This window comes from Rhinopithecus roxellana, chromosome 4, assembly GCF_007565055.1.
Source record: "Rhinopithecus roxellana isolate Shanxi Qingling chromosome 4, ASM756505v1, whole genome shotgun sequence".
NCBI lineage: Eukaryota > Metazoa > Chordata > Mammalia > Primates > Cercopithecidae > Rhinopithecus > Rhinopithecus roxellana.
The window spans coordinates 40,452,208-40,740,565 of NC_044552.1; positions in this window are offsets into that span (position 1 = coordinate 40,452,208).

Here is a 288,358-nt window from a genome sequence, read left to right on the forward strand (position 1 = left end):
ACAGGAAGAAAAAACATCTATTCACCCTTAATTTAACAGAAAACTGGGAAAACACATAAGTATATAAGTAATGTGACAGATGGTTTATTGAGAGTCATGGGATGATTAAGAATCTCACAGGCAAACCTAGAAATACTTTTGTACACTGGTTACTAATTAGAGGAATATATGGTCAATAAAATGCATCTATCATGGACTTTGGCACAATGTTATCAGTTAGAACATAACAATCACTATTAATAGGAAAAAAAAAAAAACTGGAGAGCTACATTATTTATGCTTGTTCAGGTAAGAGTAAGATAAAGTAAGCACACTCCACCATGTCTTTTCCATTGAAGCTAACTAAAAACCCTCGACAGAATGCATAGATCAGCTATTTGAGGAGTCAGAAAAGCAAGCAATATCAGGCAGTTTCAAGAAGAAAACCAGAATTCTAAATGCCACAGAACCAGCAACTTTATCATTTTTCCCCCAATTATATTTCCTAGCCAAAATGCAAAACAATCTGAAATTTTGAAGTAAGCATAAACAGGAATAACAAAAGTCCCAGGAGAAGTCTGTTAGTTCTGGCTCACCAGTAGAACAGGGGAAAAACACAAAAACATATCTACCCTGTTTTTTCTTCTCTCTGATCTCTCACACCCCAGTCATCAAGCAATATTATGGCAATGTTGGCAGAGACTTCAATGCAATAAGAGTTTCCAGGAGCCAAACCTTGAGAAAGAAAACCTCTTTCTCTGACAGATGGTGCTGATAACATGAGGATAGGGCAGATCCTTTGAATTTGTGTTTTTCTCTCTCTGTATTCAAAGCTTGGTGCTAAATGCAGGGAGTCATTGAGGAAATATGCAGCAGGATAGAATCATTAAAGCCCCACCGTTCAAGATAGTGTAACAAAGAGGGGAGCCAAGCTACCTGGAAACCACAGGCAGCACGGTGTTCAGAGCATAACCCTATACATTTATTTATAAATAGTTAGGGGTCTTCCCTAAGCTATGCATTCCCAAATCTGATCCTAACGATCATGCCAAAAACCTGAAAATTTAACTAACAGAGACTACCATTGTGGTTTTGGAATCACTGAGTAGTGCACAAAAAGAGATATGTAAATAGGACCACAGAGTCTTTGAAAACGGAACTGACATTGAAACCACTGTAAAAATTTCATTGAAATTTGTAGCCTGAACTAACCAGGTTAATTCCACCTTAAAAGAAAAAAAATTAACATTTTCCATGAGATTTAGCCATGATCAGAGGTCTCATAACAAAATATCCAAAATGTCCAGTATATAATCCAAAATTATTCAGCATATGAAGAGCCAAAGAAACTGCAACTTAGATGGAGCAAGGCAATCAGTAAGTAAAAATTCCCAAATAAAACAGATATTGTAATTAACTGGCAAAGATTATAAAGCTGCTTTTATAGAAATGTTTAAATATGTAAGCAGCTGTGAATACTCTTAGAAAAATCTGAAAAAATAGGCATAGAGAAGAAATAGAATATATTTTAAAACAAACAAAATAACATGGTTTTAAAAATCACACAGGATGAGTTCAATAGCACTTTAGATATGACAGGGAATTCTGAAGGCAGAACAACAGAAATTACCTAATCTGAAAAATAGATTTTTAAAAAATACAAAAGCAAAGAATATAACAAAATATCTGGAACTATGACAACAAAAATTAACATGCTTACTAATGGATTCTGAAGAGACGAGAAACGTTTCAGTAACAGTTGAAAAATTTAATCTAACTCAGTGTTTGGAAAAATATATTTGGCAGTAGTAACAAAAACTTTTAACATTGTCTGATATGGTTTTTTGTGTGTAACTATCATATATGAGACAACTATACTATAAAAGTGAGAGAGGAAAAGCATCTATATTGGTGATATGGTTTCTAAATTCTACTTTAACTGATAAAATAGTCTAAGTAGACTGTGTGAAGTTGTTTACAGCAGGCCTTTAAATAACATCTTTTCATTCAACTTGATTTCCATATAATGTTGATGAGGAAAACAAAGTCTATTCCCATATGGAGCCACTGCCTAGATAGTTTACACTTTCTCCCGTGTCTGTGAGGATTTCCTTTAAGTATTCTGGTTTCCTCCTACAACCCAAAGATGTGAACATTTTAGGTTAATCTTTGTGTCTACATTGTCCCAGTCAGTGTGTGTGTCTGCACGTGTGTATGTGTGTGTGTGTTTGTGTGCAGAGAGAGTACCCTGTGATAGAATGGTGTCATGTCCAGAGTTGATTCCTGACTTATGCCCTGAGCTGTCAGGACAGGTACAAATCACTCATGACCCTCAACTGGAATAGATGGGTTGACAAATGAATGAATGAGTGAATGACTACAAATTAGTGTATAATAAAAATCTGTAAAGTATATGATAATAATATGCATGCATGACAATATATGATATGGTAAAAACTCCCAGAAAGCCCTTCATATTGATTATATTGTTTGTTTCTGAACTGGGTGGTAGGATAAAGTATTTTTTACAATTTTCAATTAACAAACATTTATTCTTTGATTTAACTCACCATCACTACAACTTCGGTCATTCAATGATTCACCAAAAATTGGGTAAGTAATCTTAGTTGTTTTTATTAATCTTTCTTAAATGTAAATATAGCTCAAATTATTTCAATATTTAACATCAAAATGCTTATTTAGAAGTTTGGTGATGTTTTTGTAACCAGAAATATGCTGTAGGAACTTATCTCTGGCTTATATCAACTAACCTATTAGTGAAACTGGTTTTGTTATATGTTGTTCTGCTTAAAATTGCAGTTTCCAAGAACCTGTTGAGAACATTAAATTGAGGAGGTTCTGTATATTGTAATGTCTAAAGTGAGCAATAAATATTATATGAAGATATTTAATCAATAAATGGATAAATTTAAAAGAAATATTAAAATATGTCAAATAGTCCCCCAAAAAAGAAAAGAGTAAACAGAGAAACCAAAAATGTTTAAAAATATAGAAATAATAAAAGATAAACCTAAACACAAATATATTAATAAAAATACTAAATGCATGTGACATACACAAACTAATGAAAATATAAAGATTGTCAGAATAGATAAAAACAACAATCAAGGTTGTCAGAATAGATAAAAACAAAACAAAACAAAAACCAGAAGACATTACCCTAAAATACTGTGTCTTCTAGAAATTTATTTAAATGTAGTGATATAGGTAGGACTAACATAAAGGAATTAAGAAATATGTCTTATGTAAACAATAATCAAAAAAAACTTGCAACAGTAACATTCAAAGCCACAAAATAGATATCAGAGACATGAAATTGCTAGTGATAAAAAGGGACATTACAGATTATAAAAGAGTCAATTAACTTGGAAGGTACAACAATCTTAAATGAGTATGCTCCTAACAATAAAGCCTCAAAATATATAAGGCAAAACCTCACAGAACTGAAAAGAAAAATAGAAAATTACACAATTACAGATGAAGATGCTAACATATCTCTCTCAATAATAGATATAACTAGCAGACAAAAAATAAATAAACTACAAAAAAAAAAAAAAAAAACTTCACAAACCCTTTTGTTCTCATTGAAATTTATGTAAGACTTAGCCCGACAACAGCAGAATATAAATTATTTTTCAGGGCATATAGAACATTCACCAAGCTAGACCAGATCATGGATCACAAAACAAAATCTAACAAATGAAAAATTAAATTAATTAATGAGTTGAACATGTAAAACAAATTAAACAATGTATGTTTCACATTCATGGTAAAATTAAACTAAAAATTACTACCATGCTCTAAAATAAACAAACAATACAATTATAGTCAATAGGAAGATAATGGAAAAGGAATGTAGAAAGCAGTATAAGTTAATTAATTGCTCTGTATGTCATAAGAATGATTCAAAATATATTACCAGTGGTAATATAATAAATATAGAAACTTCAATAAGAAAAAAAGGGAATTAAAGACATATAGAGAAAATGCAGAAACACTCCCAACAACAACAACAAAAAAACACTATGCTTACATGTTTTCACAAAGAGAGAGGACCTTTAAAATTTTCAGGCAGAAAATTATTTTTTAAAAATAAAATCTATTGCTATAAAACATAGTACAAAATTAACTATTTTGAAGTAAAACTTCAGTGTCACTTATTATATCCACAATATTATGGATTCCATCACCCCTAATAATTGTCAAAACATTTCCATCACTTCAAAGTAAAACAATTTGATAGGACAATCTCTTTAATAAATGGTACTGAGAAAGGGATATCCACATGCAGAAGAGTGAAACTAGACCCTTAACTCTCACAATATACAAACATTAAATCAAAATACATTAAAGACTTAAATTCTAAGACCTGAAATTCTGAAACTACTAGAAGGAAACACTGGGAAACACTCCAGGACATTGGTCTGAGAAAAGATTTCCTGAGTAATACCACAAAGGTACAGGCAAGCAAAGCTGAAGTACACAAATTGGATCACATCAAGCTAAAAAGTTTCTAAACAGCAAAGGAAACAATCAATAAAGTGAAGAGACAACCTACAGAATGAATGAAATATTGCAAACAACACATCTGACAAAAGATTAATAACTAGTATATATAAGGAGCTCAAATTACTCAATAGAAATAATAATAATTCAATTAAAAATGAGCAAAAGATCTGAGTAGACATTTCTCAAAATAATTCCTATAAATGACCAAAAGGTGCTTTAAAAAGTGTTTAAATCACTAATCATCTGAGAAGTGCAATTCAAAATTACAATATCATCTTACCTAGTTAAAGTGGCTTTTATCCAAAAGACAAGCAATTATGAATGCTTCTAAGGATGTGGAGGGGGAACACTTGCACAGTGTTAATGGGAATAAAAATTAGAGAAGTCACTATGGAGAACAGTACGGAGGTGCCTCAAAAAACTAAACAGAACTACCATATGATCCAGCACTCCCACTCCTGTGTATTTATACAAAAAACAATATATATAAATAAAATAAAATAAAATAAAAAAGGAAATATGTATATAAAAGAGCTATATATACTCCTATGTTTATTGCAGCACTATTCACACTAGCCAATATATGGAATCAACCTGTGTCCATCAATAGATATGGATAAAGAAAATGTAGTGCATATTGCTTTTGCTGTTTTAGTCATGAAGTCTTTGACCATGCCTTTGTCCTGAATGGTATTACCAAGGTTTTCTTCTAGTGTTTTTATGGTTTTGGGTTTTACAGTTCAGTCTTTAATCCATCCTGACTTAATTTTTTAATAATGTGTAAGGAAAGGGTCCAGTTTCAGCTTTCTGCATATGGCTAGCCAGTTTCCCAGGACCATTTATTAAACAGGGAATCCTTACCCCATTGCATGTTTTTTGTCAGGTTTGTCAAAGATCAGATGGTTGTAGGTATGTGGTGTTATTGCTGAGGTCTCTGTTCAGTTTCATTGGACCGAATATCTGCTTTGGTGCCAGTACCATGCTGTTTGGTTTACTATAGCCTTATAGTATAGTTTGAAGTCAGGTAGCATGATGCCTCCAAGTTTTTTTTTTTTTTTTTTGGATTTTCTTGGCTATACGGGCTCGCTCTTTGTTCCACATGACATTTAAAGTAGTTTTTTGTTTTTTGTTTTTTTTTCCCTAATTCTGTGAAGAAAGTCAATGGTAGCTTTATGTAAATAACACTGAATCTATAAATTACTGTGGGCAATATTGCATTTTCATAATATTGATTCTTTCTATCCATCAGCATGGAATGTTTTTCCATTTGCTTGTGTCCTCTCTGCAAAGCAATGGTTTGTAGTTATTGAAGAAATCATTTACATCCTTTGTAAGTTGTATTTCTAGGTATTTATTCTCTTTGTAGCAATTGTGAATGGGAGTTCATTTATAATTTGGCTCTCTACTTGTCCAATGTTGATGAATAGGGATGCCTGTGATTTTTGCACATTGATTTTGTATCCTGAGACTTTGCTGAAGTTGCTTATCAGCTTAGGAGTTTTTGGGCTGAGACGATGAGGTTCTCTAAATATACAATCCTGTGATCTGCAAACAGGGACAATTTATTTCCATTCTTCCAATTTGAACACCCTTTATTTATTTCTCTTGCCTGATTGAACTGGCCAGAATTTACAATACTATGTTGAATAGGAGTGGTGAGAGTAGTCATCTTTGTCTTGTGCCGGTTTTCAAAGGGAGTATGTCCAGCTTTTGGCCATTCAGCATGATATTGGCTATGAGTTTGTTATAAATAGCTCTTATTATTTTGAGATATGTTCCATCAATACCTAGTTTACTGAGAGTTTCAACATAAAGGGATGTTGTATTTTATCAAAAGATTGAATCCAATTAAACTGAAGAGTTTCTGTACAGAAAAAAAAAAAAAAGAAAACTAGCATCAGAGTGACCAGACAATCTACAGAATGGGAGAAAAATTTTGCAATCTATCCATCTGACAAAGGTTTAATATCTAGAATATAAAGGGAACTTAAACAAATTTATAAGAAAAAAACAACTCCATCAAAAAGTTGGCAAAGGATATTAAGAGACACTTCTCAAAAGAAGACACTGATGTGGCCAAGAAACATATGAAAAAAAACTCATCATCGCTGATCATTAGAAAAATCCAAATTAAAACCACAATGAGATACCATTTCATGCCAATCAGAATGGCGATTATTAAAAAGTCAGGAAACAATAGATACTGGTGAGACTGTGGACAAATAGGAACACTTACACTGTTGGTAGGGATCAAATTAGTTCAATCATTGTGGAGGACTGTGTGGCAATTCCTCAAGGATCTAGAACCAGAAATGCCATTTGACCCAGCAATCCCATTATTGGATATGTACCCAAAGGAATATAAATCATTCTACTATAAAGACACATGCACTCATTTGTTTATTACAGCACTATTCACATAGTAAAGACTTGGAACCAACCAAAATGCCCATCAATGGTTGACTGGGTAAAGAAAATGTGGCACATATACACAATGGAATACTATGAAGCCATAAAAAAGAGTAAGATCATGTCCTGTGCAAGGACATGGATGAAGCTGGACGCCATCATTTTCAGTAAACTAACACAAGAACAGAAAAACAAACACTTCATGTTCTCACTCATAAGTGGGAGTTAAACGATGAGAACACATGGACACAGCAAGGGGAACAACACACACTAAAGCCTGTCAGGGGGTGAGGTCCAAGGGGAGGGAGAGCATTAGGACAAATACCTAATGCATGTGGAGTCTAAAACCTAGATGATGGGTTGATAGGTGCAGCAAACTACCATGACACATGTACACATACACAACAAACCTGTACATTCTGCACATATAATTCAAAATTTAAAATAAAATTTAAAAAGGTAAAAGATAACGTGGTGTATACACACACACACATACACACACACACACACACGCACACACAAAATACAATATAATATTATTAAGCCATGAAAAACATAAAATTTTATTATTGGTGACAATATAAATGAAACCAGAGGGCATTATGGCTAAGGGAAATAAACCATGCACAGAAAGACATATAACACATGTTCTCACTAATACGTAAAAGCCTAAAAAAATATTGAACTTATGGAGGTGGAGAGAAGAGTAGTGACAATCAGAGACTGGGAAGGGTAGTGGTGAGATGGAGATAAACAGTGAATGGTTAATCAGCACAAAAATAATAATAATAATTTATAATTATCAAAAATAAGTAAATAAAAATGAACAAAAAGGTTAAGAAAAAAACAAAGAAAAATCTCTTTCCTATTAGTTTCTCCCCATTCACCTCTTTCCTCAGTGTCTGGTAAAAAACAATTTGCATTAAGCATCTATGGATTCAACGACTGACTGATTCAACGATATGAATTGACTTCGTGTTCCCATCCAAATCTCATCTTGAACTGTAATCCCCACGTGTACAGAAAGGGTCCTGGTGGGAGACATTTGGATCATGGAGGAGGCTTCTCCCATGCTGTTCTTGGGATAGTGAGGAAATTCTCACAAAATCTGATGTTTAAAAGTTACAGTTTCCCTTGCACTCTCTCTCCTGCTGCTACGTAAGATGTGCCTTGCTTTCTCTTTGCCTTCCGCCATGATTCTAAGTTTCTTGAGGCCTCCTCAGCCATGTGGAATCTGAGTTGCTTAAACCTCTTTTTTATTAATTACCAAGTCTAAGGTCATATCTTTGTAGCAATATAAGAACGGATTAATACAGTTAGTTAGTTTATTCATTTAAAATTTTGAATAATATACTTGACTTAATCTAATATATCCAAAATATTCAGCATGCAATTAACATAATTATGAATATTTTACATTTTACATTGTTTTTATGAGTGCTAATTTTTAAAATAAGATGTTTTTATTGTTATTTATTGTATAATTTTAAATATGGATTCATAATATTTATACATATTTATGGGGTTCATGTGATATTTTGATATAAGAATACAATGTGTAGTAACCAAATCAGGGTAATTGTTGTACTCATCACCACGTGCATTCATCTTTTTTTTGTGTTAGGAACATTCTAATTCCAGTAAGTTATTCTGAAATATACAATAAATTATTGTAAACTATAGTTGCCATATTATACTACTGAACAACTAGATTTTTTTCCTACAATTTAACTGTATTTTTGTACCCATCAACCATCCCTTTTTATCTCCTCCTAGCCACTACCCTTAACAGCCTCTGGTAACCATCATTCTATTTTCTATCACCATGAGGTTTTTGTTTTGTTTTTATTCATGAAAACATGAGATATTTGTCTTTGTATGCCTGACTTCTTTCAGTTTTATCTGTGCTATTGCAAATGACAGGATTTTATTTTTTATGGCTGCATAATAGTTCATTGTGCATATGTAGCACATTTTCTTTAGCTTTGGATTTATTTATTCTAAATATTTAATATAAATGAACTCGTAAAATGGGTGACTTTTTGTGTTTAGCCTATTTATTCTTTCGCTTAGCATAGTATTTCAAAGTTTGTCGACATTTTAGAAAGTGTCCGTACTTCATTCTTTTTTGGCTGATTAATATTCCATTATATTTGAAATTTATCCAAAAAGTCTCCAAAATGTATATGTTTGTTTATAGACATTTGAGTTATTTCTACTTACTGGCTCTTGAGGTTAATGCTGCTTATGAACATATGTGTATGCGATTTTTTAAATACCTGTTTTCACTTCGTTTGAATGTATATTTAGGAGAGTAATTGGAATTCCATATTTTAACTTTCTTGAGGAACTTCTAAACTGTTTTTCACAGCAGATGAATCATTTTAGATTTTTGCCAGCAAGGTGTGAGCATTTTCATTTCTTCACATCCTAATTAATATTCATTTTTTAATAAAGTTTTTTCAATAGCCCTCCTTGTGGGTATCACTGATAGTTAGTTCATTGTGGTTTTAAGTTGTATTTTTCACTAACTAATGATATGGAGCATTTTTTCATGATTTCAGAGTTATTTGTATACATTATTTGGGGAAATATCTATTCAAGTCTTTTAGCCACAATTTAATTGAGTTTCTTGTTGTTTCATTGTCAAGTTTTAAACATTCTTCATAGACAGTTTGAGAAACAAAAAGAAAATGGCCTCAATTTAATATAACATCAAATTTACAAAAATCCATAAATGCAGAGAAATACACAGAAAAGGGTTTTGTTGGGATGATCACAACTACGTCACTGAAATGGACACATTTGCCAGGTCAGTGCAATGGGTAATCCATGTTTTAAACTGTTTTACCTCATAATTAGCCACCTTCTGGCATTCAAGTGGCTTTATGAATAAAAATTATGATTCAAGGAGTTGCAATTGGCTAGGACTATGAAAAAAATTTACCCAGGATAATCTTCCACATTTTTTGGCCAAGATGGGGCTCCTTTGATATTCCAAAAATTACATATCTGCCTGAACAATTCAAACAAAGAAAATAGTGAACACCTTAGAGACAATTGGAAATCATTTTTCCATTGATGCTTTAAAAATTCTAAATAGAATCAAGAGGCTAACACTGTCCACCTTAGAGAAAACAATTCAAAATTCGGTGAATGGCTTAATAAAATAGAAAAGAGAGGCTAGTGCTTGTGAGACTAAATCAAACTGTAAAATCACTTTTAAAAGACCCTATTTCCACTAACATCTCCTCGCCCACTGCCCTGCCTGTCTTCTTGTACCCTTTTTACTACCTCTGCTTTTATTCATCACTCCTCCATTCCTCCTTCACTCTTTCAGGTGGTTATCTTGAAAAGGTTTCTAAATTTTCTTTAGGATCCTTTGTATGTTTCCATGTAAAATCCTGTGATAAATTTCTGTAACTATATTTTACCTTGGTATCCATTTTAATCCTCTTTTAACACAGAAAATAGCTTCTTAAAAAAACTTAAATTCATTCTGTGCTCTGAGATGTAAATTTGCTACTCTGTTTTCTGCAAAATTTGGTAAGGTATTAAGCGATGTGGAATAAATATCAGCCTGTTCCATTTACAGAGATGTAATTTGAATCCAGCTATTCTTCTAAACTAATGAGTTTTACCTGAATCATTTTCAGAGATTTTAAATTAAAACTATAAGCTTTTAAATTTTCTCTGTCTGTATGTCTGTCTTATTTGTATGTATACATACATATACTGTCTATGGTAACAAATTGGCTTATAAGGAAATGAATACTCATAAATTAAGCATATAATCCCAAATGCTTTTCACGATCACATGAATTATTAATATTTTTGAGGAAGGGACTAGTATAATAATTTTGGTTTGATGGGAATGGTTGTGTCTTCTGAGTTATCAACAAAAACATGCATATATTTAAGTTTCTTGCCTAACATATAGTAAAATGAAAATAAATGGTTAATAGAAAATTTAATTGGAGATGATGGCTAGTTTTAGATGATGCCACATGAAATTTCTCAGGCATAATCATTAAGAATGAATGGATTAAAAGTATATAAATGAGATGAAAGCATATAAATTAAGTTTTGATATTGATTGTTTTGTAACATGTTTACTTGGGAAAGTTTTTCACTTTTTAGTAACTATACCCTTAGAATTTTGGTAAGCTAAATTAAATGATGGATATCCATCAAATGTCTAGATCATTTTGAGAAAGATATAATGCTAAGACATTCATTGCTGAATATGAGTTAGGCACATATACCTTGGGCATCTTATTTCACAGAAACAAATGCTATTTGCATCTGTTAGTAAAAAAAAAAAAAAAAAAAAAAAAAAAAAAAAAGTCTGGTTCCATGCTAACTATTTGGTGTAATAGAAAGCCTAGGTCTCTGGATATTGTAAAATAAGTATTTATAGATTGCTGGTACAGGGTTGATTGCTAAAAATTGCTTATTTTCTAGATTTCCATTAAATTAGAGTTGCTAATAGTAAGTAATTACTGTGTAGGATTAAAAGCACTAGAGAGGCCGGGCGTGGTGGCTCAAGCCTGTAATCCCAGCACTTTGGGAGGCCGAGACGGGTGGATCACGAGGTCAGGAGATCGAGACCATCCTGGCTAACATGGTGAAACCCCGTCTCTACTAAAAAAATACAAAAAACTAGCCGGGCAAGGTGGCGGGCGCCTATAGTCCCAGCTACTCGGGAGGCTGAGGCAGGAGAATGGCAGAAACCCGGGAGGCAGAGCTTGCAGTGAGCTGAGATCCGGCCACTGCACTCCAGCCTGGTTGACAGAGTGAGACTCTGTCTCAAAAAGAAAAAAAAAAAAAACACTAGAGATTGAAAGACAGTTCTATATACAAGTGTAAGATGTATTTTTGTAAGAAAATTTGTAAAAATTTGTAAAAAGAATAATTTTGTATGAGAAAGAATCTTGTACAGTAAATTTCTCTTCTATAATACAAAAGAAAAAAAACTCAAGCATGTTGTACATGTTCTAAGAAAGTTATGATAAGGTTTATATAAATAAAGTTTATAAAATGAATTTTCTGTGTCATTAGGTTAGCTATAATTGGAAAGAAACTGTTTACAGGTCTATGAATTGAACTTTAATGTGAGAAATTCACTGATGGAAAACTAAAAACATGTGTGTCATCTGTTGGATCAAGCTTTTCTTAAAATGTTAATTTTATCTTAGTAAAATTAGGTTTGATTTTTAATTCTGAAATCTAGTGTCTTCACAGTCATCCTCTACAGTAAAAACGGTTTTTATTTATGCCATGTTTATTCTTGATATATATCTAATTTTCCTAATTTCAGGCTGAAAGTGCAGCTTTCCTTCCTTCTATTCTTGAAAAGACCTAACTTTATGCTTGGCTGATGTGATAACCCTCTCATTTAAGCTTTTCATTAGCTGCTGTAACTTTTTCTTCAATTCTAACTCTGCTTTTATTGCTTGATGCTAACGTGTTTATCTTGAAGGTCTAGAAAGGCAATGTTTCCTCCAGTACAACTTGATTCTGTATTGTTGATATTTTTTTGATGTGTCTAAATTATTCCCTGTACCAAGAAATTTATCATGCTATTGATGAAAACTATGTATTCTCCTCAACTAAAGGTGTTATTTTCTTGTTTACATTCCTCTTTAGTCATAATCCTATGAGGATATTCTTTCTGTGTCTGATAAAATTCAGATATCTTTTTCATCAGGTTTAACTTTAAGCCCATCTACATGGGCTTTCTGTAGAGAAAACTGATCACACAGCAGAATGTTTCTTTGTTTTTTGTTTTGTTTTGTTTTTTGTTAGTTTGTTTTTCCTTTGGAGTAATTGAGCAAGGAAACAAGTATTCTGTTTCATCAAGATAATTTTTTGTGCTTCCCGTTGGCTTCATTAGGTTTTTGCTTACTTAGGAGAACTGAGCTTCGAAAGGGTTATGGTTCTTACATCCACATAACTTTCTGTATTGTTTTTGAAGTCTCCTGATTATCACTTTGGTTAAATGAATAATCATTTTATGGTGACCTGTGATTCTCATAATCAAGTGCCTTGAATCATTTCACATTTTTTGGCAGGCTTCCTCAGGAACAGAATATCAAATAGTCTGTCTGACCTAAAACTAACTTTAGGATTTTCCAGTTAGGCCCCTGGAGAACATCAAATAATACATCTTTCATCTTGGTGGAGATATTAAATAATTAAGCTTATTTGGTAAATTGTGTAGTAAACATTGCTAATTGATAAGTGATACTAGATCCTTTCTCAATTACATTTGTGGGTATAATATGAAAATATGTTTCAAAGTTCCAGTTTCATAAGAATTCAGGTTATTAGTCATAATTTTGGATACTATGAATATGAGTATTCTAAACATTATGTGAAATGTATAAAAGTCTACTTTTTTCTTTTTTTTTTTTTTTTTTTTTTTTTCTTTTTTTTTTTTATTATTATTATTTTTTTTTTATTATACTTTAAGTTCTAGGGTACATGTGCATAACGTGCAGGTTTGTTACATATGTATACTTATGCCATGTTGGTGTGCTGCACCCATCAACTCGTCAGCACCCATCAATTCATCATTTATATCATGTATAACTCCCCAATGCAATCCCTCCCTCCTCCCCCCTCCCCCCTCCCCATGATAGACCCCAGTGTGTGATGTTCCCCTTCCCGAGTCCAAGTGATCTCATTGTTCAGTTCCCACCTATGAGTGAGAACATGCGGTGTTTGGTTTTCTGTTCTTGTGATAGTTTGCTAAGAATGATGGTTTCCAGCTGCATCCATGTCCCTACAAAGGACGCAAACTCATCCTTTTTTATGGCTGCATAGTATTCCATGGTGTATATGTGCCACATTTTCTTAATCCAGTCTGTCACAGATAGACATTTGGGTTGATTCCAAGTCTTTGCTATTGTGAATAGTGCCGCAATAAACATACGTGTGCATGTGTCTTTGTAGTAGACTAATTTATAATCCTTTGGGTATATACCCAGTAGTGGGATGGCTGGGTCATATGGTACATCTAGTTCTAGATCCTTGAGGAATTGCCATACTGTTTTCCATAATGGTTGAACTAGTTTACAATCCCACCAACAGTGTAAAAGTGTTCCTATTTCTCCACATCCTCTCCAACACCTGTTGTTTCCTGACTTCTTAATGATTGCCATTCTAACTGGTGTGAGATGGTATCTCATTGTGGTTTTGATTTGCATTTCTCTGATGGCCAGTGATGATGAGCATTTTTTCATGTGTCTGTTGGCTGTATGAATATCTTCTTTTGAGAAATGTCTGTTCATATCCCTTCCACACTTTTTGATGGGGTTGTTTGTTTTTTTCTCGTATATTTGTTTGAGTTCTTTGTAGATTCTGGATATTAGCCCTTTGTCAGATGAGTAGGTTGCAAAAATTTTCTCCCATTCTGTAGGTTGCCTGTTCACTCTGATGGTAGTTTCTTTTGCTGTGCAAAAGCTCTTTAGTTTAATGAGATCCCATTTGTCAATTTTGGCTTTTGCTGCCGTTGCTTTTGGTGTTTTAGACATGAAGTCCTTGCCCATGCCTATGTCCTGAATGGTACTACCTAGATTTTCTTCTAGGGTTTTTATGGTATTAGGTCTAACATTTAAGTCTCTAATCCATCTTGAATTAATCTTCGTATAAGGGGTAAGGAAAGGATCCAGTTTCAGCTTTCTACTTATGGCTAGCCAATTTTCCCAGCACCATTTATTAAATAGGGAATCCTTTCCCCATTTCTTGTTTCTCTCAGGTTTGTCAAAGATCAGATGGCTGTAGATGTGCGGTATTATTTCTGAGGACTCTGTTCTGTTCCATTGGTCTATATCTCTGTTTTGGTACCAGTACCATGCTGTTTTGGTTACTGTAGCCTTGTAGTATAGTTTGAAGTCAGGTAGCGTGACGCCTCCAGCTTTGTCCTTTTGACTTAGGATTGACTTGGCAATGCGGGCTCTTTTTTGGTTCCATATGAACTTTAAAGCAGTGTTTTCCAATTCTGTGAAGAAAGTCATTGGTAGCTTGATGGGGATGGCATTGAATCTATAAATAACCTTGGGGAGTATGGCCATTTTCACGATATTGATTCTTCCTATCCATGAGCATGGTATGTTCTTCCATTTGTTTGTGTCCTCTTTGATTTCACTGAGCAGTGGTTTGTAGTTCTCCTTGAAGAGGTCCTTTACATCCCTTGTAAGCTGGATTCCTAGGTATTTTATTCTCTTTGAAGCAATTGTGAATGGAAGTTCATTCCTGATTTGGCTCTCTGCTTGTCTGTTGCTGGTGTATAAGAATGCTTGTGATTTTTGCACATTAATTTTGTATCCTGAGACTTTGCTGAAGTCGCTTATCAGCTTAAGGAGATTTTGGGCTGAGACGATGGGGTTTTCTAAATATACAATCATGTCATCTGCAAACAGGGACAATTTGACTTCTTCTTTTCCTAACTGGATACCCTTGATTTCTTTCTCTTGCCTGATTGCCCTAGCCAGAACTTCCAACACTATGTTGAATAGGAGTGGTGAGAGAGGGCATCCCTGTCTTGTGCCAGTTTTCAAAGGGAATTTTTCCAGTTTTTGCCCATTCAGTATGATATTAGCTGTGGGTTTGTCATAAATAGCTCTTATTATTTTGAGGTACGTTCCATCAATACCGAATTTATTGAGCGTTTTTAGCATGAAGGGCTGTTGAATTTTGTCAAAAGCCTTTTCTGCATCTATTGAGACAATCATGTGGTTCTTGTCTTTGGTTCTGTTTATATGCTGGATTACGTTTATTGATTTGCGAATGTTGAACCAGCCTTGCATCCCAGGGATGAAGCCCACTTGATCATGGTGGATAAGCTTTTTGATGTGCTGCTGAATCCGGTTTGCCAGTATTTTATTGAGGATTTTTGCATCAATGTTCATCAGGGATATTGGTCTAAAATTCTCTTTTTTTGTTGTGTCTCTGCCAGGCTTTGGTATCAGGATGATGTTGGCCTCATAAAATGAGTTAGGGAGGATTCCCTCTTTTTCTATTGATTGGAATAGTTTCAGAAGGAATGGTACCAGCTCCTCCTTGTACCTCTGGTAGAATTCAGCTGTGAATCCATCTGGTCCTGGACTTTTTTTGGTGGGTAGGCTATTAATTGTTGCCTCAATTTCAGAGCCTGCTATTGGTCTATTCAGGGATTCAACTTCTTCCTGGTTTAGACTTGGGAGAGTGTAAGTGTCCAGGAAATTATCCATTTCTTCTAGATTTTCTAGTTGATTTGCGTAGAGGCGTTTATAGTATTCTCTGATGGTAGTTTGTATTTCTGTGGGGTCAGTGGTGATATCCCCTTTATCATTTTTTATTACATCTATTTGATTCCTCTCTCTTTTTTTCTTTATTAGCCTTGCTAGCGGTCTGTCAATTTTGTTGATCTTTTCAAAAAACCAACTCCTGGATTCATTGATTTTTTGGAGGGTTTTTTGTGTCTCTATCTCCTTCAGTTCTGCTCTGATCTTAGTTATTTCTTGCCTTCTGCTAGCTTTTGAATGTGATTGCTCTTGCCTCTCTAGTTCTTTTAATTGTGATGTTAGAGTGTCAATTTTAGATCTTTCCTGCTTTCTCTTGTGGGCATTTAGTGCTATAAATTTCCCTCTACACACTGCTTTAAATGTGTCCCAGAGATTCTGGTATGTTGTATCTTTGTTCTCATTGGTTTCAAAGAACATCTTTATTTCCGCTTTCATTTCGTTATGTACCCAGTAGTCATTCAGGAGCAGGTTGTTCAGTTTCCATGTAGTTGAGCGGTTTTGATTGAGTTTCTTAGTCCTGAGTTCTAGTTTGATTGCACTGTGGTCTGAGAGACAGTTTCTTATAATTTCTGTTCTTTTACATTTGCTGAGGAGTACTTTACTTCCAATTATGTGGTCAATTTTGGAATAAGTGCGATGTGGTGCTGAGAAGAATGTATATTCTGTTGATTTGGGGTGGAGAGTTCTATAGATGTCTATTAGGTCCGCTTGGTGCAGAGATGAGTTCAATTCCTGGATATCCTTGTTAACTTTCTGTCTCGTTGATCTGTCTAATGTTGACAGCGGAGTGTTGAAGTCCCCCATTATTATTGTATGGGAGTCTAAGTCTCTTTGTAAGTCTCTAAGGACTTGCTTTATGAATCTGGGTGCTCCTGTATTGGGTGCATATATATTTAGGAGAGTTAGCTCTTCCTGTTGAATTGATCCCTTTACCATTATGTAATGGCCTTCTTTGTCTCTTTTGATCTTTGATGGTTTAAAGTCTGTTTTATCAGAGACTAGGATTGCAACCCCTGCTTTTTTTTGTTCTCCATTTGCTTGGTAGATCTTCCTCCATCCCTTTATTTTGAGCCTATGTATGTCTCTGCATGTGAGATGGGTCTCCTGAATACAGCAGACTGATGGGTCTTGACTCTTTATCCAGTTTGCCAGTCTGTGTCTTTTAATTGGAGCATTTAGTCCATTAACATTTAAGGTTAATATTGTTATGTGTGAACTTGATCCTGCCATTATGATATTAACTGGTTATTTTGCTCGTTAGTTGATGCAGTTTCTTCCTAGCCTCGATGGTCTTTACATTTTGCCAAGTTTTTGCGATGGCTGGTACCGGTTGTTCCTTTCCATGTTTAGGGCTTCCTTCAGGGTCTCTTGTAAGGCAGGCCTGGTGGTGACAAAATCTCTAAGCATTTGCTTATCTGTAAAGGATTTTATTTCTCCTTCGCTTATGAAACTTAGTTTGGCTGGATATGAAATTCTGGGTTTAAAATTCTTTTCTTTAAGAACGTTGAATATTGGCCCCCACTCTCTTCTGGCTTGTAGAGTTTCTGCCGAGAGATCTGCTGTTAGTCTGATGGGCTTCCCTTTGTGGGTGACCCGACCTTTCTCTCTGGCTGCCCTTAAGATTTTTTCCTTCATTTCAACTTTGGTGAATCTGGCAATTATGTGTCTTGGAGTTGCTCTTCTGGAGGAGTATCTTTGTGGCGTTCTCTGTATTTCCTGAATTTGAATGTTGGCCTGCCCTACTAGGTTGGGGAAGTTCTCCTGGATGATATCCTGAAGAGTGTTTTCCAACTTGGTTCCATTTTCCCCCTCACTTTCAGGCACCCCAATCAGACGTAGATTTGGTCTTTTTACGTAATCCCATACTTCTTGCAGGCTTTGCTCATTTCTTTTTCTTCTTTTTTCTTTTGGTTTCTCTTCTCGCTTCATTTCATTCATTTGATCTTCAATCGCTGATACTCTTTCTTCCAGTTGATCGAGTCGGTTACTGAAGCTTGTGCATTTGTCACGTATTTCTCGTGTCATGGTTTTCATCTCTGTCATTTCATTTATGATCTTCTCTGCATTAATGAGTCTAGCTGTCAATTCTTCCACTCTTTTTTCAAGATTTTTAGTTTCTTTGCGCTGGGTACGTAATTCCTCCTTTAGCTCTGATAAGTTTGATGGACTGAAGCCTTCTTCTCTCCTCTCGTCCAAGTCATTCTCTGACCAGCTTTGATCCGTTGCTGGTGATGGGCTGCGCTCCTTTGCAGGGGGAGATGCGCTCTTATTTTTTGAATTTCCAGCTTTTCTGCCCTGCTTCTTCCCCATCTTTGTGGTTTTATCTGTCTCTGGTCTTTGATGGTGGTGACGAACTGATGGGGTTTTGGTATAGGTGTCCTTCCTGTTTGATAGTTTTCCTTCTGACAGTCAGAAGGACTCTCTGTTGGTCTGTTGGAGATTGCTTGAGGTCCACTCCAGACCCTGTTTGCCTGGGTATCAGCAGCAGAGGTTGCCGAAGATAGAATATTGCTGAACAGCGAGTGTACCTGTCTGATTCTTCCTTTGGAAGTGTCCTCTCAGGGGTGTACTCCACCCTGTGAGGTGTGGGGTGTCAGACTGCCCCTAGTGGGGGATTTCTCCCAGCTAGGCTACTCAGGGGTCAGGGACACACCTGAGCAGGCAGTCTGTCCGTTCTCAGATCTCAACCTCCGCGTTGGGAGATCCGCGGCTCTCCCCAAAGCTGTCAGACAGAGTCGTTCGCGTCTGCACCGGCTCCCGCTACTTCCCCTGTTGGTCTTCAGCTGTGCGCTGTCCCCAGAGGTGGAGACTACAGAGACAGGCAGGCTTCCTTGAGCTGCTGTGAGCTCCACCCAGTTCGAGTTTCCCAGCGGCTTTGTTTACCTACTTAAGCCTCAGCAATGGCGGGCGCCCCTCCCCCAGCCTCGCTGCTGCCTTGCGGATAGATCGCGGCAGACTGCTGTGTTAGCAGTGAGGGAGGCTTCGTGGGCGTGGGACCCTCCCGGCCAGGTGTGGGATATATTCTCCTGGAATGCCTGTATGCTTACAGCGCAGTATTGGGGTGGGAGTTACCCGATTTTCCAGGTGTTGTGTGTCTCAGTTCCCCTGGCTAGGAAAACGGATCCCCTTCCCCCTTGCGCTTCCAGGTGAGGCGATGCCTCGCCCTGCTTCAGCTCTCGCTGGTCAGGCTGCAGCAGCTGACCAGCACCGATTGTCCGGCACTCCCTAGTGAGATGACCCCAGTACCTCAGTTGAAAATGCAGAAATCACCGGTCTTCTGTGTCGCTCGCGCTGGGAGTTGGAGACTGGAGTTGTTCCTATTCGGCCATCTTGCTCCGCCCCAAGTCTACTTTTTTCTTATGTGATGTCAGTTGATTCTTGTTACATTAAAATACTGCTTGTAGTAGAGGTTGCTAAATTTCTTTCATAATTGTTATTTTTCATCAGATTTTCTGGGTTTGTCATTCAGTTATTATTTAAATTATTTTATGGAATCATTTGCTTTATCTTCTTACTTGATTCCTCCAAAACTCAGAAACTATTCTTGAGTATTATTTTTTAAAAATAATTTCAATAAAAATCTGTTATATTTTTATAAGCAGGATACAATTGGAAACATTGGTTATATTGTCAGGGTTTTGACTGAAATGTCATATGTAAGAACATGAAAAAAATTCCTGGATTAAAGGGTTCCTAGCATTACATTGAATAATAAAAATTGTCACTTTCTGGCAGACCCAAGAACCTTAAGATTGTAAGTAAAAAATAAAGTCTGTCTTGGATTAGCTATCTAGACTCAAGATTTTTTGTTTTTAATTCTGAGATTCCTATGTAATCAATGTGGAGAGAAAAAGTTATGTTTCTAGTTAAAAACCAAAGTATACCTATTGTTGGGTTGTAGTCTTGTCCGTTGTTTTCAGGTTCTCATTATCTATCTGCAGACTGACTTAGATCCTAAATTCCTCTAATTTCTCACAATATTTGGCTATAACTAAATCTTGATAGAGTCCCCTGGCTCTCTTCCCCTAAGCAAAACTAGAGATGCTTTGGAAACATTCAGGGAACATTTTTCTTACTTACAACTAACCAACTAGGGGAATTTGATAGTTTATATCTTTTTCCTGGAGTTCTGAATTTATCCATATGGTCTGTGTAGCCAACCAACCTATGATGTTTCCTAAGTCACTATCTATTCCCTTTCAACTGGGGCCCCTAACTGAAAGTCACTGTCTTTTGCTTGTCCTAAAGTCTCTCATATATCTCCTGGAAGGAAATTCTTAGAAATCTACAAAGCCCATAATTTCTTCTCCCCTAAAAAGGAAATAATGCTTGAGTTATCCTCAGGAGATTTTACCGCAGAAGCAGCTTTTACCCAAATTTACATCTGCTCAATTACGTCACCATCATTAACTACTTTTCTTTCCAAAAGTTTCCTGAGAGTCTTTGGGCACCATCTAACATCAACAATGACCCTTCAGATTATAAATATGATAGTTGTGGGCACTTCCAACAATGTGATTATCATGGCAGGGTTAGACCACGGGAAGGAAGTAGATTAGGAAGATTTCTATAATCCTGATTTGGACTATGTCCTACTTGGAATTAATACATAATCAGAAAACTTTCCTACACTATTAACATGTTTGCCCATTCTACTTCCTGAGCCATCAGGACACAAGAGAGATCCTTAGATTCTCTTACTTATGTGGTCCTAGAAAACCACATTGCACACCTGTAATCCCTGGGAGGCTGAGGTGGGCAGATCAGGAGGTCAAGAGATCAAGACCATCCTGGCCAATATGGTGAAACCCCCTCCCTACTAAAAATATAAAAATTAGCTGGGAGTGGTGACACACACCTGTAGTCCCAGCTACTTGGGAAACTGAGGCAGGATAATTGCTTGAACCAGGAAAGCAGAGGTTGCAGTGAGGCAAGATCGTGCCACTACACTCTAGCCTGGTGACAGAGTGAGACTCCATTTCAAACCAAAAAAGAAAAAGAAAACCATATTGCACTATACTGTCTCCTGGATGTACAGGGTAGTGTGTCATCACTAACACTTCCTCCTGTACCTGGGTAGATACTTCTAGCCAGATCTAATTAAAAACATCTAAGATCCTAAAGCTGGCCAAATCTCTGAAAGGGTCATCTTTAGAAAGACTCCTTGCTGGACTTACTGAACTACATTTTCAATTTCTCGATATTTTCAGCTGTTTTTCCCTGGTGTAGGACTCCTTCTGCATTCTGTCCCACAGCTCCTAACGATTCTCAAGAAAACCCTACCAGCATGATCCTATTAGGGTCCTGCTGACTGAACACTTGGAGACTTTAAACTTACTTCAGCCAGAAACCAGAAGCCCCTTAACCTAAGAGACTTTTCGAATGTAAAAAGTACCTTAGTGCCTCTGGTGGGAAAATGACTACTTGGTCAATTGAGCACTGCCCTGACACGGGAATCTCTGTGAGAGATTAGATGGAACCCAAGCATGTTGTCATCCACTCTGCCATCAATGCTGTCTGCTAACATTTTTAAATAAACAGTGGGGAAATGTGAACGAATGAACCTGAAAATTCCACTCTTCAAGGTGGATCGTCAGTAGCTAACTGGGTCTAAATTTAAAATACAGTCAAACTGCCATTTCCTGACTAAAGGTCACAGGCATACTCTAAATTCTCAGAACAAACACCTCGGTTTAGGATTCTCAGATCTTGCTTTAACAAACCAGTAACAGCCAATGGTCAATCAGGGCTTCCATGGCCTGCCTTGGCCAATCAGGTCTCAGCTCTATCAACCCATCAGAACTTTGCTGATTTGAATACTTATTTGCATAAATGAACTTGATTGGGTACAAGTCTCATTTTTTCTCTGAGACAAACATTTAGTATACACCAAAGGCTGCATATCACCAGTTTGTAAGCTGCTCACAGGAATAAAGTCTTTCTTCCAAATTCCGTTTCAGAGAACGTTTGTTCACACAACCATATTGAATATAAACCTGGAATTCTATGTACTCCATGAAGTATTTATTTCTACTAGCCATAATAATATATTATTGTTGTAATTTGCCAATGTTTCTGTATATAGTATTTGAGAGAATGAGGTTACTTACCAAGTACTCAAATTTTTTTTTTACATATAACTTTGAAAATAAGTGCAGATACAAAACAGCCTCAAGCTATTTATATTTTATTATTTTGTCCCAATCTTGTACAATTAAAATATGTAATGTTTAATACCAAGGTAGACTGAGAATTCATTTAGTTACATTTCCTGCTTTGATTTTTACTTAGTGAAGGCCGTCTTAGAAACTGTTAGCATTTTAATATGAACAAAAGTGTTCTGCAGGGCAATAAAGATTACAGTTCCCTACTGTTCTCAAAGCAATTTAAAGTATCTTAGTCCCAACAATATGTGTTTACTATAAACTTATAGAGCAGTTTGATTTTTGAGAGGACATATTAATTTCTATAGGGCACAGACATACACACACATCATTTTATTCACTTTCAATTATAACCAGTTTTCAAATGTGTTGTACCTTCATTTTCTCATAATTTACATTTTTATTGTACACATCTGTTTTAAAAAGTCAAAGAATTTGAGAAACAAACAAGTGTACTGAGGATTTTAAAAATGGATTACTTAATTTCCGTTCAGCAGCTTAGATGGTTATTTTTGCTTCCAGTTCATGTGTGTTTGTGCTCTGCTGCTTGACTTTCCCTTTATCTTCATGCCTTCTCTAGTTACCAGATGCTGACACAGCCATGTGAATGCTGCCTAACTCAGAGCAGTAAACACAGCCACCGTGCTTGGAAATAAATACTTTGAATATTGTACAGGCACATGTTTCAACAAAGACAAAATTACCAGGTGCCTCCCACTAGAATTAATAGATGACTTTTTTTGGATCTTTTTCTGAACATGGAAAATTACTGAGTTTAACTTCTTCATATAAAGAGCATACATTTTTGTAATGTTCATCTTAATATTCCTCATCTATTTGACTTGTAAAATATTGTTTTATATAAAATTTTACCAAATATAAATTATATGAATATTAACATAACTTATTTGTTTTTCAGAAACAATTATTAGAGATAATTATTCATGGAACTGTAAAATATTTTGAAACGGAGGAAACAAGGGACTCTCATATTTATATATAAATGAATAATGCATATTTTATTTTTTCCAGTAAATTATCTCTTTCTAATGAGTAAATTACCAAATTTATTTGCAATACATAAAACATATTTCATAATTTAGATGCAGTAAATTAGAAGCTTGTGAAAACTGTTATTTTATATTCAAACAATTTAGAAAAAGAAAAAGCAATTTGAAGTATTCAACTAATTGGGTATTGTTATTTTTTTATAATTTTAGAGTCACAAGTATTATAAACACAGAATTTGACATGTTTTGATATCACATACATAATACATATATACATTACACGTGTGTGTGTATATACATATATATGTCATCTTTTATGAAGTATATATGTATGTATACACACACACACACATATATAGTAGAACCTAGTCAGATAATCTATGTGTGGCTGGACACATTTAATGCCCATTTTAATTAACGTCATTGCCATCTATTCTATGTTCTTAGAGTTGCTCCTAGTCTCTCAGGGCCTCAGGTTCTTTCTTGTTTGAGGTAGACATTTCATCAATCTAATATTATCAAATGAATTAAAGTCACAAGAAAATAATTCTTAATTCTTTATAAAGAAAACTTTGTAATATCTCAAACTAATCAGTAATGGGTTATTTTGTTGTTAGAAAGAATATCTTGACCAGAAATATATCCAAACCTTCTAAATTATGGTATTTAGCAGTTAAATCTCTCTTCTGATCTCACGTTAGCCATTCAGTATTGCTCTGTAAATGAGAAAGCTTCTCAATCCCAGAAGAGTTGGAGAGCTTACATTGCTGGTAAGTAGTCTGAACTCACAATGCTCTGTGACCCAAAACGTATAAGATTCATTTGTTCCTCCCTGATCCTGACTTAGCAAACAAAGTCAGTATATGAATTATACCTATAATTTCCATTTTTAAACTTCTCTCAAGACAATCATCTGATGTCTGAATATTTCTTATCACTAATTTAAAGAAAGATAAAACCTCTTCTTCAAAAGTAAAAATTTTAAAAAAAGAAAACCCACTGATGCAATCTCTGTAGGGAAATCTTTAGCAGAAGACATTTACGTTTATATACTTACAGGGTCAAGGAGAACTGTAAACTACACGAAAATGCCAGTTTGGGAGCAGAATAATAAGGCAAAAAGATAGTTGGGTGATTTACAAATGAGATGTGAAATTAGATAATTTAGCGTATTCTAATAAAGAGCTCTCATACTTAAAGTTTTACTTTGTAGGAAACCAGAGAAGTACAGTCACATTTCAGTGGAAAAGATGAGATACTTTCAATGTACAGAGTTGATGATTTTCTTTTTACAAAAGCATTCTAGGTATGTACTCCAAACATGGTATCTAATATTCTGTGTGTCTTATCCTTTCTTTCTAATTTGATTCTATAATCTGCTATCTCTGGCCATGATTCTACAAATTATTTTAAATAAATTATTCTTTAGAATTGTATAAAAGTTTGAAATATTTAAAAAATAGTTTAATGCATGACTTCAGAAAATTGTATACATATTGTTTAGAGTATATCCTTTCAGGTTACCTGATCCTAGCCTTTTGTGGTCTTTGATTCAATTTATTATTTTGTGTAACGTGGATAATAGTTGTGGATAAGTGTTTTCTATAAACATATAAATAACATTGAGTTGGTGGAGTTTCAATTGACTTTACCACCTTTGATGGTTAACACTGAATGCCAACTAGAGTGGACTGAAGGATGTGAAGTAATATTCTAGGTGTGTCTGTGAAGGTGTTGTCAGAGGAGATTAACAATTGAGTCAGCGGACTGGGAGAGGCAGAGCCACTCTCAATCTGGGTGGGAACCATCTAATCAGCTGCCAGAGTGACTAGGATAAAAACAGGCAAAGGAAAATGGAAGACCAGACTGGTTGAGTCTTTTGGCCTCCATCTTTCTCCTGGGATGGATGTTTCCTGCCCTCAAACATCAGACTCCAAGTTCTTTGGCCTTTAGACTCTTGGACTTACACCAGTGGTTTACAAGGGACTCTAGGGCCTTCAGCCACAGACTGAAGGATGCGCTACCTGCTTCCTTACTTTTGAGGTTTTGAGACTCAAGACTAGCTTCCTGGCTCTTCAGCTCGTGAGACTTCAGCTTGTTATTGTGTGAGTCAATTCTTCTAATAAACTCCCCTTCATATGTTCATCTATTCTATTTGTCTTGTCCCTTTAGAAAACCCTGACTAATAAAGATTTTGGTGCCAGAAGTGGAGCTCAAAAGAAGAGAAGGCCCTGCAACAGGTTCAGGCTGCTGTGCAAGCTGCTCTGCCACTTGGGCCATATGACCCAGCAGTTGCAATGGAGCTTGACGTGTTAATGGCAGATAGAGATGCTGTTTGGAGCCTTTGGCAGGCCCCACTAGGTGAATAACAGCAGACACCTCTAGGTTTTTGGAGTAACCCATGCCTTCTTCTGCAAATAACTACCCTCCTTTTGAGAGACAGTTCTTGGCCTGTCACTGGGCTTTGGTAGAAACTGAACTTTTGACTGTGGGTCATCAAGTCACCATGTGACCTGAACTGTCTATCATAAACTGGGTGATTCCTGATCCATCTGGCCATAAAGTGGGGCATGCATGGCAGCATTCAATTGTCAAATGGAAGTGGTATACACGTGATTGGGCTCAAGCAGTTCCTCTGGGCACAAGTAAGTTACATGATGAAGTGGCTCAAATCCCCATGGTCTCCACTCCTGCCACCCTGCTTTCTTTCCCCCAGCCTGGACTGATGGCCTCATGGGGAGTTCCCTATGATTGGTTTACAGAGGAAGAAAAGACAAGGGCCTGGTTCACAAATGGCTCTGCACAATATGCACGCACCACCCAAAAGTGGACAATTTCAGGACTATAACCCCTTTCTAGGACATCCTTGAAGAACAGTGGTGAAAGGAAATCTTCCCAGTGGGCAGAACTTCAAGCAGTGCACCTGTTTGTACACTTTGTTTGGAAGGAGACATAGGCAGATGTGCAATTATATGCTGATTCATAGGATATTGCCAATGGTTTGTCTGGATGGTCAGGGACTTGGAAGAAGCAGGATTGGAAAATTGGTGACAAAGAAATTTGGGGAAGAGGTATGTGTATGGACCTCTCTGACTGCTCAAAACCTGTCAAGATATTTGTATCCCATGTGAGTGCTCACCAATGGGTGACCTGAGCAGAGAAGGATCTTAATAATCAAGTGGACAGAATGACTCATTCTGTGGCCACCACTCAAGTTCATTTCCCAGTGGCCCTTGCCATTGCCCAGTGGGCTCATTAACAAAGCAGCCATATGACAGTGACAGAGGTTATATATGGGCTCAGTAACATGGACTTCTGCTCACTAAGGCAGGCCTGGCTACAGCCACTGCTGTGTGCCCGATTTGCCAGCAGCAGCAACCAACACCGAGTCCTTGATATGGCACCATTCCTCAGGGTGATCAGCCAGTTACTTGGTGACAGATTAATTATATTGAATATCTTCCATCATGGAAAGGGCAGCAGTTTGTCCTCATCAGAATAGACACTGCAGATATGGGTTTGCCTGTTCTGTGTGCAATGCTTCTTCCAAACTACGATGTGTGGACTCATGGAATGCCTATCTACTATAATTGTATTCCGCATAGCATTGTCTCTGACCAAAGCACTCACTTTATGGCTAAAGAAGTGTTTCAGTGGGCTCATGCTCATGGATTTCACTGATCTTACCATGTTCCCCATGCCCCTGAAGCAGCTGGATTGATAGAAGGGTGAAATGACCTTTTGAAGTCACAGTTGCAACACCATCCAGGTGGCAGTACTTTGCAGGACTGAAGCAAAGTTTTCCAGAAGGCTGTGTATGCTCTGAATCAACTTCTAATATATGGTACTGTTTCTCCCATAGCCAGTATTCACGTGAGAGCCAGATTCACCCTCAATCTGGGTAGGCACCATCTAATCAGCTGCCAGCCTGGCTAAGATAAAAGCAAATAGAGGAAAGTGGAAGGACCAGATTGGCTAAGACTTCAGGCCTCTATCTTTCTACCATGCTGTGTGCCTCCTGCAATTGAATATCAGACTCCAAGTTCTTCAGCTTTTGGACACTTGGACTGAAACAATTGCTTTTCAAGGGGCTCTCAGGCTTTCAGTCACAGACTGAAGGCTGACTTCAGCTTTCCCACTTTTGAGGTTTTGGGAGTCAGACTGTCTTCCTGGCTCCTCAGCTTGTGAACAGCCTATTGTGGGGCTTCACATTGTGATTGTGTGAGTCAGTTCTCCTAATAAACTGCATCATATATTTATCTATCCTATTAGTTCTGTCCCTTTAGAGAATCCTGAAAAACACACCCCGTGAAAAAATTGACTCTTCCTTTGAGTTTTCTGAAACAATTTCCTCATTAACTATGTTTCAAAATCTTTAATGTGTACTTATTTTATATTTTGTGAGTCATCATCTAGATTTTGAGATTTATTTCTATTCATAATGAAAATATATGGGGTGCTGAATCTTTAGTTTCTATGGCAGATTCTGATAATACATTTCAATTAATAAGATACCACAGTTATTCATAGCTTCTATAAAACCATGACCACACATTACAAACAATCCCATCTATTGCTTCACTAGGCAGTTAATTGAAAAGTCTAATATTCAGCCATGAAAGTATAAATCAAGATCTCAAGATCTTGCCTTTATTTTGATTTATTGATTTATTCATTTATTTTTGTTTTTATTTTTTGAGACAGTCTGGTCCTGTCCCTAAGGATGGAGTGCAGTGAAGTGCTCTCGGCTCACTGCAACCTCTGACTCTCAGGTTCAAGCTATTCTCGTACCTCGGTCTTCAAAGTAGCTGGCCTTACAGACCTGTGCCACCACACCCTGCTAATTTTTTGAATTTTTAGTAGAGACAAGATTTCACCATGTTGTTCAGTCTGGTCTTAAACTCCTGAGCTCAAGTGATCTGCCTGTATCGACCTCCCAAAGTTACAGGATTACAGGTGTGAGCTACCGTGCCCGGCCTTGCCTTTATTTTATTAGTAAAATTATACTTAAATAATTTTATGAGCATTTGTTTTAAGAAGATCTTTTCCAGAAAAGTCAAATAATTTGGGACTATAAATATTTATTATATTATAGAGCATAGTCTCATAGACTTAGAAACTGGAAGAAAACTTTCTTTTGTACTCTCTCTGTAGCATATATACTACTGTGTCTTTCAAATTATGGTTTAAGTAATGGTGTCAGCTCCTGAAATGCTAGAAAGGACCAATGAGGCAGGTTAAATGAGGTATATCATAGCTGTATATTAATATTATTCAAACATTTTATTTAAAATAGTTATTTTAAGGTTGTGCAATATATGTGTGCAACCCAAATAAGCGAGTCCTTTTTTATATGTTGCCTAATCTTATGCAATTTTGCAAGTTAGCAAAATATAAGATATTCATGTGGAATTCATTATTGGGAAACTTTCTTGCCCCTGTCTTCTTTATAGTTGTCTGAGGAAACACCAAAAATGGAAGGTTGCTGAACTGAATGTATCCAGTCTTTAAATTTCTGAGTGCTAACCTCAGATGAGCCATTTATGTGGCTTGTTAATCTACTACATTTCCTTAGTCCATTAACTTTTGTATTCTAAGACTCTACTTCATTAGTTCTTATCTCATGTCAAACCTTCAATATTTTCTCCTTCATCCTCACACTCCATTGATGACCTCACTTCTCAATTTGCAGAAAAAACAAACAAACAACAACAGCATTTGACACAGTTGTGTCTGTCCTCCTAGAAACACTTTATTCTTTTGAATTTCAGTGTTTCATCCTCTCTTGATTTTGCTCCAATCTCACTGGGCTTTTTTTCTTAGTATTTTTTGATGACTCTGCTTCATCAACCTGACATTTAAATGATTGAATGTCTCAGAATTCCATCTTTCACATTTACTTTCTCTTTTCTAAATAACATACATCATTGATGACCTCTTTTCATCATATGATTGTACATTTTTATTATTATAAAAACCTTTAAATATTTTATAATATACATTGTAGTGCATTCTATATATTATGATATATTTGATTTTATATAATATATGGCATTTTGTAGTATAAAACATGGTTAGTGTTCAAATTTAACTTTAATCACGCTCTTTACTTGATACTGCATAGGCCGTTCACATTTAAGATGTCTAAACTTAAATGTCTAAAACGTCTCCATTAAATCTGTCCACTGACATTCTTCCTCAGAAATTTAAGTAAGTTTGAACCCAATCACTAATCCATTCCCAACAGTAATTATGTAAAAAATAATAATAATAAAGCAAATAACATCATCCATATTCCAAACTGACAGCATAATAAGGAGACTCCATCAAAAAAAAAAAAAAAAAAAAAAAAGACAATGTAGTTTTTTCACCAAACATTTTACTAACAGAATCCTGAATTTTGTTAAAGAGCAAGATTGAAACAGCTCTCCTCAGATTATGTTGACACAGCTCATGTAGCAGTAAAGGAGGGAAGAGATGCTAGTTCTTCACATCCATAGATTTCTAAGAGTCTCTTGTGTCAACCCGTGTAATCTGAAGGCAGAGAAGCAAAATTAATGAGAGGATTTACATTGACACATTTCCAACTCTCTTCAATTCATCTTGTTTTCAAAAGAAATGGACTAATTACAACAGAGTTTTGCTCCTGAAATATTTTTAAACTTTCTGTATTAAAACTAATATAAATAAAAATTCCATATTAAAATGAAATGTAGAACTAGTGTTCCAGGTTTAGCTAACTCTTTGAGCTTGCGATGGATGTCCTTAGGCAAAGCCTGTAACTTTTTATGAAGAGAAAAGATGAATCTTCTCTGTTTGTAGAGAAATTGCAAAGCAAATATTTGAGCAACAGTATTCTATGTGGGGTTGTTTTACCTACCTACTTTTGTCTGAAATAGGGCAGATAAACATTTAAGAAAAGTTTCTCTTAATATTTACTTGCCAGGTTTTTAAAATATATAACTGAATAGTAGCATACAAATATTTAAAAATCCAGTTAAGTGATGCAAAAGGCAAAATACAGACTTGATTTTCAATAAGTGGTGTTTTGTTTCTCATGGATGACTTACAAGTGCTCTGTGAGACAAGAATACAAATCATTTCACATTTTACATCATTCATCACATGCTTTAGTGTAATGACCAATAGAAAGTCTGAACCAATATTTCCTAAACTGTTCTCAGTAGCATAATGTCCCATGAGCTGTTCATAGGTGTTCTGAGAGACTTAGTTTTTCAGATAATTTCATAAAACATTGAGCTTTGTATTATCCCTTTTGGAAAACCTCTAAACATATTAGTATATAAAGACTTTAAAATGTCTTGCTGTTTAAAAATGACATAAGATTGTTTAACTTTGTGTGGCTATGTATATTATTTTAGGAGAGCCTCTTATAATATTACTGGTAGTCCTTTCTGCCATGTTGGGGCTAAAATAATGGGGACACACTCCATGTGAGCTTAGCTTAAAGAGGAATTGCAAGTGGTTGACCAAACCTGAGATATGAAGGAGAACCATATTTTGAGAAGAAATAAAGAGAAGGTTGAAATGGACCAATCATTTCCTTCCTGGAAATAAATTCTGTGAATTATTTATTGTATTAATTTTCTATATTACATGACAAATTGCCATAGATTTAGGAGCTTAAAATCAGATGTGCATTCACTATCTCACAGGTTCTTTCAGCCAGGAGTCTGGATTTGGCTTAGCTGAGTCCTCTGCTTAGAGTATGAGAGGACTGCAGTCAAGGTGTTGGCTGGTTCTGGGGTCTGATTTGAGGCTAAACCAGGAAAGGATCTGCTTCTCAGGTCTCCCAGGTACTTGCAGAATTCCTTTCTTTGCAGCCATAAAATCGGTGGCTTCTTTGAAGCCAACAATGGAGAAAAAGACTCTAGCAAGATGGACAGTTCACTCTTACGTAATTAAGCATGATTAATCATGTACATCCTATCATCTTGCTGCATTCCATTAGTTAAAAACAAGTCACAGGTTCTACTTCAGCAGAGGATATCACCCAAAATCACAAATACCAGGAAACGAGCATCATAGAGGCTGCTTTAAAACTGTTTGGCCACGTTAATTAATTGTAAAAGATTCAGAGAAGGAAATATCTATAAAAATTATTACTTTTTTTTCTCAAAAGCAGCCATATGTTTAATTTTTTGTATTGAAATCTGTAAAATAAGAGCTTTGCTATTACCTGCCATGGTTTATGCAGTTCATTAATATGCATCATAACACAATATATTATAGGATAGACTAGTCAGGTGGTAGTTCATCCTTGTTTTAGAATAAAAAACAAAACCCTGTCTTAGCCTAAAATCTCCTTAGGCTGATAAGCAACTTCAGCAAAGTCTCAGAATACAAAATCAATGTACAAAAATCACAAGCATTCCTATACACCAATAATAGAGAGCCCAATCATGAGTGAACTCCCATTCACCATTGCCACAAAGAGAATAAAATACCTAGGAATCCAACTTACAGAGGATGCGAAGGACCTCTTCAAGGAGAACTACAAATCACTGCTCAATGAAATAAAAGAGGAAAAAAATGGAAAAACATTCCATGATCATAGATAGGAAGAATCAATATCATGAAAATGACCATAATGCTCAAAGTAATTTATAGATTCAATGCTATCCTCATCAAGCTACCACTGACTTTCTTTGCAGAATTAGAAAAAAAAAAAAATACTGCTTTAAATTTCATGTGGACCAAAAAAGAGCGCGTATAGCTAAGACAATCCTAAGCAAGAAAACAAAGCTGGAGACATCATGCTACCTGAATTCAAAGTATACTACAAGGCTACAGTAACCAAAACAGATATATAGAACAATGGAACAGAACAGAAGCCTCAGAAATAACACCATGCATCTACAATCATCTGATCTTTGACAAAACTGACACAAACAAGCAATGAGGAAAAGATTCCTTACTTAATGAATGGTGTTGGGAAAACTGGCTAGCCATATGCAGAAAACTGAAACTGGATGCCTATCTTACACCTTATATAAAAATTAACTCAAGATGCATTAAATAATTAAACATAAGACCTAAAACCATAAAAACCCTAGAAGAAAACTGAAGCAATACCATTCAGGACATAGGCATGGGCAAAGACTTCATGATTAAAACACAAAAAGCAATTGCACCAAAACTGACAAATGGAATCTAATTAAACTAAAGAGGTTCTGCACAGCAAAAGAAACTATCATTAGAGTTAACAGGCAACCTACAGAATGGAGAAAAGTTTGCAATCTATCCATCTGACAAAGGGCTAATATCCAGAATCTACAAGGAACTTAAACAAATTTACAAGAAAAAAAACTAACAGCCCCATCAAAATGTGGACAAAGAATATGAACAGACACTTCTCAAAAGAAGAAAGACATTTATACGGCCACAAACACATGGGAAAAAGCTCATCATCACTGGTCATCAGAGAAATGCAAATCAAAACCACAATGAGATACCACTGCACGCCAGTCAGAATGGTGATCATTAAAAAGTAAGAAAACAACAGATGTTGGAGAGTATGTGGAAAAACAGAAATGCTTTTACACTGTTGGTAGAAGTATAAATTAGTTCAACCATGGTGGAAGACAGTGTGGGAATTCTTCAAGGACCTAGAACTAGAAATACCATTTGACCCAACAATTCCATTACTGGGTATATACCCAAAGGTTTATAAATCATTCTTCTATAAAGACACATGCATACGTATGTTTATTGCAGCACTATTGACCATAGCAAAGACTTGGAACCAACCCAAATGTCCATCAATGTTAGACTCGATAAAGAAAATGTGGCACATTTACACCATGGAATACTATGCAGCCATATAAAAGAATAAGCCATGTCCTTTGCAGGGACATGGATTAAGCTGGAAACCATCATTCTCAACAAACTAACACAGGAACAGAAAACCAACCACTGCTTGTTCTCACTCATAAGTGGGAGTCGAGCAATGAGAATATATGGGCACAGGGAGGGGAACATCACACACCAAGGCCTGTTGGGGGTGGGGGGCAAGGGGAGGGACAGCATTAGGAGAAATACCTAATGTAGATGATGGGTTGATGGGTGCAACAAACTACCATGGCACATATATACCTATGTAACAAGCCTGCATGTTCTGCACATGTATCCCAGAGCTTAAAGTATAATAAAAAAAGAAAATGTAAATGTATGTTGCAAAAGGATATAGCTTGTAAATGAAGAGGTCAGAGTACCCAGCAACATGTTCTGTCTATAAAATAAAATAATGCTACTCAACATTGGCTATCGAGTATCATTGATCCTTCACCTGGTAGAATTTTATATCAATACAAGTATCATTCTATTTTTCTTTTAAAAAATAACATTTTATTTAATTTAGGTAGAATTGCTTAATGAATTACTAATTTTGTGGAATACCTTAACTATAATTAGTGTATATATTAATCATAATTATACACTTGTGTTTATAATATGTTGTTTAAATAAAATAGTATAAATAACAAGAATGTTTTTATTACATAAGAGTATCAGCTTGTCCTTCAGAATATATTCTATATGACAACAGGATATTTTTAAGAAGGGCATGTTCAGCTTTCTTTTTCAAAATAAGATGAAAAGTTGATAATAGAAAAAGAGACTTTCTAGTTGTTTGCACTAATTAAGTAAGTAATACCTGCCTGGCATGTATTGCACTTGTCTGGGGCTATTTATGCAGCTAACTTGAGTACATGATCTACGTTTTTGGCGCACATTGAGTTAAACCTTTATAATAGGAAAAAATATTAACACATTCAAGAAAATGGACAAGAAACGTGTTTTGAGAAGAGAAGATGATTTTGTATCCAGATTTATTGTTCATTTATATGAATTTTCATAGCCATTTTTTGTTATGCTTCTTTTTCCATAGGTTTTAGTATTTCTTGACTTTCTGACTCCTTAAAAGGCAAGTTAGTAAAAGAATTCTGGTTGATTTTTCTATTTAAAATGTTCAATTGGGGGCTCACTCTGTGATTCAAGTTTGGTGTTTGAGAAGAAACTAACTTGAAATCAGGCCAACTGTACTGAAGGGCTTCTAACCAAAAAAGCAGTGCTCGTTGCACAGGGGAAGGTTGAAAGCTCACACGGTGTGCTTAGTCCCCACCAATCTTCTCCACTGCTCTTGTTACACCCTGCTTCTTGCAGTATAGACATTCAAAATTTTACATGAGAATATCTTACTTGGAGCAAATGCATGCCACATTTTAGCATATTACATGAACACAAATTCACAAAGATTGACTATGTTACATAACAGTTTTTCAGCTTTGACTCTTTTGACATTTTGAACCAGGTAGTGTGTGGAGGGGAGGGGATGGGTAGAGAGAGAGAGAGAGAGAGAGAAGGAGAGAGAAAGAGATGGGGCTGTCCTGACAATTATAGGACAGATAGTTGGATTCTTGTCATCTGCTTACTAGATGCCGCTCGTGATTCTCAGTTATGATAACCAAAAAAAGTTTAGTCATTGTCAAATGTCCCCTGTGGAGAAAACTTCCCTAAAATAGAAAATCACTCTGCTATAGAGTATGCGCTATTAAATATCTAAAATATACATACCTCTAAGAAAAATGAAACTGAGAGTAAAGAGCTAATGGCAGGAAAAATGACTTTAATATATTGAAATGTTTATGATAAAATGAATAAAGTGTGTAAAAGTGTTTAACGCAGTACTGCTTAAATAGGAAAGATTCTATCTATATTATTTGGTTGCAAAAATTGAAATGTTATAAGGATGAATACTATCTAAAAAATGCTAAAAACCTCGTTAAAATCATAAAATACAAATAGAATTATAAGGTATCATGAAGTAAAGGTAAAATTTGTGAGTTACAGATCAAACAGTTCATAATAGAGGGAGATGATGATGATTCATATCTCAGGATAAAGTGAATAAACAAACCCATATAATCCCTTTTTATTGTTGTTTTCAATGACTCAATTTCCAAGCAAGGATAATGCTTTTTCTCTATATAAGTGATCTACCAGGTGAGGCTTCTCTTCATTTGTTAATGCTTTAACAAAAATGCATGAGTACTTGGCTTCATGGCAAATTTTAAATTGCCATCTCATTTATGTATCATGTTTTACAATGTTGGATTATTTTTAGTTAAACAGGAGAGAATAAATTTCTCTTGATATGATTACTATTATTTCCTTGAACACTTATGAAAATTTGGAGATATTTGATTCATTTTCACAGCACTTGCTCAGGAATGGCTAAAATTGATAAAAAAAAAATGTGTTTTATGAATAGGTATATTTAAATATATTACATTAGTAGTTGTGGTGGTTATTACTGAGTGTCAAATTGATTGGAATGAAGGATCCAAAGTATTGATACTGGCTGGGAAAGGTGGCTCAAGCCTGTAATCCCAGCATTTTGGGAGGCTGAAGCAGGTAGATCACGAAGTCAGGAGTTTGAGACCAGCCTGGCCAACCTGGTGAAACCCTGTCTCTACTAAAAATACAAAAATTAGCTGGGTGTGGTGGTGCATGCCTGTAATCCCAGTTGCTGGGTAGGCTGAGGCAGGAGAATGGCTTGAACCCAGGAAGCAGAGGTTGCAGTGAGCTGAGATTGTGCCACTGCACTCCAGCCTGGGTGACAGAGCAAGACTCCATCTCCAAAAAAAAAAAAAAAAAAAGGTATTGATCCTGGGTATGTCTGTGTTGGTGTTTCCAAAGGAGATTAACATTTGAGTCAGTGGGCTAGAAAATCCTTACTTAATCTGGGTGGACATCTTCTAATCAGCTGCCAGTGTGGCGAGAATATAAAGCAGACAGAAAAAACGTGAAAAGACTAGACTGGTTTAGCCTCCCAGCATACATAGTTTAATTAGATCCCATTTGTCAATTTTGGCTTTTGTTGCCATTGCTTTTGGTGTTTTAGACATGAAGTCCTTGCCCATGCCTATGTCCTGAATGGTATTACCTAGATTTTCTTCTAGGATTTTTATGGTATTAGGTCTAACATTTAAGTCTCTAACGCACCTTGAATTAGTTTTCATATAAGGAGTAAGGAAAGGATCCAGTTTCAGCTTTCTACTTATGGCTAGCCAATTTTCCCAGCACCACTTATTAAATAGGAAATCCTTTCCCCATTTCTTGTTTTTGTCAGGTTTGTCAAAGATCAGAAGGCTATAGATGCCTGCCCTACAAAAGACCCAGAAGGAAGCACTAAACATGGAAAGGAACAACCGGTACCAGCCATTGCAAAAACATGTCAAAATGTAAAGACCATCGATGCAAGGAATAAACTGCATCAACTAATGAGCAAAATAACCAGCTAATATCATAATGACATGATCAACATCACACATAACAATATTAACCTTAAATGCAAATGGACTAAATGCTCCAATTAAAAGACACAGACTGGCAAATTGGATAAAGAGTCAAGACCCATCAGTTTGCTGTATTCAGGAGACTCATCTCACATGCAGAGACACACATAGGCTCAAAATAAAGGGATGGAGGGAAGATCTACCAAGCAAATGGAGAACAAAAAAAAAGCAGGGGTTGCAATCCTAGTCTCTGATAAAACAGACTTTAAACCATCAAAGATCAAAAGAGACAAAGAAGGCCATTATATAATGCTAAAGGGATCAATTCAACAGGAAGAGCTAACTATCCTAAATATGTATGCACCCAATACAGGAGCACTCAGATTCATAAAGCAAGTCCTTAGAGACTTACAAAGAGACTTAGATTCCCATATAATAATAAGGGGAGACTTCAATACCCCACTGTCAACATTAGACAGATCAACAAGACAGAAAGTTAACAAGGATATCCAGGAATTGAACTCAGCTCTGCATCAAGCGGACCTAATAGACATCTACAGAACTCTCCACCCCAAATCAACAGAATATATATTCTTCTCAGCACCACATCGCACTTATTCCAAAATTGACCACATAATTGGAAGTAAAGCACTCTTCAGCAAATGTACAAGAACAGAAATTATAACAAACTGTCTGTCAGACCACAGTGCAATCAAACTAGAACTCAGGACTAAGAAACTCAATCAAAACCGCTCAGCTACATGGAAACTGAACAACCTTCTCCTGAATGACTACCGGGTACATAATGAAATGAAGGCAGAAATAAAGATGTTCTTTGAAACCAATGAGAACAAAGATACAACATACCAGAATCTCTGGGATACATTTAAAGCAGTGTGTAGAGGGAAATTTATAGCACTAAATGCCCACAAGAGAAAGCTGGAAAGATCTAAAATTGACACTCTAACATCACAATTAAAAGAACTAGAGAAGCAAGAGCAAACACATTCAAAAGCTAGCAGAAGGCAAGAAATAACTAAGATCAGAGCAGAACTGAAGGAGATAGAGACACAAAAAACCCTCCAAAAATCAATGAATCCAGGAGCTGGTTTTTTGAAAAGATCAACAAAATTGATAGACCACTGGCAAGACTAATAAAGAAGAAAAGAGAGAAGAATCAAATAGACACAATGAAAAATGATAAAGGGCATATCACCACTGACCCCACAGAAATACAAACTACCTTCAGAGAATACTATAAACACCTCTACACAAATAAACTAGAAAATCTAGAAGAAATGGACACTTTCCTGGACACTTACACTCTCCCAAGACTAAACCAGGAAGAAGTTGAATCCCTGAATAGACCAATATCAGGCTCTGAAAATGAGATAATAATTAATAGCCTACCAACCAAAAAAAGTCCAGGACCAGACGGATTCACAGCTGGATTCTACCAGAGGTACAAGGAAGAGTTGGTACCATTCCTTCTGAAACTATTCCAATCAATAGAAAAAGAGGGAATCCTCCCTAACTCATTTTATGAGGCCAACATCATCCTGATACCAAAGCCTGGCAGAGACACAACAACAAAAAAGAGAATTTTAGACCAATATCCCTGACGAATGCCAATGCAAAAATCTTCAATAAAATACTGGGAAACAGAATTCAGCAGCACATCAAAAAGCTTATCCACCATGATCAAGTGGGCTTCACCCCTGGGATGCAAGGCTGGTTCAACATACGGAAATCAATAAACGTAATCCAGCATATAAACAGAACCAAAGACAAAAACCACATGATTATCTCAATACATGCAGAAAAAGTCTTTGACAAAATTCAACAGCCCTTCATGCTAAAAACGCTCAATAAATTCGGTATTGATGGAGCATATCTCAAAATAATAAGAGCTATTTATGACAAACCCACAACCAATAGCATACTGAATGGGCAAAAACTGGAAGCATTTCCTTTGAAAACTGGCACAAGACAGGGATGTCCTCTCTCACCACTCCTATTCAACATAGTGTTGGAAGTTCTGGCTAGGGCAATCAGGCAAGAGAAAGAAATAAAGAGTATTCAGTTAGGAAAAGAAGAAGTCAAATTATCCCTGTTTGCAGATGACATGATTGTATATTTAGGAAACCCCATCATCTCAACCCAAAATCTCCTTAAGCTGACAAGCTACTTCAGCAAAGGCTCAGAATACAAAATTAATGTGCAAAAATCACAAGCATTCTTATACACCAGTAACAGACAAACAGAGAGCCAAATCATGAATGAACTTCCATTCACAATTGCTTCAAAGAGAATAAAATACCTAGGAATCCAACTTACAAGGGATGTGAAGGACCTCTTCAAGGAGAAGAGGAATAAAAGAGGACAAACCACTGCTCAGTGAAATAAAAGAGGACACAAACAAATGGAAGAATATACCATGCTCATGGATAGGAAGAATCAATATCGTGAAAATGGCCATACTGCCCAAGGTAATTTATGGATTCAGTGTCATCCCCATCAAGCTACCAATGAGTTTCTTCACAGAATTGGAAAAAAACTGCTTTAAAGTTCATATGGAACCAAAAAAGCCCACATTGCCAAGACAATCCTAAGTCAAAAGAACAAAGTTGGAGGCATCACACTACCTGACTTCAAACTATACTACAAGGCTACAGTAACCAAAACAGCATGGTACTGGTACCAAAACAGAGATATAGACCAATGGAACAGAACAGAGTCCTCAGAAATAATACCCATGCAGTATTTTTAAAAGATAATTTAATTGTGAAGATGATTTTAACATCTTGAGTCCATTACTATGTATTTTTTGGGGGGACTTAATGATTAAGAACTTCCACAAACTTAGCAAGATTTGAAGATTTTATGTTTAAGTGATGAAATATTTGTCAAAGATTAATAATATCCATTTTCTTTTGCTACTATCCCCTTGAATATTTTCTTTTTTAATAGAATTCTTCTGATTGTCTTTATTTCTTCTTTATCAAAATAATACCAAGGGCATAATTTTAGGAGTCAGGTACTTTTAAAGATTTATTATAGAAAAAAAAGTAACTTCTATCCTTATGACTTTTAACATTTAATACCCATTTTTTTTCTTGGCTGTTTTATCTATTTACCAACATATTATTTTAAAAAGTTGTTTATAATGTTAGGTCTTCATTTTCTGTTGTAGATATATATTATTTTCCTACCAGGAGAGATAACAACTTGCTTCTTTTTATCTTGTTGTTTCCACATTTCCAAAATGTTTATCATTTTTTGTTAATTACTTGTCAATGATTACGTATTTGTGACTATATAAACAGTATTTCCCACTAATATGTGATGCGCATTTTTTAAGCTCATCATTTAGTTTCTCTTAGAGTTCATAATTATCTCACTTTTCATTTTCTTTTAAAGCAAATAATTAACTCTTATGGAAGTGTAATTCTCCTTTCAAGACATTAAAATAAGGAAATATGTTAGTTTTATTTTTTGACTTGTAAACAACTCTTAGAACTCAAATTTTTCCCTTCCAATTTGGAAAGCATTATTTCTAGTCTTGCCTTCAGTTATTTTCCTAATCTTTCCCTTTATCTTCTGAATTATCTTCCTCTCTCTTCATTGTTGGATCCCATATCTTCCTCTAATGACTTGTCATTTTTGTGGAACACACGAACATCCAGCTACCAGAGACTTTGCATGTCTGAAAGGGACTTTATTATACCTTTCGATGTATTTCACCCATTTGTTAATGTTCATTTGTTGTGCTCTGGAATTTTTTTAGGTCTCTATACCAGTGCATAAGGGTTTATTCTTATTGGGCATTTGAGTGACATAAGTCTTGTCAATCAGCTCTGGCAATTTTCTGCTGTTATTACTTTGATAATTGTATCTTCTTTTTTTATTTTTTGTTTTAATTCTTTGGAGAATTTCAACTTTATCTTCCAGTGTTTTCATTGATTTAGTTTCAGTGATATTTTATCTTTCAGAGGATAATATATTTCTATACATAAAATTCTTCTAGCCCTTTTGACTTTTTTCTCTGTGTTCCCTTTTCATTTTTAGTTTTTTCCATTGTTTTCTTGATCTATTCCATTTAATAATCTACTCTCAAATATCTGCATTCCATATATTATATACACATACATGTGTGAGTACTATATAAAGAAATATTATATACACCACTATATATCTCTGTTTGCATATATAGAGATCACATTTTTATTGAAGAAAAATGTTACATGAATATGTAAATCACAATTGTATAGTTCACTGTATTTTCACAAGCTGAACATATTAAGGTAGTCAAAACTCAGATGAAGAAGCAGAATTTTACTACTACCCTTGAAACTTTATCGAATTCATATAAATGAATTCATGAGGGAGAGGGCAAGATGGCTGACTAGACACAGCCAGATGGAACAGTTCCCACTAAGGGATGAAGACGACTAGCATGCTACTAATAGGTCTTCAGAGGGAAGGCATCCAGAGTGGATGAATCAAAGACACAAGCTCCAGGAAAATGGGCGAGCTGAACTGGCAAGAAACAGCTAGCTCTGACCACACGTCTTTGGAACTCTGGCAGAAGAGACCCCTCAACCGCCAGGAACAATTGAGTTGGCAGGAAGAGCTGCTTAGAGAAGTGGTAGGGGCAGTAAGCCAGCCAATATAGAGGAGCCCAGAGAGTTTTGTGTAGGAGTATCTGTAGTGGAGCATGGCCAGGGACAGTCATCCTCCTAGTGTCTACTTTCTCCCATAGAAAACATCAGCCATAGGGGAACAGCTGGTCCTGCATGCTCCAGGGCTATCTTGCAGATCAGATGGAGCTGGTCTAACCCAAGCACCCTTTGGTCTGCTGGCCTCTCCCAGTGCTCAAGCCGGGCCATGCCTGCTTGCACGGTATCCTTTGGTGCCCCGGGAGCCCCCACCATAACTTCTGTACTGGCAAGCAGAGAGCTCTAGCAGGACGGTACCTACAGCCATGCACCAGCTCACCCACTCTGTCCCCATAATGCAGCTTCTTTCGGGCTGATGTTCTGGATTCTACTTTTAGATATAAAAATTGTGAATATCTTCTTTCAACCTATGAGATTTTTTTCACTATTTTCGTTATTTGTTTATATTTTAGAATAAAAAATGTTACTTGGACGTGATGAATATCTTCATTCTCTGCTTCGGTAGTGAGGGTACAAGTGTGGCTTGCAGCCACACTGCAAAACTCCACAAGACACAAGTCTATGGAGTTTGCATTAACTGTGTGTTCTGGTAGCTATGGGAAATACAGTAAGCAGAAATTATGCCTTTTATTTATAACAGCACTTCTCTTATTTGTTGAGTTCAGGGAAGCATTCCTACTATCTTCAGGGACACATTCCCCTATGTGCCTGCGTTTCCAAAAGCAGAGTCCATGTATTTCAACAATTTGAAAAGCAAATTGTCATTCTTTTATGAGGGACACCTGTTATGATAGTGTATGTTTGGCAGAAAAGCATCTGGATTTCTAAATGCTACTTAAGTAAAACTATTAAACAAGTATATTTAAGTTCAACTGTCATGATTCTATTCCTGCTGTTAATGTTCCTGATAGTGTTAATTTTGTAAGCCTTCTAGTGTTCCATGGTAAAAATCCTTTTTACGGTTTTCTTCTTGCAGCAATGAGTTTTCAGTTTTTTCACTGAGAAACAAAATTAATTCATTTTTTCTCATCTTAAAAAATCTGTTTATTTTTGTCATTTAACAGGGACTTAAGAGGAAAGAGCAAAATTCTCTAATGTTTATTTTTCAAATTTTCACTAATGACAGGATTACCATTTTTCAATTTTCTCTTGTTCACAACTGTATACCTAAATAATTATGCTCATTAGGAAAAGATGTTTTGTATTACACACATATATATGCATATATAATTATATATATAACTACTGCAATCTGTAGATTAGAATAAAATATCATGCTCTGAATTGTAGATTTAATTTTCATTTATATCTAGAAGTCACTTAAATATAATATCATGTTAATATATTGACATATCAATAATTAGAATTGTCATTATAGCAATTTCGGGTACAAGCTGCAGAATAGTTACATGAAAGTTTAAGAAGATTCTGCCTGTTCTTTGTATTTAAAAAGTCCAGAGTATCTTTGGTTACCATTTACTCCATGAGCGCATAGAACTCTTCCTATTTCAAAGGTAATTCTTCAAGTACTCTCTAAAAGTACATTTCAATATGTAAAATATTTTAAAACATGTGATATAATCCAAACTAATGAACACTTTTAGTTACTATATTATAGAAGGATGCATAAACATAATACATTAGAATATTTTTTAAATAAAAAAATCTTCAAAGATGCATCTAAAAGGATATTAAATGTTTTGTAAAAAGAGATTTATTTGGAGATCTGTGTTCTTATTTGCATAATGATTAACACCAAGTTTTATTTACAAATGCAATGAGTATGAAAGGAAAACAAGATATACAGTTTTATTATTTATAATTATATGAATATTTATTTTGAAACCAATCTAATGTCCTGAATGCCTCATATAAAGTATAAAATACCTTATTTTAAAAGTAGACTACTTGAATTACCTTTCTTTTTCTTTTTTTTTTTTTTTTTTTGAGACGGAGTCTCGCTCTGTCTCCCGGGCTGGAGTGCAGTGGCCGGATCTCTGCTCACTGCAAGCTCCACCTCCCGGGTTTACGCCATTCTCCTGCCTCAGCCTCCCGAGTAGCTGGGACTACAGGCGCCCGCCACCTCGCCCGGCTAGTTTTTTGTATTTTTTAGTAGAGACGGGGTTTCACGGTGTTAGCCAGGATGGTCTCGATCTCCTAACCTCGTGATCTGCCCGTCTCGGCCTCCCAAAGTGCTGGGATTACAGGCTTGAGCCACCGCGCCCGGCCTTGAATTACCTTTCAAGATGCAAAATATGTTCCTTTGTGTACAATGAACGAAGCATCTACGTACTCCCTTATGTGATAAGATAGTTTTTTTTTTTTCCCATTCACACTATCTACATATATCCATATTAATGGTTATGGACATCCATTGTATTTGTTTACTGCATACATTTGATATACTCAGGACCATTTTCCTTGCCCCTCAAAGTGATGAGTGTTACAATGTAGTTGATGACAAGGTAGAACAGATTAATTCTAAGTGGGAATGAACATAACATAAAAGGATGACTACGTGACACAGTGGGCTGTACTTGATGCAGGTATGGCTCTCACATGCTTTCTATGTGTCACATACTGTTAGCTGATATCATCCCCTCTCCTAAATAAAACAACAACAAGAAATATTTTTTAAAAGTCATCATGAGTCCTAATATTCCTAAATTCTAAGTAGTATGACCTTACTGAATATGGCTACAACAGAAAATCCCTAAGACATATTATTTTTTAAAAAATGTTAATCTCCAAGGAGTACAGAGAGAAACAGAGACAATCATGACTCTAAGTAGGGAGATATATTAATTACAATATGAGTTCCTACTAGGATGCTAACAAAAATGAGAAGGAAGAACTAGAAATGATAGATATTATGAAGGAATTATTAACACACTTTTAATCACTTGAAACAATAATAATTACAAGGAAATTCATCATTTTCCAATGTGATATCCACTCTTAAGATGAGTTCATGATATTTCTCATTTTTGTTCATGGCTAAATTTTTGGATCACCCTGGATAATTTGTCATCTTAGTCATTTAATATACAGCTCTATGCTTCTTCTAGGTGGCAATGTTGGCAGTTTCAAATCAATTTCTAGTTTTTTTGGCTTTTTTATGGGACACTAAATTAGAATGTGTTATTGTTAGTAGTGTTGAACACTGTCAGGTTGTTGAATATCCAATGGTTTCTATTTAATATTTCATTAAAATAAATTGTTTCCTATCAAAAAGACATCTTTATGAAGATAAATTGTCTCAATTTGTACAAGACATTTGTATATGATCTTATATATAGAAAACCCTAAAGACTCCAACAAAAAACTGTTAGAAGTAATAAATTGATTCAACAAATGTACAGCATACAATATCAGTAGACAAAATTTATAGTATTTCTATACATTAACAATGAAGTACCAAAAAATATAAAAAAGAGTTTTACTTATTTTTGGTCCTATTTAAATAAACTTTATTTAAATAATGTCAAAAAATATAAAACACTTACGAATAAATTTAACCAAGGAGGCGGAAGACCTGTACAGTGAAAATCATAAAACAGTGATGAGAAAAAATAAGACACAAATAAATGGAAAACATCACATGTTCACAGATTAAACCAATTAATATTGTTAAAATGTCTATGGATACCCAAAATTATATACAAATTCCATGCATTACCTACCAAAAATACAATAACACTTTTTGCAATAATAGAAAAAATTCTGAAGTTTGTTTGGAACAACAAAAGTTTGTGAAAAACCAAAGCAATCATAAGCAAAAAGAACGAAGCTGGAGGTGATCTTGACATATAATACAAAGCTATAGTAATTAAAACAGTATGATCCTGGCATAAAAAACAGATATATAAACCAATGGAACAAAATAGAGAGCTTATAAATAAATCCATGAATGTACAGTAAATTGATTTTTGACAAAGTTACCAACAACACAAATGGAGAAATGGCAGTCCCTTAAATTAGTAGAACTGGGACGCTTCAATATGCACATGAAGAAAACGATATTGGACCTTTTTCTCACCCTGTATACAAAATCAATTCCAAATGTATTGTAGAATTAAATATAAGACATGAAACTTAAACTATTACAAGAATACATGGGGGAAGGCTTCTTGGCATTAGTCTTGGCAAATATATTTTAGATATAATATCAAAAGCACAGGAAGCAGAGGCAACAATTAGACAATGAGATTGTATATTATATCAAACTAAAAAGATTCTGGATGAAAAAAGAAAACAAATCAACAGAGTAAAGATAAACTGCAGAATGGAAGAAAATATTTGCAAACTGTATCTTCGATAAGGAGTTAAAATCCAAAATAAATAATGAACCAAACTACCCAGTGGCCAGAAGATATTCCAAAAAAATGAGCAAGGCACCTTAACAGACATTTCTCAAAAAAGAAATACAAATGACCAATAATTATATGAAGACGTAGCCAACATCATGCGCCCTGGGCTGAATACTCTGCGGAATACTCTTATTTCATGTTTATTACATGGAAAAGAAAACTTCAAACAAATCCCTTGTGATTGTGAGCAGTTACACTACCTTTTTCCATGGTGTCTTTTTCACCTAGCCATTTGTATGGCACTTCATCCAAATATACTAACATAAAGCATCGAACTTGACCACTGTTCATCCTTCATCATCTTCTGCAACCTCATAGAGCAATAAACCATTCATGGTATCCCTAAGGTAGTTCAACCAGGATATCAAATCTTAAAATGGTGACATGGACATTGTAACATGGTAAAATAGAAGGATCTGATGGCAGCTGAACAGTTTGGAATCATCTTTAAGTTTTGGACTTTTTAACTTGTTTTTTTTTTTTTTTTTTCTTTAATTTGTTGTACTTCAGGATGCACTATGTTATGAGGATTTCTTAGATAAATAATACTTGTGTTATTTTTATATGCAAGACAACTTTTCAGTCAACTCAGTCACCTCTGTGACTCTAATTAAAAGAGAAAATAGGTTTCTGTAACTGATATATAGGGAAGGTCACTTGATTTTTTTCACCTTTCTTCACTGCCTGAAAAGTAAATGGCCTTAACTATATTTCTTTCCTCGAAATTTGAAAGTGCTTAATACTTTATAGGTGTGCAAGCAGCATTTACAATCACAATTCTACAACATGTGTAATATTTTGTGTCAGCAGTTACATAGCAGACAAGACCACAGTTCCTTTTAATTTCACTAGCTGCTTGTTTCTTGCTCCAGTGCTTCCTTAAGTTCGTATCATCAGCAAACTAAATGTATTTACAATAGCTACTTTTTAATATTAAATTTTAAGGAGCAGAACATTTAGCATAGGAAAATAAGCATTATTTAGTGTTTCTTTAAACCAATATAACGTCTTATGGATTTGGTTTAAGACTTTTTGGAATAATCTCATTCACCTCTCAAGACAATAGTGAGGGCAATGTGGAATTTTAATACAAATGGCAAATTTTAGGCAAGTATAAAACTCTCACCATAAATAGACCCATCCTGGAGATAATCAGATTAATCACTAAGTTAAAAAAATAGGAAGTGAGAAACTCAAAGGAGTAAGAATATCATCTTTTAAAATGAGAATGTCTATTGAGATCATCAAATTGATAATAGAGATTATTATATATAATAATCTAATACTGTATATAATCTAATATTCAGAAACATAGTATGTTCTTTTTAATGTGGCAGTGATTTACTGTCCATGTATATCCTGCTTAGAGTTTTTGGAGTAATTTTTACTCTGGAGTCTTCCTGGCATTTGCTTTAGTAAGTGAGATATTTAACAATGTTGCTTAAGGGCCCACTCTACAGAGTAATGCGCCAGGTGAAAAAGCAGTATATGCAATAAAGTAGAAGACACAGAACTAAGGTATATAATCAAACAAGAAATTAAAGTATTCAACAAATAATTTGTCTCCTGAGTTTGTAACTTATAGAAAAAAAAGAAATACGGTAAGGTAATTAAAATGATTTGTTTTTTCTGTTTATGAAGGGCGAAGAGACTATAGTCCTCTCCTCCCTTTTTGTAAATTGTTTGTTTTTTTTTTTGGAGACATAGTGAATCTGAGTTTTTACTCTAACTCTTGGGATTGAAATAAATCTCTCTAGGGATTAAGACCAGTTTCCAGTTTTTACAATGAAGAAATATCACCAAGTTCCTAGTTAAATGACTTATAGATTTATAAAAATATATTTCCAGAATTAGTTCATAAGTGTTTTAGGAATACTGCCACAAAAAAGAATCCCTTTGATTTGTTGAAGTTATTATTCTTCCTCCTGTATTGCTATATGAAATGTGTGACATTTTGTTCTAGCTTTGTAGTTGCTTTCATGCCAACTTACATGCATATAAATCTGCCAATGCTAGTATTAAACTGTCTTTTGTCTCCTATATTGGTATAGAAGGGTCTTCTGCTAGTAGGAGTATTTTACATTCTCAGCATAGACACTCACATACACACGTACATATATACATGCACACCTAAGAGGACATAAGGGGGAATCATGGTAAATTTTAAGTTGAAATATTATAGAGATACATACATAATTGCTAAAAGAACACAAATTGAATCTGCTTAGACTTAGATTAGCAATTCTCAAATTTTGTGTCCTGAGATAAGGAGATTGAAAAGTATTTCTATGACCAAATTATTTTGGAGGTGATTCCTTCCTTCCTTCCATTCTATATGTTTTAATTTTTACAATGTGTATTAACATATGAATATCTTTGCAATAAAGAAAATATTCTGGATCCTTTTTTATGTTTATAAATATATTCACTACTGACACATTTTCTGAGCATATAGCCAATTTACATATCTTAGAAATGCCTTCTTCTGAATTACTTTTTGTGAAACACTGACCTTGCTAGAATAAACAAAGGAAGAAAGATTAATGCATGGCAGAAACTTCAGAGAGTGTGAAGATTGAAAGAGGTATGACGACAGCAAATGAATGCGATAGCAAATGCTAGGCAAGCATAAAACTCTTACCATAGTTTGAAGAGTGCAGGAAGATATGTCTCTCTCTCTCTCTCTCTCTCTCTCTCTCTCTCTGTGTGTGTGTGTGTGTGTGTGTGTGTGATAACAAATAGGCATATCCTGGAGACAATCAGATTAATCACTAAGTTTAAAAAATGGGAAGAGAGAAACTCAAAGGATTTTGTGAAGAAAATAATAATTAGAATAAGCTACACACTAAATGTAAAAAATAAAATAAAAATTTCCAAATGTAACAGCACTACTATGACAATGTCACCAGTCACCCAAATAGAGAAATGCTGGGAGAGAGGGGTGGGAAATGGGTATCATTAATGGAGACAAAAATATAGTTAGATACAATGGATAAGATCTAGCATTAGACTGCACGACAGGATGACTACAGTAAGCCATACTTTGTTGTACATTTTGTAATAACCAGGAGAGTACAACTGGGATGTTCAAAATACAAAGAAATGATGAATGTTTGAAGTGATGTATATCCCATTTACCCTGATATGATTATTATACATTGTATGCCTGTATCAAAATATCTTATGTACCCCCAAAATATATACGCCTATTATCTACTCATATAATAAAAGTAAAAACGAATGGAGAAATTCTGTAACAGATTTCGATAACATTCGTATGTAATACATTTTATTAACAAATCTGTGTCACTATATCATTTTTTCAGACATAGTGTAGTTAAATACAATAATTAAGCAAAAATAGTAATCTTAAGAGCTAGAACTTTTAAGCAAAGCCTTAGAGAACTGTAGTCTCAGGCATTTAATCTATAAGGAAAGGATATATTTATTAAGAGATCTCTTCCTCTGAGTACTCTGGTTCTTTGCATGTCTATTTTCATAAAAAATAGAGACGAGGTGCAGTGTAAATCAGTCAGTCCTAAGAGCAGAACAGCTCATAAGTTGTAGACTTGCTAATATAACAAAGACCTCTAATTGTAAATGTCTGTGAGGTTTACTACATTCACAGTTACTCTCAACACAAATGAAATGGAAAGTACGTAAACATAGAATTAAAAAAATATTTAAATATAAAATAAAATCTAAGAAATTTAAGAATTTAAGAATTTTACTTAAGAATTTTAAGAAGTATTTAAATAAAAAATCTAAGAAAATCTAAGAACATTGACTAAGTGCTATGATTGGAATGTGTTCCTACCAAAACTCCAGGGTTGAAACTTAATCCCCATTGAAACAGTCTTGGAAGATAGAGACTTTTGGGAGGTGTTTGTATCACGTAGGCTCTGCCCTCATGAATGGGTTAATGCCTTTATAAAAGGGCTTGATGGAAGATGTTTGCTCCTTTTTGCCCATGTGCCTTCTGCCATGTGAGGATACAGCTTTCCTCTCCTCCACAGAACTCCTTCCTTCTGCAGCATTCAAAGTGCCATCTTCAAAGCAAAGAGCAGCCCTCACCAAACATTGAATCTTTCCTTGCCTTGATCTTAAATTCCCAGGCTCCAGAACTTGAAAAATATTTTTTTGTTCTTTGTAAATTACTCAGTTTCAAGTATATTTTTATAGCAGCATAACATGGTCTAAGACACCAATATATTTAAATAGATTACTTTTACTTTTTAAAAGGTATTTTTCTCATTATAAAATTGCTAATATGGGTTGCTCATAACAGATTACTTGTTTCTCATTATGATGTGCTCTTACCAAATATATAACTTATAAAATCAAAAATATGTTTCAGAATGATTTAAAAATTAAACTGACTTTCAATTTACAGTCACTAAATTTTTCAAAAGTATAACTTTTATATAAATGTGGACTATTAAAGAAAATTTAAACTCATATAAACATATATTTCTCTATAACTCTTACTACATGTATCTTTACTTTTTCATATGCTCTTAATAAATTATAGTGAACATAAAATTAGTATTATACAAAATTATTTGTTATTTAAATTAACCAAAATAGAAGGAATATAGTGTTGTTAATTCTTCCAATCAACCAATCAAGATTCAATAAAGATTGCATATTTTCACTTACATTAAAGCAAGGTAAATTCTAGTAGATTTAAGAGCATATTGGTGAGTATTAGAATACACTTCACAGTCATTTTTTAAATATAATTGCTCACTAATGGGGGTCATCGTTCATTTGCAAAGGGTGCTTGAAAGAAAGTTTTAAATTAGGTGAAGTTTTCTTTCAGTTTACAGAACAACTCGTTTTGTAATTTATTCCCATTCCCTTCTTTTTTGTCCAGGTCACCAAGTACCCTCCTGCTGTCTTTAATGCTTCCTCTGCAAAATAATTCATTCTCTTGAGTTGCTACTATTCTTTTACTTTTTAATAGACCTTTATCCTTTAAAACCCATCCTGTCCATCAGTGAAGTGTCACACAATAATGTTAGTTGAGGTTCAACGGGAAGGAAGAAATATCTAAATGGTAAAATCCAAGATATCAGAGGCAAGTTATTGGAAAATAATTTTGGAAATATGTATTAGGCTTTTCAGTTCCTAACAGATTATTGAATGCAGAGTACCACAAAATCTTCCAAGATTTATTAGTGTCTTTTGGGAGTTTGGGCAAAAAATGAAAACCATAATCAAAGCAGCTACCTCTCGATGGTGTAATCTTCATGTTGAAGAGTTTGGAAAGTTTCTGCCTGATTGATATTTCCTTTCACAGTAGATATGCACCATTGCCCTTGATTGCTTTTTCTGAAATTCTTTGATTAGAATTACTCCTAAGAGCTAAACCATGAATACATGCACCCACTTATTTGGAAGCTGTTAACAGCTTCCAAAAACAAACAAGCAAACAAGTAATCTGCTTGTTCATAGTAGAGAAATTGTGCCAGCACCTTGTTGGATAATTCACTGGCTACTGAGGATATGAACACAAATATTCTTTAAACAACATCTCTCTATAAATACCTTTAAGACTAATTCATATTTGGCAGTCAACCTTAATGTGGACTGTTTATTTAGAAATCTAATTGCTGCTTAATATGTATATTTCTACATACAAGTCATAGTAATGGTGTAAAACAATTAATGTGAAACTTCTGCACAGACACTCATTAAAGACTTGAAAGCCATGTGTATTTCCTTTTTTTTTTTTTTTTTTTTTTTTACAGACAGGACAGGATGATTAAAAGAACAAGTAGAAATTCATTGACTGAGCTAATATCATTATTTTTAGGATGAAAGGTTAACATGCTATATAAGAAAGTGGTCATTTGCATGTGATAGTAACTGCAGAAGACAGTCCCTGAGGAGTTTGGCAGAATGCCTCGTATTTCAGAAGACATTTAGCTTTGATTCAAACTTTGAAAGAAAAAATGGGATAGCTCTTTTTTTTCTCAAGTATGCTTCTTAACTATGGTTATTATCTTAAAGATGATTTACTCTTATCATAGAATACATTTTAGTAGCAAATTGGTTGATCTGAAGAGATGTTTTTTCATTCCTAATTCAAGTTGGTTTATTCACTGGTTGGGGAATATTTCAAGAGTCAATCTGAAAAATATTCACACCTTATATCTAAAGACTAGTTTAAACTCAGAGCCTGTTAAAAACATAGAGACATAAGAATTTAGGCATTCGGAATTTTATAATTAGACTGTAATATTTACTATTAGAAAAGTAATGAATAAAATTAATGACAACCTACTAAAATGCATGTAAATAAAACTCTCAGTCTAGGTTCTGTGTAATAGTGCAGTGTTTGGAAATTGAAAGCATCTTTGTTCATAATCTCACAATAATAATTTAGACACTTTTTTATAAAATATAGATACAAGAAAAATGGAAATAATATTATTCTCATTGCTTTGTTTAGTTGAATTATATCTGAAAACGAAAGGTACAAATATCAAATGTTGAGGAGAGACTCAAAAATGGTGACACTTTAAAAACATTGTCAAGTTTCAAAGATGATTTGATGATGTAAATGGGTGCTGGGTTGTTATTTTAATAAAGATATCAAAATACAAGTTTTAAAAGAAAATAAAAGATTATATTTTCCCGTTTCTTCTTGGAAGATTTTTTTTTCAAATTAGAAGAACTTAGAAAATGTGGTGTTTGTCACTACCCAGGCACACATACACAAGCAACTTTAAAATATTATTTTTCTTTATTGTCTTTATAATGTGATTTATAGACTGTCTTGAACACTAACTTTAGAAGGCATAATAACATTTAGTAGCAATGATGCTTATGGTCAAGGCAAGAGGTGCACACAATGGATTATAGAGTGAAGTTTGAAAGAATAAAATTGTGTATCCCCCCTCATGCAGCTTACCCCAAGTTTAATGCTACAAATATTACTCTTGCAACATTTCTCCAAAGTGTAAATTAAGGATTCCCAACAAATGAGAAAAGGGCATCAGGACTGGTTCTTATTTTCATCCTTTTGGTTACTATATGCCCAGTGAAACCAAGGACAGGGTAGGGCAAAGGGAGAATTAGCAGGTGTCTTTGATGGCTCTCCTAGTTTTGAAGACATAATAACAAAATAATCCCATTGTTTATGACTGTCTTAAAGGTTACTACAAGTGAGAATTTACTTCTGGGTATCTTAGAATTTCTGTAAGTTTTAATTGGGGTTCATTTGACAATATATATGTCCATGTTGTTCTGTATTTTATTCTCTGGATTGCATTCTGGGGCAGTGGTACACAGAGCACACAAACAAGAAGTCTGTGTGTTAGGGTAGGTTAAATTTTTGTCTGTTTCAAAATGTTAAAGTTTTCTAGGATAAAATAAGTCAGAGAGGATGCGTGGCTTCTTACTATGAGTGATAGCAGGATTTGGATGTTTTCTCAGAAAAGCAACAGGAAATAGGCTAAAGGGTTTCTTTTAGTTCACCTTCAAGCCAGTCTAGAGAATGGCCCAAATAATCACACACATGCACATTTAATTTGTACTCAGCTACTTCAGCACTAGTTGACCCATGCCTAACAACAACCCAAGTAAATCAGACAAAGTAAAATGAATATATTGAAACTTTATACTCTCTTTACAGGTGCCTTGATGTTTATATTAATCAAATAATGCTAATATCTGTATATATATGAATGTATGTTTGTGTGTGTATATACTTATGTGTGTGTATATATATATATAGATATTTGCACATGAACTTAGCATATCAATCTATCTTTATGTTTCACTGGGTTGATGACAAAAATGTAAAAGAGACAGTTAGGGAAACACAGATTGTGTGAGTAATATGAAATTCTGCATCTGTAATCCTGTATAGCTGTGTTTGTAAAGGCAGGTAATTGGTTTAGGTTTTATTTGGTTTCCAGTTTGAACATCTCTTTCTGCCTTGAAGTTATTCTGAAATGATAAATTTCTTTATTTTTATTATGCTCTTTCTAGCTAGAGTTGATATAAATCCCATATCCCCTTAAGAGCTAATTCTTCCAGAATTACATTAGCCCATTAATGATCTACACTTCTGGTTCCCTATGAAACTAGTATCCTTAGAGACATATATTGAAATGACTGTATCACATAAATTGACCTGGCAATTTACATATTATTTTAAATTATTTATGCACAATTTTAAGACAACTGAGTAGCCCATTTTGTATTAAGATAAAATATATTCTTGTTAATACTAGCAAAAATCTCTCAAATTTATCCATTTTGAAGCTTACTTGCAAATCTATTGTATGTATGGATAATGAGAGAATGGCCACTATGCCATACAGTATGTTTAACCAGATTACATTTATGTTCTAGTTTAGTACTGATTAGTTCATGTTCATTAGTTCATGTTATGTTCAAGAGTTTTAAGTCTATTAACTTATGTTTAAAAACATGGATAATCAATTTCAGTAAGCCTGAATTTAATCCTTACAACATTTATTCAGTGTTAGCACAAAGCTGTGGTTATGGAATTATATGTAAGCTAAAATAAAGAAGTTTACATTTCCAATTCTGACTGTCTTACCTGGAAACTGAAAACAATGCACATTTCAGGTTCCTTTTTAAATTTCTTTAGGACTGCTAAATAGAGGAAGTCTATATATGCTTGGATACATTGACCTGAAATCTTGTCATTCTTCAACTTCCCTCTCTTTTATAGTCTCTATCTATATATATATTTCAAACACTTAAACATGCAAATTTGATCCTTGCAAGTGTCCAGTCTCTGCTCTTCCTTCCACCATCACACCCATCTAAATTCAATTAATTATCAAATATTTGCTGATTCTAAATAATACAAAATAATAAAACCTCTTAAACATAGTTGGTCTTTGGCACTGCTGCTTTTCCTCCTCTACAATTTTATTTACACTACAAAGGCCTCTTGATTAGTCTTTTTACATATAATTTATTTGATTCTTAACCCATCTTCTGCATGGTCAAGGACTATATTAATTAGGTAATATACATGTGCAAACAAATATCCTGGCTGTAATGGGCTATTCACACTTACCCAACATACCATATTGTGGTATCTGTAGTAATACAACATATTTATTCCTCAAAATCTCCCAGAATTATATCTAAAAACAATAAGATGAAAAGTTGGAATAGCCCATTCAAAATGTGTGCCATTAATAATCAGAATACTAGCCCAAGCAACTTAATTCTAATAAAATATTGATAGAAAAAAAGGTAAGGTACAATTATCAATAAATAAAGCAGAAGTAAATATAATAATTTCATTTAAAAAGGTGACAGTAGCTTGATGAAAAGAGTATTAAAAAAGAATTCATTTCTTTGAGTTGTGGAGACAATAGCAACATTCAGAAAAAAATATGTAAGATTTTGGTAAGACTCCCTACAGCTGGTATATGACCAATCCTGGCCAAGAGGAAAAATAGGATAAGTATGAATGTCCTGGCCCTGGAGAATTTTACTGGGTTAGAGACTCATTATCACTTGTTGTTTCTTGATGTGAGAAACATAACTTCTGTGTTATGCTGACAAATTTCCCTCGTCTATCACTCATGAGCTAATTAATATTGCAAGAATGTGCTATAGCAGAATGGACTGTATATCAGTACATGGTCTTCCTAACACCCGGGATTCATTTCCCCTGCTCTTAACCAGACAAAGATTTGTTCAAATGAATCTCTATGATGTCTTCATATACCTACACTAAAAATAGTATTTTCTGTGCATCTATTCATTTTTGTTACTCTTTTATTAGAATCAGCATATGTCACTTAAAAACGTTTCTTTGATAATTTTGTTAGATTTAAATTCTTCCTTATTAGGATGTTTTAGTAATTCTTGGTCTATGATCTCATTGACTATTAAGATGCCTTCTACACTGGGAAAAATTCAGTGAAATGTAAATAAATTTTAACTCAACATACTTTAATTCTTTCAATAGACTGTCCTTTGTTTGTTGTTTTGGTTTCTTGCCATTTCCTCTATAAACCTGAGATCCTAACAGCTGACATTCTAAGTAACAATATCTGAGTCAATAATGACTCTAGGAGGAAGAAAAACCTAGCATTATTTCTTACTGCTATAACTGCAGCCATTGAACATCTGAAGCAGCTGTTCATCTGCCAGCAAAGAAGGTATACATATACACTTCTTATCCAAGGCTGAAGAGTTGCAGGCCCACTGATGTGAAAACAGTACAGGATTCATTAACAATGCATTCAGCCCAAATTTTGGCAACACATCCTAAAAAAACTATGGAGCACATTTTGTAATTAGAAAGAAATTTACGCCAGAACCAGAGACAAGGTAGCATCGAGCAATGAAATAATTACTTCTGAAATCAAGGTACAGCAGAGGATTACTAGAGTTGAATTCTCCATGTTAATGTTGTCTTTAGCAAGGTATAAAACAGGAGGTACCCTGGTGATAGATAGGTAGGTGAGTAGAGTGCTTTTTGTAATTTTATATATCAATGTTTATTCATAAATTCTAAAACAGAATATTTTATCTATTTTCTCTAAAGCAATAGAAATTATAGCTAAATTAAGCTGTCTGCAGCAATAGGATATAAAACGTATCAAAGTTTAATTTAAGAAATGTTATTGCACTGAAAATACTGGCTATGCTGTATTTAACATGTTTCTATTCTTGAAACTTACCCACAGTTTAATTTTTTGATGAAACATGATTTCTTCGTGTTTATTTCACAAGGAGGAAGGTGATATGAGGCTATAATGTCAATGTTTCAGAAGAATAGAAAGAAAACTGAAAGAGGAAATTAGGTTTAAGGGTCCAAACATTTATTTTTCTTCTTTGTTGACAGATACTAAATTTTTCAAAAATTGAGAAAATAATTGTTAGATGTTTACTGACAATGTATCTGTTTTAAATAGTTTATGGACATATCTGACTGAATTCTAAACTTCACAAACTTACTGTTTAATACAACCTCAACATTATGAGTTTTCATTATGAAAGCAAATTTAAATGATTCAACTTAATATTATAGAAAGTACATTTTCTAAATAAAATAGGTAGAATAGTTACTATAAGATATAAGATTACACAGAAAACTGTTGACTGAAAGAACAAAAATATATTTCACTGACATATTAACCTTTATATTTTTGTTTCTAATTTTTAATTTGCTTAATCATTCTCTGTATTTTATAATAAAAATATAGCCCATTTGTATAATCAGCATGGCCTAATTCATACAGGTTGAAATCATATTATCAAAGACATATTTTTATTTGTCCTTAAAAATAAGCAAGCTGAGAGGTGTTGATTTTTCACTGAGCGTTTTTCAATGTCTCAACATATTTTCAACTGCATTGCAAGGCAGGACATGAAGAACAACTTCGCAGAAAATAAAGAACATCCAGTATAGTAATTATATTACTCAATGACACAGAAATACATGAGCAGTGGATAATGTATGATGCTAGAAAAGTTGGTAATTTCTAGAGTGTGCTGCATTCTGTATATTTATTTGCTCAAATGCAAATATGACCTAGCTATCATAAGGAAGGGTCTACATTTTAAAGTACTTTACAATCAACATAACAAATTTTATGAATTCAGTCCTTACTTATTTTTCCTCTCTTTGTAGCAAAGTTTCAAAGTGGCAGACCACAGAGCATATGCAGAAAAGAGGAAAAGCTATTTTACTAGAATTTACCAAGTAAAGTGATTTTTTTATTACTCTTACCTCCCATCTGTTGTACTACAATTCTAACCAGTTTAGACATTTTTTGTGTGTGTTTGTTTGCTTATTTGTTTTTGAGACAGAGTGTTGCTCTGTCACCCAAGCTGGAGTGCAGTGGCATGATCTCAGTTCACTGCAACCTCCACCTCTTGGGTTCAAGAGATTCTCCCACCTCACCCTCCTAAGTAGTGGGGACTACAGGCGTGCGTCACCACAGCTGGCTAATTTTTGTTATGTTTTTGTTTTTTGGTAGAGATGGGATTTCACCATGTTGGCCAGGCTTGTCTCCAACTCCTGACCTCAAGCAATTCGCCCGCCTTAGCCTCCCAGAGTGCTGGGATTACAGACGGGAGCCACTGCACTCAGCCAGTTTAGACATCTTTCTTCTTTACTTCATTGATTTTTTTGAAATGTAACTGCAGTTTCAATATCCAAGAAAATTCATTATTAATATTTTTTATTTTTTTAGACAGGGCCTCGCTCTGCTGCCGAGGCTGGAGGGCAGTGGCACGATCTCAGCTCACTGCAACCTCTGCCTCCCGGGTTCAAGCAATTATCTACCTCAGCCTCCTGAGTTCTGGGATAACTATCGCCCACCACCATGCCCGGCTAAATTTTGTATTTTTAGTAGAGACGGGGTTTCACCATGCTGGCCATGCTGGTGTTGAATTCCTGACCTCATGATCTACCCTCCTCGGCCTCCCAAAGTACTGGGATTACAGGCGTGAGCCACTGTGCCCAGACAGAAAATTTTATTTGTTTATTGTTACTCTTGACCAATTCATGATAATTTTGAAAAAATAATAAAGAGTTAATTCTAAAATTTGTATGGAATAAGGGACCCCAATATCCAAAATTATCTTGAAATAGAAGAGCAAATGTGGAGTACTCACATTTTCTAATTTTAAAACTTAATACAAACTTACAGTAATCAAAGCCATGTGATATTTGCACAAGGATAGACATAGGTCTATGATATAAAATAGGACAAAAGTAAACCCTCATACATATGGTCAATTGATTTCTGACAAGGGTGCCATGAACATTCAATAGGACAAGGAAATTTTTTTTCCTAACAAATGATACTGTAAAAAGTGAATATCCACATGCAAAGGAATTGAATTGAACTTTTTCTTTATACAAAAATTAAATGTGTTGAAGACTTAAATGTAAATGTTGAATTTCTAATACTCTTTGAAGGAAACACATAGGGAAACAGCTTTGAGATGTTTAATTTGGCACAGATTTTTAGGATATGACATCAAAAGCACATGCAACAAAAAATGAACTTTATAAAAATTCATAATTTGTGCACTAAAAGGTGACATCTAAACATATCTAAAACATATATATATATATATATACACACACAATCTCTATTTAGCTTTAACAAAAAATAAAATTCTGATACATGTTGCATCAATGAACTTTGACTATATCATGCTAATCAAGACAGATACAAAAGGATAACTACTGTATACTTCTAGTCGTAAGAGGTGCCTAAAATATGATAGACAAATTAAAATAGAAAATAGAAGAATGGTTTGTCCCCAGAACCTGGGGACAAATAATAATTAGAATTATTATTTGATGGGAATGGAGTTTTAGCTTAGGATGACTAAAAAGTATTGGAGAGCAATAGTGGCAATGGTGGCAAAACAATATGAATGTATTTGATGCCGTTGAATTGTACACTTAAAAACATACACTACTAAGTTCTATATTATGTATATTTACCAAAATAAGATAATTGAATATTAAAGATAATTATATAATATTTGATTTAAAAATAAATATGCAATTAAAATGCATACTTGTATACTATTGCAGACTAATAACAACTAATGCATACTAATTATATGCACACTAATAGTAACTAATAATCTGAAAACAAACCAAATGACCTTTAATGGAAATGGCTAAATTGTGGTATATTCATATAATAGAATACTACTCAGCAATAAAAACAAATTTATTATCTATATATAGAATGACAAGCATAAATTACAAAGAAATTATGTCTAGTGAAATAAACCAGAATAAAGATCATGCAACATGTACAATTTTATTTTATAAATGCTGGTAAATGCAAACTGAAGTAACCAAAGGGGTTACTGCTGTTATCCCTACTCTTGCCTAGAGATGTGGCAGTGGAGTTCTGCAGCAGGGTGGAGTGATTACAAAGGAGCACAAAGATATTTTCAGGGATGAAAGATACATACATCATATTCATAGACTGTTAAAATTTAATGTACCTACTGTGAAAGGAAAATATATCTCAAGACCCCAGAATCTCTAAGCCAAATAAACAGAAAAGTCAAGCTGAAAACTGTGGAGGGCAAACCTGCCTCTCATTCTGTTCCTAAAAAAGATAGGTACAAATAAAAATGCTACATACTATCCTTACAATTTGTCCACAAGGAAATTCCTAATCTAATTGCTTCCTTTGGAAAGGCTAATCAGAAACTCAAAGGAATGCAATCGTTTGTCTCTTATCTACCTACGACCTGGAAGCCCCTCCCTGCTTTGAATTGTCTCGCCTTTCCAGACAAAACCAGTGAACATCTTACATATGTCAATTGATGTCTCATGTCTTCCAAAAATGTATAAAGCCAAGCTGTGCCCCAACCACCTTGGGCATATGTCATCTGGACCTCCTGAGACAGTGTCACAGATGTATCCTTAATCTTGAAAAAATAAACATTCTAAATTGAATGAGACCTGTCTTAGATTTTTGAGGTTCACAATACTAATTACATGGGGATATTCTGAAAGTATAGATTTTAACTCAGTTGGTCTGCATTGGGACCTGAATTTCTAAATTTCTAATAATCTCTCAGGTTATACCAAAACTGTTTCTCCTAACACTGCACTTTAAGTAGCAAGACTATATTACAGTATTTCACAACCTGAGAGAAAGGTCAGATTTTATTAAAAAAAAAAAATTCAAAGCAAAGATATAGAAGTATAAGTCCATGTTATTGGATGCAACAGAGATAACATACTCTGTCAAATTACCATTAAAATTTCTAATTCCATACTCAAAATTTATGCAGGTTAGTTGCGATGACAGTTTATGGTTGTATGTTAACCCATAGCCCACACTTTCAGAATCACTGCTCTATTGAGTGTTCAGAATAATGGTAATTTGTAGCACAGTATTATTATTTTTTATTCCTGAAAGCAATCAGTATTCACATTAGGGTTAGAAATTATTTTAATGGTACACTATAAGTATTGCTTCAGGCTTTATGTTTTGTCAGTGTGGCATCTGTGTCTCCTGATTCACAAAGCTAGCATTTGACTTGGTAAATAGGTATTTAATAAATATTGGTTGAATTATTAACATTGCATAGTGACAGGCCAAGCTTGTCCAACTTGAGGCTCAAAGGCTGCATGTGACCCAGGACAGTGGCTTTAAATGCAGCTTAACACGTATTTGTAAACTTTCTTAAAACATATTTTTTTTTTTGCATTTTGTCTTGTTCTTTTTAGTTCATTAGTTATTATTAGTGTTAGTGAATTTTATATGTGGCTCAAGAGAATTCTTCTTCCAATGTGGCCAAGGGAAACCAAAAGATTGGGAAATCCTGGTAGTGTTATCTCTGACAGGTATCTGAGTTACTGGTAGTGAATCCATATGGGTCTGCAGCAACCTCAATTCTTGCTTCCTCAGAAGAAAGGATTTGACTGAGAAGCATAAGGCAGTAGAGGAGACGGAGGCAAATTTTAGGGCAAGAGTAAAAGTTTATTAAAAAGTTTTAGGGCATGAATGAAAAGAAAGTAAAATATAATACACTTGGAAGAGGGCCAAGAGGGCATGTTGGAGGTCAACTGCCCTGTTTGACCCTGGACCTAGAGTTTCATATAGTGACCTACTTCCAGCATCTTGCCTCCTTTTCCAGTGGAATGTCCCCAGAAGGTCATATACCAGTTAAACCCTGCCATTTTGCCTCTTAATGAGCATGATTGAGCCCAGTCGCCCAGTTTCTGAGGTTTTATTGGGAAGCTGCCAATCACCAGTTTCAGGCGTTTTTATCTATTGGGAAACTACCTTTTCCTGTCACTGGCTGTGAACAGTTATTATTTTAGAGAAGCAGTGTGATAACTGCCTGACCATCATCTGATGGTGGCCTGACATTCCCAGTGGGGTGGGGGTAGCCATCTCCTGCCCTGCTCATGCAGGGCATGAGTAGGACTATAGTAGGTAACCCTACTCAGCTACCTACTGTAACAGTGGTAGGTTGTGATATTGATATAGGAATTGAGAAGAAATTACTTAGACAGATAGTAAGGGTGTAGGAGTCCTCAGTAAGGCTTTTCTTTTTAATAAAAAGTAGTCCCAAATTATATTTCTTTCTAACCATTAAAGAGCAGCCTATAAAATCGAGCTGTACACATAGATACCAGCAGTTGTGCCAATCATGTTCAAGATGGTCACTCCATCCTCCCTTCTCTTTGTTGGCCACATATACAGTAAGAAGCAGACAGATGGCACTGATCAACTGGAAAGTCCATTTGCATAATAAGATGACCAGCCTTCTCCACACACTATGTAGACATCATACCTGATCAAACCAATCTGTGAGCCCCGTGTAAATCAGACATCACCTTGTCCAGGCTTACAAAATCTTCTACAGCCCACTGCCTCCCTTTTTTTTTTTTTTTTTTTTTTTTTTTTTTGGACGTCTGTCTCTCGATCTTTCTTGCAAGGAGCAGCTCTCCTCTCTCCTTTCTTCTGTCTATTAAACTTTCCACTCCCTAATCCACCCACATGTGTCCATGTCCTGAATTCTTTCTCAGCATGTGACAGCATAACGCAGGGTATATATCCCAGATAGTATAGCTGCTTTATGATGGGGGGCACATTCAATATACCAAGGTACAACATTCATCGAAACAGTGAGTAGAGGAGTGGACACCAACTTTGTCTCTTCATTTCAAGGCTCTCGACCTCCATTTCAGGCCTTTCATGGAGGACTTACCCATTGTGTGAGGCTGGAAGAAGTCCTGGGGCAACTGAGGTTTACAGGCTGAGACTACCCCCAGTGTTATCCAAAGACTTCTAGACTGACCTGAGCCTCCGACTATCCCAATGGGGTGTCAGCAACAGGATCTCCAACTTTCCTATAGTAATTTCTTCCTTTCCTGATTGTGACCATCATATCTCTTATCCTCTCTGTGTATGAAATGTGTGGGAAGTTTTACAGTTCAGGGAAGTAATCTTGTCTGGCAAGTTCAGGGAATGTTGTAACTGGATATATAGCTCAAGGGAAATTCTTTGTGAATTTCTAGAAACAGAGGATTCCCCCTGCCACAGTGAGCATCTCTCCTTCTCAGCCCTTGACCTGGAGAGCACATGGCATGTCAAGGTAACTCTGCCCACCGTCTGGAGAGCACATGGTGTCTTAAGGCTAACCGTGCCACCTAGTGGAATAGGGATCCTCTCCATGAGGAACATTGTCGGTCCTTTAACAAAATACCCCAGCTTCAAATTTCTCTCCCCTTTTGGCACATTTCTACTGGAAACCAGGCTTCATGCTGCTTCTGTAAACGAGAAAATTCTGTCTTCAACAATTAGGAGTAAAATATCCTCCAAAGCCAAATTTTAGTCTTGATACTGTCCCATCAGCAAGAAAATGTCCATTTGGTTTCTAAGTTCTTTTAAGGCACCCATTCTGCCTTTAACTAGAGTGGTACTCAATTTGGAGGCTAACTGGAAACATCTCTAAGGGTAAACACTTCAGCACAGGGCATAGAAGGAGGATAGAGAGTTCAATCTAGTATGAATCATTTGCTAAAGAGCCCTTTCCCAACTATTACATAGTTTTTCTTGAGATCCATTTTTTAGGGAGCCAGGAAGGTCACACAAGTCTAGGAAGTCAAAGGGAAATCACAGGCAGAGGACCAGAGCCACGTGGATGAGCGTGAATAGCCCCAGTCGCTTAGTGTCTCTAGTTCCATGGCTGGGGGCCATGCCTGCAAGCATGAGTGGCACATTCAACAAGAGGCCAGGACCCAGGAACCATGGAGGGAAAACAGCAGGGGGGATGCCTCTTCTGTCTTCCTATCTACCCTGGGTCACACCACAAGTAAGGAGACTAAAGGGATGCCTTTTTCTCACTTATCTTTCTAGATGATGCCATCTTCAGTCTGTACTTTCTGGGAGTGCATTATGAAGCATAAGGACTCCTTTGACCCTGGGACATTGAAGAAAAGTCAGCTTTTTTTTTTTTTTTTTTTTTTTTTTTTGCACTAGGACATGACATTTTTACTAGACCTTTTCAAGTGTTACAAAATCAACCCAGTCCTTTTAGCAATCATATAGGGCAGGACCAAAGAGAATAATTCCCCAAAATTAGAGAAGCAACTTCCAAGGAAACTAGATGAGGGTCCCGCTTGTTTGGGGCCCATTCAAGCTCCCTTCTCATTAAAGAACCTTAGGTAAATAAAGGGAGACTTAGTCCGATTTTCTAATGACCCTGATAGGTACATAGAAGCTTTCCAAAATTTAATTCAGGTATTTCACCTCTTATGGAGGCATGTTATACTTCTCCTAAGTCACATCCTAACTTCAGCTGAGAAGCAGGCAGATCTGCAGGCAGCAGAGAAATTCAGAGATGAGCAATCTGTCTCTTATAGTAGGCCTGAAAGGAAAAGAAGAAATAGGGAGAGCAAAGAAATAGGGAAAACACCATTAGCAATAGGACCAGAGGCAATACCTCTTGAAAACCCTAACTGGAACCCACAGACTTTTCTATGATGTTTTTTCTTCTTTAACAGTTTAAAATGGCTCTTTTGTAATGATCTTCCAACCTGGGAAAAGTTAATTTCCCCAAACCTTAAAATGCTTGGCTTAGAGTAGAGCTAGGGAGAAGGGAACCCAGAAGCCTGACATGCTGGCAAAAGGGTAAAAGTTTTTTGTTGTTGTTGTTATTGTTTGTTTGTTTATCACTCAATCTTTTGATTCCTACGTAAACTGGCAAAAGGGATAAGCAAGGACAGATTGGAGCTGGAAATAAAATGAATTTGGTTGGGTTGGATCTGTTTCATTATCTCAGTCACAATATTGCAATGATGGTTTCAAAAGCTGCCTATCAACCCTTTTAAAATACCTCAGACAGTGGTGGTTAAATCATAACCTAATTAAGGCTTATTGGTTTCTCTTGTGAGGTTAGTTTTTGTAAAGTTCAAAAGCTGAAAATCTTAACTGCTAGCATGGCTAAAGTCTAGTAAAAAGGGATTTAAAAGGATTTTCTTAAAGAGTGCTCAGCTTAATTAAAAGTGAATACTCAAGTTTTAGGTATATTGAAAAGGCTTTTATGTTTTTCTCTTCTTGGATCTTTTTTTCTTCTCAGTTGACTGAATTATTTTTCTCAATTTTTTTTTTTTTTTTTTTTTTTTTTTTTTTTTTTTTTTTTGTCTTGCCACCGTTAATGCATGCATGAGAGGTCTTAAGGTAACTTCTGTTAGCATGGAACTCCTTGGGAAAAACAGAGGAGGTGCCACAGATCCTGTTTTGGGAAGAAAAAAAAAAAAATCTGTTTCTCCCATAAAATCCCAGGAATTAAAAATAGATATTTGCTTCTCAGAATCAAAGGCTCTGTTCTGTTTTGCGTTGTGTTATAGGACCATTTTGAGTTTTGGAGTTATCAAGTTACTTCATAGTATGAAAGAGCTCTGGTGTGTCATAACTAGGTAGAAAATACACTTTAAGGGATAACTAAGAGTAGTTATAAATCAGGGAAGCATGCTGGTTGGCCATCTAAAAGATATTAAAACAGCCCCACCCCCCTCTGAGAGATGAGAGTCCCATGAGGGATGGGCTGATTACAAAATTAGCCGATTGGCTTCAGGTTGCCTTTCAATGACATACGTGGTAGAAGCACTGCACTGTGTTCTCCCATAGTATCTCCCTACTTTTGGGGATCCAAAAGCCAGTATAAAAAGGAATCTTTAATTTTAGGGATCTATATAACTAAGCCCTAAAAATGCATGCTACCTGGCCCTATTCCTCCAAAGGCTCTATCTTGAAGCCAGTAATTCAATTAAGAAACTGGCAAATGAAAATCTTGCAAGTGTTGAATCTTCTGTCTGTTTGTGTTGCTATATATGTGTTATGTATAATGTCTCTAAAAGGAACTCGAATTGATTGGCTTACAGAAAAATAAGCACTTAAATCAAATGTTTTTAATTCACATGACTTTAGTCTTTAAGAAATAAAATTAGTCTTAAGGATTATTGGTAAAATGCAAGTATAATCAAAATGCAAATAGGTGGTCTAAATTATACAACTTAGATACTAGGCTTGCTAAATGTTCCAAGGTTGTATACTGCCTGCTTTACAGATACCTAAGACTTGGGGCATGTGGGGTTAGATACTGGAAAGAGTCATAATTTATCTGTACTTCTGTCTGGGTCCCAGGCTCCACACCAGGTATATAATGAAAATTCCTTATTAACCAGATTTTTCACCAAAACTAAAAGTTGCTAAGAGTTAACAGTGCAACATGTATTTGAGATCACTGAACAGTATATATATACAAGACATATGAAAAGAGTGAAATGAGTCCTTAGTAAAAGATTATAAGAAAGCATAGAAATATACATTTTGCCCAGGGATGAGGGATTAGGTTAAATTTTATAAGATAGAGCTAGAGGTTTAAGCAAGTTACAGAAAGATTTTACCAATTAACCTTGCAAAAATGCGTGAGCATTAACTAAAATCAAAAGGGTATTATATGGTCTTGTCATAAGTTGAGCATTGAAATAAAAGCACAGCAAGGTTGTCTTGAGATGGTAATCTGCCCTTTAGCAAAAGGGTTATACAAGGTTTGTAAAGATTTCACTTCATGGCCGGGCGCGGTGGCTCAAGCCTGTAATCCCAGCACTTTGGGAGGCCTAGACGGGCAGATCACGAGGTCAGGAGATCGAGACCATCCTGGCTAACACAGTGAAACCCCGTCTCTACTAAAAGAAAATGCAAAAAACTAGCCGGGCGAGGTGGCGAGCGCCTGTAGTCCCAGCTACTTCGGAGGCTGAGGCAGGAGAATGGCGGGAACCCGGGAGGCGGAGCTTGCAGTGAGCTGAGATCGGGCCACTGCACTCCAGCCTGGGCGACAGAGCGAGACTCCGTCTCAAAAAAAAAAAAAAAAAAAAAAAGGATTTCACTTTATAGTCAAATTAGTTAAGATTACATGGAATAGTCTATAAGATTCCATTTAAACAAATTAGAGTTCACATTAATAAACCAATACCAGGGTAAAACTTGACTTTAAATAGGATTTTTATCTAATAGTAAAGGCTAATGAAACGTTTTTGCCTTTTGAGTCATCATTTTGAAAAAAATAAATAACAGATGGCAATTTGGAATTACATTTTATAACATCATGTGTTTTAAACCTCTAACATTTAGCAGGCATCCCAAAATCAAATGTCAAGTTTCAAAATTGTCTTTCTTGATGCCTGGCTTTCTGAATAGTTCAGAAGGCCCCTAAAACATTCAGAAAAGAGGTGATCAGGATTATTTGACATGTTTAGTCACATAAGATTATCAAAATGATGCCCAATCTTCTTTAAGTTATATTTTGGTGAAAAATACTAATATATGTTTCTAAATTGTATGGAATTTCTAAAATTCTAATGACTATTATATGCGATCAATCATAGTTAAGAGTAAAGTTATTGTAAGTCATGAAGATAACTAATTTTTTCTATCAGTCATGTTCTTAACTGTAAATACCCTGGAAATTTTGTCACTCACAGACAATTTTTGTCTTGCTCTGTTCCTTCTCAAAAGATGGGTTATAATCAAGCTATATTAAAGACTTTTATAGGTGTTCTCAAATGCAGGTTTTTAATCGCTTTGAAGATTGTAACACTGGAATAGAAAAATATTGTATGGGACTCATGAAGAACTGAAATATTCACAAATGTCAAGAAAAACAAGAGTTAACTAAATAGACTGCACTCAAAAAATTAAGACAATCTTTTTAAACTTTTTCTTGGAATGTTACTGACCTTTGTTTTGTTTTTCAGAGTCAAGGAAATTTATTTTGAATTATCTATGACCATTAATAACTAAGTAAGTAACTAAGTAAGTTAAGTTATACTGCCTAGAGCATATTTATTTCTCTCTACTTAGTTCCTCTAGAATTTGGAAACTATCAGTAAGCACTTTTAACTTATGGCAATATAGCTGTTTCCATCAGTATAATAAGAATCCTTTTTTTTTCAACAGGACACAATTAGAAAAAAATGGTCATTTCATCAAGGCTTTGACTGGAAGGGTATGCTTCCATTTAAGGAGTTAATTTTGACTTGCAGAGCTGACAAATGACCCATGGTGTCACCTGGCCTCTTACCTAGTCTACACAGTTCCCATACAGGGTTCCTAACCTGTGGTCAGAAAAGAATGTCACTTTCTAACAGGTCTAGGATCTCAAAGTTTATCTTGGAATCTTAAGAGAAAAAGATCTCCCAAATCACATTTATTTGAGTATAAAAATCCATGATGGGCTCAACTGTAAGAAGTCTTATCTGAGATTCCTCGTAAAACAGCGTTCCATCAAAGGCAATCCAAAAGGCCTATGTAGAAATAACCATTCTTGTTGCACTTTAAGCTAATAATAAGGCCAAGTATAAGACTTAATTTTATTATACAAACAACCAAGTCCTATCATAATGTGTTTTTACCAAGAATGAGTACTGGAGAGAGAAATTATGTTCTAAAGTTTATCATACATTTGTCATTAAATCCTAGACTCATTAACTGCTTTTAAACTTTTTGCCTACCTTTTAGACTTATTCCTGTGAATTAAGTGCTGATCTCCTGAAACCTGCAAGAAACAAAAAGGGATGGGTAATGCGAATATCTGGATCAATATGCTAGTTCTGGGCAATTATCCTGCAAATTCTGCCAGGTAATGAAAGTGAATAGGATGCCCATAAACTGGAGGTTTCTTTGACAAATTAAAACCAGGGAACTCCATAGACCCCAAAAGGGAAATTGTATGTCTTGGCAAGTGAAATTTTAGACAGAAATAACCTACTACATCACCCATGCAGGAATTGCTACAGTTACTCTACTATTTCCAGTGGAGCTTTAGACAGTTGCACCTTCTAACTGATATGTTGGATAGAGTGTTTCCATTGCTGTAATATTTTGCTTAATTATTATCCTTATAGCAAGGATAATAGTCACCAACACAAAGGAAGCATAAAAGTTCTCCTATCACTGAGTCTGCTAGAATAGCTTACTGGGTTTGCTAATATGTCACACCCTGGCTATGCTAAGGAGATTATAAAGGAAAGAGGTTTTATGTAAGAAAGAATCTTATATGGCAAATAATTTTCCTGAAGAGAATAGTTGGTTGTTTAAAAGAGGGATGTTTAGGGCAAGTCAGAAGGTTTAAGCATATCTTAGATGGTCTGTGGAAGTCATGAAGGGATAGATAAGTGGAGGAAAGATTTAGCCGAGGTTAACACTAAAGTTACTCTAGCCACCAAAATCCAATGCCACATATTCTAAAAGAATGTTACTTTTATATTAACGTTTCAGCAGCATCTGGTGGAGGCAAACCAGTGTCACAACCCATTTGAATGATTGAAAGCAATCAAACCCCAAATGGTGCTACAGACTGAATCACATATGGACACACCTTTCTTCTAAGGACCTTAGATCAACCCAGTAGACACCCTAGCTGCTATTCCCTACACAACACCCTTTTTCAGCAGGAAGTACTCAGAAAGAGTCATCATCCAACACCCCTAAAAGCAGTTAAGATTATCACTCCAGAAAGGGAAATAATATATAAGTTAAGAAGAAATTACTTGGGCAGGTAGGAAGGGTATGATAGTCCTTGGTAAGGCTTTTCTTTTTATGTATTTAGGGCACTGCTAAAGCTTTATGTGCATTATCTGTGTGAGTTGGTATTATTATTTCCATTTTTTCCCTAAGAAAATGTGTGGGGGTATTGCATAAATTGCACTGGTTTTCACTACTAGCAAACAAAAGAACCAGAATTCAATCTACAATTCATTTGACTCCAAAGCCCAAATTTTATTCACAGTACTACTTTAATAATAATAATACAGGGTGACTCTTAAAAACAGAAGGGACTTACAAAGGAAAACCTGACCATGACAGTTTTTTCCTGCCTCAACTAATAAATATATGCCCAACTCAATATAGAGGAATGATACGTCTATTCTAAAGCCACACTAAATGACAGGTACATATTTCCATAAATGACCATGAATACTTGTATCTTTGAACTGGATAGTCATTAGTCAGGCTCCTAAAATTTACAATGAAAATACATGCGTACATTCCCTGTGGTAAATGTGTTCTATAGAAAGATATAAAAGAACATAAGATAACACATTTTTAAAAAAAATCACTGGCACTTTGGATTCTATAGTGAAACAGGCAAGCATGCTAGGCCTTACAGGAATCTGATGGGTTGGTTAATATCACATAAGGCAGCAAAGTGAGCAGAAGACACTCAACTTTTCTTTCTTCATATATCATTTACACTGTATAGCTAAGAAAATGTTATTGTGAAGGCTTACCTCTTGACTGCAGGGCCCTTACCAGGTAAAGTTATAGCGATGGCCTCTATTCTTTTACACAACCATTGACCATAGCAAATTTATTCCTAGTTAAGCAATCAATTAATAGTGGAGTAATAAAATTGATTACATTCAAAAATTATGCTATGCCTGGAGTAGAAGCCTGTGTTGCCCTTCCCTCTCTGTGCAGAAATCTTGGTAAAGTGGGACCCTCTCCACTCCATGCCCAGGCATAATTCCAAGTACTCAGTGCACCCACTTGCCTAGATTGGGAGCCTGAGTCACTCCTCCCTTCAGATGCAGAGATCTTGGTGCAGTGGCACCTCTCTGCTTTATGCCTTGTGACATCTGTAGGCATTTGGAGCTCCCACTCTTCTAGATTGGGAGTTTAGGTTACCCCCACTCCCTGGACAGAGAACTTGGAACAGCAGAGGTTTAGCCACTCCACACTTTGGAACATCTCCAGATGCTTGGCAATTCCTCCCCAGAGCCTTCCTTTGAGCTCATGCTCATGCCTGCCATTGAGACATGTAGCTAATCCTGCCCAATCCCATCCTGCCCAGCTTCATCCTCCAACCCCCAACTGGAACTGTGAAGGAATCTCAAACCACAGTGCACTCCACAGGACAGCGTATTGCCTGAGGCAACAGAGAGCTTTTCAGGGTAAACAAAGATCAAGTATGTACCTATCTGTGTCAGCAATAGCTAGCTCTTATCTGTAAGCACCACCTACTGGCCTGAAGGTTGAACTACATAATCCAATCAAAAATTCACTGACACAAGTTAATAGGGAACAAGCTAAACTTTCTGAGACTGCTGCCACCCCAGCCCCACAGGAGGCAGTGAGTCTGCTCACATACCGGTACATCAACACTAAAACCAGCATTTGAGAAAACCACCATACAAAGGCAGTTTATACCCAAGAAACATGCCATTGAAAGCATCCAGAAACAAAGCTGAAGACTCTACACAACACATATTATAATCACACTCTAGGGGGAAATCATTCCATCCAAATGAAAGTGAGTTTAGAATTAAGGAAAGAAAGTTCATCCAGATGCAAATAAGTCAGAGAAACAACTTTAGAAGTATGAAAAACAGTGGTATGACACCCTCAAGGGATCACTGTAACTCTCCAGCAAAAGATTCTAAACAAAATAAAATATTTGAAATACCAGATAAAGCATGAAACATACTGATTTTAAAGAAGCTTAATGGGATCCAACAGAATGCTGAAAACTAACAAATAAATTAGGAAAATAGTTAAGAATATAAAAAAGAGGTAGTTATGTTTTAAAAATATAAAATTTCTGAAAATAAAAAAAATTACTGATGGAATTACACAATACAGTTGAAAGCCTTCACAGTAACCTAGACAAAAAAGAAGAAATAATTTTAAAGCTAGAGGACATGTCTTTTGAATTAACCCAATCAAATAGAAACAATTTTTTTTAATTCACAAAGTTTTCAAAAAAATATGGGATTACGTAAACTGTCTAAAGCTATGAGGAATACATATTCCAGAGAAATAAGAAAGAATACAAAGTATGAAAATCCTGTTTGAGAGACTAGTTCAGGAAAACTTCCTTGGTCTTGATAGAGGTCTAGACATCCAGATACAAAAAGCTCAGATAACTCCTGGAGACATACTTCAAGATGAGCTTCACCAAGGCACATGGATATCAGGCTATTCAAAGTTTACATGAAGAAAAATTCCTAAAAGCAGCAAGAGAGAAGTGTCTAATCACTTATAATGGAAATCTCATCAGCCTAACAGTGGACTTCCCAGAAGAAACTTTTTAAGGCAGAAAATATTAGGGTTTTATTGCTAGTCTTTTTATGGAAAAAAATAAATAAATAAATGCCAGCCAAGAACTTTGTATCCTGATAAACTAAGTTGCAAAAATGATTGAGAAATAAAGTGTTTCCTAGACAACTACATACCAAGGGAATTTGTCACCACTAAGCTAGACGTGCAGGAAATCCTCAAAGGAGTTCTAAACATGAAAACAAAAGGCAACATTTATCATCATAAAACATGTGAAAGTATAAAACTCACAAATCTTATAAAACAATTGCACAATCAAGACTACAAAGCATCTAGATAATAACATTATGACGGGAACAAAAACTATCTTACCGATACTAATTTTAAACATACGTAACATAAATGGACTAAATACTTCCCTAAAAGTTATAGGGTTGAAGAATGAATAAGAAAGCAAAATCCAAGAATATGCTACATACAAGAAAATCACCCAGCTGGTAAAGAATTTTACAGACTCAAAGAAGTAGACAAAATATTCTATGCAAACCCAAACCAAAAGTGAGTAGGAGTAGCTATATTTATATCAAATAAAACAGACTTTAAATTGACAACAGTAAAATCACAAAGATGATCCTTATGTAATGATAAAGAGATCCATTCATTAAGAAGATATAACAATTACAAATATATGTGCCCTTGACACTGTAGCAGTGAGATTAAAAAAATGCTATAAGTGACAAAAGAGATAGACAGCAATACAATAATAGTGGGGGCCTGCAATATGTCACTGAAAGCACTAGACAGATCACTGAAGTAGAAAGTCAATGAAGAAACTCTGGACTTAAATTGCACTCTAGACCAAATGGACATAACAGACATTTACAGAAGGTTCTTCTTTACAATAATAAAATGTATATTTTTCTCACCTATATGTGCAACATTTTATAAAATTGATCATATGCTATACCACAAGGCAAGTCTTTACAAATTTTAAGAAAACTGGAATCATATCAAATATCTTCTTGTGACACAGTGAAATAAAATTATACATCTATAACAAATAAAACCATCAAAATTATACAAATACTTGAAAATTAAGTAACCTGCTCCCAAATGATTGTTGGGCCAATGATGAAATTAAGCTGGAAATAAAAAAAAAAAAATGAAACAAATGAAAATAGAGGAACAACATACTCAAATCTCTGGGATACAGCAAAAACAGTGCTATAAAGGAAGTTTATAGTAGTAAATCCCCATATCAAAAAGACAGAAAAATCTCAAATTAACAATCAAACATTGAACTTTAAGAAACTAGAAAAGTAAGAATACAATACACAAAACTGGCAGAAGAGAAAAAAATAGATCAAAGCAGAACTAAATGGAGAACAAAACAATGAAACAAAGCTCAATGAAATAAAATGTTTGTTCTTTGAAAAGATTAAAAAATGATAGATGGCTAGCATCTATCTCTCAAACGAGAGAAGATTCAAAGAAGCACAATAAGAAATAATAAAGATTTCATTACAACTGATTCAACAAAAATACAAAATATCATCATTGACTAAGAGGAACAATTATATGCACACAAACTAAAAAATTTAAAGAAAATAGATTAATTTCTGGAGACATATAACCTCCCAGGATTAGACTAGGAGGAAATAGAAATCCCATACAGACTAAAAAAAAAAGTGGTAAAAATGAATCAGTAATAAAATGTTTTTCAACAACAGAAAAAAAGCCCAACACCAGGCAGATTCACAGTCCAATTCTACCACATGTACAAGGGAGAAGTGATGTCAATCCTACTGAAATTCTTCTAAAAAATTGAAGAGTAAGGAATTCTCCCTAATTATATGAATCCACCATCACTTTGATACCAAAGTCAGGCAAGGACACAACAAAAAATTAAACTCCAGATCAATATCCCTCAAGAATACAGTTGCACAAATCCTCAACAAAATACTAGCAAACCAAATCCAACACCACATTAATTCAATAATATACCACAATCAAGTTGGTTTTCATTCAGGAATGCAAGGTTGGCTCACCATATACAAATTAATAAACATGATTCACCACATATATATTTTTAAAAATCCATATGATCACCTCAATAGAGGCAGAAAAAGCATTTGATAGTATTCCACATCCTTCATGATAAAAAAGAAAATCTTACCAAACTCGACAAAAAAGGAATACACCTCAAAATAATAAAAGCCATGTATGACAGATGTAAAACCAGTATCAGGAAAGTTGAAAACGTTCTCCCTAAGAACTAGAACAAGGAAATTATGCCCACTTTCACCACTCCTATTCAGTATAGTAATGGAAGTCCTAGCCAGGGCAATCAGACAAGAGAATAACATTAAAGACAACCAAATTGGAAAAAGAGGAAGCTAAATTATTTCTGTCCACTGATGATATGATCTTACACCTGGAAAACACTGAAGAACCCTCCCAAAGACTCTTGCATTTGATAAATTACTTAAGTAGGGTTAGGATACAAAATCAATGTACAAAAAAAAACTAGTAACATCTCTATACACCCAATAATGGTAAAGCTGGGAACCAAATAAAGAACTAAATCATAATCACAATAAATTAAAAAAAAAAGATATTTAGTATATCCCAGTATATATAAATACAATCAGCCAAGTAGGTAAAAGAGTTCTACAAGGAGAACTACGAAACACTGATGAAAGAAATTATAGATGACATAAACAAATGGAAAATCATCTCATATTCATGAATAGGAAGAATCAATATCATTAAAATAAACATAATGCTCAAAGTAATCTACAAATTCAATGTAATTGCTATCAAATTACTGATGTCATTTTTTCACAGAATGAGAAAAACAATTCTAAAATGTATATGAAACCAAAAAAGAGCCTGAATAGCCAAAACAATCCAAAGCAAGAGAAATAAAACTGAATACCCGAATTTCAATTATACTACAAAGCTATAGTAACCAAAACAGCATGGTACTGATATAAAATTAGATACCTAGACCAATGTAAGACAATAGAGAACCCAGAAATAAAGCCACATACCTGCAGCCAACTCATCTTTGAGAAAGTTGACAAAAATATAAAAAAACTACACTTGTAATCTTAAATCTATTAAAATTAAAATAATAATAAAAAATCCAAAAAATAAAAATCATGGCATGAGCTATCACTTCTAGTGAGGAGTGAATCACTTTAAGACAATGTTTAATGTTTGTTTGATTTTTTTCCAAAGATCAGTATGTGTGAGACAGACATGGTCTTCCGGAACTTCACAGACTTCAAACGCAACCTCTCCCAGTATATAAAGATATTTCTCAACTCATGTTTCTTAAGCCCACATTGAGAATAATTTATTAAAAGATTTTTTTCTAACTTTTATTTTAGATTCGAGGGTACATGTGCAGGTTTGTTTTTTTTTGTTTGTTTTCGGGGGTACGTGTGCAGGTTTGTTTTTTTTTGTAATTTTTGTGTCACAGGGTTTTGGTGTACCATTGATTTTTGTCACACAGGTAACAAGCATAGTTCCTGACAGGTGATTCTCACCTTCCTCCCACTCTCCATCCTCATAGAGACCTTGTATCTATAATTCCTTTCTTCCGGTCCATGTGTGCTTGGTTTAATGCTTAATTTAATAGTAATAATAAAAGTTATTCTATCCTTATCCTATGCAAATAACTTCCCAGAAAAAAATAAGTAAAAACTGCATGTATCATAATATTTTCTACCTTGGTAATGCCTACATGATGTTAAGTATCAAAATGGTCAAATGAAAAAGAAAATTAGACCAAGTTACAAAGATGGATACAGCTATTCCATCCTTAGCATCTAGGCAACTGAGGTTATAGTTAATAAAATGCAGTTATATGGAGGTTTTTCATTTCACTTTGATATAAACTTCTCAACATCAAAATATGTGAAAGTAAATTTTCATTATTTGCTTTCCAGACAAAATATCTGAACTAAATACATTGTCACATGTCTTTTGTACTATAAAAATAATTTTTCAGTTGTCTAGAATGATGTAGTTGATCCTCAGCAAATGATAAAATAATAAAGCTAGTATAGAAAATACATATTTTCAAAGGAACTTTAGGTGGAAAAAGATGAACTGATGCAAATAAAAAGGGTTTAAAATGTGACTTCCCATGTGTTTGATAAATCATCCCTGAGGTTGCCAACATCTCCTTTTTTTTTTTTTTTTTTTTTTTTTTTTTTTGTCTGAGACGGAGTTACTCTCTATCGCCCAGGCTGGAGTGCAGCGGCGAGATCTCCACTCACTGCAATCTCCGCCTCCCAGGTTCACACCATTCACCTTCCTCAGCCTCCCAGGTAGCTGAGACTACAGGCGCCAGGCACCCACACCCAGCTACTTTTTTTTTGTATTTTTAGTAGAGACGGAGTTTCACAATGCTAGCCAGATGGTCTCCATCTCCTGACCTCATGATCCACCCGCCTTGGCCTCCCAAAGTGCTGGGATTACAGGCGTGAGCCACCATGCCCGGCCTCACATTTTTTTTTTTTTAAGTATACTTTTTTTTTTTTTTTTTTTTTTTTTTTTTAGTGTTGTTTTACTTTAAGTTCTGGGATATGTGTGCAGAACATGCAGGTTTGTTACATAGTTATACATGTGCCCTAGTGGTTTGCTGCACCCATCAACCCGTCATCTAGGTTTTAAGACCCTCATGCATTAGGTGTTTGTTGTAATAGTCTCCCTCTCCTTGCCCTAACACCTCCAACAGGCCCCAGTGTATGTTTCCCTCCCTGTGTCCATGTGTTCTCCTTGTTCAACTCCCACTTATGAGTGAGGACATCCAATGTTTGGTTTTTTGTCCTTGTGATAGTTTTCTCAGAATGATGGTTTCTAGCTCATCCCTGTCCCTGCAAAGGACATTAACTCATTCTTTTTTATGTCTGCCTAGTATTCCATGGTTGGTTTGCGCCACATTTTCATTTTTTTTTTTTTTTTTTTAATTATACTTTATGTTCTAGGGCACATGTGCACAACCTGCAGGTTTGTTACATATGTATACCTGTACCATGTTGGTGTGCTGTACCCATTAACTTGTCACTTACATTAGGTATATCTCCTAATGCTATCCCTCACCCTTCCCCCCATCCCACAATAGGCCCCAGGGTGTGATGTTCTCCTTCCTGTGTCCAAGTGTTCTCATTGTCCAGTTCATCAATGATGGGCATTTGGGTTGGTTCCAAGTCTTTGTTATTGTAAATAGTGCTGCAATAAACATATGTGTGCATTTGTCTTTATAGTAAAATGATTTATAATCCTTTGGGTATATACCCAGTAATGGGATTGCCAGATCAAACGGTACTTCTGGTTCTAAATCCTTAAGGAATTGTCACACCTCCTTCCACAATGGATGAACAAATTTACACTCCCACCAACAGTGTAAAAGTGTTCCCATTTCTCCACATCCTCTCCAGCATCTGCTCACAACATTTTGGAACCTTGCCTTGTCTACTACATTTGCTGAGATATATTCTAGATCTATTCTTAACTGCAGCTTTGATTTTCTATAATTCCAGTCTTTTCACATTTCCTTAGTTGCTTAATTGCTCTATTGTGAGCTGACCAGCAGGGTAGTAAAATAAAGCATTTTACTACTTTATATATGTTTTATTTTGTCATTTTATCAAGATAATAGATGGCTTTAAAAAGCCAGCAAATTTAGAAAAAGAGTTGACAGTGTTCTTGCTCAGTTGTTCTTCAAAGATTTACATGTCATAAATTAATGACAGTGTCTAGTAGCAAGAAGGGAATTGTAGGGCATATTTTCTTTTTCTATTAAGACAAATATCATGTAATTTAGCAAACTTTGTCTTACTCCACAGTATTGAGTCTCAAAAATTGTGGGTAAACTGAAATTTACCATGAAACTGGGATTATACATTTCAGATTACAATTTATGTTATTAAATAACCAAATAGTATGCATGCTATGTTTCAGACAGTTTAAAATACTTCCTTTACTTAAGATAATTAACAGAAGTCCTAGAAAAGAAATGGAATAGAACAAATAATTTGATTGAGTAAATATACACATATGTATTCCTTACTCTAATATATATACTTATTGTAATCATTTTTAGTGTTAATGTCTAAAATCAAAGAAAAATTTGATTAAGATATTTCTTTGGTAACTCCATAATTGCATTTTTATATTAGAGACTTAAAAGCTGTAATTATGGTTAAACAAATAGCATTTTAATTAATTAACAGTTGATACTATGCAAAATCTGTTCTGTTCATCGGTGGACCAAAGAGATGAGTTGTAAAATGATAGAGGACATTAGTTTCCTAATGCACAGTGTATATTGAATGTTTAATAGTTTGGAGGATGTTTTGATGTTATTTTCTACAACATTGTAGCTATCTATTCATGCACTGACTCTCTCTTTCTCCAGAACCCTTTATTCGTGAATGTGCGTAACTAAAAATATCTTCACATTTACTTTATTTTCTTCACATTTTCATCATTCTTCAACAAGTTACAATATTTATCCTAATTATAATTATTTTAAATATTATCTATTTTAACTTTGAAACAAGTATAAAGAATATAATCCAACAATCACATAAATGGTCAAAATTAGTGAATATATATATATTTATTTATTTATTTATTTATCCTATTACTTTCAGATTTTGTAGTACACAGAAAAAATAAAAGACATTTTTTATAACTTACCTTGATTCATTTTCATTCCTTCCTTTCTAACTGTATTATTAATTTATCTAATGATATATTATTATTTTGTAAGATTCTTCTTTAAGCTTATATCTATATTACATAGTAATAATTTATATTACTTTATCTATATTTATGTTTTTGCATCTATATTAACACAGATGAATTTTATTTCATCTTTTGTATTACAATTTATTTTACTGGGTCTCTCTTCATATTTCCATATTCCATCTAATGAACTTCTAAATTTTTTTGTTTTATTTTTTCTCATTACAAAGAGTGTTCCAATCAACATCCCTATAAAAATTTTCTGCTGCATATTTATAAAAGTTTATCTAGGTTATATATTTAGGACTATAAATAGATTCAGACATTAAAACATTTTAAATGATTTTAGATATCTCTAATATACTGCACAGTGGTTGTTCCAATTTACTCTCTCACCAACACGGAATTAAAGTTTCCATTTTCCCAAAAGCTTTCCAGGGTGTTCACTGTGGTGTGCACCTGTAGTCCCATCTACTCCAGAGGCTGAGGCAGGAGGATCGCTTGATCTCAGGAGTTCAAAGCTGCAGTGAGCTGTGATGATGCCACCACTCTTTCAGGTAGGGAGGCAGAGCAAGACCCTCTCTTGAAATTTTTAAATAAAATTTAAGAAAACAAAACAAAGACAAAACCTTTCCAATACTTACTATTTTGTTTGGTGTCTTACTATTGCTATACTTAATGGGAGTAGAACTGTATCTGTGTCAACATGTTTTTCCCACACCACTTTTCTAATTACTGAGAAGATTTAGTACCTTTAATATGGTTATTTTCTGATCCTAATTATTTTTCTGTATGTATTTCGGTCATATTATTTTATATTTGTCTATTGAATGATTTATTTTTAGGGATTTATTGGAATTCTTTATACACTGTGGATATTAATTATCTTCATTTTATGAGAAACCTACACTAAAAATCAGCTGTTATCTTTTAACAAAGATTAAAGTGCAACCTTTATTTAACAGACCCCAAATGTCTATTTACTGCTTTTCCTGTTATTGAAAAGATCCATAAAAAGTAGAATTATTAGTTTTGCTTGTTTTCAGGGCACTTTCACCAAAATTTCAACAATAGCTCCTGGATGCACAGGAATGAATTCATTGTGTACTAACTCTGCTCCACATCCTGTCTATAATCAAGTATGTAGTGGTAGTGGGAGGGCTCTGCATTAACAGTTGTGGGAAGAAAGTACTTTAGAGGTTACCTAGATACAAGCCTTCCCTACTGAGCAGAAGTAATTGATTCTGTATTAGTTGTTTTATGAAGCTGTAGGGCACGCACCCTACCAACAACTCAGATGTAACCTGGAGCTTTTCTACTTAACTTTTTCATGTCCCCTATGTGTGGACTATATAAACATTTTCTTCAGTGAGTTCCTAAATGTTTTAAATACCTTTCTGAGTGCTTGAGTTTTATGGAAAAAGACACTACAATTCTTTTAATGGAGAATTATAACCTATTTGCCACATTGGTACACAAAGCTTCACAGAATATAAACAAATTAAAAATATGATTCATTTTAGGTACTGAAACTTCAGTCACTTATAAATGTGTAAAAGTGATTTTTGTGAAATTGTCCTAATATTTAAAATATTATACTGCTTGGCAAATACAATTTTTTGTAAAATAAATGAAAGGAAATAGGTCAAATGTAAGTACAATTCCTCAATTTATCTGTTCTTCTCTAACACATACGTAATGATTTGAAAAAAGTAATAATAAAGTATTCTAGAACATTGACTAAAGAGAAATATTTTATCTGGCTGTGAGAGGAAAAAGTAATATGCTCTGATTGTGGAGATTACAGTTTTGTTTCTTGTGTAAAGGTTTTGCTTGAAAAGTTTATTGTAAAGACACTTTAATCCTCTGAGGTATGCTAGACTTTCATCCTTTCAGAACCTCATTATTGCCATCTTCTTCCATGTCCCAGGTTTCCCACAAAAGTCAAGATCAAACTGAATTACAACTTGAGACTCAGTCTACCAAAACATGACAATTTGGTCTCAGTGGTTTCAGACAAAATTCATTAGATATACTGCAGTGTGTTTTGTGCTGTCAAGTTAAGGCCAAATATTCGAGGATGTTAAAAATCCATGACTAAAATATTGATGAGATTTCTCCTCCAAGTCCTTGTGTAACCATCTCAAACTACTTTGTCATTTCACTCTCTATAGAGTTGTCATGTGGTTATAGGACACTCCTTCCAGAACTTTCCAGATGACTTTTACCACCATGTTTTGGAACACAAAATAGTTGAATGCAAAGAGTATATGCTATTTCTTCATTATTGTAGGACGGTTATCTATGCAACTTTTCATAGGAGGAGGTCAAAGAGGACGTTTCAGCTGGTCATTGCTACAAGTATGTATTATAAACTAGATATATTCAAATTTGGTTTCAACTTTATTATACAAATTTAAGTGTTTCCAATTCATTGTTATTATAATTATTCACATATTCTTGAATTTTAAAACAAACTACTGAATCTTATAATAGGAAGTTGTTCTGTTCTTTTGCTGTGTCTTTTTCTACTGTTGCACTACTGTGTTTTCTGGGTTTTTTTAGTAAGCATAATTTCTGTATGCTTCTATTTACATGATGATACATCCATTAAAGTTCTTCAAAATAATCTGATACATACTGAAAAAGACAAACAAACAATATCATAGTGGGAATTTATTATTTGCTTGTTTAATATTTTCCATATTTTAAACAATGAGTCTGAACATTTCCATGTTCTTTGGTTCGGCAATTTTAGTTTAAAAATAAGAATTTTTTTTTTATTATTATACTTTAAATTCTAGGGTACATGTGCACAATGTAAAGGTTTGTTACATATGCATACATGTGTCACGTTGGTTGGCTGCATCCACCAACTCGTCATTTACATTAGGTATTTCTCCTAATGCTATCCCTCCCTCTACCCCCAAACCATGACAGGCCCCGAGGTGTGATGTTCCCTGCCCTGTGTCCAAGTGTTCTCATTGTTCAATTCCCACCTATGAGTGAGAACATGTGGTGTTTGATTTTCTGTCCTTGTGATAGTTTGCGCAGATTGATGGTTTCCAGCTGCATCCATGTCCCTGCAAAGGACATGAACTCACCCTTTTTTGTGGCTGCATAATATTCCATGGTGTATATGTGCCACATTTTATTAATCCAGTCTATCACTGATGAGCATTTGGTTTGGTTCCAAGTCTTTGCTATTGTGCATAGTGCAACAATAAATATACGTGTGCATATGTCTTTATAGTAACATGATTTATCATCCTTTGGATATCTACCCAGTATTGGGATCGCTGGGTCAAATGGTATTTCTAGTTCTAGATCCTTGAGGAATCGCCACACTGTCTTCCACAATGGTTCAACTAGTTTACACTTTCATCAACAGTGTAAAAGCATTCCTATTTCTCCACATCCCCTCCAGCATCTGTTGTTTCTTGACTTTTTAATGATCACCATTCTAACTGGTGTGTGATGGTATCACATTGTGGTTTTGTTTTGCATTTCTCTGATGACCAGTGATGATGAGTATATTTTCATGTTTCTCTTGGCTGCATAAATGTCTTCTTTTGAGAAGTGTGTGTTCATATCCTTTGCCCACTTTTTGATGGGGTTGTTTGTTTTTTCTTGTAAATTTGTTTAAGTTCTTTGTAGATTCTGGATATTAACACTTTGTCAGATGGATAGATTGCAAAAATTTTCTCTCGTTCTGTAGGTTGCCTGTTCACTCTGATGGTAGTTTCTTTTGCTGTGCAGAACCTCTTTAGTTTAATTATATTTTGTTTGTCTATTTTTGCTTTTGTTGCCATTGCTTTTGGTGTTTAAATCATGAAGTCCTTGCCCATGCCTATGTCCTGAATGGTATTACCTAGGTTTTCTTCTAGGGTTTTTTATGGTTTTAGGTCTAACATTTAAGTATTTAATCCATCTTGAATTAACTTTTATACAAGGTGTAAGGAAGGGAACCAGTTTCAACTTTCTACATATGGCTAGCCAGTTTTCCCAGCACCACTTATAAAATAGAGAATTCTTTCCCCATCGCTTGTTTTTGTCAGATTTATCAAAGATCACACGGTTGTAGATGTGTGGTGTTATTTCTGAGGCCTCTGTTCTGTTCTATTGGTCTGTATATCTGTTTTTGTAGCAGTACCATGCTGTTTTGTTTACTGTAACCTTGTATTATAGTTTGAAGTCAGGTAGCATGATGCCTCCAACTTTGTTCTTTTGGCTTAGGATGGTCTTGGCAATGCGGGCTCTTTTTTGTTCCATATGAACTTTAAAGTAGTTTTTTTCCAATTATGTGAAGAAAGTAATTGGTAACTTGATTGGATGACATTGAGTCTATAAATTTCCTTGGGCAGTATGGCTATTTTCACAATATTGATTATTCCTATCCATGAGCATGGAATATTTTCCATTTATTTGTGTCCTCTTTCATTTCATTGAGCGGTGGTTTGTAGTTCTCCTTGAAGAAGTCCTTCACATACCCTGTAAGTTGGATTCCTAGGTCTTTTCTGCTCTTTGTAACAGCTGTGAATAGGAGTTCACTCATGATTTTGCTCTCTGTTTGTTGTTTTTGGTTTATAGGAATGCTTGTGATATTTGCACATTGATTTTGTATCCTGAGATTCTGCTGAAATTGCTTATCAGCTTAGGGAGAGTTGTGGCTGAGACGATGGGGTTTTCTAAACAAACAATCATATCATCTGCAAACAGGGACAATTTGACTCCCTCTTTTCCTAACTGAATACCGTTTGTTTCTTCCTCTTGCCTGATTGCCCTGACCAGAACTTCCAACACTATGTTGTATAGGAGTGGCAAGAGAGGGCATCCCTGTCTTGTGCCAGTTTCAAAGGGAGCACTTCCAGGTTTGCCCATTCAGTATGATATTGGCTGTGGGTTTGTCATAAATAGCTCTTATTATTTTGAGATACATTCCATCGATACCTAGTTTATTGAGAGTTTTTAGCATGAAGGGGTGTTGAATTTTGTCAAAGGCCTTTTCTGCATCTCTTGAGATAATCATATCGTTTTTGTCATTGGTTCTGTTTATGTGATGGATTATGTTTATTGATTTGTATATGTTGAACCAGCCTTGCATGCAAGGGATGAAGCTGACTTGATCGTGGTGGATACGCTTTTTGATATGCTGCTGGATTCGGTTTGCCAGTATTTTATTGAGGATTTTTGCATCGACGTTCATCAGAGTTATTGGTTTAAAATTTTCTTTTTTTTGTTGTGTCTTTGCTAGGCATCAGTATCAGGATGATGCTGGCCTCATAAGATGAGTGAGGGAGGATTCCCTCTTTTTCTACTGATTGGAATAGTTTCAGAAGGAATGGAACCAGCTCCTCTTTGTACCTGTGATAGAGTTGGGCTGTGAATCCATCTGGTCCTGGACTTTTTTTGGTTGGTAGGCTATTAATTATTGCCTGAATTTTAGAGCCTGTTATTGATCTATTCATAGACTCAACTTTTTCTTGGTTTAGTCCTTGGAGGGTGTACGTGCCCAGGAATTTATCCATTTCCTCTAGGTTTTCTAGTTTATTTGCAAAGAGTTGTATATAGTATTCTCTAATGGTAGTTTTTATTTCTGTGGGATCGGTGGTGATATCCTCTTTATCATTTTTTATTGTGTTTATTTCATTCTTCTCTCTTTCCTTCTTCATTAGTCGTGTAGTGGTGTATCACTTTTGTTGCTCTTTTCAAAAAATCAACTCCTGGATTCATTGATTTTTTGAAGGGATTTTTGTGTCTATCTCCCTCAGTTCTGCTGTCATCTTAGTTATTTCTTGCCTTCTGCTAGCTTTTGAATTTGTTTGCTCTTACTTCTCTAGTTCTTTTAATTGTGATGTTAGGGTGTCAATGTTAGATCTTTCCTGCTTTTTCTTGTGGTCATTTAGTGCTATACATTTCTCTCTGCGTATTACTTTAAATGTGTCCCAGAGATTCTGGTACATTGTTTCTTTGTTCTCATTGGTTTCAAAGAATATCTTTATGTCTGCTTCATTTCATTATGTACCCAGTAGTCACTCAGGAGCAGGTTGTTCAGTTTCCATGCAGTCATGTGATTTTCAGTGAGTTTCTTAATCCTGAGGTCTAATTTGATTGTACTGTGGTCTGAGAGACAGATCGTTGTGATTTCTGTTCTTTTACATTTGTTGAGGAGTGCTTTACTTCCAACTATGTGATCAGTTTTGGAATAAGTGTGAAGTGGTGCTGAGAAGAATCTATGTTCTGTTAATTTGGGGTGTAGAGTTCTGTAGACGTCTATTATGTCTGCTGGTTGAAGAGCTGAGTTCAAGTCCTGGATATCCTTGTTAACCTTCTGTCTCATTGATCTGTCTAATACTGATAATGGGGTGTTAATATCTCCCATTATTGTGTGGGAGTCTAAGTCTCTTCATAGGTCTCTAAGGACTTGCTTTATGAATCTGGGTGCTCTTGTATTGGGTGCATATATATTTAGGATAGTTAACTCTTCTTGTTGAATTGATCCCTTTACTATTATGCAATGGCCTTCTTTGTCTCTTTTGATCTTTGTTGGTTTAGCAGCTGTTTATCAGAGACTAAAAGTGCAATCCTTGTTTTTGTTGTTGTTGTTTTTTTTTTTTTTTTTTTTTTGTTTTGTTTTGTTTTTGCTTTCCATTTGCTTGGTAGATCTTCCTCCATCTGTTTATTTTGAGCCTATGTGTGTCTCTGTATGTGAAATGGGTCTCCTGAATACAGCACACTGATGGGTCTTGACTCTTTATCCAATTTGCCAGTCTGTGTCTTTAATTGGGGCATTTAGCCCATTTACATTTAAGGTTAATATTGTTATGTGTGAATTTGATCCTGTCATTATGATGTTAGCTGGTTATTTTGCCCGTTAGTTGATGCAGTTTCTTCCTAGCCTCGATGGACTTTACAATTTATCATGTTTTTGCAGTGACTGGTACTAGTTGTTCCTTTCCATGTTTAGTGCTTCCTTCAGTAGCTCTTGTAAGGCAGGCCTGGTGCTGACAAAATCTCTCAGCATTTGCTTGTCTGTAAAGGATTTTATTTCTCCTTCACATATGAAGCTTAGTTTGACGGGATATGAAGTTCTGGGTTGAAAACTCTTTTTCTTTAAGAATGGTCAATATTGGCCCTCACTCTCTTCTGGCTTCTAGATTTTCTGCTGAGATGTTCACTGTTGGTCTGATGGGCTTCCCTTCATGTGTAACCCGACGTTTCTCTCTGGCTGCCCTTAACATTTTTTCCTTCATTTCAACCTTGATGAATCTGATAATTATGTGTCTTGGGATTACTCCTTTCAAGGAGTATCTTTGTAGTGGCCTCTGTATTTCCTGAATTTGAATGTTTACCTGCTTTGCTAGGTTGGGGAAGTTCTCCTGGATAATATTCTGAAGAGTGTTTTCCAACTTGGTTCCATCCTCCCTGTCACTTTCAGGTACGCCAATCAAACATAGATTTGGTCTTTTCACATAGTCTCATATTTCTTGGAGGCTTTGTTCATTTCTTTTTACTCACTTTTCTCTAACCTTCTCTTCTAGCTTTATTTCATTCATTTAATCTTCAATCACCTATACTCTTTCTTCCACTTGATTGAATTGGCTATTGAAGCTTGTGAATGTATCACTTAGTTCTCATGCCATGGTTTTCAACTCCACCAGGTCATTTAAGGTCTTCTCTATGCTGTTTATTCTAGTTAGCCATTCTTCAAATCTTTTTTCAAGTTTTTAGGTTCCTTGCAATGGGTTCAAACATCCTCCTTTAGCTCCAAGAAGTTTGTTATTACCAACCTTCTGAAACCTACTTCTGTCAGCTCATCAAAGTCATTCTCCATCCAGCTTTGTTCCATTGCTGGCAAGAAGCTGCAATCCTTTGGAGGAGAAGAAGCACTCTGATTTTTAGTATTTTCACTTTTCTGCTCTGGTTTCTCCCCATGTTTGTGGTTTTTATCTACCTTTGGTCTTTGATGTTGGTGACCTACAGATGTCCTTTAATGTGGATGTCCTTTTTGTTGATGTTGATGCTATTCTTTCCTGTTAGTTAGTTTTCCTTCTAACAATCAAGTCCCTCAGCTGTGGGTTTATTGGAGTTTGCTGGAGGTCCACTCCAGACTCTGTTTGCCTGGGTATCACCATAGGAAGCTGCAGAACAGCAAATATTGCAGAAGAGTATTGTTGCCTGATCCTTCCTCTGGAAACTTTGTCCCAGAGGGGCACCCACCTGTATGAGGTTCAGTCTGCCGCTACTGGAAGGTGTCTCCCAGTTAGGCTACACAGGGTGGTGGGGGCGGTCAGGGACCCACTTGAGGAAGCAGTCTCTCCGTTCTCTGAGCTCAAACACTGTGCTGGGAGAACCACTGCTCTCTTCAGAGCTGTCAGACAGGCATGTGTAAGACTGTAGAAGTTTCTGCTGCCTTTTGTTAAGCTATGTCCTGCCCCCAGAGGTGGACTCTACAGAGGCAACAGGCCTTGCTGAGCTGTAGTGGGTTCTGCCCAGTTTGACCTTCCCTGGCTGCTTTGTTTACCTCCTCAAGCCTCAGCAATGGTGGACTCCCCTCCCTCTGTCAGGCTGTGCCTCACAGGTCAATCTCAGACTGCTGCACTAGCAGTGAGCAAGGCTCCGTGGGTGTGGGACCTGCTGAGCCAGGTGCGGGATATAATCTCCCAGTGTGCCATTTGCTAAGACCATTGGAAAAGCATAGTATTAAGGTGGGGGGTGTCCTGATTTTCCCAGTAGAGTCTGTCACGGCTTCCTTTGGCTAGGAAAGAGAAATCCCCTGACCCCTTGTGCTTCCCGGGTGAGGCAATACCCTGCCCTGCTTTGGCTTGCCCCTCCGTGGGCTGCACCCACTGTCCAACCAGTCCCAATGAAATGAACCAGGTACCTCAGTGGCAAATGCAGAAATCACCCATCTTCTGCATCGATCATGCTGGGAGCTGCAGACCGGAGCTGTTCCTGTTTGGCCATCTTGGTGAAAATTAATGTTTTCAATATAAAGAATTGTTGCTCCCTAGAGCATGAACTGTTGAATATAGACTAGCATATCTTCCTACTTTATATCTATATTAATGTATGAAAAAATAAACAAAAACAGTAAGTAAAATATTTCAGATAAGATTTCACAAGCCATAGTAGAACAATTATTCAGAGGCTTTTCTACCTGAACTGAGTGGTCTAAGTAGTTGTTTATCAGTAAACTTAAAAGCTCTTCTAAGCAAGAAAACATGACAAATAATATAAGAATACCTGACATTTTCATTTAGAATTAAAAGATGCATAAATAGTAATTAATTAATCAGCCTATTGGTGTGAAGTTTAGTCTTCACTTAGAATATATTTTGCATGAATAGGATTCTATCATTTTTCTTCCAAAGCCCATAATTGCAATAAATGAGACTTATGACTTCTGGTCACAATGTCTAAAAAATAAATGAAAACTTAATTTATGAAACAAATTGTGTGCAGAATCCCTTATTTTTTAAAAATGTTTTAAAACTATCTTATTCTCCTTCAGTAGATTTTTGAACTGTTCACTTTTATTAAACATAAAACATTTTATAAAATGTATGATTTCCCTTCATATACTTTATCATTTTTATATTAAATACCATAACAATTATATTTAAGTACTGTAATAATGTCAAGTGGCATAAACACATTTGGGTATAAATATAACTGATTTTTGGTAATCTTAAATCTGGTTCTTGTAACTATATGAATTCATAAAAGAACTGTAGTATTCCACTAACTACAACAGTGCATTGTCCTTGAGCACTGTCAGTTTTTTTCTTAGGGACTTAAACTATATGATAATCAGAAGAGTATTAAAAAACTTAATAATTATTTTTTTAGTATAGTACTCAATTTTTTTTAAAAAATGTATTTCTAGATTCATGAATGGCAGTTTTGTCCCAGTCATCAGTATTTAATGGAATTAGCATTTTTGTTTGAAACTGTTTAAAAATTTCATCAAGGCTAACCAAATTTAGTAAATATTTTCCACTATGCCTGTAGTTGCAGGAATGTGACCTTGTTTTATTCCTAGCAGTTGATATTGACTGAAATACTTGGTGAACAGTTGCAGGAAGCATATTCAATTCTGCTAGGGCCAAAAGACTCTGGGGGATTAGTTCCCTAACCTAAAAGCCCAGAGTAAGCAGGGTGTTACATTTCAGACTGTTGCCCCAAATCCCATATAAGCCTTTACACTGCCATGCTCTCATGAACTGCTCAACACTGATGATTTCTCCAGGGCTTGGGGTAAGGAGTTAGCTGCAGAACGTGTTGTCACATACAAATGGGAATAGCAGGATATCATGTGAGTTTCTGTTTGATACAAGAAGATACAGAGTGTTCTTTGGAACTTAAATACCTTGAAATTAGTTCCCCTTATTTTTGATGGTAGGGACAATGGTATTACCAATGATCATCTAATGATAATCTAATTTTATAGGCTGTTGTTCCAACTGGTTATCCTCAACACAACACTCTCAACATGCTTCCAGGGATGCCTAGACATATTGTACACCTGCTAATGAAGAATTCTGGTCTATCATGGCAGAAAATAAGTCAGGATCAACTGTAACGTCCTCCTGGCTATTATGACTTCCAACAGGGCATGACTGGTGCACTCCAGCCACCTGCTTGATACCAAATATTCCATTATATGAACCCTACAATTCCGAATGCTGGCACTTTCCACCAGTTTTGAAATGAGGGACAAGAAAAAATTATTCCTATTTCTATATTCTCTTATTTCAGTACCAAACAGTGCCTCTTTTGTTCCAGCATCTTACAAAGAGGATTTAGGGAAGCATATTATTCCATTTTTACATATAACCTTATGTATCCATGGGATTAAAGCATGAATCAACTCAGAGGCTGACAATGGAGACAATCCAAATGACATGCAACAAGTCATTCTGACAACTGGCACTTTATGAATGGACTGGCCTTAAGAGGAAAATGAGAATCAGAGTTGAAAATTGGCCTGTATCTTTTAAGCCATCAGATGCTGGATAGTCCACTCACATTGATAATAATGTACCCAATGTGATGATAGATCACATTCCTTTATCCTGATGCCATTAAAAGTTCATTTTATCTCTTTTGTGCCTTTTGTGTAAGATGATATTAAAATAAAGCACAAATTGGAAAGTACACATTATCACGTACTTAGTACTGATTATACACTCATAAATCAAGTTTTTAATTGTGTTTGCTTTCACGTTGATCTACTACAGGAGGCAGAGATTTTAGTTTAAGTGGTTTTATTGAATATAGTTTATATGAGTTCAGTCTGCACATGCTAAAGTTTCTGGGTACAAATTCTGAGAAGCACTCGGCCAGATTCTAGACTGTGCGTAACTAGACGAGAGGCTTCTTGAGAATTAGCCAGTGTTTCTTTGTCAGATCTAATATACTGAGTTTATTAATTTGTCTATTTCATTTAAAATTTTCTGATACCAGGTCTCTCATTATTCCTTCACATTGTGAATTTTATATAACCTGCCCTACTCAAAATTTGGAAATCCATTGCCCTTTTACCTGCTTTCTTAATAGGTCCATTCCTTATGTCTCCATTGTACATTGGATTCAGGGATGGAAATGGCTCTGTTAGTTGACGTTTGCTTTTGTAAAATTTACTAGTGATTCTGTCTCTCTCTACTTGAAAAATCTTGACAGCACTTTTTGTTTTTTGAGATTCAGGTGAGTAATTATATAGAGATCCTTCTCTCAGGTTACCCTATGTAAAGGTACCACAATTTACACTTAGGATCAGATGAATACTAACACATGAGCCTGCCATTTATTCCTTTCTCCATGGCTAACCAGCAAAAGTTTTAGAATATTGGATCTCCTTTTCTTATTGTTGAAATCCCTAGCTTCTTCTTTCTCACTTGAGTGATTTCATCTCAGAAATAGCCAGATAGATAGAAATAGCTTAGCTAAATTAACCATGGGTGCTAATTTATCTCTCCTAATTTATTAAAAAAAAATGAATTCTAGCTTCCAGAATAAAATGAAGATTTTGAATACCAAAAGAGAATTACATTATAAATAATTGGTCTTGATTTTGGACTCTACAAAGACCAAAAGATAAATGTCTGAAGGCTAAAAGATAAATTGCTGCATTTGAAGTCACAAGACCTAGGTTACAACAGTGGCTCTGTTATTAATGAACTGTTTGATGCTAGAAAGTCACTTTAACTCTCTAGAGCTCACTGATCTCATCTGTAATGAGGTTGGGTTCAAGCAGTATTTTTCAAGTCAAATTTTATTTTAGTGTGGTAAATGATTTAAATTACATACCAGAAATCCTAGGAGAGAAGTATTAATAGAAAAAAATGGAGATTAAAAAAGAAGAAACATTTGTTTTCTCTGATCCACAGACAATGGGCAAAGAAGGACTAAACTACATAGTCTATTCAGCATTTTACAAATGTAAACTAGAATTTTATGTCACTAATGATCCATTATTATCCTTTCATGCATAATAAATTATGTGAACGTCTATTGACTTATCCACATTCTCTCATATTCTTTTTTTAAACAAAAGAAAGCCACTTGAAAAAGACCTTTAGAAATCACCGATAATCAAGTTCATAATCATATAACGGAATATAAAATTCACACTGGTTTCAAATTCATAACTTTGTTCTCCTATACAACGTGTCTTAAATAAATAAGTCAATAGACAGATGGCCAAACTCCATTGTGTGCAACATATTTTAGAGGTTTTATTAACAAGTATATTTGTCATTCAGAATTTTCTTTTCAGTTTGTTAAATGCAACACAAATTAAATACACATTATAAAATCTATCTGCAATATATCAACATTTACACAAGACATTATAACACAGACATACTAGTGATTTTAAGAGATAAGATCTAAACAATGTCTTGGAATTACACAGTCAATGTAATATCAATAACAATTATAATGATCCCAGAATTCCATAGCATATTCATTGTTCATATGTATCATAAACATTTCTGTTATCTTTTTGGGTTTTTTTGGTAGGGGGTTCTGTTTTCTTTTGTTTGTTTTACATAGGGCATTAATATCTAAGTACGTTTATCCATGTTAATTTAGCTCACACGAGTACTCTTAATGCCATGGGTACTGATTTATCTCCTTAATTCACTGATCTTTTTCCATCCTTCCTATTTGTATCATAAAGACACCATTGAGAAAGCAATGTAAGCTATCAATCATTCTGCTTTTAAGAGAATATATTTTGTCTAATTGCAATGGAAAGTCTAATTGATTACTTCAGTGTGGGTGCAGTTCATACTCAGTGAAATAGACATACATGGAAACACATCCCTAAGGAATCATTGGCATCACAATATCACCAGGGAACTTGGTTGATTGGGACTTTTGCTCATTGGCTATGGTGAGGATTCTGATTCTTGAACTGATCATTTTGATTCCTTCTGTCGTACAGACTATATACATAACCATTGCCAGTTAACATTACTGGGATATATAAATAGTAGTACTCACGAAAGGAACAGAAAGTACACATGGATAGGTCAATGTAAATCTATCTATGCTGCCAGCAGATAATGAAATGCATATAAATGTTTAGCACCAGAAAGAGCTTTATATATCAACAACTTCCTCATTTTACAGATGAGAAAATTCAAATTTGGAGACACTGAGATACTCTTGGTCAGACAACTAATTAGTGGCAACAGCAAGATGAAATCCGTGGTCTCCTGATTCTCAGTCAGTTGCTTTTTCCACTTCACTTGCTGCATGTTATGGATAAGAGGAACTTAAATCTTACTGTGTGAAGTAACACCTTACAATTAACCAGGAGTATTTCCTTCTGGTTTTCTTTATTTTTTAGGTATAAACATTATTAAAGCAAAATAAAGTTTTGGATGTTGTTTACAAACTAAATCACATAGAAAGATTGGGGACAGTCTTTTCTTATTATGTAGGCTGTTAAGTTGTACATAAATTCAAATCTTGTCACTTCAAGAATACATAATTGCCCGCGAATCTAGTCAAATGTGTCAATGAACTTAATACAACAGTCTAATGCGGGATGCTCCTCTCTCTCCCTCCTGCTATACTCCACTCTTTGCTAAATTTCACAGCATGTTGAAGTAGAGAATAATGTGGCCTTTTCCCTTTGTTTCACTGAATTATTTTCTTTGATCTTGGTGCCTCCCTAGCATTTCTCTCTACTTCTTATCCTCCTATTCTGGAGTAAACAATGGAAGAGAATTACAAACTGGTGAATGTCCCAAGGCTCTTCTTGTTTACCTACTGCAAACTTGATAGATGCATGCAGCCAGAGTAGATGTCCTTTCCTGACCTCTTAAGTTGAGGAAGCTGTACTCCCAGAAAATACAAGGCTCTTTTACACACTATGCCCTTCATTCCCCATTTTAAAGATGAGCACATCTCCTGCTTAAAGGCTCATTTGTGTTCCACTTTAGCTAGTGCAAAATTATTCTTTGGCTGAAAATTTGAAACAAATTATGATACAATTACTTTTCCCTGGAAAACAATTACATCTAGGTACCTAATAAAAGGGTCTCTAAATTGAAAAGTAGGTGGCGAGGTTATCATACTTTTCTGCATCTAAGGTGCTGCATAAGCAAGAAGTTACCTTCCAAAGTAATTTTAATTATAGTAAGGTAGCTCATGCCACTAAGTGATTTTCAAGTCTCTTGGGAAATCTGAGATATATGAATTTAAATTTTGTCTTTCCTTTTAGTTACTCTTTTGTCTTCCTTTTCTAATGCTTCTTATAGCTGTTCTAGTTTCTCAGGTGGTAATTGTATACAAAATATCCAGAAGATTAAATAGAAAGATTCCTTTACTGGAAAGACAATTTATCGTGTTTTTTTTTTCTTCATAGTTCTTCCAATTTATTGTATTTATCTTTGCCACCATATATCCTTCTTCTTATCTCCTCGCTGTTTTCACCTTATTTCATTATTTTATTTGTCCAGTCCCTGTAATCACTTGCTTTATTTGCTTGGTTACTTTTTTCCTAAAAACCTACAAACTTTTGATTAATACAAATAGGAGTGGAAAAACCTGCCATGGTACTGAAAAAATGCACAAGTCCATTTTAGATCATCTCTTAAGCAAAGTTATTTTATAAGAGAATTTAGCAACAATAATTAAAGACGTAGAATATTTCTAATAAGCCAAGAAATGAATGCCAAAACTTTGGAAAAATATGTATTTTAAATAGTATTTCAGTTTAAAAAATAAAATAAAATGGCATTTGAAGCTATTTGAAACCTGCTCTCAGTAGCTTCTTTAAAGATAACTTGGTAACAGTAAGTTTTCTTACAGCAAGGTGCGCTGAAACCCAGGCACTGCGTGCAGAAATGTATAATATAACAAATTAAAATGAAAAATAGGATTTGAATATCCATCTGATCATACACAGACGAAAAATTTGTTTGCTGGAATATGTTAAGTATGATGCAGTCAATACAGTGTAAAATATCTATCTGTGATAAAAAAAAAAGAGATGTGCATGCATAAGTACACAAAGTCAGAAAGGAGTCTCAGGAGCTTATCCTGAGGAAGTTAAAAGAATTCTATTTTCTTGTGGCACATATACACCATGGAATACTATGCAGCCATAAAAAAGGATGAGTTTGCATCCTTTGTAGGGACATGGATGCAGCTGGAAACCATCATTCTTAGCAAACTATCACAAGAAGAGAAAACCAAACACCGCATGTTCTCACTCATAGGTGGGAACTGAACAATGAGATCACTTGGACTCGGGAAGGGGAACATCACGCACTGGGGCCTATCATGGGGAGGGGGGAGGGGGGAGGAGGGAGGGATTGCATTGGGGAGTTATACATGATATAAATGATGAATTGATGGGTGCTGACGAGTTGATGGGTGCAGCACACCAACATGGCATAAGTATACATATGTAACAAACCTGCACGTTATGCACATGTACCCTAGAACTTAAAGTATAATAAAAAAAAAAATAAAAAAAAAATAAATAAATAAAATGTTCCAAAATTGATTGTCGATGGTGGTTGCACATATCTGTGAATATACTAAAGTGTATTGAATTGTACACTTTGATAGGTGAACTGCATGGCATGTGAGTCATATCTCAATAAAATTGTTTGAAAAATTGAAAAAAAAAAAAAAGAATTCTATTTTCTATTTATTCATTGCATGATTTATTATAACCGTTCTATAGAGAAGCACCCAACAGAGAAACTGTGGTTAAAGTTAGCTTGTTGTTTCCACTGTAAATCCCCCTTTTTGAATGATTTATAACACTTTTGCTTTTCCCTGAAACTTGGCATATAGGTTCTTAAACTCTGAATCATTATTTCCTCAAGTTTAATTTACATAAGGTTAGCTTTTCTTTCTTTCTTTTTTTTCTTTTTTTTTTTTTTCTATCAGCCAGAGAAACACACACACAAAGAGTCACATGGGGATATCACAAATTCTATGTTTCTGTAAAAGAGCAGCTGCCAACAGGAAGCAGATAATGACTGTCATATAAGAATCCTTTTAAAAATCCCTGCTGGACAAAATGAGTTTGTGGAGTGTTCTAGGGCAATTTAGTTAAAAACCAGCTTCTGATTTCAGTCAATGGAGCATATTTCAGAATGAAATTTGCAGCACTGCTACAACAATTATAATTTAAGACATCTAGAACTACAAAAATAAAATGTAATATTAATTATCTCTCTCTAAAAACTGTGACTTGCTCAAAAATTCAAAGTATTACAGTTCTTTTGAAAAACTATGGGTTGACTCCAGTATTGTTTAGTTTACTTTGAAATGTTTTCTTATTTTTTTCTCAGGAAAATTATGTTTCACATTTAGGATCATGTAGAAACAAATATGAATACAAATAACAATTTATAAAATAAAATATTTTTTACTTTCTATTGAAGCTCAATATTTTGCACAAATCAAATGCCATAAGTGTATCCATGGAACTTACTTTTTATATGAATAAACATATCTTAGTTAAAATACTTAATTAGATATTTATGTTGACTTTGAGAACTGTGTGTAGCATATTTTTACATGTAAATAATTTGAGATTATATAGTTGATAAGGTTACGCTGTGTCCCCCACCTACAATCTCACCTTGAATTATAATCCACAAGTGTGGACCAAGTAGAGGTAATTGGATCATGGGGATGGTTTTCCCCATGTTGTTCTCTTGATAGTGAGTGAGTCTTATGAGATCTGATGGTTTATAAGCATCTGCCATTTCCCCTGCTTGCACTCACACTGTCCTGCTGCCCTGTGAAGAAGGTGTCTGCTTCTCCTTTGTCTTCATTCATAATTGTAAGTTTCCTGAGGCCTCCCCAGCTATGTGGAAATGTGAATCAGACACCTCTTTCCTTTATAAATCACCCAGTCTTGGCTATTTCCTCATAGCAGTGTGAGAATGGACTAATACAATAAGGTTTTGAAATACATACATTCCCTTCTACGAGTTGAACCATGCTTTTTCAGTCTCTGTTGCTGTCTTTACCTGTTGTGTCCCTTCTTTACATCTCTATTCTTAGAGCTGTCCTAGGCTCTCTTCTATTTTTTGTCTAACTGATCCTCTTGAGTAAGCTAGAGGATTGCTACCTTTTATTAATTTCTCTTGATATCTTAATATTGATAACTCCTGAATTTATGATACAGTTGAAGTCTCACCCTTGCATTTTATGCCATCATACCATGTGGCCTAATGTACACATTTATCTGAAAGGTCCACAGTACCTGAGACTCAACTGGATCAGAACTGAGTTATTTATGTTTGTTCTCCAAAGTCTACCCCACCACACTTTTTTTTTTTTTATAAGGTGTGTGGAAATTATAAGTTTTCTTTCCTTTTTATTTTGAGATGGAGTCTCACTCTGTCACCCAGGCTGGAATGCAGTGGCATGATCTTGGCTCACTGTAACTTCGATCTCCTGGGTTCAAGCTATTCTCCTACCTCAGCCTCCCTAGTAACAGCGATTACAGGTACACATCACCACCGGTGGTTAATTTTGTGTATTTTTAGTAGAGAAGGGGTTTCGCCCTGTTGTCAAGGCTGCTCTTGAATTCCTGATCTGAAGTGATCCACATGCCTCCGCCTCCCAAATTGCTGGGGTTACAGGTGTGAGCTGCCATACAGGGCCCAATTTATAATTTTTTATTGTGTTTTTCAAGTTATTCATCTGAGCACTTCTATTTCTGAGTAAATTTTCTATAATTAGAATTTAACAGAAAACATTTCTAAAATAAAAATTAGTATGATTCTTTAGTATCTGTGTGAACCTTGGCATACCCCAACCTCATTATATCATCTTATAATTGAATATTTTTATATCTATCTATATATGTATATATCTGAATATATTCTGGGTGCTTAGAATGTACTCAGTTCAGAACATAAGCTCAAGAAATTTTTGTTGCATGAAAGCATTTAATATGAAAATATCCTAATAGTTTTAATTATATATTTAAAAACTTGTAATTGTTTCAGTAATTTTTATTAGATTTTATATTTGTCTACATGATTTATTAGAATTATTTTTATTTTTTCACTATTTATCAATGATATTAATATTTTATTGAGTAATGAAAAGGAAGTCATGTAAGTTATGGAAACTCAAATTTATGAATGACTAAGTTAATTCTCAACAAAAGCAATAACATTTTATTCTACTGTCCCTATTATCTTATTCGAACCCTGCAGATAACTAAACTGGGCTCATTCCACTCTTACAATCCATTCCTCATTATTTCACCAAAAATATATATCTCCTTCTTATTTAGTAGAGATGAGGTTTGAATGTATTGATCTATTTTTGGAGGACTGACATATAGAAATATTACATCTTCTGACTTACGAACATGGTCTATCTATGGGTTTACTTGTTGTCTTTCATTTTACTCAGAACTATTTTGCACTGTAGAGATCTTTTATGTCTTCTGTCAGATTTTTTGCATATTCCTATTGTTTCTGGCTATTGTAAATAGTACGACTTTTACAATGTTATTTTCTTGTTTCTTTTTTTAAATATTTATCTTGTATCCTCCAACATTGTTAAACTCAATTATTAATTCTATTTTGTGGATTTAATTAATAAATTATTTTGTGGATTTTTACAGTTTTTTTACATAGAAGATTATATTGTTGGCAAATAAAGACTTGATCTTCTCAGTCTTCTTTTAGAATCTGAATGCTTTTTATTTCTTCTTGCTTCACTGTATGATATAACTGTCCTAGTATAATGTTGAATGGAAGCAGCATGAGTAGACATCTCTGTGCTTTTTTAACCTTAGTATACACTCAGTCTTTTACAGTTAAATATGATATATGATACTAACTATAGAATATTTATTAATGTGATTTATAGGGTTAAAATAATTTTTTTATTCCTAATAGCTGCAAGTTTTAATCTGTGATAAATGTTGGATTCTCTAAAATGTCTTCAGCTATAATAATGTCATTTTTAGTTTTGTAATATGGTGACTTACATTAATTTTTAAATTTATAACAACTTTGCATTCTTATAATAAAGCCATCTTGATCACAATATATTATATTTCATTTATTTTTGGATTAAAGTATCTAAAATTCTGTTAAGAATTTTTGCATCTATATTTAGGAGAGATGTTGATCTGTAGTTTAGTCTCTTCTAAAAACTTTATCTGGAGGGCGGAGCAAGATGGCCGAATAGGAACAGCTCTAGTCCCCAACTCCCAGCGCGAGTGACACAGAAGACCAGTGATTTCTGCATTTTCAACTGAGGTACTGGGGACATCTCACTAGGGAGTGCCGGACAATCGGTGCTGGTCAGCTGCTGCAGCCTGAGCAGCGAGAGCTGAAGCAGGGCGAGGCATCGCCTCACCTGGGAAGTGCAAGGGGGAAGGGAATCCTTTTTCCTAGCCAGGGGAACTGAGACACACAACACCTGGAAAATCGGGTAACTCCCACCCCAATACCGTGCTTTAAGCAACGGGCACACCAGAAGAACATATCCCTTACCTGGCCAGGAGGGTCCCACGCCCACGGAGCCTCCCTCATTGTTAACACAGCAGTCTGCCGCCATCTAACCGCGAGGCAGCAGCGAGGCTGGGGGAGGGGCGGCCGCCATTGCTGAGGCTTAAGTAGGTAAACAAAGCCGCTGGGAAGCTCGAACGGGGTGGAGCTCACAGCAGCTCAAGGAAACCTGCCTGTCTCTATAGACTCTACCTCTGGGGGCAGGGCTCAGCTAAAAAACAACAGGGGAAACAGCAGAGGCCTGAGCAGATGTGAACGACTCTGTCTGACAGCTTTGAAGAGAGCAGTGGATCTCCCAACACGGAGGGTGAGATCTGAGAACGGACAGACTGCCTGCTCAAGTGGGTCACTGACCACTGAGTAGCCTAACTGGGAGACATCCCCCACTAGGGGCAGTCAGACACCCCACACCTCACAGGGTGGAGTACACCCCTGAGAGGAAGCTTCCAAAGTAAGAATCAGACAGGTACACTCGCTGTTCAGCAATATTCTATCTTCTGCAACCTCTGCTGCTGATAGCCAGGCAAACAGGGTCTGGAGTGGACCTCAAGCAATCCCCAACAGACCTATAGCTGAGGGTCCTGACTGTCGGAAGGAAAACTATCAAACAGGAAGGACACCTATACCAAAACCCCATCAGTACGTCACCATCATCAAAGACCAGAGACAGATAAAACCACAAAGATGGGGAAAAAGCAGGGCAGAAAAGCTGGAAATTCAAAAAATAAGAACACATCTCCCCCTGCAAAGGAGCGCAGCCCATCACCAGCAACGGATCGAAGCTGGTCAGAGAATGACTCTGACGAGATGAGAGAAGAAGGCTTCAGTCCATCAAACTTCTCAGAGCTAAAGGAGGAATTACGTACCCAGTGCAAAGAAACTAAAAATCTTGAAAAAAGAGTGGAAGAATTAACAGCTAGACTAATTAATGCAGAGAAGGTCATAAACGAAATGACAGAGATGAAAACCATGACACGAGAAATACGTGACAAATGCACAAGCTTCAGTAACTGACTCAATCAACTGGAAGAAAGAGTATCAGCGATTGAGGATCAAATGAATGAAATGAAGCGAGAAGAGAAACCAAAAGAAAAAAGAAGAAAAAGAAATGAACAAAGCCTGCAAGAAGTATGGGATTATGTAAAAAGACCAAATCTATGTCTGATTGGGGTGCCTGAAAGTGAGGGGGAAAATGGGACCAAGTTGGAAAACACTCTTCAGGATATCATCCAGGAGAACTTCCCCAACCTAGTAGGGCAGGCCAACATTCAAATTCAGGAAATACAGAGAACACCACAAAGATACTCCTCGAGAAGAGCAACTCCAAGACACATAATTGCCAGATTCACCAAAGTTGAAATGAAGGAAAAAATCTTAAGGGCAGCCAGAGAGAGGTCGGGTTACCCACAAAGGGAAGCCCATCACACTAACAGCAGATCTCTCGGCAGAAACTCTACAAGCCAGAAGAGAGTGGGGGCCAATATTCAACGTTCTTAAAGAAAAGAATTTTAAACCCAGAATTTCATATCCAGCCAAACTAAGTTTCATAAGTGAGGGAGAAATAAAATCCTTTACAGATAAGCAAATGCTTAGAGATTTTGTCACCACCAGGCCTGCCTTACAAGAGACCCTGAAGGAAGCACTAAACATGGAAAGGAACAACCAGTACCAACCATTGCAAAAACATGCCAAAATGTAAAGACCATCGAGGCTAGGAAGAAACTGCATCAACTAACGAGCAAAATAACCAGTTAATATCATAATGGCAGGATCAAGTTCACACATAACAATATTAACCTTAAATTTAAATGGACTAAATGCTCCAATTAAAAGACACAGACTGGCAAACTGTATAAAGCGTCAAGACCCATCAGTCTGCTGTATTCATGAGACCCATCTCACATGCAGAGACATACATAGGCTCAAAATAAAGGGATGGAGGAAGATCTACCAAGCAAATGGAGAACAAAAAAAAGCAGGGGTTGCAATCCTAGTCTCTGATAAAACAGACTTTAAACCATCAAAGATCAAAAGAGACAAAGAAGGCCATTACATAATGGTGAAGGGGTCAATTCAACAGGAAGAGCTAACTATCCTAAATATATATGCACCCAATACAGGAGCACCCAGATTCATAAAGCAAGTCCTTAGAGAATTACAAAGAGACTTAGACTCCCATACAATAATAATGGGAGACTTCAACACTCCACTGTCAACATTAGACAGATCAACGAGACAAAGTTAACAAGGATATCCAGGAATTGAACTCATCTCTGCACCAAGCAGACCTAATAGACATCTATAGAACTCTCCACCCCAAATCAACAGAATGTACATTCTTCTCAGCACCACATTGCACTTATTCCAAAATTGACCACATAATTGGAAGTAAAGCACTCCTCAGCAAATGTAAAAGAACAGACATTATAACAAACTGTCTCTCAGACCACAGTGCAATCAAACTAGAACTCAGGACTAAGAAACTCACTCAAAACCGCTCAACTACATGGAAACTGAACAACCTGCTCCTGAATGACTACTGGGTACATAACGAAATGAAGGCAGAAAAAAAGATGTTCTTTGAAACGAATGAGAACAAAGATACAACATTCCAGAATCTCTGGGACACATTTAAAGCAGTGTGTAGAGGGAAATTTATAGCACTAAATGCCCACAAGAGAAAGCAGAAAAGATCTAAAATTGACACTCTAACATCACAATTAAAAGAACTGGAGAAGCAAGAGCAAACACATTCAAAAGCTAGCAGAAGGCAAGAAATAACTAAGATCAGAGCCGAACTGAAGGAGACAGAGACACAAAAAACCCTCCAAAAAATCAATGAATCCAGGAGTTGGTTTTTTGAAAAGATCAACAAAATTGACAGACCGCTAGCAAGACTAATAAAGAACAAAAGAGAGAGGAAGCAAATAGATGCAATAAAAAATGATAAAGGGGATATCACCACCAACACCACAGAAATACAAACTATCATCAGAAAATACTATAAACACCTCTACGCAAATCAAGTAGAGAATCTAGAAGAAATGGATAATTTCCTGGACACTTACATTCTCCCAAGACTAAACCAGGAAGAAGTTGAATCCCTGAATAGACCAATAGCAGGCTCTGAAATTGAGGCAACAATTAATAGCCTACCCACCAAAAAAAGTCCAGGACCAGATGGATTCACAGCTGAATTCTACCAGAGGTACAAGGAGGAGCTGGTACCATTCCTTCTGAAACTCTTCCAATCAATAGAAAAAGAGGGAATCCTCCCTAACTCATTTTATGAGGCCAACATCATCCTGATACCAAAGCCTGGCAGAGACACAACAAAAAAAGAGAATTTTAGACCAATATCCCTGATGAACATCGATGCAAAAATCCTCAATAAAATACTGGCAAACCAGATTCAGCAGCACATCAAAAAGCTTATCCACCATGATCAAGTGGGCTTCATCCCTGGGATGCAAGGCTGGTTCAACATTCACAAATCAATAAACATAATCCAGCATATAAACAGAACCAAAGTCAAGAACCACATGATTATCTCAATAGATGCAGAAAAGGCTTTTGACAAAATTCAACAGCCCTTCATGCTAAAAACGCTCAATAAATTTGGTATTGATGGAACGTACCTCAAAATAATAAGAGCTATTTATGACAAACCCACAGCTAATATCACACTGAATGGGCAAAAACTGGAAAAATTCCCTTTGAAAACTGGTACAAGACAGGGATGCCCTCTCTCGCCACTCCTATTCAACATAGTGTTGGAAGTTCTGGCTAGGGCAATCAGGCAAGAGAAAGAAATCAAGGGTATTCAGTTAGGAAAAGAAGAAGTGAAATTGTCCCTGTTTGCAGATGACATGATTGTATATTTAGAAAACCCCATTGTCTCAGCCCAAAATCTCTTTAAGCTGATAAGCAACTTCAGCAAAGTCTCAGGATACAAAATTAATGTGCAAAAATCACAAGCATTCTTATACACCAGTAACAGACAAGCAGAGAGCCAATTCAGGAATGAACTTCCATTCACAATTGCTTCAAAGAGAATAAAATACCTAGGAATCCAACTTACAAGGGATGTAAAGGACCTCTTCAAGGAGAACTACAAACCACTGCTCAGTGAAATCAAAGAGGACACAAACAAATGGAAGAACATACCATGCTCATGGATAGGAAGAATCAATATCGTGAAAATGGCCATACTGCCCAAGGTTATTGATAGATTCAATGCCATCCCCATCAAGCTACCAATGACTTTCTTCACAGAATTGGAAAAAACTGCTTTAAAGTTCATATGGAACCAAAAAAGAGCCCGCATTGCCAAGACAATCCTAAGTCAAAAGGACAAAGCTGGAGGCGTCATGCTACCTGACTTCAAACTATACTACAAGGCTACAGTAACCAAAACAGCATGGTACTGGTACCAAAACAGAGCTATAGACCAATGGAACAGAACAGAGTCCTCAGAAATAATACCACACATCTACAGCCATCTGATCTTTGACAAACCTGAGAGAAACAAGAAATGGGGAAAGGATTCCCTATTTAATAAATGGTGCTGGGAAAATTGGCTAGCCATAAGTAGAAAGCTGAAACTGGATCCTTTCCTTACTCCTTATACGAAGATTAATTCAAGATGGATTAGAGACTTAAATGTTAGACCTAATACCATAAAAACCCTAGAAGAAAATCTAGGTAGTACCATTCAGGACATAGGCATGGGCAAGGACTTCATGTCTAAAACACCAAAAGCAACGGCAGCAAAAGCAAAAAGTGACAAATGGGATCTCATTAAACTAAAGAGCTTCTGCACAGCAAAAGAAACTACCATCAGAGTGAACAGGCAGCCTACAGAATGGGAGAAAATTTTTGCAATCTACTCATCTGACAAGGGCTAATATCCCGAATCTACAAAGAACTCAAACAAATATACAAGAAAAAAACAAACAACCCCATCAAAAAGTGGGCAAAGGATATGAACAGACATTTCTCAAAAGAAGACATTCATACAGCCAACAGACACATGAAAAAATGCTCATCATCACTCGCCATCAGAGAAATGCAAATCAAAACCACAATGAGATACCATCTCACACCAGTTAGAATGACAATCATTAAAAAATCAGGAAACAACAGGTGTTGGAGAGGATGTGTAGAAATAGGAACACTTTTACACTGTTGGTGTGATTGTAAACTAGTTCAACCATTATGGAAAACAGTATGGCAATTCCTCAAGGATCTAGAACTAGATGTACCATATGACCCAGCCATCCCAATACTGGGTATATACCCAAAGGATTATAAATTATTCTACTACAAAGACACATGCACACGTATGTTTATTGCAGCACTATTCACAATAGCAAAGACTTGGAATCAACCCAAATGTCCATCTGTGACAGACTGGATAAAGAAAATGTGGCACATATACACCATGGAATACTATGCAGCCATAAAAAAGGATGAGTTTGCGTCCTTTGTAGGGACATAGATGCAGCTGTAAACCATCATTCTTAGCAAACTATCACAAGAACAGAAAACCAAACACCGCATGTTCTCACTCATAGGTGGGAACTGAACAATGAGATCACTTGGACTCGGGAAGGGGAACATCACACACTGGGGCCTATCATGGGGAGGGGGGAGGGGGGAGGGATTGCATTGGGGAGTTATACATGATATAAATGATGAATTGATGGGTGCTGACGAGTTGATGGGTGCAGCACACCAACATGGCACAAATATACATATGTAACAAACCTGCACCTTATGCACGTGTACCCTAGAACTTAAAGTATAATAAAAAAATGAAAAAAAAAAAACTTTATCTGCTTTTATATCAAGATAAAACTGGCCCCTTAAAATTTGTTGGGAAGTATTTAATCATCTTTACACTAATGGAAAAGTTTATGTATAATTTGTGGTATTAGTTTTACACATATTTGGAAGAATTCACCAGTAAAATTTTTTGTGTATTGAGATTTTGTATCAGGAAGCTTTAAACTGCAAATTTTTTTAGCACATACTTGGCTATTTTTTTTAGTACGTATTTTACTAAAGATTATGTTTACCTTTTTTAGTGAGCTTTACTTGCTTTTGTGTCTTTCAAAGTATCTCTTCATTTATTCAAAGTTGTTAAATGTCATAAAGTAATACAAAATATTCTTCTATCATTATTTTAATATCTGAAAACTGTAATGATTTTACCTCTCTTATTTCTGAAATAAGGAATATTTGGAAAATATTCTCTTTTTCATTCCCTTTCTCTCAGACTCATTAGAAATTGACATACATCGATTTTATTTATCGTTTCAAAGTATGACTTTTGGAATTCATTGAATTTTCCTAATTACTTTTCATTTTCTATTTCAAATATTTATGTTATGATCTTAATTCTTCTTCTGTTGCTGCTTATGTTGACTTTATATGCACTTATTTTTCTAGTTTCTTAGGTGAATCTTGATGTTATTGATTTGATAGCTTTCTTATTTTCTAGTAAAGATATTAAGTGATATAAACATTCCCCTAAGGTACGGCTTTAATAGCACTCCACAAATTGTGATATATTGAAGTTTAATTTTCATTCACTTTAACATACTCACTAATTATCTTTCAAATTTCTGGGTTTTTTCCCCCATAGATCATTTAAAAGAGTGTCATTTGGTTTCCAAATATTTAGTAATTTTTCATGAATATTTTAAATATATTTAACTGAATTTTATCTCAATCGGAGAACAAATTTGTATAATTTGAGTCTTTCAAAATTTACTGAGACTTGCATTATGACCCCAAAAATATTTTATCAAGGTAAATGTTCCATGTGCATTAAAAACAAATATATATCCTGCTATATTTGAGCGACGTGTTCTATATATGACAACTGAATCAAATTGATAGTGTTTTCAAAGTCATCTATATTGTATTTATTGCTATTCTGATTATTTGTCCTATTAATTATTGAAGAAAATACATTGGTTAAAATTTCATAAAATTATTTGATTCGTCTATTTCCTTTTGCAGCTCTCTTCATTGTTCCTTTATAATTTCCTTGATGTTCTGTTATTAGGACTGTAGATATTTAGAATTGTTGTATCTTTTTAATCAATAATCCTTATATTGTCATACCATTATTTTCTTTATTACTGGTAATAGTCTTACCTGTGAAGTCTACTTTGATTGATATTAATACAGGTATTCTAGTTTTCCACTGCTTAATGTTAGTATGGTAATATCTTTCTCCATCCTCCACTTTTAACTTATTTGCATTTTTTATATTTAAACCACAGGTAGGCAATGTATAGTTGATTCATCTTTTGTAACCAAACTGAAAATATAGATCTCCTAATAGAATGTTTAGAGCATTTGCATTTGTTGTAATTATTAGTGAAGTTAGGTTAAATTTACCATCTTCCTCTTTTTGCTTTGACCCATATGAGTTTTGGAAAAAGAGGAGACACATAGAAACATTAATGGCATCTAAAATTCCACCATCTAGTGAGAAATACATTTATAGCTTTGGTGCAATCATTTTACTCCTTGATTACAAGTATATACAGAAAAAATATATTCACCTTCGTACTACTACATAATTTTTAAAATTATGTCCAAGTTTTATTAACATAAATAATGCTACAAAACAACAGTTTTTCATGTAATTTATAACTTTCATGTCTACTTATTTATTAGGATAAATTCTTTAATGCTAAGTTACTACTCAAAACTTTGAACTTTCTAAATTGCCCAAGATTTATATTTATTAAAATACAAAGAAGAAAAACAATACCTTCAGCATTTTGGGACATAAAATTATCTAATTGTTTACAATTGTTTCTATTGTTTATGTTGGCCATTGATTGATTGATTGATAGATAGATAGATAGATAGATAGATAGATAGATAGATAGATAGATAATAAATAAATTTATGTTTTCCAGGACATTTTTTCTCTTTGATATTTTGGCACATTTTTCCACTCCAAAAATGTGTCTCATTAATTTGTTGAAAATATTCAGAGTGTACATTTGCTATAAATAATTTATTGTTTTTAGCTTCATTTGACTACTCATTTTATTTTTGGCTCAGAAGTATACATATATTATGTAATAATATATATTATTCCTTTATGAGTTTTCCTCTTGTTTCTATTGTCTGAATGTACATTCCTATAAATGTAGTTCATAATTAATTCTTTTTGTTTATTTGTTTGTTTGTATTTTTTAATATTGATAAGACATTTTGCTCATAAGACCACTCTGAACTTAGTTTTAGTATTAGGTATCAAATAAAGCATAAATATATCTACTGTATTTATTAATCTAGTAACTAACCTTTTAAAATTGCCATTTACTTACTAAAAAGCCTCTTTTTTCTTTACAATGCATAAGGTAATTTTGATTTTTTCCAATAACTCTTAGTCAAGTATCACATATTTTATTTATTTGTAATTCCTTGTTAATATTAAACTAAAGCAGACTCAAGTCACTCTTGGACTTTTCATACAATTAACTATATACTTTACCAACTATATTATATATTTTTCACCATTTTCAACTGCTTCCTGACTACAGTGCATAGTGTCAGATATCAATTTCAAAATTGGTGAGACTGCTGACTCTATTTTAGGCTTAAGCTTAAGGATGGATGGAAAAAAATAACCAGTGGTCGTTATGAATATTCAAATCAACTATGAAATCTGGAGAAAGGAGTTGGGATGTGAAAATAATACAAGAAAAAAATGTCTGAACTCTCAACTCTTGAGGGTCTGTACACTGGAGGATAATCACTTTGTAAACCCTGATTTATCTGATTCAAGAATTCGCATCAGCATTCTTGTTACCCTCCATGGTCACTTTCTTAATATCGGTCTTCTACTTATTTGCAGTTTTCTCAATCCTCTGAAATATATGGTTTCTTGTTGCTTTAATCAGTAATTTAATAGCAGCTCATTTACAGTGTGACATTCACTATAGAATCTGGGCTCTGCATTTATTCTCCATCATATTCAGCTCACCTTCAAGGGCTTGAGTGATTTTACTGCTTACCTAGGTAACCTATTTAAAAGCCTATTCTCATGTTATTTCTTGAACTCCAATGACTCTTTATGGCCACATTATGAACATTTAAAAAATATAGATCCAATATAAGTCTGGATCCACAGAATTATGTCTGCAACTTCTCCATACAGTTCTCTATTGATGAATGATACGGTTTGACTCTGTGTCTCCACCTAAATCTCGTACTGATATTTAATTCTCATGTGTCAGGGAAGGAACCTGGTGAGAAGTGATTGGATCATGGGAGTGAGTTCCCCCATTCTGTCCTAATGATAGTGAGTGAGTTCTCACAAGATGTGGTTGTTTAAAAGTGTTTGTCAGTTCCCCTCTTGCTCTGTCTCTCCTGTTGTCATGTAAGAGGTGCTTTGCTTCCCCTTCACGTTCTGCCATGATTGTAAGTTTCCTGAGGCTTCCCCAGCCATGTGGAACTGTGAGTCAATTAAAACTCCTTTCTTTATAAATTACCCAGTCTCAGGTAGTATCTTTACAGTAGTGTGAGAACAGACTAATACAATGGTGTTCTTTCTGCACTTATTTTTCAAAGTCATTGAAATTTTCTTTTCTATATTCTTTTCTGTTATCTGCTTCTATCACATTTTCCCTTACATTCAGCCTAAATTTTGCTCTATTTTCTGACATGATTCTGTGCTACACCAGCATCCTGGAGCCATTTTCTTTACTAGTCTCTACTTCAAGGGCCCTGTACCTATGCTAAACCCTGTTCTTTGTCTCCTCTGTTCCTGTATGATGTAGAAATACAGTCAAATAGATAAATAGATTGATTTTTCATAGAGATACAGTTTCAAACATCAGCAAAGGCTTCAATGCCAATTATCAACCTGTTTACTTTTCCTTGGTCATCCATGATATGCTTTCCCTATGATAATCATCCTAAACCTTACTAAATCTTCCTAAGTGCCATATCTTATCTCCACTCTATCATTCACAGCAGACAACTGTGCTTTCTAGAATATGGAGAAAATTAGGAATAATAATGTTATCCTTTAATGTCCATCTTTGTATGCACAGACAAATATCAATTTTTCAGGCCCACTGCTAACCATCTTCTGCTCAGTGGGCATCTGCTACTCTACTTTAAAGGTAATCTGTGAGGAAATTGAAATCATATTTCTATGGATGATGTGAAATAGCTTGCAGTTCAGTGTTAGAATTGAAATATGGAAATGAAGTATACACAATATACTGCTAACAGTAATCTTTCTCTTCTCTTACATAAAGTTGAATACACAGTTTAGAATTCCATTTGCATTACCCATCTTATTTCTTGTAAATGGTTACAAAAGAATTATAATTTTGGAGATGAAGCAAGAAGAAGGAGTAGATTTGACTCAGCCACCCCATTGAGCCTCTCCAGATGATAGCCAATGTCTCAGGCCTTGATCCTCTTATGTAGTCAAGAGAAACATTCAGCTAGAATAGTCTGTTGTTAGGTGATCCAACTTTTTTTTCTCGAATCTGGCTTTAATTAATTATATTTAGAGTTACTTTCTGCAAGGTAAGGAAGCACATTTAATTGTTGTTCCAAATTTATACTTTTTTCTCTTCGTTACTGCATATTTCAATGCAATAGTGAATGAAAGCAGACATATTTAGCTTACCAAAATACAAACTCAGAAGTCAGAGATTTGCCCTTTAAGTTACAGAAAATGCAATTTTAATTTTACATTAATTTGCTCATACTAGTCTTTGGATGATCTTACTGAATCACCAGATAATTATTTATAATTATCAGTCATGCATTATTTATAAATAAAAGAAAACAATATTCTCAGACTAGTGTTATTTTAAGTAGAGTAAATTTAAGTAAATATTTGTTGATCCAGTTTTATATGGATTTATTTTCAATTTGATTTATTTATAGAATTAGGTAAAAAATTTATCATCCTATTTTTAAAGAACATTGAAACCAACCATAACTACTATTTTGGAGACATGTAGAATAGTGGCTTTTACAGAGATCCAGGATCCATATTCTGTTCTCAGCTGAATGACTAACCAGCTATTACCTTAAGTCAAATGATCTCTAGAGAACTCTGTTTTTTTATGAACAAAATCAGAAAGTTACATGGAAAATCACTCTGGTCTTCTTCAGGTCTACTATCCTATGAATACATTGACTTAAATGTCCTGGATATAATAGTACCATCAATACATGAAGGGCACTGCGAAGAATACAAGTGTTGTTTACTGGCATCCCATCCAAATCCACGGTATAACCAGTTAAAGTGCAGGAGGTTTTGATTATGTGTAATATTTATTTTGTTTCAGTCATATGGATTCTAAGTTTCTTTATTCTCTGATGCTGCTATAGTGATAGAAACTCAGAAATAATTTATTATGTTCTGCATTATTTATAGAAGCAATTTTCCTTTTCTGACTTAAAAAGGTAAAGGCTAAAAAGTACTACACATAATACTTAAGCACTAGTAGGAAATACCTAATGTCAAATCACTAATGCAATAATTATATTTTCATTAAAATAAGCCTAATATAGAACGTAGTATCTAAGTTTTAGCATATTAATAACTTCTGAGAATTTAATTAATATTCAATAATTTTAATTTGATTCATAAAATGCAATATTTAAAATACCTATATAACTAAGTAAACATAATATATTTTCAGAAGACAATCACATGATGTCATAGCATGCATAGGTAAAAGATATATTCAAAATGCAATACAGGTAAAAAGATACAATAAGATTATGAAAGAATTATGAATGTGATTTCAGATTCCACATTGCAACCAATCTTTAGGAAAATATCACTTGTCAAAGCCAGCATAAGATAAAATAAGAATATCCACAGTTATATAAACATATTGTTTAAATACTTCTCTTTTTTATACCTGTGTAATACTGAACTTTTTTTATACTATCCAACCAAATATCATATTGCAACACTGAATGCATAAGAAATATGAGAATCTAGCTGTTATTATTAAGCCACAAATTAAAGAGATTTGTAAAACCTAAAGCAATGCCATAAAACATAAAATATAAAGCCTATAATAGTTATATTAACATGAAGTGAAATTATTATTGCTTTATTTATTTATTTATTTAGTGACAGACTCTCACTTCGATGTCTAGGCTGGAGTGCAGTGTCAGGATCACAGCTCACTGCAGCCTCAACTTACCAGGCTCAGGTAATTCTCCCACCTCAGCCACACAAATAGATGGGACTACAGGAGCGTGCCACTACCCCTGGCTAATTTTTTGTATTTTTTTGTAGAGACAGGGTTTCATCATGTTACCCAGGCTGATCTTGAGCTCCTGTGATCAAGTAACATGCTGGCCCTGGCTTCCCAAAGTGCTGGGATTACAGTCGTGAGCCACTGTGCCTGTCCTGCTATATTTAAATGAATTAATTATGGCATTTAAAACTTTGTCATTTTTGTTTTCTAAATATTAATATATGATACTTATATACAAAAGCTCTTAGTTGATCTATGTTTTTAAAACAATATAAAGAGATCTTGAAAGCAATAAATTTCAGAACCATTGGTTTTATATTTTATATGTAGTGACGTAGTAAATGTGAAGAGTACAAATCAAGGAGCCTGACATATACTTAAGAGTACCATGCATATTGCTTATAATTTTGAAATATATAAAAATGAATAAATAGAAATTTCACTAAGACGTTATCATTTGCTATCTTTGCCTAATAAGATTAAAATTTAATTACTTATTAAAATAAACTTTGTTTATGGTTTTCAACATTTTCTTTTCAATACCCAAATGCCTTTCCACTGTAAACAACTATGAAATCAGAGAAAACATATGATGCTAATCTTTTCAGGCTGTGGACTACACTAAGATTCCCTAGAGAAATAAATTTCATGTGACAAGCCCTGTGCCATTCAAGGTATAGAGAACTGGTGACTGAGTAGAGCACATTGGCCACACTGATGTGAAGCAGAAGTGTTCAGAAGAAGAAGCAAATGAAATGACCAGTCTCTGTAGAGCAGATAATTGAAATGGGAAGACCTAGTGATAAGAGCACCCCAGATAGCTATGGAAGGTGTCTCTACAAATCTTTAGCAATGAACTGAGGTGTGCATGCCCAGTATGGGACCTCCCAAAGCTTATCAGATGTGTGAGGCTATGGGGTTGAAAATGGAACAGAAAAATGTGCAACAGTTGCACACGGTCTTCGAGGAAGAACAGAGCGAGGGCACTTATTAGTTCAGGGTATTTTGAGGTGGAGAAATATTCTCAATATCACAAAATAACTCTGGTATCCATCTGAGATAACAGCAAATCTGGTCTTAGGGATAATAACCACACCCTAGAATAGAACTTGAACTATACTGGCCCCAACATAAGCTAAAACCAAGCCTTGACAAGATACATAAACAAAAGATTAGATATTAGTCCTGCCAAATTGGGAGGATTTAAGAACACAATGATTTCCTTAGATCTTCACTAAGGAGCACTAGGCATAAAACTAAGACTACAAACTTCCAAGGTAATCATCCAACAATTTAACTATTTACTGAGTTTAAGAATCTTCAGAAGACAATAACATAATCTAATCTCTATGGTATATTAACTATAATTTCCAATGTTCAATCAAAAATCACTATACGTAGAAGACAACTGGAAACTATGAGATTTACAGGCAAGAAAAAAATGTAGGACAATACGACTCATGACAAAAGGCCTAATGTTGAATTTAGCAGATGAGAACTCTAGGAAAATTTTGTGGCAAGACAAACAGAAAGAGAGAGAGAGAGAGTATGTATGCATATATATACACACACACGCACACACACACACTCCAAGTATGCACATGCATATGTACACTCCAAACAGAATAAACAGAATAAAATCCCAAACAAGATCATAATGAATCAAGCCTAGACAAATTAGAATATATACATATATATGCATATCTATATATAAACACATAGAAACACACACATTCTATTATTACTAAATATATTGTATATACTTAATATGTACTTTGTATATACTAAACATATGTATATATGCATATATAGTAAAAGTGTATTCAAAGTAATAAAAATTGTTTAATTGTTAAAAAATATGTTTTTAGGCCAGGCACAGTGGCTCATGCCTGTAATCCCAGCACTCTGGGAGGCCGAGGTAGGCTCAAGGTCAGGACATCGAGACCATCCTGGCTAACACGGGGAAACCTCGTATCTACTAAAAATACGAAAAATTAGCCAGGCGCAGTGGCCGGCACCTGTAGTCCCAGCTTCTTGGGAGGCTGAGGCAGGAGAATGGCATGAACCCGGGAGGCAGAGCTTGCAGTGAGCCGAGATCGCGCCACTGCACTCCAGCCTGGGTGACAGAGCGAGACTCCATCTCAAAACAACAACAACAACAACAAAATTTAAAAATATATGTTTTTAATGAGTGCAGATGGGACATTTTAGCATAGAATTGTAAACTTCAACTACGAAAAGTAAACAAATTCTAGAAATGCAAAATGTCTAGAAAACGATAATGACAGTATGTGATAGGCTTAAAAACTTATTGAAGATGACATATAAAGCATTTGAAGGAAGAGCAACATAAATTATCCAATTTGAACAACAGATTGAACAAGAAGATGTGAAGCCACAGGCATGTGTTTACAATATCAAACTTTCTAACATAGACAAAATAGTATGCTAGAAAGAAAAGTATATTTAAGAAAACATGAAGGTTTGAATAAATAATATTCAGGGTCCCCAAATGTGATGAAAAACAGTAACCCAAAGACCCAAGAAACTCAGCAAACTCCAAACAGAATAAAAATAAAATGCATTAAGCCCAGACAAATTAAAAACAAACTTCTGAAAATTAAAGATAAGAAGACAATCTTCAAAGTAGCAAGACTGGGAGAAGAGCACATTGTACACAAGAAATCGGGAATAATAATGATTACTGTTTTTCCATCAGAAATAATGGGAGCTTGAAAACATCTCTATGAAATGCTTTGGAGTAGATGTCAAAACAAGATTCTGAATCAATGATATCCAATAAAATACGAGAATTTGTCATCAGCAGCTTACTATTCCTTTATTCCACTTAGAGAAGAGACATTCCCCCCCCACCCCCCCAGTATTCTGAAAGCACTGCCGCTGATTTACATGGACATTTTTCCTATTATTATTTTTTTTTCAGAATACAATAATTGTGTTGACTACAGAGGAGAAAGCTCCTCCTGATTAAAACAAGAAAAGGAAAAAAGCATGGCTATTTTTCCCTCACCACCAGAGAGAATGCTATTCCCAATCCAAAGACAGAATTTGGCTAAATAATACCTCATTTCTGAGAAATATATTTTCAGTCAGCTGCAGTCAAGTTCATTTAACTTGTTTATTTAGGATCATAGACTGGTGAGAGAAATGTGTAGACTAGTATTTCTTTTTAGTAACTTTTGCTTGCTTTTCTAGGTTATGAGAGTATAACATGTGTGAAATAATACCATTCTAAAATTATTATACTTGTGTTTACATGTGAAATAACCATATTTTTCTGGAGGCTAAAAAGTATATTTATATGGTATGCAATTTTTAATCTTGTCAAAATTTGTTTGTCAAACTGTTTATATAGAGTATATATAAATATACAAAGATATTAAACATGAAACAAATGTAATGAGTTTCACACCATTTTCAAACTGGACCCCAAACATAGAGGTTTACATTTAGAATTGTTTAACTTGATTTCTATTTTGATTAATGCAATAAGTTTATCTGTTGCTATATTTAGATTGTTGGATAGACATTATAGTTTCTAATGTTTTAAGCTTTAGCAATAAAACTTTAAATTCTAAAACAAACCAGTGGTAAGATATGAGAATAATACCTATAATTTATCCTTTTATATTATTTTTCTTTCAAAGTTTTAAAATTTTTTTCTGATATTTATTTAGTGCTATATCAATACTCCATTTATGATTTTCCTTCTTTATAAATTCATTTGCTTTAATTTATGCTTTGAATATTATGTAACTGGATTTAGGTCTCACGACTATATAAAATGAAATAAATCATTCAGACTCATTGTGAGCTGTATGTTCATAGCTCATAGCTCGAGTTCATTTAATTCAAAACTTATTTTTTTAAACATATGGTGACTTGATTTTTAAAGTAATTTTTTTGTCTATTTTATGACAATGTTTAAATCAGTAAGCTTAAGTAAATTATCTGTAAATGTACCTCAACAAATTGAACTGGCAAATAAGAAATTCATGCTTTAAATAAACCATTTGTTGGACTGATAGTATTAGCCACGTATCTATCAAGTCACTGTTTTACTCTGTGTGCTTTAGACACAGCAATGCTGATTCATCATGGAAAGAAGAATATTAAATGCATTTCTTCTTTGCTGACAGGATGAATGTAACACTTTTTACTAGTTTTATTTAAACACATCAATATAGACAAAATATTTCAATGGATTTTAGCTGTTTTATCTGCGAATGTTCTGAATACATGAGAGGTTGGCGTGGAAAGGGCCCACTATGAATATTAGATGAAAATGTCGAAATGTTGATTTTTTTTTTTTTTTTTTTTTTTTTTTTTGAGGTGGAGTCTCTTTCTGTTGCCCAGGCTGGTGGGCAATGGCGCTATCCCGGCTGACTGCAACCTCCTCCTCCCTGGTTCAAGCGATTCTTCCATTTCAGCCTCCCGAGTAGATGGGATTACAGGCACCCACCATCATGCCTGGCTAATATTTGTATTTTTAGTAGAGACGGGATTTCACCATGGTGGCCAGGGTGGTCTTGAATTCCTGACCTCAGGTGATCCACCCACCTCGGCTCCCCAAAGTGCTGGGATTACAGGCATGAGCTATCGTGCCAGGCAGAAAATGTTGATTTTGATGTGAGTGTGATCATATCAGCCCATTAGGATATGCAAACACAACTTACAGGGAAATTGGAAGGCTGTTGATATGATAGACAAGGGTTCCTGATGCATTCTCTTGATCTTCTGAGAACTTTTAGTAATAACCGAAAGTGAAAAAGTGTTGTCAATTAAGATCTGAAGTAATAATCAAGACAGGGAAAAAGAGAAGCTTTTTTATTTTTAACTGAAAAGTCTATTAACTGGCAAAGCCAGATGCTATAGATTAAGCACACAGCTACACTAAATCAGCAATTCTCTTTGTTAAAACACCTTCTCTTTTCTGAGCCCTTTTGCTAATGCTGTCAAAAACTTCCTGATGTTAAAAATTTTGAATAAATAATTACTTTATAGATTCTGTACTTGTAATTTATTTAGGTGACTGTCAGAGATGGAAGGGTTATGAATTTGTACCAAGTTATCCATCTGTTACCTTGTAGAAAACAGTATTTTTATTAGGCTTTTATTCTTCCAGTCCTTAATCCAAAACAATGTCATGACATCTCATCTTTCTCTGAGAAAGTGAATATCATGGACAATAGGAATTGAAATTCAGATCACACTTCCTTCTTGGCTTATTTAAGGTCTTCAATTTCTGATGTATTTACTAAAATTTCTTCTCTCTTTTAGATCACTAATTACCAAAGACTGCTAGGCTGGCAGAGCTTTCATGTGATTGAAAGATTGTTTTCAGTGGCAAGAAACAAACCAGACAAGAGAAAGCTGGGTTTTGCTGTGACAGGCATTGTTTAATTTAGCTCTCTGTGGCTTCCAGAAAATTCTCCTTGTTCTGTTATGTTGTAAAGATTACCCTCCTGGAAACATGAGGGAGAAGGAAGGAAATTTCACTTCTGGTTGGTTAGTCTTCCACACAAAAAGTAACCTATACTTTCCTGGGTATTTGTTTTAGCTTGATTATGTGGCTTTTAAGTTACTGGTTTGATCTAAGCCTCCTTGATCTGATGGATTCATATTATTGATTTTATTCAAAATACAGCTGTGAGGCCTATGCATTCATTCACATGAGTAGAGAGAGAAAAAAAAGTTAGTGCTATAAAATACAGTATAAACAGAAATACAAACATGAAGTAGATACATATATCACTTAAGAAGCAGAATGGCAATTGCTTCCTTTAAAGGGAAGAGATAGATAGAAGATTTTTATATTTCCATAGTTTATATATATATATATATATGTAAATGTATATATATTTACAATTTTGAGCTCTTTGTGTGGAAAGTTAAAAAACAAACAAACACCTAAACTTGAAAAATCAAGAAAGAGAAGCATAATCATATTATCTAGACCCTTGGGGATAATGACTTAATAAAATCATAAATATTTAAGAGTTGGATAGCGATAATGAGTGAGGAAAGTATGATTAACTTTTCATTGACTTGTATACATTCTTTCACCAATATCACACTGTCTTTATTACTGCAGCTGTATAAAAATCTTGACATCAACAAGCACAAGACCTTCTACTTTTTTTTTTTTTTTTTTTGTAGTATTGTATTGGTTAATCAAGGTTGTTTATCTTTCCATATAAACAATAGAATAATTGTGTTGGTATTTATAAAATAGCTTCCTAGGGTTTTTGCTTAGAATGCATTAAATCTATGTATTAAGTTAGAAAGATATACTGACAATATTGTTTCTTCTAATCTATGAATATGTACTGTTTCTTGATTTATTTAAATCTTATTTTATGTATGTTATCAGAGTTTTATAGTTTTCCATATATAAGTTTTGCATGTGTTTTGTAAGATTTATGTCTGTTTCATTTCTTGGTGCATTTTGTAAATGTCACTGTATGTTTGTTTTAAAAATTTCAAATTTTAATTTCAATTTTTATTGCTGGTGTACAGAAAAGTAATTGATTTGTGTATAGAAACCTACATTCTGCAACTTTGTTATACTCACAGGATTTTTTTTTTATTCTTTCTTTGAAATCCAAATAGATAATCATGTCATCTGTGAACAAACACAGCTTTACTTCTCCTTATTAAATTGCATACTTCCTATTTCCTTTTCTAATTGCACTAGGTATGACTTCTAGTACAATGTTGAATAGAGTGATGAGAGAGGATATCCTTCCTTGCCTTGTTAGAGAGAAAACATCTAATTTTTCACTATTAAGTATGATGTTAATTGTGGATTTTTCATAGACTCTCTTTTAGTTAAAGAAACTATCTTAACTCCTAGTTTAATGAGGGTTTTTATTTTGAATGTGTGCTGGATTTTGTAGGTGTATTTTTCCATCAATTGATATGAATAGATAACTTTTCTTAATTTGTCTGTTTATGTGGTGAATTACAATGATCAATTTTCAAACTTTGAACCAGTCTAGCTGTAATATGCATGTAATAAATCCTAGTTGCTGATAATACATACTTTTAAATTACATATTTATGTTTAATTTGCTATTTTTTGAAGATTTCTTCATCTCTATTCATGAGAGATATTGATCTTCTCCTTTCCGGTGATGTTTTTATCAAGTTTTATGATAAGAATAATCTGGATTTATTAATTGAGTCAGGAAGTTTTTCTCTAGTTTTCATTTCCTGGAAAAAAAAATCACATAGAATTGGTATCCTTACTTTTTGGTAAAATTCACCATTGAAATTATGTAGGCCTAGTGATTTCTTTTTTGAAAAGCTATTTGTTATAAATTAAATTTTCTTCATAGAAATAAGCCTATTTATATTAACTATTTATTCTCATGTGAATTGCAGTAGTTTGTGTTTTTGAAGGAATTGATCCATGTCATCTATGTCATCAAAATTGTGAGCATAGAATTGTTGGTAGCATTCCTTGATTACCATTTTAATGTGTATAAAATCAGAGTGATGATCACTTTTTTTCTGATATTTGTTGCTTTCATTCTCTCCTTTTGTTCTTACACTGGCTAATGAAAATTGATCGATTTTATTGAGTTTTTTTCAAACAACAAGTTTTGGTCTGTTGATTTTCTTATTTTTATTTTTTGTTTACAGCTCCATTGGCTTCTGTTCTAATTTTATTATTTATTTTATTTTGCTCACTTTTGGCTTAAATTGTTCTTCTTTCTATGATTTCCTAAAGTGAAAACTTAGATTATTGATTTTGAATTATTTTCTTTTATTCTCTGATATATACATTTAATACTGCCAATCTTCCTCTAAGCACTTTTTAATGAGTCTCACAGGTTCTAAAAACTTGGATCATATTTCATTCAAAATAATTGAACATTTTTTCCTACAACTTTTTGTTTGACCCATGTATTATTTAGAAATGTGATATTTAATTTCCATTTGGGTAGTTTTTCAACTGTTTTTTTTTTTTTAATTTTTTATTTCTAGTTTAATTATATTGTAGTCTAACAATATATTTTTATGATTTCTGTTCTTTTAAATTTGTTGAGATTTGTTATATGGCCTAAAATTGGTCTATGTTGGTGAGTGTTCCATATGCTTTTGTGTCCCTTTTGATATGCCTTCTAATTTTTTTGTTGACTTCCAGACATGATATATCAGAAAATAAGAGCTTAAGTAATTAGGCCTTTAGTGTTAGGTTTTATGTTTACTTCGCCACAATTCAAGCTGCATTTAATATTTGCCATAGTAATAGATGCCAGACAGTTCAATCCTTTAAATTCTTCTAGTACCCTTATTTTTGTCTTCAGTACCTTCTTTGGGATTTCCTAAGAACTCCTCCTTACTTAGGGTCTGTCTCACAGGTTTTTAAGTTGTAATCTACTGGTGTGTTTTGTTTGTTTTGTTTTGTTTTGTTTTGTTTTGTTTTGTTTTGAGACAGAGTAGCACTCTGTTGCCTAGGCTGGGGTGCAGTGGCACAATCTCGGCTCACTGCAACCTCCACCTCCCAGGTTCAAGCAATTCTCCTGCCTCAGCCTCCCAAGTAGTTGAAACTACAGGTGCACATCACTTCACTAGGCTAATTTTTGTATTTTTAGTAAATACGGGGTTTCACCATGTTGGTCATGCTGTTCTTGAACTCCTGACCTCAAGTGATCCACCTACCTGGGCCTCCCAAAGTACTGGGATTACAGGCATGAGTCACCACACCCGGCCTGTAATCCACTGCTATAGAACCCTATTGATGTGGGAGTATGGTGTTGGGGGGAAAAAAAGTGATTTATTATTTTAGGTAAAATCTCAGTTTTATAGAAGACTTGTCTACCTGGGCAGAGTCCTTCATAAGTGATTTTTTGTTTGTTTGTTTGTTTGTTTGTTTGTTTGTTTGTTTTAGCTTTTTTTCCTTCTCTGGCGACACAGGAGGTTACAGGGGCTAAAGTCTTGTAACTTCCTTCTAGAGAGGATAAAGTTTCGGTAGAGACCTTTCTCTGGAGGGTAAGCCTTTTTTGTTTAATAGCTCTCTGGGTGTATTTCACAACCTTTCTTTCTTCTTTCTTTCTTTCTTTCTTTTCTTTCTTTCTGATTATTCTTATTTTCTTTTATGTATTTCTTGTTTCTTCTTGTCTTTCTTTATTTCTTTCTTTTTTTTTTGTTTGTTTCTCGTCTTTCTTTTACGTGCATCCTTCGTAATGGAAGGCGTATTCATTATCCTTCCTTCCTACTGTTCCTTCCTTCCTTACTTCCTTACTTCTACTTTTCCTCCTTTCTGTTCCTTTCCTTTCCTTCCTTCCTTTCCTTTCCTTTCCTTTCCTTTCCTTTCCTTTCCTTTTCCTTTCCTTTCCTTTCCTTTTCCTTTCCTTTCCTTTCCTTTCCTTTCCTTTCCTTTCCTTTCCTTTCCTAGTACCACATGAGGTATCTTACTTGGCTCTTCAACATAAGAAACTGTGAGGCTGCTGGATATAAATCCATGAATGTATGGGGATCCCTATGATTACAGCTTCCATCAGATTCTTATTCTCTCATAAGACCTTAGTCTCCAGCAATTTGTCAAAATTACCATTCAAGTGTTTCTACCACTTTATGGCCCCCGTTGTGCAGGCTCACAGATGTTGACTCTGACTCTCTTCCAAATTTTGGCGGGGTGATTTTAACTTGAGATTTCAGTTTTCTGGTGGATACAAAAGTCATTGTTCCGTTTTTATTATTGTATGCATGGTATTAATAACTCTCAAGCTCTTCAAACAGCAGAAACCTCAGGTCTTAAAATAACTTTTTATACTTTTAGACTACCTAATCTGTTATAATTTTATTTGTAAGAATACATTTGAAAGAGGATAAGTGTAACTACAGGATAAACAGATGATGTAACGTGTTTGGAGAGATAAAGGCATATGAAAAATATTGATAATTTATTTTTTGCTTCAATTTATCCTTCATGTTATGGGAAATGTGTATTCTAGTGTTAGTTTTTCTACTGATTATCGGTGTGAATTTCAGCAAGTTACAAAATGTATCCTGGTCTCTGTTTTCTCATTTATAAAATGAGTCACTTAGATGAGATAATTCTAAAATGTTTTCTAGCTATAAATTTTAAGCTTATTTGATATATAAAAGAGCCATCACTGACAATATTTATTTATTTATTCATTCACGTATTTAATGTGTATTAATTGATTTTTAATTCTGAGCGAAGTTAAACATCATCGTGAAGCACATTGTTTACTTAGAATGCATATTATATTGCAAAGAGATAGCACATAAAGAAGTAAAAAAAAATTGAGAGGGAATTTAAGAAATTTTTAATTTACTTTAAAAACACTTTTAATATTTATTTATTTATTTATTTATTTATTTATTTATTTATTTATTATTTGAGTCGGAATCTCACTCTGTCACCCAGGCTGGAGTGCAATCGCGTGATCTCGGCTCACTGCAACCTCCACTTCCTGGACTCAAGCAATTCTCATGCCTCAGTATCCCTAGTAGCTGGGATTACAGGCACCCATCACCACACCCAGTTAATTTTTGTATTTTTAGTAAAGACGGGGTTTCACTATGTTGGTCAGACTGGTCTTGAAATTCTGACCTTGTGAACTGCCCACCTCGGCCTCCCAAAGTGCTGGGATTACAGGCATGAGCCACCGCACCAGGCCTAATTTTTATTTTTAATTGTAAATTGACGTGTTAGTTTGTATATATTCATGGGCTACGAAATGTTGTTAATACTTATGAATTTAATGTGAAGTAATGAAATCAAGTGAATTAACATACCCATTATATCAAATGCTTATCTTTTTTTGTGGGGAAAATATTTGAAATTTACTCTCTTGGAGATTTTGAAATGCACAATACAATATGATTTACCATATTCATCATGCTATACAATATATCTCCAAGAAAAAGAAATGTATTTTTTCTATTTGAGGCTCTGTATCCTTTGACCATCATCTCCCTATTCCCTTTACCTCTTGCCTCTCATAGTCACCATTGTACTCTCTGTTCTTTTGAGTTTGATGATTTTAGATTTTACAAAAAAATGAGAACATGTAGTATATATCTTATGTCACTTAGTATAATATTCTCCAATTCCATCCATGTTGTTTGTTACAAAGAACAATACATCTTCTTTTTTAAGAGTTTTAAAATACTTTTTCGAGACATATATATGCACACACATTGTATACACATGCATACAATGTATTCATATATATACACACATACATACAATGCGGTACTATTGTATGTGAATATATACATAACACCACATTTTATGTATATATACATACACACACACACACACCATATTATCTTTATCCATTTATCTGTTGATGGACACTTAGGTTGATTTCATATCTTGGCTATTGTAAATAATATTGCAAATAATGTGGGAGTTCAGATATGTCTTTTACATACTAACTTCAAATCTTTGCCTAAATACCCAGAAGTGGGGTTGCTGTATCATATGGTAATTTTATTTTTAGTTTTTTGAGATATCTTCATATTGTTTTCATTAATGGCTGTACTAATTTACAATCCCACCAACAGTGTACAAGTCTCCCTCTTCTATACATTCTCACCAAAAGTTGTGATTTTTTTTTTTTTTTTTTACCTTCTTGGTAATAGCCATTCTGACAGGTGTGGTGTATTATCTCATTGTTATTTTAATTTGATTTTTTTTAATGATTAGTGATATTGAGCATTTTTTCATATGTCTGTTGGCCATATGTATGTCTTCTTTTGTAAAGTATTTATTCAGGTCCCTTACCTATTTTTTAACTGGATAGTTTCTATTATATAGAGTTGTTTGTGTTCCTTCCTTATTTTTTATATTAACCCTTTATCAAATCTATGGTTTGCAAATAGTTTCTCCTGATCTGTCATTTGTTTCTCCACTCTGTTGTTTACTTGCTGTGCAAAGCTTTTTAGTTTTATGAAATTCCATTTGTTTATTTTTGCTTTTATTTGCCTGCACTTTTAGTATAAAATCTAAACAAATTATTTCCCAAACCAACGTCGTGTCATTTTTCTGCTGTGTTTTCTTCTAATAGTTATACAATTTCAGGTCTTACATTCACATATTTAATCTATTTCAAGTTTGTTTCTTTGATGATGTTAGAGAAGGGTCCTTAACTCTTCTGCATATAGATATCCAGTTTCTTCAACATCATTCATACGAGTGTTCTTTTCCCATTTTGTATCCTGGGTATCTTCAGCGAAGCTCAAACCATACAAATATATGTTCATTTCTGTGATAGCTGTTTTTCCTTTGGTCAATGAATTGATGTTTATGGCAGCACCATACTGTTTTATTTTCTATAGCTTTGTATTACAGTTTGAAATCAAGCAATGTGATTCCTTCAGCTTTGTTTTTTTTTTCTTTCTCTTTTAATTTTCTGGGATATTTGGGGTTTTGTGTAATTCCATGTATATTTTATAATTATTTATTCTATATCTCTAAAAAATGACATTGGAATTTTGATAAGGACTGTATTTAATCTGTTTATTGCTTTGGTAGTATGGATATTTTAATGATACTAATTTTTTCAATCTATGAACATGGAATATCTTTCCATTTATTTGTGTCTTCTTCAATTATTTTCTTTTTATTTTATTTTGTAATTATGTATTTATTTAATTATTTTTTGAAGGAGTTTCGCTCTTGTTGCTGAGGCTGGAATGCAATAGTGCCATCTCAGCTCACTGCAACCTTTGGCTCCTGGGCTCAAGAGATTCTCCTGCCTCAGCCTCTGGAGCAGGTGGGATTACAGGTGCCCACCACCATATCTGGCTAATTTTCTGTATTTTTAGTAGAGATGGGGTTTCACCATGTTGGCCAGACTGGTCTTGAACTCTTGACCTCATGTGATCCACCCACTTCAGCCTCCCAAAGTGCTGGGATTACAGGAGTCAGCCACCGTGCCCAGCCTTCTTCAATTATTTTCATTACTGTTTTATAATTTTCTGTCTACAGATACTTTACCTTCATGATTAAAATGAGAACGTGTAGTATATATCTTATGTCACTTAGTATAATATTCTCCAATTCCATCCATGTTGTTTGTTACAAAGAACAATATATCTTCTTTTTTAAGAGTTTTAAAATACTTTTTCGAGACATATATATGCACACATACGTTGTATACACATGCATACAATGTATTCATATATATACACACATACATAGAATGCAGTATGTCTATAGCTATTATAGATTAGATTGTTTTCTTGATTTCTTTTTCAGAATTTTTTTGTCAGAAACACTAGTGATTTTCACATGTTGATTTGGTATCCCTTACATTTACTGTATCTATTTATTAGTTCTGACAGTTTTTTGTGTGGAATATTTAAGGTTTGCTATATACAGAATCATGTCTTCTGCAAACAACAACAATTTCACTTTCTTTTCTATTTGCATGTCTTTATTTCCTTATCTTGACAACTGCTCTGATCGTGACTTCCAATATTAGCTTGAAGGGAAGTTGTAAGAGTAAATATCCACGTCTTCTTCTGGATCTCGGAGGAAAGAAATAAGTAAAAGTGTTATTTCTCCAAATACATTAAAATGTCATGTTTTTAAATATAGTAAATTCAGTGTGATACAATAATGCCTAATTGGGACAAGGGTACAGATGTTCATTGATATCACATCATTTATATGATAATCTGGGCAGTCAAAGAAGCTATTACAATGGAGAAAAAATGTAGACTGAAGCTTACATGACAAGAAAAAGCCAGCAAGGCAGTTAGAAATACATCATACCTGACAGAAAGATCATCAGGACTAAAAGCTCCACCTTGGAAAAATTTTAATATTTTTTGTAAAACAACAAAAACAAAACAAACAAACAAATGAACAGCAAAATTAATCTGGCTAAAAAAGAGAGAAATGGCAGAGAATGAGTCAAAATAAATAACCAAGAACCAGTTCATATATAACCTATTGTCCATAATATAAATTTGATTTTAAATCTAGGTACAATGGGGATCTATTGGAACAGACAAAAAAAATCTAAGCTTTTATAGTCTGGGCAAGAGAAGACAGTAGAGTGAATTGGGGAGTATAAAAAGGGACAGCAAAATGTGAATGGTGCCGATATGAATTTTAGAATTAGAAGACACAGTGATTTTGAATTTGAGTGATGAGGAAAGGAGAAGTGATAAATAACTTCTAAGTTGTTGTCTTGAGCAGTTTGGCAGATTGTTGTGCCATTAAATGAGATATGATGACAAGGAAGAGAAGTAAATTCGGGAGGAAATAAACTTCTGTTTGAGCTCTTTTCGGTTTGTGATTTCTTTAGACATCAAAAGAAAAATGAGAGCTGTGAAATCCGTAAAAACATTGGCAGCTATTTTACAAGGTGAGGTTGCCTAGGGGAAGAACATCAATGAAAAACAAAGGATAAAGGATTGTGATCAAAATGTAAAGATCGCCACTGTAAAAACATTTGAAATAAACATGAGGAAAAAATTTATATTGCAAGAGCTCCATTGCAGAGAACTGAAGTATAGGGCAGACGTGGTAATTATGCATGAACACAACTTAGATATCTGGGAAAATAAGATAGAACTCAGAACTAGAAGACCTAAAATAACTTAAAGACTGAACATGAAGAGGTAAAGGAACTGTTACTAAGCCGGAATAAATATGTTCAAGTTTAAATTAGAGTGATATATAATAAACTCCAACAAATAAAAGAAACATTCAAAAAGAGACTAAATAAAAATGATTTACAAAGTTAGACATAAAGCTAGTGTTTTAGACAGACACAGCTTCCTACTAAAGATGACTACTTTGCCTCTTAAAATGAGTAAGGAGACAGAGGAAGTCACCCTGGATCCTCACAGAAAGAACCATGTGAGCCATTTATGGAAGAATTAGTTCACATTTGTAAAAAGGATACCTACACTAAAAACTCTGTTACTTTTATCAAGCTTAAATCAGTACCTTTCATTCCTTAAATTAACATTTAAGACAACATTGTTTCTTTCTCATGGCCACTTATTTACATGAACCTGATTTTGCTTCTCAGTTATAAATAAAGAAGTTTGGGATGTGTGAGGTAATTCACTGAAATACCTTCATTTTCTTAAATAGATCAAGTGCAAGGCAATAGCTGTATTAAAGTCACATAGCTATTTAGCGGAAAATTTTATTTTAAAACTCCCAATTCACCATATTGTGACTCTTTGTACTAGGACCTTTTAAATACAGGAAAAATTAGAAAGAAAAGAAATTTGCTTATGCCCTTTATAAAAATGTATTTATGTGAATCACTCATTAATATTGGTTTATACATGATTTATCTTATTTTTTATTACAATAAAAATCCATTTATATGAAGCAATAAGTCATATAAAATAAAAAATTTTCTTTTATTAAAGGTTAATATTTAACTTTTAAAAAATGTTACTTTGATAAAATGAGTGGCTTAATAGTGCCATAATTTACTAACAATCTATTTAATATAGTTTTATTTTTATAACATTTTTTATTGTGCTGGTATTTTTAAGTGAAGCATATATCTTCCAAGACATCTTTTTTTTGTGGGTGGGTACTAAAATAAATTAATTACAAAAGGGCACTTTTGATTTTTATTTGAAAACCTCTTTTTTGAAAACTGCTATTCTTTATTTGATATTCATCAATATCAATATTTGATATTCATCAATACTTTGTGAAATGATTTATGTATCTAAGGCCCCAAGGATGGGATTCATACAAACGTTTTGCTGAAGCAAACAGCAACTTCCTAAGAACACAATGTTGATGTAAGAAAAATTTTTATCCTAACTCTATGAAACCTAGAAGGCAGAATTTTCTCAGGCTTACTTCACCCCACAAAACCTGCACATAATTTTCATGGTTAGGAATGTAGGAAGTGATTCATCCTGTCAAACCTATTGAGTTATTTTCTAGAAAGGCATGCCTACATCAGCTTGTCAAGCACAGCTTATCTAAGTACTGAAACTGTTTATCCATGCAGTCTTTTGTGTACAAGGGAAATTATGAGCACGTTTTGTAAATTCTACTTTTAAATATTCAGTACAGCAGAGATAGAGTAATTAACCATTCCTGGAATAATACTTCCCTTAGCACGTCAGTATTATGTTAACATGTTTTATTAATGAGTTACAGCCTTTATTTAATAAATGTGACTCATCGTCCACAATACTCGAGATTGACTGGGTTGCAGTTTATACAGGGCTCTCCACTTTTTTAGGAAATTAATTATTATTGTGTGGTCCAAAATACACAGTTTGATAGCACTTTGTTTCTTTCATATTTATTTATTTTGGTTGACAATAAAAATTACATATATTATGTGCCAACATTATGTTTTGAAGTAGGTATATACTGTGGAGTGGCTAAATTGAGCTAACTAACATATCTGTTACCTCATAAGCTCATTTTTTGTAGTGAGAACAATTAAAATCTACTCTCTCAACAATTTTCATTAATACAATACAATTTTATTAACTACAAACACTATTTCTTATTCCACATAGTTCAAACTGTTACAAGGTAATAAAGGACTCTGGATATCAGTAGAATAAAATGCGTAACTTTTTTGTGGAGTTTATAGATCTGAGTCTATGTTTATGTTGTCTAAATAAGTTTCATGAACATGATAATGACAACAAAAGTTGTACTAGAATTAAAGGTTTGTGACTACTAATGTATTAATGTGGCATCAACTATTGCAACAGGAGTTATTAAAGAAATTATATTTGAAGCTACACAAAGACTGAATAGGAGAGAAATATAATTGGAGATAAGATAAATAGAATAATGAACATTAACAGTTCAGGATATTTGTAGGTGTGCAAGAATTTTGAACACTTACATCATAGAGTATTTTATAGTTTTCAAAAATACCTGGCCAGTGATATTAATCAAATAAGAAAAGTAACGTTTAACTAAGTGTCAGGAGAGCAGATTCTAGTATTTCACTGCACTGAGATTGTGTGCAGTATTATATGAGTATATGATCAGGAGTATTATATGCATAGTCATCTAAAAAATTTTTTAAAAGGTCCTGCAAATGTCTAAGGTCTATGAAAATCTAAAATTTTGCATTAAAAATGTTCGTGCTTAACTTCTAAGAAAAATGAGTTATTTCTAGGAAGTCCTCATTCTCTTGAGAAAAATAATTATTGAGGATTCAGGCAATGTGGATATAGTCGTTCCAGGCAAAGACAATGTCCTAGATTTCAGGAAGCTCACATTCCCAATCGCAAGCATAATTACATAGCTCATTATCCAATTATAATTATGGGAAATGTTCCTCATTCATTCTCATTCAGTGTGTATATATTAAGTGTCTATTTTGTGTCAGAATCTTGGTCAGTGCTAGAGACAAAATGTAAAGCCAAAGCAAACATAGTTCTCATTTTCATTGAAGACAAAGACTAGTGAATTTGAACTGTATTAACCAGCTCATTACACAAATAAGTACAAAAATGCAAACTGAGTTGCTATGACTTAATGAAACATAATTTATGAAAGTATATTAACAGCAACAAAAGCAGAATGATAGTCTGTGGTGCTCAGGAAGTTTGCCTGAAGTAAGTGACACAGGCTGTATGATCAGATTTTAATGAGACAAAGGTAGGGCCATTAGCAGAAAAATTGCAAGACTATAAGCAAAGTCCCCCTGATGAGCAGGAACATAGCACATTGAAGAAACTTGTAAAATGGCATTGGATGTGGAGGTAAATAATTTTAAAAGTAAATGTAAAAGATATCAGAGTGTGAAACTAACTTGGTGGATGACATTGGGAGGGAATAGCTTTAAATCAGTGAGAAAATTAATAGAAACATAAAAATAACAATCCAGAAAGAAGAAACAATTTTCAAAAGATTTGAGGTCTAAAAACACTGAATACATGAAAGAATAACTATGTACCTAGAACGGTGACTCCCAATCAAAATGATATGTTCCTCAGGGGACATTAGTCAATGACTGGGAATATTTATCACACCTACAGGGAATGCTACAGGTAAGGAGAGGCAGAGATGCTCTTAAATATTCTATGATGCACAAGATAAGCCCCGACAACAAAAAATTATCTGGTTCAAAATATCAGTATTTCTGAGGTGGTGAAACCATGATCTAGAAAGTTGAGAACTAGAGAAATATGAATAGGAAATGTGGCTGGAGAGTTAAGTAACAATTACATTGATATGGTCTGCCTCTCTGTCCCCACCCAAATCTTATTTTAAATGGTAATCTCAATTGTAATCCCCATGTGTTGGTGGAGGGAGCTTATGGAAGGTGATTAGATCACAGAAGTAGTTTCCCCATGCTGTTCTCATGATAGTGAGTGAGGTCTCATGAGACCTGACGGTTTTATAAGGAATTTTTCTCCATTTCAGTATGCACTTCTCCTTCCTGCCACCATGTGAAGAAAGATATGTTTTCTTCCCCTTCAACCATGATTGTAAGTTTTCTGGGACCTCCCCAGTCCTGCAGAGTTGTGAGTCAATTAAACATCTTTCCATTATTAATTACCCAGTCTCAGACAGTTATTTATAGCAGTGTGAGAATAGACTAATACACACATAATTTTAGAATTTATAGTCAGTGCAATGGGAAAATATTGAAGAATTGTGTGTAAAGAAGTAACATAGTGATAATCACATTTTGAAACAATTTGACTAGTATGGGGAATGGATTACAGCAGAGGAAGATATGGACACAGAAATATTATAGCGTGTTGTACTAATGCATGTAATAACTAAAAATAGATAAATCAAAATTAGTACTAGTGGAGGTGGAGGAAAATAGTCCAATTGAAAAGATATTTAAGAAGGTGTAGAGTGATTGGATCAGGGGCTAAGGGAGAAAGAATAACTTCCATGTTTTTCACATGAGCAGCTGGACAGCTGGTGCTGGTGTTTCCTAAACCAAGAATTCCAGGAAACTTGAATACCGGCTTCAAGGTAAGTTGGCCTGCTCATGTCCTTCTCTTGAAAACCTGGACAGATGGAAATAGAACAAAATAAAATTTTGTGCAGGCCACTTGGAATAGTCCTGATCTGAATAATTCAACTTAATTAAGTTATAGCTCTTTTGATTTCAAGAGGCAGAAATTTACCCATCTTCATATACTTACTTAATTCAAATATCCAGAAATTTATAAGAGCATTTAATTTTGCTTCTACTTAAACTTTTTATTGCTGTCCCCACGTCTCTTAAGTTTTTATGTCTATAGTTTAAATTGTTAATACGACAAAAATTTTAGTATCTGTAAACTTCAAACTCAAATTTTTAAGAAAGACAATTTGATTAGCTAATTATGAATAACTTATTTACTCCTCACCTAATCAACTGTGGTTAGAATGGCTGGGTCATATAGACAACACATAATTGCTGCAGTTCACTCCCATTGATGGAAATGTAGGTCTAAAAAGGAAAGATTCTGGGTTGAGTGGGTTTCACAAAACTATCCACTATAATATTCTCCATTGCCTGCCCAATAAACTTTTTTTTATATCTATAGATAATTTGAACTTAAGATAATTGAATTATATATTGTGCAATGAAAAACACACTCTCCCTTCCCTAATGTCATTTCTATATATTGTATATGAATGTAATGCCACAGAACCAGTAAATTCATATGACATCTTCCCTATATAATGCCCTGTATTTCCCAAGTTGATCCAGTTCGTAGAAATCAGTAGCAAGTGTAGTTAATAATATATATTTTAAATGTTGTCTATCAGACCCCTGTTTTGTATCATTTCATATCATCATGGCCACACTTCTCTTTTATCCTTATTAGGAATGAAGTGATGACTTTCATGGAGGCACAAACCAGCTACATGGAATTTTTATATACGACTGCACATGCACTCACATGCACCCTCAGAATAGATAATAGAAATCAATTGCATAGCATCTCTGACACTCAATTCTTCTCTGCAACGATAAGGACTCTTATATTTAGCTTCAGTCAGTTGTTCTTACCTGATACAGTCAACTGTAGACTAGGTTCTGTAGTATAACAGGACTTCTGAGGCTTCCCATTTTGGAAGGTGTGGGTATGGAGATAGGAACAACACATTTCTCAGGGGGGAAAAAGTCATCCTTTTCTAGGAAAGCATTCAAGAATAAGCCTCTAATAGCCCAGGATGTCAGAAATAGAATATCATTTTACTTAAGCACAAAATATTTTATCTATTACATTAGATATTAACATGTTTTTCTTCTCAAATAAGTGAAGACTGATTGTGAGATGTGAACTCTTACTTTTATTTTATGCAAATATTTTTAAAACTTGATTTAGGACATTTAGACAATTGTGTCCGATTCTACTTATGTTCAAAAATGTAATCAAACCTACAAATAAAAATAAAATTTATTATGTATGCAGCCAATAATACCAGAATTGTATAATAGTATATTTTTTAATCCTAAAAATATTAATATGGGATGTACTTTGGAGTTATTATTTTATAAGAGAAAAACTAAAGATATATGTCAGGAGTTTTCAAGAGACATGAATTAGTGCAAATTCTGAGTAGTAGTTTTGCAAGCTGGATCTTTGGCAATCTTTTTCCCTCATCACTTTTATTTGTATTATTTTATGCCCATGCATAGATCAATAATTCATAAATAGTGCTGACACTAGAAATTTTTCAACTTTCATAAAACTAAGTGCTTTGTGCATGTTGATAACACAATTTTATAATCACCTGCCATAAATACATTTTCAGACATCCTAGTTAAAGAAGTACTAAGTTGTTGAAAGTTTCAGTTTCACCATGCACATCAAAAGTATTGAAATGTTTCACTATTTGAATTAGCTGTTTTGTTTAGATTATATCAAACTTTGCTCTATTTCTTTAAAATACAGATTTGACATAATTGGCTTTCTGCAGTCAAAGTCATACTCTGCAAAGTCAAATTGACCCTTATATTCTAGAAGAGTGAAGTATGCTGAGTGTGGTGGCTCATGACTGTAACCCTAGCATTATGGGAGGCTGAGGCAGGAGGATCTCTTGAGGCCTAGAGTTCAAAACCAGCCTGGTCAACACAGTGAGACCCCCATCTCTAAAAAAGAAAAAAGTAAAAGTTAGCGAGGCTTGGTGGTGTGTTACTGTGGTCCCAGCTACTGGAAAAGTTGAGGCAAAAGGATTGCTTGAGCCTGGGGGTTTGAGGTTATATCAAACCCTGATTATGCCACTGCACTCTGGCCTAGGTGACAGAAAAAAAAAAAAAAAAAAAAAAAAATATATATATATATATATATATATATATATATATCTCAATTAAAGAAAAAAGAGCTCAGAAAACAATTTATCATATCACTTCTGGCTTGGAAGAATTCATACAATTTTTATATTTCATTGCTTTATCCAGAATCTTGTTTTCAACTGATAATAGTGAGTCTTGTTTTGTTTATGTAGTTTTTTTACTGTAGTCTTGTCACTGCATTTTTAACTGAATTTGTTTTAAGCATATCACAGGCAGATTTAAAATTTTATCAACACTGAAAAAAAGCAGGAAAAATCAAGGAAGCATGACTTGACTTCTTTACTGGATGCAGAGAAAAAAAACTAAGAACAAATGATCCTTTGGGTCAAAGCAGAAGAAAGGATTCTTTCTTCTGTGCCTTTGTGTTTTATAAAATAGTACAAATAGCAAGATTCTCTGTGTTTTTATTGAGATCATAATTTATAAACACAAATATCTACTGAGGCCAAGTATGCACTATATTGAGCAAATTGAACAAGTACATGTGAGGAAGAAATAGCTAGCATCTACAGAATCATGAATAGTGCTTGTCAGACTGAAGGCCCAACTAGCTGCTTTCTTCTACTTGTTCTTGATGTGGTCATCTGTTTCAATATTTTCAAGAAAAGACAGAAATTTAAAATGTTCTACAGCATTTCTAGATTATAAATGCTGACTGTTAATTGTTTTATTTTCCTTTGCTTTTCTTTCATTTTCTTATTTTATTTCCCCTTCTTTTTTCTTCTTTTTCCTTTCATATTTTCTCCTTTCATTCTTTCATTCACCAGTATGTTCCAGGCCAAACACAAAATTATATACCAAAAATGTAGACAAAATAATGCAGCAAAATATTTTATTTAATCATTGAGAGAATTCAGTGTTGATCATTAAAACACTGAGAAAATTATATAACTAATATTTCACACAATTTAGTTAAAAGTTGTGATGACAGTAAACATCAATACATTTTTGTATGGCTTAAAGGTTTAGGCATCATGTTGGCCTTCAGTAAACACTCTAACAATTAATCACTAGGTGTTTTGCTCATCTGATCACCATTCAGTTCACAAATTATCTCTTTCTTACTTCATTCTCCACACTTCTCTTTGTTGCAACCAGAAACAAGTTTAAATTATCAGTCTTTCATTATATTTATTCCAATTAGTGATTTGCAAATACCTCTGATTCAAATTCATTAAGGAATAGATAGAGAGCTCATATTTCCAACACTCATCACTGAGTCTACTCTACTTACTATAGTAGAAGCCCTAGAGATAGGACCCAGGTTATTAGTTCTAAAGCTCTTAAGAGCATTGCATGTGCAGGTAGGTGTGGGATCTATTTTATCAGAGAAGTGTGTTATTCTGGTCATCTACTGATGAATTACTTTATAAATTACAAATAAACTGTAAAAAGTATATTCATATTTTAGCCCTATTAAATGTAATATATTACATTATAAAACAATAATTTTGAAAGAAAACAATAATAAACAATGAAATTCAACTTCTAGGAACAATGCAATGTACATAAGTTAATGTATATTTTAGATATATTTACGTATTTCTCAGATTTGTATAGCTATGTCCTTGTGACATTTCCAATTTTAAATCAAGGATCCTGAATATCCAAAACAACTCTGAAAACGAAGAAGAAAGTTGAAAATCTCATATTTTCTTACTTCAAAACTTACTATAAAAGTACAGTAATCAAAGCTATGTGGTACTGGTATAAAGACAGACACACAGATCAATAGAATAGATTGAGAGACCAATAGGCTAGGTAGGGTGGCTCATGCCTGTAATTCAAATACTTAAGGAAGCTGAGGTGGGCCAATCACCTGAGGTCAGGAATTTGAGACCAGCCTGCCAAATATGGCGAAACCCTCTCTCTACTAAAAATACAAAAATTAGTTGAGTGTGGTGGCACACACCTGTAATCCCAGCTACGTGGGAGGCTGAAGCACGAGAATCACTTGAATTCATGAGTTGGAGTCTGTAATGAGCCAAGATGGTACCAAGAATTTAAAGACTGGATATAAAACCTCATATATATTGTCTAATGTTTTCCACAAGGATACCAAGATTATTATTCTGTAAGAAATAGTTTCTACAATACATTTTCTTGAGAAAACTGGGTATCCACATACAAAATAATTAAATTGGCTGCTTAGCTTATAATTTTTAATAAAATAACTGAAAAACAGATCAAAAATGTAACATAGACAGCCCAGATATAGGCCTACACATTTACAGTCAATTGATCCTTGACAAAAGTACCCAAAACTCACAATAAATACAGGACAGTATCTTCAGTAAATTGTGTTGGGAAAACTGGATAATTGCATACAGAAGAATGGAATTGAACCCCTATCTAACCTCATACAAAAATCAACTCAAAATGTATAAAGACTTAAAGCTAAGACCCCAAAGTATAGAACTACTAGAAGAAACATTGAGAAAAAAAAAAAATCGACTTGGTGTAGGCAACTGCTATTTTTGAATATGATTCAAGAAGCACGGGGAACAAAAGCAAAGATAGGTAAATGAGAGTATATGAAACTAAAAATGCTTCTATACAGTGAAGGAAATAACCAGCAGAAAAAAGAGCAGCCTAAGAAATGGGAGAAAATATTTTCAAACTACACATCATATAAGGGGTTAATATTCAAAACATATAAGAAGTTCACACAACTCAATATCAAGAAACAAACTGATTTAAACATAGGGAAGAAACCTAAATAGACATTTTTTTTTCAAATAACACATACAAATAGCTAATAGGTGTATGACAAAATGTTTAACATCAGTAATGCAAGTCAAAACTACAATGAGATATTGCTTTGCATCTGCTATAATGGTGATAATCAAAAACAAAAGATCAGTGTTGGTAAGGATGTGGACAAAAGATAACTCTTTTACATTTTTGCTTGGAATGTACATTAGTACAGCCATTATAAAAAGGCAGCATGGACATTCCTCAAAAAATTAACAATAGAACTAACATTTGATCCAGTATTCCCACTTCTGTGTCTGTGTGTGTGTGTGTGTGTGTGTGTGTGTATCCAAAGAAATGAAATCATTATGTCAAAGAAATACCTATACCTCCATGTTCATTGCATAATTCACAATAGCCAACATACGGAATCAATTTAAGTGTCTTCATTAGTCTGTTTTTGCATTGCTAAAATGTATGAAAATCGATATTTATAAGAAAAGGATTAATTGGCTCATGGTTCCTCAGGATGTACAGGAAGTATAGTGGCTTTTGGTTCTGAGGAGTCCTCAGGAAGCTTACAATCACGGTGGAAGGCAAAAGATAAGCAAAATGTCTCACATGGTCAGAGCAGATGGAAGAGAGAGAGGAAGGAGGTGCTATATACTTTCAAACAACCAGATCTCATGATCACTCACACACTCACTCACTCACTCACTCACTCATTCACTCACTCACTACCATGAGAACAGCATCAAGAGGATGGGGCTAAACCATTCATAAGAATTATTCCCCCTTGACTCAATCACCTTCTATCATGCCCCACTTCCACACTGGGGATTAAAACTGAACATGAAATTTGGGTGGATATACAGATTCAAGTGATATAATTCTGACCCTGGACCTTCCCAAAACTCATGTCCTTCTCACATTGCAAAAGCCAATCATACTTTCCTGACAATCCCCCGAAGTCTTAACTTATTTCAGCATTAACTCAAATTTCAAAGCCCAAAATTTCATCTGAGACAAGGCAACTTCCTTTTGCCTATCAACCTGTAAAATTAGAAACAAATTAGTTACTTCCAATATACAATACGGGTATAGGCATTTGGTAGGTACTTCTATTGCAAAAGGGAGAAATGAGCCAAAAGAAAAGGGTTACAAGCCTCATGTAAGTCCAAAACCCAGCAGGGCAGTCATTAAATCTTAAAGCTCCAAAATAATCTTTGAGTCCACGTCCCATATCCAGGGCACACCTATACAAGTGGTGGGCTCCCGAAACCTTGATCACCTCTGCTCCTCTGGCTTTCCAGGGTTCAACCCCCCAGAGCTGTTCTTAAGGGCTGGTGTTGAGTGTCTTTGGCTTTTCCAGGCACAGGGTGCAAGCTGCTAATGGATCTACCAGTCCAGAGACTGAAGGACAGTGGCCCTTTTCTCACTAGGCAGTACCCCACCAGGGATTCTGTGTGGGGGTTCCCACCCTATATTTCCCCCCATCACTGCCTTAGTAGAATTTCTCTCCACCCCTGCAGTATGGTTCTGCCTGGAGATCCAGGCTTTTCCATGCATCCACTGAAAACTAGACAGAGGCTCCTAAGCCTCAGCCTTTGTACTCTGTGCACTTACAGGCTTAAAACCACGTGAAAGCTGTCAAGGCTCACAGTTTTTACCATCTGAGCTATACCTAGGCCCCTTTTAGCCACATCTGAAGCTGGAGCAGCTGGGATGTAAGAAGTAGGGTCCCAAGCATACATGGGATAGCAGAGCCCTTGGCCTGACTCAGGAAACCATTCTTCCCTCCTAGGTCTCTGAACCTGTTGTGTGACAGGCTGCCATGAAAGTATCTTCAAGGACTTTTTTTCCCATTACTTTGGCTATTAACATTTGGCTCCTCTTTACTTATGCAAATATCTCCAGTCTGCTTGAATTACTCCCCTGGAAATGGTCTGGTTTTTTTTTTTGTTGTTGTTTTTTTGTTTGTTTGTTTTTTCCCCTACAATATGGCCAGGAAGCAAATTTTCCAAACTCTTACACTCTGCTTCCCTTTTAAATATGTTCCAGTTTCATTTCATTTTTTTGCTCATGTATATGAACATAGGTTGTTAGAAGTAGCCTGGCCACATCTTGAACTTTTTGCTGCTTAGAAATTTCTTCTGTCATATATTTTAAATCATCTCTCTCAAGTTCAAAGTTTTCCAGATCCCTAGGGCAGGGACAGAATGGCACCAGGTTCTTTGCTAATGCATAACAAAATTGACCTTTGTTTCAGTTATCAGTAAGTTCATCAGTTGCATCTGAGACCTCCTCAACCTGGACTTTATTGTCCACATCACTATCAGAATTTTGGTCATAACAAATTAAGAAATTTCTAAGAAGTTACAAACTTTCCCTCATTTACCTGTTTTTTTTGAGCCCCCCAAACTATTCCAACCTCTGCCTGTTACCCAGTTCCAAAGCTGCTTCCACATTTTCAATATCTTTAGAACTATACCTCACTCCTCAGTACCAATTATTTGTATTACTCCATGTCTCTCATTGATATAAATAAATGCCTTAGATCTGGTAATTTATGTATAAAAGGATTTAGTTGGCTCATGGTTCTGCAGGCTGTACAGGAATCATAGCAGCTTACAATCATGGTGAAGGCAAATGAGAGTCAAGACATCTCACATGGCCAGAGCAGGAGGAAGAAAGAGAGCAGGCAGTGCTACACACTTTTAAAAAATCAGATCTCATGATAATTTACTCACTCACTATCATGAGAATAGCCACAAGGGGATAGCTCTAATCCTTCCATGAGAACTCTGCCCCTTGATCCAATTACCTTCTACCCAGTCCTACCTCCAACATTGGAGATTACAACTGAACATGAGTGGGAATAGAGATCCAAACTATATTAGTGTCCATTGATGGATGAATGGATAAAGAAATTGTGAAATATACATATACATATACAATGGATCTACCACTCCAGAGTCTGAAGGACAGTAGCCCTTTTCTCACTATGCAGTGACCCAGCAGGGATTCTGTGTGGGGGTTCCCACCCCACATTTCGCCTTCTCACTGCCTTAGTAGAAGTTCTCTGTGAGGGCTCCACCTCTGTAATAGGGTTCTGCCTGGAGATCCAGGCTTTTCCAGGATATATACACCAAAAACTAGTGTGTGTGTGTGTGTGTACATATATAAAAAAAATATCATATAATATATATATATCTCTCTCTCACACAAACTCACACAATGAGATGTTATTAAACCTTACTGAAGAATGAAATTCTGTCATTTGTGACAACATAGGTAAACCTAGGAGATATTATACTAAGTGAAATATGCCAACCACTGAAAGACAAATACTGCATGACCTCACTTACATGTGGAATTCAGTAGTGTTGAACTTGTAGAATAAGAGAATAGAAAGGTAATTTCCAAGTGTTGAAGTGGGGATATGAGCTGAACGACAGCTGGGAATGACTGATCAAAGAACACAGGGTTTCAGTGAGACAGGATGAATATAGTCTGAAGATCTATTTTAGAGTATGGTGACTATAGTTAATAATAGTATATCATATTTAAAAAGTGTTAATATATGAGACTTGAATTCTAGCATTCATGGCAATGTGTGTATGTGCCTACAGCAAATAGAAAATATGAACTCTATTATTTAAAAGCAATTACCTTTATTTTATTTTATTTCTCTCCTCCACTTCCTCTTCCTTCTCCTCCTCTTTCTCCTCCTACTTCTTATATATTTTAATTATGTCATTTTTCCATATGTTAAAAAATAAATGAAGCAATGTGTTATTTTTCTACACACAAAAATTAAAATTTTCATTCTAAAGCACTGAAATTACATCCAGATAATACCTTTTATCATTAAGGGTATACAAATGTGATGTTATATTGATTATATTTTACCTGTATGTTTTTACATTGAATGAAAATGGTATTTCATTGGATCAATTTTAATTATTTCCAATAAAAAGTAAAGTTCCAAATCTCATGATTTTACTTATAGCACAAAGTAAAAATAAAAGGATTTTTGCATATCACCTTAACATTTTAATGTACTTTATTCTAATAAGTTTCTAATTCATTACTCAAGGTTTTGTTTTATAAAGTACCAAATGTATTATTGTACTCTTAATAAAATTAGTGATTGTTGTTTGTAATAGTTTATTCATGACACTAAATTTGGTAACTTTATTTAGGCAATTATATTAACCTGTTTTAAATTGTGTCTTTTTACCTTTTAACTCAAGTTCTGAATTTCTTAAGATATAGTAATAAAAGAGAACCAATGAGTATGGGTTTTTCAAGACTCTTTTCTCTTTTAATCCAGAATGTGCCTCTTATTAGTGATCTTGTATCAGCTACTTTTATGTTCTGCAACTCATATTCTCCCTTTCCCACACATGTTCAAAGTTGCAAAATCATTGATAGCTACATAATTTTCAAGGGCTTGGTACATATATACAGTGATCTCTCAGTATCCATCTGGGATGGGTTCTAGAAGTTTCTGCAGATACCCAAATCCAGGAATGCTAAAGTCCCTGATATAAAATGGTGCCATATTTACATATACCCTATGGACATCCTCTTGCACACTTTAAATCATTTTTAGATCACTTATAATATCTCATACACTCTAAGTGGTATGTAAATAGTTGTTACACTGTATTTTTTAGGGAATAATGACAAGGGGAAAACGTCTGCACATGTTCAATATAGATGTGTTTTGTAGAAACATTTTCTATCTGCTGTTCATTGAATCAATGGATATAGAACCCATGGATATAGGAAATTGACCACTTGAGATTAGACAGCCTCTCCCCAGTATTCAAGAGACAAGATGGAGAAAGACAATTAATGTCAAGATCAGAACCTTGATTAGCTTGAGAAGTATTCTTAAAGTACACCAAAATTAAAGCCTGGTCTATTTTAACAAATCAGTCATTTAAAACCAAGGTTAGAGATCACGGTGGGGTCAGGTTGAAATTCTTGAAACAAGCACATTTTAAAAAAGGAGGAAAAGCTGTGAGATTCGCCACTGAAGTTAAAATGCTAGAAAAAGAGGGTGGAAATATAATTCCACATATATGTACATATTTATTAAAAACCTGTCATTCACAATGGTTTTACAGATTCCATGGGAACACATGGTTCTTTATTATAAGGAGCTTTAACCATATGGTGAATGAAAGGCTGAATCAAGTTCTTCAGCCTAGGGTATGAGAGATTAAGCAGCAGCCACTGAAACAGGCTATTTAAATGTCAAGCAAGATAAGACTTGGGTAAATGACTGGAATAATAGACAGGGGACAGCAGTGAACAAATGGAGCATCACATTTAGCCAACTGCTCTCCTGACCATGTCTGTGAGTTGTAAGTTAGTGATACTTCAGGGTAAGTAAAGTGTGAGTTGGTTAGATAAAAGACAGTATTTTTTGTCCAAGAAAGGAACTGCTCATAATATTTTCCTTTTAGTTTCTGGCACACATATTAACATTGATATACATATGTTATAACCAATGAATATGAATTTTTCAAGATGCTTTTGGCTTTTAATCCAGAACCTGCCTCTGGATTTTAGCTTATGTATGGCTAAAATCCTCAAATATATTGGATCATTTATTCTAACTTAGATGTCAAAAGAGGTACTTTTTATTTCTCCCCCATCCACCTTTGGGATTTTGTTAAAACAAGTTGGAGGACAAAAGTGTGTGTTTGGTTAACATTTTTTATGCTCTGTGTTTATATGCCTTTTTTCCAAAATTAGATTACCAAATTGAATTAAATGTATAACTATGCAATCAGCTTCTTCTAGTTATCCTTGCACATACCCCCATGATCCAAATTTTCCTGCATCTGCATTTCTCCATTGATGTAATTCCACTCTGAAAATGAAAGCTGTATACCCTAAATGAAAACATGGTTCAACTGAAATAAAATAAAAATAAAATTCAAGTTAATAAGTGTAATATTGTTTTCATTTCAAAAAAGTAAATACTTCTCTTTTATTTAATCTACCAATTTTTCAAGAAAAATAAAAATATTTAATATGTTGTATAAATTATATACTTTTAAATATTTTTTCTGCTTCATCATAGTAATAAGCATTGGTTAAACATGTATATATATGATGAGAAAATAATAAAATTTAAAAACTGTTGGAATCACAATAATCACTTTAAGCTTTGAGAAAAATGTTACTGCAATCTGTGTCACATGTAGTTAAAATTTCTATTCTCAGATTATAGATTAAGTTGTTTTCTAATTTGTTTTGTTCTGTACAATGACTAGAGGGAATTAAAGGAAGTCAAGGGCAAAAACCTCCCATCTTCTTAGTTAGTAACCCTTGTTATAGATTAGCTTTCCCTTTGTTATTTTACTTAGCTTAGACCAGATAACAGAAAACATATGACTACTACACCTTCTGTTAAATAGGTTAAATGTACCCTTCCCAAAAAGAAACACTGCCTGTAACAAATCAAATTGCTATACGTATGTTCCAACCTTGTATGAATAATGTAGCCCTGCTGAAAACTCTTGTTTCTGACTACATAAATGAAATTTCAACTTTTCTACTTTGAAACACTGATTCTTGGAGTAGTGTTTCCAGCTGATCCATTCTCACACTTCACTTGAATAAACTCTCTTTGAATTAGATTCTGCTTCTTTTGATTATTTTAGGTTGACATTACACACACACACACACACACACACACACACACACACACACACACATATATTTTAACCTTGCTTCAGAATAGTGTCCTTTGACATCCACAGGGGATTGGTTCCAGGAATCCTCATGCATACCAAAATCCATGGATGCTCATGCCGTTACATACATAAAATAGTATGATATATGCATATAACTCATGCACATTCTCTCATATACTTTAAATCAACACTATTATTACTTATCATACCTAATACAATACAAATGCTATGTTAGTATATATACTGTGTTGGTTTTTAAATTTGAGTTATTTTTAATTGTTTTCTTTTATGTATATACATATATATTATACTTTAATTTCTGGGGTACATTTGCAGAATGTGCAGTTTTGATACATAGTTATACACATGCCATCATGGTTTGCTGCACCCTTCAACCTGACATCAACTATCCCTCCCAAGCCCCTCAAACTCAAACAGGCCCTAGTGTGAGATGTTCCTCTCCCTGTGTCCATGTGTTCTCATTGTTCAAGTCCCACTTAATGAGTGAGAACATGAGGTGTTTGGTTTTCTGTTTCTGTGTTAGTTTGCTGAGAATGATGGCTTCCAGCATCATCCATGTCTCTGCAAAGGACACAAACTCATCCTTTTTTATGACTGCATAGTATTCCATGATGTATATGTGTCACATTTTCTTTATCCATTCTATCATTGATGGACATTTGGGTTGGTTCCAAGTCTTTGCTATTGTGAACAGTGCTGCAATAAACATAACATGTGCATGTGTCTTATAGTAGAATGATTTATAGTCCTTTGGGTATATACCCAGTAATGGGATTGCTGGGTCAAATGGTATTTCTAGTTCTAGATCCTTGAGGAATCTCCACACTGTGTTCCACAATGGTTGAACTAATTTACACTCCCAGTGTAAAAGCATTCCTATTTCTCCACATCTTCTCCAGCATTTGTTGTTTCCTGACTTGTTAACAATTGCCATTCTAACTAATGGTATCTCATTGTGGTTTGGATTTGCATTTCTCTAATGACCAGTGATGATGAGCATTTTTTCATACATTTGTTGGCCACATAATTGTCCTCTTTTGAGAAATGTCTGCTCATATCTTTTGCCCACTTTTTGATTTTTTTTCTCTTGTACATTTGTAAATTCTTTGTGGGTTCTGGATATTAGCCCTTTGTCAGATATATAGATAGCAAAAATTTTCTCCCATTTTGTAGGTTGCCTGTTTACTCTGATGACAGTTTCTTTTGTTGTGCAGATGCTCTTTAGTTTAATTAGATCCCATATATCAATTTTGGCTTTTGTTGCCATTGCTTTTGGTGTTTTAGACATGAAGCCGTTGCCCATGCATATATCCTGAATGGTATTGCTTAGGTTTTCTTCTGGGATTTTTTTTATGGTTTTAGGTCTTACATTTAAGTCTTTAATTCATCTTGAATTAATTTTTGTATAAGATGTAAGGAATAGATCCAGTTTCAGTTTTCTGCATATGGCTAGCCAGTTTTCCCACCCGTTTATTAAACAGGGAATCCTTTACCCATTGCTTATTTGTGTCAGCTTTGTCAAAGATAAGATGGTTGTAGATGTGTGGTGTTATTCCTGAGGTCTCTGTTCTGTTCCATTTAGTCTATATATCTGTTTTGGTATGAATATCATGCTGTTCTGGTTACTGTAGCTTTGTAGTATAGTTTGAAGTAAGGTAGCGTGATGCCTCCAGCTTTGTTCTTTTTGCTTAGGATTCTCTTGGTTATGCAGACTATTTTCTGGCTCCATATGAAGTTTAAAGTAGATTTTCCTATTCTTTGAAGAAAGTCAATGGTAACTTGATGGGGATAGCATTTAATCTATAAACTACTTTGGGAAGTATAGCCATTTCCAGGGTATTGATTCTTCCTATCCATGAACATGGAATGTTTTTCCATTTGTTTGTGTTCTCGCTTATTTCCTTGAGCAGTGGTTTGTAGTTCTCCTTGAAGAATTCTTCACATCCTGAGTAAGTTGTATTCCTAGGTATTTTATTCTCTTCGTAGCAATTCTGCATGGGAATTTACTCATGATTTGGCTCTCTGTTTGTTTGTTATTGGTTTATATGATTTTTGTACATTGATTTTGTATCCTGAGACTTTGTTGAAGTTGCTTATCAGCTTAAGGAGATTTGGGGCTGAGACTATGGGGTTTTCTAAATATACAATCATGTCATCTGCAAACAGGGACAATTTGACTTCCTCTTTTCCTATTTGAATACTCTTTATTTCTTTCCCTTGCCTGATTGCCCTGGCCAAAACTTCCAATACTATGTTGAATAGGAGTGGTGAGGGAGGGCATCCTTTTCTTGTGCTGGTTTTCAAAGTGAGTGCTTCCAGTTTTTGCCCATTCAGTATGATATTGGCTGTAGGTTTGTCAGAAATATCTCTTATTATTTTGAGCTACGTTCCATCGATACCTAGATTATTGAGAGTTTTTACCATGAAGGGGTATTGAATTTTGTCAAAGGCCTTTTCTACATCTATTGAGATATTCATGTGGTTTTTGTCATTGGTTCTGTTTATTTGATGGATTATGTTTATTGATTTGCATGTGTTGATCCAGACTTGCATCCCTGGGATAAAGCCAACTTGTTCGTGTTGGATAAGCTTTTTGGTGTGCTGCTGGATTTGGTTTGCCAGAAATTTTTTGAGGATTTTCGCATAGATGTTCATCAGTGATGTTGGCCTGAAATTTTCTTTGTTCTCTCTCTGCAAGGTTTTGGTGTCAGGATGATGCTGGCCTCATAAACTGAGTTAGGGAGGATTCCCTCTTTTTCTATTGTTTGGAATCATTTCAGAAGGAATGGTACCAACTCCTCTTTGTACCTTTCATAGAATTCAGCTGTGAACTTTTCTGGTCCTGGAGATTTTTTGGTTGGTAGGCTATTAATTACTGCCTCAATTTCAGATCTTGTTATTTGTCTATTTAAGGATTTGATTTCTTCCTGGTTTAGATTTGGGAGGGTGTGTGTGTCCAGGAATTTATCCTTTTCTTCTAGATTTTCTAGTTTATTTGCATAGAGGTGTTTATAGCATTCTCTGATGGTAGCTTTTATTTCTGTGGGATCAGTGGTGATACCCTCCATATCATTTTTTATTACACCTATTTGATTCTTTTCTCTTTTCTTCTTTATTCTTCTGGTTATCAGTTTACTTATTTTGTTGATTTTTTTTTCCCCCCAGAAAACCAGCTCCTGGATTCATTGATTTTTTTGAACTATTTTTCATGTCTCTATCTCCTTCTGTTCTGCTCTGATCTTAGTTATTTGTTGTCTTCTGAGAGCTTTTGAATTTGTTTGCTCTTGCTTCTCTAGTTCTTTTAATTTTGAGGTTAGGGTGTCGATTTTAGATCTTTCCTGCTTTCTCTTGTGGGCATTTAGTGCTATAAATTTCCCTCTAGAGACTGCTTTAAATGTGTCCCAGAGAATCTGGTATGTTGTATCTTTGTTCTCACTGGTTTCAAAGAACATCTTTATTTCTGCTTTCATTTCACTATTTACCAAGTAGTCATTCAGTTATCCGTAATTGTTTTACTCTACAGATATGGATCCTGTGGATGAAGAGACCCAAATGTACCTACTATTTGTTTCCCTGTCCCACACACAAGGTAGCTAGTTGCCTACTTTTTCCTAATTATCACATTCTGAATGCATTATCTTATGAGGCTTTCAATCAAACAAAGGCCTTTTATTTGTCTTACAATTTTCCAAAGGCAGAGTTTAAAAATAATTTAAAATCTCACTTAGAATTTCTTTCAGCTACAAATCTATGGCTTTTGAAATGAAACATACATAGAAAATCATACTAGGAAGTATTGATCAGCTCTGCTAACTTTAAGACTGTGGTGAACTTATGTCTAACTACGAAACCAAGCCTTCTGGTATAGTATCTGTCAGTGTGAAAGGAATTTATTTTAGATATTTTTCTACATTATACTTTATATTATAAATAAAACAAATAAATGCCTAATCGCAACTATCCAACTTTGGTATACACTATTTTCTTTTTTTATAAATTATTTTCTACATTATGCTGATATATATGTTAAATACACAGACTCTAACTAGGTTTTAAAAGAATAAATGATATATGATATAGATGACTCAAACATGAATTAATTTTACTTTTTAAATCAATTTTGAGTTCACTTTAAGTTTCATTTACATAAGTAGACATATACGTAGTTTTCAAGGTAAATACAAATGTGTCAATTTTATACATCAATAGTGTGGGCACATTTCTGCTACAGTAAATATTTTATATAATTAGTAATATGTATTCCATGGGTATATTTCAAGCATTTTATCCAAATTTATATTCCCTTGGTCATCACTAATTTTTATACCATATGCTTGTAACAAAAACGCTGATCAACTGGATCCTTTTTCACAGAAGAAAGCTTCACGAGAAATTAGCATATGTTAGAAGAAGAAAAACAGAGAGAATACAATGAGGAACATTTTGTTTGTGAGGAAGATTATAATTTAATTCTTCAAAACTGTCAGAGCCTCTATTCCATGGTAGCTTTCGGAATACAATTCAATTTTTCATTTATTTTAACACTTTTTCTACTCTCCTGAGAAAGACAACCATTTATATTTTTATAATCGACTAATACATATTTCGCAGACGTCATTTCTTTTTTTTTTGTTTTTTTATTTTTCATTTTATTTTTTGAGAGGAGTCTCGCTGTGTCACCCAGGCTGGAGTGCAATGGTGCGATCTCGGCTCACTACAAGCTCCGCCTTCCGGGTTCACGCCATTCTCCTGCCTCAGCCTCCCAAGTAGCTGGGATTACAGGCCCCCGCCACCACGCCTGGCTTTTTTGTATTTTTAGTAGAGATGGGGTTTCACCCTGTTAGCCAGGATGGTCTCGATCTCCTCATCTTGTGATCCGTCCGCCTCGGCCTCCCAAAGTGCTGGGATTACAGGCGTGAGCCACCACCCCTGGCCCACAGACGTCATTTCTTTGAGGCTCTTCACGATGTTGTGAGTCAGGAAGCTTAACATTTTTGGCTATGTTTAAGTGGTATATTGAAATTAACTTGTATACTGACCTGTGAACACAAGCTAAAGGTAAATAAAGCAGGACCTAGAATTATTATTATTTTATTTTTTGGCATAAGTGTTGAGTGATCTTTTCGTTTTTTAGCATTGTAATGGAGAGTCAAGAATATAAACCACTAGCATAATGCATCTCTTGCATGATTTCAGGTACAAATAAGTAAAGTACGTTGACTTTTTCTTTCTCCACTTCCCTTTTTAATCTTGCCTCCCAAATGGCTGTTAGGGCTGCATATTTCATCCCCAATTCCACTTATCTTGTTCCATCATCATATTTACATTGCTGTAATATCTTGCTAACTGTACTGATAGTGTTTTCCTCTCTCCTTCTTTAGTCCATTCTTCACATTTCAGAAACAATAATTTTTTCTCACATTTCAATTCAGTAGATGTTCATATTTGGTATAATAAAATCCAACCATTCCCCCCAAATCTGAAAATACGTCTGTTGTGCCCTTTAAAACAGCTTGAATGTCAAGCAGAATATATCTATACAAACACACACACACAAGATATATAATATATATATACTGCCTCCTCTAATATCAGTAGTGCTATGATTCTTTTCATGAAATGCTTCTTTTCTTCCAACACGTTTTAATGGACAAGCCATATACCTAAAGTTAATTCAAACTGTTTATTTTGTATGACTTAGAAAAAATAGTTTAGTAAAAACAGAAAACTAAAATTTTATATTAAGTATTAGATAAATCAGCATTGAATAAAAACACCACATAGTTATTGGTGTAATTGTAATTACTTGTTATGTTACATTATTCAGATTTAGATAAAATACATTTATACCTCCTGTGTTATGCCAAATATAAACAAGAATTTAAAAGAATTTAAAAGGCAATAATGAATATCAGATTTATTGTGCAATGTCTTTTCTTGCGCATACAGTTGCAATAGCAATGATACATTGGTAAATTTCTAAAGCAATTGAATTTACTATACACAAAATAATATTTGAATATTTTAGAAAACCTAGAACAGACTATAATGACCAGTAAAGTAGTTCCAACCACTAAAGAAAGAAAATACATTTTTTGTGGAATTATACAGTGCAAGGCATTTTGCATTATTTTCCTTTAGAGACTCATGTCTAAGTTGTATAGATGAATAATAAACTTCTGTAGCATCTGTCTGTTAGGGGCAAATATTCTACTATAATTTTTAATTTCTGAAACAACACAGTAGGCCCAAAATGTAAACTAGGTAAAAATTAAGAATAAGATAAACTATTCATTCCTCTTACCCTTGATAGAATGAAATTGCAAATACATACATAAGCAAATGAATAGTTATAAATGTAAGATTGACTTTGTGAAAGATGAATATTTCTTCTGAAATCTATCCAAAATAAATATTGTTTTTAGTTTAGTCTCTGGAATAAAAATGTGTCAACAATTTTAAGATTTAGACAAAGCCATCTGGGCTCTTCTCCTACTCTTTTTTTTTCTCCAGGATGCTCTGCTACGTAAACTTCTGTAGTGGACAACATGAGGTAACACCCAGATTGAAATTCAGGAGTGGTACACCCAGGTTCTACAAGGACAGCTCTCAGCTGCTAGCCTCTCCTTCAAATATAGATGAAGAAAGACACCTTGCCCAAGGTGATAATTTCTTCATGAGATGGCTTTCTTCCAATGAGTGATTAATATTGAGATATAAAAGCCCAACCTTCTTACTTCAACTTGAGACAGCTTTGAAGTATCATCCCAGCATCAGAGCTACCAATAAGCACAGCTGAGGCCCTTGTATGAGTGGGCTGCAGCCCATACTGAGTCCTGCTTCCTCCGATCCCTTCCACAAGTATTTATACCTAGAACACTCTCTAATAAACTGCCTGCATACTAACATCCATGTCCTAGGTTGTTTCCCAAGAAGTCAAACAAAAAACTCACCACTTTTTGTACATTCCTTCACATAGTCTTAGTAAGCATAATTCAAAGAATATATATTTTAGAGTAAGCTAGTCCTTTAGAGTCCAAGCTCTGTAGGGCCTGCAGTAACATGCAGTTGCCCCAGAAATACTAAACGAATGAAGTAGTTTTTTCCAAAATGTATGGAAACTGACCAATAAAGCAATAGTTTTATTATTATAATAAGTATTTTTCTCTAATATGGGACATCTGTTGCTAAGTACTTGAAAATCAATGTATTAGCTATTTAATACTCTGCTGAAATTAATTACTAGGATTCGTGAAGTACTGAGAAAACAACAAAAATCGGTTTTGTTTCTGTTTCTTTGAGACAGAGTTTCTGTTTCTTTGAGACTGTCGTCCAGTCTGGAGTGCAGTGGTAGTGATCCCAGCTCACTGCAACCTCTGCCTCTCTGGTGATAGTTATGCTTCAGCCACCAGAGTAGCTAGGATTACAAACTAGAGATGGGTATTTGTCACGTTGCCCAGGCTGGTCTTGAATTCCTGGCCTTAAGTGATCTGCCAGCCATGGCCTCCCAAAGTGCTGGGATTGACAGGTGTGAGCGACCGCTCCCGGCCCAGAAGAGGATTTTAATTATGAGTTTGTTACTAACTAAGTATGTCGCCTTGGGCAACCACTTAATTTCTCTAGATTTCAGTCTTCTCTTTAATAAAATGAATGTTTAAACCAAAATAGTATGTCTCCTTTCAAGAAAGGTCTGGCAGGAAAAGGATAATCCATAATAAGAGATGAATAAAAAAAAAATACATCCACATATTCAGACAAATGATAGTTTGTTGATTCTAAATATCATAAAAAGAAAGCTTTGATTATGGTTAGAAACAGTGAAAATTTCCATGTGAGCACTGTGGTTGATATTCTATAGTATAGAACTGTCACTCAAAAGTAAAATACCCAGTTTCAGGATCAAATTCTCCAGTCTCCTGGTATCGAGGTTAGCTGTGAAAGTAACTTTCCTTTGAGGAAAAGTGAAATATTGTATTTGTGGAACCAGATTTTAAGTATACGTTGCACTTTCTCCAAATTTTCTCTTCTCTTCTGGATACATGAAGAGATTGACAAGGCCTTAAGGGAAGCTGGACTACACAATGAAAGGAGCTGGGATCCTGGATCATCGTGTGGATAAAGGCAGCCTGCCAACAAGACACTGATATTGTATTGTTAACTATGAAGTAGACTTTTCTTGTTACTAAGCTACTGCCATTTTGTTCTGTGATAGTGATTATTCTAGCAACAGTCATTACCAGAATGAAGTTTAATATTATTTATTTCAAAATGTTTCCCCTTCGATCCCTACTTCCCTTTAGATTATACAGGCCCTGAGATAGTTCATTACATAAAATAAAATTCAGCTGGCAATTATCTGTAAACTGCCAAAATATAACATTATTCTATTATTTTATATGCATGACAAGCACTGGCACCTTCTTGATGTAGTTATATCACTTATTAAACATTAGTACCATATACCATTTTGTAGCATTTTAAAATTTAAATTATTGCAATCTGTCAATACACAAAAACTATACCATATTAAAATATGCACACTTTTCCATTCTGTAAATTTGTTAGTTTCCTTCTGAGATGTACATATTAAAAAGAATGTGATGAATTAGCAGAAATACAAGAAAATCTGCCAATAATGTAACAGTTTAGAAATAAAACCAATCCGAAAATGCTTAAATAATTAAATTTTGTTTCAACTCATTGGGGAAAAATTGGCTTGAGAGAAAATTTAACATAATATTAAATTACATAACAGATTTGATGAACATGATTGTTTATAAAGTAGTTGATGATTTAAATGGAAATCATGAGAAATTTGATTTGCTGAGTATTCTGCATTTAAAAATAAAAACAGTTGAACTTAGTGTTAACTAGCTTTTAGGTTTTAGAAATCATTAATTTCTTCTTTCAGCAATTAGTATTTGCTATGTATCAAACACTATGCTTATCAGTTGGAGAACAAAAATTATTAGACTTGGCCCCTGTCATAAACAGCTCTCATTCTAAGAAATAAAATAATAAGTCTATAAAATAGAAACAGGGGCTAAAGGTAGTTGAAAAGCATCAGGCAGTATCTCTTCTCTCTACCTTCCTGCCATTCCTGCATAACCCACGTTATTCTTCAGAATGTTATTTTTAAAAGTTAATCACTTTATTTCATGCCCTGAATTACATCCCCTAATAATTAGTACCTAATTGTTTCTCTTTGGGCTTAAAACAGTTTCAACACTGCTTTCTCTCTCCTGACAGCCTTACGAGATTGCTTCTGCCTAAGTTCCCTCCTTATCTAACACTATTCTCCCTCTTACCCTCCAAATACTTTGAGTTTCTTTCTGTTTTCACATACATCAAATATACCTTATGCTCTTAGGAATTGCTGTTTCCTCTGCCTGGGCTGTCTCAAATCTTTGTATGGTCAATTGGTCCTTTAACTCTAAACATTAAGATGTCAGTTCTAATGATGCTGCACAGAACTATTGTATAGACCATCCTCTCCAAAGTTTATCAGTTTTCTAATGACCTTTATATTTTACTATTTTTAGATCTTTGTAGTTTTTGTTACTCTGTAAAATTATATTTATATACATTTATTTACTTCTTTGTGACTTGACCCTCTCTATTAAAATTTAATTTTTATGATTTTGGTATCTATGTCTTACTGCCTTATTTTCAACAATGAGAATAATTCTTGGTGTATATATTAACTGCTTTAAAAATTGTTGAATTTTAAATGAATGAGTGAGGAAAAAATTATAAACCAGATTGGGCATGGGTTGAGTCTTGAAGGGTGAGTAGAATCTAACCAAAAATAGATTCCCCCTTAGTAAATAATAATAATGGATCAATATTATTTTATTAAATGTTACAAATGCATTATACTGATGTATAATGTTAATGACAAGGTGAAACTGGGTATGGGACATACAGATACTCTGAGTTTATTGTATATGTACAACTGTTCTAAAAAGTAACACCTACTTACAGGACAGTGTCACATAAAAATGCAAAAATGATGTGTCACCGTCAGGATCCAGCCCAAGCTGAGGACCGAGGGGAGTAGGTGGATGAGCAGGTGCAACTGAAAAACACTCAGGGAATCCTAGGGAGTTTTGACATGGCTTTACTCTTCCCCCCACCCCACTCTTTTTTTAACTCACTTTTTTCTCTGCATGTAAGTCCAGGAAAAGCGTGAAGACCCGTGTCAAAACTCCTTACGATTCCTCGAGTATTCTTTCAGCTGCCCACCACTCATCCACCCACTCCCCTCAGTCCTCAGCTTGAGCTGGAACCTGACACTTGGCGTGGGATTTGGCGTAGTTGGCAGGATCCCAAGCTGGGTGAGCCTTCAGTCCCCACTGATTCTGGATTAACCATGTGGCCACAACATGGGTTGTGGCACCCCAGTGGCAGCTGTGTTGCAAGGATGGGTTCTGGTGGAAACCTGGGCGGCAGTAGATGGATCCCGCATGAGCATGGAGAAGGCGCTGAAGGAGCTGGAAGCACAGAGCACTGAGTAGAAGCGAGTTTTTGCCAGTGGAGTATGGTGGGGATTTTTGACTGCCCTATGAGAAATACACGCCCAGTCCCTAAGGGATGCAGCAGAGGTAAGGGTCTTCCAGGCACAGGAGGGGTTCCTGGAACCCCAGCTACACAATTCAGAAAAATAGTTAGAAGCTGCCATGAATGGAGACCTCCAAGTGCAGATGGGGCACCTGGAGGCTAGGCTACAGATCTTGGGGAAAAAAAAAAAAATAGAGGTTGCTGTGAATGCAGGCCTGGGTCCATTGTCTCTGCTGGAGACCTCCACTCAGTCTGACACTAAGGAAGCCATTGGCGGGAACAAGAGATCCGTGCCATAAAAAGGGAGAAGATACCCCAGCCACAGGGGGGGCCCCATGGGAGAAAATGGTGCCCTAATAAGTGACATGCTCACAGACGTGAATAGATTTGATTTTGGCTGGGACTGACTAACAGAAAATCAATAACCAGGCCAATGAAGTGTTCTTAACTTTGTGAAAACTGTTGCCTCTGGAGCAACAATTCCAGAAAAAGCCCAAGGGGGAGAAGAACATTACTGCATGACCCAGTCCCGCCTGGGTACTCCAGCTCAAAGACTAAATGCTGCAGCCAGGCGGGGTTGTAAAGCCTTTTCTGTTTGATAAGGGAACTGGTCAAGGTGCCCAGCTTGGGGGAACACTGGACAACCAGAGGGCACATGTGGAGTTAGCAATCCACTGGTTCATCACCAATGTAGCACGGATGCATTCTGGGAGTGGACATTTTACACGACTTGGCAGCTGTGCCGTCTATCACGGACTCGAGGGACATCTTGATGACAGAATTGGGATGGTACCACTATGTAGTGGACTTGGCTAACACAATTTTTTTTTTTTTCCTACAGAGCTAGGAACAGTTTGTCTTCATGGGAGGGCAACAGTGGACTTTTACAGTGTCGTCGCAAGGCTATGTGCATAGCTCCACCATTTTATGGTCTTGTTAATCATATTATCCTAACCTCTGATTCTCTTGCAGATCTAGAAGTGGCAATGTTCCCCTGGCCTAGAATTAAGATAATGTGGCTGAGACTGCCTTCCTGGAAGCCAGATGGTCTATTCAGCAGGCACCAGCCCTACAGGTAGTTGACCAGGGGCACTCATTTGAGCTGGATGTGCATGTGACCACAGACAGTTTCAGCTGGGGTGTGTGGCAGCACACAGAGGGCTTAAGAACACAAGTAGGCTTTTGGTCCCAGCTATGGAAGGGAGCTGAGCTCTGGTATTCATTAAAAGATAAGCAGTTGGTAACTGCATATGCTGCCTTTCAGGCTCATGAGAGCATGGCATGATGGGTTACAGTCACCATGTGGATGACATACCCAATACTGGGATGGGTGCATTCATGGATAATGACCTCCTGGACTGGGAAAGAAGTTAGTACTGCATATGCTGCCTTTCAGGCTCATGAGAGCATGGCATGATGGGCTACAGTCATCATGCGGATGATTTACCCGATACTGGATGGGTGCATTCATGGATAATGACCCCTTGGACTGGGAAAGCAGTTAGTAACTGCATATGCTTCCCTTCAGACTCATGAAAGCACAGCAGAATGGGCTACAGTGGTCATTTATATGACTTACCCATTAGCAGGATGGGGGCATTCATAGATAATGACCCTGTAGACTAGGGCACCATAGACATCCACTTGGGCAACATAGGTCACCTACTTAGAGCAGTGAAGTACTCTGAATGCAAATCCTTTAGCAACAGAGCTGCAAGAGGTCTTGGGACCTGTAGTCCTAATGCAATTTAAGGCCATGGGGCCTAAGGCCATGGGACCTGAGGCACCCCTAGACCCTGAACCTTCACCATTTAAGGAAGGGTGTCCTCCCGTTCTCCATGGGGCATGGTACACAGATGGGTCCAGCCATGGTGCTACTGCTGCCTGGACCACTGCTGCAGTCCAACTCAGTACTAATTACCAAATGGTTTGAAGCCGGGTGTGGATGAAGTAGCCAATGGGCTGAATTCAGAGCCATATGAATTGTGATCACGAAGGAGGTGACACGTATGTTAATCTGCACCAATAACTGGGCAGTTTATCGAGGCTTAACCTTGTGCTTAACTACTTAGAAGTTACAAAAGTGGTTAGTCACTGGCCTATATGGGGCCAGGACATGTGGCAAGACCTATGGGAGGAAGGATGACCTCCTTCGACCAGGTATGGGGACAAACAGTAAGCTTTTGTTGCCTGCCCCAACACCCCTAAAGGTAGGGAAACAAGAAACCTGGCTTAATATATAAAGTGACATTGGGGTAAAGTCACCATGGGGTGGTTGCCAACATATGTCTGACCTGTGTGTCTGGGGACCGTGTGTGAAGTTTGTGTATCAGGCCTGTGTTCCCAGAGCTTATGTGTCAGGCTTGTGTCAAGCCTTGTGTTGGGCTTGTGTGCCCAAAACCTATGTATCAGTCCTCTATGTCAGACTTGCGTGTCCAAGGCCTGTGTCTCCCTTGGCCTAGTGGTTAGAGTGTAAGAAAAATGGAATTACTGTGGGCAGGAATAGGCCACGGCAGGCATGTGGTCCAGCATGACTCAGTGGGTTTGGAGTACAGACACACAACTCTGCACATTACGTAACCACAACATGTGGGCACATTATGTAACCACACCACATGAGGTAAATTAGGTGATCACCCATATGAGCTAATGCTTGGTTCAGAGCCACTATTGTTTGTAGAAGGTATAATTACCCTGCCTAAGCTGTACATATGGCTCTCGCTCACGTCCATAGAGAAAGTAAAGTCATGTCGAAACCATCTGTGATTCCTTGAGTGTTTTTCCAGCTACCCGAGACTTGCCCAACAACGCCTCTTGGACCTCAGTTAGAACCTGATAGGGTGGTGGAAACACAGTTTCACAGCAAAAGATAAAATGATGTGAGGATATCTCCAACCACTTTGATACAAACATCTCATGTTATTGGTTTATGCAGGTAAGAATATAGGCTGTTTACAGCTGGACTCCTCAGGAGTGGATACTGAGATGAAGGTTCATGTGATAGGGAGAGAGTAGGAATTATTTCTAGGATAACTAATAGTAGAATAGAGAAGCAGGACTGGGAAGGAAAGGACATAGAAGGGTGGTGCATCAAGCAAAGTCTCCTGGAAGGTAAGTTTGACTGGATCATGCAGAGAAGATGTGGAAATAATGTGGGCCACCTTTTAGAAGATTCATAGGAAAGGCAGCAGCTGAAGTATTTACATGGCACAGCACTCAGTTACTGCTTTAGCCAGACCTAGGTAAGATCAGGTGCTCTAAATTTCCAAAAATCTTCAACTAGGGTGAGGCAGGCAAGTCCTTGCAGCCTGAGTGCTCCTTCAGAGAAAGACATGGGGGCTGGTTGTTGGAAGTAGAAGCATTCTGAAAGTTGGAGATAGTAAAGGAGTCTAAACAGACCTTTATGGAACACTGACACTGATTTGATTGCTAGAGTCAAATCTCTGTATCAATTACTTTAATCCTGGTTCAGTTCTGGACAACGTATGTTATTTTAGGAGTAAGGTTCCTAGTAGTATCTACTTGTTTTGGTCCAGTTGGTTTTGTCCTCTGAATTACCTTAGTTGTACAACTGTGGTAATAAATATTTATTTTTCTGTGTTAACAGTTGTTATATTTTAGAGTGCATCAGCTTGCTGTACTCTGTTTCTTGAGTTTCTAATTTAGTAGACTTAGGTTAAGGCCTAGAATTTGTATTTACAACAGTTTCTCAGGTCATGCTTATGCTGCTGATCTGAGACATCACCATTCCTCTTTATATTTGGGAATATATAAATATTCTCAACATATGTTTCATGAGTATTTTTCATATATGAATATAATCATCTTGTATATAGAAGATAATTGGTCTTTGTGAATTATGAAGTCTTAAAATGTTCCACCATATTCAATACTCATTTGATTTTAATCATTGGAATATATTTTATATTTTTAATATACTCTTAATAAATGATTGCTTATCTTTTTGTTTTATTTTTACAAATATCTTGCCATTATTTAAGAAACATAAGTAAATATAAGAGCTAAATAAATACATTTGTCCTATTGAAAAAATGACAGACACTTGGATTATATTTGTTTGCTCTAGTATACACATAACAAAATATAAACCAATAAGAATATACACCACAAGAAAATGAAAGATTAAACAATTTAATTTTTAATTCCTCTGTGAAATTACAGCATCTTGATATATATGAATTTTTGTATTGCTCTATTAGGTAATACATTTTCGATAAATTCTTAGATTAGGAGAATCAGTGAATTCATGCAGCATTTCATTTGCTCTTGAAATATTGAGTAAAGTTCTGTTTTAGATCAAAAATAACACAGTAAACTGTAATCTGTCTATAAAAAAAAATTCATGAATCAAAATTCCCAAATATAATTGTCCACTTTAAAATATCCTAGGCTTCAGAGGTGAGATACAGTATTTCTTACAAAAAATTACTTAAACAATTCTACTTACTTTTAAATGAAAATGACTGTGGTGAGGCCGGGAGAGGAGCAGTGGCTCACTCCTGTAATCCCAGCACTTTGGGAGGCCGAGGCGGACGGATCACGAGGTTAGGAGATTGAGACCACTCTGGGTAACATAGTGAAACTCCGTCTCTACTAAACATCCAAAAAAATTAGCCGGGTGTGGTGGCGGGCACCTGTAGTCCCAGCTACTGGGGAGGCTGAGGCAGGATAATGGTGTGAATCTAGGAGGCAGAGCTTGTATTGAGCCTAGATCACACCACTGCACTCCAGCCTAGGCGATAAAGCAAGACTCTGTCTCAAAAAAAAAAAAAAAAAAAAAAAAAAAATTGAATATGGTGAACTCATCAATACATATTTGTATAACAAAGCTGCCGCAGAGCTATATCTTATAGGGAGCTTTCCATGAACTACGTTGGTTATTTGAGTATTAAGTTATTTTAGGTTAACTATGGGAATTATGTATATTTCATAAGGTAATATTGTTCTTTTATTGGTCTGACTCATTGTAGCATTTTACTCTTCAGCAGTAGTTCTGATTATGTGGTCTACACTTACTTCAGTGGCAGGCTTTAATTCTTTTTTTATTCTCCAGAAGTAACTTAATACTGACATTTATTTAATTCCTTACGAATTTTTATTAATGCTTATAAAACATTAATAAAATATATTATTAGTTCTGGTATATATTATTAGAATATCTTAGAATTGCTATATGATTGCATTTTTCGCCACAATTCCCAATATTTAACCGCAACTTTAAGTGGCTACTCTTAATTCTCCATATTATCAAACAGATAGTCATTTATTCTGAGGAGGCACTGATCATCCTTCAATGTTGTTCATAGGCAGAAAGAAACACAATTTTAGTGAAGTACCACGTACCACAAAGAATATTAGAAAAATAGAATTAACATAAAAATCATAATCACTATCTAAAAGTCAGTTTAAATTTTCCATTATTTATATATCAATACTTGTGTACTCTTTAGCATTTTAAAAGAAGCTAGTAAAACATAAAAACGTAAGGTTTTTGAGGATCCAGGTCTACTGCACTAGAGGTAATCCAAGGAATCTCAGTGACCTAAAACACATTCCCAGCTAAAAGCATCAGCTCACGTTCTTTAGGTATACTGTCAGACCCTGGACCGACATATGGATTGAGAGATTACAATATGCATCAATCAGCAGGGTATCTTGAGGAAACTGCAGACTGCATTTAGCTGTTACAGCTGGCAGAACTGACCTGTACAGCTTATTACCACAGGAGAGAAATTTTCTCTGGCCCCACTGCCCTCACTAAGTTTCTAATGACAGGATCCACTTTGTTTCACTGAGAAATGAGGATTTTACCTATAACATACAAATATACACAGTAAATTCCTTCATGAGGAATTACAGAGAAAACCACCTCCATTCCACTTTGTCAATCACACATTTGAACTTTGATTACACATGGAATATTGAATTGCAGTGTTCCCTGATAGCCTTCTACCTTCAACACTTTGAAATTTAGACTTTTTTTTTTTCAATAACATACTCTTTTTTTTTTTTTTTCTTCTGTAACCCATGTCCCCATTTGGTCTGAATCTCTTCTTAACACTTACTGTCAAATCCTCCCAGTTTTTCCGAGTTACTAATTACTGCTCACCCTTCTGGCTTTTATTTTCAATATGTATGGCTAGCCAAAGTTGCTCCCTCCCACACCCTGGACTACTCTTCTCAGCCCATCCCATCACTCATTAACAAGTTACAAACTGCTTCTCCCTAGCATTATTGATATGATGTAAACTAGATCTAGATAGAAACATAAAAGGATTTTGATCAGGTTGGACAGAAGGATGTGAAGATAGGAGGCTTTCCACAGGCTACTTTGGAGACTGGGCCTGTGAATTTGAGCTAAAAAGAAAAATAAGTGCTTAGAAAGGAACAGAATATATAAAGAAGAAATCAGTGCTTAGCTGAAGGAGCCCACATTGTGTGTTTTAATAATACTTCTTATTTAAAGGGTTGATCAATGGGCAAAAAGCTACAGTTAGGTAGAAAGAATAAGTTCTGGTGTTCTACTGCATAGTAGAATGACTGAAGTTAACAATATTGTATATTTCAAAATGGCTAGAAGGTTTTGAATGTTCTCAACACAAAGAAATGCCAAATGTTTAAGATGCTGGACATGCTAATACTCTGATTTGATCATTGCACAATCTATACATGTATTAAAGCATCATGTTGTACCCTAGAATTATGTACAATTATTATGTAATGTATAAAATTTTAAAAATAATAAGTTTTGAATTATATTCAAGAAGATTTTTTAAAAAGTTAGCCTTGCATGGTAGTATGCCCCTGTGGCCCCAGCTACTTGGGAGGCAGATGTGGGAGGATTGCTTGAGCCCTAGAGATTAAGGCTGCTGTGAGCTATAATGACACTACTGCACTCCAGTCTGGGTGACAGACGTAGTCTCCAGAAAAAAAAAAAAAAAAAAAAAAAAAAAGTAAAAGGTAGGCCTCTGTTCTCCATAAATAATCATTATTCATAATTTTCCTTGCTGCTTTGAGAAACGTATGGATATAGAAGTCTTTATTCTTTCAACAGGAATGTTGATGAAATTATAACATATATAATGTCAAACTAATTTTTTTATACCCCAAGGGTATTTTTATATTACTATATATACACATATACTGTATTCTATTTAATGGGTAACATGTATTCCATTATAATGTGGTTCATAATTATTTAGCCAGTTACATATCAATAAGTTGTTTCTAGTTTTTTTCTCTTCAATAAAATAAATGCTGTATAGAAGATCCTTGCCCTGAGCATATCCACAGAATAAATTCCTAGAAGCTTATTTGCTGGGACCAAAAATTATGTCTATTGTAAAGGTCTTTATGATAGTTTACACCACTCAGATTTTCTCACAAATGGTCCTGGGCATTGAGTTCTCAGCTTAACATCACCCTCTCAGACCTTTATGGACAACATGGGAATTTTTGGTTCTCTGTTAATGTGTTACTCATTGTCTTTTGTGTTTTCTACCACCAGAATGTGGGTCCCATGAGAACAGAGACATTTTCGGACTTCTTCACCATCAGTAGGCATGCAGTAGGCAGTCCACAAATAGTTGCTACATAAGTAAACATTAATATTAGTATCATGAAAACATTTCATGACATTTTGTTTACTAACAAAGAAACAATAAACAGATCTGTGGAGTGTTTTTGAATCTTGGTCCTTGGACCCGTTTATTTACTCTGTAAGTGACTTTATGTAGGTCTATTCCTTTAAGTAGCATTTATGTGTATGTGACTCCTACAAACATATTTCTAACCCAAATAAAAATGATATACCTTTAAGAATTCCTAAAGAATTAATTCTGGAATCTATATAACCACTTCTTGTCACTTTCATTACTAATATGCTTGTACAAACTATAATAATTTATCATCTGAGTTACTAAAGAGCCCTTAAATTAGTCTCTCTGATCTACTCTTATTCTTTTAAAATCTGCTCTCGAATCAGCAGCCATCAGATTATTTTTAAGCATAGGTCAAGTAATATCATTCCTCTTTGAAACATCAAAGTGAACATTATACCAGTAATAACTCATGTTGACATTTGTGTCCCTGGATATGATGCTATGAGAAGGGCACATCAGCTCTCCTATTTTTCCCCAAAATTCATAACCTTGATCTAATAATGAGAAAACACCAGTCAAACCAAAATTGAGTGACATTCTACAAATTATCTTACCAGTACTTACCAAATGTACCACAGTCATAAAAGAAAATGAAAACCAGACAAATTATTACAGCTTGGAGATGACTAAAGACACACAACAACTGAATGCAAGATGATATAATGGATTGCTTCCTGAAACAGAAAATACATATTCATTTAAAGATGGACAAATTGGAATAAAATCTGTACCTTAGTTAATAGTATTATGCTAATAATAATTTCTTAATTTTGACAAATGTACTATGGCTATTTAACATTAAAAAAAGGTATGTGGAAACGTTCTATCTTTACAATTATTTTGTAAATCTAAATTTATTTCAAAATAATAATATTAAAAATAATTTTGTGTCTTTACTTTTCACTTATAAAAAGAAAATGGAGTCTCATTGCACCTGCAGTTGCTGCCTCACTCCACTTGCCTCTCCCCAGCATCTCTTACCAACCTTTTAATTCATTTCTCCTGACTCGTTTGATCACTGTGCTCAACCAACATCCTTGATTTTTTTTTAATTAAGAAATTCAGGCCTCAGGGCATTTGCACTTGTTTTGAAATCTATTTCCTCTTTTTTCCACAAGGTTTTCTTTCTCAGATGTCTGAGCAGATCTCTGCTGAAAAGTAACCTAAGAGTAAATCTTTCCCTGACTATCTCTCAAAAAGTACCTCTCCCACTCACTCCACTAGCAGTCACAGTTTTACTTACCCTCCTTTATTTTTCTTTATAGCACCAGTCGATATCTAAATAGAAATGGATTTATGTGTGTATTTATTGTTTTTTTCCCACTGTTCTGTGAGACCAATAACTTCGTTTAGTCACTACTATTTATTTTCACCTTTTAGAATTTTCTCTGGTATGTAATAAATAATAAATATTTGTTAAATATATAAGTAAAATAACAAATAAACTAGTTTGGCTGGTAAATTATTGAGAAGAAGAATACATTTAAAATTATAAATAGTTTTTTTTCACTTCAACATTAAGCATTCTAATTTATCTAGTAGATACATAGTTGGAAACATTCATTTTTCCCAAAGAGTTTAAAATATAAAGTTATATTTATGTCATATGCCTAAAGGAACAATTAATATAACTAAAGGGTTCAAACTAGTGTCTATAGTATAATGTGCCTTTAATAATTATTTATAGGAAAAAAATGAGTGAATTAACAAATAAACTTTCTTTCAAATATTGGTGCAATTTTTCTTCTTGAACTCTCAAGAGTATAATTTCTGGTCCATTTATTTATCTTATGTAGAGTTCCAATGGATAGGCAAATTTCAAAATGTAGGAAATAAAGTCAATAGCAGCAGTAATTCACGAAAATTATCTCTCATTAACAGCTGTTTTACTGCAGGTAAACATAAGATGTTTTTAAAATAATGTTTTTTAGGATGTCACTCTTAAGAATAATGTTTGCAGTTATAATAAACCAAACAATTTGTTACCAGCTTCTCTAGTTATTATTATATGATCCCAAAGGGAAGTTCTATGTCATCCTGAAAGCCAGTCATTGATCGGGATTTAAATAGTATGACATCACACTGGGGGGTAAAAACATATTGTATCTGTAAGAAGTTTTAGTATACTCTAGAGTTACTTTGGGATCACAAAGTAATTAGCCAATAATGTTAAAAAGTTATGGCTAATTTAACTAATGGTTATTAGAGCCTAGTAAAACTGCCAGAGTTGATGAGCCCAGAGAGACTTTGTGCAGAAACACACATTAAAATGAGGGTCTTTTATCTCCTTCTAGAGTGTAATCGGTATCTAGAATGATGGGTTCTCATTGTAATAATATGTCAAAAATATGGTTTTTAAAATACTTTTAAAAGGTAAGTGTGAATAGTTACTAACAAAGAGACAGAGATTTGTCACTGAGTGTATCATATAGGTCAAAAAACCGTTCTCAGTTAATCCCTAAGAAAGCATCTTTTTCTGTGACTACTAGGGTAAATGGAACACTAATAAATATAAATAAGATTCTTCTTTCCTCTATAGTTTTAATATAAAGCAATAACTATATTTATGATTCATGGAATAACAATAAAATATAATTAAATGAACCAATGGTCGAAATGAAATGAAATGAAATGAAATGAAATGAAATGAAATGAAGTGAAAGGGGATATAGAGAAGACAGATTTACAGAAGTAAGTTTTCCAAAAAGGTTAGAAAAAATGGCAATGTCTTCTAAACAACAGTTTTGAAGACCCTATCTAAAAGACAATGCACCATTCTTTATGAGCTTCATGTTTTATTCATTTCATGGTTTGAGCTTATAGAAAAAAAAAATTCACAAAGCTAATGTTATAGAATAGATCCTTTACTGCAGGAAAACTCAGCTTCCTACTGTGAGAAATTCACTTGTTTTCAAAATACCAAATGTAAGTAATGTATGAACAAATTGACTTACAGACCAAAGACAAAAGAAAAAACTCTACACAACAGAAAAAGCCTTTAATGCATCAGGCTATCTAAGCAAGTTTGGGATGATTCTAGCTCACCAGGAGGAATTTCTTATTATCCGTATGTGGAATACAACTTGACAAATTTATTATGATTAAAAATATTGAGAGTAATTTGCGTAACCAGCACATTTGAAATAATAAAAGGATCTGTTTGGTTCTCTAGTTTCCACCATGAAAATAGGCAATGACAAAACTTCAACTTAATGTATAAAAGGAATGGTATTTTCAATGACATGGCAGGATTCAAATTACAAATGGTAAATAAATCAGAACTTTTTCCAAAGTCATAATACAGTCTTTTACACTTTAATAGAGTTAGTCAAAAATAATTTTATAAAAAATGTAAAATACAAACAACACATAATTCATTTCCACATGGAAATCATGTATTTATGTAGTCGAACTTTGTTGATTACGTACAATTAAAAAAGCTCTATGTCAAGCACTGCGGAGCAGTGGACAGTAATGTTTTTAATTTCCATTGTGAATAAGAAAAATATATATTATATATATATTTATATAGAAAAGAAAATATATATTATAAAATTATAATGTAGTCATATAGATATATGTATATTTTTACAAATTATACTATAGTAAGTTTAGCATAGGGTCAGCCTGTAAAAAGTACTAATATAGAGCCCAAATTTGCTCTCAGATTACAGTTAAGGAGAGGTTGATTCCAACAGGGAGAAACTGCAAAGCCACTTAAAGTAGGTGGACTTTAAAGTAGATGGGGTAGGATTTTAAAAGTATAATATCATGGGAAAGATATATTAAGTTATTTTAACAATGTCTCATCCACTCATTCATTTAACAAGGTAAGTAGGAAATGCCTATTCCAAGGGAGTAGAGTGTACACTAGAGATGCAAAAACAAATTAGAAAAGATATTTACACTTAAGGTAATCATAGTTGAGAGAAAATGGCAGACAAATCAAAACTAAGCAGTCTGACATTTTCATTTCAATCATAAAATTACATGCAAACTATTACTAGTGGATAGAGGTGAAGATCATAACCAAGCTTCAAGTTGTCTAATTAGATTTTCAGAGGATTAATAGGAGTTAGACAAGTTAAATAAATTAGTTCAAATATGAGGCAGAGGAAACTAAAGACACAGTCAGTTTAACATGATATAGTCAACAATGTAAGAAATCTGATGTTAATGGAGCAGAGATTGTATGTCATGTGGCTTTGAGAAACAAGATGGGAGGGATAGGTGTGTGATAGACCATCCTGTAGCTTCCTGTAGGTTAGTAGATGTGAGGTGCACAAGGATGCAAGTGCTCATTTAACATGAGAAGGTGTACAGTTTAGTTAGTTAGGTGAAATGTTCCACTTGATGCCAAAGTCAGTGTGATTCTCCAACACCTTCTTTACTCATTAGATGACTATCCTGGCATTGGTTGTCTTTTGTACCCTTTAGGGATAAAAATTACAGTATCCACTGTGGTTCTCAATAAATACTTGAGAATAAGTGAATATTAGTATAATAAATGCTGAGATATTAGTTGGAGTTTTTTTTTTTCTTTTCTGGCCAACTGCAGATGAATAAACAATTTTAAAATCTCAGTGACCTATAATAAAGCATTATTTCACAATTCTGGGGCTAAACACCAGCTGTGGTCAGTTGATCGTATCAGTCTTGGGTAGACACAGCGGGTTTAAGGTTGGGTTTAAGTTATGCCCTGTCAATGCAGACAATATTGATCCCAAGAGGATAAAAATTGGTTCTTGGTTTGTGTGTAGTATTAGATATTATAATAATTTTTGGTCTTCCAAAAAACCATGATATAGAAACAAAGACATGGTATATCTATTAAAACAAAATTTTATGGTGTGGGGGCAGTGGGAAGGCAATTCAGAATTTAAAAAAAAAAAAAAAAAAAAAAAGATATCCAAAATGTCTTCGTTGAGGGGAGGAAATACTGTAAAACAAGGTAGAGAAACACTGGCTTAGGTTTTCCCAAGTAGCCTCATTCTATGATCCAAAGTGAAGGTGCAATGTCTACCCACAGCATGCTTTTCCTTCAGGCAGAGACCAGAAGCACTGAAAAGCCAAGTCAAATTATTCACGCACACTGAAAGCAAGCTTCTGTGTGCTTTGTTTCTGCTCACTCTCCATTACAGAAAACAAATCACAGCCCGAAATTTAATGAAGTATGTTTACCCTACTTGTTCTAGTAGGAGACATTGCAAATTCACAAGGCAAAGGCTGTGTGTCTATACTAGTGTTATAATCATGACTAGAGAGGGGGATACAATAATCTAATGTAACACAGATGAATTCTGAAGTTGTACAATGAGTATAAACAACCTACAATTGTGCCAGTCTTTAGCACAAGTATTTGGGATAACAATAGATCAAAAACTGGGGCTGAAATTTATAAAACAAAGAAGAGTTACTTTGAGCAACTTTCTCTCCTTGAACTTGCATTCTAACTCACTGAACGAATTGCTTGCTAATTAGCATAGATAGCATTTTGACTTTATTGAGCTTTTATGTAAGATCTGAAACATTTGCAAAATCTCTGTTTTAAGCTGCACTAAATATTTCAGAGATAAATGACATAAACAGAATATAAGAGCTCATGGAGCTTAATTTTATTAGCAGTTTTATTATTTAAAAACATATTATCAGAAAATATCTATGGATAGCATGTTTCTATGGCTGAAATAATCGTACCAGTATGGATAAATTACTATGAAATGATATCAGCAATAAAGTTACTGGATAGTTTGCTCTTGTATAATGGCAGTAACATCATCATTAAGTTCTTCATCAATAGGGTGGAAATAAATACCTCATAGTCTATAAACTATAAAAAGCCAGTCAAAATGTATATATTAAAGAAAAGCAGCTGAAAGAAAGATCATTAACTTCACTTATAAAACTGGTGAAGCATTTTCACTGTGGACTTGGAAAAAGTCATTGATTATTAAAGTGAACATTTAAGCTATTCTAAATAAATAATAATGATAATAATGGCTACATCTACAATACCAACATATCTTAGGAATTAAAACAGGATGAAACTAAGAAACAAAAAAACAAACAAACAAAAGTAACTTTTGTTTCCTTCAAATAAACAGTTCTGATGGGGAAATTAACAAAATAAAGGTTCTTTGAAATCAGTCAATAGCTGTGAGTTAGAATGTAGTTAATCATGTAGGCTCTAATGTCAGTTGCCTAGGTTTACATCTTAATTCTATTTAATTAGTCATGGAAAACTTCACTTACTTCATCTAACACTGAAGAGAAAGTATTCAACAAGTATTGTTTATTCTTATTTAATTGCTATCCTCAAATCTTCTGGAACAAATTTCAAAAACTGTCTCTGTAAAAAAAAAATAAAAATAAAAAAAACATATTAAGTATTTTCAGCTTTGTAGGACACAGAGTCGGTCACAATTACTCGACTCTGTCATTGTAATGTGAAAGCAGTTCAGCCAGCTCCATCTGATGTTATATTTCAACTTCACTATAAAACACTACCAGCAAATACTATCCTTTTACTCTCAAAATTATTGATTATTTGATTAGCAACTATTCACCCACCAAACTATCTTGTTTAGGTATGCTTAGTATTGTGCTTCAATTTTCCAAAGGAATAATTACTAAAACTAATTCATTGTATATTCCAGCAAAAAGTTAGCTGTTCTATGAAATATGTGCTCCCTCTTATATAGTGGAGAAAGGTTCCTGGAAAGAAGATTTCTAGTCGTAGATTATTTTTCTTTGCCAAGCTCCATGTGGACATATGATTGCTTTTTAAATCAACAGATTGTGAATTCAATCTATGTGGGCAACTTACAAGGCTGACACATAAAAATTTCCTCATATATTTATTTTGAAAAGTCTAGGTAACACATTCCAAGGTAACCCAAGAAAATATACTTGGAGACTGCAGCACCTCCAGAGTCCAAATGACTGGGCAGAGCCTCCCTGCCAAAGAGCAGGAATATTCATATTGGACTACTGGATCACTCAACAATATACTTTTATATTTTAAAACACCTGAAATTTAAAAGTTTATTTGTTACTACAGCACATATTAAAATAACTATTTGACAATTTACTACTGGGCAGTGAGCCCATTCATAACAAAACATTAGTGTATGTAGCATTGGCTTGGAAGTCAGGTGGTAGTACCTGAAAAAGATAAAAAAAAAAATGTAAAAGATGAAGTGTCTGCTATGTGAGTAGCTCTAGAAGAAATAACTGAAAGCTATAATGTTAGTACACATTAATTACTTCCCATGAATTACAGAAAGACAAGCTAAGGCAAACTATTTGTTAACAGAAATGAAATTAAGTAGACGGACCAGAAATTCTGTTTTAAAAAATGCACTCTAAAACCTAACTGGCAAATCATGAGGTGATAAAAGGTGTTGAATTAAAAAAAAAAAAAAAAAAAAAAAAACACATCCTGTTAATTTTTTTCGGTTGGACGAAATGTTAAATAAATTCCACTTTTTTTTTCCCAAAGTTTATTGTTTCAGATGCTTACAAGGTATCTGCTACTAAGCTACAGGCCTAAAGTAGCAAATAAATAATCATGCTTCAGAATTGTGTCTAGGAAAAGAAAAAAAGAAGACATGAAGGATATAGAAACTTAACCCACTTTATTGTTTTCAGTGACTAAGAATCAAGAGATGTTAATTACCACAATTTCAGCAATTACTCTTTACATGCATCTTTATTTTAATTACTGGTAAAAAGGATGCCAACATATAGTTTATGATGTTTGGTTGTAATAAAGTGAAGAATTCCATTTTGTGATTATTTAGGAGATGAAGTTATCTGCTGGGTGAAGGAAAACAGAGTGGCTTAGTATATCTGAGAAGAGTAGAAAATATAGACATGACTACTATGTAGAAAAGGAGACAGTTAAATTGAAATAATAAAAACTTTAGTTCCTTATCATGGAGTGACTGGCTCTGATGTGAGGCTACGGATTTGTGGAGATACCTTTATATTAATGGTGTGTGTTGAGAATCAACAGCCTCTCTGTCAGCACAGAAAAGGAAATCACTGGCTTGTTTTGAATTGGTGCTTTCCCAGGCAAATATGAGCAAAAAATGTGAGGCCAGAGACAAGAGAGCAGGGGAGATTCCAATGCTGACTTAAAAGTGGATCAAGTGAAATAACCCTGAAGTTGAAATTAGATACGGATGGAAGGGAAGATATGAGTAAATGTATAAGTAAGCAAGATTCAAAGCAGTCATAATTCTGTAAAAAGTAAACAGTGTATTTGATACAATATAGAAGCTAAATGGAAGGATAAAAGATTGTGATCAGAAAATAAGCTTGGCTGATTTCAGATGAACAACATTTCTTTAATGTTACCGAAGGGTGTAAGTTTATGGATCTGAAAGTGGTTTGAGCAGAAAGAAAGCTGACCCCTTTCTTATATCTCTAGGACATCGAGGCAAGGAAGAATGAGCACCATGAGAGTGACCTGAGCACCCATGCTTTATTATTCTTCATCCCAAGAATCAACTGATTTGACAGCATGGAATTAAAAATGATAATAAACTTACTGTAACAGAAAAATGAGTAAGAGGCATAACGATAGATTAGTGATTCCCAAAATTTACGAAAGACACATATGAAGGATTTTTGCTTAATGGAAAAAGACATGAAAGATGATTTCATTCACACGAAGGTGCTGTGGTTGAGGTGGGAGCCAATCTGACTAAGAGCTCATGTAAACTCAGTAGTTACATGTTTGTTCTCTTCTTTGCCCACTCCCCTCCTCAACACTTCAATGCAGAGTGAAAGGCAGCCTGGCATTTGCATTTAACCCAGTCAAAACCCCAAAGGTATTAATAATTTGAAAGCACTGCCAAAAGAGAACCGGTGTTTCTGATAAAAAGTAGGTACTCCAGCAAAAGAAGACTATCTTCCCATCAAAACACTTGAAAAAGAGCTGAGATTAAATGATCTTACCAATATGCAAGACAGCCCTAGCTAGCCTTCTCTTCAGTAAGAGATGTATGGTGGGGAAAGACAAAAATACACAAAAGAAAAGGAAATCTATAAGATTTAGCCACAATACTCAGCATAGTCTGTCATTATTTAATAGATTAGCAAAGAAAATAACATCTAAGAGAAAATAAAGATCATTTATTAAAAATAACCTGTAGAAAACCAAATTAAATTTTACAAGATATTGCTTTCAAAAAATCGGGAGATTAACAAGAAAAAGAATAATTTAATCAGAGGGCAAGAAAAAGCTCTTAAAATTAAAAACATTTACTGAAAACATCAATATATGAGTTAAATAATAGTCATTTCACAATGAAAATGTACCTAGCTAATGAAGTAGAAATAAAGAAGGCATGCTACATCTTAAAAATCTGGCTTTTTTATAGTGAGAAGCAATAGATATTTTTAAATTTTAAGTTACAATGGAAATAGAAATAAGTAAAAATGGAATTTTTAAAAAATAGTATATCAAGTAAATCTAAAGAACAGAAGGGTGGGTTTGAAGACTATCCATATCTATTATAAATATTTTTGTATCATTTAATAGAAACAGAATGGCATAGAGGACCTCTGTTGTCACACATTTTTTTTCTGAGGCCCTAAAGCTGAAGACAGTGAGTGGTAAGTACCCATTCATATTCAAATTTTCATGAGATTGTTTAGTGATGCATAGGATCTATTGGATAGTTATCTGATTCTTAGCCCATCACCCACTTTCTGGTTAGGAGAAAAAGAAGATGAAAATAAAAAGCAATTCAAAAGTAAGGAGACTATTAACGTTCTTGTTGGACAGATGCATACTTTGCAAATATTTTCTCCCATTCTGTAAGCTGTCTTTTCACTGTGTTTATTATTTCCTTTCCTGTGCAGAAGCTTTCTAGTTGGATATAATTTAATTTTTTCTGTATTTTGCTTTTGTTCCTCATGCTTTTGAGGTCTAATTCAAAACATCCTTCTCCATGTTACGTATTATTTCCCCTATGTTTTCTTCTAGTAGTTTTTTTTTTTTTTTTTCTCATTTCAGGTCTTACATTTAAATATTGAATTTATTTTGAGTTGATTTTTGTATATGGTGAGAAATAGGAGTCTAACTTCATTATTCCACATGTGGATATTAAATTTTCCCAATACCATTTATTGAAGAGACCATCTTTTCTCTATAGTACATTGTTGGCACCTCTGTTGAAAGTCAGTTAGTTGTGGATATGATTCAGGGCAAGCAAGCCCCCAAACTGGGACTTAGTTCAGATTTCTTGCCTTCTCCCAGGAAAGAATTCAAGGGCGAGCTGGTGGCGGTGTTAAACAGCAACTTTCACTGAAGCGTCACTGTAAGCAGAGGTACTGCTCCTTGTGGAGCATGGCTACCCCATAGGCTGTGTGCCCACAGTAGCACTTCAGAGGCAGTTCTGCGGTGATGTTTATACCCACTTTTAATTACATAAAAATTAAAGGGTGGTTTGTGCAGAAATGTCTAGGAAAAAAGGTAGTAATTTTCAGGTTGTTGGGTCATTGCCATGGAAAGGAATGGGGACTTCTGGATATTGGCATGACAATGGCAAATTGATATGGCATACTGTTGGGCATGCCTTATGGGGAGGTGGTTCTGCTCTGGACCTGTTTCAGCTAGTCCTCAGTTTGATCCAATGTCAGAACCCTACCTTTGAGTGGAGTCCTGCCTCCTACCTCAGATGTATTTCTGTGTTCTCTATCCTATTGCATTGGTCTATGTGTCTATTTTTATGCCAGTACCATCCTATTTTGATTACTGTAGCTTTGTAGTATTCTTTGAAGTCAGGTAGTGTGATGCCTCCAGCTTTGTTTATTTTGCTCAAGATTGCTTTTGCTATTCACAATCTTTTGGGTTGTCACCCAAGGAAAGAGAATCAGTATGTCAAAGAGATATCTGCACTCCCATTTCTATTGCAGCACTATTTACAATAAGCAAGATATGGAATCAACCTAAGTGTCCATCAATATATGAATGTTATAGAAAAGGTGGTTATATATACCACATTTCCACATATAAACAAAATACTTTTAGCCATAAAAAAGGAGAAAATGTTGTCATTTGCAGCAACATGGATGAAACCTGAGATCATTATATTAAGTGAAATAAGCCAGGCACAGAAAAATACTGCATGATCTCATTCATATGTGGAATCTGAAGATGTGTATCCCATAGAAGTGGACAATTGTATAATAATTACTAGAGTCTTGGGAGGGTAATAGGAAGGATAGGGAGATTGGTCAATGTATACAAAGTAATTGTTAGATAGTAATTCTGGTGTTTTATTTTATAGTTAGGTTGACTATGGTTAGCAATGTTGTATATTTTTAAATAGCTAGAAAATATTTTTTTAATGTTCTCATTACAAAAATATGGTAATTATATGATGTAATGGATATGCTAAATAATTTGATCTGATTTTTATACAATGTATACATGTATCAAAACATCACTCTCTACCCCATAAATATATACAATTATCATGTGTCAATTAAAAACATTTTTTTAAGTATGGGAATATTTTAAAGAATCACCAGCAGGTCAATTCTTTTTTACAGAGTTCTAGCATAAAATGTCTTCTCTCCATGGTAGAAATATAGTGATGGTTCGCTTCAAGAGTTTAACTCAAAAAGAAGATGAGTCCAAGAGTTTGCTTAACTAAAAAAGACTGGATTTGTCTAGCAAATGGGACTGGATTCTTGTCTCTGCATGGATGTTGAGCTGTAGAAACCTGTATACCATAATAATTTACTACCCTTGCTGAGTAGCTGAGAGTGTTTTAAGACTGTTATTCATGCACCCTAGGCTTTGGAAGCTACTATGAGTGACTCTCAGTAAGAAAAATCCTAAAGATGAGAAGCTGTCTAGAGCTGCTGAGGATACTAGGTTAAAAGAGAAATCAGGAAAAGAGCCTTACCTCTCTTTCAGAATTTCATCAATTTTGCAATGGACTTAGCGGACACCAGAGAAGGAAGCCAGGCTAAGGCATCTTGACAGGAACCAACAAAAGGGCTGCCTAATGCGGTGAAGAAACCATGAAGAAAATGCTTCTGTGATTTGTGCTATTAGAGGCAGAACTGAAGAGGTATCACAAGAGGATATCCAGAAAATATTTTTCCCACTTTAGGAAATGGTGCGATTATTCACATACTATCTCTTGCCAAGAGTCTGAGGAACCAACAAACAACCTATGAGAGAAAGAGACAGCATTTTGGGTGGGAGTGTCATGTGGAGAACACCATTCTAGAGTATAGAATCACATGTCAAATGAGACCTCATTTTTTCCTTTTCCCTGTCTGTTCTATCCTGTTCTTGGAGGACCCAGAAGAAACTAGAACAGTAGGGGGAAAGGAATGAATGAACAGGACAAAAGGACAGGTCATTTGATATTTATTCTCACCACAAATTCAGGAGCCTGGGCCAGTCTAGAGCAGAGGAAGAAATGTGAAGATTTAAATGAGATATGAGATAAAAGTATGATTTACACTGCACTGAGTTTCTTCAGGCCTGAAGGAGATCTAGAATTCTTTGATGGGACACAAGTTTCTTCCTTTGCTTTGTTGGTGTTGGCAAAGAGGGAAACCAAACAATGATTAAGATAGGGTGTCAAACCCCATTTCACATCAAGTAACATTCTTAGGATTTTTGTTTCCTTTGACGATGAAGCAGCTTCTACATTTATAAACATTGAAACTCTGAAATCTTACATTTGAGTCTGTGTTCAACCGTTTTGTTTTCTTTAAATGTTACTTTTGAGTCTTTTGATCTTAAAGACATTATTCATTCTCTAGATGTTTTGGGCCAGGCTTTGTATTTACATTATTCATAGCTTCCCAATTTATCCTTTTTTATCTTCCATATTCTTTCAATTAGCTGATTCCCTAGATTTATCATTCATCAAAATAGGAATAAAAGTGCTACATTGACAATTTTGTATGTGCGTGTGTATTGTATGTATGTGTTCCTAACTTTGAAAGTCATTCATGTGTTAGAAAAGATTTAAAGGACACTAAATTTAGCCAGCAATCCTATTCTAATTATTATTTTGATATCAATCCTTAGTTCTAACAGTTGTATCTCTCATCATTAGAACTTACTATTGCATGTTTTCAGATCAGTTTTATTTGTCTATCCATAGATTCAACATATATTTGGTAAACTTCTTGTCAGCCACATGTGATACCAGGTAAACCAAGAGAAACATTACTGCTATTATATAAAGGAAGTCAATAAACAAACGGTAGTAATTACAAACATGTTTTAAAAGAGTTTGTCATTTTAAATAAGAAAATTAAAAAAAATTAACAAAACATTTTGAAGGCAGAACACACATATATCAGAAACTTAGTGGTTAGGGTCATTTTTGCTCCCCATAAGACAGACAATGTATGTATTCAGCTAACACATACTAAGGGTTGTCTTACTTTGCTTTGTGCTGCTGTAACAGAATACCTAAAACTGGGTCATTTATAGAACATAGATTTATTTCTTGTAGCTCTGAGTCTAAGAAGTCCAAGATCTAGGGGCTACCTGTGGTGAGGGCTTTCTGCTGTGTCATCACATGATGGAAGGCATCACATGCTGAGAGAGCACTTGAGAGGAGGAGAATGCAGAATTGCTTTTAGGCAAACCCACTCTCACAATAATGAACTCTCTACTGAGATACATTAATCCATTCATGAAAGCAGATCCCTTATGACACAGTCATCTCTCATAGGCCTCACTTCTCAATATTGTTGCTTTGGGGATTACATTTCCAACACATGCACTTGGGGGCACACATTCAACCTATGGCAGTGACTCAGAATAATTCAGATAGAAGGAGCCAAAACACAATGTGTCTTTCATCTTAGTCTATTTTGTCCCTATTTGGTTTAATTTTCTGATGAAAGATAAATTGGAAATATACATTATTTATAACACAATGATAATCCTGACTTTAGGGGCATTACTATAATTCAGATCAAAGCCAATACATAGGAATTTCAAAAATAAAACATATTCATGAATTTTAAATAAAATACTTGAAATAAGTACAGTAGAATATGTTTATATTTGAGAATATTTGAGATCATGAACATTAAATTTCATCATAATTTTGGAAGGTAATATTGATCCAATTATCTATTGGAATAGAAGCCTCCTCCACTATTTGCTGATGTTCACATTTATAAAACTTGATCAAGCAGGTAGTAGTAAACACTTCCTGTATTCTATGTTGCACATGAAGTTTGTCTGAGCACATTTATCTAACCTTAATATACCTCTTATCAAGTTTATATTTTTAAAATCCAGATAAGCATTATTGAAGGAATCAGGTCTTTATTTCCATTATTGAAGGAAATGGATCTTTATTTTTCTCAATCCCTTGGAAAATTTAGGAAAATAATTTGCTCATATTTCCCAGATATTGACTAGTACCTTTCATTTTGCCTTTGTTTTTTAGAATAGTTCAGCCTTCTGTTTTTTACTCTCTTGCCTGGATGAAATTTTAGTAGTTTTTAATTTATCTGTTTTAATAATAATCATGGAGAAAACATTATTAAATATAACAAATATTAGGCTTATCTCCACAACAATTTAGCCATTTAAGCCATGCATATTTTGTATATTTTCATCTGCATTTCAGAAAACAAATCACTATCATAAAATCATATGTAGAAAAAAACACAAGCATCTTAAATAGTAGTCATTTCCCTCACAGTTTTTGAAAACCAAGAAAACTGAACTGCAAATAATATCTTTTGAATTAGATAAACATATACTGCAGAAGTTTCCAAAATCTTTACCCTAATTTGAATTGATTTAAAATTTACAGTGGGAAAAACTCTTCTAATAATATACAGACTCCATGTAAAGGATGTAAAAAATGACGTGAGTCCTATGAGTTCATGTCACAATGCATTGCTCTTTTAGTCTGCTTTTGAGCGTTCTCTGACAAATGGTATTAATTATGTTTATGGATGCACATATATACTAATGAATATTATCTGTGGTCTTAAACATACCTCTTCCTACTCCTTACACAGAGGATTTGGTTTTACAAACTCGTGTTCTACACTGATGTGAGTAGAGAGGGCAGAATCAGTATTTCCTTTCATAATGGAAAGACACGCATGCACGTGTGCACACACGTGCACATACCCACAAACACACACATGCAAATACATATGCACACTCCATGATCAATGTGATTGTCATTGAAAACATAGGCTGGACTAAGAAATTCAAATTTTCAAACCCAAATTTGTCCTCCTTGTAATGTTTTACCTACTGACTCTCCGTATTTAATTTGTACCTTAACCTCAGTCTACGTTCTCTCTTTTAAAGGTGGAAGATTAAACATGTAGACTAAAGGAAAAGGAAGTGGAGGAGAAGGAGAAGGAAAAATCTGAGAAACAGAGGTCTTACATCAGTGAGGTAAAATCTAACATTACTTATTGCTATTTGAGTAAAAAATAATTGTGCAGAGTAACAAACAAATACAAAACAATTCAAAGCAAAATAAACACATTTGAATCCTCTTTCAGTCTCCTGGTATCAAAAATTTCTGCCTACCTTTAAGCACAGTTACCTCTAATTTTAATAAAAGCTAAAAATCACTTTGAGAAGTAGAAATATTCAAGTTCTATATCTTTACATGCATATTTTTCTGTATGTATATTACATTTCACTATAAAATTTAAAGAAAACTATGTGAGACATATTCTACAGTGATATTATATTTAGTAACATCATTTCCCAATGTGTTTACAAATCCTCTCAGTAATACTAAATATACATCGAATGTGTAAATTTTTTAAAAAATTATCAATAAATCTTATCCATGTATCTTATTATGTAGAATTTTTATCTATTTGCCTGTTACGTGTTAGTCTATTTCTACCTGTTTTGTGGCTTCAAAGTGTAAGTTCTCAAATTGGCTTCATGTAATCAGGAGTCAGAATACTCAGCTGACTACACTCTGTACTTTATAAGGTTTGCCGATGTTAAAATTATTATATGTGTACTTTTACCTCAATACATTTTAAATCTTCATTTATTTTCTAGTTTACACTACATCATTAGGATTTAGCAAGCTCCATGACTTGAGATAAGTCACTGAGCTTCAAGTGTCCAAATAAAACTAGAAGGAAAGATAAATTGCTTTCTTGTGATATTAAGATGTTTCAGAAAACAGAGCTACCAATTATTATTATTATTATTATTATTATTATTATTATTATTATTTTGACTCCTGTCCTAATGTGATAGATACTACCACCTCAGCTTCAGGTGTGAGCCACTATGCCTAACAAATATTGTCTTTTGAATATTTATCTTTCTTCCTATAAATGACATAATGAGAAAGTTCTCTGAGAAATTTAATTGGTAAGCAAAATACAACAGAACTCATTCTCGCAGGAAAATTTTTAACATATATAAATAAATCACAATTTTTCATGTCTCAATATAAACAATAGAGTTTCAATATTTGGCATAATAAGATTAGACTTTCAAATAGCAAGGCAAAAATTCTGTTATTTAAACAATTACAAAATAAGGATTTATGCCTTTTTAGTGAACATGGAAAAAAAGATTAAATTGACTAGTTATCAAAAAATAAAAAGTAGGCCGGGCGCGGTGGCTCAAGCCTGTAATCCCAGCATTTTGGGAGGCCGAGACGGGCGGATCACGAGGTCAGGAGATCGAGACCATCCTGGGTAACACTGTGAAACCCCGTCTCTACTAAAAAATACAAAAAAACTAGCCGGGCGAGGTGGCGGGCGCCTGTAGTCCCAGCTACATGGGAGGCTGAGGCAGGAGAATGGCGTGAACCCGGGAGGCGGAGCTTGCAGTGAGCTGAGATCAGGCCACGGTACTCCAGCCTGAGCGACAGAGCGAGACTCCGTCTCAAAAAATAAATAAATAAATAAATAAATAAATAAATAAATAAATAAATAAAATAAAAAATAAAAAGTAAAACTGTATCAATAGTAGGATATTAAATTTAAAGCATTGCATACTTTTATAATATTGTGGTTAAAAGATACGTATTTTATTAGTGAAACTGCTAAGCCAATACAATAATTTTGAAAAGCAATTTTAAATTTGTCTTTAATTTCACACTAGTTATAGACTTACAATAAGTTTTTTATAACAACTTGTGCAATATATTTTAAGAGCTATCAAGTATCTCTATGCCTTGATCCACTAATTTCACTGTATTAACATTTACCATTGGGAAATATAATAAGCAGAGAAACAAAATCAGTGAATACATTCATGCCAATATAATTGATAGTAGCTAAAATATGGAACCCAAAGATAAGTGCAAAAATATACTTTTAAATAAATTCAATATATATGTCATTAAAAAAGCAATTCTGAAGGCTGCAGAATGAGGAAAATTCTTATGATATATTAAGTATAATTTTTAAACTAAAATGACACTGCTATTATCATAACAGCTATGGAAATATGCATAACCTAGGATAAGAATAGGACAGGAAGGTAAAACTCTGCACTTATTTGGTAGGTTCTTGCTTTCTTTTTCTCCCTGTAATATACATTGCAAATATCATCAGAGACAAAATCTACTGAGTGGCTGTATTTTAACAAGTGCTATATTTATATAATAACATTTTATTGATGCTCAGCTCAGGATGCAAATTAAAATTATAACTGACAACAGCTTGTTTTTTTCTTCCTTAATGGGATATACAATTCTGGTTAATTTTCAATTGATGGGAATTTGGATTAAGAGAAATATTGCCTGTGGTTTATTCATTATTTTTGGTAAAATAAGTGAGCCTCAGAATGATTTACTATTTTATGCAAGATTTCATAGTCAGTTATGTGGCTGAAATGATATGTGAATCCAGTCATATCTAATTTCAAAGCCCTCTATTTATCTGCCAAGAAGAAATGTGAAATAAATAAATCTGTGTAATAGATTCCATAGACTATTTTATCAAGAAGACATACAGGACCTGCCAATATGAGTGATATTTGTATCTGTAACCTTTTATCTGTAGGTCCAAGGCACTTGCCTCTCAGCACACACATGTGCACACACAAACACATGCAGACACTCACACATTAAATATACTTTTGTGCATATTTTAATAATTATTTTGAAGGCAAGTTGAGAAAAGTATGCTAGAGGCTGCTGATCACACATGTTTTTTAAAAATATTGTGTGATTCTTATTTATTTTATTCATTGCAAATTGCACATGCTCATACTTCCATATTTCTACTTATAAGTATCTTAGTATTGCAATAATGCTATTTTTAAAAGCAAAACCTACTTTATTTTTTTTTATTTTTATTTTTTATTTTTATTTTTGAGAAGGAGTCTTGCTCTGCAGCAGAGGCTGGAGTGCAGTGGCCGGATCTCAGCTCACTGCAAGCTCCACCTCCCGGGTTCACGCCATTCTCCTGTCTCAGCCTCCTGAGTAGCTGGGACTACAGGTGCCCGCCTCGTCACCCGGCTAGTTTTTTGTATTTTTTAGTAGAGACGGGGTTTCACCGTATTAGCCAGGATGGTCTCGATCTCCTGACCTCGTGATCCGCCCGTCTCGGCCTCCCAAAGTGCTGGGATTACAGGCTTGAGCCACCGCGCCAACCCAAAACCTACTTTAAAGAATTGTCACTTAACTAATAGAGTATGTTCTTAAACATTGACTTTTTTTATTGTGTTTGCTACCACAGCAACTTTGGTATATCTTTCTTAAGATATTTGTAGATTTGAATTGTAATAATTATTTTGTCTACTTTTTTTTTTTTTTTTTTTTTGAAGAGGGGTAAGAGGGCGAAATACCCACAAGCGATGACAGCAAAAAGATGCTCAATACATACATATGAAGTAAAATAATAATATTAGATGTTAATGTGCCTAACATTGGACTGCTTCATGCCTAATTTCAATATGATATAACCTCAACCAAATATAAAACTAAATACAACAAGTTTTGAAATTTATGTCTTTGGTGAAGTCTCTTAAAGACAAGAATGAAGCAGAAATTCCATACAACATACAGCAAAGCTTTCCAAAAATAATATTTTCTATCTTGTTCCAAATTCCCACAAAGCATACATGTTGATACTGATCATTTCTCTCTGGGTTAAACTCTAACTTATGCTATATTTTTCTCTATATAACTTAGTCTCTTCCTTATTCATTATCCATTTTGTGTGCTCTAGAAGAATCCTGTGTTTTCTAAAATGTAAATCAATCTAGTATTTCTTTCTAATTTTGTTCTACCAATTAAAATAAAATAAATGTACTTAAAAAGTTTTGATAACCGGTAGGCAAATAAAAATAAAAAAAAAAATTCTCAGAAAGCTCTCAGTGTGTAAAACTATAAAAGTGCTAACTTTTTATTTACTTTTTCTAAGTCGCAGAATGCATGCCGAATAAATAGATTGCGCTATACACCTTTTATTTCCTTCGATTTTTAGGCCTAATTTGAAGGGATCTTATAAATTTATGAAAAACCCTGCAATATATTTCTTTTCTCTAACAAGGTGCCCAGTAAGGAGAAGTTGTTTTGTTCTATTTTGTTTTATATATTATTGTTGTCAATGTGGATTTTTATGGGGGAAAGGAGCTTTACTGGCTTTGGAAGTGACTTTGTTTCAGTAAAATTACACTTTAGAAGCCAAAGTGTTTTATTATTTGAAAAACGGTGCAAAGACGATCTGGAACCTGAAAACTGAACTAATCGTTTTTAATATAGTAAATTGTATTTATATGTGATTTCTGATATTAAACATTAGAAGTATATTTCTCTCCAAAATAGATTTGGACGAGACTACTGCTTTCATTCACATAAATTTACCTTAATTTTGAAAAACTCAAACGTCTAACAATTTATTCTAAAATTTTAGGGTTTCTGTATTTTGGGGCATGGAGTTTAACCACATCCTATAGCTGAATATAAGAATGCTCACTGATATATTTATAATGTATTTCTCCTGGCATCGTAACTGTTAGCACTGTCATTTTTTACTCCTACTCCTGCTGGCTCTCAGATTGAAGAAAGAAAGGACATTTTACCTTTGGAAAGTGAGTGCTGCACATAAGGCAAAATATGTCCAAGGGGCATGAGGGCTAGCCCCTGGACATTTCTAATTAGGGGGCATGAGCTAGCCCTCACATATAAAAACTTGTTCAAACTAATAAAGATATAAGCCTAAGATTTTAGGGCCATTTGATGGCTTGTACTCTGTCATCTTAGCAAAACTACTTTCCCCAAAATTCCCTTGACTGAATAGTTCTGGTTTAGAGTTGGCAACAACAACAAAAAAAAAATACGTGCAGGTCTTGGAAAGTAGAAGGAATTAGAAACCATTATGCCATCAGGGTTGGTGTGGGCATACAATGCCACTGAAGCTCACAGACATCTCTGATATACCAGTTTCAAAGTGACATGTATGCTCAGCTATGTGATAGAAGTCAGGAACAGTTCACTCATTCCATCGACACTAAAGGCAGCTAGAAACCAATGTGGGTTTCAGGTTGTTTTTGCTCTCTCCACTTCATGTCGAGCTTTTCTTTCCAACTGTCAGCCACGAAGGCTTATTGCAACTTCAGCAGCAACAATCTGCCATGCTTTTCTTTGTCTATCTTTTCTTTCATACAAAGCTTAATCTCTATAAAACATGCTTTCTTCATTATCATCAATGGTAGTTCTGCTTTCCTAATGAAATCCTGACTGGCATATGTTTGTGGGATAGTAGGACAGGCAGCTATGCTCAGCTTTCTATTTTTTATTGTTTCAGAAATTTATACAATGTTTTAAATATACAACATGTCCTTAACAAAACTTCTAGGAAGTTAAGGGAAGCAGCTTGATTCATATGTGAAGTGAAAAGTACAGACAGTTCCAATTGCTTGGAGTTAAAGGTTAAGAAGTTCTGCTAAGTGGTTGGATAGCTTCAGTTAGCAACATGGAGAGTTTATGAAAGGAGAGGCAATAAGAAAATATGAACATAGATTTGTAATACCTATAGGTGCTTTTATTAGTTTTCTATTGATGCTATAAGAAATCACTACATATTTAATGGCATAAGAAGCAAAAATTTATTATATTACAGATACAGACGTCCTACACAGGTTTCACTGTATAGCGACACATCAAGGTATCAGCCAGGCCATGCTCTTTCGGAAGGCTATAGGAGGAAATCAGTTTCCTTCCTTTTCAATTTCTATAAGCATCCACGTCTTTAGTATATTAGACTGTTCTTGCATTACTGTAAGGAAATACCTGAGGCCGAGTAATTTATAAAGAAAAAAGGTTTATTTGGTCTCACAGTTCTGCAGGCTGTGCATGAAGCATAGTGCCAGCATCTGCTTCGGGTGAGGGCCTCAGGAAGCTTACAATCATGCACGAAGGTAAAGGGGAATGCACATGTTATGTGGCGAGAGAGGGAGCAAGAGAGAGAAGAGAGAGTTCCAAAACTCCTTCAAACAACCAGACCTTGCATGAACTAACTGAGCAAAAACACATTTATTATCAAAGAGATGATGCTAAACCATTCATTAGGGCTCCCTCCTATGATCCAATCGCCCTCCCACTAGGCTCTGCCTCCAATATTGGGATCACAGTTCGACATGAAATTTGTAGGAGACAATATCCAAACCATATCACTTTCCATATGCCCCTCTTCAGTCATCTTCAAAGCCAGATATGTTGGATCTTCCTCTGACTTAAACCAGAAAAAGTTTTTCCCTTTGGAGGATCCATGTGATTAGATTGGCCAACCTGCATAAACTCAGATAATCTTCCCATCTCGAGATCTTTAACCTTGTTCACACCTACAGAGACCCTTTGCCATGTAAAGTAGCATTTCTTCAGGTTTTGAAGAGTAGGATGTAGACACCTTTGGGGTAAGGAGGAATTATTCTGCCTATCACAGTGTTCAAAGGATTCATATAAACCATTTATGATGAAAAAAATCTTAGAGAAACGCTAGAATTCTTATCTGTTATAGAAGACTTATGCTTTGGATATACTCTGCTTTGAAATCTAATATAAGTAGGACCTTAGACTTGAAAATTAAGTTAAAAATTAGCAATAGTTGTTTTGTTTTGTTTTCAGGTTTTTTTTTTTCCCTAAATGGGGAGATATTTATTTTTTATGTTGTTTTCATTATTGCTTTAAGTGTATAGTGTAAATGTGCTTCAAGTCTTGAATGAGATTATAAAATCAGGAAAGTGAAGGAATTAAATGTTTAAAAATATTGCACATATTTCCATATAAAACCCTGTTTTATGTAAGTCAAGGAAAAGTAGTTAGTATTAACTTATTATTTTTGTATATTTCAATTATTTATACTTGTAGGAACCTAGTTAATGAAAAGCTTTTTATCTGTTCTTAATTCAAGAGAATTAATATTGTGCATATATTTGTAAATTCTGGGGCATTAGTTATAATAAGAACGTTACATTCATAATGAGCAGTTATTTTTATAATCTGCTCTAACCTACATTTGCCACTTTAAGGGGATAAACACGTTCATCTACCAAGTAAATTGTCAAGTCTTATATAATTTTGAACTCAACAGTTCTTGGATGATAACTTTTAAAACAAATGTATATATATCCCTCTTTAGTCAACAGAAAGAGTCTTAATTGAATTTCATAGTGAAGAAATGTAAAATAAATGTGATTTTAATTTAAAATTTTAGGTAAATGACATGCAAACAGCTTCCAATATTCTTTAATAGCATTCCAGAGTTTTACAGTCTCAAAAAATATTGGATCAATCAACTATTCATGGAAAATTTCACTTTAAGTACTTTAAGACATATGATTTAAACTAACAATTCACAAAAATCTGAAACGATGCATTTGAGGCCTGTTATGTTTTTCCAAATATAAATTATCTCTTTTATTTTTTCCAATAATGCCCTGAGATAGGTATTAAATGCAACATTGTACAAATGATTACTATGAGACTCTAGAGTTTAGTAAACCTGTTCAGACCCAGAATTCTAATGACTTTAAGCCTGGTGACTTTCTTACCACACCAACCATTTCAATTTTTCTAAGGAGAATCTGTTATAAGTTGTCAGTCTGTAGCTCCTGCAGAGGCTCTGCTTCCTTTCTGGCATTCTTCTCTCATCCACTAGATGAAAGGAAGATGTATTTGCTTTCTGTTTATAGTATGTTACTCCTCTTATGCTATGTCTGTCTTTATCTCCAAATTACTCATTGGATACCTCTGGGTCCTGAGTCATCTAACAAAATACACTTTGTGTAGATAATTTTTTTTTATCTTCTTAAAACTATTTTAATGCACATATTTAACTAAAAATTCCCTTCCCAGTGGATTTATAATATGCTACTGAGAGTTCAATAAATGAGAAGCTTGCTATTAATCAAGGTAACTTAATTTTTTCAAGGTAACTTAATTTTTAAAGTTTGCTGCACCCATCAACCCATCATCCAGGTTTTATGCCCTCCATGCTTTAGGTATTTGTCTTAATGCTCTCTTTCCCCTTGCTCCCAACCCCTGAAATGCACCCATGTGTGATGTTCCCCTCCCTGTGTCCATGTGTTCTCATTGTTCTACTCCCACTTATAAATGAGAACAAAGGGTATTTGGTTTTCTGTCCCTGTGTTAGTTTGCTGAGGATGAAGGTTTCCAGTTTCAACAATGTTTCTGCAAAAGACATGAACTCATTCTTTTTATGGCTGCATAGCATTCCGTGGTGTATATGTACCATCTTTTCTTTATCCAACCTGTCCTTGATGTACATTTGGGTTGGTTCCAAGTCTTTGCTATTGTAAATAGTGCAGCAATAAACATATGTGTGCATGTGTCCTTATAGTAGAATGATTTAATATCTTTTGGGTATATACCCAGTAATGGGATTGCTGGGTCAAATGGTACTTCTGGTTCTAGATCCTTGAGGAATTACCACGCTGTCTTCCACAATTGTTGAACTAATTTACACTTCCACCAATACCTGTAAAAGTGTTCTTATTCTCCACAGCCTTACCAACGTCTGTTGTCTCTTGTTTTTTAATGATTGCCATTCCAACTGGCATGCGATGGTATCTCATTGTGGTTTTGATTTACATTTCTCTAATGACCAGTGATGATGAGCTTTTTCTCATATGTTTGCCACATAAATGTCTTCTTTTGAGAAGTGTCTGTTCATATCCTTCGCCTACTTTTTGATGGGGTTTTGCTTTTTCTTGTAAACTTGTTTAAATTTCTTGTAGATTCTGGATATTAGACCTTTGTCAGATGGATAGGTTGCAAAATTTTCCCCGTATTCATAGGTTGCCTCTTCACTCAGATTATAGTTTATTTTGCCATGCAGAAGCAGTTTAGTTTAATTAGAACCCATTTGTCAATTTTGGCTTTCGTTGCAATTGCTTTTGGTGTTTTAGTCCTGAAGTCTTTGTCCAAGCCTATGTCCAGAATGGTATTGCGTAGGTTTTCTTCTAGGGTTTTTATGGCTTTAGGGTTTACATTTAAGTCTTTAATGCATCTTGAGTTATTTGTGTATAAGTTGTGAGTAAGGAGTAGAGTTTCAGTTTTCTGCATATGGCTAGCCAGTTTTCCCAGCACCATTTATTAAATAGGGAATCCTTTCCCCATTGCTTGTTTTTGTCAGGTTTGTCGAAATCAGATGGTTGTAAATGTGTGGTGTTATTTTGAGTCCTCTGTTCTATTCCATTGGTCTATATGTCTGTTTTGATACCAGTACCATGCTGTTTTGGTTACTGTAGCCTCATAATATAGTCTGAAGTCAGGTAGTATTATGCCTCCAGCTTTGTTCTTTTTGCTTAGGATTGTCTTGGCTATATGGGTTCTTTTTTGGTTCCATATGAAGTGTAAATTTTTTTTTTTCTAATTCTGTGAAGTCAGTGGTACCTTGATGTGAATAGCATTGAATCTATAAATTACTTTGGACAGTATAGGAATGCTTGTGATTTTTGCACATTAATTTTATATCCTGAGACTTTGCTGAAGTTGCTTATCAGCTTAAGAAGTTTTGGGGCTGAGACAATGGGGTTTTCTAAATATACAATCATGTCATCTGCAAACAGAGACAATTTGATTTCTTCTCTTTCTATTTGAATACCTTTTATTTCTTTTTCTTGCCTGATTGCCCTGGCCGGATATTCCCATACTGTGTTGAATAGGAGTGGTGAGAGAGGGAATCCTTTTCTTGTGCCAGTTTTCAAAGGGAATGCTTCCAGGTTTTCCCCATTCAGTATGATATTGGATATGGGTTTGTCATAAAAAGCTCTTGTTATTTTGAGATAGGTTTTATCGATACCTAGTGTATTGAGAGTTTTTAGTATGAAGGAATGTTGCGGCCTTTTATTAAAGGCCTTTTCTGTGTCTATTGAGGTAATCATGTATTTTTTTGTCATTGATTCTGTTTATGTGACAGATTACATTTATTGATTTGCATATGTTGAAGCAGCCTTGCCTCCCAGGGATGAAGTCGACTTGATCATGTTGGATAAGCTTTTTAATGTGCTGTTGGATTTGGTGTGCCAGTATTTTATTGAGGATTTTTGCACTGATGTTCATCAAGGATATTGGCCTGAAATTTTCATTGTTTGTTGTTGTTGTTATTGTTGTGTCTCTGCTAGGTTTTGGTATCAGGATGAGGCTGGCCTCATAAAATGAGTTAGGGAGGAGTCACTTTTTCTATCGTTTGGAGTAGTTTCAGGAAGGAATGGCACCAGCTCCTCTTCGTACCTCAGGTGGAATTTGACTGTGAATCTGTCTTGTCCTGGGTTTTTTTTTTTTTTTTTTTTGGTTGGTAGGCTATTAATTACTGCCCCAATTTCAGATCTTGTTATTGGTCTAGTCAGGGATTTGACTTCTTCCTGGTTTATCCTTGGGAGGTTGTATGTGTCCAGGAATTTATCCATATCTTCTAGATTTTCTAGTTTATTTGCAGAGAGGTATTTATAGTATTCTTTGATGGTAGTTTCTATGTCTGTGGGATCAGTGGTGATATCCCCTTTTTCATTTTTTACTGTGTCTATTTGATTACTTTCTTTTCTTCTGTCTTAATCTAGCTAGTGGTCTATTTATTTTTTTCATTTTTTGAACAACAACAAAAAAAACAGTTCCTGGATTCATTGATTTTTTCAAGGTTTTTTTTTTTTTCATTTCTCTATCTCCTTCAGTTCTGCTCTGATCTTAGTTATTTATTGTCTTCTGCTAGCTTTTGAATTTGTTTGCACTTGCTTCTCTAGTTCTTTTAATTGTGATGTTTGTGTGGTGATTTCAGATCATTCCAGCTTTCTGACATTGGTATTTAGTGCTATAAATTTCCCTCTTAACACTGCTTTAGCTGTGTACCAGAGATTCTTGTATGTGTTATCTTTGTTCTCATTGGTTTCAAATAACTTCTTTATTTCTGTGTTAATTTTGTTATTTGCCCAGTAGTCATTCAGGAGCAAGATATTCAATTTCCATCTAGTTGTGTGGTTTTGAGTGAGTTTCTTAATCCTGAGTTCTAATTTGTTAGACTGTGGTCTGAGAGACTGTTTTTTATTATTTCCATTCTTTTGTATTTGCTGAGGAGTGTTTTACTTCCAATTGCATGGTCAATTTTAGAATAACTGTTGTATTCTGTTGATTTGGGGTGGAGACTTCTATAGAGGCCTATTAGGTCTATATGTCCATAGCTGAGTTTAAGTTCTGAATATCCTTGTTACTTTTCTGCCTCACTGATCTGTCTAACATTGACAGTGGGGAATTAAAATCTCCCACTATTATTGTGTGGGAGTCTAAGTCTCTTCGTAGGTGTCTAAGAATCTGGATGCTCCTGTATTGAGTGAATGCATATTTAGGATAGTTAGCTCTTCTTGTTGCATTGATCCCTTTACTGTTATGTAATGACTTATTCTGTCTTTTTTGATCTTTGTTAGTTTAAAGTCTGTTTTATCAGAGACTAAAATTACACCCCCTGCTTTTTTTTTTTTTTTTTCTTTCCATTGCTTGGTAAATATTCCTCCACAATTTATTTTGGGCCTATCTGTGTGTTTGCATGTGAGATTGGTCTCCTGAATACAGCACACCAATGGGTCTTGACTCTTTATCCAATTTGTCAGTCTATATATTTTAATTGGGACATTTATCTCATTACATTTAAGGTTAATATTGTTATGTGTGAACATGATCCTGTCATCATGATGCTAGCTGCTTATTTCTCTCAATAGTTGATGTAGTGTCTTCATAGTGTCATTCATCTTTCTATTTTGGTGTGTTTTTGCAGTGGCTGGTACCAATTTTTCCTTTTCCTATTCAGTGCTTCCTTCAGGAGTAGTACTTGTTACAAGTGACAAAATACCTCACCATTCACTTGTTTGGATAAAATCATTTTTTCTTTTTTTCTAGGAGACTCACAATGACTTTGTATCACATTGTTAAAAAAAATATGGACGCATTTTATATTACTCAAAATGTATTAGATTTAAATATTATATGAAATAATTTTAAATAAATTGGCAGATACATATAATGGAATATTATTTAAATTTTAAATAAACTGGCAAATACATACATACATACATATACATATATATATGAATATTATTTAACCAAAAAATGAAATAAATCCTGACATTTGTGACAGCATGAGTCAACCTGGAGGGCATTATACTAAGAGAAATTTGTCAGAGTACAGGAAGACAATTGCTATATAATCACATTAATATGTGGAATCTAAAGAAGTCTAATTCATGAAAACAGAGAGGAGAATGGTGGTTTCCAAGGGCTGGGAGGTGGGGGAAAAGGGAAGTCTTGGTGAAAAAGTACACACTTTATTTAGAAGATGAATAAATTCTGGTGATATAATATACAACATGGTGACTGTAGCTAATAATTTTGCATAAAAGAAAATATATCTTTTCTGAACCTATACAGAAAGTTTGCTGACCCTTATATAGTACTTCTGAGAATCAGTTAAAAGATGAAAGAGCAAAGAATATGAGGCTTCAGTGGCATACAAAACTCCACATGTCTTTTGGAATAACAAAACATAACCTATTCACTCATCTTGTCTACTGGACTGCAGTCTACAAGCTAACATTTAACTTCATACCACATGAGCTTTAATCAAATAGTAAATTGCATTTCAAATACCCCTATCTACTCCTGAATTATTATCTGGTCCTTGGGTATTCTTATTAACCATTGCCTCAGTAGATCATTGAAAGAACGTAATGTACTCTTTTTGATTTCCAAGTTTGGGATAATTTTTCTTAATGCCACTGAAGTAAAAAATTCAATCAATCTTGAATCTCAATCAAGATTCAATCAAATTCAATCTTCTGGTTTCTGGTTTCTACTCTGTTATCTAATCATATCTCTGTCCTAATTTCATTATAATTGGTTTTGAAGGCAGTTGCTAAGGCACATACAAAATGTATAAAACATAGTATCATAAAAATTTTCATAGACATGATTCTTTCTTAACATTTTACTTTTCCATTCCTTGGGATATGACATTATCTTTATATTGCTGGCCCTTATTTTATTCTTCATAATGTAGAGTTATTTGCTTCAGGTAAGGCTTTCTTATTAGGCTATAATACTTTGCATCATAGCAGAGTCCACTATTGTTACTGATTACTGCTTATTAAATTAGGTAGATCTTTAATGCACCCTGAATTAATTTTTGTAGATTTTTTGGTAAATAATCCTGCATCATATGAAACAGTGTGACATTTTGCAGACAAGTAGCAGTACTTCCCAAGTCTCTACTTCAATTTCTTTAAGACAAGGTAACATGTATTTGAAAATCTTTAACATCTTCCAAAGATATTTTTCTCTTATGTTACATGTAAAAATATTTTATCATCTTTGTGCCACCTACTGAAGTGGAAACATTCTAAAGGTGTCTTTTTAAATATCATACCTCCTAAAGCAACAGAAATCATATTTGAACCCCTTTGCATTGCTGAAGCAAATACTACTATATTAGTTGGTTTCCATACTGCTATAAAGAACTTCCCAAGGCTGGGTAATTTATAAAGATGTTTAATTGACTCACAGTTTAACATGGCTGGGAAGGCCTCAGGAAAAATGCAATCATAGTGGAAGGTAAAGAGGAAGCAAGGCAGCTTCTTCACAAGGTAGGAAGAAAGAATGCCAGTAGGAAGGAAGAATGCCAAGCAAAGGGGGAAGAGCCCCTTATAAATCACAAAAAAAAAAAAAAAATCCTATCTCCTGAGAACTCACTCACTATCACAAGAACAGCATGGGGGAAATCACCTCCATGATTCAGTTACCTCTACCTGATCTCCCCCTTGACATGTGGGGATTATGGGGATTACAATTCAAAATGAGATTTAGGTGGGGAAACAAAGCCTAACTGTATCAACTAGGGTGGCTATTTGTTATTTTCAATTATTATTTAGTTTTTTCTATGACATATATTTATGGATTCAAGCACCTATTATTGACAACAATATTATTCTGCTGATATATCTGGTCATTGTTACCACCAACACACTAACTTTAATAACATGTTTAGGTAAGAAGATATGTGTTTTTGTCAAAATAATTTTTATGCATCATTTTTCATAATGTATGATAATTCTAAACCATCAACAGATAATCCCAAGCACCATCAAAATTTATGTTTTGAATAATATTCAATATTTTTAAGATTCTTAATGACTATATAATGTTGAGTTTCAAATTTTCATGCGCCTAGTAATTATGTAAGAAAGTTGTTATCATGAATATGGTAACAATCTATCTGTAGCTATTTAAGATTAGAAGTCAGCAAAGTATCCAGGGATCTACATCACAACAGGCCTTGAGGAGAATATATTGGAGGTTGTCTGACCTCAAACTGATAGAAATGCTATAAAGTATGCATTTTTATAAGATTTTGAATGAGACTTTGAAAGTGTTCCAACGTCTTAGAACTGTGAGTTAAGCTATATTTTCTTTTTATATTTGAGAGTGGTAAATATTTCCAGTCTCACTAGATTTAAAATATTTAATGTCATACATCTATTGAACTGATAATTCTTTCAACTGAATCATCATAGGAATTTATTGGCCCATCCTATTTTCAAGAATAGAACCCCAAAAGTAAAATTATTTGCTTAGTTCTGTGGGTCAAAACGGAGAGCCAGAAGAACTCCTCTGTCATTTACCTGTGGTTCTATTTAGTATCGATGGAGGGTTAATATCAAAATTAGACTCTTTCTGAGGTGGAATATTAGGTCAGATTGAAAGAGAAAGACTAAATGAGTGTATCACGTAAGAGGATATGTGAAATAAGAATCAGAAGCAAAATCTAGGCAGTAAGGCATGAGGGCTTGAAAAAACAGAGGAGAGTAGATTAGAATAAGTAAATGCATGGGATAAACTCCATTGATACGGAAAGGAGTGTGGTACAGAAAGTTTAAGGTTTGCTATTTAGTCTGTATAGGAGGTGTGTGTGGGTGTGTGTGTGTGTGTGTATGTAATTGAAATGGAAAACATTGTAATATTATAGAAGTTTCCATAAAAATATATCTTGAAGCAGTGGTAGGGGCCAGGAAAAATGGGGGGGATATTACATATAGTGTATTTAAAAAGAAAACAATCACATCAAACTTACTAACAGAAAGTGATCAAGCTAGAAGCAGAGAAGAGGCATCAATAATATACTGAAGGAAAAATAAAGAACTAACCTAAAATTCTGTATTCAAAAAGTATCTTAAAAATAATGTCTATTTGATTTTCCAGACAAGCAGATGCTACAAATATTTGTTGCCAGAAGACCTGAACTATAAGAAATATCCAAGTAAGTTCTACAAGCAAAAATGGCATTGCACCCAACGAAACTCGAATCTACTCAAATAATTGAAGAACGCTAAAAGCTGTAAAAAGTGAAGGCAAACATTATGCTTATTTTAATTGCTCTAACAGATAACTGATAATCTAAAGAAAAAAGCAGCAATATGTTTTGGGATTCACAGCATGTAAACGTAAACTACATGACTGCCCTGGGTGTAAGTTTGTCTCTTCACTTTCTAACTGAGTAAATCTTGGACAATTTATGGAACCTTCCCCATTTCAGTTTCCTTGTCCTTCACATGGAAATGAGAATGGTATCTACCTCACAGGACTATTGCCAGAATAAAATGAGTTAACAAATATAAATATCGTGAAAGCACCACTTTATGCTCAGTAAACTCAAGAAATTATAGTTTATATTAATACTTTAGTATTATTTTATTACAGAGAATAAAATGTGAAATTAAACCAAAGTATGAAGACCATGTTATAAAAGCCATAAATCCTTAAATTTATACAGATTTTTCACTAAAACAATGGTTCTACTATTACCATGACTACTTGGCAATATTTTTTTATAAACAGTTTTCAAGGCCCCACTTTCAGTGCCACTGAGTTAATATGTCTAGGATAGAGCCCATTAATTTTTAAAATAAAACATACATAGTTGATTATAATGTAGTCTGCTACCATCCTTGATAAAACACTGTACTTCTAATAGTTAAGGGCCATGTTGTTTGTTTTTTATCATGTTTTCTCCAACTCCTACTATAATTCTTGGCACAGAACAAACACTCAAAATTTTTCTTTAAATATTTTAATGAAAAGAGAGGTGGAAGGAGAAAGAAAAAGAGGGGAAAAATACTAAGATACATGTACAAATAAGATTGTCTACATGTGGAAAACTCAATATAATAATATCAACACACTTTTGTCTATACGCTAAACTGAACAATTACTGATACGAAAAATGAAGTTGCCAATTTACAATATCATACACTGGGGAGAATAGAATCAGGACTCAAGTGACCCTAAATAGGGAGAATAGAACCAAGACCCAAGTGACACTAAATTAACTGGATTACTTATAAAAAGAATGTGCTATATCTGTCAGTTAATAACTAATGTAAAATTCATTGAAATGCTGTAGTATACATACTTCCTCTGTAATTTAATCAGAAGTTATTGTTTCATATTTTAACAATAATCATGCAGGACACATATAGAGAATAAGGAACAGGTATATATTAAAGCAGTCATATTTCTTAGAGAAGCTGAGATTTAACCACTAAATGCAATCTTTATGTTACTATCATTTGGATAAACTGCATTGCCATTACCTGTAGAAGTAAATCTCTTGCCATGATAGATCTTCCTCTTTTAAGATTCACTGGCACTTTGCCCTTCTTTTGAAATCACTCATTTTACTTTAACAATTCTTTAAAAGATGTGTCATTTAACGAACTGCTAGTGAAATATTTATAGAAAACATAAACATCTTATTTGTAGCAATGTCCCTAGCTCTAACAGAGTGCTGGTACATAGGAAACCCTAAATAAATATTTGTTAATTAAATAATTAACTAAATTAATTAACAGTCTTTGTGATTGGAATCTTTAGTTTTAAAAGTAAGGTCATACAATGTGTATGTGCAGTAGATTGACTTCATTGCAGTGACTTTTAGAATGATTCTAAAACTGTTCAGCTACGTTGTGCTTCCGACCTAACTTTTTAAAAATGTAATTTCAAATTTTATTTTGTATTCAGGGAACACATGTGCAGGTTAGTTACAGGGGTATAGTGTGGTGCTAAGGTTTGGGGTACAAACCTTAGCAGAGTAGTAAGCAGAGTAGCCAATAGGTAGCTTTTCAACCCTTGACCCATCCCTTTCTACTATCTCTAGTAGTCTCCAAGTCTAGTAGTTTTGTTCCTATCTTTATGTTCATGTGTACCCAATGTTAAGTTCTCAATTATAAGTGAGAATATGTGGTATTTGGTTTTCCGTTTTGCATTAATTCACTTAGGATAATGGCCTCCATTTCCATCCATGTTGCTGCCAAGAACATAACTTTAAAGAGGAACTTTATTATTGTTCATAAACTTAATTTGGAATTAGAAATAAGTTGAAGCCATTGACATCTTTTAGAAGGCTTTGATGTGTTTATAAATGCATGAGGAAAATTATATTGGAAGCAGTATTAGATGAGGATGAGAGGTTGATTTCAGTTTCCTGTGAATAAATCCAGTTCCTCAGGTATGAGATAGAATGAATGTCAAGCCATAGGAATACTTTAGAGAGACCTGAATGTTTAGGCAATTTGATAAAAATTGAGGGAAACTGGCTCAATCCTCTGTGGAAAATGTAGTGAATCTACTGCAAAACTGTTGATGAATGACCAAAGGAGATGTATGTAAAGAAAGAGAAAAACCTTTGTTTATATGTAGAAATGAAGCAGTAACAAACACTAATTGCAGGAATAGTAGAAGCTTAAGAATAATGGACTTTGATGTTTATTAAGTTACTAGTATTCAAATTCCTTTATTCATTTGGAAAACAAAATAAAAAATGATTGAGCTCTTATTGTGATTAAGGAACTGAAATTTATAGAATTAAATGCCATTAATATAGAATTAAATGCTATATGTATATTTACATTTTTTTAGAAGCACAATTCAAAGTAAATATATGTACCATCAGAAAATTGTACTACGGTCTGTATAGATAAGCAGTAATGGAATTATTGGTGCATGTCATTGCATATACTCCTCTGCAAACCACTCAGATGCACCTTTCTGTCTGTTTTTCTCTTGTTACAGGGAACTTCAGAAGTATCATTCAAGAACCAATTTATAGATTTATAAACTTTTATGGCAGGAATGGACCTTCGAGGTTACCCACTTCACCCCTTGGTTATAGATTTCTCTGACTTTGAATAGGCATCAATAAAAGTATCTGCTGGCTTTGCCTCTCTCACACTCAAACAGCACTCATGCAGTGGGGACCTGATCATTAAGAAACACATATATTTTGTCACCTCTTTCATGTGAAAGAATTTCAGCAATGCAATGTAAATGACCTTGAACAAAATGAAAATTTGGGAGAAGAAAATAATTTTGCTTAGCGATCTTGAATTATCCTTCCTCCGCACACTCAAAACAAAGAAAAATAGAAAACCTCTACATCAAAATCCCTAAGTCTCCATATTGTATATGCCCTCTAAATTGAATTAGCTACTTTGCCATCATAGACAAAAATCTGCTGAAACTTTATCCTAAATTCCTTTTGGCACCAAATAGTGATTAAAATTAGATACTGAGAAACACAGCATTTTTTTTTTAATATCATATGGATATTCTGAATTTAAGAATTAGTGATTATTTTAACTCTCCCTCCACCATCTCACCAGGAAGCAAATGTTCCTATTATTGACAGAACAAATTTGTGTTTCTGGTCACCGTCATATTTTCAGGGAAAACTCTCTGTGTTCTTGTATACCGAGATCCAGCATGTGAAAGTTCATGTCTGTAATACATTCCTCCTAATATACCAGAACAAAACCTGAGAAGGATGAAAACAAGTAAGTTCTTAAAATTATTTCCTGGAATTCATTCATATTCTGCTAAATTTGGGTATGCACCCAAAAGATGGAAAAATAGCAATTATTTATTTGTTAATTATATGACTCAACATCATCCAGGAGTATGGGGAATTAATAATTTTAAATGTGCTCTTTTCTTTTAGAAGCACGCTAATATCTATTTTATCTCTCACAACAATATGTAAAGCAGTATACATGTGAAATACAGTAATATGTAGAGCAGCCATCTCCGTTGCTTGGATTCATCTCTTCCTTGGATTCCCACAAAAATAACCACAGTTAAAATATTTTTCAACTTCTGCCTAAATATCCTATAAATATTCTTTAAACTTCATTCATTGTACATTTCTTTTATTTTTGTACATCCCTTGGAAAACCACATATTCTTTGTTACTAGGATTTGTGAGTTATCATATTTATATTCCTATGTGTCTAGCATAGTGCCTGACATGTAGCTGAAATGAGTTTGTGCTGGTGAAAAAAAAAATACATGAATTTATACTATAATGTTGTGAAAAGATTAATCTATCAATACCACCTGATTAGTTTATCATTGATCCCTAAAAAAACAATATTTCTTCCTGTACAACATTACCTTCTCCCTATGTGCTTTGAATCCCATTCATCACTGCTCCTCGAGAAATTTTTCCATGAAGAACATACTTTCACACAAAGAAAGGATAAATGTTTGAGAGTATGGATATGCTAATTACCCTGATCTGATCAATATATAGTATATGTACTGAAACATCACTTTGTAACCATGAATAAGTACGAAAAACAAAATTATAAAAGAACTCCCTCTCTCTAGTAGCTCTTAAATTTCTCTCTTTTCAGTTTAATCTTTATAATATTTTAAATGTTAATATCTTTTTTCATATGAAAGGCTAAGATAAATCACAGAAACAAAAGAAGAAACAGAAAGGAATGATGAAAAACTTCTGGAAATGTATACTGTTGATGATCGCACAATGATGTATATATACTTAATGTCACTGAACTGAGCACTTCGGCATTGTTACAATGGTAAATTTTATGTTATGCATATTTTAACACAATAAAAATAAGCCTATATATTTATTGTTATTTTTAATTGTAATAAAGCCAATTTATTTAAAGTATGTATGCTACTGAAGAAATTCCTGTCACTGTGCATGTCACTGAAAATCTATACATATTACTAACTGTTTTCAAAAGAAAAATTCAAGTACATGGTTTTTAATACAAGGGTTTGAATGTGGTAAGAGTTTGATCTGGTTATATTGTTGGTGTCCACTTAATAATTTAAGAAATAAAGTAAGTACCTGAAGTCTGTCCAAAAGAGAGACACTATAATAATGAGAAAAGTGCAAACCATGGCAGGGAGAAACAACTGCAGTACCCCCATTTGATTACCCTGCCTTAGTGTGGATACGATGAATTGTCTTTAAATAGAAAAGTGCTGTCATGTGGAGGAATAATTAAACTTGACAAAGGAAACTGTGCAGGACAAAACTAAAATCAATAGGTCAAAGTTATGAGAGGATAATTTTAAATCTCAGAAAATGAGGTGAGCTTCCTTAAGAAACAATGATTTCCTCATCACCAAAGAAAATGCAAGGAATATATTAAGCAAAAATGTGTTAAAGACACAATACATGCATAACATAAAAAGTAGGCCTGAAGATTCTTAAATAGACTTTCATATCTGGAGATTCAATAGATCTGTGAACTTTCAACAGCTGATGATTTAAGCTTCTTTCCTCTGGAAAAAAGGCAAATGCATTTTATTGTTTAAAATTATTAGTTTCAAAATTTCATGTATAATAAAAGAAAAATAATTTATGCAAAATCCCTTTTAATGGATTTGAAAAATGTGTTTAAGCTGAATGCAATAATATCTGCTGAATATAGGATTTCATTTTGCCCTGCTCCACTCTTAAACATGCATACATGTATACACACACATGCATATATACGCACATACATATGTGCATATATAAAGGTAAACAGGGTAGTTAGAAGTTAATAATGTGGCCAGTTATACCTATTGGTGTAGAAGTTTCATTTAAAATTGTCCCCTGCTATCCATAAAAGATATGTTCCAAGACTGCTAGTGATTGTCTGAAATCAAAGATGGTAGTAAATTCAATGGCCTTTGTGTTTCTGTTTATGTTTTCCATCCATACATTTAATGTACTTTTCCTCTAAGTACTTACCATGCACTGTGGCTATAACTTTTTCAGTTTAAGGTAGCAACAACAAAACTAGCATGAATTTCTTTTTCCTTTTTCACAATTTCATGGGTAGAAGATTTGTTCCTACCACAGGTCTTAGCAACCTCAGAATATGATTTTTTTTTTCTTTCCTCATTAAGTCAAGAACCTTCACCTCTTCACAGAACGAAAGCATTTTCTGGCTTCTCTTTTGCATACCCAAATTGCCAGCATCACTATTACTGCACTTTGGGGCCATTACTAAATAAAATAAGGGTTCCTTGAACACAAGCAGTGCAATACTGAAAAAGCCGATTTGATAATGAAGTCAGATACCAAGTGACTAATGAGTGAGTGACATATACAGTATGGGTGCTCAGAACCAAGGGATGATTCACCTCCTGTGCAAGATGGAGCCGGTCACTGTGAGATTTCATCATGCTACTCAGAATAGCCTGAAATTTCAAACTACAATGTTAATTTCTGGAATTTTTCCTATAATATTTTTGGACCACAGTTGACCACAGGTCATTGAAATCAGGGAAAGCAAAAAGTACACATAAGAGGAAACTACTATATATACACAATATCAATAACTATGAGAAAAGAATTAAGCCTTTTTACTACCGAAGAAAAGAAAAATGTATATTTTCTCCTAGAAAACATAGAATTTGGAGTTTCAATTTCATTCAGAGAAGACTTGGTAAAACAAAATGGCAATCGAAGCAATATTCAGCCTTCACCAAGAGAGTAGCAGTAACATGGACTAAACCTGTTTTCCTTAAGCAACCTGTCTCAGTTGTTAGATTAAGTACAATTTTAAATGATGGCACTAACGTAGTTGTTCAGAATATCCAGTATGGATTCCTGGAATTGTCTAATATGTCCAGTATGGACTACTGAAATTGTCCAGTATGTAATGAAAAACTAAAAACATTACATTGAAAGAGAAACATGCTGAAAAGTAATTAAAACTATAATCAATACTAATCTCCCTATTAATTGCCTGCTTAAGACAGGCAAATTACAAACAACTCATTTTTTTTAAATCTCATTGAAAGTTGTATCTTTATGATTATGTCCCTGTAATATCTCACATTTACTTACACTTATAATTAGTGTTGTTCTAATTTGCTAAAATGACTTATTTCAGTGCTAGAATTAATTTCTTAAACTTTACTGCAGCAATACCTAATAACATTCTCATAAATCTGAAGATACGTTTGAACATTGTGTGTGTAAGGCTATTGTGAAAACATCAACTTAAATTTGCCAGTTTTAGCAGCTCAAAGATAGTCTGAAGAAGGTAAAATAGGAAAAAGTTCCCCAATACATCTACACTGACTTCACATCAAAGGTCAGAATAAAAACCTGCATCATGAAAATTAACATGGCTATTACAAAATCAAGGTGGGAATTGCAATCTTTTCAGCTAGCAATCAATTTCGCTATAAACATGAAAAGAATGCAGAACAGTAGAGCAGGGAGAAAAAATATTCTGGTCATCACACAATCTAGTTCAACATTGAAAAACAATAGCAATTCCTAACACTTTTCCAAACCATAACAATGAAGGAGCAGTCAGGAAATGTTCCTTGTTTCATGTTTGCAGCTACAGCAAAGCATTAGCCAGTGAAGCTAAGATGTGACAATAAAAACTTAAAAGAAGAAATGACAAATATGATTTTGAAGAAATCATATATTTGTCTGGAAGATAAAGAAGGATCACAATGTAATTTAAAACCCCATACTTTGAGCCAATTTATTATCATGTTTATTTTCCAAAAGAAAGCATATGAAAGAAGTTCTCAAATCCAAGTGTTAAATTGAGTGAAATAGTAGATACCACAAAATTAGGCACAATTTGATGTTAAAATATTGGACAAATGAAATTTCAAGAGCATGTTAAACTGTATGCAGGAATCAGCAATCTATTGCCCATAGTCAAGCTGCCTTTGTTAATAAAGTTGCATTGGGATACAGCCATTTCCGTGTGTTTACATCTTGTGAACGGCTGTTTCTGATTATAGCAGTAGAGTAGAAGATTTGTGACAGAGACCCGATGGCCTGCAAAGCTGAAAATATTTACTATTTGCCTCTTTAAGGAAATATTGCCTTCTGCTTCAAATAATATCATTTTTTAAATGGACGTTGATTGACATGTATACAGATATATACAAGCTCACTTGTCTACTTATAAGAAAAGCATAACTTTTTTTGTTTTACACAGAACCAGTGTATATTGGTTTACAGAGAACCAGACTACAGGGACATAGTAAGGACAATTATCCTTTTCCAATTGACTATTCAGAATTTTATAAATGTCCACAGTGAAATTCCATATATCATGCACATGCCTTTAAACTACATTAGTAATGTTTGTTTTCTTCTTACTCTCCCTTATATTTGTATCACATCTATGCACTCCTTATTTGTGTCTGAGTATTAGAATTAGAAGTTGAGATACCTCAATGAATAGGAAGGTCAAATCAGACTCGCAAGAATTAGAGTCTTACTGAGTATCAATCTATGCTAATAATTTCAAGAATACATTTAATCACAAGGCACAGGAAGCGGCCTGGGATGTCAAAGTAGCTCCCTGTGCTCTTTTTTCCACATTAGAATATACTTTAGCCCAAATTAGCATATGCAATCTGTAAGTGATGTATATAGACATTACACAGAAGGAAGCTATTTTGGTCAGAAAGCATCTGCGTTTTATACTTCAAAGTTTAGCTTTTGTGATATTTTCCAGGTAGTTGAGCAATAAATCCTGCTAAAAGCATACCCAATAGAGCGGACCCTCTACTGAAAAATTGCATAAGGCTTTTGCATTTTTGTGTTTACCAGAAAGTTTGCCAATGGCTTATTTAAAAAGATTTGACATTATTTGCTTTCCTTCTTGATGATCCCCCCACAAAGAAGATAATGATCTGTAGTCATGCTGATAACACTTTGTTTACAACAATGTAAGCTATATTTATAGAACTAAGATTATCATTATTTGACTATACATATCAAAATTGGGAACTGAGACTGATCCTAGTAACAAACCTAAAAGTGAAACACACAGCACTGACTTCTTGAATTCTGATTCAAACACAAATACATGTAAACACACATATCTATAACTTTTTCTAGCAAACTTTGAACAGCATTTGTTTATTTAAAACAAGAATCCTTCCAGCACTCTGGAGAAAAGTTCAATACAAATTGGACCTAAAATCCCTAATAAGCAATGGAATAAAAACCAAAGGATTTCAAACAATCCTAAACCAAATGTGAGAAGCACTGATCATTTGTGCATGCCTAGTGTCCAATTTAAAATGAGGAATTGTTTTGAATCTTGTAGATATAGACTCAACCATGAAAATAGCAGTTTTGCTCAATTGCCCTGAGAAAATGAAGAAATCCCTTGAAAAAATAAAAGATTAAGCCAGAGTGCTATGAATAAATTGTTAATAATTGTTATGGGAATTGATTGGCTCATAAATGCTTCACTCTATCATATTAACCACTTACTTCTGAGGAAGGCTTAAGTCCCATAAAATAGTTTTCATTTAGTTGCTAGAGCTAGTAGAGAAATAGGCTGGGAAGGCAGAACATATCTGAGAAGAAAAATGAAGCTTATTTTATGCACATTAACTAGGAAGAAGAAGCAGAAAGAGGAGGAAAAGAATGAAAGTGAGAAGGAAGGGGAGGGACACATTTAGCACTACACTGGCTCTTGGATGGTGGGAGAGATAATAAATAATAAAAAAGTAAAAACTTAAGGTTTTCAAAATTTTTACTATAAAATTTTGGAGCAACATTATAATATTTTATTATAAGATTATTCTATGAGATTATGAAGATATCACCTTCTGTTTTCTTCTGTTGAAATTATGTAACTTTAAAAAGATGTTTCTGAATATATAGTGTCTCTAGGTTTCAGCCGGTTTTTGAATATAAAGTGTCACTGCTAGAGTTGTAGTTAAGCGTGAATCATCATTCTAGAGAAAGAGTTTAGACTCTGTAGTCAATGTATCTTGAAACATCACCTGATCTATCACTTATCTACTGGATAGCCTTGATTTAATTTCTCAACTACTCCCACCCTCAGTTTCTTCAACTGCATAGAGAGATAATAATAGTTCTTATCCCTAAGAGTTGTTCTTATTAAACAAAATACTTTTAAAGGTATATGACATACAAAAAAAAGCACACACAAAAATGGTACTTACATTTAATATTATTCTTAATTAATTTTATCAACTAAGGCACCATTAATTATGAAATACATTCAAATTTTGGAAATGTCAAATTGTAAACAAAAATATATGTTTCTCGATGAATACAAAAAGAACCACAAGAAAATTCAGAAATAAAAATATGGCTGTAGGTCAAGCAACTTGGCCTAGAATTTTATGAAACTTGTAGGCACTAGTAAGCAGAAAATAAAGATATAATTTTGAGCATGCATAGTTAAAATATTTCAGTATGCTTTTTAAAATTTTTATTTTTATTTTCCCAAGTTGTTGGATCAATATTTATAAGTATCTCCTATAGTCTAAAACAACTTTAGTGTAGAAAATAGTATTTATGCCACCTAGACTAAAGAAAGGACTTAAATTTGCTTGAAATGAGTAACAGTATGCATGTTAAGAAAACAAGAGTAATAGAAACAAGATAAAAATAATAGCTCTTCTTGAAGGCCCTAGATAGTTATATCACTTATTAAAGAGGGTCACTAGATAACATTAGGAAAAGAAATACAGTGTTATCTATTTGTTAGAATTTATACTTGTGTTTTCAATATTATAAACACCTTTTAACAACATGAAACATAATGCTGTTTAGAAATCATTCAAATAATTATTTAAATAAAAATAATTATTTAAATATGACAGTGCCATTATAAGTATAACTGACTTGTCTCACTTTGTCATTTAGAATACACATATCAATCAAAATGAATCTAAATTTTCCTCTGCCTAGATTGGCAAAGGGCAGAGATCTTTATTAATTACAAAAGCTAGCCCTTATTATTTTTGTCTACAGAAGAAGTCAACAGAAGACTCTAGTTTTGTGACCAAACAGCTCATTTTCTGAAAAACCAGTCAAAATTAGCTCACTCAGCAGTTTGATGGAAGGTTCTATTGCACCACAATAATCACTGTGTTATGGTGAGCTAAACAAAAAAGGAAACGAACAAAATGGGAATTGCTTTGGTCAAGGTTTACTACCATCACTATTTCTAAACTTTTTTTAAAATTTTTAATCTGGAAGATGTCATTTTTCCCAGAGTTATATTCAACTGAGCTATTTCAGAATTAAACTGAATATGCGGTCCCATGTGTCATTTTTATGACAATTTCTTCAACGTCGTTATTCTGAATCCATATTCTGCAAGTCATCCAAAGTGCCAAGATGTTTAGTTCAGAAATATTTCACATCACTTGCATGCTTAACACATACCAGCTAGTCCTAGAACAATTCAAAACCTAATGGTAGCTCAGTTTATTACTCGGTGATTTATATTCTTTAATTATGCTCAGCCCCTTTGCCTTTTTTTATTGATTTCAGAGAGGCCAACTCGGGTTATGAGAATTCTGCTGATCATTGGTGATTTGATTCTATATAAGGCTTCAATCATAGGTCTGAATAATGTATTTCTGAAAGTGTTATCTTCAGAATTTAGAATACTTTGGCAAGAAGACTCTAAGCAGAGAATACCATGGATGTGATTGTTTTCCTTAGACAAAGCTGTTTTGTGGTACCACTGCCATCATGGCATTTCCTCTGCTTTGGGATCTTTAATTCTGTGTCATCTGAAATAGTCTAGATTATACACTAAATTCTGGAACCCAAAATGCTTCAATAAACTCAAGAAATACTCTTAAAACTTTCTTTCTTGTGTGTTCCCTCAATTTTTAAACTGTGCAGATAGACTATCATGTCAACACCATCTGTATCAGAAAAGCTTTCCTTGTGTTATTTTAAAACTAATGATACAAACTGACACATTGTGTTAGTCCTTTTGGGTTGCAGTAACAAAAATACCATAGAATGCTTAGTTTATAAGCCACCGGAATTTATTTCTCACTTTTCTGAAGGCTGAGAGGTATTAGATCAAAGTGCAGACAGATTCAGTGCCTGGTGAGGGCCTGCTTCCTTGTTTATGAAAAACTGTTTTCTGTTTTCTGCGTCCTCACATGGCAGAAGGGGCAAGGAAGCTCCCTTGTGGCTCTTTTATAAGGGACACTAATTCCATTCATGAGGACTCCTTCTTCATGACCTAATTATTTCCCAAAGGCTCTATCTCCTAATACAGTAACATCAGGGGTCAGAATTTCAATATACAAATATTCGGGGGAAACATTCTATCTACATCATATGTTTTCTGTCCTGCTATTAATAGTGATACTTTAAGTCTAATGTCCAAAACAGACCACAATAGATAAGATAAACTGGAGTTATACCTAAAGACATCATTTCATGTAGCCTCTAAATATGAGTGTATACCTGAAGGGAAAGATTAAGTGGTTCCTGAATAAACACATTTTTTTTAAAAAAGTCTGTTATGGTTCAAATGGAGCTTTTTACATAAACCAAAAGGCATATACTTGGTTTTGTTCTTATGATCCTGTCGGTTTTCAGCTTCACTCAATTTCTTTCACCAAATTGGTATTCAGTGGTCTTTGTAATAATCCCATTCTTGTCATGTTGTTTCCAGTTGTAAATGACTGGCACTATAAAGCTCTTGTCTTATAATCTAAGCTAAACTTTTCTTTAATAAATCACATGACTATATTTAAGGTTTTAATGAAAAGGCTAAAGTACAAGTGACTATTGCCTCTTTCCTTTTCCAGATGAACAGAGGAAACATTACGTATTTCCTCATCAAGATTTTGTTTTTTTAATCCTCCTTCCATCCTCCCACACTCAAGCACATTAGCCATGTTCCATGATTTCAAATGTGATGACTTGCATCCGCAGACTGCATGGATAGAAAATTTTCTCTCTTGTTTTTCAGAAATAATTCTCTCTCTCTCTCTCTCTTTTTTTTTTTTTTTTTTTTTTTTTCTGTTTTGTTATATGCCTGAATCGCCAGTATTGCCATGGTTAGTAGTGACTAGCTTTGCTGGTATAATTTTGTTGCTAATTTTTTTCCCTTTATTCAATTGGCTTCATTCCAATATATTTTTTAATTAGCTCTTTTCCATCTCCAGCTGCTTTTCCTGCATATTTTACTTTCCACCAAAAAGGGCTAACTTTCATACATATTAAATCCCAATATTTATTTTTACCTATGAAAAATGTCATACTTCATCTCTTATACGTGATATTTGGGCTTTTAGCTTATTGGTTCTTTTTGATTGTTTAATTCATTGCTCACAAATAGCATTTTTAATTACAAAAGATCTTTGTGCTTTTAGTTTTTTTTGTTTGTTTGTTTGTTTGAGACAGAGTCTGTCACCAGACTGGAGTACAGAGGCTCAATCTCAGCTCACTGCAACCTTAGACTCCCGGGTTTAAGCAATTTTGCTGTCTCATTCTCCAGAGTAGCTGGCACTACAGGCATACACCACCACACGCAGTGAATTTTTGTATTTTTTTTTTAGTAGAGACGGGGTTTCACCATGTTGGCCAGGATGGTCTCGATCTCTTGACCTCATGATCCACCCTCTTCAGCCTGCCAAAGTGCTGGGCTTACAAGCGTGAGCCACAGTGACTGGACTGGTTTGATTGTTCATTTTAAATTTTGAGGCTGATACCATATTGGAAAACTAAGTTTCCCAAAAACCTTGTCTCTGAATTAGACATACTTCACAAAGAGCCTCCACTATAACAAAAATAGATGCATTTTCAGCATAATACAATCCATATTCATTTTCTGACTTGAGCATTCTTTTTGATTAAATTGAGACAGGTGGTAACTTTAATCACTAGTCATTATCATATATTCATCACATAGTATTTCACTAACATTTTTGTAACAGGTCATGATTAGAAGTATTTCATTTTTTTTCATTCACAATTCAATGAATGTTACTCATCATTGCTCAGGGAAATATTTAATCTAAGAACAGTGTTACTCAATGAATAGATGAATGAGCTCTAATTTTGTTCATCATAATTTATTTGTGCATACTTAGAAGCAGGAAAGTAGACATACACAGGGCAAAAAAATTACTTTAACATTGGACAATATTACTTAAATGTGAAAATTCAAATTATGAAGGAATACCTAAAAAACTTATTGTGTAAAGTATTTTTTGTCTGGAATTTGAGTAGTTATATAACATATGATAATAAGAAAAAAAGACATAAATAAAATGAATAATCTAAGGTAACCAGTAGCAAGCTTCCTAAATGTATTTCCAAATATGGTTTCATAAAAATAAAACAGAGTAAATATTAGCTTTCCAGGATTAGTAATAAATAGTGAATTAATAAAATTATCATTTAAATATACATAATTCAATAAATGCAAGGAAGAGTGTGGATTATCATAACTATTTGTAAGGTGAAAATAAAATAACAGAGCATCTTTATCATGTGATAACTTAGCAGCTTCCCTTTGATGCTAAAGTAGAGTTAACTTCTCTTCTCCATTTGTATTTGAAGAACAAGTGAAGATAATACTGACCTTCTGATTTAGACGAGAAAGACTGAGGAGATACCCAGAGAGGAGTCAATGTGGTCTCTCAAGTTTCTAGGAATCCATCAATTCCAAATCTAGGTCCCACTCTCAGAGGAAAGTTGAGGGATAAAATCAAAGAAAAAAATATATTAATAGCAATCTTGTTGTTAAATATATTTTTTCTATTCAAAATATTGGAAGTTTTCATCTTCTTTAAAGTGAAAAAAAATTAGGAGAAACAATATAGTTTTCACATTTTCTGAGGAAATGACATCTTCCTGAGTCACTCTGGGTATAAATGTATTTTGTTAAGTAGTATTTTAATCACAATAAGTCAAATGAATTAAAAATATATCTGATGTATGAAGTCACAATTAGGTTTAACAAACAAAACATGAAAAAGGGAAGACTTTTCCAAAAAGGCATCTTACATTGTTTAAATTTTTTAAAAAATCACAGATAAAAATATGTAATTTCTTTAAGCTAGCCACTTTAGTAATAAATGGCAAATCAATTTAGTCTAGAAACTAGAAATGGACCCAAACAGAAAACAAATAAGGCAACAAATGAATAATTTTATAGCAGCGTGGGACATCTCTGGAGTAGTAGCTACAGGACATGTTATATAAAATGTATATTTTCATATAGCTAGTGGAATGACCAGGTGATTAGTTAAATTAGAATCACATAAGTAATATCTCAAAACACCAAGGGATTATTTTGTTGCAATTAGTGATGCAAGTTCAATAATTGAGCAAGCACAAAAGTGTTAAGAAAATAGATGGTGAACGTGCTAGTTTACCCTAAAGGTCAAGTATGTCTAGCATTCACGGTGCTCTATCACAATATAGGTGTTGCTAAGGACTTAAAGATATGGTAATTCATGGAGGATCTTATGTTTGATTGTACCATCACTGTGGATATTTTAATATTTAATGTAAGTTGATAGTCTAACATCACAATGTAAATGCCCACGTGGCAAGCATAGCAGATAATGTGGTTGCTTTAAGCTGCAATAGCAGTATGTATTATGCATTCTTTAATAGAAAAAGAAACAATCGAATTCTCTGCTTCTAAGGGAAAACTAAACGCCAGATAACATTTATCTTGCAAAACTTCTTGTTGAAGTGTGGCACAGAATTTAAGTTGCTCATTAGTCTTTTATTAGGGTAATCCAGGTTTCTTGCTATAGGGCAGACAACAGGATGTAGAAGTTTAAAAGATATTATTTTTTTAGCACTAATAGACAAACACTTAATACATAATGCACTTAACACACAATGATTTACACAAATTACCCCCGGTTTCATTCCCAGCAGACATATCTTGGCATCTCATGAAAACAGAGATTGGAACATCTGTGTTATTACTGAACAAATCTCTTCCTAGAAGTTGCTCTGTAGCAATACCATATGGAGAAAATGTTTTCACATTTCTTTCATTCATTAGACATTACATTAAAAAATTTGTACAATTACTAAGAAGGAATATAGGATGAAACAAATCTACTTGTAACATGTTTACAGGCATCATTCAGAGATATTGTAGGGTCAGTTCCAGACCACTGCAATTAAGCATTTATTTCAATAAAATGAGTCACAAAGATGTATTGTCTTCCCAGTGAATATGAAAGTTATTTTTACATTATATTATAGTCTGTTAAGTTTGCATTGACATTATATCTAAAAAGTAAAGTATATTCCTTAATTTGAAAATACTTTTATTGTTAGGAAATGCTAACAATCATCTAAGCCTTTAAAGAGTTTTAATCTTTTTGCCAGCAGAGGGTCTTGCCTCAATGTTTATGGCTACTGACTGATCATAGTGGTGGTTACTGAAAGGTGGAGTGGCTGTGGCAATTTCCTAAAATAAGACAAAAATGGAGTTTTCCACATCTGTTTACTTTTCCTTTTACAGAAGATTTCTATGTAGCTGGCAATGTTTTATAGCATTTTACCCACACCAGAACTTCTTCCAAAATTGGAGTTGATTATTTCAAATTCTGTCACTGCCTTATCAACTAAGTTTATGGAATATTCTAAACCATTTGCTGATATTTTAAAATCATTCACAGCATCTTCCTCAGGAGTAGATTTCATCTCAAGAAACCACTTTTGTTTCTCATCTATACAAAGCAATTTCTTTCCATTCAAGTTTTATCATGGGATTCAGCAATTCAGTCACATCTTCAGGCTCCATTTCTAATTCTGGTTTTCTTGTTATTTCCACCACATCTGCAGTGACTTCCTCCATGGAAATCTTGAATGCCTCAAAGTCATCTACGAGGGTTGAAATCAACTTCTTCTAAACACCTGTTAATATGGACATTTTGACATCTTCTCTTGAGTTACAGATGTTCTTAGTGACCTCTAGAATGGTGTATCCTTTCCAGAATGTTTTCAATTTACTTTTCTCGAATACATCAGATAAATCACTATCTATGGCAGGAATAGCCTTGAAAAACCTATTTCTTAAATAATAAAACTTCAAAGTCAAAATTACTTCTTGATGCATGGACTGCAGAATAGATGTTGTATTGGCAGGCATGAAAACATTAATCTTCTTGTATATATAGACAATGTTATCTATCTCTCTATCAATCATCTATTTAGCTACAGAGCTCTTGGGTAGCCAAATACATTGTCAATGAGCAGTAATATTTTCAAAGAAATCTTATGAGCAGTAGGTCTCAACAGTGGATTTAAAATAATCAGTAAACAATGCTATAAACAGATGTGTTATCATTCAGGGTTTGTTGTTCCATTTATAAAGGGCAAGCAGAGTCGATTTAGAGTAATTCTTAAGGGCCCTAGGATTCTCAAACCAATAAATGAGTATTGGCTTCAACTTAACGTCACCACATGCATTAGCCCCTAACAAGAGAGTCAGTCTGTCCTTTGAAGCTCTAAGGTCAGGCATTGATTTCTTTCTAGCTATGAAAGTCTTAGATGGAATATTCTTCCACTATAAGGCTGTTTTTTCTATATTGTGAATCTTTTGTATAGTGCAGCCACATTCATTAGCTATCTTAATTAGCTCCTTTGGGTAACTTGAAGTTTTAATTGCACTTTTATGTTATGAAAATACCTTCCTTCTTTTTTTTTTTTTAAATTATACTTTAAGTTCTAGGGTACATGTGCACAACATGCAGGTTTGTTACACATGTATACATGTGCCATGTTGGTGTGCTGCACCCATTAACTCATCGTTTACATTAGGTTTATTTCCTAATGCTATCTCTCCTCCCTCCGCCTACCTCACAACAGGCCCTGTGTGTGATGTTCCCCACCCTGTGTCCAAGTATTCTCTTTTTTTTTTTTTTTTTTTTTGTGAGACGGAGTCTCGCTCTGCCGCCCAGGCTGGAGTGCAGTGGCTGGATCTCAGCTCACTGCAAGCTCCGCCTCCCGGGTTTACGCCATTCTCCTGCCTCAGCCTCCCGCGTAGCTGGGACTACAGGCGCCCGCTACCTCGCCCGGCTAGTTTTTTGTATTCTTTTTAGTAGAGACGAGGTTTCACCGTGTTAGCCAGGATGGTCTCGATCTCCTGACCTCGTGATCCGCCTGTCTCGGCCTCCCAAAGTGCTGGGATTACAGGCTTGAGCCACCGCGCCCGGCTAAGTATTCTCATTGTTCAATTTCCACTTCTGAGTGAGAAAACACAGTGTTTGGCATTCTATCTTTGCGATAGTTTGCTCAGAATGATAGTTTCCAGCTTCATGCATGTCCCTACAAAGGACATGAACTCGTCCTTTTTTATGGCTGCATAGTTTTCCGTGGTGTATATGTGCCACATTTTCTTAATTTAGTCTACCATTGATGGACATTTGAGTTGGTTCCAAGTCTTTGCTATTGTGAATAGTGCCACAATAAATATATGTGTGCATGTGTCTTTATAGCAGCATGATTTACACTCCTTTGGTATATATCCAGCAATGGGATGGCTGGGTCAAATGGTATTTCTAGTTCCAGATCCTTGAGGAATCCCCACACTGTCTTTCACAACGATTGAACTAGTTTACACACCAACAGTGTAAAAGTGTTCCTATTTCTCCACATCCTCTCCAGCATCTGTAGCTTCCTGACTTTTTAATGATTGCCATTCTAACTGATGTGAGATGGTATCTCACTGCGGTTTTGATTTGCATTTCTCTGATGACCAGTGATGATGAGCATTTTTTCATGTGTCTGTTGGCTGCATAAATGTCTTCTTTTGAGCAGTGTCTGTTCATAACCTTTGCCCACTTTTTGATGGTGTTGTTGGGTTTTTTCTTGTAAATTTGTTTAAATTCTTTGTAAATTCTAGATATTAGCCCTTTGTCAGATGGGTAGATTGAAACATTTTTTTCCCATTCTGTAGGTTGCCTGTTCACTCTGATGGTAGTTTGTTTTGCTGTGCGGAAACTCTTCCAGTTTAATTAGATCCCATTTGTCTATTTTGGCTTTCGTTGCCATTGCTTTTGGTGTTTTAGTCATGAAGTCCTTGCCCATGCCTATGTTCTGAATGGTATTGCCTAGGCTTTCTTCTATGGATTTTATGGTTTTACGTCTAACATTTAGGTCTTTAATCCATCTGTAATTAATTTTTGTATAAGGTGTGAGGAAGGGATCCAGTTTCAGCTTTCTACATATGGCTAGTCAGTTTTCCCAGCACCATTTATTAAGTAGGGAATCCGGCTGGGCGTGGTGGCTCATGCTCGTAATCCCAGCACTTTGCAAGGCTGAGGCGGGCAGATCATGAGGTCAGGAGATTGAGACCATTCTGGCTAACTTGGTGAAACACCTTCTCTACTGAAAATACAAAAAATTAGCCAGGCATGGTGGCTGGCGCCTGTAGTCCCAGCTACCCAGGAGGCTGAGGCAGGAGAATGGCGTGAACCCGGGAGCTGGAGCTTGCAGTGAGCCGAGATCGCGCCACTGCACTTCAGCCTGGGAGACAGAGTGAGACTCCATCTCAAAAAGAAAGAAAGAAAGAAAGAAAGAAGAGAGAAAGAGAGAAAGAGAGAAAGAGAGAAAGAGAGAGAGAGAGAGAGAGAGAAAGAGAAAGAGAAAGAGAAAGAAAGAAAGGGAATCTGTTTACCATTTTTTGCTTTTGTCAGGTTTGTCAAAGATAAGATGGTTGTAGATGTGTGGTATTATTTCTGAGGGCTGTGTTCTGTTCCATTGATCTATATCTCTGTTTTGGTACCAGTACCATGGTGTTTTGGTTACTGTAGCCTTGTAGTATAGTTTGAAGTCAGGTAGCATGATGCTTCTAGCTTTGTTCGTTTTGCTTAGGATTGTCTTGGCAATGTGGGCTCTTTTTTGGTTCCATATGAACTTTAAAGTAGTTTTTTCCAATTCTGTGAAGAAAGTCATTGGTACCTTGATGGGGATGGCATTGAATCTATAAATTATCTTGGGCAGTATGGCCATTTTCATGATATTGACTCTTCCTATCCATGAGCATGGAATGTTCTTCCATTTGTTTGTGTCCTCTTTTATCTGATTGAGCAGTTGTTTGTTGTTCTCCTTGAAGAGGTCCTTCCCATTCCTTGTAAATTGGATTCTTAGGTATTTTATTCTCTTTGTAGCAATTGTGAATGGGAGTCCACTCATGATTTGGCTCTCTGTTTGTCTGTTATTGGTGTATAGGAATGCATGTGATATTTGCACATTGATTTTGTATCCTGAGACTGCTGAAATTGCTTATCAGCTTAAGGAGATTTTGGGTGGAGACAATGGGATTTTCTAAATATACAATCATGTCATCTGCAAATAGGGACAATTTGACTTCCTCTTTTCCTAACTGAGTACTCTTTATTTCTTTCTCCTGCCTGATTGCCCTTGCCAGAACTTCCAACACTATGTTGAATAGGAGTGGTGATAGAGGGCATCCCTGTCTTGTGCTAGTTTTCAAAAGGAATGCTTCCAGTTTTTGCCCATTCAGTATGATATTGGCTGTGGGTTTGTCATAAATAGCTCTTATTATTTTGAGATATGTCCCATCAATACCTAGTTTAATGAAAGTTTTTAGCATGAAGCAATGTTGAATTTTGTTGAAGGCCTTTTCTGTGTCTATTGAGATAATCATGTGGTTTTTGTCATTGGTTCTGTCTATGTGATGGATTATGTTTATTGATTTGTGTATGTTCAACCAATCTGGCATCCCAGAGATGAAGCCAACTTGATCATGGAGGATAAGCTTCTTGATGTGCTACTGTATTCAGTTTGCCAGTATTTTATCGAGGATTTTTGCATCGATGTTCATCAGAGATATTGGTCTAAAATTCTCTTTTCTTGTTGTGTCTCTGCAAGGCTTTGGTATCAGAATGATGCTGGCTTCATAAAATGAGTTAGGTAGGATTCCCTCTTTTTCTATTGATTTGAATAGTTTCAGAAGGAATGGTACCAGCTCTTCTTTGTACCTCTGGTATAATTCAGCTGTGACTCCATGTGTTCCTGGACTTTTTTTGGTTGGCAGGCTGTTAATTATTGGCTCAATTTCAGAGCCTGTTATTGGTCTATTCAGGGATTCAACTTCTTCCTGGTTTAGTCTTGGGAGGGTGTATGTGTCCAGGAATTTATCCATTTCTTCTAGATTTTCTAGTTTATTTACATAGAGGTATTTAGAGTATTCTCTGGTGGTAGTTTGCATTTCTGTGGGATTGGTGGTGATATCACCTCTATCGTTTTTTATTACATCTATTTTATTCTTCTCTCTTTTTTTCCTTATTAGTCTTGCTAGGAGTCTATCAATTTTATTGATCTTTTCAAAAAAAAACAGTTCCTGGATTCATTGATTTTTTGAAGGGTTTTTTGGTCTATCTCTCTTTAACTCTCATGAACCAACCTCCGCTAGCTTTAAACTTTTCTTCTTCAGTTTGCTAGCCTCTTTCAGCCTCCTTGAATTGAAGAGAGTTCAAGATTAGGCTTTGGTTTACAGAATGTTGTGGCTAATTTGATCTTCTATCCAGACTACTGAACCTTTCCCCACTTCAGCAGTAAGGCTGTTTAACTTATTTATTACTTGTATGTTCACTGGAGTTAACTTCTAATTTCCTTCAATGTTTTTTTTTTTTTTTTTTTTTTTTCCTTTGCATTCACAGCTTTGTTGCTTGAAACAAGAGGCCTAGCTTTCAGCCTGAAAACTCAAAGAAGACTGAGGAAGGCATGTCAAAACCCTGTCCTGGCCTTCACATGCCCTCTTTAATAAGTTTAACCATTTCTAGCTTTCACAGTTTTGACTTTAATTTTTAGACAGGATTTTGCTCGGTTGATAAAGCTGGAGCACAATGGCATGAACAGGGCTCACTGCAGTCCTGACCTCCTGAGTTCACGTGGTCCTCCCAACTCAGTTTCCTGAGTAGCTGAGACCACAGGTGTGTGTTACCATACCCATTTAATTTGGTTTATTATTTATTTATTAATTTATTTATCTATTTATTTATTTATTGTAGAGACAGGGCCTCAGGCATATTTCTCAGCCTGGTCTTGACCTCCTGGGCTCAAGCAATCCTGCTGCCTTGGCCTTTCAAAGTGCTGGGATTCATCATAAGCCACCACACCCAGCGCATTTCTAGCTTTTGATGTAACGTGCGAGACGTAACTCTTTCTGTCACTGGAACACTTACAGGCCATTGTAGGGTTATTAATTGACCTAATATCAATATTGTGATGTCTCAGGTAATAGAGAGGCCTGAGGAGAGGGAGAGAGACAGAGGAATGACTTGTTAGTGGAGCAGTCGGACACGTTCAACATTTACCAATTAAGTTTGTCATCTTTAAAGTGCATAGTTTGTGGCACCCCAAAACAATTCCAATAGTAACATCAGAGATCACTGATCACAGATGACTAAAATAGATATAATATTAATAAATAGGTCTGAATATTACAATAATCATCCAATGTGACACAGAGACATAAAGTGAGCACATGCTGTTGAAAATGGCACTGATAGACTTGATCCAATGCAGGGTTGCCACAAACCTTCAATTTCTGAAAAACACCATATCCATAAAGTGCAATAAAGCAAAGTGTAATAAAACAAGTTATTTCTACATCCATTTATTTTCTTGGTGTTAATATGAATAGGCTATCATTTTCAACACTTTTGTATTTATTATTTGCAAAAATATAGACTCTTTATGTCCAGAAAAAAATTACAAAATATAAAGATGAAAAGTGATATAACATCTGCTATGGGCCAAGCACTGCTCCAAACATTTCAAATATAATAATTCATTTAATCAACACCTGAAATAGGTAGTCATTTCCTCTCTTGTAACTACGTGGAACCTGAGGCATGCAGAGACTAAGTAAGCTAATAACCGAGAGCAACAGCAGGCAAGTCTATGTTTTTGACTACCATGCATTTGCTTGAAATTAATAGAATGTTAATAAGTAATCAAATGAAATTCATATTTTATATAAAATAAAATGAATTACCATTTTATTGACACTGATAAATATGTGTGTGTATGTATCTATCTTTAAAATTATATCATTCAATAGTAAATATTAAAACTCAATATTTTGTTACAAGTTATCTTCCAATTATTTGGTCAAATCCTGATTTTTTTAAAAAACTGCATGCATAAACTTATCTTTCTAAATATTTCTAGAATATGTAAGTATTTATTCATGAAGTCTATCAAAACATCTCTTTTGATGATTCAAACAATAACTTTATAGAGTGATTACATACAGTATAGAGTTGTGCTTAATTTGGCTTAATTAAAACAATGTTAGTTTTCACATTTATGATGAGCAGTCTCATGCATTAGAAGTATCAAAAGAAGCTTCAAATTATAATTAATCAATTTCTATAGTCTTTATGTTGGTCTGTGAATTAAGTTTTTCTTTGCTCCATCATTCACAAGTGAAAAATATTTCATTGTCAATGCTTGCGCACAGTGATTTTTCTATAGTATCTTTTAGCCATTATCTGCATCTGTGTATAGGCACATATGATAAAAGAAGGCATGGGTTATTAAAGTCTCTTCTGATGGCATTTCTATCTTGAGTTTTCACAACCAAGAGAGAATCTCTCAATAGTGTAAAGACTATGTTTCTGAATATGAAATTATTTCAGAGTGGTTTGAGCTGAAAATAAAATACAATGAGCAAAAACATACATTGTTGGAAACTAATGTTTCTTATAATTCAGTTAAAACAATTTGATGAATATAAATTGTCTTTTGATAATGCAAATTACTGAGCTTTACTATAGACATTCGAAATCATAGGACCATAAATCTTCAAGGATATCTTACAAGGATACCAGGTAATTCTGATACAAGTTGTCCAGGAACTATGTCTCAAGAACACTTTACCTGACTCATATCTCTCAGTATATGTAACTCCCTAGTTCCTGATTTTAATGATGCCCATATATATTGTACAGACCACAGTAAGTGTTAGATATTCCTTGATGCTTGAAATTAAGCCTATAACTGATTTTACCATTCCCTCACTCTTGATGGAATTTAGTGGAACATTATAGTATGTGCTTAGTCTGACAAGGACAAAGTGGCAAAACTATGAGCCAAACAACTACCAAGTTATCGTAATGATCAATTCAGGGATCACAAGTCTTTATGTCCCCTTACTGCAAAATAACTGATTTTTGACTTCTCTTTCTGGTGTGCACTTTGGTGGCCATTTCTGGTAGCATTGATGAAAACCCAGCTTTTCCACCTGCAAACCCAGTAGCAGCATGATATTCTGACTGTAACAAATGTCTCTTGTAAGTAAAAGTAATTAATCTTCTAAATGACATGTGTTTTTGATTATTGCAATTGTAGCTGTTGTTGCCAATATTATATTTATTTGTATTTGATAGGCCCAAAAGAAGAAAAATTTAACCTTTTGTTCCAGAGAGGAAGGAATCAATAAAAATCTGAGATCCACTGAGTCTAAAATAGATAAATCTCCATTGTGAACTTTCTAAAGAGGTTGCCAAATTGCCATCACATTGTCTATTTGTGAGAAATATCGTTCAAGTTTGCTGGAAATTAACAAAAGCAATTTAATATAAATGAAAGAAAAGTAGGAGAAGTACATTTACTAGATTTTACTATTTTCAGAAATTACTTTTGGTAGGTAGGTCTTATTTGATTCAGAATAGTTCCAGATAAAAGAAACATAACTCATGTATATGAATTTGGAAAAACAAATTTTCTGTCTGTAATAAATATAAAAATTTAGAATTAGAGACATTGAATTGTAACCAAAAAGGCTCTTCGATTCTCCTTTTCCTCTTACTCATGATCACGATGAAGAATTAGGTAAGCCTAAATATCTCTAACTTAATTTGAGCAACTCTATGTATGTATGTAGGTAGGTAGGTAGGTATGCATCTATCTATCTATCTATCTATCTATCTATCTATCTATCTATCTATCTATTCTATCATGTTTGCTTTTTCCAGTTAACATAATGAAGAAGAGCTCAATTTGTTCCTGGATGTCATAGCATGTTTTTCTATTTTGGAAAGGAGTTAGACCTCTGTAAGTCCCTTGTAACATCAACATTCTTTGGGTTAATGACCCTTCTCCATTCATGATCATACATCATTTGGGTCTTGCAAGAGTGTCAGTTAAACAGAGTGGATCAGTTAAGCACAATTAATCTCAATGGAGCTTCCATAATTTCCAATTTCCTGCTTACCATCCAGAAATAAATATGATAAGAAATAACAGTCTCTCTCTCTCTCTCTCTCTGTCTGTCTCTTTTTTTCTCTCTCTTCCTTTTGCTTTAAAAGTTATATATATATGCATATATATTATGCATTTTACTAACAAAATCTTTACCTACCAAATACTTCTGTAACAAAATCTTTAAAAATTCAGATAAAGTTAAATGTATACCTGAAGAAGATACCTCCAGCCACCTCTCCCCTTCACCTTCAGCCTTCTCTTCAGGATTTTTAGTAACATTAACAACAAAGGTATTCTCATTATTCAGAGTCTTTTACACCTCATAGCTAGAGATTGTCTTGGGATAAAATTATCTGTTGCAAAGCATGTAGCCTATACTAAGTGTTAATATTGTTTTTCCTAGTAAACAGGTTGCTTTCAATAAAGTGAAATACTAAAGTTGAGTTACATCTGACATAAAATTTCTATAGAAAATGTACATTCTCTGAAGGATGTTTTATTAATACTGTATGCTAATCATCAAAATCTAGGTTTGCCTTTGTTAGATTCGTGTGTAAAGTTATGTAGGCAGAGGAAAGAGTGACATATACTCCTATACTGAAATATATTAGTTTTCGAAGAATATGAGAGATTGAAAATTGTGGTGTATTTGTGAATTAGAATTTTTGATTTTTGATAATTTTCTGAGAGTGGGGAGTAGAGTAGTGATTTCTAATTTTCATTTAAATAGCTCACCAAAAATAAGGTCACCTGATTCAAATTTATTTTCATTCAGTTCTGTTCTAAAACCACAGACAGATCAGACCTAAATATTTACAGCTGTTATGGTATTTAGAAAGCCACAAGTATTTTAAATGTTTGTAAAATTGCTGTGCATCCTATCCCATACACATGTTATTTTCAAAGGTAAAATAGTGATCTTATTTTTTTACACAATTGAGGTGAATATTTAATTATTTAATTTGTCCAAAAATAGATGGTTGAGTAGAATTGAGAATGACCTTCATGCAATCATAATGACTTAAGTGTAGTCTCAAGAAGGAAAAAACAAGAAAAATTAAAAAGAAAAATCATTTATTAAAGAATTACAATTTAATTAATATCGTTTATTTTACCTGAGGAAATTTTGTTGATGGCTGGAATGCTTGTATAATTTAGAGAGCCTCAAACAATGTATCTCTGTTACTATTAGAGGGAGAGACCACTCAGTTGACAAAATATTTTGTTTTGTATATCTCTATTAAACAGATCCACATACATCAGACTATGGTGACTAGAGGGTAATTGGTATTAAGATTACACACAGCCTTGGTTGTGGTGATGGTATCATGAGTATTTGCATATGTTCAAGCTCATCGAGATGTGTACATTAAATGTGTGAAATTGTTTGAAATTTGGGGAAAAATATTTTCTAGTTTATTTCCCTTGTTCTGATTCTATGGTTATCAAACAGGTCTTAGTGAATTTTTACTTATCCTTCAAGACAGAACGAGCTGAATAGAGACACAAATTGCCTAGTTTACCTTTCAGTTATATTTCTCACCCTAACTTAATAATACACCTTCCAGTTTGTGCATTCGCATATTGTATGTCTGGTACATGAGTCAGTTCCTTTAAACTTATTAAACCCTGAGCCCATTGAATTTATAAATTTCTATGTCTGCTTTGAATGACTCAAACTAAAATTACCACATCCTGATCAGTGTCTGAGTGGCCAGCTGGTTTCTTTTTTAAGATCTTCATGAATTTCTCTCTAATTTTAACATAAGGCAGGTATGGAAATAAAAGGTCAGTGATTTGTTATGTCAGTACTATCTAAGAGTCTTGGCTCGACACAAATATATAGATTAATATCAGAAGGAATTTGGGCCAGGGAATAGCCAGATCACAGGGTTCAAATAAATAATTGATAAAAGGAGTTAAGAACAATTAGAAATCAGGGAAATATATAGATATTGATAACAGGGAAAAAGAAAGTGAGTGAAAAGTAGATAAAATATCAGAGGTTAGGGAAAAAGTTATGGGCTGTAAGTCTAAAAGACTCCATCCTTGACAGTAAGAAAGGAGAATGCTTATATTGAGTTAGAAAGTTAGATCTGAATCAAGAGTGATAGTCACCACACTAAATTCAGCAAAAATATGACTGGAAGAGGAGTTAGAGTGGGTAGTTTTCAGTGTAAGAGTTTCTTAGAAAGATGGCGTGTAAGTATTGGGGTTAAGGATAATATTTGTCTAAAAAGTGAGGGATGATAGCATCCACATATATTATTCATGTATTGCCATATTTTCCCTGTAGAAACCACTCATCCATTGACTGTACTGGGATGAGTATCTCCAAACCTCAATGTAGTTTAAGAGGGAAGAGATAAAGTGCAAACTCAGTGTTTTTCCTACTTGTGTGAGTTACAAATAGAAAAAAGAATTAGTTTGACCAAGAGCTAGAAATTAAAATCATCTCAAGATTAGAGATGAAAAGATAAAGAAAAGCAAAAACTCAATGACATATCTGTCAAAAAATGAGCATTGTGAGCTATTGTTATATGCTTAATCTTTAAATTGGAGTATTCTTTAATCTAAAGTAATCTAGCTTTTTATAATTACGACCTTCAAAATTTACAGCTAGTTGAAACTTATCAATTTTTTATTTATTTGATTATCTTTTAAAGTCAAGGTGTTAATCTCTATGATAGAGATTAAGGATATAAATACAGAGAAAAATAATTAGAGATTGTTGGATGTCAAAATTTTTCCAAGACTTTAGGATTTGGTACTGGGGCATAAAAATAAATCGATGAGAACTTGAATCTGCAGCTTTTCCTCCATCATTATTCTAGCTAGTGTAGTGATTATTTCAAAATCTTATCATTTTATAGATAAATACATGAATTAAATGAACTCTCATTTAAAAAAAAAAAATAAGTGTTTTACATGTCATCTGAGGCAATAGTCTACACTCGATACTATCCTCTTCCTTCTCTAGACAGGCAATATCAAATATTCCCTGTATGACTCAACAGTTATTTCTTTTTCTCTCCATTGTTTTCTTTCACCTTTCCTTCAGGAAATATTTATTTTCTCTGTGAAGCGTGCTTAGTACTGAGGACATAAATATAAATATCATGTGGTTGCCATCATCAGGGATCTTAGGGCCTTACTGTAAGGGAAGATACACGTACATATTTTAATAGTTACAAGAAAGAATGGGACAAAACTAAGAGAGTTAGTCATTCTACTTGGAGACTCTAGCAGAGGCCACAGCTTAGAAGAGCTTATAAGTATGCTAAATATAAAATAGGAGATGATTTTTTTTTTTGGAGCAGACAAAGAGCAAAGAAACAGGTGTGAGAGAGGATGTGTTCGCTGAACAACAAATAATTGGTTTTCCTTAGAACAGAAGATTCCCAGAAGGATTCGAAAGATGAAGGTGGAAGTAAGCAGAGGCGTATGAAGGAGAGATCCATATATTACCTGAGAATCTCATTTTACCCCTTACACCTTGCAGATTCAATGACAAGTGTTAGGTATAGACATGTCATCATCATGCTGTCAATGTTTAAAGGTTAATTTGGAGGGCCTAATTTAAGGAAATCTGAGGTCAGGGTCATATTTTTACAATTCAGCGAAAAGATGATATGGCTTGACCTAAAGCAGGCTTTGTAGCTTCCTATTTACCAATTCAAACTTGATTTGAACCTTTGAATTAATATGAATTACTATTTTTGGTTAATTCAATTCATTGGCATCTAAATACATGCAGATTAAATAAGGGAAGAGCCAAGCTACACGAGCTGAGGGCCACTTCAATGTAACTTCTGTTGATATTGTATTTTGATTTTCCCAGCCATAGATTTCCTCTGTCCTTTCATTATTAATCCCCTCTATGCCCCTGTATTCTGCCTTTATTTTTAATAACATAGGATTTTCTTCAACATATTTATATAAACAAGAAAACAAGGAAAAATACATCTTAAACTGAATTAATATTTGGTCTTTTTAAAAAACTGAGCATAAAGAGATTTGACAATTGTGTTCATTCATGCACTAACCCCCACAAAAGAAGATATAGTCTGTTTCCACAACTCTAAATAATTCTTTTGTACCTCTTTTCAGTCAATCCTCTGAAAAGGCAATTACATTCTGATTTTTCTAATCTAGATTATTTTTGCCTACAGTTAGACCATCTATAAACTGAATCAGATGTGTATATTCTTTTGTATTTGACTTCTTGCATTCAAAAATGTTTTGGAAATTCATCCATATTTTTGCATGCACCAGTAATTCACTATCTTTTCTTGTTCAGTGGTATTCCATTGTATAATTATATCACAATGTGCTTATCCTTTTTTCTGATAATGGCCACTTGAATTAAGCTCTAAGATGTTATAAATGAAGCACTTTGGGACATTGCTGTACAAAGATGATATAAACATATTTTCATTTTATTTCTCTTGAATAAATTCCTTACATTGAAATTGCAGGAATAAAAGATGAATGTATGTCTAAATGCCAGAGAGTTCCCCAAAGTGATTGAAGCATTGTACACTACCATCAAAAATATATGAGAATTCCAATTTTTTATATTCTTTCCATCATTTGTATTGTCAGTCTTTTTTATTTTCTTTTTAGACATTTTAATGGGTATAAAATAGTAGCACATTGTAGTTTTTACTTCCCTGAAAACTAATAATGAGAACCTTTTTATTGGTAATTCTTATATGTTGCATATTTTAATTGAATTATTTGACTTTTATATTTAGCATACAATTTCTAAATAGATATATGAATTGCAAATATTTGTTCTCATCTGTGTCTTGCCTGTTAATATTCTTTATGATGTTTTTTTAGAAAACAACCATATATATTTTTGCTGAAATTTAATGTATGCTTTTTCTTAATAACTTATGCTTTTGTAATCTAAAAATGTTGCTACCTACTAGCTAGAATTTGTATTCTATTAAACATTTAAAAGGAGTTTATTCTTTCTCCTATTTTATCTAGACTCTTTTTAAATAAATTAAACATATTCTTCATTTCTGACATTATATTGTTTTATTTCAGACATATCTATTTAGTTTCTTTTTAGAATTTTCATTTCTTCGCTGAGAGTATTTTGGCTTTCACAAATATTGTTCATTTTTTCCACTAGATCCCTTCATGTATTTTTTATAGTTTAAGGCAAGGGTGTCCAATCTTCTGGCTTCCCTGAGCTGCATTGGAAGAATTGTCTTGGGCTACATGTAAAATACACTAACTATAGTTGATGAGCTATTAAAAAAATAGAATTGCAAAAGAAATTCCATAATGTTTTAAGAAAGTTTACGAATTTGTGTTGAACTGCATTCAAAGCTGTCCTGGGGCACATGTGGCCTGCAGACTGTGGGTTGAATGAGCTTGATTTAAGGTTTTTCATTTATCTTTCTAGGTTATATTCTCTAGTTCCATTGAGTTACTTTTTAGTGAATGCTAAACATTGATGCCTGTTTTTGTTTTTGTTTTTGTTTTTTACCATACTCCCATGGTAGAGGAGAACTATTAATCTAATCTATCGTTGAGCTGGATCTTGGCTTTTAGACAACTATTTAGAAATGATTACCAGTGACAGTAAATGCTTCAAGGACACTATTAAGAGCTTCTCTTCGATAGGGCTTGGGATCTGAGTACAAGCTGGATTACGGAAATCTCTGTATGCTGTATAGTTCACCCGCAGCATCCTATATCAGGAGAGAACTAGGCTTTCTAGCTAGACAGCCAGTTTTGATGGTCACCAGAATGTTCTCCCTGTTCTCCAGTTCAGCCCAGATTTTTTTGTCGTGCTCTTTTGTACCAGGCTGTTGGAAGAATGTCGCTGGGTACTTGGGTAAAGCCAAGGGTCCCTTTCAATGATGTCTGTCAACATTCCTAGCCTGCCTTGACTTTTAGCCCACTATCCTCAGGATCTCTGTTAACACCAGAAGGAAAAAGTGGGCAGATTGGGTTCAGACTCACACTGTGAGGAGAGGTCGTTAGTGTCCTAATTCACCAGCGCCCCAACACATGAATGTAAAATGTTTGTTAAAATTAGATTGCTCCCTCCTTAAACCCCTCTATGGTACTTTTCTTTTCTGTTCACCTCTCTATCAAAAGAGGAGAGGTACACTGGGTTCTTCTCTCTTAGAAAGAGGTTGTCACTTTCTTAAATTTCATTTATTTGTTTCCTTGCATTGTCAGCTATTTGATTTTAAACATGATTTAGAAATAATGACGATGATGTTGAGATTTACTCACTTTGTTCTAATTGTTAGTAGAAATGATGGTCTGTTAAAACTTTCTACGTCCTAACCACAAGCCAAAGCCTGTTTTCTTTCATACCTGTATATTAAAAACCAATAAATAACTCTGTAGTGAACGTTAAGGAATAAGAATAATTTGTTTCACAATTAACAAATATATACATTCATGTAGTTGACTGAAGAAAACCTGTTACCTGTAATCTATAGCAGATGTGTATAAATGCCAGAGTAATGCATCATTATTTCCATAAGAACAAATCTTCAAATTTTCTGTTTTCTTAAGAACAAGAACAATTTTCAAGGTGAAATTATGCATATTATATGGCATTACATTGCAGTCAAAGACACTGTGTACCTGTCAGTTGCCCTGCTAATACCTTCCGAAAACCTGTCTATAACAACATTTATTTTGTTTTACAAAAGGAAAAGACAAGCAGCAAAGAAAACATAACATTAGTGTCACATTAGTGTAGAGTTTGCCATGCTCTTTCAAAAAGAGTATTTTATTTTCTAGTTAGAGACAACAAAGGGCACATATGATTGTTTTAATTTCACTGAGGAGAAAGTATGGCCTGGTCAGGTTACAGTACTTTCTCAAGGTCATAGCTAGCAGAAGGAGGTATAATAACAGGAATTTAAATAGTCCTAATTAACTCTTCTGAGACAGCCAAGTGAAGGATAAATGAAGGGAATCTGCAATGTTTAATAACTCTAAACACGGTTTGTGTGTTTTAAAGGACTTCTTTTATTAAAACAAGTGAAAGTATTTCTGTTATTGATTTACATTTGGCTCTCAATCAGTAAACTTGTCTGATGGCTTTAATAGAAGAGATGTAAGTAATTATCTAATGTGTTAGGAAAAGATAAATGGAAAAAAAATATGACTTCCTTTTCTTATATATCTATTGACTTTAACAATGAGAGCTATTTCATCTCTGCCTACTAATTGAACCCCACCCCAGAAGACAAGAGGAATAATTAAACAGAACAACAATAACAACAACAAAAACCTGTCAATACTACTACTCTGAATTTGAGAATTTTGAGTCATTTGAATGTTTGGGAGGCATGCCTAAAATACATAATTATTTTTTTTTTGAGTAAATAGATTTATTATTATTTGAATTTGTGCTCTAGCTGTTTGTTGTACTTTAGAAAGAGTGCATATGAATTATAAAATACTATTTTGTTCATAACTCTGTTTAGAAAATATATCATCACATTTTCACATTTCTGTCATTAACTAAAGGATCAGACTACTGATGAGAGATTACAAGAAATTGAAAAAGGCCTAATCTCCTAGTAACACACTCAAACTATAGGTGTGTGAGTATCACTAAAATAACTAATAAATGACTATTGCTTTCAAATAACATTTTTATAATGCATATGTCCTAAGTTTGAGATCATTTTGTAAGGAAGGTGATTTTATTATTATCCTGGTTTTATAGAAGAGAAAACCGAGATACAGAACATAAAATGAGTATCACTTTCATACAACTTGTACGTTGAAAATTCAAGACTACTCTCATTTTTCTGATCCTAATTCTTGTTTCCCCAAAGAGATTTTACAAAAGGTAATATCACCTTTTGTTCATTGTGCTACTTAGAACACTTAATTTGCGTACCATCCCTCTTCTAAACAAACTTTTTGTCAGTAAAATAACTACTTGGAATGTAGTTAGAGCATACCCTAGTTTATAGTAGTGCAAGTTGAAAATACCTGAGAATATATACATTTTTTAATACCAATTCTGATATCCCATCTCTAGAAACTCTGATTTAATTTAGTTGTGTTGTCTTGATTGCTGGCATTTTTAAAGCTCTGCAGGTTTGTTAACTTCAAGGAGTAGAGAGAGATGAGAACTATGGTTTAGGAGCCAGAAGTTAGTATCAAGTTTATTTCTTTATTTGTTGACTCTTTCTATCTATACGCAATAATAGCTCCACTCACGTAACTAGTCCTACCTCAATACACACTTCATTTCCATGTGTGAAAAAGTAATAAATTACATATTATTTATTATGGGGACTTATTTGCATGATTAAGTACTTACATTATTTCTCATTGTTTTGGAAGTGTTTAAAGAGCAATTCCTTCTTTGATTCCAAGGGAGATACATTTCTGTTTTGGTTTATTCTTATTCTTGTGCTTGCTAATACCTTGGGCTGTAGATTTTGTAGTTTATGTATGTGAAGAGAAATAAAATGATGAAAAAAACATATTTCTAGGGGAATTAGGAAGATCTAGATATTAAGTTATGAGGAAGGAAATGTTGCGGCCTAAGCCAAAGGAGACTGAAAGATTTAAGTGAGATATCTGAAGGACTTACTTACAAGTCTCATTGTTTGGAAAATTTAGTAACATTGGAGGCTAATGAGATATTACGGTAAGGATTGCAGAATATTTGTCTAGACATTGCTCAGCCTTCCCTGGAGAGACTACCCTATCTCTTGTCCACAGCTATAACGTCAGAGGCCTTCGAACCAGAGCGACTCCATTTTGAGTGAGGGCTAGGAAAATGAGGCTGAGACTTGCCAGGCTGCATTTTCAGAAAGTTAGGCATTCCTAGCCTCTATATGTTTACAGTTAAGGAAGCAAATTAATAAAGTTTACTAAACAAACCCAGTCTTGGGAGTGTGCAGGTATCCCAACATTTGGAGAAGAAAGGCATTCCTAATTTTGCTTTAAAGATAATAATATTGATTCTTGCAAAATATAGTAATTAAAAAAAATTAAGCCTTTATCACAAACTCATGTAGCAGAACTCATCTCCCCACATATACAAGCATTATACCCAGGGTGGATGTGTTCCTCCTCTTACTTTCAGAAACATTCTACTCTGTCTATGGAGTAACTGTCTTTTCACCACTTTACTTTCTTTCTTTTTTTTTTTTTTTTTGAGACGGAGTCTCGCTCTTTCGCCCAGGCTGGAAGGCAGTGGCGGGATCTTAGCTCACTGCAAGCTCCGTCTCCCGGGTTTACGCCATTCTCCTCCTGCCTAGGCCTCTGGTGTAGTTGGGACTACAGGCGCCCGCCACCTCTCCCAGCTAGTTCTTTGTATTTTTTAGTAGAGACGGGGTTTCACCGTGTTAGCCAGGTTGGTCTCGATCTTCTGACCTCGTGATCCGCCCGTCTCAGCCTCCCAAAGTGCTGGGATTACAGGCTTGAGCCACCGTGCCTGGCCTACTTTCTTAATAAACCTGATTTTGCTTTGCATTGCGGACTTGCCCTGAATTATTTCTTGCGTGAGATTGAAGAACCCTCTCTAGGGATCTAGATTGGGACCCCTTTCCTGTAACAATATTAGTTGATTTCCTTTTCTTCCTCATACAGTAAATTTACTTTTTATAATATCTAGTCCTTTCACTATTGATTCAAAATATAAAATGTACTATCTTATTAAATATTACTGAAGTTCTGAAGCATACATATTTTGTGGCCATTTTTTGGATAAGTAATCTAACTTGCTTAGAGAGATAAAATAGCTTTAAAAGGTTATGCCAATTTGATTGTGGATTCATTGACTCTGAAGTTCACTATCATTCAAACATATTAACATTATAAAGTTGTTTAAATTTTACCTATATTTTTAATAATTAATTTGTTATTCTACAATAGTAGAAAGCTTCTTCTTATTTTCAAACTTTTATTTTAGGTTCAAAGCATACATTTCCAGATTTGTTACATGAATAAATTGTGTGTTGTGGAGGTTTGGTGTACAGATTATTTTGCCACCCAGGTAATAAGCATAGTACCTGAGAGGTAGTTTTTCAGTATCCATTCTCTTCCTAACCTGAACCCCCAAGTAGGTCCTTGTGTCTACTCTTCCCTTCTCTGCATCCATGTCTAATCAATTTTTAGCTCCCACTTATAAGTGAGAATATGTGGTATTTGGTTTTCTGTTCCTGTGTTAATTTAATTAGGATGATGGCCTTCAGCTCCATCCATGTTGCTGTAAAGGACATGATTTTGTTCTTTTTTATAACTGCATAGTATTCTGTCCTGTATATATATGAGATTTTCTTTATGTGGTCTACCACTGATGGGCATCTAGATCTAGATTGATGGCATGTCTTTCCTGTTGTGAATGGTACTGCGATGAACATATACGAGCATCCATCTTTAGGGTAGAATGATTATTTTCCTTTGGGTATATACTCAATAATGAGACTGCTCAGTTGAATAATAGTTCTATATTATGTTCTTCTAAAAATCTCCAGACTGCTTTTCACAGTGGCTGGAGTAATTTACATTCCTGCTAGCAAGGTATAAGTGTTTCCTTTCCTCTGCAACCTTACTGGCATCTGTTATTTTTTCACTTTCTAGTAATAACTATTCTGACTAGTGTGAGATGGTATTTCACTGTGGTTTTAATTTGCATTTCCTTAATGACTAGTGATATTAAGCATTTTTTCATATGCTTATTGACTACATGTATGTGCTTTGGGAAATGTCTTTTCTTGTCCTTTGCTGATGTTGTAATGGGGCTATTTGTTTTTTTGTCTGTTAATTTGCTTAAATTCCTTACAGATTCTGGATGTTACAACTTTGTCAGATGCAGAGTTCGCAAATGTTTTCTCCTATTCAGTAGGTTTTCTGTTTACTCTGTTAAAAGTTTCTTTTGCTATGTAGAAGCTCTTAAGTTTCACTTGTCAAATTTTTTTTTTTGCAATTGCTTTTGGAGCCTTCCTTATGAAGTCTTTGCCAGAGCCTATGTCCAAAATGGTAGTTCCTAGATTTTCTTCTAGAATTTTTACAATTGCAGGCTTTATTTTTAAGTCTTTAATCCATCTTGAGTTGATTTGTCTATATGGTGAAATATAGGAGTCTAGTTTCAATCTTCTGCATATGACCAGCCTGTTATCCCAGCACCATTTATTTAATAGGGAGTCCTTTCTGCATTGCTTGTTATTGCCAGTTTTGTCTGGGTTCTTGTTATTGTCAATTTTTCTGGGTTCTCTAACCTATTCCATTGGTCTATGTGCCTGTTTTTATACCACACTTTTTAGTTATTGTAGCCTTGTATTATAGTTGAAGTCAGGAATATGATGCCTACAGCTTTGTTCTTTTTGCTTAGGATTGCCTTGGCTATCTGGAATCTTTTTTGGTTCCAAATAAATTTTAGGATAGTTTCATATAACTCAGTAAAAAAAAAAGTCATTGGTAATTTGATAAGAATAGCACTATATCTGTACGTTGCTTTGGGCAGTATTACCATTTTAACAATATTGATTCTTCCTATCTATGGGCATTGAACGTTTTCCCATTTGTTTGGGTTATCTTTGATTTCCTTCAGAAGTATTTTGTAATTCCTGTTGTAGAGGCCTTTCACCTCCCTGGTTAGATATATTTTTAGAAGTTTTATTCTTTTTGTGACTATTGTGAATGGGATTGTGTTCTTGATTTGACTCTCAGTTTGAAGGTTATGATGTAAAGAAATGCTACTAATTTTGAACACTCACTTCATATCTTGAAACTTTGTTTAAGTTATTAGATCTAGAAACTTTTAAAAGTGCATTCAGTGGAACAATATTTTGTGGGATGTTAATTAATCTTTTGGGATGATTCTTTTGTTGTTTTAGAAATTCCCAATGCCTATAGCAGAGCTGTAAAACATTCCACAGTAAAAAGTTTTAATTTTGTTTTAGCTTTACAGAATATTTAGTCACATTTGTGAAAAATAGTTTGGAAGCTTCCCTCCGGGGAAAAAAACATTTTTCTTTAGTCTTGCCGTTCCTTAACAAATATGTTAGCCAAGTCTACTTCTGCAAGAGACAAGTCTATCTAGTTCCTGATAGTACCTGGTGTTGTAGTCCATCCAGCCTCCTCCCTTGTGATTAGATCAACATGGTAACTCCATAATAATTTTATTAGTGTTATTTATATCCATTTGACTCCTGTCTTCTTCTTTTACCTGTAACTCCTCCTACCCATGGAGAGCCCTGAGATTCTCAATTTACTTTTATTTAATTCTTTCTATGCTTTATGTGATTGGTGAGCATTTATTTATTTATTACTTACCACTATCCCAGATACTTTGAAATACTTGTGAGCTTAAAAAGTTAAAAACGTAATGTTTATTCTATACAAAATAAAGGAGGTATAGTGGAAAAATAGATCCATTAAAAGACAAGAATGTAAAACAAAGCCAGTTAAAACAGAGATTCAGTGAAGGCTTTGCAGATGAGGTAATGACTCAAACTGAAACTGACATATAAATTAAAATGCCAAGTTATAGGTTTGAGGAATATGGGTGGAGGAAAGAGAATAGAAAAGTATAGATGAGAGAAAGAGATAAAGAAAAAGGTCAAGAGAAGGAAGGAGATTTTACTGTAATGTAAATAAGTGGAACGTGGAAATATATGATATTTCAACATAAATATAGGAGTAATAGAAAGCAAGGGATAATAAGTAATCTTGTTGTGTTATAAAATGGACCTCTGAGATTTCTGTCTTTCTTGTATCTGTTCTTTTTGTGTGTGTGATAACATCACCCACCTATCTTTTAGAAAATTTCTCCTCCCCTTTGTTACATCTACTAATTATGGAAGACCCTTCTACCCAGAAAACTTAAATCATGACAAACTATCTCCTTCTCAGTTATAAAGCAAAACATATATTATTTTCCCTCAATAATTTTGAAATATAAAGACATTATATCAGCACTAAGTATAGCAATGATCTCTGGTACACAGTAAAAGCCTGGAAGAATGGTAACAAAAATATTGTTAACACATTTTTTCCTTTCTATCATCATCATTATTATAATAAAATATAACAATAAAATCAATTAGTATTATTACTGGCACTAAATTGAATTTGTATTAGGTTTATGCAACTTGGAATTAATGGTATCCAGAAAAACTCACCACACAAGGTCATAGTATTAAGAGAACCAAACACCGCATGTTCTCACTCATAGGTGGGAACTGAACAATGAGATCACTTGGACTCGGGAAGGGGAACATCACACACTGGGGCCTATCATGGGGAGGGGGGAAGGGGGAGGGATTGCACTGGGGAGTTATACATTATATAAATGATGAATTGATGGGTGCTGACGAGTTGATGGGTGCAGCACACCAACATGGCACAAATATACATATGTAACAAACCTGCACGTTATGCACATGTACCCTAGAACTTAAAGTATAATAAAAAAATGAAAAAAAAAAAAAAAAAAAAAAGAGAGAGATGGGGCTCATAGGAGGTGTTTACGTAAAGGAGTGAGCCATCACAAATAGAATTACTGTCTTTTTAAAAAGAGACCCCGGCCGGACGCTGAGGCTTACGCCTGCAATCCCAGCACTTTGGGAGGCCTAGGCTGGCGGATCACAAGGTCAGGAGATCGAGACCATCCTGGCTAAAACGGTGAAATCCCATCTCTACTAAAAATACAAAAAATTAGCCAGGCGTGGCGGCTTGCGCCTGTGGTCCCAGCTGCTCAGGAGGCTGAGGCAGGAGAATGGCTTGAACTCGGGAGGCGGAGCTTGCAGTGAGCCGAGATCGCACCACTGCACTCCAGCCTGGGTGACAGAGCGAGACTCCGTCTCAAAAACAAACAAACAAAAAAGAGGCCTCAAAGAGTTCCCTGTTTCTTCTGGCATGAGGGCACAGCAAGATAGTCATCTATGAATCAGAAAGTGAGCCCTCACAAGGCAGAGACTGCCAGTGCCTTATTCTTGGATTTCTCAGCCTCCAGGGAGGTAAGAAATATATATGTTTTGTGTTTATAAGCCACCCAGTCTATGGCATTTTGTCAAAGCAGCCTTAATGAACCAAAACAATGGATTAGAGAGTAAAATTGTAAACCAGATCCCCAAGACCATCTGATGTGGAAGATGGCTTCACTATTGAAGATTATACATTGGGTGTTCTAGTGACCCAGGATTGTCTTTGAAATTAAAACAAAAAACATGAATTCTATTTTTCTGATGCTGCCTTAGCCTAAAAAATACAAGTGATACCTTTTCCCACGTACAACTTTTGCCCCTCAAGCTGTCAGACTCCAAGAATCCCACTCTTCTTAAAACAATACCCGATTTATAAAATTATATTTTAGATTTGAAGGTTTTCCTTAAAAAAACTTCCTACCCAAATTTTAGAAGTCTAGAGACATTTAAAAATAGTCTATTTCCCCATTACACATTTAGTAAATTATGGAAAACAATGCCTAAAAAATAATTGAAGAGAATTTTGAAATCAAATCATAAAGTGGCCCATAATGTCAATTTTCACTGTTTACCCTCTTTACTAGATCCTATTTTTCCTCTCTAAATCTTGAATAGCCTTTAGAAATTTTCTCTTCACCCACTATTCCACAATTTATTTACTTAAAATAGCTAATAAGGAAGTTTACACATTATTTTATTTGGTTGAGTGATTAATTCCTTGACTTTTTAAATCTCCTTTTTAAAAAAGTTATTAAAAGGAGCAGAAAGGATTAGACATACTATTTCTTGGCAACCTTCAGTCAATGATTATTTTTTCCAGTGAGGAAAGAATCAAGAGAGAAGGTGGCTACATGTTTTCTCCTTTTATAAGCTAAAATATTTGAACTATATATGATGAGGAATTGAGATTATTATTCTATTTCATCTTTAAAAATTCCATAGAAAGCTAGGAGAAGTTGTGAATATATTTCTGGGGTTCGATAACAAATCATTACAAAGAAAGATGGTAAACTGAGGGTAAATATAACATTTTATGTATTTCCAAATTCCTGGTGCCTGGTGTTATGCATAGACAACATCTATTGTTCAACATAAATGTATTGGATTACCTTCACATAAATTCTAGACAAGAGTCTCATTATACATTATTTGTATTGTTCTAAGACTTCATAATATGAATAGAATTTCTGCACTAGTTATTTTAGTAGGTCTGTGTTTATTAACAATGATGCCCAATTCAGTTTTCCATTAAATTGGTGACTCAAAGTTTGGTTTCCTCCCAGCTGTGCTTTCATTACATTATAATTTTACATTTCAATCCAGTTATCTTTGAATGTAATTTCTACTATACAACATTATAAAACAGCATAGAACAATTTCATTTACAAATTAAAAAGCATCTTAAGGCGCCAAGAAGATACAAAATTCTCAAAATGAGTAGAAAGCATCTTTAATCAAATTGCAAATGATAGAAAATAATTTGTCCCAGTATCTTTTATACTTAAAACACTGTTATTTCTAAAATGAAACAAAATAAATTAAATGAATGGCCTAAGAAAAACTTAATGGAATAAATAAATTTAAAGAAAATTCAAACCAAAAAACTATACTTCTTACTGGATATTTTTATATTAACTATCAACTCAGAACTGACATGCTAGAATTATAAAAAAAGTATAATTCAAATAGACAATTAAACTAATTTCACACTGACTTTGCTTTTATAAAAATATTTTCTATGTTCTATGAAATTCTTCCAATTAACATTGAAGAGTACAAGAAAAAAACAGACTGACTCTATAAATTTCAGATAATTAGAGTTGTCCAAAATGCTGTGGTATCATTTATTGATCTAAAATTATAGACTAGTAAATAAAAGATTAAGATCCTGTCTTCATTTTTATTTATATTTGGGTTTCATATCTATGGCCTTCAAACTGTATAAAGATTTCTACTTATTAAAGTCAATTTTAGGAGCATCTTATATTCATAAAACTTTCACACACAAATCCGGTTTAATTATATTTATTCATATCTTACTCAACTAATGCTAAAAAGAGCCACAACAACAGACTAAAATCCTTCATATGCTAGAGCAGGTCAATTATTCAGAATGTTGGTCTCCTTTATATAGGAGAAAACTGTATATAAAACTATAAGACAAATTATAATTTGTAGACAAAAGTGAGGTAAAAGAAAAAACTTACTCTCATGGAATTTAATCAGCAATCAGAGCAAAAGGAGGCAACAGATCTCTGTGTAAAGTAAGTGACTTTCCAGAAATCATGAAGATCAAGAGGAAATATGGGATGAGAGGATATTGTTTCTGCTACCCTGTTAGGCTTACACATATAAAATGCGAACAGTGCTTCTTAACATTTTATTATGAGAATTCCTTTCTACTCTTAAAAATTTTAGAGGACCAGAAAAATTACTTCTTAATGTGGTTATATTTTTATCGACTAGAAATTGAAGAAATACTTAACTTTCTATAAAATTAAATAAATATAACTTATTATATTATATGAATATATAATAATATAAATGCAACATAAATATAAATTAAACACAAATAAATAAAATTTAGCATATTTATATACTGATTTATTTAAAAATAAAAGCAGTAAGTCCATTACATGCTTAAATACTGTTATATTTTTATAAAAAATAATTTTTTTGGTCTGGTGCAGTGACTCATGCCTGTAATCCCAGAACTTTGGGAGGCCGAGGCGGGATGATCATGAGTTCAGGAGTTTGAGACCAGCCTGACCAACATGGTGAAACCTCATCTCTACTAAAATTACAAAAATTATCTGGGTGTGGTGGTGCACACTTATAATCCCAGCTATTGGGGAGGCAAGGCAGAAGAATGCCTTGAACCCAGGAGGTGGTGTGTATATATATATACACACACATACATTTTTCAAAATTAAAAAATAGTTTTGAAATGGAGGAGTGGTGTTTTGTAGTTTTCCAAATCTGTTTAATGTCTGTATTAGTAGAAAATAACTACTATTTTACCTGCTTTTTCAGTTTTCTGTGCTATGTGACATGATATAGACTCTGGGAAGCTCTATCTTATATTTGTCAAAAATGACTGTAAAAGGCAAAAATAACGTATCAATATTAGAATAAAAATAGTTTTTATCTATGTACCAAAGAAAGCATATAAAAGGAACCCCTAGGGGTCCCTGGAACACACTGAGAACTTAGATAATTGGTTTTCAACACTGATTGCCATGACAATTAGGAGTAAGCCTTGAAAAGATATAGATGTTCTAGACAATTCCTCAGAATGATTGATTTAATTGGTTTGCAGACAGATCCGGACATAAGTAGTTGTGAAATCTCCAGGGAGTTTCTCATATGCAATTAGGATTAAGACTGATAAATTGTGTAATGAGACATGTCTTCATCTTAATATTTTTGCGTCTTTATAAATTTAGATAATCATCTATTTCCTCTTTAGGATTTTATTTTGTGAGATTATAGATATATAAAATATACATTTTATTTAACATAAAATTAGATACTACTACAAACATACTGGTGAAAGATTGTTCCAATGACACAATTGTTCTCAGTGAATAAATAAGAAAAAAGTACATTGAACTCTTTTTACAGATATAGAAATGAATGATTTGCCAGGCAAATAAAAAATCTAAAGTTTGTTCAGGATGGCCAGAAAAAATGAGTCAGACGAAAGTACAGTTCTTTCTCGTGATTTAAATTATAAAGATGTTTCCATGGCAGAAAAAAAATGACAAGTAGCTGATAAAGACAATTGTGTGCTAGCATTTTCACTCACAGCAGAAAGAGGGAAGAAAATACATGTTAAGTCCACGAGTCTTTGCTGTCTATTAGGGCCGATATTTTTGTATATATATTCCAACATGAGAGATAACATGTCTTTTGAATATAAGATGTAAAGGAGGTGCAGTAAAGCCATGATTTCTCTTTTCTAACATATACAATGATTAATTAAATTATTTATAAGGTTTATATGCCTAAAAACTGAAGCGTCATTATTAATCTGAATTTTCTATCATTATCAAAATACAGCATTTCTGACAATTAGTTTCTGTTCATTATTCAGACCCTGCCTCTTTGTAAAAGCAATTTTATTGACTCAGAACTCTTGTTCTCAAAGGCCTAAGAACATCAGTGGATCTCAGTTGGTGGTGATTATTTTTTTCCTCCAGGGGACGTTTGTTATAAACGAAGGCATTTTTTTGTGGGGGCGGGGAAGGCAGCTGCTAGTGTATCCAATATGTAGAAGTCAAGGATGCTGCTAAACCTCCTGTGATGCACAGGACATCACCCCCACTTTCAACAAATCCATTACCTGTCCCAAGATATCATGAGTGCCAAGTCTGAGAAGCTTGCATTAGATAATATACTGTACTAACAATTCTTGTCTTGTCAGAAGTTCCTTGTGGAAATTTAAAACCAGTAAGTAGTTTGATTCAATAATATAGTTCAGTTCCATTCATTTCTAAGTGAATACGATAATTTAAAAAGATTATTAGAAAATGCTTAGAGATTAACCCAGTAGCCGTTACTTTTGGGGAAACTGAATGATATACTAGAGAATCATTCAAAGAAATATTTTCTTATCATATTATTTTAAACTTTGAGCTTTACTTAACAATACATTTCTCTTCTTTCTATAGTACAGTTGAATATTTTTATGCTATTAACTATTTTATAATAATATTGCAAATAGCAAACCGTTCATAATAGAGTGTAAGAGATATGTAGCTCTTTGACTTTCAAGATGAATTTGACTATAACTGTCTTCTACGTAAAAATAATAAATAGTATATTATATACTATGATTGGAGGGACACTGTCAGAAACATGCCTACAAAGAAACTATTATCCTTGCAGTCCTGTTCTAAAAGCTGTCATTCCATTATTTTTATCAAGTATTTAACGGACCAGGCTTCCAGAATTGCCATATAACGGCAAGTACTCCACACAGAGAGAGAGAGAGAGAAAGAAGTGCAAATTTATTGTCATTTTATGATTGCTTAGATGGTCATCTACAAATGCCCTTGTGTAATGAGGAATAATTTTTCTAAATAAGTGCAAAGGAACTCTAGTAAGCTGGGTTAGGAAATGGAAGAGTAGAGACTTAGTGGACACTGATAAACACCCTTATCTACACTTATCTTTATTTCAAAAGCTAAACTATTTTCCTTTCAGATAATACATTATCAAAGGATCAAAATTGGTGTACAGAGGATTGCTATTTGTTGAAAAAACCATATATGCAAAACTCATTTGAAATTGATCCAATTAAAATTGGTTGAAATACAGTATGTGACAGTACACTCGAAGCCCTATTATACTATATATAGGATATATAGTATACTATACTATAGTATAGTATATAGTATACTATATTCCTATATATCCTATATATAGCGATTAACTGATTCAAGTAGTTAAAGGAAAGAACTATTAAAATTTAACAGGTATTTAAGTCATTTGAGATAATTAATTAAGGTAGCAAAACGTTAAAAATTGGTATATATTTTAGACATTGTATTTTTTAAAAGCATACAGTCATATTCATTTGCTATTCTTTTATGTAGTACCAAATCTTTCTGCTAGAGTAAAAATGAACCTGTAAGCTTTATGTCTTGCATAAAGTATACCCAAATTTATCATTTACAATTGTCATTCTCATTTTTAAAAGTGAAATCATAATTTAAAGGCACTTAAGAAGCAACTTAGTACAGTATTTTTCTAAATTTTCTTGTGTTTTTTCTAATCATTCATAGTTGTCTAACCCATACTTTGATATTGATGTATTGATACTGATGTTATTCACCTTATTGAAATGGATGACATCAATAAACTTGAAGACCTATATAACTGACACTTGACAAGTAAAACCTCAAGTAGTCATTGCAGGGTTAGTGTATCTTAAAAAATGATTAGTTTGTATTATCTTGGCAAATGAGTTAAAAATGAGGGTAAATATGTCATTTATGTACTAACTTTTAGAATACAGAAAACATTAATGGTTGAGCTATTATGAGTTTTTGTATACTATATATAATTTATGAGATGTATGTCATTTTTACAGATTTTTCCTTTTAAAATATATCAACAGCCTTATATGCAATTTTGATCAAATTTTCAGTGCCACTTCCAAAACTTCATATTTCTTGACTTTCATACTGATGTATATTGAATATTATATATTTACAACATCTTTAAATAAACTAAAAATTAACCATTTGGCAGAATGGATGGAGATAGACATGGGTCTGATTTTTGAGTGGGGATTCTATTGATCTGCAAAGAAGACTACACCCACAAGAAACAAAGACATGGTAGTTACTCCACTTTTACCAGTAGTAGAAAACACAAGGTCAGACACATTCTTCAAGCTTATCACTCAGCAAAAATGTCTGTTGCCTTACCTTCAGCCAGCAGTTCATTTCTCATCTCTCCTACTTGAGTTTTAAGAAAATTCTAGAGCCCACGAGAATGGTGAAGCGTCATGTCTGAATGTGCAGTGTTTGAGATGACAGCAAGTATCTTTCCATCTTCAAAGTTGGGATGGAGTGGTTCAAGGGATCCACATATATGGACACTAAGAATGCCTATTTGAAAGAAAAACTGACATTTAATTATCCTTTTAGATGGTTATTTGGTGGCAGATTCTGGGGGTCTGAATTTGTGCTACCATCAAAATGAGGCTAATCCTTGTGAGAGAGTTGTTGGAGCAATTGACAAATTGTATAGGAGTTTAGAACCTAAGTGTAGAGAAAGGTACTTTCTTCTAGAGTTGAATTTTTGGACATGAAAAGGCTTTTGTAGCAGCTTACAGCAGAGAAAAAATAGTGTGTCTGGAAAGAAGACTTGGCAACTCTATGCTCTAAAGCCCTTAGAAATTTCAGAAGATGACTTCAATATTTCCCTGTGATTTCATACAAGGGAATACATAAAATCACATGGCTTGGTAATAAGACAGAATAAGTATAAATGCCCATATATTTTTTGTTATTTCAATAGCTTTTGGGGTACAAGTGGTTTTTGATTACATGGATAAATTATATAGTGGTGAATTCTTAGATTTTAGTGTACCCATTAGAAACTGTTCCTTCCAGAGAAAGGGCTGAGGTTATGTGACATGCCTGGGATTCATGAAAGACTTCATTTGGCTGGCTTTTTCTGAGAATGTCCACATTAGGGGTTGCAGATAAAATAATAATAATAATAATAACCTTAACACAAATATCCTAAAAAAATCATGCCAACCTTTAAATTGGCTAGTCATTTTGGAAGAGAACATTAGCTTCAAGTGGATTCAAGAAAAATATAGTGAAATCAAGAAGCACACCCTTCACCACCACAGTTAGCAAGAGACTTTAAGAAAATTCCTGTCTCCCCCTCCTCATCCTTATTTCCAGTCACAGAGAAGCACGAAAAAGGGCTTGTGCCAGAGAAAGGCATAAGAATATATCATTAGATATTTCACCTGAATTATATGGGACTAGACTTTTCACAAATAAAATCAATACGAAGTTATATGAATTGTCTAGTTTCCTTTGCAGTGATTGAAAAGGGTAATTTGATAGACCACAGCTAAAAGCAGTAATTGTTGGAAAACAATATCATATTTAAATTATGTTCCCACTGATTTGAGAGTGCTCAATAAACCAATGACTAATTCCAGAGTTAGAAGAAGGGACATATTTTAGTGGAAATACATTTATAAATTCTCAGTTATTAGTGAGTATTTTTGTCTTATGGTGACTTTAATTTCCCTCTGTAATATCATAACTATGAATAGCTTGTTAATAAACACTTAGATAGCATAAACCTTTGTTATATTTTGGGTTACTGTACCTGCCTGGATATTTCAGGTTACCATATTCATCGCTTTTCTTATTGAACCAAATTATAGTTATAACTATTTACATTTTCATGAAATTATTAGTTTAAAAATTTAAAGGAACAACAGCTTTTGAAATTTTGATATTTTAGAGTAAGAAAATATTCTACCATATGGGATGAGTGGAGTTAAACGGATTATTTAAAATTAAAAAATGTGCTTCAGGATGGGTGCAATGGCTCACGCTTGTAATCCCAGCACTTTGGGAGGCCAAGGACAATGGATCACCTGAGGTTGGTAGTTCAAGACCAGTCTGGCCAACATAATGAAACCTCATCTTCACTAAATATATAAAAATTAGCTAGGTGTGGTGGTGCACACGTGTAATCCCAGCTACTCAGGAGACTGATGCAGAAAAATCGTTTGAACCTGGGAGGTGGAAATTGCAGTGAGCTGAGATTGTGCAACTGCACTCCAGACGGGGTGACAGAGCAAGACTCTGTCAAAATAATAATAATAATAATAATAATAATAATAATAATAATAATAAAAGGTGTTTCAGAGAATAAGTCTATGGTAAGTTCCAAATGTTAGTGTTTATGTTCTCTAAATCATTACATGGTTTCATGAAGCATAAGTTTACAAATTTCTAAGTGGCAGTTAAACCAGTAAAATATACTGATAATATTAAATTTTCTCTGGGATGTATCTTTCTATCGTAAGCATGAAAGTATATGCCATCCATCATCAACGTTTTTTTGAAAACCTACTATGACAGGTACTATTTTAAACAGTGGTGATGTTATTGCTATCTAGAGGAAAGCCAGCAAAATAATGAATTAATTGAATATAGTTAAGTATATCCTATCAGAAAAGTATAATTAGAAACGTAAAACTGGAGAACACATCTCAAACTCAGCCTTGACATTTTAGGCTTTGAGAAAAAAAAAAAGATGAGTTAGCTGAGTTTTTAATAAGAAAGAGTTTGGCAGATAATTCAAGCTGGTTAAGGATATTCCATTAAGCATGCACAAAGCTGGTAGCAAAGAGATTTGTGTGTATTCACAATACATGTGTTTGTTTGGATGCTTGTGTAGCTCTTTTGAGGTTTTAAATGAGAAGATAGCCAGCTCATAAGTCTTTCCTACTATGCAAAAATAAATCTCTTATAGCTCTTTATATGAACTTCTAGGAAAGTGTTATATATTTCTATAAGCATAGTAGAAGAAACCATTATTGTCCAAGGAGGAGCCCATAGTCTCTTTAGCAGTCAATAGAACAACTTTCAGCATGTGGAAATATTATATGCAGGTAATTCCCTAGTTCAGGCTTGGCAGATTAAACAAATACTTTATTTGGAAGGAATACTTATACAGACAGGTAATAATCATCATCACATTCTTTATAGAATACGCTTTATCTCTGAGATGATTCATATTAATAACTTACCATAGGTCAAATTAATCATGAGAAAATATTTAGAGTATAGCCTGGTCATCTAATTATTTCATGTTGATGGAGCAGTACAAAAGAAATGTGTTGTTATATTCTATAGTTTACACATTCAGCAAAATATCGGATATTATTATATATCTTTCAAAATAGCAATAAGTATTGGAAACATATATCATGCTATTGTGTATTCATTAATAAAACATATATTAGAACTTATAAAATACTACTTTGCTCTAGTTTGCCAACGACAAAAAAAGAAAAGTAAAAAAAAGGAAAGAAAAGGTTTTCTTATTTTACTTTTATATGAAATGAAATACAATTTTTTAGAAGATATAAAAATGCTCTTTCCTCTATGTTAAAGAAGAGGTGCATATAGGGGTGCAAGATTTAGCAAATTAAAGTATAAGCATGGACTATATAATATTTGGTGAATAGATATACTACAAAAATGATTCTTATTAGTCTGAAATTCAAATTTAACAATGTTTTATCTAACAATATTAACAGTTTATATCAAAAGAGTAAATAACTTAGATTTTTGTTAATCATTGTAATGTGCTTTGAGTGATAAACCTGTTTTTATTTTTCCTTTCATTATCTACATTACTTTCCAGTTTAACCCTAAAAGCAATATTTACATTAAATAGTTCAAAGTTTATGAGATATTGAAATTATTGTCATTGAATTTATAAATATCAATACAACATATAATCAAATTGAAACATTTTGCTAAATTATTTATATATTTTTAAGTTTTCTTTTATTTTTTAACCTTCAATATTTAGAAACTGCCTTTTCATTTAATTTTTGTGTAAATATGTAAAACATTTATGAGATGTTGAAGTCAAATCTATGAAACAAGATCTATTTAGAGTAGATTACTTTCTATCTCTATTCCTTCAGGTCTAGTTCTTTCCTCTCCCTGTAGATAACTACATTTTTAATTAAAATTTTGTTTATTTCTCAATTAAAAATAAGCATTCTCACACATATACACACATATATTTATTTATATCCTTTCCTCTCTTTTAGATAGACAGTTGCATATCATATTCACTTTTTGTTCACTTGTTTTTTTTCTATTAATGTGTCCTAGTTTAATCATTTAATGTCAGTATATGGAAAGATTACTCATTGTTGTTTGTTTTTAAACCTTTATTCAGGCATGATCGGTATCTAAGAAACTGCAAATATTTAATATGTACATTTTAATGAGTCTGAACATATGCATAAACCAGTGATTCCACTGTCACAGGATCTTTCAGGTGTTGCTTTGCCAGCTGGAAACCTCTGTGTCTGGTGCCACCTCTGCTTGAGTTTCACTCACACTCACTGAGTTTGTTCCACCCACTTGGCTCAGCAAGCTATGCTCAGCTCACAATACCCGCCCAAATCCCACACGCACCAAGGGTGAGCCAGGTACAGAGTGGTAAGGGGTCTGTGAGTCAGCAAGCATGAGGTCCAGCCATTATGCACAGCCAGGGGTGCCAACTGCTATGGCAGGGGCAGGCAGCTCCAGGCACAGGCAAAGGTGCCAGCTCCATGAAAAGCTATGGCTGGGCCAGATGTAGCACAGGCAGCTTCTGCCATGGGCACTGACATTTGTACAAGGAAAATGTGGTTGTGCCAGAAAACTCAGAGAGGCCAGCAACTGTGGAGCCCCAAGGGGTGAGGGAGGAAGTGTTACAACTCTCTTATTCCTGCTGCCCATAGCACAGTAAATTGAAGAGTGGGCATGTTTCAGTTATTTGTGTTACAGCTCGTTCAGTCCCCCTGCCCCGCTCAGGCCCATGGCTCCTGGGCTAGCCCAGTCCTGCTGCTACTTGCTGTCATGTGAGGTGACTGCCTGATGCCAGCGGAGGGCAGGACGGCTATAGTGTTACGCCTCTGGCTTGGGGAATTCCAAGGCCTGGGACCCCAGAAGTGTTGCTTGTCTTCACTCTAACAGCCTGACAAATGAGAGCGTGGCACCACCTGCAGCTCAGTGAACCAATCAGGAATGTGTTACAGCCCTTTTTGCTACCACCCACAGCTCAGCAAGCTAGCAAGGAAAGTGTTACACCCCTTTTCACATCCACCATTTGGCAGGTTCCAAGTCCGTCCCATGTCCATTAAGAATAAGGTTGCATGGACAACTGGAGGGTAAGCAAGGCAGAGAAGAGCTTTACTGAGTGACAAAACAGCTCTTGGTAGAGAGGAGACCCAAAGTGGGTATCTCCTATCCACAGCCAGGTAGAGCTGATGTGTGGCTAAGTCCAGGGTTTTTATAGGCTCAGAATAAAGGAAGTTCATGCTGATTGGTCCTGGAATGGGTCCGGAAAAAGCACCATCTGACTGGCCAAAAGTCATCAAGGAAGTCCCCACTCTGGGTTGTGAACTCCACCCAGAACTGGCAGCCCTGCACCCAGGCTTCAGGACATTACTGGCTTGAAAGTCAAGCCTCACCAGGGACCCACCCCTTTCTACTTAGGGACCTGTCTGCCTCCTACAGCCATCATCAATCCCCCCTAGGAAGAGGTATATCTAACTGCCCTTAGGATAGGGATGATGACCACTCTTAACCCCTTCATGCTGACAGGGTGTGTTGTTTTGAGAAAATAGCAGTCAGAGCTCTCTCAGAGGCCTATCTAAGGGTCCCTGGTAAAAAGAGCCATTGTCTGAGGCTCCACTTGCATAATCATTTGGAGTTTGATGACCTCTAGGCGAGAAGAAACAAATTTTACAAGAAGTTTAAGTATGCATAGACTAAATATGAGTATTATACATAGAGGAGCTAACATGAAAAATCTGCCAAAGATAACAGAAATAAAAAGTAAAATAGACTAAACATTCTGAAAACAATGTTGTGGCTAGAGCTGTTTCACCCTGGTGAAATAAGTTAAATCTTGTATGGGGCAGTTAAACTGTAAAAAAGAAATAACTGCATAGGGGAGTAGATAATACCTTGGGAGTTCATGACTAAGGTGTCCTTGACAAAGATGCCTTATGGTGAGGAACAGAACAAAGGTGAGAATAGCAAGCATACGTGAGACTATAAAGAGGATATCTATGGAACGTTAATTATTGGCACTTAGCTTTTGTAATTTTTAGCTTGAGGTCTCTGATTTCTTCTCATGTGTACTTTAGGTGCTCTTCTGGGTCAACAGAGGTAATTATTTCAGTTTCCCAGGGCTTTATTCAAGTACAATGAATCAAAAAGTGTATTTCAGTGATCTTTACTGTGGTAGGAGTAGAAAGAAATACAATCTAAAGTCTCTCCCACTCTGAGCCTAGAGAGGGAAAAAGGGAGGGAAAGTGCCTTTACCAGTACTAAGTCCCCTGGTGATATGGTTTGGCTCTGTGATCTCACCCAAATCTCATCTTGAATTGTACTTCCATAATTCCCCCATGTTGTGCGAAAGACCTGCTGGGAGATAATTTGCATCATAGGTGAGTTTTCCCCCATACTGTTCTCATGGTAGTGAATAAGTCTCATAAGATCTGAGGGTTTTATCAGGGGTTTCTGCTTTTTCACCTTCCTCATTTTCTCTTGCCACCACCATGTAAGAAGTTCCTTTCACCTCCCACCATGATTCTGAGTCCTCTCCAGCCATGTGGAACTGTAAGTCCAATTAAACCTCTTTTTCTTCCCAGGCTCTAGTATGTCTTTATCAGCAGCATGAAAACCAACTAATGTAGTAAATTGGTACCAGTAGAGTGGGGGCATTGCTAAAACGATACCCCAAAATGTGGAAGCAACTTTGGAACTGGATAACTGGCAGAAGTTGGAACAGCTTGGAGGGCTCAGAAAAAGACAAGAAAATGTGGGAAAGTTTAGAACTTTCTAGAGATTTGTTGAATGGGTTTGACAAAAAATACTGATAATGATATGGACAATGAAATCCAGGCTGAGGTGGTTTCAGAGGGGGATGAGGAACATGTTAGAAATTGGAACAAAGGTGACTCTTGTTACGTTTTACTAAAGAGACTGGTGACACATTGCCGCTTCCCTAGAGATCTGGAGCTTTGAAATTTGAACCTGAATAAGGAATTTTGAACCTGAAAGAGATGATTTAGGGTATCTGGTGGAATAAATTCCTAAGCAATACAAAGCATTCAAGAGGTGACTTGGGTGCAGTTAAAGGCATTTAGTTTTAAAAGGAAAGCAGAGCATAAAAGCAAAAATATTGTAACCTGACAATGTGATAGAAAAGAAAACCCCATTTTCTGATGAGAAATTCAAGCTGCCTGGAGATATTTGCATAACTAACAATGAGCCAAATGTGAATCACCAGGACAATGTAGAAAATGTCTCCAGGTCATGTCAGAAACTTTTGCAACAGCCTCTCTCATCACAGACCTGGAAGTCTAGGAGGAAAAAAAAATGGTTTTGTGGACACAGCTCGGGGTCCTTATGCTGTGTGCAGTCCAGGGACTTGGTGCCCTGCATTACAGATGCTCCAGCTGTGGCTGAAAGGGGCCAATGCAGATCTCAGGCTGTGGCTTCAGAGGGTGTAAGCCCCATGCCTTGGAAGCTTCCATGTGGTGTTGAGCCTGCGGGTGCACAGAATTAAAGAACTGGCATTTTGGAACTTCCATTTAGATTTCAGAAGATGTATAGACGTTCCCAGATGTCCAGGCAGAAGTTTGGCAGTGCAGAAAAGAAATATGGGGTTGGAGACCCCACAAAGAGTTTCTACTACAGCACCACCTAGTGGAGCTGTGAGAAGAGGGCCACTATCTTCCACATACAGGTGGAATGGTAGATCCACCTACAGCTTACACCATGTGCAAGGGGCTGTTCTTTCTTTGGCATTACATAAACATTAAATATAAATTAACTTTTAGAACATAAACTATTGAAGAATAAGGAAACTCATTAAATAACACTGAAGATGAGATAAACAAAAATTCTATGATATATGAGACAGAAAGACAATAATGAAACATCACCTGTGAAACCTAGATTAACCAAAAAAGTTAACAAAAGCAAATCCATGTTTTAATTATTAAACAAGATATTATTGATTTAAACTGCACCAAATATTACAAGAAGGAACTAAAACTAATCTGTGAAAATTAGAATGTGGGAATTAATTAAGCTAAGAGAAGGAATTAATGAGTTATAAACAGAAATAAGGTCTAAATTGTAAGTGTAGTGAAGAAGTTAATAAAAATCAACCATAAAAGACTCAAAATTAGATGCTAACAAAATAGAAATCTAATTTTATAAAAAGAGAGATAAAAATAACATTGTAATATGGAAATGTATTCCAATACATTTTTGTGAAGTATTTTCTTAAAACTTTTGATATAATAAGTAAGAAACCTAAACAGAAATATAACCACAAAAAGACTGCTTTAAAAGAAACTTAAAAAAGAATGTCAATGAGTGCTACTGAAGCAACTACCAGGTATCTTAGCCAGTTTGGGCTGCTATGACAAAAATACCATGGGCTGATTTGCTTAAAACACACTTCTCATGTTTTTAAAGGCTGGGAAGTCCAACATCAGTGCACCAGTTTATTTAATTTTTTATGGAGGCTCTTTTCCAGTTTGCAGAATGAAGCCTGCTTGTCATAGATAGAGAGAACACTAGTCTCATTTTCTTTTTACAAGGACAATCATCATGGAGTCTCCAGCCTTATGACTTTATCTAAACCTAACTACCTTCCAAAGGCCCCACTTTCTAATATACTCTCCCAGCACCTTGGGAGTTGGGCTTTCAACATGAGAATTTGGGGGGAACACAAATATTCAGTCCACAACAGAAAGTAAATTATTTATCACAAAAAGTCTTTCTCTTAAGAACGGTTTAGTCATATGTTATAAAGTAGATTTTGAACTGAGAAACTGATAAGATTAGGAATTAATTTTATGACACCAGCATAACAATAATGCCAGAAAACACATATATAAATTAGGAAAGCATAGAATAAATATTTTCCTTTATTAATAAATGAAAACAGATTCAAAGTAATATTCTAGCATATTTAACATGCAGTATTTTTAAATTAAAATATAACAAGATTAAATATTCTTTATTTTAAAAAGGTAAACCATGTTGGGTATTGTAAAATCAGTTAATTTATTTCCGCACAGCAATGGGCCACATAATTTTTTTTTTCTTCAAACATGAGAAAAGCTTGTGGAATGCATTTGTACTTACCTAACATAATAAACAAAATACACTTCAATGTAATAGACTATGCTAATATCTACAGGTAATTCCCCAGCATGATTGCCAGTAAAATATTAAAAATTAAGAATGTCCTTAATCACTCACATTATTCAGCATTTTTTATGAAAATCCTAGAATGTGATATATAAGAAGCTCCTATATCTATTCAATATTTTTTATTATGTATTTACTGAATATGTATTATTATGTTGAATATATAATATTGAATTTAAAATTGACTTTATAAATATAATACTGAATTTATAAATATATAATAATGTGTATTAATAAATTACATGATAAAATATATTATTGAATATATATTATATCTATTTACTATGTATGGTATATATAATACATATATATCTAATATGTAGTATTCAACATATATTAGTTTATATTTTCTTAATATATTGTAAATGTACATATTTAATATATATTTTGAATACAATTTATTATATAGAATATGTATAGAATATATTATACTTTGAATATATATTTTGTGTGTATCTACACATATATATGGTAAACAATCTCATGTCACTGAAAAGTGGAAAAAATATTCATGAGAATTTTGTGAAATTGGCTGCTTAGAAAGTATCTCACCACCAGTAATCACGAAATACAAATTACATTTAAAAAGGAATAGCATTTCACACTGATTATTTTGACACAATTTCAAATCTGACAATAAAATTGAAATCTGGGGAGAGGTGCAATGATAAGAACCTTATAACTTGTTTTGCAAATGTGGTTTACACAACCATTTTGGAAAACTGAATGGCAATATCTAATAAAGTTGAAAGATATAGCATTGATGAATATATAGGTCCTACTGCTTACCAGACACAAAACATATCATTGACTTAATAAGAGTGTTTATTTTTTTCACATAACTATCCAGGCATAAGCAGCCTGGGGTCTGGATCACAGATTCTCTTAGGACTCCACCACTCCTCAGGAGAGGCCAACATCCTCATATTCCAAGATGCAGAAGATATGTAAAGCAACATATTGAAAACACTGGAGAACAACCAATTTATCATGGCATTTTAGAGGGCAGCATCATATTTAACAAAATTTAACATACTATCTTAGTGTGAACTCTGGCTCACATTCTAGAATTTAACTTTAAAGAAAATAATTACCATTTTTAGGTAGAATAATAAGAAAAGAATCCAATATATTATCCTATGAAGACTTTATGAATTAAAATTTTATGAATTAAAATAATTGAATTCAATTTCTCTTTTAATATCATAAGCACATATTCTTAATCATAAATATTATTAATTTGTTTTCTGCCTCTCCATTTACATTTTGCTTTAATATCTAGCAGTTTAGTGCTTTTCATTTTTAATTTCCCTTAAGTGATGTAATAATGGCAATATTAAAAATGCTGAATCACGAACTTGGTTGTATTAAATGTCAATTATATTAAAGAAATGAATTTTGTATTTTTAATATAATCACACTATTAATTTTCCTGACTTATTTTATTTTACTATTAAATTATAGGCCTTCTAGTTCAGATGTTATTGCAGTTTGAATATTGTTATGTCCTGTATAATTAGTTATGCCACAGAGTAGGAACCACTGGCTATATTCTTAATATATAATTTACCATTTCTATTTGAACTATATTAATATGTATTCAAAATACATATATTTTTATATCAAGAAGTTATTTGAAAATCTCCAAGTCATATCCAATATATTTCCAATTTGATCTTGATATTTTTGCATTAAATTCATTTATATTTTTTCTTAATACTATCTAAACACTGTCAAATATACATTAACAGTTGCATCATAATACTATTTTTTATAAATAGCATTTTAAAAAGTTAAAGGTAATTTAACAGTTGATTAAATATTATGTAAAATTACATTTAGTATATTCTATAAGTTTTTATATCTTTCATTAAATTAATACAAAGAGCTTATAACTAATATGTAATTTAATGGTATGTCACTTTTTTAACAGAGAAATATCAATAGGAAAACAAAGATTCTTTCTACACAGTCAGAATTAATTGTTTTTTGAAATCAAGTTTTTGGAAAAATTTATTTTTCTTCTACTAAGTGACTCAGTTCTAAAAAATGTTAGCAGGACCAGGTGGAAAAAGTAAAAAAAAAAAAAAAAAAAAAAAAAAAAAAAAAAAATATATATATATATTTGTTGATTTTTTTAAAATGTCAAATAAACATTACTTATCAACAATATATAAATAATTAATTTATATATTTTGAAGCAGAAGTTTATAAATCCCAAATCTATGCTAAGATGTGCTCAGTACTGAGACTCTGGTGTATCTGGCCTTGTCTGGTGGACTGCTTGGGCTAAGTATAGCTGGAAATTTAGGTACAGTTCCTATTTTATAGAAAACATCAAACTTAAGATTAAAATATCTGAGTTTTTTAGGGGTAAGAATAACCTCAATACACCAGGCACAGTGGGTCATGCCAGTAATCCCAGAACTTTGAGAGGTTTAGGTGGGAAGATCCCTTGAAACTGGGAGTTTGAAACCAGACTGGGCAACATGGTGAGACCTTGTCCCTAAAAACAAGAAAGTGAACACACACAGGAATAAGCTCAATAAAGCCTAGCAATTGAAGCAAGCAAAGATTCTTTACAAATTTAGAATTCATGTTTAAGGGAAGTAGTGGAGCTACAAATATAATACTAAGCATGTCCATGTGACTAAAATAATTGGGAAGCTCTGGAACACAAGAAACTTAGCATTGTTTGAGTACTTGTAAAGTGAAATTTAGACAGGAATGAACAATTTGTATTTTGCCTTAAATGGAACCCATACACATGCATACATGTGTGTCTGTGTATATGTATGCATGTATGGGTATATGTATATACATATGCACGTGTGTATAGATATATACACATACGTACATGTTCATATATACGTATATATGTTTGTAAACACACACATGCATAATATCATTAAATTTTGGCTTAAATAATCCAAAGCAAGCTGGCTTGCAACATAAGTGATGATTCCATTCTTTTGTTGGTAGTGAGAAGTCAGGCCTATGTATAACTATTGTGATTGCAAATTAGCTTGTGGTGGCAAGTGGCTCTTGGCCTTCATGGATCAAAAAATGCCCAAGGAGACCCTATTAATTAAAATAACAAGAGAAAAATAGGAAGGAAATAAACCATAACATATAGTAGCTGAGAATACTTGTTTATGAAAAAAATTCTATGGAATCTCAAAAATGATTCTAAAATTTTGATGTTCTTGCAATAGAGAATAGGTTGACAAGCTAGAGAAGTTATTATTTCCTGTTATGCCCTCCTTCCCCCTCCTCCATTACCCTAGTTATAGCCCCATTTTTCTTCAATGTAAATAAAGAAGAAAGTGTAAAAATCATAGCTTTAACTATATGAGCTAATGAAGTGGCTGCTGTGTGTATTGGGGAGAGTGTATGAATACTAACCACTTCTAATGTGCTTATGATTTGCTAATTATTTCATTTGTCATATATCTTTCATTTTAATATACAAACAGGGATAGGAAATAATGTAATAGTTTGAAAGTTGGAAGTGAGACTTTTGTAATTGCTAAATGTCTTGAAATATTGTCTCATTAGCTGAAGTCTGGAGAAAGTATTCTGTTTAATGATACAAGGTAGAAAAAGAGGAACGTTTTATATCTGTGTCTGAGATTTGGATGGCAAAATAAATCCTCTGACAATGTGTGATGTTTCTAATATAGGTTTGGTGTTTGAATTCATAATACCCCTGTAGCATAGGAACTAAGAGAAAAATAAACTAAAATTTAAAAATTATATTTCGGGGAGTGAAAATTATGAATGTGAAGAAGAAAGAAAGAAAAATTATTACAGAGAAAAACACAGTCAAACCAAGCTACACAGAATTCCCAATGAAAACACTGCTGTGAGTTGGATTACAAATAAATATAAAAAATACAGTAGGAAAACATTTACTTTTGCGTAAGATTTGCAGGTTATAGAGTTTTAGATGATAAAGCAAACTGTTAGAATCTATGAAATAAGTAGGTGTAAATAAGCAAAGACATTTAAAAAGTTAGGTCCACAATAAAGACAAAACATTATTGCAAAATAAATAGAAAAAAATTGAAAAGTTACTAATAAACACAAAATAAACTTCCAGAAGTGTGTGTGTGTGTGTGTGTGTGTGTGTGTGTGTGTGTGTGAAGCTATACAAAAATAAGCACTAATGCATTAACAGAAGTTATCTCTAGATAATGGACTATATGTTTTTATAGATGTATTTCTTTGTATACTTTTGTATGTTCTAATTTTACACAATCCAGTGCTTCTGTAATCGTAAAATCATATTAAAATGTACATTCAAGAGTATTTCATTTTCACGTGTTAAAAGTATAAAAAAGTACCTGTAGGAAAAAAATAAATAGAACTAAAATATCAGAAGAAAAGTAACATATAAGACCAAAGAGAATTTAAGCATTCTAAGTAGTGATGGGCAGGAGCTAGAATATACCTGCTCATGAGAGCCAGTTTTTCACATCTCTTCTCAGCATTCAGAGAAATAACATTGGTGGCTTAAAATATGTAACAGTGGAAATGTTTACACCACATACTTATCAGGGCTTTAATTTGTTTATGTATGTATTTATTGCAATAACATAAAAATGTGAGTTTTTATAGATGGATTACCAGCAAATTTCTAGGGCAATAGCTTTTGGATTATTATTTTTGGTAAAAAGGGCTAAAGATACAGATTTACCCAAAACTTAATTATGGTTCTAAAAGACCTAGAGTAAATACTAAGTTAAAGATTATATATATATGAATACATATAATCACATACATATTTACATATATTCTCTCTATATGTATATATATTCTAATTTATTGGAAGAAAAATACATTAGAAAAAAATTCAGTCAACCCAAAGAAGAAAAGCGTGAAGTTAAATGAAGAAACAGAAAGTAAGTGAATTGTACTCAGTAAAATGGTAGTTTTGTTTCATAAATCACGATAAATATAAATGGACTAAACTGTCTCATTTTATAAATGAAGTTTCCACACCAGATAATAAAATAAAATTATAAAATGCAGCATTTATAATGTTATAATATTTATAATAGAGGGACACAGATAGATGGATAATAAGTGTTACAAATTTTTACCAGCAAATATTAACAAGATGAGAGGTAACATCACTATATTTATAGCACCAAAATGGGCAATAGAAGAAAAACGCTACCTGAGACATATGGGATTATATCACAATGTAACATGCTTTGGTTACTGAAAAGGGATAATTCTTCTAAGTTCTCTACATCTGATAATATGTGCTCAAATATATATAAATCAAAAGTGAGCACAATTACAAGGAAAACTGATGTCCAATATCATACTATAAAAAAAAATACATATCTTAACAGATTTAGGCTGACAAGCAATCATTTGTGACAGAGTCATTCTTTTTAGATTGGCAGTACAAATAACTAATTAATGCACACAAAAATGCTAAAATACTAAATATAAAAGTGAGATGAAAGAACATCAATGGGATATTAATACTAATATCAAAAGTCTGGTGTGCCTATATTTTACCATGCAAAGTAAAAATCATTTTTGTGTTTAAAGAAGCATTTGTGAATTATGATTGAAAGAATGATTTACCAATAATTCATAACAATTATAAATTTGTATATACATCATGAAATAGTCTCAGAATACATCAAGCAAAATTTGAAAAAATATGAAATTATTTTTTAATTTATAATTATAGTGGGAGTTTTGAACCTATTCTCACCATAACTAATAGAGCAACAAAAAACTGACAGTCCGTGTACATCGAAATTAAGTAATCTGCTCTTGAATTATTTTTGAGTGAACAATGTAATCAAGATGAAAACTAAAAAATCTTTTGAAATGAATGATAATAGTAACAAAATTTAACGAGACCTCTGCCATACAGTAAAGCAGTGCTAAGATGAAATAATTCATAGTATTAAATGCCTACATCAAAATGTCTGAGAGAGCTCAAAGAGACAAGCTAATGTGACACTTAAGGGAACTACAGAAACAAGAACAAAGTAAAACCAAACCCAGCAGAAGAAAAATAACAAGGAGCAGAACTGAATGAAACTGAAACCAAAAAAAGCAAAAGATAATTGAAACAAAAAGCTGGTTCTTTGATAAGACAAACAGAATTGATAGACCAACAATTAGCAACAACAAAAAATCCAAATAAGGAAAATAAGAAATGAAACTGAGATATTACATCCAATACCACAGAAATACAAAAGATCATTCAAAGCTACTATGAACACCTTTATGTGCCAAACTGAACAATCTGGAGGACATAGATAAATTTCTGAAAATATACAGCTCTCATAGATGAAACTGGGGAGAAATACAAACCCTTACCAGACTAATAACAAGCGGCAAGATTGAATCAGAAAAAAAAAAAAAAAAATAGACAACAAAAAAAGTCCAGGACCAGATGAATTAACAGCTGAATTCTATTAGACATTCAAAGAAGAATCGGTATTAACCCTACTGAAGCTATTTAGGATTGTCATATTCTCCTAAAGGACTAGTCTTTTATCATTATACAATGTCCTTCTTTGTCTTTTCTTTTTTTTTTTTTTTTTTTTTTTTGAGACGGAGTCTCGCTCTGCCGCCCAGGCTGGAGTGCAGTGGCCGGATCTCAGCTCACCGCAGACTGCAGGCTCCGCCTCCCGGGTTTACGCCATTCTCCTGCCTCAGCCTCCCAAGTAGCTGGGACTACAGGCGCCCGCCACGTGGCCCAGCTAGTGTTTTGTATTTTTTAGTAGAGACGGGGTTTCACCCTGTTAGCCAGGATGGTCTCGATCTCCTGACCTCATGATCTGCCCGTCTCGGCCTCCCAAAGTGCTGGGATTACAGGCTTGAGCCACCGCGCCCGGCCCCTTCTTTGTCTTTTTTAACTGCTGTTGTTTTAAAGTCCTTTTCGTCTGATATACGAATAGCTACTTCTGCTCCATTTTAGTGTCCTTTGCATGGAATTTTTTTCCACACCTATACCTTAAGTTTATATGAGTCCTTATGTGTTAGGTGAATCTCTTAAAGAAACCAGATACTTGGTTGGTGAATGCTTATCCATTCTGCCATTCTGTATCTTTTATGTGGAGCATTTAGGCCATTCACACTCATTGTTACTATTCACATGTGAGGTACTATTATATTCATTTAACTATTTGTTGCCCGAATATCTTGTGTTTCTTTTTCTTCCATTGTGTTATTGTTTTATAGGCTGTGTAAGATTTATGTTTTAAGGAGGTTCTATTCTGATGTATTTTGAGGGTTTTTTTTTTTCAAGATTTAGAACTCTTTTTAACAGTTCTTTTATTGCTTACTTGGTAGTGACAAATTCAGCATTTGCTTAAAAAAGACTATATCTTTCCTTGATTTTTGAAGCTTAGTTTTCCTGGTTAGCAAATTCTTAGCTGATAATTGTTTTGTTTAAGGAGGCTTAAGATAGGAGCTTAATTTGTTATATCTTGTAGGATTTCTGCTGAGAAATCTGCTGTTAATTTGATAGGTTTTCCTTTATAGGTTACCTAATACTCTTGCCTCACAGCTCTTAAGATTCTTCCCTTTATCTTGATTTTAGATATCCTGATGACCATGTGCCTAGGTGATAATCTTTTTGTGATGAATTTCCCAAGTGTTCTTTCAGCTTCTTATATTTGAATGTTTAGATCTCTAGCAAGACCCGGAAAGCTTTCCTCTCTTATTCTCTGAAACACGTTTTTCAAACTTTTAGATTACTCTTCTTTCTTGGGAACACCAATTCTTCTTAGGTTTGGTCATTCAACATATCCCCAAACTTCTTGGAAGCTTTGTTCATTTTTTTGATTCTTTTTTCTTTTTCTTTGTTGGATTGTGTTAATACAAAGGCCTTGTCATTTATCTCTGAAGTTCTTTCTACTTGTTTGATTATATTACTGACACTTCCTAGTGTATTTTCTACTTCTCTAAGTGTGCCTTTCATTTGCAGAAGTTGTTTTTTTTATTTATATTATCTATTTCTCTGTGTATTTTTCCATTTATATCCTGCGTTACTTTTTACATTTCTTTATGTTGGATTTTAATAATTGACCTTCTGAGTTCTTTTCCAGGCAAATTATAGACTTTTTTGTGCTTTGGATCCATTGCTGGTGAACTAGTGTGATCTTTTGAGGGTGTTTAAGAACCTTGTTTTGTCATATTGCCAGAATAGTTTTTCTGGTTTTATTTTATTTGAGTAGACTATGTCAGAGGAAAGATCTGGGGCTCAAGCACTCTTGTTCAGATTTTTCAGTCCAATGGGGTGCTCCATTAATGTGTTCTCTTCTTTCTCCTAGGGATGAGGCTTTCTAAGAGACAGACTGCAATGATTTTTATTGGTCTTTTCGATCCACTCACCCAGCGGAGCTACCGGGTTCTGTGCTGGTCCTGGGGAGTGTTTGCAGAGTCCTGTCATGTGATCCATCTTCATGTCTCTCAGCTAGGGGTACCAGAACATGCTCTGATGGAGGTAGCAGGGGAATGAAGTGAACTTTGTGAGGGTCCTTGATTGCAGTTTTGCTTAGTGCACTAGTTTTATGGAATGCTGGTTGTGCTGGCAATGAAGTTATCACATGGATAGACTCAGAATCTCTAGTTAAATAGCATATTACAGATGGTGGAATTCACTGTTGCTTTCTTTTTTTCTTGGAGCACCACTATTCTTCTTTCAGTTGCTGTAATGGCTTGATTTGGTTGGCCTCCAGTGCAGAGGTGGCACTTTGAAGAGAGCATCAGCTGCAGTAGTATGGGGAGATACAAGTTTGTTCTAAGATCACCTGGATAAGTATTTGGTTTTCTCAGGTGGTGAGCAGGGTCGTAGATCTTCCATGAGATTATGTTTTTGCCTTCAGTTACCAGGGTAGGTGGAGAAAGCCATCAGGTTTAACCAGGGTTAGGAGTGCCACTGTGGGGGCTCAGGGTTGGTTCTCAGGCCAATGGAATTATGTTTGCAGCGGGGGATTATGGCTCCCTCTACTGCATCATCCACATCACCAGGGAATTTGGGAAAAACCAGCAGTGACAGGTCTCACCCAGCTCCCATCCAGGCAACAAGGTCAGTCTCACTCTCACAATGTTCCACCAACAGCATCAAATTTATTTACAGACAGCTGGTGAGAAGGGCTGAGACCTTGCCCCAGGCCACATGTCTCCCCACTGAGAAAGCAAGCAGGACTTTCAGGCCCCACTCTCCCCACCTGCCACAGGTTCTGTGCTCATATCTGCACTTCCTATTTGCCTCCTCCCAGACCCTGCCCAGAAAAATTCATGCTTGGTCGAATTTGTTACTACATTCAAGTGAAAGTTTCTATCTCCCTGTGGGCCTTCCCCGATTCCACTAGTAGCCCTCCCCAAGGACCCCTGTGAGATAAAGTCAGAAATGGCTTCTTGAACTTTCCTGCTAACTGGAAGTGCCTACTCTTCCCATTGCTGCTGCTTCTTTTATATTGTACTCAGCTCTCTGAATTCATTCCAGTTCTAGGTAAATTCTTCTTCCATCATCTAGATTTTCAAGTTCTCCAAAGGCAATGTGTTTGGAGGTAGACTTTTTCCCTCTCACACTTTGGGCACTTCCAGTTTTTCAGCTGTCACGTGGAGTTTGCAGTGGCAAGCCACTTCTTTCAAAGGGTCCATGTATTCCTTCAGATGTCCTGGTATGTTCCTGCAGTAGTTCTTGGAGCAAAAGTTAACAAAGTGAGTCTTCACACAATGTTCTGTCCATCACAGTGAGACCTGCAAGTTAGTCCTGCCTCTTATTCGTCAATTTTTTTTTTCCCCAGACCGTGTTTTCTAATAGCATCTTCTGTGGCACTATTATTGCACCAGGGATGACAGATACAATAGAGGGCACTTTTTTCATGGTTATTTATTATTTAAAAATAATCTGCACAATGATTATAATATTATACAGATAATATATATAATGTTAGTAGTTAAAATATATATTATATATAACACATATATACTATTACATATTTAATATATTATTTTTAAATAATCCACACAATGATAATATATAATCATATTATCTATAACTATATAACATATTATAATTATAATGTTATATTATAATTATATTAACATAATATATTACAATTATTATAATATTTTGTTATTTAACATATTATATTATAATATGTTATATATGATATGTAGAATATATAATATAATTACATATAATATATAGTAATATATATTTATGCATAATATTCATACATATAATAAATATATTTTAATGCTTTATATATATAATTATATTGCAGACTTGTGGTTTGAATCATGAAAATCATTAAGTTTAATCTGAATATGCATCTTATATTCTTTACCTTCTTCCATTATGTAGGACCCAGTAAATCTCATCTCTACTGATTACCCGAATGTAGCCAGCACCTTTGAGGCCTTTTATTAGTTGCCAGAATTTCATTTGTACTCATCACACAGAATCGACCCAGCAGGGGTTACACTATTGAAAATATATTGGTTGCTAAAGTCCAGATAGTTAAAATTATGCTATCATCAAAAATAGGAAAGATTTGGGAAAAAATAAAAATTATAATTTCTTTGTCAAGTTGTAGAGCGGTTACTTCTTAAAGGAACCAGATTTGCATTCTGAATCATCTTCAATCATAGGCAATGTTGCTTCAAAGTCTTCACCTACTGAAGCTGATTATTTTATGCAGCCTTATAAAGTTTTCTAACCTGCCCTAACTTGCTTAATTTCTAATATCTTTTGCAATTACTCTTTCTCATGTTTCAATTTCCACAGAGCTCAATGAGTCACTTGTAAAAACTGCCTAGTCTGCACTGGAAGAAAATATTTTTTCTAGCTTTGTCTTCTAGACATTTTTGCAAATGTGAAACATACATATGTAATCAACCACACATACACATGCACATACACACACAGACACAATTATTTCTTCCTTGCCTCAACAAATATTTGCTAAGCATTTCTTATGTGAGAGTTTCTGCTCTAGGTTCTGAGAATTTGCTCAGAATGCAACAAAACAATTCCCTAAGCAAATACATTTATAATATATCATGTAGGTGAAATTCTACGAAGAGTATAATTTGTTGAGATGCCAGTATTAGCCAATCAAGCCACAAGATTCACAATTAAATTTGAATTTCAGAAAAATGCTAAATTTTTAGTATAAGAAGGTCCCATGCCATATAAACCTACCATAAAACACTTGGAAATTATACCAAACATTTAATATAAAATATTTATTGGTTATATGAACTTCAAATTAAACTAGGTGTCCTCTATCTTTGATCTGTAGTGCAATTATAGAGCAATAGAAGGTTCTGTTTAGGAAGACAAGTCTGAAGATGTGACAACTGAGCAGAAACCTAGTGAAGTGAGAGACAATGTACAAACCTTTTTGGGAGAGTAATCTAAACAGAGTAAACAATATATGTAAAGTTCCTCAAATGGAAAGTCATGGTTGTATTTGAGAAAAAAAAAAAAAAAAATAGCCAGCATAGCTAGAGTGTAGGGAATAAGTGGGAGGGGTGTCCTTAAATAGGCCCTGACCATCTCCTTTGCTTTTTATTCTAGGTTTTATTGGTATCTCTTAGATTGTTGCAACAGAAAAGTTATACTATTACCTTGGTTTTTATATGAATAATGGAGACAAATTGGAAGGTTATTACAATTACCTAAGTAAAAATTTGGCAGATTGTGCTAATGTGGTGCTGATGGAGGAGGTGAGATATTGTACCCAGAAAATATTCTGCTAGTGTTTTTCATAGGATTGTATTATCTTGGGTATAACCCAAAAAGAAAGAATCATTGATAGCCCCATATATTGACATGAGCAAAGCAGAAAGGTGGTTCTTTTACTGAGATGAGAAAAAGTGGTGAGAGACCCACATCTTTTTGAACATTGTCAATTCTACATGATCTCCTGAATGAAGCAACATTAATTGAGATGTTTCTCTTTTTATAGTATTGAGAAAGCATAATGCGAGAGTATATTTTGAAATCTGGCATGAGAATAAAGAAAAAGAGTTTATTATCTTCAGATCCTGCTTGCTCCTCCTAACCTTAAGAGCAATGAAGCAGTTGGAAAGTAGTTGTTAAGATTTATTTACATGTCTATTTCCCCTCTAACTTTTGAGTTCCAGGAGTAAAGGGTCATAATTTTCTGGCTTGTTGTCTTCATTATTTAGCAAAATACCTAGCACATTCCATTAGTTTGAATAATAGAAAATTGCCATTTCTATATGTCAAAAATGAAAAAATATCAGGCATTTCTTGTGGCTAACTTAAGATGAACTCAATTCATGTTTGCTCTAGAAATAAATTGTGTGACTGAAAGAGTTTGAAAACACTCAGACTTCAAATTCACACTATAGGAATTGCCTTACAATTAAATCAGTGCTTATTTTTCGAAATGTATTATGGAATATTATAATTAAATTAATAAATCTCATTAGAGACTGATTTATGTGGTTACAATCACTGGGTAATCTTTTTGTAGTATATTTTAAGTTATAAAAGTAAAGAACAAGAGAATATCTTTCAAACCTTTGATGGTGACTCTACTCAAATTTTTTTTTTCATCGAATGTCATGAATATAAATGGAAGCAAAGCTTAGTAGAAACTCTTTGTGGCTTTATCCATGATATGAAACTAATTAGCTATTCTACAGATTAAGGATTATACACATTTTGGAATGTATACACATTGGAATGTATACACCATATACTCTAGGCAAAGCAGATAAGCCATGTGTAAGAGTACAGAACTCAGATTTATGTCAGTCTGTTTTTCCTGTGTGACAAGATTTCAAATAATTTGCGTGTCCTCATCTCTAAATCTAGATTCCTAACTTCCTTGGATACTGAGAACTACATGAGCCTTTTGATCATTATGACCCCTAGCAGCGGAAATATAAACTCTGACTCCCCTACTAGCCTCTCATATGATGCTAGCTATGATATGCCCATGAAGAGACACAAAAAGAATACAGGAAGTGGGGCCAAGGTGGCAGGCTAGAAGCAGCTATAGTGCATGGCTCTCATGGAGAAAAATGAAAGGGACAAGTAAATATAACACCTTCAACTGAAACATCCAGGTATTTGTATTCAACTTATCAGGAAAACACCTTGACCCACAGAAAACAGAGAAAAGCAGAGCAGGGTGATTGCCCATCTAGGAGTGACAGGGAGCCAAGAAAACCTCCACCTGCCCAAAGAAGTGGTGAGTGAATGGGCAACCCCAGGAAACCACACTTCTCCCATGGATCTTTGCAACCCTCAGGTCAGGAGATTCCCTCATGAACCCACTTTACCAGGGCCTTTGGTCTGTCACGTAGAGCTGTATGTACTCTGAGCAGAGCAGCTGCTCAGGCATGCACAGAGATCCAGGAGCTTTATATACTCTGGCTCTAGGATCCCGGAAAAAGGTAACTGCAACTCAGGTAGGGCAAGGGGTTGGACCTCCGTACATACCCCTTGGAAAGGAGTTGAATTCAGGGGGACAAGCAGCATCAATCTGCAAGCCCCACTTTCACAGTTCCTAACAGGATAAAACCCACTGTCTTAGAATTCCAGCTAGTTCCCAGCAACAGGGCTGCACCTACCTGAGACTAGACAGAGCACTCAGCGGGAGGGGCAGACTACCATCATTGCTGTTTGGGTGACACAGCCATTCCAGCCTAAGCTGACCCAGGGCAGTAACAGCACCCCAGCATGGCACATGCTCTAAAATACATGGCCAGGCTACTTCCTTATGGGTCCCCAAACTGTTTCTCTTCACAGAGCACTTTCCAACTAGGGTCTCCAGTCACTCCTGTGGATATTCTCTGGCCAACAGAGGTTTGAAATCTTCCTGGGGCAGAGTCTATAGAAGGAGTGTTGGGCCACCATCTTTACTGTTTTGGCAACTTAACCATTCTAACCTGCAGTCTTTGGAGATCCCAAGCTGACCTGTGCTGTCCTGGGGTACCAACAGGGGAAGCAGTACCCAAGCACAGCACAGCTGCTCTATGAATGTGTGACTAGACTGATTCTTTAAACAGGTCTCCAGTCCTGTTTCTACTGATTGGGTCAGATCTCCCAGCTGGAGTCTCCAGTCACCTCCTATAGGTGTGTTTGGGAAAACAACAGGTTCCTACCACCCTGGGACAGAGCTCCCAGAGGAAGGGACAGGCTACCATCTATGTTCTTTTGCAGGCTTCACTAGTGATAACTCCAGGTACTAGAAAACCTAAGGTGACTAGGGACTGAAGTAGACTCCAAGCAAATAACAGCAGCCCTATAGACAAGTGGCTAGACTCTTACAAGAAAAAAAAAAACAAAAACAAAAAACAAATCCAAAGGTTAGCAACTTCAAAGACTGAAGGTAGATAAACCCACCAAAATGAAAAAGAAAGACTGCAAGAATGCTAAAAACTCAAAAAGCCAGAGTGCCCTCTTTCCTCCAAATGACTGCATTACCTCTCCAGCAAGTATTCAGAACTGGGCGGAGACTGACATAGTTAAAATGACAGGAGTGGACTTCAGAATGAGGATAAAATTGATCTTCACTGAGATAAAGGAGCATGTTCTAACTCAATGCAAGCAAGCTAAAACTCATGATAAAATATTGCAGGAGCTGACAGACAAATAGCCAGTATAGAAAAGAGCATAACCAACTTGATAGAGCTGAAAAACACAACACAAGAAGGTCATAATGTAATAAGAAGTATTAATAGCAGAATAGATCAAGTGGAGAAAAGAATCTTGGAGCTTGAAGACTCTCTTTCTGAAATAAGACAGCCAGAAAAGAATAGAGAAAAAAGAATTTAAAAGAATGAATAAAGCCTCTGAGAAATATGTGATTATGTAAAGAGACTGAATATGTGACTGATTGTTGTACCTGAAAGAGATGGAAAGAATGGAACCAATCTGGAAAACATATTTCAGAATACCATCTATGAGAACTTCCCCAACCTAGCTAGACAGGTCAACATTCACATTCAGGAAATGCAGAGAACTCCAGTAAGATACTCCACAAGAAGATCATCCCCAGGACACATTATCGTCAGATTATCTGAGGTTGAAATTAAAAATAAATAAATAAATAAATAAATAAGGGCAGCCAGAGAGAAAGGCCAGGTCACCTACAAAGGGAAGCTCATTGGACTAACAATAGAATTCTCAGCAGAAACCCGCAAGCAAGCCAGAAGAGATTGGAGCACAATATTTAACATTCTTAAAGAAAATAATTTTCAACCCAGAATTTCATATCCAGCCAAAATAAGCTTCATAAAAGAAGAAATAAGATCCTTTCCAGACAAGGAAATGTTGAGGAGTTTGTAACCATCAGCCTGCCTTATAAGAGCTTCTGAAAGAAGCACTAAATATGGAAAGAAATAACCATTACCAGCCAATATAAAAACACACTGAAGTACATAGGCCAATGACACTATGAAACAACCACATAAACAAGTCTGCAAAATAACCAGCTAGCATCATGATGACAGGATAAAATCCACACATAACAATACTAATTGTGAATGTAAATGGGCTACTTGCCCTAATTAAAAGACACAGAATGGCAAGCTAGATAAAAGATCCAATGCTATGCTATCTTCAAGACACCTATCTCACATGCAATGACACACATAGGCTCAAAATAAAGGGACAGAGAAAAATTTACCAAGTAAACGAAAAACAAAAAAGCAGGGGTTGCCAACTTAGTTTCTGGCAAAAACAGACTTTAACCCAACAAATATTTAAAAAGATAAAGAAAGTCATTACATAATAGTAGGGGGTTCAACTAAACAAAAAGAATTAACTATCCTAAATATATATGTACCTAATACAGGAGCCCCACATTCATAAAACAAGTTATTAGAGACCTTCAAAGAAACTTAGACTCCCACACAATAATAGGGAGATTTTAACAACCCACTGACAATATTAGACAAATCATCAAGACATAATTAACAAAGGTATTCAGTACTGGAACTCGTCTCTGGATCAAATGGACCTGATAGATATCTACAGAACTCTCCACCCAAAACCAACAGAATATACATTCTTCTCATCACCACATGACCCATACTCTAAAATTGATTACATCATCAGTTAAGCAAATGAAAAATAACTAAAATTTTAACATACAGTTTCTCAGACCACAGTACAATCTAATTAGAAATTAACACTAAGAAATTCACTCAAAACCATACAATCACGTGGAAATTCAATAACCCATCCTGTATGACTTTTAGGTAAGTAATGAAATTAAGGCAGAATTTGAAAAGTTATTTGAATCTAATGAGAACAAAGATACAGTGTACCACAATCTCTGGAACATAGCTAAGGCAGTGATAAGAGTGAAATTTATAGTACTAAATGCCCACATTAAAAAGCTGGGAAGATCTCAAGTTAACAACCTAAATGTAACAACTAAAAGAACTAGAGAACCAAGAGCAAACAAATCCCAAAGCTAGCAGAAGACAAGAAATCACCAAAATCAGATCTAAACTGAAAGAGACAGAAACACACAAAACCATTAAAAAGATCAATGAAACTGAGGGCTAGTTTTTGAAAAAAATAATAAAATAGACCACTAACTACACTAATAAGGAAGAAAAGAGAAGATTCAAATAAACACAATCAGAAATGATAAGGGGAGTATTACCACTGACACTGCAGAAACACAAACAACCATCAGAGAATGTTATAAACACCTCTATGCATATAAACTAGAAAATCTGGAACATATGGATAGATTCCTGGACACATAACAACCGCCCAAGACTGAACCAGAAAGAAACTGAATTCCTGAAGAGACCACTAATGAGTTCTGAAATTGAGGCAGTAGTAAATAGCCTACCAACCAATAAAAGCCCAGGACCAGATGGATTCACAGCTGAATTCTATCACATGCACAATGAAAAGTTAGTACCACTCCTACTAAAACTATTTCAAAAAAACTGAATAGGAAGGACTCCTCCTTAACTCAGTCTATGTGGCCCACATCATCCTGATACCAAAACTTGGCTGAGATACAAAAAACACAAAAAAAGGATACTTCAGGACAATATCCTTGATGAACATTGATGCAAAAATCCTCAATAAAACACTGGCAAACTGAATCCAGCAGCACATCAAAAATTTTATCCACCATGATCAAGTAGGTTTCATTCTTGGGATGTAAAGTTGGTTCAACATACACGAATCAATAAATGTAACTCATCACGCACACACACACACACACAAACTAAAGATAAAAAACACATGATTATCTCAATAGATGCAGGAAAGACTGTTGAAAAAATTCAACAGCCTTTTTAAAACTCTCAATAAACTGGCATCGAAATAACATAAATCAAAATAATAAAAGTTATCTGCGACAAACCCACAGCCAACAAACCCACAGCCATTTTTGCTGAATGAACAAAAACTAGAAGCATCCCTGCTGAAAAACAGCAAAAATCAAGGATCCCCTCTCTCATCATTTATATTTAACATAGTATTGGAAGTTCTGGCCAGACCAATCAGGCAAGAGAAAGAAATGAAGGGCATTCAAATGGGAAGAGAGGAAGTCAATCTATTTGTTTGCAGATGACGTCATCTTATATCTAGAAAACTCCATTGTCTCAGCGCAAAATCTTCTTAAACTCATAAACAACATCATCAAAGTCTCAGGATACAAAATAAATGTCCAAAAGTTGCTAGCATTTGTATGCATTGACGACAGTCAAACGAAGAGCCAAATCTTGAATTAACTCCCATTTATAACTGCCACACACACAAAATAAAATATCTAAGAATAAGACTAACGAGGGAAGTAAAAGATCTCTACAAGAAGGACTACTGATACAGGAGTTAAGAGGAAATCATTTAGGCAGATAGTAAGGGTATGAGAGTCCTCGGTAAGGCTTTTCTTTTTAATAAAAAGCAGGCCAAAATCATTTTCTAACAAAGAGCAGCCTGTAAAGTCAAGCTACGGACATAGACAAGCAAGCTGGGAACTTGCATAGGTGAATGCCGGCAGGAACTAGAGACTAGAGATGTTGAAGTTGGTGGCTCCATCTTCCCTTCTCTGCCAGCCATGTGAAAAGTAAGAAGCAGACAAGATGGCACAGATCAACTGGAAAGCCCATTTGCATAATAAGATTAGGGTGGAGTGGCCAACCTTTCCTGCGTGCTATGTAAACGTCATACCTGATGTGACCAATCTGTGAGCCCTACGTAAATCAGACACTGCCTCCTCAAACCAGACTATAAAATACAGTGCATCCACTGTCAGCTTATCCTTTCTGCTTGGAGAAGCAGCTCTCTCTCTAATTTTATTATAATTAAATAATTAATTTTATTATAATTATTTTTTTCTCTGATATACTCTGATATGATAAATTTATCAATCTTTCTCTTATGAATGGTGATTTTGGTGTTAATCTAGGAACTGTTTCCCTACTCTTAAACTCTGAAGATCTTCTCTTAGGTTTGTTTTCTAAAAATTATACCATTTTACCTTTTATATTTAAATCTATGATTCATTTTTAGTCAATTTTTGTAAAAGTTGTGAGATTCAATGCAGTCTTTTGATGGTGGATATGTAATTTTTCTAACAATCTTTGCTAAGATTACCTTTGCTTCATCAAATTATTTTTGTATTTTTGTCAAAAGTCAGTTGGACATATTTCTATGGGTCTGTATCTCGGTTCAATATTCTGTTCCACTGACTCATATATGTATCCTTTTGCTATTACTACACTGTATTAATTACTATGTTTTAATCTTCAGTGTTGGGTAGGGTGATTTATTTTACTTTCTTCTTTTTTTTACAAGATAGCTTTAGCTGTCCTAGGACTTATGCTTCAGGATATATATTTTAGAATGCATTTCAATTCCTAAAAAAAAAAAAAGATGAAATTTTGACAAAAAGTGCACTAAACCTATAAATCAATTTGGTAAGAATTGACAACTTTGTAATATTGTGCCTTCTAATCCATGCATATGGTGTGTTACTTGAATTATTTAGGATTTCTTTGATCTCTTTCATCAGAATTTTGTAATTTTCAGGATACAGATCCTGTCCATATTTTTTTTAGAATTGTGCCAAAGTAATTTTCTTTAGAGAAACTGTTAATTGTATTGTTTTTAATTTTGGTTTTTATTTGCTTGTAATAAAAGTTTGATTGTTAAGTGTATTGATCTTGTTATTGTGACCGAGTTAAACTTACTTATTAGTACTGAGATACTTGCTTTTGTTTTTGTAGATTCCATAAGATTTTCTATGTAGACAATAAGTGACATCTGGAAATAGAGATCATTGCTATGTGTTTCTTTATAATATATATGTTTTTTATTTATTTTTCTTGGCTTATTGTACTAACTAGAAATCCTAGTATTATTTTGATAAGAGTGGTGAGAACAGACATTCTTACCTTATTCTTGATCTTAGGGAGTAAGCATTTAGCTTTTTACTTTTAAGTATGATTTTAGTTGTAGATTTTTACAAAACACTTTTTACCAAGTTGAGATCATCGCCTATGTTCCTAACTTACTAAAAGTTTTTATCATGAGTGTTAGATTTTATGAAATGCTTTTTCTGAATTAATTAATATGGTCATAAGATTTTTCTTCTTTAGCCTGATGTAAATTACAATGATTGATCTTTGAATGCTGAACTTGACATGCATACTTGAAATAAATTATTCTTGGTCATAAAGTACAATTCTTTTTATATATTATGAAAATTAGTTTGCTATTTTTTAAATGTCATTTTTTTATTCAAGTTTTGTTCTAGTTCCAAAGGTTTATAAAACATATGATTGTGTTTTGTCTGAATATTTTTCATTCAATTAAAAATGCATTAATGTCCTGAGTTTTATAATTTGAATGTGTTTTTTTATATCTGTAAGCCACATTTTAGACTGAAGTTCTGGTTTATATTTCTATGGCACTTTTTATTTTGAAATATAAAACATTGTTTTACCTCATGTCTGAAATTAAGTAATTAAATATTTTTTTTGATCCACTGCCTTTTGATTGTTCCTTTCTCCACTTCCTTCCCTTTTCTCTTTCCGCATGCCCTCCTTGCCTTATGACTTAAGTTATTTCTATCATTCAAATTACATTTGATAATTGAAGCATATGTAAAATTATAGCATGTAAGGCTCAGAGCACATGTGAGATCATATCAAGAGTAAGTAGGAAGTAAAACAAGGCCATAGCAATTTAAAACATATCAAGAGAAAAATGTGCTTGCTTTTACAAAATATATATATATTTTATTTTACAAGTCTGTTTCCATTTTCAGATTGCTGTCAACAGGATGGCCCAGAGACAGTAAGTGAATATATGAGAAAATATATGAGAAGAGACAAAAAGGCATAAAGATATTAATAGGCCAGACATAAAATATATCTTCTTCTTCAGCCTCACGTGGGCTACAGTCAGTCTGCTATAACTTAGGGATCAGATGAAAGGTACAGAGTTATCAATCTTGTTTTTAAAGTACTTTTACTTGCTCCAAGAAGTTCTGGCACCCATTCTTCAGTGAAGACTAAATATGTGACAAGTGTGAACTTTAAAAGCAAAACATTTTCAAGTTTTCAAGTGTATTAAAAATGTCTGAACAAATTCTAAAAGTTCAGCTTTAGATAACTCAAAATGACTTAATGAATTTTTACTAACCTTTCCAAATATTGTACCTCAAAGCTGAGAGGAGGAATGAAAAATTTTGGCTTAAAGGGTAATATTTCAAGAAAAGTATAAATGCTTGAAAGTAAGGGCTGTAAAAATGTGTGTATAAATGTTTTTTTCAAACATAGCTACAGTTGTCTTTCCAGAAGTATTTGTTAATTAATTGAATCCAAAACTATTAAACTTTTTTTTACATAAACATGGAATTTGTTTTTATATTGACACTTTATAAATGGTTTATTAACTGTTTAATCAGATATCTCAATAAAAGATGGATGGGGATCAATGTAGTAATTTGTACTGCAATTAAATATTAATATTAGCTATAAATAGAATATTTGTTAAGAATAGTGTGATTATTACTATGTATAATTTTATATTATATAAATAATAGTATATAAAAATTGCAGCCATGTGCCACAGAGTGATGTTTCAGTTGATGATGGATTACATAAGTAACAACAGTCCCATATGATATAATGGAGCCCAAAAACTTGTTTGGCCTAGTGACATCATAGCCATTGTAACATCATAGAGCAATTACTTAATTTTTGTATACATTTAAGTGTAGTCTGAGTGTACAATGCTTACAAAGTCTACAAAAGTATACAGTAGTGTCTTAGGCCTTTGCATTCATTCACCACTTAGCCACCAAGAGCAATTTTCAGCTTTGCAAATTTCATTCATGGTAAGTGCTCCATACAGGTGTACCATTTTTAAAAATCACTGATACCATATTTTACTCTACTCGTTTTATGTTTACATAGGTTTAGATACACAAATACTGATAGCAGCAGTGACCAATCTGGAGCAGCCACTGCGAATATGCGAGCTGCAGTGGGGGAGGCACAGTCAGGCTTGCATGTTCCTCAGAGTCATAGGGAGCTGGGAACAGGCAAGAATCCTGCCCCCTACCAAATTGGCAGGGCAAGATTCCCATGCTCCTGGGCACAGCCACAGCCACCCAGCTTCAGCTCCAGACCCCAGCATCCCCACACTCTCAGTGGCCCAGGAAGCCCCTTGCCCTTGCCACAGGCTGGAAAGTGCCTGCTGCTACTCCCTGGCCTCTTCCTGCCCCAAGCGCCCACTCTGATTTCAAAGCAAAGTTGTGGCTGAGCCCAGGAGCATGCGGCCCTGGCTGGTTATGCATGTGTTCAGGGCAGCCCCGACATGCCAGCCCCCTGCCGCCTCGGCCTCCTCCAGACTTTGGGTGTTAACAAATATGGGAGGGAAACCGAGGTGGGGGGGTGAGGGTGTCTTGGCATGGGCCTGCAGGCGCCCCTTGGAACAAACAGCCTGGGTGCCTGGATGGCATATTGATTGCGGCAGGAGGCAGACAGGTTTCTGAGCAGAAAGGGGCAGGTTCCAGGTGAAACCTCACCTTTAATCCAGGGACGGCTTGAAGCCTAGGGGCAGGCTGGGCTACCAGTTCTGGGTGGAGTCCATGGCCTGGAGCTAGAACTTATGGTGCTTCACGTCCCCCTTCCGCCCATGGACCAATCAGCATGTGCTTCCTCCCTTCTGAGCCCATAACTGTGGACTCAGCCAAAATTGGATAAATGTCAGGACTACCAGCTGTATGAAGGAGCTACCCACCACAGGTCTCCTCTCTGCTGAGAGCTGGATACTTGTCAGGATGATGTGCCTGTGGAAAGGAGCTACCCACTATGGGTCTCTTGAGAGCTGTCCTGACACTCAGTGAAGCTCCTCTCTGCCTTGCTTACCCTCCAGTTGTCCACATACCTCATCCTTCCTGGACACGTGACCAAAACTCAAGACCTGCCAAATGGCAAGACTGAAAGAGCTTGGACAACAAGAAGGAGAGAAGAGCTACAGCTCTACTGGGCACCCAGACATTGGGGCTCCCCGTGGCAGGGCTGTGACATGCTGTAACACAGTCTTTGGGACTTGCAGTTCCTGGAGTCTTTGAGCTTTTGGGCGTCATTTTGTTTCCCTTGTTCAGATGCTAGTGCCTGCAGCGAAAGCTGCTTGTAGTATGTCTGGTCCATTGCAGCTTCGCATGAAGCTAGTGCCTGTGCTGGCGCCCCTGGTGCTGCCTGTCCCACCAAAGCTGGACTCCCTGGCTGTGTGCATTGGCCGCACCCCATGCTTGCTTGCTCACACACCGCTCACCACTCTGCACCTGGCTCGCCTTTTACTGGCGTAGGATCCAGGCCAGTAGCACAAGTCAAACACAGCTTGTTGGGCCCAGTGTGTGGAACAAGACCAGTGAGCGCAAGCAAAACGCAAGCAGGGGTGCCGTCAGCCACAGGTTGTAAAACAATTAGAAAATTAAAACATGCAATATTTTTGTTTCATTGAAATATTTTTTGTATTTATATAGTCCCTATCTTCAAAGCCTCAAGTAACCGAAGAAAATTAAATAAATGCCAGGTCTATCTAATTTAAAATGAGTTCAATATTGATTAAACATTGTAATTCCATTAAAAATTCTAACTAGTCAAATACTTCATTTAATGACAACTACAAATTTGGTAACACAATTAGAAATATCTATTTAATTTATCCAAGTTCCTTACTTGGATGCCGAGACCAGCTCCGTCGGGGAGACCCTAACACAGCGGCGCTAGAGGAATTAAAGAAACATACACAGAAATATAGCGGTGTGGAGTTGGAAATCAGGGGTCTCACAACCTTCAGAGCTGAGAGCCTCGAACAGAGATTTACCCACGTATTTATTGACAGCAAGCCAGTGATAAGCACTGTTTCTGTAGATTACAGATTAACTAAAAGTATTCCTTACTGGAAACAAAGGGTTGGGCCTAAATAAAGGGATGGACTCTGGCTAGTCATCTGCAGCAGAAGCATATTCTTAAGGTACAGATCATCAAGCTATTGTTTGTGATTTAAGAACGCCTTTAAGCGGTTTTCCGCCCTGGGTGGGCCTGGTGTGCCTTGCCCTCATTTCTGTAAACCCACAGCCTTCTAGTGTGGGTGTCATGGCCATCACGAACATGTCACAGTGCTGCAGAGATTTTGCTTATGGCGAGTTTTTGGACCAGTTTATGGCCAGATTTTGGAGGCCTATTCCCAACACTTGGAGATCAAATTTTAGATTTTGATTTACATAACACTGGAGAAAAGATTCATTGCTATCTACTCTCCAGTCCCAGTCCTTCCACCTTAGTCCTGACCAACTTCTGAAATTTTGATAACCTTAAGATCAAACTTTCTGTCTTTAGACTATTCATGAATCATCTTTTAAACACTATTAATGTAGCTCTTTTAATTATGAGCCAACACTTACTGAATCTAGCAGCTATAATTTGCATTTTACTTAGCCAGTGATGTGCTGGAGCTAGCCCTAACTGAGTCATAAGGGATGACTTTGACATTTTTTTCCCCCATTTTCCTATTTGGTGGCATGAAAGTGGGAACTTGAAATTGGTCATGCTGAGGAAATTAACACCACAGACATCAGCAAATAGTACAAAACTGAGATTTTTTGCCCACTCTCTGGTGAACTAACTGCTAAATATTTACTGTCACATCATTGCTTATAGCGCTTGATAAACTGATCCTACCACATTCACATCTAAAGGTGAAGATAATTTAGGATTTTGGTATGTATTGTAATTTCTTTATTCTTTGTGACTTGGGAAAAAATATAAGATTTCTTACAATTCTGCAGCCTCTTCTTTGTTTTTGTCACATTGCTTTGCTGACTATCTCACAAACCACAGTTCCTTTCATTCCAGTGTTTATACTATTCTTTCCACAGTCCAAGAAGTTTAACATTTAAACTTACACAGATCTACATTCTTACATATGTGCACACACACACACACACACATAGCCTAATCTGGTGTGCATGACAATACACTAGAAAAAGCTGAGATTTAGTGATCAAAATAAATTGAGTTTAAGTCACTACTCTATCACTTACTAACATAAATGTTGGAGATAATTCTATTTTCTCTTTTGTGAAAGAGAAATACAATTATAGGCTTAATAGGGTGGTTGTGAAGGACAAATGAGAGAATATATTCAAATGTCGTATGTGCCTTAATACCATCTGGCACATGATCATTTCCAAATCATTTTTGTTATTTTCTCCATTTGTTAACAATCAACAATATGGTATATCACTTGATATAGTTTGGATGTGTGTCCCCGCCTAAATCTCATGTCAAATTTTAATCCTCAATGTGGGAGGAGGACCTGGTGGGAGGTGATTTGATCATGACGGTGAACTTCCCTCTTGCTGTTCACATAATAATGGGTAAGTTCTCAGGAGATCTGATTGTTTAAAAGTGTGTAGCACCTCCTCCTTCTCTCTCTTCCTCCTTCCCCAGCCATGTAAGATGTGCCTGCTTCCCCTTCACCTTAAGTCATTATTGTAAGTTTTTTAAACTTCTTTGCTTTATAGATTACCCCGTTTCAGGTATTTCTTTCTTTCTTTTTTTTTTTTTTTTTTTTTTTTTGAGACGGAGTCTTGCTCTGTCACCCAGGCTGGAGTGCAGTGGCACAATCTCGGCTCACTGCAAGCTCCGCCTCCCAGGTTCACGCCATTCTCCTGCCTCAGCCTCCCAAGTAACCGGGACTACAGGTGCCCACCACCATGCCTGGCTAATTATTTGTATTTTTTAGTAGAGACAGGGTTTCACCGTGTTAGCCAGGATGGTCTCAATTTCCTGATCTCGTGATCCAATTGCCTTGGCCTCCCAAAGTGCTAGGATTACAGGCGTGAGCCACCGCACCCAGCCAGTTTCAGGTATTTCTTTACAGCACTGTGAGAAGGAACTAATACATCACCCTTCAATAACATAAAATTGCAATTTTTAAAAAATCACCTTTTTGAAAAAGTTTTAGAGAAACTTACACACACATTTTCCAGCCTATGACACTTTATCTCTTTCACCACTAAACATTTGGTTATATTAGCAGTAATCCTCACTGTTTTCAATCTCCACTATCTCCATCATGTATAGACATGAAAGATATTACTTCCTATAAACAAACTCAAAAGAGGGAACAGGTGAAAGCAGCCTGTCATTATTGTGAACATAGGAATCTAGAAGTGATAATTAACAAATATTGTGGTCCAAATATACATATATATTTCTAAAGACATGTGCTAACAAGAAATCTTGTATAGAATGCATTGAATTCAACCTCATGTTACAATCAGTTCTTCAAAACTATTGCTGTAATATAGACTTAGATTATCATTGTCAGCAGCTCAACAATTCAAAACATTTTCACATATTAGAATCTCTGTTATTTATTACAACCTCCTTTGAATAATATAATCGTTTTTCTTATAAGGAAAAAAAATGGTGCGTCAGAGATTCAGGGGTGTAAATAGCTAAGATCATAAGAACTAAAGTATCTTTTCTTTCACTGTTTTGCCTTGATATTTATTTTAAGAAATCAGGCTTCACAGGTAAAATTGATCTCTACTTCTTTTCACATAGCCAATTTTGATTTGTACAAAGACCCCATTCAATTTCTACATATACATACTGACATCGATTGCTAATGGATATTCTCTGCATATCCTTGGCACAATGACAATTTAATTTTCACAGAGGCAAGCACATACCTAAGCTTGTCATACAAACAGTCAGGCTTCTCATCAGCTGGTTCTTTGGGGTTGGGACATATTAGGGAAACAACATTTTATCTTGCATACCAGATGCTGTCTCTCACAGAAATATGACAGCATCATTTCTTAAACTCAAAAGCCAGGTCAAGGTCCCAAAATATCATCTGGCTTATATTACCTTTAGTAAATGTTTTCCTTTTAACTGTAGAACCTTAAATGATTAATCAATCTTCAAGTGATTACATTGGAACGCTGTCACCTGATATAGATGATAAGTCGTCATAGCTGAATGAGGGAAAGGGAAGATTGCATTCAGAACATTTCCACTTGGTATATAAATATTTATTTGAGCTTCATCCTATGGCCCCAATGGGGCCTTTGCCTCTATTCTGTTTTTATGTTTATTTTGATAACAATACAACACAATACACTTAAATAACACAGTTAAATGATAGAGATTCTTCTAAATAGTTCAAATTTCATTCTCACGCATATTGGAGTAAAATTTTAAATCTGAAATACCCTGAATCTCTTGACACAAATCCAAATTTGCATGAAAGTTCAGATATCAGACTTCTTAAATCAGATAAAAGTGTTTCTACTAGGAAAGTTGTAGCAGCAGATAGAATTGTTTCCAAGACACAGGCATCTTGAAAAATATATTTGGATGTGAGAAATCAAAACCTTGTCTTTTGACCAAGAATTTACATTCTAGATTTATTTTACTCCTGTTTATGTTTTTAGATCACTTAAAAAATGATGTCATAAGTAACCTTAGTGACAGCCCATGTTGTTTTTCACCACAAAAGCAAATATTTTGAGCATCATAATTTTCTAGAATATGACAGAAAAAAACTGTCTTTGATGAAATTTTTTTGAAGAAGAAAACAAATTATTTTCCAAACAAACAACTTAAATCAAAACTTTGTGTAAGCTTTTATTTCTTTTTAAAACTTGAATGTAGAAATGTTGGGGGGGTTACAAATGATGTTGCTATCAATACAATTATGAGTTTAATGTACATATTCTGTATCAGAATATTCAGAAATACAAATTTCAGTTCATTTGGCATTGGTTTGTAAGTATTTAGGGATTCTAAATAATTTTATAATTTATAATTTTCATTTGATAAGTTGATGGTTGAGATAACAGGTTGACACTTTTATTTTAAAAAGATTACAAGTAATCTTTTTGGGGATATATCTCTGGATGAGTCTTACTCCAACATTGAGACATGTCTCAGGATGGCTATTATTCATGCACCCCTGGGTATCAAGCCCTGCAGTATGCCAGTCACTGCACTGCACCGGTTGATATGGCTATGAAGTTGCAAACAAATGATGTTTCTGCCCTGCTAGAGTTTGCATTCTATTGGAGATGAGGAGTAGATAATTTAAAAATAAAATAAATACATATTTTGTGACATAATTTTAAGTGCTATTGATTAAAATGAGTTAACAAGACGTGAGGTGTCATCTCAGATTTCTAATTTATATAGGGTGATATGGGAGATGATACTGATAAAGATGGAAATTAAAGAGAGATAATGAATTAAGAGTGAGCCTTATGATAACTGGAGGGAGCACCTACTAGGCAAAAGAATACCTCTAAGAAAGAGCCAGGAGGTCAGCTGTAGCTTGAAGAAAAAGAACAGAGATGAGAGAGGTAGAAAATGAGGTCAGAGAAATAGCCAGGGTCCAGACAATATTGGGTCTTGTGCTCTGTTGTAAGGCCATAGGTCTATGGTGACAGAAATGATACTGTATGCCATTAGACTTCCTAGAGTGGAATTTACTCCAAGTCCAAAATGACAACAACAAAAACAGTCATCATAAGCAAAGATTCAGGCTCACTTTAGGGGAATATTATTGAATTCTTATAATCCTTGATGTGAGAACAGCCTTCTTATTTTGGTGGATGTGGAAAGGCCAGTATTAACACAGGCCTGCTGTGTGCTACAGCAGTAGCAGTGTGAGTACTTAGCAGCAAGCATTACAGAGGACCTGATGGGGGGCAGCAGGTAAAAGATAGGTGTCTCTGCCAGAGTAAGGAAGAATAAAGAATCTCAGAGACTTATTGAACTAGGATCTAGAGACAAAGACCGTGTTCTTAAGGCTTGGGCTGTACCTTCACAAGTAGCATGATAAAGGACAACAGAATCTCATTTATTTCATCACTATTGCAAATATCATTCAATTTTACTTTTCTATTAGCTTTGTCCTGGACTGAAAAATATTTAACTCCAAGTGGTAATTTTTCATTAATAGCTCACCTTAATATGAAAATGAATTATAGCCATGGCTTGAGAAGAAGGCAAAAATGTTTTTGCTAGAAATAATGCCGCATCACACAGGAAACATCTGCTAATATAGACAGCAGCAATGTCAGAAGGCACAATGTTCTTTGACTGTTAACAGGCTCCTTCCTACCCGGTCTATTCACTGAGAAATAGCTTCTCAGTTTCTGTGATACTGGCCTTTCCCATATCCCTTTTTACATTACCATTTTGGTGTCCACCTATTTAGTTTCTATTTATGATTTTGTTGTAATTTCATTTTAGTGTGATTCCTGCTGCTAGATGTTTTGGCATAGGCTGCCTATTCCTTCCAGGAATGTGCCAGATTTTATCCAGGAAATCTCATTAAAGATTTCAATAATGGCAATTTGGTAGTTTTCAAAACTGAATTAAGAATGTTTATAGATTAATTTTCTCTTCTACATCTAGGTCCAATTCAGTAAGTTGAATTTAAGAAAGAAGCATGGAAGAGACTTTGGGGCTAATATCATGACAAATGTCTTCTATAAATGGTTCATTCAAAATCCTGCGCATTTTCTGCTAAAACATTTTCTAATGTCATCAAGGCCTATCAGCTACCTCTGTGGATAAATAAAGTTCAAAATTATCATGATATTATTTTTTACAAAACAATATTACATACCATTTCTGACTTCAATAAAATATTCTAGAAAATATTTACATTACTCCCCTTCACATTTATTTCTTATTGTTTACTAAGGTCAACACATGCGTGATAAAAATAAGTCTTAGTTGTTAAAACATTTCAAATATTTATTTTTATCAATTTATGTATATTAAAGCAGAATAAGGACTGACATCTTTTGAAGTTGGGAGGGTAAAACCTAACTATTGTAAAAGTATTGCTATTGTACACTAGAATCATGTGAGTCTACCACCTTTGACCTATATAAACTGTAATTTCATACAATTAAACCAACATAGAATAAAATGATGTGATAATATCAGTCTTATGCTTTTCAGTCTGGAATCCTATTTAGCATAGTAAGATGTTTTCATTAAGTACTAATCCAGGAATTTTTATGCATGTTTTATAGTAAGAACTATCTTTCAAAGGAATCTTACCTCCAAGACCAATAAATATATGCAACAGGGGTGCTGCAGTTCTCACAAAGACAAACCCTAGAATCCTAATTGCTGGAATTTCCTTCTCTCTCTCTACTTAGTAATCACAGAAATGATTGGGGGAAGGTAACTTGAAATAATTTCTCTAGTACTTTAAACTCATTTTACAAATTAAAAGTGAGATTCCAAAGGACTCACTTGGAATCTGGTCTGGTCTAAATCTGGTCTAAAACTGACTAGACCAGATTTATAAAACACATCAATGGATGACTAATAAATAAAATATAAGCTGGCTGGGCGTGGTGGCTCACACCTATAATCCCAGCACTTTGGGAGACCGAGGTGGGTGGATCAGCTGTGGTCAGGAGTTCCAGACTAGCCTGGCCCACATGGCAAAACCCTGTCTCTACTAAAAATAGGAAAAATTAGCCGGGTGTGGTAGTGGGCGCCTATAATCCCAGCTACTCAGGAGGCTGAGACAGGAGAATCTCTTGAACCCGGGAGGCGGAGGTTGCACTGAGCTGAGATGGTGCCACTGCACTCCAGCCTGGGCCACAGAGCAAAACTCCACCTCAGAAAAAAAAAAAAAAATATATATATATATATATGTGTGTGTGTGTGTGTGTGTGTGTATGTGTGTATATATACACACACACACACATAACCCTTATAATTTATTCACTAAATGTCTCAAAAGTATGTATCTCACAGCCATTCAAGTTTTTTCTGTTATCTGTAAATTTACGTATCAGAATGCCAAGATATAAAAATACTCTTGAAAGACCATGCAGCCAGTTACGATTTGCATACTTTATTCTCATGTTGCTATTTTTCACAGTGTTTGAGTACACTACCTGCTTATTTTTATTATTTTTTTTAACTTGGCAGTGATGAGTTGATGGTTTGGAAATATGTGTTATGAATGCTATTTCATAGTAAAGTATAGTTAATCATTGCAGAAGTGTGTCACCAAAGCTTTTTGAGAAATAATTGGTTTACAGCGCTGGAAAATATTGTCCAAGCCTTGGAATCTTGAGATCAATTAGATTAGAAAAAGATATCAATATATTTTCCAATTAATTCCCTCAGACATGAGCAGTTTAAAAGAGAACATGGGTATCATTTAAACTCAATCTGGGCATTGTATAAATTAACTTGGAAGACAGAATTGTAATATAACTCTAAAGAAGTTAAAAGAAAAAGATATTGACTTGGCTTCTAATCAAAGAGGCTACCCTCTAAACTCTTAAATATAGATAGTTTACTATATTAATATTCTGCTTGTATTAAAACAAAATCACAACAATTTGCTAGGTCTCTGGAGAGCTAACAAGCCAACAACCTGGGAGTCAATCACATTATCTCCTCTCCTTCATTTCAAACCCTTCTCTCTTTTCAGATAGTTTGTGCGATCTAGACTTTGTGTAAAGTAGTGGAATACATGTCCAAGCCACATTCTCAAACTTATGTCTACTGCAATAAATCTGATTCCTATATTACTTCTATGCTGACTTTAAAAATCTTTAAAGTTACAAGAGAGAATATGAGTGAAGAGAGAATACAAAACAGAATTCCAAAGATAATAAATGTTTTGTCTTGTAATTTAGTATATGACATCTATTTATCCCTCTCGTATATCAACTACGTAGGAAATACTTTGTCTGTGAATTTCCCTAATAACATTTTGCCTTGCACAAGTGAATTCTACACATATTTGGATAATAATTAAACATTTACTAGGAAATATGCTACAAATACTTTAAGTACTCAGTGCTTTTTTTTTTTTTTTAGCATTTTTCTCGCTAAACAATTTTTTTGCGGGGGTGGGGCATGGAAATCAAAGAAACAATCATCTGGAAAATGTGGTCAACCAAGCACTCTTTATGAAGAGATTCAAATTTAGGCACCTTTTGTTTGAAATCATTATCTGTGCACTGCACAGTCCTCTGAAAACAGTGATACCCTCTGCAGATATCCCTTTGTGACAAACCCCCTCCAAAGCTTTTATTGCAGTGGCCTCCACAGGGTTTGGTACTGGGGTCCTCTCACCTGACAGGCCATCATCCTGTTTGTCAGGACACCTTTATGGCTTAACCCCTACCACTTCTTCTTGCCCCAGGAAAAACTCAAAGGCTATCTATGGATCTGCTGCCTTATTTCTTTCCTTCGCTTTTGTCTCCAGCCAGTCTCCTGCATTACAGAGGAAAGGCAGGCATCAGCTGCCCCACACACACTAGGTCAGTGTTTCTCAAATTCTACATGGAGGAAATAACTAAATTTGTTCTCTTTTATTAAATTTCAAGGATCACAAACCATATTTATGTAAAATGCAATGAAAATAAATTACCAGAAAAATGAAAGGAAACATAAAAAAAGTATCAATATAATCCTTATTCTTTATTATAATTAGACACAACAGACATTCTTAAATTTCCAATGTTTACATTCAATGTCTCTGCTATTTAAGCAGTTCAGGGACCACCCTTTGGGTAGCACTGCTCTAAGAGGCAAATGTCAGGTCCTCCTGTGAACCCTTTGAATATACTACAGTGGGCTGATAGAACTCCGCAGAGTAGAAAGCATCAAACCTAGAGGTGAGATGACAATGACCCTTTTTTTGTCCTCATTCTCTATGGGTGCTTCTCATCCCCAGTCCCTACTTCATGAAAGCATATCCCACTTAGTGGAAACCTCTGTATTTTGATGACTCTAATTCTTTTTTTGAAGTCCTGGTCTTTTGTGAGTTGGAAGTGGGTGATGCAGGGTAGTACAACTATCATGTAAAAAATTTAGCATGCATTGTTCCAGCAGCTTTTAATAAAGTGGTGTTTCTTATCAATTTTCTCCAATTTGGAGCTTCTACAAAAGTCACAAAAATAAGATCACATTCACTGTCCTATTACATTAGTATAAAATTAAAACACTTTTAAAAGCCTTTTTATCTCTACCCTCATTACGTCTTTAGCTAATCTAAAAATTTAGTTAGTTAAATATAGTTTTTTTTAAAGAAGAAAATAATAAGTGATTAATAGATACCAGAAACTTTACTGAAATTTGAAACATATGTGTACATTCTTTCATTCTTTTGACATATGGTCAAGGCCATTCCTTTGATTATATGTCCACTGAGCATTACTTCCTACCTTCATTTTTCCATGACATTCAACCCTATCATTATCTAAAATATCCAATTACTATAAGAATCACAATGTTTGGAAAGTAAATTTATTTTCAGATTAAAACTCCACCAGTAGAAGCGGGCATATATTGGCATCTAAAGAAAGGTCTACTTGTCAAATAGTTTGTATATTAGTGTTCTCGGAGTATCATAGGTTTATTTAATATTGTTCTCACAAGATCTGATGGTTTTATAAGGGGTTTTTCCCCCTTTGGTTGGCACTTACCCTGCCTGCCGCCCTGTGAAGAAGGTGCCTTTTTTCCCTTTGCCTTCCACCGTGATTGTAAGTTTCCTGAGGCCTTACCAGCCATGTGGAATTGAGTCAATTAAACCTTTTTTCTTTATAAATTACCCAGCCTTGGGTATGTTTTCATAGCATCAGGAGAACAAACTAATACAGTAGTCCATCTTGGCATGGAATCTTTTCAAGTTGCCACCTTAGCTATGCCTTCAAAGACTATTCAATTGCTATATTAGGCTGGCAACTTCCAGGTTCTGAATGTAATGGTTATGAGCCCATTGCTCCATCTTCTTTGATAGATATAATCCCTTATCCTGAAATATTGTGATTTAGTATATTTGTCAGGAGATCAAATATGATATTACTTGGATTAGTAGTGCTGCCTGAGAAGACACACCCATAACCACAATGTATGCAAATTCCAGTCAAGACGAATATCCACATCTTCCAAGGTAGAAGTGCTTTAATATAATAAACTTTCCACCAACTTCTGGATGTCTTCCAGAAAAATGATACCCGATCAAGGACTCAGTGTTGGTCTCTATTATTGATACTGGTACATTCAGCAGCTATGGTATTTAGACCATGGTGAATAGACTACTTAATGGCCTGCTCCTGCCCAGTCTTCATCCCTGCCTATATGACTCCTCTGTTCATGCTCACCATACCAGAATGGATATGGCTGATGAAAAAGGCTAATGTCAAAAAATAAAAAATAAAAATTTAAAAAACAAGTACATGTGGTGGCTTGTGCCTGTAATCTCAACAATTTGGGAGGCTGAGTCAGGCAGATCACCTGAGGTCAAGGGTTCAAGACCAGTGTGACCAACTTGGTGAAACCCCATCTCTGTTAAGAATACAAAAAGTAGCTGGGTATGGTGGCACATGCCTGTAATGCCAGCTACCCAGGAGGCTGAGGCAGGAGAATCACTCGAACCTGAGAGGCGGAGGTTTCAGTGAGCTGAGATCGCGTCACTGCACTCCAGCCTGGGCAACACAATGAGACTTCATCTCAAAAATAAAATAAAATAATATAAAATAAGTATTACTACTTGATTGTCTGATGCCTTATGCAAGATGGATGATCTTTGAGAAATATTAGCATGCAGTATAGGATCTTCAAACCTTATGCTCACTCCCATAGACACATTTACAAGCTTCTTCCCCAGACCTCAGATCTTTCTTTTTTATGGCCTCTAACCAACTAATCAAATTGTTTGCCATCCCTCATGAATCTATCTGTATTTTTAACTAGGCCACTTCCCTTTCCACACACAGTAGATGATCATGTGCAACTGTTGAAGCCTGGCCCAAGAAGAGGGTTTTCTTTAACTGCAGAGCAAACCTACAGTAGGGCTACAGTTTAATCGCCATCTGTTTTTAGCTGTTATACACGTACCTATATGACTCATTTGAGAATCTAGCCTACTTCTCCTGTCAACTGGACATAACATACCCATCCATCTGAGCTGAAAGAGAGGCATCAAGTAGTGATGTGGTGGTTAGGGTTTTTTCTTTTGTTATTTATTTATTTATTTTTAGCTGGAGTCTCTCTCTGTTGCCCACACTGGAATGCAGTTGGACGATCACAGCTCACTGCAACCTCCACCTCCAGGGTTCAAGTGATTCTCCTGCCTCAGCCTCCCAAGCAGCTGGAACTACCAGTGTATGCAACCACATCCAGCTAATTTTGTTTATTTTTAATAGAGACAGGGTTTCACTGTGTTAGCCAGGATAGTCTTGATCTCCTGACCTCATGATCCGCCCACCTCGGCCTCCCAGAGTGCTGGGATTACAGGCGTGAGCCACCGGGCACAGTCGGTGGTTAGGGTTTTAACCTACACAGCTTATATGTGTCATCTGGCCTTAATTATGTTTGATCTCATACATATATGCATCTTCCAATGGATTTATGTGAGCCTACCCAAATTCCTAAATTCATGAATATTAGGCAGTTCTGCCTATGTGGTTATAATATATCCTGTGGTGAGATGCTCCATCTTACCAGGATCCAGTAGCTATCCAGGAACTCTTTTATGAATATTATATATTTCCCCACAGATACTTTTAATACAGTAATTTTCAAACTTTTACCTAGAAACTCTTTACCATCTTAAAAATCCTCAAGAACACAAAAGAGTTTTTGTTTATGTGGATGATGTAGTTATAGGCATATACATATAGATGTAGATGTAGGTATGTTCTTTGCATTAGAAATTAAAATTAAGAAATTAAAACACATCTATTTGATAATTAATTTAAAATAATGATAGCAAACTTATTACATGTTACCACAAATAATGGGTTCATGAAAAGTACCTATACTTTCCAAAAAAATTTAATGATATGAGGGGCCTTGTTTCACATTTTTGTGAACATTTTTTATCTGGCTTATTAGATGATAGTTGGATTCTTGTATCAGCTACTACATGACTCTGCTGTTATATAATGTCTTCATTAAAGTATATAAGAAATATCTACTCTCACAATATTTAGTTCAAAAAGGAAGAATATTTTAGTGGTCTTTTCATATAATTTTGGATATTCTGCTTTGATCCTACACCAAAATTCAAGTTGCAGTTTTTCAAAGCTAAGTTGCAACATGGAGCATGGCACAATGTTAATGACATTCCATACATGGTTCTATAATGTTATGAAATGAGCACTTAGAAAAATAATAATACAATGAATTATTTAATGAGATATTTCAATTGTTGAGATATCCCATTATACAATATAAAAACTCACATTAATTCATATCATGATTGATCTCATTGGAAATTTTTTGGACTATTAGGAAGCTATCAAGTTCACAGTTTGAGATACAAATTTCACAAAACTCTTAATTTTCACTTGAACTGTCAATTGTTATGATTGTTAATAAGTAATGCTAATTATTTTTTCAGGTCTGAAAAATGTCATATGATAATATTAGATAGTTCAAATGACTGCAAAGTAATTATAATATTTTGTACATAGTCAAACAAGTTATAAGAAAGAGTTGCAATATAGGCAACTATATTTTAATACTCTTATTGCATAATATATTTTTAAAAATCAAGAAATATAAGCAGTTGATATAAATACATTTAGATCTATAACATACAAATTCTGCATAAACACGTAATGTAGTTGAATTCACAAATAACTAAACAATACATGTAAATGTCTGTCTACACACACACACGTACACACACAACATGAATATGGAAGATTCACATATTGGTGTGAATTTTGAGAAAATGTGAGACTTTTGAGGAATTTAAAAACAAAAAAAAAGTTCCAAAGCAAGTTCAAAATTTGTGTAAAACTCTTTATTCAATTTGATCCATTGATTATTTGAATAAGTCAAAATATTAAAAATTTGACACTGTTATATTTGTTCAATATTAACATGAGAGAATATTATAGTCTTTGGAAACATTATTTTTTCAGTAGGTAAATTGTTCATTGTATTTGCACGTATGTGTGGAAAATAAAGCACCTTATCAAATATCACTTCCTCAGAGAAATTCTCTGATATACGTAACAGTCATCCATAACCAGCCTTGTCACCTATTTTATGTTTCTTCTAGTCAAAATGTGTTTCTCACCCAATGAAAATGAGGTGAAATATCAAAATATTTTCCTCACTCAATTAAATTTAGTTTCCATGAAAAAATATGTTATGTATTTTTCACCCTGTGTACTAAGCAGACATACAGTACCTGGCATATTGGGGTCATTCAACAGGTAATTGTCATATTTATGAATAACTGAAAATTAACAGGATATAAGGGAGGGATAAACTTTTCTTGTGCTATCATTTTCTGAGGGTTTTTTTGGCAAATTATTCTTCAAGACAATGTTTCCTATTGTAATCACAAAATTACATGTTTGAGGAAGAATAATCTGGAAAAGACATTCAGTATCTAAGGTTTTATTTTCTTCTGTTTTACTTTTTGACTTACTGTCAAATTAAAAATTATTCTAGCACTTAATGTAAGGGCTATTTGATAATACAGTGATTTCATATTCAAAACAGGCAATTAAAGTATTTTGATGTTTACTCAATTTCTACTGTTTTCATTATTGCTTTTGTTTATTTTTTTATAGCAGACAATCCCTGTGGCATGAAGACAAGATTCTCTATAGCTCTAGAATTGCTCTTCTCAGTATGCTTTCTAGAATGTGAATTTATTATTGATTGATAAAATTGTGCTAGAGCATTTTTACGACCTAAAGCACTGTTCTTTTTTACTGTGCTTTACTCTATGGTAGTTTCACTGAAAAAATCTCAGATGGCACTAAGTCCCATTGTTAATTATCAAAAACACTGTCACATAAAGGATGAAATTTCACACAAATTGACAAGCATTCTTGCTTTAACTCTCTGGTCAAGTGGAAAAATGTTCAGATTCATTTGCTACTTTGCTATAATCATTTCTTTTTAATCACAAGATTATTTTTTAGTTATCATGAACACAAAATTCTACCCTTAAGTGTGTCTCCGATGTCCAGAGCAAAGAAAAGAATGTCTCAAGTTTATATGTCCATCTGCCATTTCAGCATTCAAGTTTTGATCTGTTACCTCCTTTAGAACCCTGTTTCACTCTCCTCTACCTTCTATAGGAACTGTAATTGTCCTGTATGTTAAGTTGCATGAAGTGGGGGAAAGATCAACATACTAAAAGTGATCTGCCTCATTCTCTCCAGAATTTCCATCGTTTTATGAGCTCTGAGTTGTGAAGACAATGAAACATAGTGAAGTTTTTATCAATTCTAGTCAGTTGCCTTGGGAGGGTTTCTCATTCTTAGTCATATTGGCTTTTTTGTCCAGGTGATTCTTTTTTGTGGCATCTTGTCCTATGCATTGCAGGACATTTAGAAGCATCTCTGACCTCTACAGACTAGAAGCACTAGCACTCACCCTCTTACGACAACCAGAAATGATGCTAGACACTGATTGCCAAATGTTCCATGAATGGCAAAATTCATTCCCCTCCAGTTGAGAATGGCAGTTTTAGGGATTAAAACAAAACATTCAACAATAACCATCATGACAAAAACATTTCATAATAACGAGATCCCCCCAAATAAGGGCAAAAATCGCTTAAAAGAAGTGCCATTGCTATCCCTTAGCTAACAGCATTCCTCAAGCGATGGAACAAACTACAGAAACAAGGGTCCTGGTTTTTAAACTTTAATGAGCATTCTAATTATCAAAATTCTTTTAACCCCATTTCTAAGAAACTCTGACTAAATAGTTTTTTAATGGAGCCTGTCTAAAAAGTTATTTGTTACCCAACCATGGGAACTACAGAATCACAGGCAAAATGAGTTAATGAATAGACACATTAAGAAATTAGATAAAGGTTAGAAAGACTCAAAATAAAGAATAATGAAGATGATCCAAGATGGAATGGAAGGTTCAGAAAAAAAAAAAAATGCTCTACTTTTGTGGGAAGAAAGAAGTCTTTTTTTTTTTTTTTTTTTCTATACACAAAAATATCTCAACAAATAGCTTTACCCTGTATTTCTGTGGAATTAAATGCTTACTTAGATCCATGAGGTAATTTAGAAGTACAAGCCATACACAAATAATGAACAAAATCTTTGTGTGGAAAATTGTGGCTGTTACCTCAAGTGGTAGTTTTAAATAAGGTTCTCTTGACCACATTGAAAATAACAGACGCTGAATTGGCTTTGATACAAAGGATTAGTTAGAAGCTATATCTAGTCATTGCAGTGGATTTTGATGTTAAGAATATGTGACTGAGTATAGCATTGGCCAAGTTATTTTTTTTCCATAGGACGTGAAACCTATAGAGGCTTTATATTGATTTTGCCTTGCCATTCTCAGGAAAACTTAACACTAGATCGGGAAGTGTTCACTGTTCCTTCTCAAACCTCTGCTGACACAATCTCATCAGCTCTTTGCAAACAGTGATTGCCAGACACAGCCATTTCTGTCAGCTGAATAAGGAGTTCTTTTAAAAGAAACATTACCCAAATTATTCCTTTCATGCTTCTTTTTCAAGCAAATACTTAGACTGAAATTTCAACAAAGATAACCAAGGCAACACTGAAGTGGATTTTTTGTAAGATATTGGATAAAAATTGTAGGAAGTGTTTTCATTCTTCAATGTGTTATTTCAAATTTAATAGTTTTGTTAAAAGGCAAACCCCATGAAGGCAGGGCTGCTTTTGATCTGTTTTGTTTGCTGCTATGCCCCAGCAAATAAAGCAGTTCCTAATGCCTGAAACATGGTGAATAAATATTTATTAAATGCACAAATAAACAAAAACTCAGTGTATTGAAATTAAAATGAGTGAACAATTCAAACTTTTCCTCAAGCATTTCTGAATAGATATAACTATAGATAAATACATCTTGTTTTTACCTAAGGCCAGTCCCTGAATTTGTGCCCATCCCCTTCTCATCTACTCAAAACATTTAATTTCCCCTCTCCCTCATGCTTCAGCATTGCTTTTCCTCTCTAGTAGAACATCAAGCTGGCACACATATAAGCTCTTTTATGTCCTACTTGAAAAAGAAAACTGCTTATTATAAAAACTCTCTTTCATTCTTGCTTTATTCTCCAATAAACCTCAATTTCTCTTTCTCTTTACAAAAAGCAGTGTCTGCATTTTAAATTTTAATTCCTCCCTGCCTATTTCCTCTTGAACCTTTTCCAATAAAATATTTGCCCTGTGAGTTCACTGAAAGTGCTCATGTTTAGGTCAATAAGGTCATGTTAAGGTCAATTAAGTTAAGGACTTTGACTGAATATGCAGTTCTCAATTCTCACCTGGCTTGATTCATCAGAAACATTTGACAAAATTGATTACTGTTTATCTAAAAACACTATTTCTTTGACTTCTCATATGCAGAATTACTGTTCCTTACCTTTGGTGATTTCTTCTCTATCTTCTTTTCTTGGTTCTTCTCATCTATTTTAACTGTTAGATTTGGAATGCCCTAAGTCTCAGTTCATGGATTTCTTTACTTATTTATTTGCTTTCACTCTTAAATCTCATCTATTTTCCTGGCTTTGAATACAACTGATATTGTCTACATTTTTATAAACAACAAAGAGCTTCCTTATGAATTCCACGCTGCCTAGCTGGAATGCCCATCAAGAGCCTGCCTAAGTTCAGCTAAACTTTTGGACTCATAAGACCGTCTTAGCCTTCAGTCGAAATCAGCCTACACAAAACAATGTAACAAAATTACCATAGCTTGCTATCAGGAGCCTTACTTCTTCCTTATCTGCAGATGTCCTAGTAGCATTTTTTGCTTTTTTTTTTTTGAGACAGAGTCTCACTCTGTCACCCAGGCTGGAGTGCAGTAGCATGATCTCGGCTCACTGCAACCTCTGCTGCCCAGGTTCAAGCGATTCTCCTGCCTAGGCCTCCCGAGTAGCTGAGATTACAGGCACCTGCCACTGCGCCCGGCTAATTTTTGTATTTTTTAGTAGACAAGGGGTTTCACCATATTCATCAGGCTGGTCTTGAACTCCTGACCTCATGATCCACCTGCCTCAGCCTCCCAAAGTGCGGGGATTACAGGCATGAGCCACTGCTCACAATCCAGTAGCATTTTTTTGTAGCAGTTCATATAGCTCAGAGGCAAGGAAACAGAATCATTTTCAGCGGGATGCAAGATCCACCCAGTACTAAAAACCTCACATACCACAAGAAAAATATTTTTTCTAACAATTCAAAAAGCATAGCTTCCAGGGTCTTTATAAGGGGCATGCCTAATTACCATACTCATTGCCACTGGAGAAGCATAACGCTGTGGCTTCTTTTAAAGTAGTTATTGTTTCCCCAGTAAAAAGGCAGTTTATCAATCATAGATTTTTTGGCCATAAGCAGTGTTAATTTGTGTTAACACACATTTCCAAAATCCACCATTGAAATACCTACAGTAAAAAAAAAAAAAAAAAAAAAAAAAGTTTAAGTTTATTGAATTTGTTGCAACAAAGGATACACCTAATAATCAGTGGAATGTCTTGAAAAGGAAGAGTTTAAAAAAGGATGCAGATAGAATTTTTATGTCTGAAATAGTAGGGATTTGTCAGTTTTTGCAAACTAAGATGTTGCTGTAACATGGTCTTGTCTTTAGGACATACGAGTTCACACAGAGTTTTTGTTAGTTCGGTTTGTTCTAGTCCTATCTTGCAACATATGGGGCTGAAACTCGTTGGTGTTAAGAGAGTTTGAAATCAGAGAATCTGTGATGTAACCCATGATTTTGGTTTGGTATATTTATCTGTTTTGTGTGCCCTACTGTAGTACATTTTGAAGTGTTATACTTTTGGTTTTAATTTTCAGTGTATCATCCTTTTTTTTTTTTTTTTCTTTTTTTTTTTTTTTTTTGAGATAGAGTCTTGCTCTGTCACCCAGACTGGAGTGCAGTGGCCCCATCCCGGCTCACTGCAAGCTCCACCTCCCAGGTTCACGCCATTCTCCTGCCTCAGCCTCCCGAGTAGCTGGGACTACAGATGCCCGCCACCATGCCCAGCTAATTTTGTTTCTGTATTTTTAGCAGAGACGGGGTTTCACTGTGTTAGCCAGGATGGTCTTGATCTCTCCACCTGGCTCAGCCATTTGTAACACCATCAGCACATTATTCTCACCAGGTTCTCAGGGAAACAGAAGTAGAGAGCAAAACAAAAGTCAAATTCTTTTTCCAAACAGGAAAACATTAGCTAACCCGTTTCTACAATATCAGACTGCCTGCTTTACATTTCTCTCTGGAGGTGGATCTCAAAGTCAGCTTAAACTTAACATTTCCAAAGTTAACATTTTTCCCCCACCAGAAAGTAAACAAACTAACAAACAGCTAAGCCAAACAAGACATACCAACCCAAAGACTGCTGCTTCCACAGTCTTGCATACTGCATTCACGGAAAGCCCATGCTTTCAGCTTTGCAACTTAAAAACTCAAAAACTCAAAACCTCTTTGGTTTTCTGGTTTTCTCATAACTCATATTCAGTGGGGAAACATAGTCTATTAGCTTTATCTTCAAAACAAATCCAGAATTCAATCACGCTTCATAATGTCTGTTTTGCCTGGACGCTTACAATATCATACTAACTGATCTTTTACTCCAGCCTTCTCCTTCAGTGTGTTGGAGACATGGTGACCACAGTGATTACTTTATAGTTATCTCACTCTCCTCAGAAGGTTCTGGTTGCTTCCCATGTCACTCAGAGTAAAATCCAAAGTTCTAAAAATGACTTTCAAGGCCCTGGGGAAAATTGCCTTCACGATGTCTTTAGCCTTCTAATTTTGGCCGTAATAAAGATTGAAATAATAGGGCTGCATACAGCTAATGAAAATAGAGGAGCCACTAGGTACTCTTTGAGGTCACATGGCTTCATATACATGTATTAATCATCTCTGCAGCCAAACTTGAAATATTTCTGAGAATAGTGAGCGTGCATTGCTGAAGATAGAATTTTATCATGCGGGGTCAGCAATAAAGCTTTTATATCCATATGGTCTGTAAAGATAATTTTCTGAGGGGCAAGCAGATTGTTTCAGCTTCTGATCTAAAACAAGGCTTTCTTCACATACCAGAAAACAATGGTGTATCTATGAGTTTCCATAGAAACCATGACATATTGTAAGTATGGACTCCATCATTTTCTGCATGTAGATCTTAATGAACTATTGCTGGAGAGAACACGAAGCCTCTGACAATCCACCTATGACGAGGTTACACTGTATATACTATATCATGAGCATTTTTCATGTCGATACATAAACTTGGCCCCAGGCCATGTCTCAACAGTAGAATTCTACCTGGCTGAACAATTCACTTGGTATGATTTGTTGTAACATGTCTACATGATTCTCTAGCAATGGATGTCTTAATGAGCCACAGCAAATTGGATGAGCCAATTCGTAGTTGTTTTCACCTACTGTACCCATGACCTCAATTAAAGTTGTAGATTGCTTCTAAGCATTGCTCATTGGTAGTGACTCAAACAATAGCATAAAATGTTCTCATTAATCCTTTGATCAAATTGAAAACATATATATATCAGACATTTCTGCACTGAAGGTATTACTTTACCTATAGAGATATTTCATAATTTGATTGACTGTAATTGTTGCCATCTGCATTCAATTATCTAATTAGTA